The 245685-nt window shown below is 39.5% G+C and overlaps 6 protein-coding genes and 2 long non-coding RNA genes across 10 annotated transcripts; 4 read left to right on the top strand and 4 right to left on the bottom strand.

The window, feature by feature from the left end:
- Positions 1 to 39530: 39530 nt before the first annotated feature.
- LOC148353163 (uncharacterized) lies at positions 39531 to 41003 on the top strand. The gene is made up of 2 exons (XR_015852632.1): positions 39531 to 39774; positions 40539 to 41003. It is a non-coding gene; the product is annotated as an uncharacterized LOC148353163 (long non-coding RNA).
- An 83-nt stretch (positions 41004 to 41086) lies between these two features.
- Positions 41087 to 42265, bottom strand: LOC148353162 (uncharacterized). Its single transcript, XR_015852631.1, has 2 exons — positions 41881 to 42265; positions 41087 to 41466 (listed from the first exon to the last, which is right to left on the bottom strand). It is a non-coding gene; the product is annotated as an uncharacterized LOC148353162 (long non-coding RNA).
- A 687-nt stretch (positions 42266 to 42952) lies between these two features.
- glra2 (glycine receptor, alpha 2) lies at positions 42953 to 94077 on the top strand. Its single transcript, XM_088352193.1, has 9 exons — positions 42953 to 43162; positions 43379 to 43500; positions 57832 to 57899; positions 68460 to 68683; positions 71887 to 71969; positions 81306 to 81443; positions 81515 to 81729; positions 85733 to 85882; positions 88204 to 94077. The coding sequence occupies exons 1-9, from the start codon at positions 43083 to 43085 to the stop codon at positions 88483 to 88485; spliced, it is 1362 nt and encodes a 453-aa protein (XP_088208319.1). The 5' UTR covers positions 42953 to 43082; the 3' UTR covers positions 88486 to 94077.
- A 1231-nt stretch (positions 94078 to 95308) lies between these two features.
- On the bottom strand, positions 95309 to 117292 carry fancb (FA complementation group B). Its single transcript, XM_088352327.1, has 8 exons — positions 116299 to 117292; positions 115108 to 115263; positions 113905 to 113994; positions 113670 to 113798; positions 109458 to 109633; positions 107362 to 107768; positions 99038 to 99278; positions 95309 to 97424 (listed from the first exon to the last, which is right to left on the bottom strand). Exons 1-8 carry the CDS (start codon positions 117175 to 117177, stop codon positions 97025 to 97027), a joined length of 2478 nt encoding a protein of 825 aa, XP_088208453.1. The 5' UTR covers positions 117178 to 117292; the 3' UTR covers positions 95309 to 97024.
- Positions 117293 to 117296: 4 nt separating this feature from the next.
- Positions 117297 to 139937, top strand: mospd2 (motile sperm domain containing 2). Of its 2 annotated transcripts, XM_088352328.1 has the most exons (16): positions 117297 to 117700; positions 117770 to 117827; positions 118220 to 118375; positions 118960 to 119046; positions 119156 to 119310; positions 120501 to 120561; positions 120645 to 120683; positions 120770 to 120894; positions 121973 to 122206; positions 126742 to 126836; positions 133059 to 133152; positions 137055 to 137151; positions 138212 to 138332; positions 138408 to 138501; positions 138968 to 139009; positions 139571 to 139937. In XM_088352328.1, exons 1-16 carry the CDS (start codon positions 117668 to 117670, stop codon positions 139721 to 139723), a joined length of 1644 nt encoding a protein of 547 aa, XP_088208454.1. In that variant the 5' UTR covers positions 117297 to 117667; the 3' UTR covers positions 139724 to 139937. The 2 variants fall into 2 exon arrangements, with proteins under 2 accessions (XP_088208454.1, XP_088208455.1); XM_088352329.1 differs by lacking the exon at positions 138968 to 139009 and having other exon boundaries at positions 117299 to 117700.
- A 6897-nt stretch (positions 139938 to 146834) lies between these two features.
- Positions 146835 to 156774, bottom strand: LOC148353158 (ankyrin repeat and SOCS box protein 9-like). 2 transcript variants are annotated; one of them, XM_088352639.1, is made up of 7 exons: positions 156565 to 156774; positions 155423 to 155502; positions 152252 to 152359; positions 152024 to 152174; positions 150224 to 150358; positions 149058 to 149250; positions 146835 to 148993 (listed from the first exon to the last, which is right to left on the bottom strand). In XM_088352639.1, the coding sequence occupies exons 1-7, from the start codon at positions 156629 to 156631 to the stop codon at positions 148954 to 148956; spliced, it is 774 nt and encodes a 257-aa protein (XP_088208765.1). In that variant the 5' UTR covers positions 156632 to 156774; the 3' UTR covers positions 146835 to 148953. The 2 variants fall into 2 exon arrangements, with proteins under 2 accessions (XP_088208765.1, XP_088208764.1); XM_088352638.1 differs by having other exon boundaries at positions 149062 to 149250.
- Positions 156775 to 164525: 7751 nt separating this feature from the next.
- Positions 164526 to 182023, top strand: gpr143 (G protein-coupled receptor 143). Its single transcript, XM_088352685.1, has 9 exons — positions 164526 to 164868; positions 169365 to 169474; positions 169542 to 169636; positions 171773 to 171865; positions 173338 to 173447; positions 174984 to 175092; positions 175165 to 175282; positions 177472 to 177727; positions 181663 to 182023. The coding sequence occupies exons 1-9, from the start codon at positions 164613 to 164615 to the stop codon at positions 181764 to 181766; spliced, it is 1251 nt and encodes a 416-aa protein (XP_088208811.1). The 5' UTR covers positions 164526 to 164612; the 3' UTR covers positions 181767 to 182023.
- A 2635-nt stretch (positions 182024 to 184658) lies between these two features.
- Positions 184659 to 244626, bottom strand: tbl1x (transducin beta like 1 X-linked). Its single transcript, XM_088352781.1, has 15 exons — positions 244288 to 244626; positions 202972 to 203077; positions 199504 to 199649; positions 198351 to 198570; positions 195617 to 195749; positions 194033 to 194174; positions 193884 to 193947; positions 193693 to 193790; positions 191766 to 191826; positions 191563 to 191684; positions 191413 to 191487; positions 191189 to 191316; positions 188314 to 188479; positions 188127 to 188228; positions 184659 to 186630 (listed from the first exon to the last, which is right to left on the bottom strand). The coding sequence occupies exons 2-15, from the start codon at positions 203027 to 203029 to the stop codon at positions 186604 to 186606; spliced, it is 1542 nt and encodes a 513-aa protein (XP_088208907.1). The 5' UTR covers positions 203030 to 203077; positions 244288 to 244626; the 3' UTR covers positions 184659 to 186603.
- Between the last annotated feature and the right edge of the window lie 1059 nt (positions 244627 to 245685).

Raw genomic sequence — 245685 nt, 5'->3', positions numbered from 1 at the left:
CTGGGTTGGATCACATTCAGAATGTCATGCCATTGTCACCACACTTTTCTAATCATAGCGTTTGTTGTATTCGGTCCAGTCGGCTAACCATAACTGTTGATAATTGCATGAGGAGGCTGCTGACAATACTTCACCGCACTCACTTTAAGACCATTGCTTCTGTTGCCCTTCTTGCTAGAGTGTAAAAACTGTCTGTGGTGTAAAGTAAACGTCCATGCTGAGTATGTTTGGCCCCCTCACCAGTTGGTTGACTTCCAAAATGTTGTAATTTAATGGAAGTACTTGTAACTGTCATCATTTGTTCAGTTAACTTTGTTTTAATTGGCTTTAAAGTTTTACTTTGCCCTTTTCCATCCTTTGTCCGTCTTATTAACTTTTTATCTGCCCCAGATATGAAATACTAGTAGCGGAAGTGAGCAAGCGAGTGGATGAAAGAGTGCTTGGTTGGTTTGGACACATGGAGAGGATGGATAAGGAGCGAATGTTGAAGAGGATCTACAGGGCAGAAGTAAATGAAAGGAGACCAAGAGGATTGACGTGGATGGATGGCGTTATGAGTGCTCTGCAGGAAAGAGGTCTAAATGTAGTGGAAACTAAAGCTCTTGTTTGTTATAGGAATGAGTGGAAAGGTGTTGTGAAAGGATAGTGGGATATTTGGACGCATTCTAAGGGATAGACAGGGCACCTGTATGATGCGGCAGTGGTAAACCAGTGAAAGCTGTTGGGTCCTGCTGTTGAACAGAAGAGTGTGTTGTGGCACCCTGATCCGAGTGACATGGCCGCTTTCTTGTGTCTCGTTTCATCTGGAGGGACGAAAGCATGACCAACTTGGGTGCCGAGGTGCTTAACCTGTTTGGATGTTTGGGCTGGCCATAGTCTTAAAGAGACGGAATTGCCATCCCTACAACGGACCATTCGAGTTAGAGTTTACTGCTGATTTTTATTTTATGATATTGTTGTTTTTTTGTACTTCAAGTGTAAGATAAATCTGTTACTTGTGAGTTGCAAAAAAATAGCAATGTTCTATAACACAACTCTCTATTCAACTCATTCGAATACTGTTAAAAAAACTTCAAATTCTTTGACATAAAAAGGAAAAAGTAGCACAAAAAAAACACAAAAAATTGACCATGGCCAACCCAAACGCCCAAACACCCAAACAAGTCATGCTTGCGTCCCTCCAGAGGGAATATAGTAACTAGTCACTACGACTATAGAGTAACATAGTTACTAACTCAGTTAATTTTTGGAAGAAGTAGTGAGTAACTACGACTAAATATTTTTTTAAAGTAATGTGCCTACCACTGGCCGTAGTGGCACCATTTCCTGTGGTGTTTCTTGGTCAAGTACAGCCTGGTGGCGCCCATCCCTCTCCAGGGATCTTTGGTGTGCTTCGTGCTGCACTGACAAAAAAGACCTGCAGGGACGAGCATTACTTCACTCCCCAGCTAATCTGCTAAAAGTATGATGAAAGAAGATGGGCACAATAGAAAATAAAGCATTAGGGCTCTTTGAACTCAGTTACTGCCATCATCTGGTGAAATGGTAAATTTATTTTATCTACCTATCTACTGTACCTGTATATACCGAAGCCATATTCCCCTAGTGGTAGGTGGCTAGAGTCAAGAACACACTCACATTCACCAAAAATTCATTCCCCTTCGCTTTTCCCAACCTGACACCGGACATAAAGCCCACAGCACAACAAGGGGTGAGTTGCTGTGCCATGCAACCCTTCATCAGCAGAGTGGCCCGACACCATACACTGGTTTACCCCCTCTGCATCATATGCATCGAAATCAGTCATTCTTAAGTATCATTTGCCATTCACATTTATCTGTAGCACACACGCTTGCATCCATTAAATCATGTTTATTTTATACTACGGTCAAAATTACTGGCTTGCAGGGCATGCCTGGCATAGGGGCTCTTTTAACACAGTTGAGCATTGTTAACACATACCTAATTGAGAAAATATTCAACCTTTTGAGGACATCTTAAAAGATGCGGGCCACTTTTAAGGGAGCTGACATAAAAGTCTGCCATCTTAAATTGAGTCCCTATAATTTGTATTCTTCCTTGCGTTTTCCTCTTAACATTGGGAATTAATTTCAACACATATTAGACCAAACAAAACGAAAAAACATAGGATTAGTGGGTTTTACTAAGTAATTTGGGGAATTAAAATATATATTCCTGCTTATTTAGGTCCAAAAAACAGTTGGCTATATTTTTTCCTTCTGAAGTCAAATCAAAACTAGTGTTACTTGGCCGATCACATTGTGATGACACATGACACATCCCGTAGAGCGCTGCCCAGCTGGCCCCTGGTGAAACGGCCGGATTGGCGATGGGGCCGCCTGCACCTCCTTGGATACCAGATGCCAACGTGGCGGAGTGATGGCGCCTGGGATGTGCAAGGGAAACCACTCACAATCCTTTAGTCTGTCCCGAGCCGTGTCCAACAAGACAAATATTCAATGCCCGTGGGAAAAGAAAGGTCGCTTGAGGATAGCTTGCGGCTTAGTCTGGTCTTTTTTTTTTTTTACTTAATTTTTTTTTTTTTTTCTATTTTGTGTCCGTTTATCTTTTTCTGATTGTGTTGTTGTTGCCTTGCTGTTATTGTTCTTTGCTACACAATGTATCGCCATATCAAGTCAAGTCACATTTATTTGTACAGCCCTTAATCACAAAACGTCTCAAAGGACTGCACAGGTTGCAATTACACAATCCCCTGATCTTAAACCAACATGCGGGCAAGGCAAAACTTGAGAAGGGGGCTCACAAGTGGTAACCCCCCTTCCAGGATGACCAAGGTGCAGTAGATTTAGCATTCGGTAACAATACACAAAACCTAGTGAACATCAATAAAATACATAGGCAATATGCAGAAATGTGTCCAAAAAGTCCATGACAGCAACGACGCAGCTTCCCATCTCTGCCGGCTGGTCGATACAGACGTTGACATGCTTCAGGTCCAGACGCTGGTCTACTGACTCATTTCAAATCGTCCTTCTCCCTCTTATCACCACTAGCTTGGCAGTCGTAAAGAACAGGAAAAGAAAAGTATGAGGGGGGCATCAATCATAAGCTATTGAATAGGATTGGGTCTAGATTCCAAAACTTCCACTGAGGTTGCAGATCTCATCTCCGGACGCAGAGTATTCCACAGCACTGGGGCCCAAATGGAGAACGCTCTTGAGCCAGCAGACTTCTTCTTGGTTCTTGGAGTCAGAAGTAGAGCAGAGGCTCCATATAGAAACAAAGGGGGAAATCAAATCAGAGAGATAAGAGACGGCAAGTCCTTGCAAACGTTTGTATTTTGGTAAGATAACCTTAAAGTCACACCTTAAGCGGACTGGAAGTCAGTGCAAGTTAGCTAATAAAGGAGTGATGTGGTCAAACTTTCTTGTCTAAGTCAAAAGTTGCACTGCCGCACATATGCTAGCTGTCCTAATAGAAACCACTTCGGCAGGGGTTATCTTATTTCTATTTGACATTTTTTATTCCGCCTTTTTCTGTCTCTTCTCAGTCAAAGATTAAAAAGTTGTAAAGTGCTGATTTTTTCAATTTCTGTTGCTTGTTTTTGATTATCTGTCTTTCCCAAAATAGCAAACTTGCAGTTGAAAATACTAAAAGGTGTTATTTTGTCATTGATTTTTGTCAGCATTTGTCTCTATTTATGGCTTTTAAAGTAAGGCCAGTGTTGTACTTTCGAACCAAGCCAGTAAAACTGCTTTTTCCTTTGTTATTGTTACAACATTAAATGAAATAAAATAACCTCTGCCGAGCCTGTATATCACCAATACCTGTTAGATTAGTCATTAAACAGATGACCTGGAGCTACAATTCGTAGGAAACTGCTACATTCGGGACACCTATATTTTAATTATCATGGAAACTTAGTCAAGGATACATGATGTGCTCGCCAGCTGCTCTCTAAATCGCTTTCTTATGCTAAATAGCCCTCTAAATTTGTTTGCTTTTGTATAATGCCTAAAGAGAGCATTAATTTAACTGCAATTCTGTGTTTTCTGTTTTTATTTGTCGATATATCGTTGTTTTTTTTTAAAGTTGTATACTTTTCACAGATTTTAACTTTTCTGGTCCCCATTAACTGCAATAACTGAGGGATTACTGTATAAAGAGGCGGGACAAAGGGTACGCTGTCTTTGCTTGTGCACTCTACAAAAAAAAGAATTCAGCGCCACCAGGTACTAGTTAGCTTAAAGGACAACATTAGGAACTAAAGTTTCTTTTCTTTGTACGGTGTAAATTTTAAACAGACTTTTTTGGGGGTATTTTGGAACTAGACTTGAGTGATATCCCAGTGTTTGTGCTCATCTTAGCTGAATTGTTTTTTTGTTTGCGTCAGCAGAACTTCTCAACAACATCTGGTTTAGCGCTTGAGAACTCAAAAAGAAAAACGAAAAAACACTTGTTGAAGGCCCCCTGCCACCACCATCTTCCAGACACGCAGTGGAACAAAGATCTTGATATACACATGCCACTAATTAATACATTTTTTTGTTTTGTTTTTGGGTTTGGGTTTGACCACTTTCAGTGCAGTTATCCACGTGTCAACATAAATCAGGAATGTCATACTTAGTTTGGCTCTGGGGCCTGAAACAGACTTTCTGTTCTCAGGGGCCAGATCAGTAAAATAATAGTAACTCAATTTTTATAGCTTACTGAAGTTTTTTAGTATTATTCTTTATCATTTAGCCTACTTTAGTAGCCTAACCCTACCAATTATGATCATGAGAAGGGATATTTCTAAACATACCTCATTTATTCACAAACAATAGGGAGGGAAATTATGTTTATGCTTGGCATTGAATGTAATAACTGGCTTATTTAAACAGTTGGGGGAATAAACTTTTACACCTGAGCCAACTCACCACACTATACAAACTGGAGTAGGAGCAGGGAAAAAATTTAATTTTTGCCTTAACTGTTGTAATGTTTTGAAATGAATAAAAAAGTCAAGAAAATGAAGCTTTAGCAGTGCATGGTTATGAAGATTAGACTCAAACTACTATAATGGGTCTACTAAAGCTGAGTGAAAAATCCATTACTGCTCTCTAGCTGCAAGAGTGAGCATTTGTTTTGGATTTATTCATCAAGAAAAAAAATCATCCAAGTTAAATGAAACGAGGTATAGACTTTATTTTTTGGGGGAACACACTCAGAAATTTATGGCAGGCCAGATTAAATCATCCACCGGGTCCGTGGACCGTTTGGTTTACAATCCTGACATATTTCGTAAACTAGTTCTGCTTGAGTTTCCACAAATGACGACACGGAGCTAGTAGAAAATACAAATCTGTTTGACTAACACTGAACCACACAGTGACGGCACAGGAAGTCACATTCATGTGAAGAAGCATGTCGAAGCTAAACCAGGAGGAGAAAACAACAAATCACATAGGTGGTTATATTTGCAGAAAGAGAAAGGGATATAGGGAGGGGTCATATTTGGACAAGTCATCTAAAAAACAAAAGCGTAAGAGTATGCGCGTCCTCGAGAGAGCATCTCGCGAGTGGGTCAGCCCTCAGGACCCATCATCTTTTCCATTGTAAATAAACAGGCTCCACCAGACCATTTTAGGGGTGCTCAAGCACCCCCTAAATTCAACCCAAGCACCGTAAAAAAATAATAGCGTTATTAATAAAGGACACGATAGGCTTAAACATGATTAAAAATGCTAGTTACAAAAAAGTGAAAAAGTAAAACATAACACGCTTCACCCACGCTCTGCCCACCCAAAGAAAACTGTATGAAGTGTTGAGGGCAGTCTAAATAATTGAAAAAGAAAAGACATACAAAAGAAAAAAGACAATACAAAAGGAGAAAAGAAGAAAAATAATGTAGCAAAAAAAGTAAAACACTGGGGAGAAAAAGAAACAAAAGATCGAAAGAAAAGAGGAAACAGAGAAAAGGAGCAGTGGAAAGCAGAAAAAAATTAAAAAGAGGAGAAAGCAAGAAAAAGAAAATGCTAGGAAAAAAGAAACAAAAGTAGATTAAAAAAACATTAAAGGAGAGAAAAATAAGAAAAATTAAGAAAGCAAGAAAATATGAGTAAAACTTTTGGAAAAAAGAACCAAAAGAATAAGAGAAAATAAAGGATAACAAGAAAAAGAAGAAGAAAGCAAGCAAGAAAAAATATTAAAAAGTTACGGGAAAAAAAAAATGAGAAAAAAAAATAAGCAGAAAAAAGATTTTGTTGGGTCCCTTTGTTCAGTAGATGAATAATAAAAACATGATAAAATAAAATAATCTATTATTCTACTAAATTGTAATAACATTTATTTTTTTCACTATGCCGTGAACTTTTAAGTCGTCTTAACTTTTTCAATACTAAGCAACTTTGAACCGGAATCTTTGCATGACGTAACAAAATGTCTACTAAAAAAATTGACTTTTCAGAATACTGTAAAGAATAAACCACTTGAAACTGTGTTGTGCAAAATAGTTTTGGCGGTAATACTAGTTGTGACCTCCCCTCCTCCTGTGCTATTGATATGTCCCCCCTGAGAGGGACTCACGTCTGGCAACGGCCCTGCTGTAAGGTATGTGTGTTTACCAGGCGACACAGCGTAATCCGAAAAGTGTAGGGTGTAATTCTAAAGAATGGAATGAATGGAATGCAAGAATGCATTATTGTCTAATAAATTATATACTTCTTTTCCTGTACATGTATGTGTGTGTGTATTCTATACGAAATAAATAAGAATAAACCCCGCATGGTATAGTAATAGTGTTCCTGCTTACCAAAAAGTATATTGTGGTGTTCACAAATGGGAAGTGACACTCCTAAACAGTGATCTTAAAAATCACCCTAAAGGGACTGTGTAATATTTACTGCCTCCTAGTGATACAAAAAAACCTCCATTCTGTAAAAAAACAAAACAAAATATTGATTCGAACAATAAGAATAAATAAATGAACTATAACACTAACATTAAATTTTATAAATATAGGTTGAAAAAAGAGTATTTCTTTTATATAGCGGAATCTATACCTAATAGTATAATAGCTTCAGCGACAGACTGCTGTCACTGTCTTGTACCACGGACAGACTGAAGAGATCTTTTCTTCCTAATGCCATGAGGCTCTTTAACTCCACCCGGCGGAGTAAAGGCCCACATTAAACCACACCCCCTACATTGCATATTACCGTACTTTTATTGCAGAGTGTATTTTATGTAGCACTATTTGAATACTCTATACAACACGCTACAGCGGGTATTAGCACGTCACATTGGGTAATTGTATATTGTATTCCTTTTGCTTTATGATTGTATTGATCTCAGTGAAGGGATGCTGCTGGAAATGTGAATTTCCCTGCGGGGATGAATAAAGTATCTATCTATCTATCCATCTAGTCGCAGCCATGTTTGTCTGGCATTTCGCTGCTACGCTGTGCTCATTCGCTACTGGTTTTCGCTAGCTTTAGACAATACAGTGCCAACTAATGGTCTAATATTACACATCCATCTATTATCCATTCATTACCTGCACCGCTTATCCTCAGTAGGGTCCCGGGGGTGCTGGAGCCCATCCCAGATATCCTCGGGTAGTGGGCAGGGGACACCCTGAACTGGTTGCCAGCCAGTCACAGGGCACACAGAGACGGACAATTTAATCGCTCATTCACATCTAGGGACAATTTGGACCGGCCAATAAACCTGACATGCGTGTTTTCGGAATGTGGTAGGAAACCGGAGTGCCCGGAGGAAACTCTCGCAGGTACGGGGAGAACATGCAAACTACGCACAGGAAAGATGGTAGCTGGATTTGAACACTTGACCTTTAGAACTGTGCTGCGGATTTTTGAACCACCCAAATATTACTCAAAGTAACTTTAAATTAAGTGGGGGAAAAATTATTAACCAACCAGACACTCTGAGTGTAATGCTCCCCCAAACTCTGGCCCTAAAATCGCCCCAGATTTTAAACTTTACCTTAAACTTCAGTTCATTTTAGGCTACTTCACATCAGCAGCTCGGTGAAATCAGTCATAAATCAGCTGTAAAATACACCCAAATTATAATACTGTATAAAATCCATTCCTTTCTCTTTTCTTCAGTACCTTGTTAGGCTTCCTTATCCATGAAAATATATTTTTCTATTTTTGTTTTGGCTATCCGAGCTTTTTCTCTGCCAGTTTAGCCTACTCCTATATTCCAAATTTGAAAAATGTTAAAATGATCCTCAAAACAATTATATAAATGAATAACATGTAGTTATTACTTAGGGGTATTACATCACTGTCAAGATGACTCATTACACTCACCTGTGCCCGCTCGTTTGGCGCCAGCTGCTGCTGGCTACCTGATTGGTTCCCCGTCCTACTTAAGCTCAGTCCTTTCACTCGCCTGCTGTCAGTCCGTCAGCGAACCTCTGTTTTCCCAAGGCAAGCATTTTTGACTCTGACTCCCGCCGGTCCTGTTTTGTCACCGTTTTCCACTCGTCCGTTCCTGATTTCCCCGTTTGTCTCCTGATACGACCCATTTTTTTACCTCGACCACGGTCTGATCTCCCGTCCCGGCTAATGACCTGTTTTTCCATCTAACCACAGTACGATCTCCCGCTCCGGAAGATCCACTTCCGCCTTCGGAACACGCTCCGATCCCGTGAGCGGCTCGCTTCCCGCGTCCAGCAAACACCGGATTGCTGGCGCTGCCTTTCCTCTATATTTCAATAAACTTGTGAGTAACGTTACGCATCTGGGTCCTACTTCTGTTCTGGTTGTGACAATCACATCTGCTATTTATTTTGTATTTTATCTTTTATTTCAATATCATTAACTATAGCCTAAGAACATGTAGAGTGTTCATGTCAGTTTTGATTTAAACTTTCCTTTTTCAGCAATACAAATATAAAATACAAAACTCAACAGGTCAAAACAGAAAAAACAACACTTTAATGTTTTTTTTGCAAATAAATTACTTGCAGGTTTTTCATGATATAGCTGGTCCACTTATGTGTTCAGTTAGTGTTTCATAATCATGTTTTTATAACGATGTGGAAACCGACCCTAACAATTAGAGCAGGGGTCTCCAACATCGTGCTGGCAGACATCAAGACAGCTTGTGGTGCCCACAGACTTGTTCTGAAAATAGCTCACCAGTGCTGGGTCACTGTGTCCATTATCTGCACTGCTTATCCTCAGTAGGGTTGCCGGGGTGCAGTAGTCCATCCCAGCTATCTTCGGCCAGGGGACACCCTGAACTGGTTGCCAGGGTACAAAGAGACAGACAACTCACTCGCTCATTCACACCTAAGGACAATTTGGACAGGCCAATTAACCTCACATTCATGTTTTTTTTTTTTTGGGGAAACCAACGCTGGCACTGGGGAGAACATGCAAACTCCACAAGGGGAGGCTGCGGTAGCTGGACTTTAACCCTGAACTTCTGCACCTGCGCGCTAACCCCCCAGCCGCCGTCCCGCCTGGATCACTGTGTGTTTTCGTAAAAAAAAAGTGGTTAACTGGTTCGATTCAACCTCATAATAATAATTGACCTGGTTCGAGACCATTTGTTGGTGGAGAGGGATGGGCGCCACCAGGCTGTAATTGCCCATGACACACCACAGGAAATGGGGCCCCTATGACCCTAATATCCAAATGGGTGCCCACCGCGCTTTTCAGTGACAAAAGAAGCTCTCAGCTTGAAATAGGTTGGAGACCCCCTAGATTAGAACATTTTCTAATGAAGTGTTTTTTTTTTTACTTGCTTTCATAAAATTGGAAAATTTCTGACAAAGTCAAGAAGCCTTGACGCAATAAACAAATGGATGTAGTCGTATGGTTTTAAGATCCAAAACGGGTCGGTGGCGACCATAACACAAAAGGAGAGTTAAATATATTTTACAAAAGGCGAACGGAGGGAAGAGGGGACCGCTGATTGTGTACCTTGTATTATGCTGCTATCTAGTGGTATTATGGCACCTATGCACCAGTGCTTCCGAGATGCTGTATTTTCCCCGTGGGGTGCACAAAGAGTCGATTTTCAGAGCTTTGTGGGTGCAGAGCATCCAGATCAGGGGTGGGCAAACTACAGACCTCCAAACAAAATGGTCAAATTATGATATAGATATATGTTTAAAAAGTAAATATAGCACTAGTAATAAAACATGTTTTTTCTTCCCCATTGTCCCTTTGTGTGTCTGCAACAAAAATATGAAAAAAATACTACAAAATTAAAATTTTGTGCTTAAAACAAGGTCTAACATAGTGTTTTGACTTAATTCTGATGAGAAAAAAATACTATAGAAATATTACTAAGAAAAACTAGGATAGTATTACTATGATGCAACAAAATATGATGACAGAAATATTATGACAGAAGTACTACAAAAATACAACTACATTAGTATTAAAAAATGCTTAAGGAATTCTATAAAATACTAGTAGGGGAATACTTCAAAACACAGCTACAGAAATACTACAAAAAGACCACCACAATTACACGATAATACAAAGAAATTGGTACATAAATATCCATCCATCCATCCATTATCTGCACCGCTTATCCTCAGTAGGGTCGCGGGGGTGCTGGAGCCCATCCCAGCCATCTTCAGGCAGTGGGCAGGGGACACCCTGAACTGGTTGCCAGCCAGTCGCAGGGCACACAGGGACAGACAATTCGCTCGCTCATTCACACCTTAGGGACAATTTGGACCGGCCAATTAACCTGACATGCATGTTTTTTGGAATGTGGGAGGAAACTGGAGTGCCCGGAGGAAACCCACGCAAGCACGGGGAGAACATGCAAACTCCACACAGGAAGGTTGGTAGCTGTATTTGAACCCATAACCTCAGAACTGTGCCACACACACGCTAACCACCGCGCCGCTATGCTGCCCGCTACATAAATATTTCGACAGATATACTAGAAAAATACTTCTACAGAAATACTACAAATTAAATAAAACAAAATACAACTATAATAATTCTACAAAAATATTATATATATACTACAAATTTTATGCTATGGGGAAAACTACAAAAATACTACTATAGAAAAACTACAAAACACTACTAGCATCGGCTCGCTACAGTTTAACTATACGAGTCAGGTGTATCGACATTTCGTTCTGTGTGCATGGTTACAAAGAATGACAATAAAAGTAAATTCCATTCTATTCTATTCTATTCTATTCTAAAATAAAGTATGAGATTCTATAAAAATTAGACAGCAAAAATACTACAAAATACCCCAAAAATACAATTTCAGTAATACTACCAAAATGCTACAGATATACTACAAAGACTCTACAATGGAAATAACTGCAGAAATACTAAAAAAAATTATACGAAAATAAAACTACAGTAATACTGCAATTTATAACTACAAGATAAGTACCAAAATATCACTACAGTAACACTACAGATATACAACAAAAAATATATAGAAAATACTACAAAAACACTACTGCAGATATACTGCGATACTGCAGAACTCCCTGCGAAAGGTGAAAACCGGCAAACTGGAAACCTTTATTTATTTATTCATTTATCCAAAAACAAACCCAATTCTACAGGCTCAAGTATCTGTTTGACAAACAAAAATATCCTACTTTTAGTTTATATTTTCTGCTCTTCTTATCCTCAGTAGGGTCGCAGGGGGTGCTAAAGCCCATCCTAACTACTCTCATATCCCTTCTACATGATACTTTGCCGCGCTCATGTGGCTGTTATCAAAAACTGCATTTGCCTCTTGCTTCTGTTCTACAGAAATGAAATGTTTTTCAAAAAGCGCATGGGAGCCTCTAGGGAGCGCCAAAGATCCGAATGTGGTTCCTGCACATGTTTAGCGGGTGGAGAGGTCCAACTTTGCTGGCGATAGAAAGCATTTGTGTCTGTTTAGCCAATCAAATTACAGAACATAATGCACAATGAAAATCCACGAAGCAGTGAACTGGCGATAACCGAAGTATGAAGTAGCAAGGTGTCAGTATATGATAATTCATGCATGATTCCTTATTTTTTTTAAATCAATATTGTTTTTTTCTATTTAAATAAATTACGCTTTTTACCACTAAATAATACACACTGTCCCTTTAATGGGTTTTAGTACTTCAATTTTTATGTTAAGATGTTTTAATATCAAATTGAAATCAAGCATGATTTCAATATTAAACAAAATTGAATATTTTGCTCACAGAATGACATTTTGCATTCATTTCTTTATTTATTTTTGGAATTTTTAGTCTCAAGCAAGGATGGAATACAGACGCTCACGCACATAAATCAGCACTTTTCAATTAACAAGCGGCACTGAGATGTGTCCCCCACCACTGGAAGGAAGTTGAATTTCTCCAGAGGACTCCTGTTATGTTTCTTGACAGATTAAAGAAGTAGTGGGCTTGAGTTTACCTAAGGGAAATTATCAAGTCGTCGTCTGACAGGCGACTCATGTTGTCTGAATGGTATCGCCCGCTAGCAGATGTTGGCTCCTGCCGCTTGAAGAAGTGCAATACATCTCTGTGTGGGTTTATTTTTTTAGTTTTAATTTTTGACACACTTAAAATGAAATGTTTGGGTGGTGATAATTGTTTGTAAGGATGATAAACTATCATTTTGAAAGGCCAGATATAGAATAATGATACTTTCATGTGAAGGAAGGCAAGTGTTTTCCAGTATCAATTGTAACTCAAATAGTCGAACACTCATGTTGTGTAATTCAGATGTGATAATGTTTTTGGGAAAGGATAATTGTATTTTGTTAAAGGTGGCATGCGTCATTTGAGGTGTCCTTAAAAAGTTGAAAGTAGAATATTTTTTCTATTAAGTATGTGTTAACAATGCGTTACAAGAGCCCTTGTGCCAGCCATGTCCAAAGTCCGGCTAGCCAATATTATTGACCGTAGTAACAAATAAACTTTGGTTGGTTAATGTAATGGATGCAAGAGAGTGTCCAAGGGGTAAATGTGAATGGCGAAGCATAGTTAAGAATGACTGGTATCGACACATATGATGCTGAGAGGGTAAACCATTGTATGATGTCAGCCCTCTCTGCTGATGAAGGGTTGCATGGCACAGCAACTAGCCCCTTGTTGTGCTGTTGGCTTAATGTTCGGTGTCAGATTGGGAAGAGCAAAGGGGAATGAATGTTTGGTGAATTTGAGTGTATTCTTGACTCTTGTTACCTCCCACTAGGCTTCTGTATATAGATAGCTAAATAAAAGCAATGCATCATTTTACCAGATGATGGCAGTAGCCCCTTTGTCCAACTTGCCCTTAGCTTTCTGTGAGGATTCAAGCCCACCTGATTTCCGACTTGGCGACTGTAAATAAAATAAGGAAAGTTGACTTTAAGGGCCGCCGCTTCCAGGACAAGTGAAAATTGGAGTATTTTTTTACTGAAATCCAAAACAACTGTGGCTGCCTAATTTGCCAAAAGACTGTTGTGGTTTACCAAAGAATATAATATCAAGAGTCACTTCCAGACCAAACATGCTGACTACAAAAATTGTACTGGAAACAAACCCTGTGAAAAGTTAAAGCAACTGGAAGCTGTTTTAACGGCACAGCAGCACTTTTTCTCGAGACCCTGCGAGTTAAATGAAAAGGCTATAAAGGGGAGGTATAAGGTCGCGACGCTGATGGCAAAGCACTGCAAACCTTTTACTGAGGGTGAATTTATTAAACACTGTTGAAAGAATGCAAGGCTGAATATTCGACCTTCACACATTTTCAGCTTACCAAATCTGTCCCGCTTTCTATAAGGTTTGGTGACATATGCCTTAAGCTCCATTTCACACTGCACTTATCTGCTTTTATATCACTTTTATCAGAGCTGTTTAGGGCGGAACACATTAGATTTGAGGAATGGGACGCACACTAGTTAAAATTAAGAGAAGCAGCAGAAAATAATATTAAAAATAACGAACTGGTTTATGGAATATTAAAAACAGAATAAACTCAGCACATTGTAATAAAAAAAAAATCTTCCCATACTTTTTTTTTTGTTTTTTGTCCTTTCTAAGCCCTTTCTATCAGTTCCCCCCCAAAAAATTTTACATTCTATCACACCCTCCTAATTCATTTTTATTTCAGAGGGAATTCGACCACTTGATGTTGCTGTGTTTTGTAGTGCAACCAAAAACAAGTGCTATAAAGCACACGGAGGAATACATATTACGCAGACTAAAATACATTTCTTGGCCTTTTAAATATTTTTTAAAAATGCATGCTTATTTCTACACAAAATTTAAAGCAATATTGTTTTTCTAATAAATGAAGTTATTTTGTATCACTACAAGGCGCTAAATAATACAAAATGTTCCTTTTAAGCAGACAATCTTTCCAGATATATATATTTTTTATTCTTTACCATTTTCCACTCTTAGTCTTAGTCATAAAACTTATTTATTTGCCCCTTCCTTATTTTTTTCTCTTCTTTAGCTTTTTTTACGATTAGAAAAAGTAATTTACACTTTTAATTGACGTAGCATTCATATTTACTATTGAATACCGATTTTATCCTACGCATTAATCTTCATTTGCTAATAATAATCTTCACTCCAAAAAAAGCTATCAAAAATATTTGTAAACTCAGAGTGCTGTATAAAAACATTGAGTGTACGGTAAAAAATAGATAGGTAAATAAATAAATAAATCCATAGATGAATTAATGCATAGATAAATAAATAAATACGTCCATACATCCATAAATCTATAAATAAATAAATAAATAAATAAAGGGCAGCACGGTGGCCCAGTGGTTAGCGCGTGTGCGGCACAGTTTTGAGGTCATGAGATCGAACCTCCTGTGTGGAGTTTGCATGTTCTCCCTGTGATCGCGTGAGTTTCCTCCGGGCACTCTGGTTTCCTCCCACATTCCAAAAACATGCATGTCAGGTTAATTGGCCGATCCAAATAGTTCCTAGTTGTGAATGAGCGAGTGAGTTGTCTATCCCTGTGTGCCCTGCGACTGGCTGGCAACCAGTTCAGAGTGTGCCCTGCCCACTGCCCGAAGATGACTGAGATGGGCTCCAGCACCCCCTCGACTCTACTAAGGATAAGCGGTGCAGATAATGGATGGATGGATAAATAAATAAATAAATAACAGTGTTCTCGTTTGCCCGCGTCCCCGCGTCCTAGAGGCATCATTTTTGCTGGGGACGCATCGTCTCAAATCAACGTGAGTCCCCAGGACGCAACTTTTTTGACTGAAAATTGTCATTATTACCCGATTACTTTTTTTTAACAAAGATTTACCGCACTCCAAACTTTTCGTCAGGCGGATCCGCCATTGTTGTTTTGGTCTCGCGGTTTGAGTTTTCGTCACGGCATTGTTGTGGTGGTTGTCATCGAGGGAAGGTGAAAATCAACACAAAATTGGTAATTTCTTCAGTGTCAGTAATAAGTCGAAACATAATGCAGAAAGTGATAACAACGGCAATAATTCTGGCACGAAAAAACGGCGGAGAAATTCATACCTGTCAACCTGTACGTTTTTGCCATACAAAGTAAGTTTATTATGCATTTTAAGACGTGTACGACGTACAAGAAAATCAGTACGGAAAAACGCAAATTTGTCAATGATGGGTTCCATCCGGTATACACCGACTATCCTGAAACGGCAAACCAATCAAGTCAAACGAGTTGGAGTTGTGTAGTGAAAGGAAGTCTATCTTTTTTTTTAGAGAACCGGCATTTTTGGCTTAACTCATTAAAGAGAGCTGGCTCTCAAACGGCCTCACTTGCTTTGATGATTGATATTACAAATTATGTTGTATAAAGAAGTTAAGAAAAAAAGGAAGTATAAAAGTAGAAAATGAAAAAAAGACAGGATTGTGGTTATCCCTTTAATCCGTATATTACCAAGAATAATTTGATGCAGAAAATGAATTAATAATTTGAATAAGAAAATGTATTATTCTACTTAATTATATTTGCATGTATTTTTTTCCTTCTACGGTGAACGTCCAAGCTACTTAATTTTTAAACCTGTTTTATAATAAACCTCATTCATGTCGAGCAACTCAGTATCTCACAACAAAATGTTAATTGACAATATATATGATATAATGAAACACATGTACAATATAACATGTTAAACTACATAAACACGTTTGAAAAAAATACGGTGTAAGATCATTTTGTAAGGGAATATACAACATTTTGTAAGGGCATGGAGCCGTGGAGCTTGACAGGTATGGAAATTCTTTGAAAGATCGCGGAGGCAAGGAAAACACGTGTGTTCAAGCGAACAATTCGACGAAAGAAAATAAACAAAAGAATACTCCTAGCAAGAAAAGGACTTTTCGGTCAAAATGGACTAAATTTTATTCCTGGTTACGCTACGAGGAGGATGATAATGGATTGGACCTTGAGAAGGCATTACACCTGTGGCGGAACAGCAAACCACGAAGAATATATGAATTGGAAAATCTGAAGTGATAACTGATTTGTCTTACCAATAAACTGTGATGATTAAAACTGAATGAATATATAGATTTTTATTATATATTTGTCACTGATTTACAATTTCAACCTCGATAACACTAAATTTTGGGGACCCATAGATCTCTGTTGGGACCCATAGATTTTTGAGCATGCGAGTCCCCGGGACCCCATCACTTTTCAGAGGTAAAATGAACACTGAAATAAATACGGTTCCCTCTTTTTCCCCACCCGACTACCCAGAATGCAAAAAACACACACACACACGCACACACACACACACACATACACACAGGTTATTAAGGGTAAATTAAATCAAAATAAAGAAAAAATAAATAGACAAATAAATGAATTAATAAATACATAAAATTATCTCTTTCCCCACCCGAGTGCCCGGAATGCAAAAGCACACACACACACACACACACACACACACACACACACACACACACACACACACACACACACACACACACACACACACACACACACACACACACACACACACACACACACACACACACACTCACACACACAGACATGGGTTAAGATAAAATCAAATCAAAATAAAGATAGTAGTTAAATAAATATCTTATCTGTTGTTTATGCATATTTCAGAGTAAGTAATGATGTGTACCAAAAATAAAACAGCCAAAATACTATTCAAAACCCGTTAATAGGATCTTTTCATAACTCAAAAATGTTTAAAAGAAAAAAAAACTTGATACATCTCTTGCATCGGGGCATATTTTACTCTGCAAAAGGTATCTTTTGTCCAGTCATCGACATATCGAATACCTAAACTTATTACGGCTTCAAGTTTGAATTTATGTTCCAAAGAAATCTGACACCAAAGTAAATCTGCTTTTATGACTTTCCAGCCACACAACGTCCCCGCTCTGTCTGCCCCACACACACTTTGTCGATACTAATTAGAGACCCTGTCATACTTTATTCATTTAGAATCTCGCTGACCTTCTAATGGGGTTGTAAACCTCACAAAAAATGTAAATCACAGGCCATTAGCTGGCCTCATTCAAGAACAAAATGCATATGCGGCAATATTTTAGATATAAACACATTTCAAAGGGTAAATAGAAGACCATTCTATTTCCTTTTTGTCCATTGCATCAGAGAAATTTCACAGAAGAAACCTATTTGTAGCAGTGGAAGTAATATGCATCTCGTTTTGACACCACTATGTATGCCCAGTTGCCTGCAGCCCCTCAACCTCATGGGAAATTGGGCCCCCGCTTTGTGACATAATGGCTGATTGGCCAAGCGCTGCCTCGGTAATGGCACCGTTCATTACGACGTGCAATTGTTTAAGCGATAGCCCAATGAAGGTTTTATAGGCTCATTCGATAAAACTATTTTAGCTCAAAAGTGTCCCCTTCCATCCCATTATTGCTCCATATAACATGACTGGATTGGTTGATGAATTGTTGAGTCGTGCCATATTTTGCTGTGTGTTATTAAACAGAGCTTTATTTGGTCGAATACAACCCCCACAAAAATGTCAGACAGACTTTATCACACACGTTGATCCAGGCCGGTAACCTGGAATTAAACATTTAAATCAGGTTACCTCAATTTTCCCTCTGAAATTGATCTTATAGAAAGAATACATGTGTGAAAATTATGTCTTCGAATTCAGTGAAGTAATGGGGTATTTCCTCACTGGAAAATGTGCTTGTCATAGAGAAAAAATATTGTGTTGTTTTCCTTGAGGCAGAGCATCACAAAATATTGCACATGGCATTGTGGTGAGAAATCGCCCTTTCAGAACAAGATGCATTTCATGTTTAATACACTGCCCGATCGGCCAACCTAAAATTATTAACCCATAGTAGAAAACGTTACTGATCTTAAGTACATTTGTCAAGATTTTGACATATGATATAAAAACAGTAATTAGTTGTTTTAAGTTGCTTCATTTAAAAAGCAATTCTATTAACCCTGCCAGGATTAATGACAACCAAAAGTAGCGGGTTACTCTGAAAGTAACTATGTAGTAACAAATTGAAGTCAATACCCAAAACTGCTTTGAAATTGCCACATAATCAAAGAAACAGAAGAAAATGTGTACACCCACCCATAGGTGTCGTGAAACATTGATATTGGCTTGTGCAATCTTGAGAGCTTGCAAATGAACACCTAGCTGAGACTCTCCATATCCATTTTGTCTCTGGGCCTCGAACCACTTGAAAATTTCCTTCTCTGTTTCTAGGCACTGACCAAGATGTATTACAAAAATAATTTTAAAAATAAAGCGGAATTTTTACCCTTAATTCTGCGCTTATGTTTGCCCTATTGATTGAGTTTGTTTGTATTTCCTGTATAAGCCACGTCCACCTGCCCACCCGCTACCTACCATTCGCTACTGGTGACACAAAATCAATTATGCACATATAAACTGACCCCCTGGTTTTAGTATTTGATTTTATTGTTGTAAATGTGGCTTCGAGGCGAGTATACAAGGGAGGGAGAATATAATATACGTCAATGGGGACAAACTCAGCGTCCTCATACTCTTTGCTTGAGTGGGCATCATGGTTAGGCCCTTACCATTCTTTACCTTTGCTGGCCAATTAATTGTTATATGTTACATCAAGAGCAAAGACGAAACAGTAAGCAGCCAGAGCACATTCAAATTTTAATGCCAGGCGTTTGTCTCAAACAGAAAGAGTTGATGTCAGTCAATCTTTGCTATTTTGATTCATTTTTGAAGGCCTGCAGAAAATGTAGTTCTGTTGCTATGTAGGAATAGGACATATTAAAAGAAAGCTTTAACGCTCATCTTTCATAAAAAAAAATATATTTTGAGCTTTTACCATTGTTTACTAAACAACAGTGGAAAATTGCTATGTTTTTTTGAAAATACTCGTTTCCAAGAACAATGAACTTATACATGAACAACACATTAATTTTGAAAGAACTTTTCAGCGGCTGATGTTTCCGGTGACAGCGTCACACGATTTTGGTCACCAAAGCGATTGCATTCCTGTGGACGAGCACAAAACAATATCCCTCTCTCCCACGAAGATGATGAAAGGGACTTTTCATCTATTTTTGGGGGAAAAAACTGCTGAAGCATCTGTCCTTATCCATATATTCACTCTTCTCACCACACTGTTTCACTACACCTACTGGTCTAGACACTATAAATCACTGGATACAGGAAGCAATACTGGAAATTGGAGGCTCACTTGAGGGCTAAAATTTGATCAAAGCCTCTCCTGCCATCTAATGGTGAATATCCATAATGAAATTATTCCCCAAGGTTTGATACTTACTGATAAGCTTCTTGACAGATTTTAATATTAAGCAAAATAATAATTTTTACATTTTGTCACTCAGGAAAAATGCTTCGGAAAACATATTTATACGTTATAGCACTGAAAGTGGTGATCACACGTTTCAGTATTTGTTACAGAGTAAAGAAGAAAGGTCCTTTGTAACACGTTCGTCCGAACACGGACTATCTGCACACTGTTTACTCGTGCCGTGAGCTTCAGATACAGGCCCCATAGGCCACAAAAGCGTGTTGGACTGAAGCGTCTAATTAATCCCAAATTATGTCGGTCATAAACACGGGCATGATGCTGCGCTGACCTCGTTTTTAAACAAGCCTTATTAGCGATCCGTATCTGCTCAAGATTATCGACCGCCGCCGAATGGGAGTGTTTCTGATCGTTTCCCTCCGAGCCCCGATGAGGACAACAACCAGAGGATCCTTACGTTCGTTTTGGAAAGTCAAAACTTAATTGGAAACAGTCTCCCGTTTTGCCAAAGCCGAGCCTGTTATGGCACGAGGCCGATAAGAGTGGTTATGTTATCCTCTCGGTAATGAGAAATCAAACCAGTTTTTGTTGGCGGCGTTTAATTGTGCTAGCCGACTAGAGCCCCTCGCTGCTTTTTTGAGCTTTCATTAGTCATCAGAGAAATAGGGCCTCTCCAATCCGCTTATCAATGAGTGTCTGGGTCGTGTTTCCATGGTAACTGTGTTTACTGCCCCGCAGCTTTCTAAAAATGGTTCCGTGGTGATAACGGCGCAGGGGGGAAGCGGCGCAACGGGTTGTAACTGCCAGAGAGAGTGATTGACACTTTAGAATTCACCTGTACGCATAAACACGTGTGTATTCGTATTAAAAGGACATTGTGTATTGTTTAGCGCCTCCGAGTGTTAAAAAAGACTTGCCCTAAATTCTAGACAACAGAGCGCACCTGATTAAAAGCTGGATGCTCAAATTTACAAACGAAACTTTATTCTATCTTTGTATTCTAAGCCTCAAGCTTAAGCCGGCCACACAGCCTTTGGTTGCAGAATGGCAACTTTGCCTTGCCCCCGCACACCTGTATCCGTTTTCCGCTATACTGCAAGTTGTTTACAATGTTTTTGGGACATGTGACCATTCAAGATGGAGACCACAGAAGCTGATGCAAAAAAATTAACATATTTATTACTATGCCGAAAGAAACACGAATGTGAGCCCTACATCTCCAGACAACCAGGGCAAACTTACTGGAGAATAGTGTTAGATTGCAACAGAGACGTGTGTATTATGCCGTTGTCTTGGTGGTTTGCGCGGTGACACACCAAATTGCAACGCTTGTCATTGTTCCTCGAGGAAAGGAAACTCCAACGACCTGAAAATGACTCTAATGATACGGAAAAAGAAAACAGAAGCCTTTTTGATAAATATGTTTCTGTTAGGCTGACTGTCTGGATGTCAGGATGTCCTCTGCCCACTGCCCAGAGTTAGCTGGGATGGGCACCTCCGTGACTAAGTTTTTGTTAAGGTCTGGTATGCCTCCTCCCATCCCGCATTTAGAATGGGCCACAGGAGTGTCCAAACACCACACACCCGTCCCCAATAATAATGACAGGGTGGGTAATTTTTTTTTTTTGCCACTGTCATTGCTACCGCTGATTTTATTTTTGTTTCTCTTTAGGATACTTTGTTAGTAGTTTTGTGCCCACTTGTCTGTTTGTTACTTTGTTCACCGCATCTTCATTTCGGCTTTGGTCTTTGTTTCTGGTTTGGATCACATCAGGTTTGGTTTTGTTTGGACATTTCGTAGTTGTATGACTACGTGTTTGTCTGTCACTTTGTTCGTCTTGTTATTAAATACCAACCCTCTTTTTGAGCACCAATGCCTCAGTTACTGCTCCCCCACATATGGGTCCCCCTCCACAAAGCCTAACAATTTAACTGCTGTTCAATTTGCATGTATGAATTAAGGACTTGATTTTTGGGCGAAAAAGATAAAATATTGTAAGTATGTAGTAAATATTGAATAAAATACCTTCAAATCCCTCGCATTTCCTCATGTTATGTCTTACAAGAATAATGTTGTCGACTAATTTCTCTTTTAAAAAGGCGTCATTAATATTTTCACCACAGTGTTTTGTATTTAAAGCGCATGCGTCATGAAGAAGAGCTGCTCGCCGTTTTTCTCTGTCCCCTGCACACTTGGCGAACAAGAGTGTTTTAGTTTGCGTCCGAGAAAAAGTGAAAACAAATTAAGACCGATTTATAATTAAAAAAAATAGGGGTGTGCGCTAAACAGGAGTGTGCGTTATACACTATACCGTGGTGGTCAATCATTAGCGCGTCCTTTTAAGAAAACATATTTCAGTTTACCAAATTCCCAATATGTTCTCAACTGAGGGGGTCTCACGAAGCACTTCTTGGAAGCGACTCCAGAGTGGTTGCATCTGTTGAGGCTAACAGATTGCATGTAAATTACAATGTTAAATCCGTGGCAAGAAATACCTGGAATAAAAAGGCACCATTTGAATACAAACTCAATGCCAAAGAAGTTGAGATGTCCTTTTCAAGGCCAAGTCTGGCCCATTCAAGTTAAGACAGCTATTGACTATATGACTAAGAGTATGAATAAATTATGGCAGAACCTTTTTAGACATGACAAAGACACAAAGGAAGTATTTACAACTTAATTAGGAACTACATTCCTTTTCACAACGCATAACACAATTCCATTTGCCAAACAAAATTGCTTTGCTCCATCTCGGTTGGGTGTCAAGGTTGATTTGTATGCATGTCACACGAGTGATGCTCCAATAAATGCGGCTTTGAAAATGGCCGGTAATCTACAGATTGCTCGTCTTGTGGTTGGGAGTGGTGGAATTTGATTGGGCAGGGGAACGTCTATTCCAGTGGGCACACACCAATTCACATCCTCAAAATCCATTTTAGGAGGTTGCCCTCTTACCCTCCTAAAGGGACTAAATATAAGCAGCATTTGATTGTTTTTAGAATGTCTGCTTTGAGTTAAAACTTTTCTCTGCTATCGATGTCCAAGGTCAATTTCAACCCCTTACATGCCGAGATTTTTTTTTTTTTTAAAAAGGAGCTATAGCTGTCAAAGTATTATATTGAAAATATGTAATGATTAAGTAAATTTTAAAAATATGTGTCTATTTTAGAGGGAAAATGGGTGGAAACATATGTACAGTATGTCTGGAGAGGGATGGAACAAGACACACCACAGGAAATGGTGTTCCTGCAACCCTAGTGGTAAAGGGAACCAACTAACCAACCAATCAACTTTTTTTCCGAATGATGTCATAATTTCAGGAAAATTTGATGTAAAATGGATTTTATATTCAAAAGCAGTGACGGGCAGTGAGGTTCGTGTTCGATTTGTGTTGGAGTGTTTTGCTAGTATTCCACTATTGTTCCTATGCACTTAAAACTAAGCACTACCTTGTAAATATCTTTGACTTTTTGTTCTGACATTATTTCGAATATTGTTTTTCTCGTTTTAAGTATTTATTACGTGTTAATCCATAAATGACATGTTAAATCTTGTTGCAAACATTGTTCTGTACAATGTTATCCATGACAATAGACAATTGTAATTCTTTTGGGGTGGGGAGCCTTGGGGCTCATCTGGCCCCATTCCGCATTGCTGGGATGAGCTGGTCGTCGTATTTGCATGTTCAGCTCTATCAGCAACCATAAGTGTGGCAAGATAATTAATGATCAAACATGTCCAAAACTTGACATCAAGTTACATTTTGCTGAGTTTCCGGCAATACAAAATTATTTTTCTCTTTTGAATGAATTGACTCGTACTATTGCAAAGGATGTACGGCCTACAAACGTTGTTTGTTCTTACAATTCTTTCACAAGATATCCATTTCTTTTTTTCCTAATATATTTTGTCGCATAATATCAACATTTTTGGGGGCTTATTTAGTCGCTTGCAAGATACAGAACTGTACAGTACTTAATCACATTTTTAGTGGAAGTACAATGTTGGCAACAAGATTCACTTGCTATAATTGGAAATTATTTGAATGCAACACAAACTTTTTCTTCTTTTTTCCAAGTTTTTCTTCTACTTTTTTTAAAATTCCTTTAAAAAATTCTCATTCCGTTTATTTTTTTCCGAGCTGTTACTTTTTTCTTTTTGTTCTCTATTTACTTTTTTCCTAAATTTCTTTCTTTTCTTTTTTTCTGGCTTTTTCTAAATGTTTCCTTCTTTTTTTCTCTTCCTTTTGTTTCTTTTTTTCTCAGCTTTTCACCACTTTTTCATTTTCATTCCCCCATTCCTTTAAGTCATTTTGTGCATAATTTTACATACTATTTGGTCATGTTGGGATTAAAGAAGCAAAAATAACCTGAAGAGCCGTTTAGGAAGCGAAAGAGCCGGTTCCTTTTAGTGAGCCGAGCCGAAGAAGCCGGTTCTTGACAAACTCTACTGACTTTACTTTTCAACTTCGTTCGACATTGTCTTCAAAATACCGCATTTAGGACACAAGGTCAGGGGAACCCGTGTATTTTTACCCTCGTGCACTGTAACTTTGACTTAAGTCGCTTCTTAATTAGTAATTTTGAGCCCTCATTTTTGTGCGCTGGCTAGATTTTCTTGTGCGCTGAGCATGTGCGAGCAGTGTGCAATTGCGCACGCGTGCAGCTTAGAGGGAACACTGACTGTTAACCTCTTACGGTTTCCTGTCTGCTTGAATCAGCTAGAAGTCAAAGATGCACAGATATAGTCGAAGTATGGAGAGAGATACTGAAGAGCACACGTACACACATAGAGTAAAAAGGAGCAATGATGATGTATGATCTCAGATCAGACACACTGAGCTTAAGGAAGAAAAAGAAATAAGACAATTTTTAATACTTATTAAAACTTGTTACAAGCGACGAAATGCGTCATTTTGTTTGAAACCACACAATGATCAATTCCGTACAAAACAACCCCGGATAGTTAGATACAATTAATCCAAATGGTGGATCAGTCAGTTTTTGACCCAATCGGTGTTGTTATTCCCTCCTTTATCCCTTCTTCCTATTCAGTCAATTGGCACGTGGGACCACTTCTCATTTTATTGTGATTTTGTTATGCCATTAATAATGGGTCCTAACAAACTTATTGATGAGAGGAGGGATGTTATAAAATGTTATATTTTTAGCTTTTTAATAATATGTTAGTTTTGATCAAATGCATAATTAAATAATTATTAATTTTTACATACGCGTTTTTTAATATTTTGAATTTCTTATCGTATGTAGCTATTCAAAAGCAGTTTTAGAGGGTTGCTTTTATGCAATGTAGGCTTTTATGGGAGTATATACGGCACTTGATGTCATTTTGGTTTTGCTGGTCATTTTGTGTTTGGGAAAAAAAAGTTGAATATATTCTATCTCTGCCTTAAACTGCACAATCCTTTCATTTGACAGGTAGAACTTTTTCTTGATTTGGGTCGCAGCTTGTCATAAGGGTGGAATGATAGGTCCTGAAGTCTTACCAGTCAAGTCAGTGGGCAGGGGACACCCTGAACTGGTTGCCAGCCAATCGCAGGGCACACAGGGACAGACAACTCATTCGCTCATTCACACCTAGGGACAATTTGGACCGGCCAATTCACCTGAAATGCATGTTTTTGGAACGTGGGAGGAAACCGTAGTGCCCGGAGGAAACCCACGCAAGCACGGGGAGAACATACAAACTCCGCACAGGATGTCTGGAGCTGGAGTGTGGATGATAGTTTGCGTGTATTATCCTATAACAGGGGTCAGCAAGGGCAGCACGGCGGCGCGGTGGTTAGCGCTTGTGTGGCACAGTTCATGTCATGGGAACCTGTTGTGGGTTCAAATCCAGCTCCAGACATCCTGTGCGGAGTTTGTATGTTCTCCCCGTGCTTGCGTGGGTTTCCTCCGGGCACTACGGTTTCCTCCCACGTTCCAAAAACATGCATTTCAGGTGAATTGGCCGGTCCAAATTGTCCCTAGGTGTGAATGAGCGAATGAGTTGTCTGTCCCTGTGTGCCCTGCGATTGGCTGGCAACCAGTTCAGGGTGTCCCCTGCCCACTGCCCGGAGATGGCTGGGATGGGCTCCAGCACCCCCGCGACCCTAATGAGGTTAAGCGGTACGGATGATGAGATGAGATGAGATGAGGGGTCAGCAACCTTTTCGGTGAGGAGTGCCACTTTGAAATTTCCTTGTAAATCCACACCAAGTGCCACACCAAGATTAATGACTCGCACAACATTTTTTTTTATATCCAACTGAGCTGTAATTTTACACTAGTCCAAATATACAACATGGATATACATTTTAACTGTAAACTCATTGTTTTTCAACCATTTTCGAACCAAGTTACACTTTTATTTATAAAAAAAGTCGAAAATGTTTGAAAATGAAGTTATGTCAAATAATTCACTGTACTACCTCAAAAAACAGATAATTAGTACATAAAAAGAAAAAATAATACTTAAAATGAAAAAGAAAGATGTTTTAAACAAATTAAGTTATTAAATGTACTATGCTACCTCAAGAGCAGATAATTAGTACATAAAAAGTATATAAAAATCTACTGCCACCTATTGATATGGATGACAGTTCCTCGTCTGAAGATTGCAAAAATACTGAATAATGGCCGGATTTTTTGGAAAGATAAAATTGGGCAAATTCCAGCGGCACACTAGACAAGGTCTTACGGCACACTAGTGTGCCCCAGCACACTGGTTGAAAAACACTGGTATAACTGACAAATTTATCTTCCACTTTTCTTGTTCATCAATCAACTAAAAAAATGAATGTGAATAACAAGTAGAAAGGCCTGTAGCCATCCATGACTTCTACTTTTTGCCACAAGAATTAACCAGAATCAACCCTTCTTCATTAACAATAAACTACAATCAAAAAACAAGTGCTATGGACAGCTACCATACCATTCATCAATGATATCTTGTTGCAGAGAATATAGAAACTTGAAATAACAGCAGCAAAGCACAAGGCACCTGCGCGCACTCACACACACACACACGCACACACACACACGCTTCTTAAAGATATTCGCCATCAGTAAATGGTTTTCTGTGCTTTGCTATGCAGTGAGCAATGGCGTTTTTAGCAGTGACAAAGGACTTCAGGGTCTGTGTTTGTTCGCCGTACCTGGACACTGCACGTTTTAATGTCTCCGCCTTGTCGGACTCATCCTTGAATTCATGTTCATGTTTTGTCTCGTAATGACATTTAACTCTTGCTGTGCGAGGTACAACGCTCTCGAGCCATAATGCACAAAACAGCACGTCATTTTTTGCACAGAGCCTCCTTCGTCTGTCCATGCTGGCTGGAAAGAACGAGATGTTTTCGCTGGAGGAGCCGTCATGATTCGTTCATCCATCGCGCACGTGTTTTGTTGGCTTGGGGTTGGCGAGGCGCGGCGCGGACACGCACTCACACACGAAGAAGAGGGGCACGACCGTAAACACGGCGCGCAACTGAAAATATCTAAATTTCAGGTAAAAATGTGCATTTTTAAAATATAATCATTATTATTTTGCCGTGCGCTCGCGTGCCACTGGTAAACCCGTCGCGTTCCACTGCTGGCACGCGTGTCAAAGGTTGCAGACCCCTGGCCTATAATTTGGGTCAACATTGGTTTTATTTAATAAATTATCTTTTTTGTTTTGTTTTTCACTACCACGAAGTACTAAATAATGCAAACTCTCCCTTCAAATTGGTTACTAGTTAGAATATCTTAGTTCACACATGTGAGCATTAAATCTCCTTTTCATCCTTCTTAGCTTCTACATGTCGAAAATATCCCAAGCGGGACTTGTGGCAAAACCAAATTTAACAGTGCGTCCGAACATACACAAGATTTCAGATTACTCATCTGCGGTGTGTGGGTGGTAACCCACTTTAAACGCAGCTCACCATAGGACCAGAATAGTCTGCCTTGTACACAAAAGGATACTTCACGCTCGTGTGACATGCCGCCCTCTTCACGTAGGCTTCACCCTCTGACAGGTTGCGCGCTAATCACTTTTGTGAAGCTTTGTTTATGCAGGCACAACATATTTTTTCTTCTTCATCTTCTTTTGATGGGGGGTAAAAACCACGCCTGAAAACAACACTCACCGGATATCGAAACATATTGTCACATTGTCGCCCATTCAGATTCAACACATGCCTCTGTGCGCAGGAGATTAACTTCCCCATACATATGTAAAGGGCGAAAGGGAATCGGAGAATAAGCCCTGCGAAAATGGCGGCTTTGCATACTTCCTGTAAGCGCCTCTCAAAAGACCGCGTAGGACACAAAAATGGTGCTTGTTGAATCATGCTGAACACCAACGATAACTCTTGAGTTAAAAAGAAAAGAACCAAAATCGTGAAGTTAAATGAAAAAGGACTTTAACTCTGAATAAATGTAACTATTTAATATAGCTTATGTTTTGTATTTATATGACAGGTGAAGCACAGCCTCATTTGCCTCTCTTGACTGCAGGTCATTGTTCAAAAAACTTCACCTGCAAACAATTTTGGTAATAAAAGGATCCAACTTTGGGTTGAAAGTGAACACATAGACTACTTGGACGTAATTGTTGAAAATTTGTGTTTTTAGATTTTGATTGCATATTTCTATGCTAACAGATGAGGCACAGCCTCACCTGCCTCCCCTGACTTAAAAATCAAAGCTGAAAGAGCAAAAGAACATCACCTGTACTACATTTGACTTGTCTATATTTTGCATGAAATACAGAGCAATAAATGTGAAATGAGTGGTAAAAAAATCTGCTCGTTTTCCACCCCCCTTGAATTAAATTCGCAGGAATTTAGAAATTCACACTTTTTATTTCACACTGTGAAATACAACAATCTTCGTCGCCTAGCTGCAGTCATTCCTCTGTAGTTTTAAACGTGGCAAGAATTGTTAAGCTATGCCTAAACAATGAAAGAGATATCAGTGTCTCTCAAAGTTTTTGAGTCAAGGCACACGATTTCATTTAACTAAATTTCAAGACACATTGCCCGTATGAAATATAAAGATCTATATAATCCTGTAAGATTTTTTTTAACCTTTCCGTCATGATTACTGATGTGACTCAGCTGTGCCCGCTCATTTGGTGCCAACTGCCGCGGGTTCTGATTGGCTCCCTGTCAGTATTTGAAGCGTGTCCTGTTACTCCCCTGTTGTCAGTCCGTCTGCGAACCTCTGTTTTTCAAGGTAAGCCTTTTTGGACCCCTGACTCCCACATGTCCCGTTTTAGCTCCCGTCAGTCTCCGGCCACGACCTGTTTTGATCCTGACCATGTCTGCTCTCCCGTCCCGACTTACGACCCGTTTTGATCCCGACCACGTCTGCTCTCCCGTCCCGACTTACGACCCGTTTTTTTAATCCCGACCACGTTTTGCTCTCCGGTCCTGGCAATCGACCGGTTTTCCGTCCCTGACACCGCCGTGTTCGGATCACAATCCGAGTACGAGAACGATTTTCTTCCTGCCTTCAGCAAACACCGGATTGTGGGCGCAGCCCTTCCTCTTTCCTTCAATAAAACTATTAGTAAACGTCATGGAAGTGGGTCCTGTTTCCATTCAGGTCCTGACACTTTCAGGTTATAATGAAGCACAAGTTGACAGTATAAAGGTGTTTTGATCAACATATTTTATAAATCATCATTGTATGTATTCTCCAAGCATTACATTGTAAATCATTTGGCATATTCATCCTAACATTCTCTTTTTTTTCTCTTTGTTCTCTTGTTATTCTCTATTTTTCTCTTGTGAGCCTTTATTCCATGTTTATCATGAAGTGTCATGTCATATCTCATAATTAACAATATTAACTATCCATCCATCCATTATCTGCACCGCTTATCCTCAGTAGGGTCGCGGGGGGGGCTGGAGCCCATCCCAGCCATCTTAGGGCAGTGGTGAGGGGACAGCCAGTCGCAGGGCACACAGGGACAGACAATTCACTCGCTCATTCACACCCGGGAAAAATTTGGACCCGCCAATTAACCTGACATGCATGTTTTTTGAATGTGGGAGGAAACCGGAGTGCCCGGAGGAAACCCACGCAAGCACGGGGAGAACATGCAAACTTCGAACAGGAAGGTTGGTAGCTGGATTTGAACCCATGACCTCAGAACTGTGCCGCACACACTCTAACCACCGAGCCGCCGTGCTGCCCCACAATATTAACTAAGTTGGTATTAATGACAATGAAGACTATTCTAGTTATCATAAGTTGCTGTGGCTCACGAGATAGAAAGCTACCGGTAAACAATTTTGGTCACTAAATTTGTTGTAATTTTGTACGTCACTGTATTTTTCAACTACTTTTTGGAGTAAAATGGGAAAATATTGCCTTAATAAGAGTGAACGCATTCCTAGAACACAATTACATTTCTCTGTAACAAGTACTGTGACGCCTTAATGATACAATTATGTAATTCTACTGGATATCCTGATTCGCTATCTATCCCGTCTGTCCCTTCCTGTCCGGTATCGACCCCATCTGTCGGATATCAACTCGGGCAATTGGAATCGGTCTCGTCGGTCTCTGGCTTCCTGTCCACGTCAGATCGGCTGCCTAACATGCATGATTCCCCATTTCCCATAAAATAAAAGGCTTCTGTGAGAACGTCACGCGATTGGGTCCTGATCCTGTTCTGGTTATGACAGGAGGATCATTGAGACTTTCCACGAAATTTGATTTCTAACTGGCATAATGTCTTAATGGTTTAATGAATCTAATTTACCTCAACTTCTAACAATTAATACCCTGTAATAACATAACAATAAGTGATAGTGATAACAGGATTTGTTGTCATTTTAGAAATGCATATCAAACTGTTTTCTGTGCCAAAAGTAGCACTCATCTTCGAAAAGGTTGGTGACCCCTAATCCAAACAGTTCATAATAGTAAAAAAAAACAAACAAAAGTGCATATTAATAATCTGAATAATGAATGCAATCTCTTTTGCAGTTGTCCATTATTAAAAACAGGATAAAGTTATCAATTACACAGTGTCCCTTTAGGTGACATTTCTTCAGGATGGAAATTATTTTGAGGCACCATTTCAAAATCCTTAATTGAGTGGAACATCCCTCCTAGAAATACAATACATCTTTAATCCTCCACAGAATAATAACACTAATTTAGCATGTACGCGTGGGCGATTTTAAAATTGCTTGGCTTGTTAAGAGGCTGTAATTTTAACAACTGTGTGGATAAATGACAATCTTGGCCCCCTTTTCCAGACAGAGAGATATTATTTCTCTTCTTAATGATGCGCTGATTTGACTTTCCCCTCCGTTAATTGTGTGACCCACCTGGCCCAAAGTATCCCCCTTATTAAACTAATGGCCGCTGGTGCTGTTAAAATGACACCAGAAGCTCGGCTCGAGCGTCATTATGGAGCTTTTGCCGCCAGGAGACGAAGCGGAAAGAAAAAAAGACGTGACGGTTATTTTTGCCAATGATCAGTTGGATAAATTAAGACACATTATACAATGCAAGTTTGCTTTATTTCCCATTAAAGCCAAGTTTTCATGATTACTGATGTAAATCACCTGTCCACGCTCATTTGCCGCCAACCGCCGCGGGTTCTGATTGGCTCCCTGTCACTATTTGAACCCAATCCTTTCAGTCCCCTGTTGTCGGTCCGTCTGCAAACCTCAGTGCATACTAGGCAAGCCTTTTTCGACCCTGACTCCCACTTGTCCCGTTTCTGCTCCCGTCTGTCTCCGGCTACAACCTGTTTTGATCCTGACCACGTCTGCTCTCCCGTCCCAGCTTACGACCTCCTTTTGTCCCCGACTATGTCTACTCTCTCGTTCTGGCTTACGACTCGTTTCCGACCCCGACCGCACCTTGCTCTCACAGTCCCGGCTACCGACCAGTTTTTCCGTCCCTGACACCGCTAATGCTCGCTACGGAAGATCCACTTCCATGTTCGGATCCCAATCCGAGTACGAGAGAGACTTGCTTCCCGCGTCCAGTGAGCAACGGATCGTGGGTGCAGCCCTTCCTCTTTCCTTCAATAAAGCCTGTGGTAAACGCTACACAATTGGGTCCTGTTTCTGTTCTGGTCCTGACACAAGTATGTGTCGCGATATTGAAAATTTGGCGTAAAGTGAGGTTGAATTCCATTTGAAAGGTTCGTAAACCGCCTGAAGGCTAGTCAGTTTATTGTTATAATTTGATTTTTAATTAGGAATGTTGTGTTATACGCATACAAGGTTTAGGCGTAATGGCCAAGGGGACCGGGTGGGAGTGTGTTGCCTATAAGGCAATTGTTTTTCTTTAATGAATAAGTGTGTTTAAGCTATAACACAGTTCTAAAAACAGATGTTAGTTCTTTGAGAAGTGGTTTACAGAAATATTTTGTGTTTATTGAGCTTTGAGTTGAAATATGTTGCAAAATAATATTACTTTCCACGTCACTTCCTGTTCCACCAGCTCAACATAAAGACTGAAAAGGACTGTTGCATGTCCAATTCTTCTCCATCCATATTGAAGAATTAACAAGGCGCTGCTATTAATTTCTACAAGTGTCTAAATGATGTATATATAACAAGGAAAACTACATTAACTCTCATAAGAACATGCATTTGTATTTATTTTACATAAGATGAGGCTCACCTAGCCAGAGCTGACAAGATTGTCGGCCTTCTTGCTGCGACTGGTACCCCCAAACAAACAAAAACCTTGTGAAAGGCTGGGCAAAGAAATGAGAATAAAAATTGTGCAGTTTGGTCCCTAGTTTTTATTGCTCCTTGTGATTGTTAGCACTAATGTTCCGTTACACGTCACAATAAAGTGACATCTAGTGGTTAAATACTACGCATCTTTCCTTGAAATTACGCATATCATTTTGGTTTTCATGCAAAAATGTCCTCTATTGTAACACAACCACAAATGTTTGGAGCACACTACATGTTGTCATGGTATTCACTGCCTTCCTCAAGTACTTTTTTCATCATCATTTGGGGGGTTTTAGTTGGCATTTTAGTTGGACTGTATTTGAAAGAGACCTTTTTTTACTTTTACCATTTTTAGACTACACTTAAGGTAAAATCAGTCAAGAATTAAGCCTTATCGACCCGAGTCGCGGGTATGTAAACCCGAACCCGTCCAAACCTGACAGGTTAACTTGATTTGATAAGCGAGACTGAAATAAACCTGAAGCTTTAATTTTCCCCCAAAGTAAACATGAATCTTTGCTTCGGCCGTACGTACTTCAGCGCCGATACGGGTTCACTTTGGTCCGAGTGCAGCGCCAAAATAAACGGTTCAGCACTGAAGTGCGCATTCTGGTGACGTGCAGCAAGTCAAGTCAAGTCAAGTCATGTTTATTTGTGATCCCCTTAATCACAAAAAGTCTGAAAGGGCTGCACAGACCACAGATTATTACAAACCATAGACTATTATTACACCATCCCCTAAAACCTACACGAGGGCAAGGAAAAACTCAAAAACCTCAACATGAGAAAAATGAAGAAACCTTGAGAAGGGACTGCACATGAGGTAATCCCCCTTCCAGGATGACCAAGCTGCAATAGATGTTGCAATAACAAATACTACACAGATATTGTCAACAAAAAATATAGGTTATTCATATGCTATAGAATAGAAGTGTGTTTTAAGCCTAGATTTAAACAGTTCCAGTGAGGTTGCAGATCGAATCTCAGGGGGAAGAGCATTCCACAGCACTGGGGCCCGAATGGAAAATGCTCTCGAACCTGTCAGGAAAGCAGGAAGAAGGAAGTCGGAACTCATATGCGTGGACGATCTGTCACTTTAATTAGGAAATAAAAGTTGTCCAACACACAAACGGACCAAAGACAAAACAAAACAGGTTTAAAGGCAATCAAAATTACAAACTAGATATTACTCAGATCAAACAGGCATGAATAGGTCTTCAACAAGGTAAAGCAATGGTCTGGCAACGGGCAGTCCCAAAAGGAGCGTTTAAGTACTCCACAAGCAATCAGTTCAATACATCTCAGGGGCGGGGCCAGCTGGGCGCCATGACAACCGTGCAGGACATGACAGTAGACCAGGATTTTCAGAGCGAATGCTCCGGACCGGAACATAGGGGGAAAATAAATCTGAAAGATATAAGGGAGCAAGTCCATGCATTATTTTGTATAATATCAACAGAACCTTAAAAGCACATCTTAGGCTAACAGGGAGCCAATGCAGGTTAGCTAAAATCGGGGTAATGTGATCAAACTTTCTTGTCTTAGTTAAAAGCCTCGCTGCAGCATTTTGTACCAGCTGAAGGCTCTTGAGTTTGGACTTTGGGACTTTGGGAGACCAGAGAGTAGTGCATTACAGTAATCGAGATGGGAGGTAACAAATGCATGAATTATAATCTCCGCATCCGACTGAGACAATTTTAGACACAGGACAAAAAAGTACGATCACATAACACCGATTTTGGCTAACCTGCATTGGCTCCCAGTTAGCCATAGATGTGATTTCAAGGTTCCCTTAGTATTGTACAAAATCATACATGGACTTGCTCCCTCTTATCTTTCAGATCTGATTTGCCCCTACGTCCCGGTCCGAAGCCTACGATCTGAGAGTGCCGGTCTTCTGGTGATCCCAAGAGCAAAGAAGTGTTCTGCTGGTTCGAGAGCGTTCTCCATCCGGGCGCCGGTGCTGTGGAACGCTCTTCTCCCTGAGATCCGATCTGCAACCTCAGTGGAAATGTTTAAATCTAAACTTAAAACTCACTTCTACTCCATAGCATATGAATAACCTACTCTTCTCGTCGGCTGAAAAAATAGTTTGTGTAATATAGTGTAATAATCTGTGAAGCCCTTTGAGACTCTTCCTCGATTTAGGGCTATACAAATAAAAATGACTTGACTTGACTTGACCCAATAGCGCTCGTTTACTCAGATTTATTAATAAAGAGGTAGAGTAGGGTTTGCTTCCACGATCCAATGGTTGACGGACAAGGGTAGCAGGTGGCTGGAAACGCGGAAGTGGCACTTCCGTGTCGAGCGAGGATGATCGTAGATTTGCAGGAATACTAGTCGTTAGCCGGGGCGGTAGAGCAAGGGCGGTATCGAGTTCGGAAACAATGTTGGCAACAGGTGTCAGGCAGGTAGCGGGTCAAAACAGGTCGGATGTCGGGATGGCAGAACAGGGTAGAATTGGGTCCAGAAACAGGTCGGCAACGGGTATCAGGCAGAGGAAAACAGGGCAGGAAAAATGTCTCAAAGTGTGAGCTTGCCTAGCTGGGAGCATCGATTTGCAACGATCCGACGGCGTTCTCTTGAAAGCCGGGGGTTTAAAAAGAGTCAATCAGCTCTCAGGGGTGTTGGCGCCAATTGGGCAGTCACAGGTGCCTTAAATTGGAAATCATGACATATATATATATATATATATATATATATATATATATATATATATATATATATATATATATATATATATTAACAAAAGATTAAACAATGAATTTGGGTTTATTTAATTGCAATGTCAGACATTAAACCGGTACGTGGTAGAGAAAAGGGTGCCGACCACTGGATTATTGTAAAACCTAGTTCATTTCAGCCTGTGCTTTGGTGCCATTACAAAACTGAAGTAAATTCGGGAGTTTGAATTGTGAATTAGTGCAACTATTTCATTGACGAGGTCCAAGCTATGGTTAATGGACCACGTTAGGGGGTGTTGGCGCCAATTGGGCAGTCACAGGTGCCTTAAATTGGAAATCATGACATATATATATATATATATATATATATATATATATATATATATATATATATATATATATATATATATATATATATATATATATATACAGACGAATAGTGATCAATACAGTAATTTCCATGTATTACTTTTTCACGGTACTACACATGCCAAAGCAATATTCCCAGAGTCGCTGTTCAAATAATTTAACACGCTTCAGGCTCCCGACACCCCAAAATATATGAGCCGACACACAAATAAAACATATAAGCATGCGGCATATCCGCCACCGTGCGATGCAATGTGACACCGGTGACCTCAGCAATAAAAGAGGTGGCGTCTCTGCGGGCTTCCAAAGGCCGCCATGATCAGGAAGCTGGTCGGTTACCGGGCAACGCGCCGATATCGCCCCAAGCGGGTCACGGCTAGATGCGCCCCGAACGGCTGCAGCATTTTTTTCGTAGTTTTTTTTTGGCGTTTCCGCGGCACGTGCGCAAGTGAGTCACTTTTGTCATATACAGTACCAGATTTATTTGTGTATAACGCACTATTTTTTCTACAGAACTCAGTTTCGATTATATAGGGATCCAAGCCTGGGGTAGAGTGGTAAGGGGCGACAGTAACTCAGGAGGTAGACACTCGTCCTGGCACCAAGAGGTCGCAGGTCCGATTCCCGGCTCCTCTTGATCAAATGTCAAAGTGTCCTTGAGCCCCTAATTCCCCCGATATGCAGGTGGTTGCCTTGCATGGTAGACGCCGCTGCCGGTGTGAGTGTGTGTGTATGCGTGAATGGATAAGTGTGAAGCACATTGTAAAGCGCTTTGGAAAGGCTTCTATCAGGACCAGAATGGAGACAGGACCCACTTGCGTTACGTTTCTCTTGGTTTTATTGGAAGAAAGGAAAGGGTTGCTCCCACTATCCGGTGATCGCTGGTCGCGGAAAGCAGGTCGCTTTGAACGCGAAAGTGGGACTCCCATGGCGAGCGATGTCGGTGTCTGGAAAGAAAAAAAATGGGTCAGTAGCCGGGACAGGAGAGCAAAAAACGTGGTCGGGATCAGAAACCAGTCAAAAGCCAGTAGAGGAGAGTAGACATGGTCAGGATAAAAAAAACGGTCAAAGCCGGGGAACAGAAGGGAGCAAAAACAGGTGTGAGTCAGGGTCGAAAAAAGCTTGCCTAGAGGAAACTGAGGTTCACAGACGGACTGACAACAGGTGACAGATAGACGTGGATTTAAATAGTGACAGGGAGCCAATCAGCGTCCGAGGCAGTTAGCACCAAAGGAGCGGGCACAGGTGCATCACATCGGTAATCATGACAGCTTCAGCAACTTGAAAAGCACTAAATATATGCTGACCATTTACCATATACATTGCTGAACTCCTACCACTGCAACACCAGTGAGATAAGTGACATATGAAAGGGTATTGTGTTTGATCTCATTATCAGACTATCTTTAGTTTCGGTACCGGAGATTAATTTCAATTTGTTGTGCATTTCTATAAATGTGTCACTTACAATGAATAGACAAGAAAATAATAGAGTTTATTGTTGTTATATCATGTAAAATGCACATACAAAAACAATTGTCTCTGGTACTGTGACAAAAGAAAATCTCAGTCTTAAAACTTTAAAATTAAAGTCAACCCCAAATTGAGTGAGATTATTAACACAGTTGATATTTTCCCTGTCATTCATACCTCAAACCATCCATTTTGATTAATTTGGCTGCCAAAAATGGGTTACTATGTCGGTTAAGAACGCTTGGGTTGTAACAGATCATCTCAGCTTTATCAACGACATTTTCCAACAAGAAACATACAGGTGTTAAAGAAAAAGTGTGTATTATTTAGCGCCTTACAGACATAAAAAACTGTATTTGTTACACATAGGAAATATCTGTTAAAAATGGGCAAAAAAATAATTAAATACATTAACATGCATTTATGAAAATACTGATAGGTCAAGAAATTTGCACTTCTTTTACATAACGTGAAGTTCACCTGACATAATTGCCCACCATTTTGCTGCTACAAGTAGCGAAAAGATAAAAACTTTCCAAAAGCCTGGGCAAAAATGGCACAGTCTGTGGCCAGGATTTCCCTTGTGCTTTTTAACAAACGTTTTCGGTTGTACTACACAACACAGTGACATATAGAGGTCAAAAAATACCAAGGGCCCCTTTAACCAACTGATAAGTTCATGCTGATGGCTTCAGAGGCGTGTTCAGGAGAGTGATCAGACATGTAGTCTCTTGATAATCGCTTGCCGCGCACTGCTGAACGTTTTGTAATCGCTCACTGTGATTGCCTTACTGATCCAAAATGGCCGACGACAGTACAATGGATTTCGTTCTACAGCTTGCTTTGAGCGAGTTGGCTGATATGAGCGACAGTTCGCATATTGACACAGTTAAGGTTATCCTAAACGCAGTGGAAGGGTCATACCTGTCTTGCATTGTTCACAAACATTACCAGGCAATGTAAGACGATATATTACATCGCCAACAGCACTCGTCAGGGTGAGATCCTCCATCTTCTGCACTGTCGACGCCATGTTGGAAATCAAAGTAAGCGGTCTTTCTCCCGTGATTACTCGGGCACGCGAGCGCTCAATAATCACTGGCCGTTCAGAAGCTAGCGATAGCTCGCGATAGCAATCACTCACTCTCCTGAACACGCCTCTGGTGTTAACAAAAAGATGGCTTAGTATGCCAATTCGTTCGTTATTGTATTTTAGCATTCCTCACTGTTGTTTTTATTGTGACTTATATGCACTGTTTACATCATTGTCTGTATTGGCCAACAACGATTCTATTCTTTGAATACCAAACCTTTTAGGGCGATTCTTATTTTTATAAGCTAGAAGATTTAATAAAAAAAAGAGAGTTTGGGATTTTTGAGGGTTTTGTGCAGTCTTCTCCTGTTCTTCTTGCAACTTCAAAACCCAGTGATGTCTTCTCTCCTTTTTTAAGTTTTTCTTAGCTACATATTTTTCACCAACCAAATTCTAACTGGATTCTTACTGTCCTTCAACTTGTATCAATTTTCCAGCTGACCCAAATCCGATCTTGGACCTGATCTGTTGGGTCAAAAATGATTAACCTTAGCTTGGTTCAAAGAAACCCAGTGTTCTCAAAATGTACGAGAACTATGAAAGGAGACACCAAATGTTTTCCTTCACAGAGCTTTTCTTGCAGCCACTCTGACAGGAGATGTTTCGGATTGTAATTGATCTCAATGGGAAGTGTCGATCTCGGGATGGCAACAAGAGCCGCTTTGGCTCATGCAGCTTCGCGTAGGGTCTCCTCCTCCCTGTCTGTCACTCACATCTCATCTCTTCTCATCTCATCTCGCTCAGAGAGGCCAACCTTTGCCGAGTCTCCAATCATATGCCTGCTAGTCTGTTTCCACGGTAACCGGGGCACCTAGTCTCCATCCAGCCTTTCAATGACTGGCGCAGCCTTTGTTTAATAGGCCGCGACATACGTGGACAGTTGGGAAGAGGCGATACAGGTGCTACCCACCCAGTCACACATAGACACATAGACACACTTTTGCAAAATCCAAGAAAGAGCTAATTACATAAAAAGTCAAACGTCCGAAAGTGATACGGTAAATTACGGTCTAAAAGCCGCAGCTTTTGTTCTACATTTTAAAAACTGCGTCTTTGAATACGGTGCAGCTTCAGCTCCATCTAATTTGTTCTTTACTTTTTCATAAGCTGGATGTTTGCAACTGTGTCAGCGTCAACTTTGGATGTGTGCCAGGCCATTCCTGCAGATCTCACTATTCAGCTGACCATTCCCAGCAGTTCCTGCCAGTTAAAGCCGAGCACGTGTCTTAGAACGGGTCCGGATCAGAAAATCAAACCGTATACTTTTAAAAAAGTAGCACGATTTCTGCCGGGTGCTCTGAATGTCAAAGTGAAATAAATTAAATGAAGTACAGGTAAAGAGCACGAGTAACTATGACTCCCTTGCCTCATCATTCAGTAAGAAACGGGCATGAATGAATAAACGAGATTGCCATTGTCCATTTGGAGTAAGATCACGGTCTTGGCAGAATCCGTGGGGAAATGTCTAAGGAAAACAACACATTGTGCCAAGATTAAGGCTGAGTCCCATTCTTCGCACTTTCACTCGCTATGTGCCCTAGTCACTCGGTTTGCGCGTTCACGTGAAAATGGGGTGTGTCCCGATACTCTCAAGACCGAGGCAGAAGTGCCCTCAAACCATGTCGTAGCCACTTCAAGACCGAGGGGGCTCTCGACCTCACTTGGCGGCGAAGTGACTACCCAGAAGGCTTTGCGAATTCTCAATATCAACAAACATGCCCGGAAAGGAACCGCACAAATGTAAGTAGTTTTCCACAACCACGCATGTATTTGCAACAAAATGTATTGAGATATCTTAGTTAGACGTAAATGCAATAGAAAATCGTATTTTCGCGTTAAAACACGAACATTGCAAAATCGCTACTTTACGAAGTGCACTAATCTACCAAGGGAGCTGGCAAAAAAAAATCTTCACGCTACAAACTTTAAAGTAGGATAACTGGGCAGAAAATCACGGTTCAGCCCATCCCTGTTTTTATCTTAAACGAGTCGTCCTTTTACATCTACTGTACATGGCCAGTCGCTAAAGGAGCATAGTCAGAATACCGTTCTGAACATAAGCGCTTGTTTACTGCACACAATTTCGGGTGTCGTGTTTTATTTACAATATGATTCTTTCATGTGAGATCAGAATGCATTAGTTTTCATCATGCATTATGAGTAATGTCTCCGAATTTCACGTGGAAATACAGTTGAAACAAACTACTATCACATAGTCCACTGCCTTCTCTGTAAACACATATTAAGTAAACTAATTACCTTCTCAAAATGTTGTCCAAATGTGGAGACAATTCTAAAGCATATGTGATGCTGGCCAATAGAAGGCTCATACAGCCATAAGAATAACATGTCAATTTTGTGTATCTATTCACTATCAAATAATTATCCAGAACACATCCTATAATTTCCTGTCTCACATCAACTTGCTGAGCATCCTATACTCAGTTGTTTTTGTACAATACATCAGCATTAAGTAATTCTTGTTTTTTCCACCCAACCTAAAGGCCACTGTAGAACGTCCCGTGGAAGAGCTGGTCACCATCACAGCTACCACGCCATCCACACCACCGGGCACGTCGTTGGCACCTTCTAATCCGGCGCCAAACCCCAAATCACCCAGAAAAAAAAGGAAGCACGATACACTCCTTGACTTTTTGAAAGCGGAGTCTGCCGGAGTGAGGAAAAGGCTCGAAGAAACTGTGGCCAAAACTGAGCGGTTCCCGTCCTTTTTGGGAAGCTCGTGGACAAATTTCCAGAACAGTGACATCTCTGCAATGTTTCCCTTTGTTTTATAAAAGGATAATATTGTTTTTTTTATTAAGAACTCAATGAAGTTCCAGTTTGTGTTTTCCAGCTTCATGGAAGTATTGGTATATTTTTGTTAAAATTTGTGACACATTATTTACTATTATGTATTTTGGCCCAATGTGAGTTTGTTTTTCTGAAAGTAAACTATTATTTAAGCTGGAGTGATTTGTAGTTGTTTTCTTTCCAACAGTCACATAGTTCACACACAGTATCTCACATCATTATGAAATAAACCACCAAGGTGTTACTCAAAATGAAGATGTTTATTGAATAGTAATGCAGAAAAGCACATAATGCAAATGTGGGTCTGACTTAAAGAGCCTAAATATGGCTTTTGGGCAATTTATTCCATATTAACTGTGGACAATTCTTTGTACGGTGGACCTGGGAACCCTGAAGACCCGTGACACCACACGGTAGGACAGAGCGTGGGCCAGCCAGTACACGTAGATCAGGACCTCCAGCCACGGCCCTGTTCCCTCTTTAGCAGCTCATGCAGGGCCCACATAACCTAACCTTCTTGCTCAACCTTAAGTCCTGAATGAGTTCTGACTCCACATCCAACCATAAGCACAGGATGGGAACATTCCTGTCCAACCTGTCCACGCTTATGGGACAGCCACTCTGGAACACAATAGATAACAATTTAGACATAAAAGTGGGCATAGAAAAGAAAAAGACCGCTTTAACTGTGATGTAAGCATCATGAAAAAATGTTGAAATGACCTTTTTTATATCCAATGACAACTCTTTTGAATTAAATTCCTTATGAACTAAGGTTTTTGGGTCGTACAGGGAAGTTTGGTGACGATATTATGTCAGCTTAAGGGTCAGGTGGACTGTTCTTGTGTTTGTTTACTTTTCGTCATGTCACACATTCAAAACCCCTACTATATGTCATAAAATGGCATTAAGATACTAATAAGTAGATTGCCATTTATGTCTACACAAACATAGGGTATTATGTGAACGTGCATTGTATGTTAACTCTTACTGTATTTGACCGAACGGGTCATTTTTTTTAATGAGTGTACGTACCTTGTAAAGATGAATCAGCACTACATAGCGCCAAAGCTGTCTTCAGTATAGCACATTTCTCCTCCGTTGATTGGAGACACGGAAAAGATGATGAGCTTTCACGCAATCGGTAATAACACAGCTGTAGCGGGCATTTTTAACGTTGCACGAACTCTCCAACTGACACACTACGTTGAGACTCGAGTTGTTTACATGTGACGTAGGCCTATACGTCACTAAGGTCTACAGCCAATTAATATTACCGCCATCTCCTGGACAGGGGTGGAACCTTGCAAGTCTTGTCCAAACCTTTTCCACTTTGCACTCCACTCGATGAGGGCACTCCTCTATCGAGGGACCTCACTGGAGGGTTCTCGGGGCCGAGTGAGAGAAATGGGATTGGGCCTAAGACATTTGTAGACTGTGTCTGCAGCTGTCAATCTCAATTAACTACTGCAGCAGTCAATATTAATGACATTGGTATGGACATATACACAATAGTGCTCCCCCATATTAAATAAACAGTACTGGTTTCTATGGTCACCAGTGGGCAGAAGGATCCTCTTGATCTGACTTGGATACAGCACATTCATCATCTGGTAGCAGTTTTTTGAGGATCAAATTTTGTATTTTATGATAAAGAAGTGTTTACGTGTGTGACAGGTTCGTTTAACAAGCTAAAAACAATAATAGTGCAACTTTCTCTGTGTTGGGTTTTAAGTCAAACCATTAAAAGCTCAAAAAATTTGGAAACATATTCACACAAAGATGAAATTATTTACATACACATTCTATATACAGCCAGCCAGCAATCGACCCTCATGTTAACACTCCAAATGTCATGTGACTTAAATGTAATCAGGATTTGTTCTTAAATTTGCTTTTAATCAAGTGCATTCCGTAGTCCAAAATTGACAGTACTCCAAAATAAAAACACCAAACACCGCCGGTTGTATAATTTGGCAGAATACACAAACGCACCCGTGCGTCTTGGTTTGGCACCCAACACACGTTTGCCACTTGTGCGCGTGCGCGTAAAAGGGAGCGAAAAAAAACTCCAAAGGAGAGAAAGGCGTTCCTCATCCAGTTCTCCACTGTCAGTGCTCCTCCAACGTTGTTCCTGTTTCTTCGAGACATCTTTTTTTAAGAGTTAATCGCTACTAAAGAATGTTGGGGAGTTTGGACATGCGGGAGGAGAACGCTTTTTGGGTGAGCACTGACAGATGGAAGAAGTGATAAAGACAGCTCCCGGAATGCGTCGCTCCTTGGTGATGTTTTGGGGAGCTTTACTCTTCAACTTCAGGTATTTTGCTCTTACAAATTACTTACGGGTTTCACAGACCTTTATGATTTTAGCCCGTCAATAATTTCACTTCGAAACAAAACGTGGCGTTCCCAAGAAATAACACCGTGCGTAATGCGCTTTAACGCGCGACCCACCCGCTTAGAAGGATACACCTGCCTTGCTTTTTGACTGCTACCTGTTCCGGTGCGTTTTTTTTATGTTTGATTTTTCTAGGATTGCAGACACCAAGGAGCACGACCCCCGATCCTCCTCTAACCTGTCTCCATCAGACTTTCTGGATTCCCTCATGGGGCGGACGTCAGGCTACGACGCGCGAATACGACCGAATTTTAAAGGTTTGCCTTCATCTTCCGTTCAAATAAAACAAAACACAAATAAATCAAATCTTACAACTGATCACCAATTGATTGGTTGATTGATCAAATCTCGAAGATAGCGAAAAAGACTTGTTATCAAATAATCGGGGACACTCACTGGCCACTTCATTAGGTACACCAATTTGAGCCATCTCAGAATTCAATGTTCTTAAGGTTGTTTGGACACTGCTAAATTGAATTGAATAAGGCTGAATTAAAATTGAATTGAATTTGTCTTTTTTTGTCATTGAAAACGTTGTATGCAATGTGATTAGAGATGACACTCCAGGGTAAACATGTGAAAAAGTCTTTGAAGAGAAAAATAAAAATTGAAGACTGTCAGGATAAATAGGCAAAACATATTTACAACATACTGTTTAGAGACTGGCCTAAGTTATAATAACAGTGCAATGTTAAGACACATTTGTTGCAACAATAGTGGGAGGAGTGCAATATCATTTTGCGGCAACATAATCCCCAAAATAGGTCGTAAGGTATATGTTTTCACAATTTCCGTGCAATAACATTTAGCAGCAACAAAATCAGAAAAAAACAAAATAAGTCACAAGATATATTTCCACAGTTTTGAAATGCTGTCTCTGAGCCTGTTTGTCCTTGTTTTGAGGGACCGATACTGTCTACCAGAGGTCAACAAGTCAAAGAGGTGGTGGCCGGAGTAGGAGAGTCTTTTATAATGTTAATATCTCTGCCCTGTATCACAGAAAAATAAAATGAAAATAAAAATCATTCATAGAACATAAATCATTATCTGGTTTCACCACCAAAATTAATTTTAGCAAGAACAAATTAACATGTTAACCACAAGAGGGCACTTGAAGAACACTCGATAAGTTTGTCAAAGGCAGAACAGAAACCATATCATTTAATTGTAACTATGCATTTCCAATTTCACTCACCTTATTTTCCTGTAAATAAGGTTCTCTCGATTATAAGGTGCACTTTCAAATTTCTGTCCTAAAAATATGTCACATTGTTGTCATTATTAGGTTGTCATTATTGGAGATTATAACTGACTCAGTCAACCACTAAACACCATGCAAGAAAATCACAATGACCCATTATATATTTTCAGAACCAGTCCTCGAGCGACTCAAGAGGTCTTAGGGGGCTATCTGGTGCCCTGGTTCATAGTTTCATAGTATAATTATCTACGAGTTAACTGCCGCTAATTTTAGAGACAAAGAAAACAAAAATAAAATTCTGACCTATTATTTATGTGACAGTATAAAAGTTAAAAATGCCAAAGCAAATAGCGAGTTATTCTCACTTTTTTCCGGTAGTTGATAGTTTTTATTATTATTTTCCAGTGCTTTTTAAGATTTGCAGAATTATGGTATGCAACATAAATACATGAGGGACGAAAAATGAAAAACTGCAATTTGTCAATATTACCACATTATCATCACCGTTATTTAGGATATTTTAACAGCAGTACAGCTTTTATATTTGAGCATATATGTTTGTCGTTTTGATGTCTAAGTTAAATCTTAATTAAGAAGGTTTTGGTCTTTATGGCAGTTATAACTCCCACAAAAACGTTTCACATTATGTTATGAAAATTATAATTTTAGTGACGTAAAGCTGTGCCTCACCTGTCATCATGGAAATATTAAATAAAAAATAAATTGAATCATGCTCTCAATTTTTAAAATTTCCTTCTCAAAGTGTATAAAAAATATTTTTAATATGATTCATACAATTAGTATGTAACATATTACTGTTCTGAGCGTCTGCAGATGCAGAGTGAGGCAGGCAATTTTGTTGCCTCATGGCAGAGTGCAATATTTGGAGCAATGTTTCTGATTTGGCGCAAAACTCAGCCCCAAACAACAGATTTAGTGATAGTATTAGTAAACTAACAGCAAGTCAAGCTATACATTATTTTTTTTAATTATGTGGACATTTTATCATAATGACGAATTATCTATTGATGCTTTGATTCAAAAGGAGCAGTAATACTTGGACAAGGTTTAATCCTAATCTAAAAAAGGGCGTGGCTTCAACACGACCTTATCAGGAAAATAAGACCAACTTATTTGAGATTTCTCCATTACTTTTGCTTTGTGTCTTCATATTAATGACAACAATGTTTTATGGAGCTCTCACTTGCCACTTTGAGCTGTCCAATCCACAGTGGGGCCAAAGTATCCGCTTATTTCTTGCATGTGGATGTCACAAAAAACAAAACAACAGATTTGACAATTGCACATTAAGCAAAAAAAGAATAACTTCCCACAGGAACATTGTTTTGAGGGTCATATAACTGCAGTGAATATATTAATTGTAAATGGACACAATTTATGAGATTTCACTGATATTGACAGCATCTGACCTTTTGGTACATCATTGAATAAGATGGAATCAATGAAATCAAGAATAATTAATTTTAAATGATTATATATAGACCAGATAGATAGATAGATAGATAGATAGATAGATAGATAGATAGATAGATAGATAGATAGATAGATAGATAGATAGATAGATAGAAAGATAGATAGATAGATAGATAGATAGATAGATAGATAGATAGATAGATAGATAGATAGATAGATAGATAGATAGATAGATAGATAGATAGATAGATAGATAGATAGATAGATAGATAGATAGATAGATAGATAGATGGATGGATGGATGGATGGATGGATAGATAGATAGATAGATAGATAGATAGATAGATAGATAGATAGATAGATAGATAGATAGATAGATAGATAGATAGATAGATAGATAGATAGATAGATAGATAGATAGATAGATAGATAGATAGATAGATAGATAGATAGATAGATAGATAGATAGATAGATAGATAGATAGATAGATAGATAGATGGATGGATAGATGGATAGATGGATGGATGGATGGATGGATGGATAGATGGATAGATAGATAGATAGATAGATAGATAGATAGATAGATAGATAGATAGATAGATAGATAGATAGATAGATAGATAGATAGATAGATAGATAGATAGATAGATAGATAGATAGATAGATAGATAGATAGATAGATAGATAGATAGATAGATAGATACTTTATTCATCCCCTCAGTAGAAAGGAGTGTTCACAGCGTACAGTAGTAGCGTCTGGTGAGACACAGGAGCTCCACCCAAGAAGCATCCCACAGTACTGGAGATCTCTTTGTGCCTGTGTCACCTCCAAACCTCAGGAGGGACCCACCCAGTGCCTCCCCATAGACCACCACCCTGCAAGGGAACAGATTAAGTGGCCCAAGATGGGTGAAATCAAGGAGTGGTATCAACTGAAACTTGACCAAATGCTAGAAGCCACACTAGCAGGAAAAGCTGAGCAGGAGTCAATACTCTCACAACAATACAACCTGGCAAGGGAGCGTTTTGGAACAGAGGAAATGAAGGTTAACATCAAGACTGTATACCAACCAACAGAAGCGAGAGGGAAATCCATTGCCTGAGGGGAGAAATTAAAACGCTCAATAAATTGTTCAAACGAGCGCCGGCTAACGGAAGGGACGGCATCAAGGATCTGACAAATCAACTTTGGGAGAGTCTCTGCTGACCCTGAATATCAAAAGGCATTCGAAAGAGAAGGAGGGATAGGGAGAACAAAAGAGCTAAGTTCACCAAAGACAACTTCCAATTCACCAGAACACTGCTGGTTGAAACAAAACCTGGATGGCTAACCAGCCATAGAGAAGTATTGAAGGCGTTTTTGAAACCGCAACATTGACAGCATCGCTTCACCCGGAAAAGGAGCTCAACATCAGCAAACCATCCTGGAAGAAAGTCCAAGATGTGATAAAGAGAACTCCTCAACCATAGAAAAGTTTAGGACGATCTCACCTTTAAATGTGGGAGGGAAAATATTCTTTTCGATACTGACCAAGAGGATAACCGCTTACACGACAGAAAACGGGTTCACCGACACCACCATCCAAAAAGGGAGGATCCCACGCTTCTCTGAATGTCTGGAACATGCAGGAGTTTTGAGTCTGCTGATTCGGGAGGCCAACACCTATGGATCAATCCCTCACGCCCTCATCCATGCAGCACTAGATAATTAGCTGATCCCTCAGCACATCAAGGGGATAATCACCAGTTACTTTGCCAGAATCAAGCTACGATAAAAAACAGCCCATTTAACAACAAAGTGGCAATCCCTCGAAAAAGGATAACTGGATGTACAATCTCCCACATTCTCCTTATCATAGGCATGAACCTCTTGATAACAGCTGCTGGGCAGAAAGCTCAAGACCCAACAATGGAATCGGGAATACGACAAACCTCTATAATAGGTTACATGGATTATCTCATGGTAACAACCACAACCCAGGTGGCTGCGAGGTGGGTGCTAACAGTCCTGGACCAATTGGCAACCTGGGCCAGAATGAAGTTTAAGCCAAAGAAATCCAGGGCAATGGTGATCATAGAAGGTAAATTGACAAAGGCGAATAAGCAGCAGGTACAAGAAGAAATTATTCCATCAATACAGGACAATCTAATCAGATACCTTTCAAAATGATTTGATGATTTGCTTACTGACAGGAACAGCGTCACCAAAACCCAAAAGCAGATGGCGAAGTGGCTGAGGAGGTTTGAAAAATCAGGGTTCAGAGGGAAATTCAAGCCATGGCTGTATCAGCATGGGTTGCTGCCAAGACTCATGTGGCTGATAGCTGTGTATGACAAGCGTAGAAGGAGTGGAGAAGAAGATAATCAAGTACCTCAGAAATGGTTGGGAGTCCCTCCCAAGTTAAACATCAGTAGGCTGATCGTGCCAGCTTAAACTTCCTCTGTCATTTTCGTTGCCTCATAGCAGAGTCCAATATTTAGACAGATTTGTCACACACCTCAGCCCCAGACAAAGTTAGTGATAGTATTGTCGGTGGAAGAATTCAAAGCAGCGAAGTGCAGAGTCAAAATGACACACAGAGACTCCCGTGACAAACAAGTTAGACATGCAGGCATCCTCACAAGATCAGGACGCAAGTGGACAGATGGTACCAGTGTTGCACAAACTAAAAGTATACTGAAGCTCCGTGACATCATCGGAACACCATGCACAGAACGACAGGGCCTTGGGACTTCCCACACCCAGCAATGGACGAAGGCTGGAACCAAGGACCAAAGAGCCATAATCCAGGACGGTGTAAAAAGCCTAGAAGAGGAAGGCTGGAGGGCGAAAGCAGTGGAACTCGCGTCCCAGGGAGCATGAACCAGATGGGACCTCCTCAAGAAAAAAGATCACATGGCAATAGGAACCAATCCGCATCTCTTTGCTGTTAAAATCGGATTATGACACATTGCCGACACCATGGAACTGGCACAGATGGGGTTTGAGGGAGAGAGTCCATTTTGCAAGTTCTTTGGCAAAAAAGGCACCATGGCGGACATTCTGTCATGGTGTAAAGTAGTTCTCACCCAAGGAAGAAACAGGTGGCGCCACAATAAGGTGCTCAAGACCCTTGCTTATACCTTGGAGCAAGTGCGATGAAAGAAATGGCAACAACATGGGAATACGATACCATCGATCAAATTTGCCCGAGAAGGACAAAAGCTATCAACCACCATTACAAAAAGGAAACCAGGAGGGGGAGATGGGCAGTTATTATGCCACCACTGCCTTACCACCAATGAAAGGGTGTTGTAGTTCTGGGTCAAAACACCTGATGATTTTGGTAACTACATGATGACATCAAATCCTCCTGGCCAAAGCTACATTCACCAAAAGTGAGTGAAGTACGGGTATATTTGGATGTATAGACAACTAACTGTCTCAGATACAACATTTTATCACTTAAATTAGATAATGGACATTATGAGATTATATTCAAATCTTTTTCATTTACAAATTCCACCAAAACCAATAATGCATGACTCGGCAGAAAATATATATATACATAAATGTTTAATTAAACAACACTGAAAAAAAACTCACTTTGACACAATGGAAGGTAGTCTTGAAAAAACTTACAGAGGTGTAAATTTTTTTCACCTCGAAAAACTCAAAATATAGCCATTAGTAGCTAAACCCCTGGTAACTAGTAAGTACACTCTTCAGTAAAAGTTCCTGAAGTTCAATATATTGTGTGGCCACCGTGATTATGCAGAAATGCTTTAATCCTCCTGGCCATGGATTTCACCAGAGCCTCACCAATTGCCACTGGAATGCTCCTCCACTCCTCATGACAACATGACTGTGCTGGGATATCTCGTGCTTCTCCACCTTACGCTTGAGGATTCCCCAAAGATGTTTTGTTAAACTTGGATCTGAAAAAATGCTTGGCCAATACATCCCCTCTACTCATAGCCCCTTTACAGTAGCCTTTGACTTCTTAGAAGTGTATTTGGGGTCATTGACAGGCTTTAACATTGCCCTGCGACCCAGTTGCTGGAGGTAGGGGATCATTCTCTGCTCCAGTGTTTCCCAGTACATCCTTGTGTTTGTGTTTTTCTTAATTAAATTTAACTCCCTAATTCGAGTTGCACTCAGGAAGCCCCAAACCATGACATTCTCAACACCATGCTTGACTTTAGGCACAACACAAACATGTTTGTACTCCTCACCTGGTTGCCGCCAAACATGCTTCACACCACAAAAAAAATTATCTTTGTCTCATCAGACCAGAGGATATCTTTCTAGTAAGCCATTGTTTACATGCTTCTTTTCGTTGTGTCAAAGCGATGTTTCTTCGCTGATGTTCTAATAAACATGATAATGAAATCTTTTCAGAAACGTTTTATGAGATATATATAAAAGATGAAACAATCTAAATATGTGATTTTACAACTTCAGTAACAAATAAGTACATTATCCTAATATGATACATAGAAAAGGCACATCAGTCCAACCAACCTCGATCAAATGACTCGCTTGACCACAAAGCCTATGGAGACATCAGCTCATTTTGCAAATTATCTCACAAAGTAGATGATTAAACTTTTTACGCACAAACTGTTAACATATTAATCATAAATGCTTTTGAATCATAGTTTGTGCTACAAACAATGCAGGACCTTTTCCAGAAAGAGAGACAAAAATCCAAGCTCGAAAAAACAAAGTGTCAATCAACGTATTCCTTCAAATGTACAGTACCCTAATGAAGTGGCTTAAGTTTTCACTCCAATGCATGTTTTCTTTTAAAACATCCCATTTTCATATCACACTAATGCATTTAATCAAACGGGAGGAGGGGTGTAAATACCATCGCCTTCACAGGGAGGTCTTGATGACCGGCAGGAGGGTGAGGAGGGTGCAAGCAAGTGGTGTCACTTTGACAGGTCCGAGTGATAGATGGTGCCCTCGTGGCAGTTCTGCGGGTTTACCGTCTTTTGGTGCTGGGATGCTGCAGAGACGCAAACAGCATCTGTCACCAGCAACATTCGGATGCCTCTGGCGGACAGGGATGACTCCAGATGTTGTTGTTGTTGTTTTTAAAGGGTCTTCCTTTAGTTTTAATTGGAGTCAAATACAACTGCAAGGAGTTGAGTGGAGAGGAGCACTTTTTTTTTTACATACTCAATTACGATACCATTAGTTAGAGCAGTAATCCATCGGTTATCGCAGCTTGTTTTGGTGGCCACATTGACTTGTGCGCCTGCCCCGCATACACCAGACTATCTCCGTCGCGCACACAGGCTGTCACACCCACCCAATACCTGCCCCCATGATAGCATTTTCTGTCTACTGTGTGCTGCAGAAAACAACGCACGATACTTTGATTTCAACAACAGTGGCAAATACATTCAGAATCCGCGAAGCAGTTAACTAGCAATAACCAAAGCGAGGGGTTAATGTACAAGCAAAATTGCCTTGCTTTGCCGGGCCAATTGAAGATCAGATACGGCTGCTTGGAGTGATTGGTAAATGGGAACTTTAGTACCCTATTTGGCCGCCAGAGGGCATTAGAGGCCCCAGCTGACGATTATCGATTTTGTTTGTATTTATTGGAGGTTCTTCTTTTTCAAGGCCTAAAGTACAACGTTGTAAATTTTCACAAGAAATTGTTCAGCTTTTTAGGAACTTATAAATAACATGTTTTTAAATTAGTTTAGATTACACAAAGGCTTAGTACAAACAAACGAAAAATGGGTGGGGAACAATTGTGACACTTAAGTTATTCAACGATTTTGATCAATTAATATTTTCCCCAAAAATTCAAAATACATATACCATGACTTAACACATGTAAACCTCACATAAAGGTAAAGATGATTGATGATGATGATTTTATTTGTTGAAAAATGTAATATTATTGTAATGAAAACATTACAAGTGGGTATTCTGCGAGTGAGTGATGTTAAGTTTTAATTTTTTAAAATTAAATTGGCAAATGTCAAAATCCAAAATTTTGTATATATATATATATATATATATATATATATATATATATATATATATATATATATATATATATATATATATATGTATATATAATAACACAAAAATAGGGTACTTTTATGTAACGTTCATTAGTATTACTTTTAATTTGTTTTATTTATGTTATATCTCCACTATATTTGTACTCTCTTTCATGGCTATTTTTTACTCTAAAAAAAGGATATCTTCTATTCATGTAAAATATTCCTACTAAAGTATTCTAGAACTTTTGTATATTTTCAACCATATTTGCAACCTTTTGTAAGTAATGTTCCTCCTTCCTAAATGTATATAATTTTTATGTTTATGTCAATTCACAACTTGTTGCCAGGTCAATTAATTTTCTTGCGATGGAATTTCAGACTAAAATAAACGATCAAACACACATATAACAAAGTGAAAACTAGCAACAGTTGGTCCTAAACTCAAATCAATAAAAGTTACTATATTAATCAATAGGCCACACTCCTTAAAGGTACAAACACATTACATATTCCATCCTTGCGGCGTAGTTGTTTGTTAAATTGTTTATTTATGATTATATCGTCATCATAGGGCAACTTCTAAGGTAAGTTCTTTCTTTTTATTACAGTTTTTTTACAATACTCCATTATTAGGGAATTAATTCATCGAAACAATATTATTCAAAAAAAAAAAAGATTATTTTTATTAATTTATTCAGTACAGTGCCTTTCAAAAGCATTTTCCCCTACAGAACTTGGTGAAATATTGCCATATTTTAGGCTTCTAACTTATAGATAAAAAAACTTAAAACCATTTCCAAGAATCAACAACATGTGAGACACAATCATTGAAAGAAGAGTATTTATTATTATTTATTTGTTTATATTCATCATTAATTGTATATTGGTCTCACAAATAAAATATTGCAAAGTAGGCATTGCACAAAGGTCTTGGAAGGTGTGCAATGATTTTATGTTTTCTCCATTTTGATACTATTGTTCGCACAGAGAGATGTGTAAATGTTGCAAAATCTTCTAGTGTCCGATTCCTGCTTCGAACCATTAGAACTTTATCCTGGACCTGCCCTGTTGGTTTGTTGGTCTTCATAATGCTGTCTGTTTTCCAATGACTCCTTTCACAGACCTTTGTCACACCTGTTGTTGATTCTTGGCAAATATCTGTAGTATTTTAGCTTCAAGGTTGGGGCCTGAAATGTGGCAATATTACAAAATGTTCTTAGGCAATACTTTCGCTAGGCTCTGTAATACAACTGTCAAATAGGGTGGGGGATCATTATTTTTCCTTGTGTTTACCCAAGTTTGCTGTGGAATTCAAAACACACCTTTTTAGTAGGAAGCCATTTCCGCTCTCGGCTTGTCACACCTTGACGAGCGAGTTGCATTGCTGAAGGATGACCTAGATTTCCTTTTGCTGACTTTGTTGCCCGCCGCTTTTATTCTCCTGCCTGGCCCGTTAAGTCTTAGTCAGCCGACAACAAAGCGGGGGCAAATATTAATACAGCGTCCGATGCAGTATTGATGGGGAAAGCACGGGGAAAAGGGCAACGGAGAAGGCTGACGACTTCACTTCGCTTTTTACGCCTTTCACAAGCTTTTGAATTAGAGCGCCCCGGGTGAGGAGCAGCGTTGAGCGCGTTAGTGGAAAAAAAAATGTTTTTATTACTAGTTACTTAATTTAAAAGGTAATTGCATTCCCTCCAGATTACTGACCCCCAAAAGTAGTGCGTTACTTTGAACGTTACCAATTACCGCCTTCAGTTAGACCTCTTCATACAAGCTATATTCGTTCCAAGATCATGCTCCTATCTCAAATCCCTCGAGCAACGAGCACATTTCCTTGATATGAAAGCATTAAAAACTAAATGGCCTGTTCCTGAACTCCCAAAAGCATCAAAGTGAACCCAAAACCTCGGGTATGTATAAAAATCAGTTCCCTGATCGCTAAAATATATTTAAATACTAATTCAACATAAAAAAATCAGTGAAAAGATAAATAGAATTATATTAGCAAAATAAAATGCTTGTTAATTATGAGCACCTACCCCAGAGGCAGTCGCCTTAACGAAGGACTGCGTGTGTTAACAATTTTTATACGGGACTGCTTGTAAACTGGATTTTCCTTTTATTTTAGCGAGCAAGCTTTTTGTAGCAAGTAAAATGAATGTGTTTGGAAGTGGTTGTATAAAGAGTTACCACTGTATACATTGAAGCTTAGCCCCTAAAACTCCCTAAAATCAGCCACATAATAAATCTTGAGAGTTTGCAAACGAACACTTTGCCAACTCACTCCATATACTATAGAGTTAAGATCAGGCCTAAAAAAGTCCAGTCCGACTAACCTGCCCTGCGGGTATCAAAGCCTGGCCCAACCCGAAACCAACCTTTTGTATTGATTTGGGGGACCGAGCCCAAAGCAAACCTTAAATTTCTTATTTTCTCTGTAAGGACTCAGGGGGAGGGATAATTTCGTTTGACTCCGCCCCCCTGCACGAGCCTGCTTCTCTGAGTCTGATTCTGACGCGGCCAGCGTCAACACGTGCTGCGCTGCTTCCATCGCGCAGATCTTCCACAAAGAAAAAGAAACAAAGAACAATGACAGGTTGATCATTTTTTTTAAATAAGCCCGGCCCGAACCTGAACGTAATGATCGACATTTTAGGGCTGACCTAAATTTCTGGTCGGGCTCTGGCTTGAGATCTTCCCTCTAATTCAATATCCATTTGTCTCTTGGCTTCAAACCACTCGAAGATCGCTTTCTCCACTTACGACTACCAAGTTTTCTTCTACAAATAAAAGTATCAAGTATTCAGCACTCTTTTACCATAAATACTGAACTTTTTTTCCCCATTGATTTTGTTGTTTCTGTATGAGGCACATCTGCTCACCATGCGCTGCCTACCATTCGCTACTGGTGACACAAAACCAGATACGACCATATAAACTCCCCACCTAATTTCAGTATTTTATTTCATAGTTGTAAATATGGCTAAAATAAATGGGAGGAAGAATATAATTTTGGAGAAATAACACCTCATAATACGTTTTTTGAGCCGGCACCACTGTAATTGTCCCATTTAGTTGTATTTTGTGGATACGTACATGCGTCGTGTTGCCGGCAGTTCGAGGGGTTGTATATTACTTCATGAGCGTTGGAGGAGACATAAAAAAAGACGGTATTATGAATCATGATCTGCTTTTCAAAGCTAGTAGAGTAACGCACCATAATGTAATGGCAGTTGAGTTACGAAATACGCGTCACCGTACTTGTTACCAAAAAAAGTACTTGCTATTCAGAAACACTGGTGAGGGAACTCATCTGGGCCGTACTAGAAAGTGATCCGATTGGAGACTCTAAAACTAGCTTAGCGAGGGGGAAGTCATGTCAAATGACTGCACATTTAATTTGGGTTTCATGGAAAAAATGAGGACATTCAGAGTCCTTGCATTTTTAATGAGCAATTTTGCACATTAAAATATGTCCATCATAGCACGTTCATTCCACGACCACAACATTGGGAAAACTGGGACACAGTCTAATCAGATCCTCTGTAAAGAGATAGTGTGCATTAAATGGCCCTTCCTAGAGGAAAAAAATACTGCATTCATTAAAGTAATGTAGTGGTTAAATAATACACCCTATCTCTTTAAGACTTTTTTGTGATTGTATTGAACAGAGTTTCTGTATTACCTGCAACTACATCTAAATCGGGGCTTTCCAATCTTTTTCAGGCTGAGAGCTACTTTTTGTAACTAGTTAGCGCAAAAGGGCACTCAGTTTGATATCCATTTCTAAAATACAACTTATCATGTTATTACTGTTATTACCATGTTTACTATTGGAAATAGGGTTAAGTAGAATCAGTCAACCACTAAAAACTACGGAGATCATGTTTGGCCTTGACCTTCCACATCTGTTCCAGCTGCTCTTTCAATCCTTGGTACTCTTTCAAAGCGGCGCTGCCACGAGCGGCTGCCTTTTCCAGCAGCTGCCCTATTGTTTTATTGTCTGCTCCTATCTTCGGTGTTTTTTCTTCCCGTTTTGACAACTACACTATGGATTACTTCTATCCTATGGACATGGGTTTTAGCGCACAAAAAATGCGTGTATTCAAGGAATTTGAACTCCTTGCCCTGAAGAATTCTCGTGCCGGCGTGATGAAGGGGCCTATCGTGGAAGAAGAGCCGGAGCTAGCGAAGCGGCTAGCGGCGTTATAAGTCTTCGGTACCATCCGTAATCATGGTAAATGCGAACTCACGACCAAATAAGATCATCGAGTGCTGGTGGAAAACATCGAAGCGCACAGGGAGCGCAGTTGCTGGGTTTTGCGGAAACGTGGCTCACGTTTAGCATTCCGGACGCTAACGTGTAGCCACCCGGAGCTAACCGGAGCAATCCGGCTTCAACGCCGCTAAACAGAGACACGAAAGCCGGGGGGAATCGGAGAAGAGGCGGACTTGCTAACACGAGGTGGTGTATCCCTGGATTTTCACAAAGAAAAGTTTTCCATCTGCCGCAGGGATGTCGAACTTTTGGACTGGCGTGACGTCATCCACTCCGCTACAAGCACCCCTAGGGCATCATGTTCATCTGTTAATAAACAACGGGGTAGACTGTTGGAAGTGTGAATTTCCCTACGGGGATGAATAAAGTATCTATCTATCTATCTATCTATCTATCTATCTATCTATCTATCTATCTATCTATCTATCTATCTATCTATCTATCTATCTATCTATCTATCTATCTATCTATCTATCTATCTATCTATCTATCTATCTATCTATCTATCTATCTATCTATCTATCTATCTATCTATCTATCTATCTATCTATCTATCTATCTATCTATCTATCTGTCTATCTATCTATCTATCTACTTTACAGTTTCTCATCTTCCTCTTTCCTGATGTTGGCGTCAGCTGGATTGCCACAGATATTATCACTACCCTGCCCTTTCTCATCCACCACTATGTCTGGTTGGTTAGCCAGTATCTGCATGTATGTCTGGAAGCTAAAGTCCTACAGGATCTTGGCCCAGGTGTCCTCAGCGACCTTCTGTGGTATGGCCTACCGGGAATTGGGTACTTCTCTGCCATACTGGTTACAGATGTTCCTGTATACCACCCCAGCTACTAGGTTGTGCCTCTCTTTGTACACTGATCCAGCTATCATCTTACACCCTGCCACGATGTGCTTGACTGTTTCAGGGGCATCTGTGCACAGTCTGCATCTCGGGTCTGGTCGACTCTGGTAGATTCTGGCCTCTATGGCTCTTGTACTTATGGTGTATTCTTGTGCTGCCATTATTTAAAGCTACTGCTCTGTCTGTCAGTACTGTTAGGGTTTGTTGATGTCATCAAATGCAATGGTGTTATCTTTCCTTAGCATACACATCCAAACAAACTTTAGAAAATCGATCTAAATGTTTATCTCTATATTCAAGCTCAATAATGTCTAGAATATATCCTACTCACCGTTTTTGCGAAGCTTTGGTACACCACTACAAGGCTCCACCAGTGTCAAGCACCTGTTGGCTGCCATGCCAGGCTTGAAAAAAAAAAAACAGTGCTAACGTTCCATCGTGGAGTTCTGATCAAACACTTTCAGACATTTATGATATATTAACTTTGCTCTAAGCAGTCTTAAATCAACCATCTGTCAATAGCTTTCTTCACTGAGGCAAAAATGTTGACAGGTCTCATCAGACTGTCCCAGCCAGAAGGCCAAAACAACTGCACTCATCTTTTTTGTTCATCATTACGACTTAATTAATGTGTTGAAGGCGAGTGTGTCATTGTCATTCCATAAACGTTACATGCAATATTTTTATCAACAGCTTCGGATCGGTCACGGAGACCACCATGGTGAGTTCGCCGGCATTGTGGTTGCTCTGCTGTGCACAAGTGTGAGTGAATGTGTTATCTGTCCCTCAACCTGCAGGTCCGCCCGTTAACGTTACCTGCAACATATTTATCAACAGCTTCGGTTCTATAGCTGAAACTACAATGGTGAGTTGAGAGGGCGCATAGAAGGATTGAATTCATCACTTTTTTAATGTATTTTTCAATCATTCTATCACAAAATACAGGGTGTTCCAAAAGTTTAGGGAATATTTTGACATTGAACATCTCGAAAACTATAAGGGATATGGAACACATTTGGCAAATTTAGAAAGCTTGTAATATAAATTTATACATGGACTGCTCAAAGATGTTCAATGTGAGCACCATTAGTCGCACGACACACAGCGAGCCGATAGTCAAATTCTTACCAAACGTGTCCAAGCATTTCATTAAAAATGGTTGCAACAGCTTCGGTTTTACATCCCTTCAGCTCAACCACTTCTCTTGAACCATGGGGCACATAGATCAATCCTTTCATAAATCCCCACAAGAAAAAATCACATGCTATGTTATGTGGAGATATGGGTGGCCAGAATATGAGATCGTGATCATTCTGCCCAGACTGTCTAATCTGTCTGGAAGTGTTATGTTAAGAAACTGTCTAACCCTGGGGCTCCAGTGTAGTGGCACCCCATCCTGATGGAAAATAAAGTCACCAGACTCTTTCTCACTCAATTTATCCATTAACCAGTTAAGGTCTCAACATTGAGTGATACTCTCTAAAGAAGACAGCTTTCTTTGACATTGCAAGAAACACAGTCACCTTTGGGCAATGTCTCAAGAAATTCATGTGGGTCCTCAGTAACCCATATGCAAGTGTTATGCTTGTTAAAGCTTGGCTGTCAAATCCATCATCTTCCATCCTTTGTTGTATCGCAATGCAAAGGTAACTGTGAAATTGTTTCAGTGCACTTCAACTGTTAGACTGACTCTAGCTTCTAAGCTGCCATGTGCAGTCGTCAGCTCAAGACACGCCAAACAGTTGTTGAGGTCCCCACTGGCTCTTCTTATCGATTTACAGAGGCTCCACTGGAATACAGTTTAAACTAGTTCAATCACATCCTCTGAATTTGAGGGGCTTTCCGTTTTTTTAGCTGGGTATTTTTCCATCTATTATGAATTTACCTTGCAATCTCACAATGGAGCCTCTTTTTCGTTCATTTCCAAATTTTCTGCTAAATGCATGTTGAATAACAGTCCATGAGTCCATTTTTGCAAATTCAAATGAACCAAACGCCTTTTCTGGTTGAGTGAATGCCTGTAATGGGTCTTAAAAGAAATAACAAAAATATATATAGCTTTACAAAAAAAATTCATGCAATTAGCTTTACAATTGCACAACATTTAGCTTATTACCATTCATAGTTCAAGGAGATATGGGGACTTAAAATGTGCCCAAGACATTTGGAACACCCTGTACAGATACTTATGTGTACTCATTTAACTTTAAAAAATTAATACAAAATCTATTGAGATGTGCCCTAAAAACAGAACAAAAAATATGAAAAGAGCAGCCATTTACCTTGCACTTGATCAAATTCTACAGTAATCAAAATGGTTATTGTTTTTTTTTAAAAAGAAAAAAATATATATTTTGGCTTGTTTTGAACACTACATCCTCCATTTTTAATTCCAATGTAATTCCGGATGTAAATTGGCTAGGAGGCATGCAGGACTAAGGTTTGGTATTTTAAATCGGATTTCTAGTGCCAAATTGACAGGAGTGACAGACAACATGTTGCAGATGCAACAAGGTCCCTTTAAAGAGAGTTTCTAAAAGTTAGCACCACATGGTTACGAAGATCATTTTTAATAAAAGGTTGTCTTAAATAATAAGCACAAATGTATTAACATAATGTAAACATGATTTTTTTAAAAAGTTATAGGATGTAAAGGTTTTCTTCCATTTAGGTTTGGTCATTTTGAGATCACGGAAGTTTGTATTCTTCTTTGTGCTTTTTATCACTCGTTTTTGATTGTATGACACAATACAGTGACATCTAGTGGTCAAATATTACACACTGTCCATTTGAAGAAAATAACATTTTAACTTTATAAAGAGAGTCAAATTGTATTCAAAGTCAAAATTTTTGTATTAAAACTGAAGACGAGGGTGTGCGCAAACAAAAAAAGTACATAGATTAAAAAATAGAATAGAATTGGATAGAGAATAATAGAATATTGATGTTTATCCTTCTATGTTTAATTATGTTTTAAGCAAACTTTTCAATTATTTTATTTATTAATCTTAGAAGACAATATTTTGTAAAATGAGCAAAATTCTATTCCATTTGAGTACGCTCATTTTTAAAAGGATTGTTTTACTTTTTTTTTTTTAAATATTTAAAACGTCACAAAACAAGATAAATTATTCTTGAAATGAGCAACATTTACTAATCATTTTCAATCTTCACATTGTTATTTTTTTGGCATAAAAAAGTGGGATGAAAAACGGACCAATTCACTATTTGAATCATATAACACCAAATTTTGTGGGGTGTTTTACAAATGACCACTCATTGTTTGTACAAATTCAAGGCAGAAATTTTGTGTAAATAGAAAGATGTTATTTGGGGGAATTGTTTCGAATCATTTTACTGCCGTGTTTTGACAAAAAAACAAATTTGGAGTCCCTTAAAAAATGTAAAAACATATTTTCTGGTAATTTAAAAGAATTGAACGTAGGTATACCCAGCTTTTTGTCATATGTCAGATGAGGTGTGACTCTAATGACGAGAAGCGGTATACAAAAAATGGCCAATTATGACAAAGGCACGAATAGTTTTTTTTTTGTGTGGAAAGATCTTGAATTGTCCGCATGCAAAAAACAGGACAGGGTTAAAAATGATGTCTCCTTTTTTGGGGGGAAGAAAAGTAATTTGGCAGATCATGCAGTGAATATAAATAACTCATTTTGCTTTAAGCTACAATGATCTCCCTTTTTTCTTCATTAATCCAAGTTAATAATTCATAGAGTAAACCCCGTCTGGTAAATCTCCACGAGGCCAGCCAATAACGGTGGGAGGTGGCTGGAGCTTCCAAAAGCGCTAATAAGCTAAAAAAAACAAAACAAAAACAAAAAAACAAGGCTGCGCGGTAAAACACCACCAAGGTCTTGATAATGCCTACTAATCACTGGTTAGATCAGGGTGTCAAATTCATTTGAACTCAGTGGCCACGTGGTAGAAAGAACATTCTCAAGAGAGGTAAACTAGTAGATGAAAGAGAACGTGAGAGAGAGAGAGAGAGAGTGTGAGAGAGAGAGAGAGAGATAAATAAAAAAAAGAAACAAACAAACAAAAAAACAAACATACAAAGAAAGAAACAAAGAGATAAAGAAACAAAGCGATAAAGAGACAAAGAAGAGACAGAGTGAGGGAGAGAGACAGATCGAAAGAGCAAGAGAAATTAATGGAAAAGAGTGAGAGAATGAAATAATCAAACAAGAAATAGAAAATGAGAAAGAGAGAAAGAAAAAGACAGAAAGAGAAGGAAAGAGAGAGAAAGAGGAAAAGAAAGAGGGAGAAAAAATTGAGAACAAGAAAGAGAGAACAAGAAAGAGGGGGAAAAAAGAAGATATGAGAGAAATGAAATGAAATGAAATGATCTGCATTTTATATAGTGCTTTTTCAAGTCAATGACTTCTCAAAGCGCTTTACAATGTGCTCCACATTTCCCAATAGCGGCCTTGCAGCCATGTAAGGCGCTAACCTGCTTATTGGGGGAAGTAGGGGTTCAGTGTCTTACCCAAGGACACTTCGACATGTAACACGGAAGAGCCGGGATTCGAACTGGGATCCCTTGATCCCAAGACGAGCGCTCTACCTCCTGAGCTACTGCCGCCCAAGAGAAAGAGAGAGAGAGAGAGAGAGAGAGAGAGAGAGAGAAAGGAATAAAGAAATAAATAATATAAAGAGGCAGCACGGCAGCGCAGTGGTTAGCGCATGTGCGGCAGTTCTGATGTCACGAGATCGAACCTTCCTGTGTGGAGTTTGCATGTTCTCCCCGTTCTTGCTTGTGTTTTCTCCAGTTTCCTCCCAAATTCCAAAAACATGCATGTCAGGTTAAGTGGCCGTTCTGAATTGTCCCTAAGTTTGAATGAGCGAGTGAGTTCTCGGTCTCAGTGTGCCCTGCGACTGGCTGGCAACCAGTTCAGGGTTTCTCCTGCCCTCTGCCCGAAGCTAGCTGGGATGGGCTCCAGCGCCCCCGTGACCCTACTAAGGATAAGCGGTGCAGATAATGGATGAATGAAGGAATAGTATTTCTTACAATTAGACAAATCTTATCGCATATTCTGCCTATTTTTACGATTGTTTTTATCTGATCAGAAAAACAAATTAAAACATTTTACAAAATAAGATTTAATAACCTCAAAATGAGCATCACTTTTATTTTTTTTCACGGTGTAAAAGAATCAAGTGCGATGAAAAAAGAACAAATTTACTATTTGAATCATTGAACTACACAGGAAAGAAAATGAAAGAAAGAAAAAGAGAGAAACTCAAGACAAAGGGAGAAAGAGAGATAAAAATTTAGCTCCAGGTGCTTTGCAAGTAGCTCCCGGCTTTGGCGACACCCAGTGGACACATTTCAAACTGGGGCTCATTTTTTTCGTGCACTTTCTCTCAGCGTTGTCTTGCTTGGTGGGCATAATCCGACCACCAGGATGCATGTTTGACACCCGTGACTTAGATCAAGAATTTGCAATTATAATTGACGCATGCACCCGGCAATTAAGCGGATTTGGACCCGCGAGGCGCAAAGACGATAATGAAACGTCAAACAACATAAGAGCGCGACACAGCGGCGACACGCGTTTCTCGTTTCTTCGGGCTTTGCTGCTCTCTGAGCGCCGTATCCAATAAACAGATCGTTAGCGTTCAATTAAGATTGCACTTTAATGAAAAAAGTTGAGGCAAATTACAACCGCCACCGCACATTTGTCAAACTCACAGCCTGCGGGCCAAATGTGGGCCCGCCGCATCATTCTATGTGGCCCGCGAGAGCTTATAATGTCTGAGCATTTCATGGTAAACGAGTCAACAGAGTGCTTTGACCAAAAACTACAATTCCCACAATGCCTGTCGACTTTGATCTTCGCCAGAGCCACTCGTGTTGGGCAAGTTACTTTTAAAAAGTCATTAGTTGTAGTTACTCACGACTTCTTTCAAAAAGTAACTGAGTTAGTGACTGAAGGACTCTATAGTAGAAGTAACCAGTTACCAGGGAAAGTAACTATTTTTGTTACTTTAAAAAGAAGTAGTATGTCAAATCATTTGAAATTGTCTGAGCAAATACGAAATACCGCTGTGACGTCTTTGACCAGAATTTACTAGTAGAAATGCAAATTCCCGCTATTTTTATAAGTCCGATGTCATGAACCAGAACAGGATCAGGACCCAAACGCGTGACGTTACTCACACAAGCCTTTTATTTTACGGGAAATAGGGAGTCATGCACGTTAGGCAGCAGTGTGGCGTGAAATGATAGGAAGCCAGAGGCCGTCAAGATCGATACCAATTGCCCAAGTTGCTATCGGACAGATGGGCTCGATACCGGACAGGACGGGACAGAGAGGATAGATAATGAAACAGGATATTGAAAATAAACTGGAGAAAACTGGAGAGAAAAATAAACAGGACAAAAATAGACGGGAACGAAACTGGAAACCGATACTAAACAAGACAAAAATAAACGGGAACAATACCGGAAATGCCAACAGGAAACAGGACTGAGTCTTGCGGGGAAGAGGTTCATTGAAAGACTGACAAAGGAAAAATGGGAGCACTGAGCTTAAATAGACAGAAAGCCAATCAATGAGCCGCAGCTGGCGCCACACGGGCGGGGCCAATTGGTCGCCATGGCAACCGTGACAGCCTACGAAAAAGAGACGGCTCTCTCTTGTCCCTCATGGCTTTTCAGGTTGTTTTTGTTGCTTAAATCCCTACTTTACCAATTATGATGTAACATTTTGCACAGAATGATTTTAAAAATGAGGGGGAAAAAAAAAAAAAATAATAATAATAAAAAATAAACAAAAGAACACATACAATAACAAAAGGAAAAAGAGAGATAAAAGACGAAAAAAGGAATAAACTTAACATTTTATACAAACACATTAACACTGAAAAACACCGGAAATATAATTAAAACATTTGAAAATCTACGAAAAACAAAAAAAAAAAATCAACACGGAAATCCCCAAAAATATATATCGACCGATCAAATGAGAAAAAAAGGCCTCTCAGAGGGAACAAGCTGTTGATTGGTGGGAATCCGGCTCCCTTCATTCACTTCCGAGAGCCAGCTCATAGAGACGTTTCGTTTCTCAAATTACACGAGTTGGGTATTGTCAAAGATATTTTTCACCAATCAGTCCTCATTCGCCTTTTCTTTAGGCATATTAGCAAATACTATATTCGGAATCGTTATCTAACTATATGGTAGCCTCTATTTCAAATGGTGACATTATTGGGGAAGACGTGACACAAACAACTCGGCGGGGATCAGAAAACCATCCCACTGAAAACTCTCTTAGGTTTACGCGGGCGCGGCGCCATAGTAACGCAACGTTTTTGACCGTTGTAACAGTTAGAGTACCCCGTTACTGAAAAGGAATAGCTATGTATAACGTCATTATTTCCAACACTTCATACTAGTATATCCGTATCGATCAGTGGGTTTGAGATATGATTCATCCTAAAAATATCTTAGAAGATTGTTTCTTTTCGGAACGTAGCCCCCGCAAAAAAACAAGGATTACCGTATTTTCTTGTTGACGTTTTTGGGCCACCACTTTCTGGGGAGATGGGTGTTTTTAGCATGCCCGATTGTTTGAGGTGATTGCAAGAAATGGTTTGAGCCTTCCGCGAAATGACAAATGGTGCAAGGTGACGATTGGCTGAGGATTTTTCATCGCCGGATTAGTTTCCGTCATTTTGAACGACACAAGACAAATTGACTGAGTTTAGACGACAGCCGCGAGTTCCACTTTTTTAATTTTTAGTTTTGAAGCTCCTGCAGAATTTCCCAACATTAGAAGCGTAGTTTATACTTCTGGTTCTCAACTGGTCTGACTTTAGGGCCGGCTGATTCACCCATTGATGACGACCTGCGACCCACGTTGAAAAATAAATCCACTTCTCAATGAAAGAATTGTGTATTTTAAAGCAGAGATAGCCTAATCAAGTCAAGTCATGTTTATTTGCATAGCCCATAATCACAAATAGTCTCAAAGGGCTGAACAGACCACAGATCATTGCAAACCACAGACTATTATAACACCATCCCCTGATCTAAACGAACATGTCTTAAAATGCATAATACACGTACTTTGTACGGCAAAAACATACAGGTTGACAGGCATGATATGTGTAGCCTAATTTGCTAAAAACTAACGAAAAGTAGCCCTTAGTAGCAAGAGGACAATTTCACTTTTATTAATAGACATTGTAGATTAATTAGCACCTTCTAGAGAATTGGTTCTCAACTGGTTTAACTTCAGAACCCATGCTTCCACCTTATGGACTAGCTGCGACCCACTGAAAACAGGTCTACCAAACCACTTTTGGGTCCTGACCCACCATTTGAGAAATACTTTGTCGTGAAAAAGTATTTGTCCCAAGGGGTTTTTTATTTGCATTTTTTCACTCACAAACGTCTCAGATCATCAAACCAATTGTAATATCACACAGAGACCCCCCCATAAATTGGCATACATTTTTTATTGTCTTGTAAATTTCGGGGGAAGAAATTAAAACCATAAACCACTACATCAATTTTAAAATATAATAATTTTTTCAATCTCCATAAATTTGCTATTGTCTAAGAGCGAATAAACTGTTGTCCGTCATTAAACTAAAACAGTAGTCAAACTTATACTAGTATTATACACTAATATAAAAAAACACATCTGTCTTGTTATTTAACACAGATGTATTGTATGCAATACAAAAAGTACCTGAGCTTCCTTAAAAAGGCACTGATTAGTTTATTTGGTTTAATAATACATTGGTCCTCAACAGGTCTTATTTCAGGACCCAACAATCGACCCTAATGACAAGCTTTGACCCCTATCAAGAAAAAAAAATCCACTTCTCAAACTTATCCAATGAAAGGATTGTCCCGTTTGAATAAAAAATAGTAGGATGTATTCTTTTTTTTCTTTTTTTTTTCTTTCAAAAAACAAAGTAACCAGCAACACTAAAATGACTTAGAGTACTGTATATACTCACATTTAAGCCTACATCGCATATAAGCGATGCCTAAAACTGATTTAGAATAACCACATACTCAAAGAAATTCAAATAATAATATAGTGTGTACATAAACAACAATAAATATTTAACTATGTAGTTAAAAAAGATTAATATAGTGGTCAAAAGCTAAAAATATAACATATAACGTTTCCTTCCTCCTCTCGATCCTTTGTTTTCATTCTTTTCAACATTCGCTTCCACTTTTGACCAACTTTCTTGTGACCCATTATTATGGGCAAAGGAAATAAAACCAACACATTCACGATAAAATGTGATGTGGCCCCTTTCTAACATCCTGATATACCTGAACAGAAAAAGAATACTGATGAAGGAGTGTAACCGACCCTCTGTGTTTTCTTCTTAGCATCATTTTGCCAAGGCAAAGGCCCACGACCCACTGAAAACAAGTCCACAACCCACCAGTTGAGAAACACTGCAATAACACACATAATTCAATCTGTTTATAAGCACTTAACTTCAATATGTTTTCCTTGCTTTTTAGCAATAAGAAGTTAAAAAGTTAAATGTCAGGTTCATCAATTCAGCATGCAGTGATTCAACTTTAAAGCCAGTCGACATAGATAAAACCGTGAATCGATTTTGATGAACGGTAGCCCCAAGAAGGCAGTTTTGAATTGAACCGGATCAAAAGCTACCCGTTGCTGTTTTCCCTTCTTGACTAGGCAGAATGTAAACTAGACTATTAACCTTAAGGCAAAATCTGTCAATATCAGCCCGAGAAAAAACGAAATGTTAAAGGATATACGATCTAATATGGTGGTGGAAGCTAATAACAAATGTCAGAGTAAATGACTTTTCTGTAAAGCAAAGGTAATGGCTACTCTTGAGAACATTTACTGTAACCATTATTTTTCATGTCAAAGTAAGAAGCCTATCGATTTTCAGAACGCAAGGTCTAGTGTCAGAATTTAAACGATTCTCTAAATTGCAACAAAGAACCTTATGTAGTGGTACGGTTCTGAAGGCGCTTGCTACTTTTCTCAGTAGCAGTTTCAAAACTCGTATTGATTTTGACTATCTCATATGCAAAACGTAGAATAGGGGCAGGTCAAGCAGTTGCTTGTCGAAGCATAATCATGCTGATAATCAATTCGGATAAGCATCAAAATTGAATGTGTAATCCATTTTCGCCTAAAGGAAAATCCAATCGATTCAGCATATCTGGTACAAGATGCTGAGAAGTTATGTATGTTTTCTCTTTAAAAGCTTCATCAAGTCCAATTGATTTCGTGAAATGGATTCCTCTCTATCATAACAAGAACCTTATTGATTGGAATACCTGTCAACTTACACATGTTCCCCCTATTCTATGCATGTTTTGATCGTTTCTACTTGAGTATGCCATATAACAATGTTTATACTGGAGAAAAATGTAAAAAAAAGATTGTTTTCACCTATTTCGTCTCTAATCTGGATCCTCTCCGTCACTGGTAGCAGACAACAATGTCGTCGTAGATTGCTAATATTGTCACTGTATTTTTTATAATCTGTTTTACGGTCGATAAATAAGTGTATTTGTAATATTTGCTATCACTTAATAAGGGGTATTGCAACCATTAATACAATGAGTAATTAGCTGAGAATTACAGGTACTGTATGAGATCAAGAGACTGTTGGATATGCGTAAACACTTACTGTTCACTTAAAATTAAAGTTACTGTAACATTAAATGAGCGTACGCAGAAAAAAACATTCACATCACAATTTTTTTTTTGCCGATAGTAGTTTCCATGCGCAAACTGGACCAGCTCATGTTCGCAAAAGCGGTCAAAAACGATGAGGCTTCTTGAGCGGTCTCTCGTGGTAGATTTTGGGACTGCTCGTGAACTGGATTTCCTTTGTATAGCGAGCAAGATGTTTGCGAGATTTGTTGCCAATAGAGCTTGGTTAAAGAGGTATCACTGCATTTCGTAAAAACAACTGTAAGTAATTACGAATGAAGATGAAGTCTGCAAAATCCTGCACTGCAAAGTACAAAAACGAACACTAGTTTTTACTCTACGTGGGAAATAACAAAAAAATTGTTCTTCGTATTTTTTAGTCAATAAAATCAACTTGTTTACACAAATTATTTTTGTTGTTATCATACATAGTCTGTCTTGCTTTGAGTAAATATGTCCCTCTTTGTATGTGTATGCTTAATAATGGGAATTCCAATCATTTATGGATTTAGAACGACTGAGCCAAATTTTTGCACCTTCACTTTGGTAGGTGATATTTCCCAGCAATGTTTTTTATATAAATTCTCCAAAGCAGGCACAAAAAGAGGAGACATTGTAATAAAAAAAAAAAATGCAGATGTGTTTGTGTCACCAGCATGCTCCCTTTCCCATAAGCCCACCGGCCACAGTGTAAAAATATGTAAAGCCGCTTGTCGTGTCTGCAGGATTACAGAGTGAATATCTTCCTGCGGCAGAAGTGGAATGACCCCCGGCTGGCGTACAGCAAGTACCCGGACTCCTCCCTGGATCTGGACCCGTCCATGCTGGATTCCATTTGGAAGCCCGACCTCTTCTTTGCCAACGAGAAGGGCGCCAACTTCCACGACGTCACCACTGACAACAAGTTGCTGAGGATCTTCAAAAACGGGAACGTCCTCTACAGTATCAGGTGAGAGACAGCAGATAAACACGTCGCAGCAAACAGCGTGAAATAATACAGATGGTGGAAGAATAGATCATTGATGAACAAATTACAGTAAACCCTCGTTTTTCACAGGGATTGCATTCCAAAAAGGACCTGTGTACTCAAAATCTGCAAAGTGGAAACCTTTATTTATTCAAATCAGAGTGTCTTTCAATGTGTCCTTAAAACACAGAAAGTTATATATTTTGTTTATTAGGTATGTGTTAAAAATGCCCAACCCAGATCTAAGAGGCCTTATACTTTTAAATCAGAGCTGTTTGGTACGGAACACATTAGTTTCCCAGGAAAGGGGACTTTGGAGATTGCCATAATGCTTGTCCAAGTTTTAATTTTATTTTTTTTGTCAGTGTTGCATGAAAATGGTGAAAGTAAGAAAAGGCATGCTTCTAGTTAAGTCCAAACGCCAACCCTACCCCAAACAAGATGAAAAAAGATTTTTATTTGAGCACATCTTAGAACTGCACATACTTGCACGTACATCATGAACAAGCTGACTCAGGCTGCATTCATGATTTTAAAACAGTTGGCCACAGAGAAGAACAAAGTTTTAAATACCATACAGCTCTTTGAAATACTATATTATACATTGAAACCAAAGAACAAACCCTATATACAGACTCAAGCATTTCTATCACAAAAAATGTATTGTACTTAAAAATAATTTCTTTAATTTCAAATTATAATTTTAAAAATAATCTTGCAACTAAATTGCACAACTGATTCCAAAAAATGATGGAAAATATCTTTTAATACCTCATATGATATTTTGTCGCAATCAGGTGGGCATTAATTGAAAACAAAAATGATGCTTTTAGCTCCCCTCTAGCACAGGGGTTCTCCAACCTTTTTCAAGCTGAAAGCTACTTCCTGTTACTGATTAGTGCAAAGGGCACTAAGTTTGATATGTATTTCTTAAACAACATCTTATCCTCCCATTACTATGTTGTTAATATGTTATTACCAATTTAATTATTGTAAGAAGGGTTAAAGAGACTATGTCAACCACTAAAAAGTCATTTTGCTACAAAAAAAATCACAATGACCCAGTAAGGGTGAGCTTAGTATGGGTCTGCGCACACCTCAGCTGTCTTTAGGGGGAACCCTGGTGCCAGCAGGCACCACGTTGGAGACCACTGCAGTCTAGCATGTCAAAAAGTCCAACTTTCTTAGCAATAGAAGCATCTTCTATTTCGTTGGTCCACAGCGTTTTTTGACATGATGGCTTCTAGACAAACCCAAAATTCAAAAAGATTTGCGAATATGAAATTCATTTTTTTACGTGCCTTTAAGGGTGATTTTCTTAGCTGAGATATGACTCAACCATAAAAAGTTGATACAACCTCAATTCGTATTCAACATAGAAGGTTGTAGGGGTATACACTAGTTTAAAAGAAGACGTGATCCCATTGTGATTGGAATCTTCGATATTCCACACTGCGTGTAGTTTTTTTTTTTAAATAAAAGACTTGTCTACCGCAATCACAGAGGGATTTGTTAAGAATGAATGAATGAATGAAAACTTTATTCGAACATTAAAATAAAAACAGAACAAAAACAATAAGTCAACAACAAAATAATATTACATAATATGTTCGAAAAGGGGTAGTCAGAAGCAAATACGTATATTCCCTACCCCTTCATCTTCCTTATTAAACACACCAATTATATAACAACAATTGTAATACTATTATGATAACAGTTATGATATAACAACAGCAACAATAACACAAAGTTAATCATAGTTCTAGACGCACTATTCCCAATCTCTCGTATCACTCATACCAGATTTTCTTCATCTCTGTATTCCTCCAGGAATGTTCCTTTGTATCTAAACCTGAACAAATGAATAGTTAGACATTGTTTGATCTTGTCATATAAACTGTTCCAAAGTTTTACTCCACACACAGAAACACACATACTTTTCCTGGTGGTTCTCACCTTTGGGATCATGAATTAACTGCAGCCCCTTAAGTTATAATTTCCTTCTTTCCGAATGAATAATTTATGGATGTTTTCTGGCACTATGTTTTTGTTGACCTTAAATAGCAGTTGTACAGTGAAAAATTTACTAAATCATCTAATTTTCATAATTTGGACTGCAGGAATAAAATATCAGTATTATCTCGATATCCTAACCTGTGTATAGTTCTAATTGCATGTTTTTGGAAGATAAAAATGTCACGGTCGCCATGACGACCAGTATGCCACGCCCCCGAACTCAAGCTGAAGCAGATCAGCTGATTGCTGTTCTGCTATTTAAGGCTGGATTTTGGGTTTGGCGGGTGCTGGTTCATTACTCATTATTCACAATCCCGGTCTGTTATGCCTTGTCCTGTTTTAGTCTGTTATGCCTTGTCCTGTTGAGTTCGTGCCGGAGGAACTCTGTATTGTTCTGTTTTGCCTCGGAGTATTGGGCGACTTTTATTTTATTAAATAAAACCTATGGATCGTCAACGCATTTGAGTTCTCCCTTCATGCCTCCTGCCTCCGTTCTGGTCCGGTCACCTTCCACGCCACCACGTCTCGTGACAAAAAAGGGGCTGTAGTGAACTTTTGTAATTATTGCCCCAGACTTCTGCACAATATGTTAAGTATGGCAGAACTAGAGAACAAGATAATAAATACAATGCATTATAGTTTAAAATGAATTTGGCTCTATTATTATTATTGAAATGCTTTTAGATACTTTAATCAAAAGATTAAAGGTAAAAAAATAACTCTGACTTTGTGAATGGATCTGAGGAAAATTAAAAAAAAAACTTAGTTCCACAAAAACCAGCACATGTATGAGAATATTTCATTCCATTTCATTATGGCCAGATCCCAATTCAATCTTCTAGGCATAGAACTGAAATTGCATCAGTCTATTAGGTTACTCAGACACTGAGTGGTGCTCAGGTGTGGCGGAGGCGGGGGTGGGCACCAGAAGATGACAGCCGGTCAGACCTTCGCCGATGTCGGCTGGCGGAGAAAGACGGCGGGGGGCACGGCGGGCACCTGAACGCATCGGCGAGACAATAAGTTGCAGTAATGAAAGTGTGATTGGAAGCCGCTGGAGTGAAACCTTGCCAACGCATCCCAGCGGAGAAGAATACAGCAAATACTGCAAAGCACACTTTGGCTCAAAGTAATGTCTGTTTCTTTATATGTCTCGCTTGACATCACAGGTTGACTCTTATCCTGTCCTGCCCGATGGACCTGAAGAACTTCCCCATGGATCTCCAAACGTGTACAATGCAGCTTGAAAGTTGTAAGCATCCATTTCCTTTTTGCTTCTGAACATCGAGCATGATCAACTTTACAAAGTACCATAAATTTCAGACCTGATTAAAAGCCGCGTGCTCAAATTTAAAAACCAAATTCGATTTTGCATTTTTACAAGCAGCACTGGATTTAAAGCCTCAGGCTTAAACATCTATTAAATAGAACTAAAACTTTTTTTCCTTTCCGTACATTTTAAACCCGGTGATCTGACAAAACGTCTTACCAATGCTCAGTGTTGGGAGTAAATAAGATAACGGCGTCATTTTTTTTGTAAAGGTGTGTTAGGAAATAAATATATTAAAAATCTACCGTTTACCAAATTGTTTTAATTAGTTATCTGACTCCATTAACCAAACACCACCTAACAATGCATCCTCGTTTCTTTTTGTGAAAAGACGGACAAGAGACCGGCATTTCCACATGGGGGCAGATTTAATTTCTTAAATAATAAACTAAGTGAATTCCATCCAATAAGCCGAATTTCGTCGCTCGAGTCTTCGTCGAGCTTCTCTCTCGATTGTCCCTCTCGATTCTCTGATCTTCTGAAGTTCTTCTCTCGACCCACGTCTTACTCCCAAGCTGCCGTGTCGGCTCCTCCCATTGGCGCGTCAGGAAAAGCCCCCCCACGTGGGCTCCACGGCTCTTCGATGTCTGTCATGGTCAAAACATCCCCGCGCTTTTCCACGTCATCAGGGCTTTGTTCTCCAAACATCGCCTGCCGTCCCCCATCATTAGGGCCCCTCTCCGTCGTCGGATGTGCTGATTATCTTATCAGCCCTTGTCCCAGTTCCTATTGTTTCTGTAAACATCATTCTTCACAAGGTTGCAATGACCTGCCCTGTCATGGCCAGCATGGTCGTCATAGCGACCGGCTGGCCCCGCCCCCTGGGCACCAGCTGAAGCAGATCAGCTAATTGCGTGTGTGCTACTTAAGGGTGGGTTGTGGGTTTTGCGGGTGCTGGGTCATTGCATTTCTGTTTGCATTTTCGGTCTGCATTTCCCGTTCTGTTTTGCTCTGTCCTGTTTTATTTGAGTCGGAAGAAACCTGTGTTTGCACGTTTTTGTTAAAGCCTGTTTGTTCTGTCTTGTCCCTGAGTTTTGGACGACTTTTATTTTGGTAAATAAAAGTTTTGATCGTCAACGCAATTGAGTTCTCCCTTCCTGCCTCCTGCCCCCGTTCTGGTCCGGTCCCCCTCGTGACATGCCCCACACCTCAGCCAGTGAATATCTTTTGCATTAAATGTAATTTGTATTTGATCGTACAAAATCCCTTATAGTCACATGTATAAAATCCTTCAGGTGTAATCTAAATCAGTGCTTTTCAACCCTTTTTGGACCAAGGTACACTTTTATTCATAAAAAAAGCTCAGAGGCACACCATTCATCGAAAAGGTTTGGAAATGTAGTTATGTCAAACATTTCACTGTACTACCTCATAAGCAGATAATTAGGGTATGAAAACATAAAATGATACTTAAAAAAGAATGATGTGCTGTATTTATGTTTTTATTTTTTACAATGCAATTTTAAACCGCTTTGTTAAACAAATAAATTTATTAAATGTACTGTGTTACCTCAAGATCAGATAATTGGTGTATAAAAAGAATATTAAAATTTACTGCCACCTACTGAAATGGATGGCTATTACAGTTCCTCGTCTGAAGGGAGCAAAAATACTGAATGATGGCCTGATTTTTTTGGAAAGATAAAATTGGGCAAATTCTAGGAGCACACTAGACAAGGTCTCATGGAACACCAGTGTGCCCCGGCAACACTGATCTAAATAATAATTTTTCCGACGTTACAACGCCGTCATCGTTACTTACGGTCAAAAGCGGCGCGTTACCTTGGGTTTAGAACGCCAACTGTGTGTCCCCGTGGTTTTTCGCTTTCCTCTAAGTTCCTTACGCCACGTCTTTTGGAAACTTGTCACCATTCAAAATAGCGACTATATATAGTTTGATAGCTATAGTAATCAAGTTTTAGAAAGGGCGAGTTCGTGAATGCGACAGTAACCAAATTGTGTCTTTCAGGAACAAAACATCTCTATGAGCCGGCTCTTGGAAGTAGGAGCCGGCCAAACGCTAATCGAGAGCCTGTTCACTTCGAGACGCTCTTTTTCTCCTGTGATTGGTCGAAATACATTTTCTCAGGGATTCTGGCCTGTTGCCGTTGACTTTGTTCATTATAAAAAAAGGTTAAAATAGTTTTGTATTTTATCTTTCCCTTGGTAGATTTATGAATATATTAATGTATTTTTCCTTTATTTTTCAGTATTAAAGTTATGGGTTAATTCTTCTTCATTTTCCCCCTTTGTAAGTTATTCATATTAATACATAATAAACCTCCTCCTTGATCTGCTACCTTATCGTGGTGGAGGAGTTTGTGTGTCCCAATGATCCTAGGAGCTATGTTGTCGGGGGCTTTAAGCCCCTGGTAGGGTCACCCATGGCAAACAGGTCCTAGGTGAGTGGCCAGACAAAACGCAGATCAGAAGACCCCTAATGATGAGAGAAAACTTTGGTCCTCGATTTCCCTCGCCCGGACGCGGGTTACCGGGGCCCCCTTCTGGAGCCAGGCCTGGAGGTGGGGTCCGCTGGCGAGCGCCTGGTGGCCGGACCCTTACCCACGGGGGCCGGCCGGGCACAGCCCGAAGGGACGACGTGGGACCCTCTTCCCATGGGCTCACCACCTGTAGGAGGGGCCAAAGGGGTCGGGTGCGCAGAGAGCTGGGTAGCAGCCAAGGGAGGGGTCCTTGGCGCGACGATCCCCGGCTACAGAAACTGGCTTTTGGGACATGGAACGTTACCTCTCTGGCAGGGAAGGAGCCCGAGTTGGTGCGTGAGGTTGAGAAATTCCGACTAGATATAGTCGGACTCACCTCTACGCACGGCTTGGGCTCTGGTACCAGTCCTCTCGAGAGGGGTTGGACTCTCTTCCACTCTGGAGTTGCCCGTGGTGAGAGGCGCAGAGCCGGTGTGGGCATATTAATTGCTCCACGGCTCGGCGCCTGTACGTTGGGGTTCACCCCGGTAGACGAGAGGGTAGCCTCCCTCCGCCTTCGGGTGGGGGGACGGGTCCTGACTGTTGTTTGTGCTTATGCACCAAATAGCAGTTCGGAGTACCCAACCTTCTTGGGGTCCTTAGAGGGTGTGCTTGAGAGCGCGCCCCCTGGGGACTCCCTCGTACTGCTGGGAGACTTCAACGCTCACGTGGGCAATGACAGTGAGACCTGGAAGGGCGTGATTGGGAAGAACGGCCCCCCTGACCTGAACCCGAGTGGTGTTTCGTTATTGGACTTCTGTGCTCGTCATGGTCTGTCCATAATGAACACCATTTTCAGACATAAGGGTGTCCATATGTGCACTTGGCACCAGGACACCCTAGGCCGTAGTTCGATGATCGACTTTGTCATCGTTTCGTCGGACCTGCGGCCGCATGTTCTGGACACTCGGGTGAAGAGAGGGGCGGAGCTGTCAACTGATCACCACCTGGTGGTGAGTTGGCTTCGATGGTGGGGGAAGATGCCGGCCCGACCCGGCAGACCCAAGCGTGTTGTGAGGGTCTGTTGGGAACGGCTGGCAGAATCTCCTGTCAGAAGAAGTTTCAATTCACACCTCCGGCAGAACTTCGCCCATGTCCCGAGGGAGGCGGGGGACATTGAGTCCGAGTGGACCATGTTCCGCGCCTCCATTGTCAAGGCGGCTGATCGGAGCTGTGGCCGCAAGGTAGTCGGTGCCTGCCGCGGTGGCAACCCTCAGACCCGTTGGTGGTCACCGGCGGTGAGGGATGCCGTCAAGCTGAAGAAGGAGTCTTATCGGGCCTTCCTGGCCTGTGGGACTCTGGAAGCAGCTGGCAGGTATCGGCTGGCCAAGCGGAATGCGGCTTTGGCGGTTGCCGAGGCAAAAACTCGGGCATGGGAGGAGTTTGGCGAGGCCATGGAAGCCGACTTCCGAACGGCTTCGAGGAAATTCTGGTCCACCATCCGACGTCTTAGGGGGAGGAAGCGGTGTGCCATCGACACTGTGTATAGTGCCGATGGGGCGCTGCTGACCTCGACCCGGGACGTTGTGAATCGGTGGGCGGAGTACTTCGAAGACCTCCTCAATTCCACCGGCACGTCTTCCTCTGGGGAAGCAGAGCCTGAGGACTCTGGGTTGGGCTCTCGTATCACTGGGGTTGAAGTCACCGAGGTTGTCAAAAAACTCCTCGGTGGCAGGGCCCCGGGGGTCGATGAGATCCGCCCAGACTTCATTAAGGCTCTGGATGTTGTGGGCGTGTCATGGTTGACGCGCCTCTGCAACATCGCGTGGACATCGGGGACAGTGCCTCTGGACTGGCAGACTGGGGTGGTGGTTCCCGTCTTTAAGAAGGGGGACCGGAGAGTGTGTTCCAACTACAGGGGAATCACACTTCTCAGCCTCCCTGGTAAGGTCTATTCAGGGGTACTGGAGAGGAGGGTCCGCCAGGAAGTCGAATCTCGGATTCAGGAGGAACAGTGTGGTTTTCGTCCTGGCCGTGGAACACTGGACCAGCTCTATACACTCTTCAGGGTCTTTGAGGGTGCATGGGAATTTGCCTGTCCGGTCTACATGTGTTTTGTGGACTTGGAGAAGGCATTCGACCGTGTTCCTCGGGAGGCCCTGTGGGGGGTGCTTCGGGAGTATGGGGTACCGCACAGTCTTATCCGGGCTGTGCGGTCCCTGTATGCCCGGTGCCAGAGTCTGGTCCGCATTGCCGGCAATAAGTCGGATTTGTTCCCGGTGAGGGTTGGGCTCCGCCAGGGCTGCCCTTTGTCACCGATTCTGTTCATAACTTTTATGGACAGAATTTCTAGGCGCAGCCTTGGCGGGGATGGAGTCCGGTTTGGGGGCCTCAGTATTGCGTCACTGCTTTTTGCAGATGACGTGGTGCTGTTGGCTTCCTCAGCCCGTGATCTTCAGCTCTCGCTGGAGCGATTCGCAACCGAGTGTGAAGCGGCCGGGATGGGGATCAGCACCTCCAAGTCCGAGGCCATGGTTCTCAGTCGGAAAAGGGTGGTATGCTCCCTCCGTGTCGGGGAGGAGGTCTTGCCCCAAGTGGAGGAGTTCAAGTATCTTGGGGTCTTGTTCACGAGTGAGGGTAGGATGGAACGGGAGATCGACAGACGGGTCGGTGCAGCGTCTGCCGTCATTCGGACCCTGTACCGGTCTGTCGTGGTGAAGAGGGAGCTGAGCCGAAAGGCAAAGCTCTCGATCTACCAGTCCATCTACGTTCCTACCCTCACCTATGGTCATGAACTTTGGGTCATGACCGAAAGAACTCGATCCCGGATACAAGCGGCCGAAATGAGTTTCCTCCGCAGGGTGGCTGGGTTCTCCCTTAGAGATAGGGTGAGAAGCTCAGTCATCCGGGAGGGACTCGGAGTAGAGCCACTGCTCCTCCGCGTTGAGAGGAGCCAGTTGAGGTGGCTCGGGCATCTAATAAGGATGCCTCCTGGACGCCTCCCTCGGGAGGTGTTCCGGGCATGTCCCACCGGCAGGAGGCCCCGGGGGCGGCCCAGGACACGTTGGAGAGACTATGACTCTCGGCTGGCTTGGGAACGCCTCGGGGTCCCGTCGGATGAGCTGGAGGAAGTGGCTGGGGATAGGGACGTCTGGGCTTCCCTTTTAACGCTGCTGCCCCCGCGACCCGACCTCGGATAAGCGGAAGACAATGGATGGATGGATGGATGGACATAATAAACGTTAATATATAAATCAAACAACAAAAACAACCTGAAGAGCGATTTGGGAGCCAAGCTGAAAAAGCTGGTTCCCTAAAAAGATTTGGAATTCCCATCTCTACAGTGGACCATTTGAGTTTGATTTAATTACTTTACGTTACTTTCCCTGTTAAGTAGTTACTTTTACTATGGAGTTACTCAGTTAGAAACTCTTTTTAGAAGAAGTAGTGAGTAACTATAACTAATTACTTGTTTTAAAGTAATGTGCCCAACACTGCCAATGCTTAGTGCGTATGCGTACAAGGCTGATTGCAGTTTCCTACAAAGTTGACTTACATTTTTAGTTTTGATTTAGTCTAGTTTGTGTCACAAGACAGGAACGGAGACAGGACCCAGTAGCGTTCGTTTACTCAGTTTTATTGATAAAGAGAGAGAGCAGTGCTTGCTTCCACGATCCGATGATCGACGGACACGGGTAGCACGTGGCTGAAACGTGTAAGTGGCACTTCGGCAGTGAGCGAGGATAATCGTAGGCAGCAGGGATACTGGTCACTAGCCGGGACAGGAGAGCAAGGGCGGTATTGAGTCAAGAAAAGAGGTCTGCAACAGGTATCAGGTAGGAAACAGGGCAAAACCGGTCGGTGGTCGGGATGGCAGAGCAGGGCAGAAACGGGTTCAGAAACAGGTCGGCAACAGGTATAAGGCAGGAGAAAACAGGGCAGGAAAATGTCGAAAGGTATAAGCTTGCCTAGCTGGGAACACAGGTTCGCAAACGGTCTGACACCAGTAACAGGGAGCCGGGGGGTTTAAAAAGTGGCAAGGAGCCAATCAGCGACCAGGGCTGTTGGCGCCAGCGGGGCAGTCGCAGGTGCCCCGAATCAGTAATCATGACAATTTGACTCTGTCACGCTTTCACCACTTCAAACTGAAACTTTATAACACACAGGTGCACTCTGTCATTTAGGTCGACATTGGATTATTCAGAGGTCATCAATGACTTCTGAAGTCAGTTGGTTGAGCTGAGAGAACAGGGTGCCCATATCTTTGCAACACATGCTTTTCAGTTTTTCGTTGTTTGTAGTTAATATATAATATAAAAAGTTTAAATAATTTGGGTCCACTTGATTCTGAGAAAATGTTTTTTCGCTTTAAGTTGGAAACCTGAAATGTAGCAATATGACAAAAAATTATTGGCTGGGCAATATTTTTGCTAGGCACTGTTGAAAAGTATGGCCAAAAATCCATGGCTTGGACAGAATCAAATTGATCCAATCATAAAATGGCATAAATGCATCAAAAATGAAAGATCTTTTTCTTGAGCATGTTGAAACATTGTTCCATATCTGAACGTGATGAGAATAGAAATCCAGTGTTCCGTGCGCCTCAAATGTTAATGCAGCAGTGATAGATAACTGAATTGTACAGGCCAGGTTCCCCTCCTGGGAAAGAAGTAATTGGATCCACTTGACAAGCACTCGACAAGAGTGAAGAAAAACTTCTACTTCGGCAAATTTTGGCAAGATCAGTTGACTCGTGCAACTCACAATTTTAGTCAGGCGTCAATCAGGCCAGCTACAACTGACGACCTTAACACTTGAAGGGTATTTGTTTTTTCAAACTAATTCTTTAAGGTAAATGCAGGCTGATTTAATGAGTAAAGAAATTCAGGAATTTCTTCTGGCTTTTCCTTCTCTCTCTCTCTCTTTCTCTCTCTTTCTCTGTCTTTCTCTCTCCCTTTATTTGTCTCTTTGTTGCTCTTTTTTCTCTTTCTCCATTTATTTCTTCCTTCTTCCCCTCCTTTTTCCTACCTTTCTTTTGCTCTATTTCCCTCTCGTTTGATTTCTTCTCTCATTCTTTCTTTTCCTCTCTCTCTCTTATTTGGCATTTTATTTTTCTTTCTCTTTGTCATTTTCTTATTTTTCTCTATTTCTCCTTTCTTCCTCTCTTTATTTATATCTTCCTCTTGCTTGTTTTCTTTTTCTTTTTCTCTCTTGTACTCTCTTTCTTTCTTTGTCTATAATCTACTAGTAAAAAAAGGTGAAAGTATTTTGTTACAATACATTCGACACCCCTTCTTGCCTACTTCAAGTTAGGGCTAATAATGAGAATAACTGATATTGTTTTTCAACAGTTGTGATATGTCAATGATTAATATAAAGGAAATGAAATGATCTGCATTTATATAGCGCTTTTCAAGTCAAGACTTCCCAAAGCGCTTTACAGTGTGCTTCACATTTCCCAATAGCAGCCTCTTATTGCAGCCATGTAAGGCGCTAACCTGCTTATTGGGGGTATTAGGGGTTTAGTGTCTTAATGACACTTTGACATGTAACGCGGAGGAGCCGGGAATCGAACTGCGATCTCTTGATCCCAAGACGATCGCTCTACCTCCTGAGCTACTGCAAACAAAAATGAGTGCTAAAAAGCAGAACTTCGGTGGTTCAAAGTGACCAAAAAGGCCCTATATTTCTTTTCATCTTTTGCCCACCCTTTCACAAGGTTTTGGGGGGTGCCCTTAGCAGCAAGATAGCAGACAATGATATCAGCTCCCTCTAGGTGAGTCTCATGTTAGGTTGAATAAATACAAATTTCTCGACCTATGAGTATTTATAAAAATGCATCTTCATATTATAGTTGCTTATCATTCAAATATTAGAAGGTTTTTTTTTAAATCACTATGACGTGCTAAATAATAGACAATGCCCCTTTAAAATTTAGGACTACTTGACTAGTGATAAAGAAAGTTTAACCTGAAATGCTGATTATTGGACTACATTTTTCCTAATGGACTATGTGAACTTTTTAATTGCTGGTCACCGATACCCAAAGCCGACTGGCCAGAGTTGACACACAAAAGCAAATTATGAGCATAGACTTGAACCCCAACGTCATTTCTCAGCAGAAGTGGCTAGTAAGTACATTTACGTGTTGGGAATTTTTTTTTTTAATCCTTATACTTTTACTTGAGTAAATTCGTGAAGAAAAAAAACTACTTTTACTCTGCTACATTGGGCAACATTGAAGTCGTTACTTCGTTACTTAATAAATCCCCTCTACGTAATTACACGTCTGTCTGTCTCCGCCAAGGCGCATTTATTTGGACCCAGAACTCCGCCAGGCTCTACCATGTTTAACCAATCAAACGTAGCAGCCTCATCACGTGACTATAATTACCTTCAGTGGGGAAAATTTGGTTTACGGATGAAACAGATAAAAAATGTCACTTAACAGTGCCTGTTAAGATAGGTATTGGGGCTTTAAAGGTGCCACTTAGAGCTAAATGTGCCTAATTGATTTATTTGATGTATACAATTTTTTTAGTCTGTTAAAGCACTTGAATTTACGTTAATCATATTTAACCTATATCTAAGTTAAAAAAAAAAAAATTCTTGATCGGATCGACTATGATAATTTGATTATCGGATTGGTTGTTTTCTGGAAAAAAAAAAGATAAATACGACATTGCTACAGTTACTCAGTACTTGAGTAATTTTTCCTTTTCCTCAAGTAAGTATTTGGACGACTACTTTTATTTATAGTTGAGCAATATTATTCTGAAGTAACAGTACTTTTGCTTAAGTAAAATTGTTGGCTACTCTACCCACCTCTGTTCCTCAGTTGGCTACACCATGAACGACTTGATCTTCGAGTGGCTGGAGAACGGCGCAGTGCAAGTGTCGGACGGTCTGACACTGCCTCAGTTCATCATGAGGGAGGAGAAGGAGCTAGGATACTGCACCAAGCACTACAACACCGGTCAGCCATGCTTCTCTTTACAATTAGACTCAGTAAATCGGTATCAGAACTGAGTTTAATTTTTTGAACAGGCAAGTTCACCTGCATCGAGGTGAAATTCCATCTGGAACGTCAGATGGGCTATTACCTAATCCAGATGTACATCCCCTCCCTCCTCATTGTCATCCTCTCCTGGGTTTCCTTCTGGATCAACATGGATGCCGCTCCTGCCCGGGTAGCGCTCGGGATTACCACAGTACTCACCATGACCACGCAAAGCTCTGGTTCTAGAGCTTCTCTTCCTAAGGTACGGTGTTCTTTCTCAGACAGGGGTAGGCAATATTTTTTTACTGAAAAAGCCATGAAACAAAACAGGGCTGATTTTGGGTTTAGAGTGCCTGGCTGGTTGAAAACATCTTTTTTTCATTTCACTTAAAGTGATATCCATCCATCCATTATTTGCACCGCTTATCTTCAGTGGGGTTGCGGCGGTGCTGTAGCCCAAACCAGCTATCTTTGGGCAGTGGGCAGGGGGCACTGAATTGGTTGCCAGCCAAAAACTCACTCAGACAACTCACTCGCTCATACATACCAAGAGACAATTTGGACCGGCCAATTAACCTGACATGCATGTTTTTTTGGAATGTAATAATAATAATAATAATAATAATAATTTCCTTGTATTGTCATTCTGTGTAACAATGTACACAGAACGAAATGTCGATTGCACCTGACCCGTTGTAGCGAGCCGATGCAGCCGCAGCCAACAGAGGGCGCCGCCGACCACTTTTTAAGTCTTAGGAATGACTCGGCCGGGGCGCGAACCCGAACCTCCCAGTCTCAAAGCGGGCGCCTTACCATCTAGGCTACTGAGCTGGTGGGAGGAAACCGGAGTGCTCGGAGGAAATCCACACAAGCAAGGGGAAAACATGCAAACTCCACACAGGAAAGTTCGATCTCATGACCTCAGAACTGTGCCTCACACACACTAACCACTGCGTCACTGTGCTTCCCTACTTAAAGTAATATAACATGCCAAATTTAACATTTTAATTAAAATATCCATTTTGACCGTGATTTGTTGTGAATAATGGTTTCAAAACAAGGTGCGAGTAGGATACTTTTATAAAAAATGTAACTAAATACAGCAGCTGAGAAGGAGTGCATCAGAGTCACGTAAAAAAATGGTAATGACATTTCTTCTTACCAGCCTTAAAGATAGAAGGCGCTACTGCGCTACAGCGCTCCTGGCACAAGTGGTAGGAACACGGCGTTGCACTCCCGGCCTAAATGTGTTTAAAATGCGAAATGCAGTCATGAAAAAGCCACACCAAGCTTGCGAGACATACATTCCAGACCCCTGTTCTAGAATATTTATGAATTAATAAGGCATTTCATGTACCAAATACAGCGTTCGTGTACTTTTTTTATGGCTAAATTTGATCGTTTGTTAAGACAATTTTCCCAGTACCCAGCATCTTGGTTTCTTCACCTGTCCACATGGCCGTGATGCTTTTGAGGCGATGACGCCTCATATACAAACTAATGTCAGCTGCCATTAGTCTCGAGGGAAGTAGAAGTGCACTGGCAAAGCAAAGCTACCAGAGCAGGCATGTTGGCGTCATTTTTAAGCAGACTTGATTTTTTTTTTTTTCATTTAATGTATAGTTTATTGAGTCGGACTGCAGGGAAACATGACAAGAATTGAAAACGTTTACTAGCATTTACTAGCAACAATAAAATTCAAGTATTTTCACGTTTTTAAAGCAACCTATTGAACTCTGCAAATAAATTTTATAAAGAAGAGGGTGGGGAAAAATCTTCCTTTCACACACATCTACTCCTGGAAAAGTGTGCAAAAACATATCTTAAAACTTTTCACCTTCTTCTTGCCATGCCTCTCCCGGTGGACTTTCCAAACATGCTGTCAGTCTTCACCGACACTAACGCTTGATCGAGACCTGATTGGAATCTTTTCCAGGATGTAGTGAGTTCTCCAAAGGCCCATATTCTGCTTTCCTGCCACGTTGGATGAAAGTTGAAAGCAGGATAGAATATTTTCAACAGAAATAAAATGTCCCACTGCCTTTGATTTTAATTGCCAATTATCACGACACGGATTACTGTGAATTTAGACAGATAAACTATGTCATCTGCTAATGAGTACTGCCAAAAGTTAATGCGTTAAAACATTAGTTCTGAGTTAATGTTATCCGCATTAACTCAAAAATGAAAGCAACTCATCTCTATTTTAACATCTGATTAATCCATTAATAACCTTGTTGATTGATGGAGTCATCAACTACAGATAAACGATGAAGTTTTACATATCAATCACTGTACTCTAAAACTAATCATTACTTCCAATTACCATTATGAAAAATGACAATTTCTGTACTAGCTTGACCATAGCAATGACAGAAGATAGGTAATTATTTCCAAAATAAAGGCCAATACCATCTTTGTCCAAGATAATCACTTTAGATAAACAACATTCAATGATATCTAAATATCTTGTAAAAATAACACCCAAATGTTCAGGCTGATCAAAACTATTAAATGTACCAGATTGTGACCTATGGTAAATAAATACAACATATATAAACTAATAGAAATCAGTCTTCAACATACAGCAGTCGTAATAGGGGGTCTACTCACCGAGTGACTCCCAACAACAGGTGTTGTGACACATCAATTGGGTTTGGTAAGGGGGCTGGGAATCCCTTCTCTGTATCAATCTCCCACAAAGAGTCAAGAATGCAAGAATGAGAGTGTGTTCTTTTCTCTAGGTATATGAATAAATACTTGTATCTCTACTCAGTAGTAAAAGCAGCATTTCAATTTCAACTCAAGAGTTAAAGATGCTTTAAAGCTTTAATTACAGAGTTAATGCAACACAACTTTGAAATTGAAACTTTAATGGTTTATTATTTGTGCTATCAAAGAAAGAAATATGTTTTCCTCGGTTTGATTCTCTAACAATTGATTGTGCATATTCAGGCGTTTGAAAAATTAAATTGTTGGGTGTGTTGTGAAGCAGTTTAGTGAAGAAAAGAAAAAATAAGACACAATTTGTTAGCGGCACAGTTCTGAGGTCATGGGATCAAGTCCAGCTAATCAGCCTTCCTGTGCCGAGTTTGCATGTTCTCCCTGTGCCTGCGTGGGTTTCCTCTGGGCACTCTGGTTTCCTCCCACAATTTAAAAACATGCATGTCAAGTTAATTGGCCGGTCCAAATTGTCCCTAGGTGTGAATGAGGGAGTGAGTTGTCTGTCTCCTAACCACTCATCCGCCGTGCCGCCGTTCAAGAAATTGTATATACTGTTTATATTTAATGGTTGACATATTTCATTGCAGATAACCATTCCAAATCTTTGCAATGAGCACTTAAAAGGGCCCTGTAACTGGGTTTGCTTTCAAATATCTGAACACGCCCCCAGTAAAGTGGATTTTTCTTAATGGGACCTTCAAACATGCACTGCAGTTATTTTCAGCACGACTTGAGTGCAAGAACATTCAACGTCCCCAATCCCAAACACGCAATGGAAGTAACTGCCTCTTTGGAAAAAGGGAAGCTAATGAGAAAGTCACCTTAATCGCCAACGCACTCTAAATTACTTTCCATCAACTGCCGCTCAACGCACTCTTTGCTTTGTACTTTATCTGAAACCAAGTGCGGAGAGATTACAGCTATTTCTGACTTGACGGAAGACGTATTTAAAGACGGCGTTCTGCTGACGACAAATGCCAATTTCCCTCACAAGGAAGCTTGCAAGTGCTCACAATAAATGCATAGAAGGGACGTTATGAGGACTGATTCATGATTCGTCTGTGTTTGTACAAGCGGGGACGGATCATCAAACAGTCTCCGACATAAAACACACGTGCGGTGATAAATATTGAAAACGAGGCCTTAGAGAGCCGCCACTCGTAGAAACAGTAACTCGGCACGCTCCGCTGGCCTCATAAAAACAAACGGCGGCGTTCCACGTGCTAATCGGCAGTTGCGAGGCGTTGTTCTCTTGCGGCTTTCATCTTCCTCACAATCATGACAAGATCGTATCAATATCAAGGGATTGTTTGGAGCAGAGGCGGTTATTATCTCCCTGCCGCATTTATTGTCACACAAACATCAATGTCGCTGAGCCACATCTCTAGACTTGGAAAATGTAAACTCTCATCTGGTGCGATACATTTAGGAAAAGCATGCCTAGTCGGAAAGTTTTCGCCAAAGCGCAATTAAAGTGGAATTGATCCGCCGGCTGAATGGAGAAGATGTAATATAATAAAAATTTCTCCCGTCACCTGCAGGTCTCTTATGTGAAAGCCATCGATATCTGGATGGCGGTGTGTCTGCTCTTTGTATTTGCGGCATTGCTGGAATACGCTGGGGTTAATTTCGTCTCCAGGCAACAGAAAGAGTTCCTGCGCTTGCGGCGAAGACAAAGGAAGAATCACAAGGTAGACCTTTCTCAACCTCCATGTTTACATACAAATTTTGGAAGCACATGGGAGGGGGTTTGGATTATTATTTAACCGTGATGTGCGGTAGAGGTCGGCATCTGGTGAGGCAGTCAGATTCACAAATAGCCTACATCTTATTCGTCAAGAAAACAATATAAAGATTACAGCATAGAGAAAAACAATGTATTGGCTTAACTAAACTTAGAAATGAGGTCTTTGCTTTGCTCCTTTTGAATAAAAGCATCAATAGATACTGTAGGTAATCCAACATTGTGAAGAAAAAGTCCTTGCAACAAGTCAAGTCAAGTCAAATCATGTTTATTTGTGTAGCCCTTAATCACAAAGAGTCTCAAAGGGCTGCACAGACTACAGATTATTGCAAATCACAGACTATTATAAGACCATCGCCTGATCTAAAACCTACATAAGGGCAAAAAATACACTGATATTGTCAACATATAGGTTATTCAAATGCTATAGAATAGTAGTGTGTTTTAAGCTTAGATTTAAACATTTCCACTGAGGTTGCAGATCGAATCTCAGGGGGAAGAGCGTTCCACAGCACCAGGGCCTGAATGGAGAACGCTCTTGAACCTGCGGATCTCCTTTTGGCTCTTGGGATCACTAGTAGACCAGCATTTTCAGAGCGAAGGCTGCGGACCGGAACACGGGGGGAAATTAAGTCTGAAAGATATGAGGGAGCAAGTCCTTGCATGATTTTGCATAATACCAACAGAACCTTAAAATCAAATCTTAAGCTAACAGGGAGCCAATGCAGGTTAGCTTAAATCAGGGCAATGTGATCAAACTTTCTTGTCTTAGTCAAAAGCCTTGCTGCTGCATTTTGTACCAGCTGAAGGCTCTTGATGTTGGACTCCGGGAGACCGGAGAGTAGTGCATTACAGTAATCGAGACGGGAGGTAACGAATGCAAGAATTATAATCTCCGCATTTGACTGAACAAGTCACGGCATTTACATGGACCAGTAACTAACATTTCGGTTAACAAGAAAAAAAATATTGGGTGGCTTGATTTTCTGTTAGATTGCCGAACTATCACTAATTCAATTGTTTAGGGCGGAATTGTGCGCCAAATTAGAATCCATGGTCTCACTATCACCATCTGCCATTAGGCAAGAGAATAGCGTGCCTTACTCAGCGTCTGCAGACACTAAGTACACTACTTTGTTACTAGATAAGTAATCCTACATTAGGAGAAATAAGGTCATGCAATGACCAACAAAATACTGGATAGCTTGACATGGTCTTAGCTTGCTAATACTATCACTGGTTCTATTGTTTGGGGGTGAGGTGTGCGCTAAATCAGAATCCTTGGTCTAACTATTGCCCTTTGCCATGAGGCAAGAGAGTTGCGTGCCTCACTTTGCCTCTGCAAAAACTCAGTACAGTAATACATTACACAATATTCTTTATCTGCACCGCTTATCCGCAGTAGGGTCGCGGGGGTGCTGGAGCCCATCCCAGCTGTCTTCAGGCAGTAGGCAGGGGACACAGGGACAGACAATTCGCTCGCTCATTCACACCTAGTGACAATTTGGACCGGCCAATTAACCTGACGTGCGTGTTTTTGGAATGTGGGAGGAAACCGGAGTGCCCGGAGGAAACCCGAGCAAGCACGGGGAGAACATGCAAACTCCACACAGGAAGGTTCGATCTCATGACCTCAGAACTGTGCCGCACATTCACTAACCACTGCGCTGCCGTGCTGCCCCATTACATAATAATTGTGATAAAAATATTCATAATATAATGCAGAAATTGTGAAAGAGAAAATCCAAAAATAGTGAAGTTCAATGAGAAAAAAACTTTAATAAATCACTGCATGTTATAGGTATCAAGATAAGAAAATCTTTGTCAAGAGCAAGATTATCCAACAATATTTAGTTTTCTTCCATATTTATATTTAATGTTTTAATTAATGGTGCCTGAGGAAATAAAGCAAAAATCTAAGCTTTAATCCAAAAACTAAAACTTGTATTTTTTTATGACCAAAGGTAGTAGTTACCAACTTTGATTCTGTCCCATTCAAAATAAATACGTAGGGTTTTGTTACACTGAAATGGAAGACGAGTACAATATTGACAAGACGGGGGCAAGATTTAATTCGAAGCCATCTGGGCACTGGAATGGAAACACGAAGTGAGATCATTCAGGGTTGCATCCATTACAATAACATTTCCTAATAACTCAGGCCTTTTTACATATTTCAAATTGTGCATCACTACTCATCCAAAGCTCTCTCATTTATTAGTTTATGTCATCTGAGTCTAATGTGACCATATTTTTTCCTTTTTTCAGGATGAGGACATGCGTGACGGACGCTTTAATTTTGCTGGCTACAACATAAACCAATGTCTGCCAACTAAGGACGCCTCAGCTGTTAAGAACGCCGCCCCTGCTGCGAACGCTCAGCCGTCCGTCCCTAAAGACACGGACATCATGAAGAAAAAGTTTGTGGACCGGGCCAAGAGGATAGACACCATCTCTCGCGCTGCCTTCCCACTGGCCTTCCTCATCTTCAACGTCTTTTACTGGATCACCTACAAGATCATCAGGCACGAGGACATCGACAAAAAGTAACTTCTGTTTATGTCAGACTGAAATAAGATCATTGAGGAACAACGCCAAGTGATGATTTTTCAGGGATGATGCCTAACGTTTGTAAATTTTAGGGACATTTTCAGGTCGTACGGCTGCATTTTAAATGAGGGAGTAAAAACTGAGGGTTTAGTAGCGTTCTGGTTACGGCGGACCAAATCCTTTTCTAGCCCATCTTTGCCTTGAGGTCTGTACAATTACTGAAGCCAAGATCAAAGCTGTTATAGTAGAATAACTTGGTTTGGGCCTTTGATACTTCTCCAGGTGGAAAAGGTAGAATCTTGGTATCAAATGGATTTCTTTGATATTGTACTTATATCGCAACACTGCAATGTGGTGAAGTCGTGTTATATATTATATTTAAAAAAGCACACATAAAAATCAATATTTGGGATGAATATTTGAACGAATTCCAGGAATTTTTTCGTTTTCCTATTTTCCAGATTATAAATCACTCTCGGGGGATAAATGAAGCCCAGATTGTATAATTGTGTATGTAAAACAGAATACATAAATCAAACTACAGCAGGGTTGGGCAAGCTTTTTGAAAAACGGGCTACATTGGTTTGAAAAAAATTTGCATATGGTCGCCTGGAGAAAAAAAAATGGCTGATTGATGTATTTAAATTTTTTGTAAATGGCAAGAGTCTTGGAGCCAATACCTTGGCATTACAAGTGGAAACATTTAATCTAAGATGATCGATTTTTTTTTTGCGTTTTTTTGTTTATAAAGGGACCCCTTACCCCGATTGGTTTTCAAAGTATTTAAAAAAAACTTTAATTAAAAGTACTAGCAAAGTAATATCTCCATTTTTAAGCACTAGATGTGATTCAATACAATATGGCTACTTTGGAAGGGTTTTATTGCATAATATTTAGATATATTGTTTTTTTTTAAAAAGTGTGTAAAAAATGTAGCCACTTATATGTTTGCCATGAGCCCAATGAAAAATATCATTTTTATGGGGAACCACAAAGAACACAGAATAAGAAATTTAGGTGAGTGCAATTTCCTTGTGTAGTGAGTGTATTGCCTTAAACAGTGCACCTGTGGCTTCTCTTCAAAGTTAAATAACATAGGGATGGTTATTTTCCTGAAATGTTCTTTGATTGATAAATGGTAGTCAACAAGTACAGCTACACTGGGTGTTTTTTTTTTTTTGCAAGTGACGCTTACTTTTGGTGACATCCAGTGGAAATATTTAAAACTGTAGGTCATTGCCATGCGGCTTCTTTTTCTCTTGTGCTTCTCACAGCTCTGACTTGCGGGCTGGATTCAATCTGTTGACAGGCCTTGATCCAGCCCTCGGGGCATAGTTTGCCTACCCCTGAACTGGAGTATCTTGTAATTGTAGGTCACATTTTTGTTGACCAGGTAACAATGAAGATTCAATTCACATTTATTTATATAGTCCTTAATAACAAACAGTTTCAAAGGGCTGATCTGAAACCTGCAAAAAAATAACAAACGTTGTTTTTCATACCCGATTATTAATAGTTGTAAGCATTCTTGTATTTTTCTGATGTACCGCCCGTACCGTTGAAGCAGAAGTGGTAACATCCAAACCAGGAACGAGTATCAATAGCTTTGGTATCTTTTCCGAAACCGACCCAATAGTTGCAACGGCGGTCAAGTGTCAGAACCAGAACAGGAGGAGGACCAAGATGCGTAACGTTTTCACGCAAGCTTTATTTTATGGGAATGGGGCAGTCATGCACGTTAACACAAACACCAGTGATTCGGCGATCGCTGGGCGGAAGAAGTAAGGCAGAAGTCCGGCGTGGAAAAACAGGAAGCCAGAGGCCGACAACCACAATAACAGACACACAAGCAGACGGACGGGATTGATACCAGACAAAACGGGACAGACAGGATCGATACCAGATACTGGAGTCTGGAGTTAGATATCAGACAGGATGAGACAGATGGGATCGATACCGGATACTGGAGACTGGCACAAGATATCAAACAGGACGAGATAGACAAGATTGATACCCGATACTGGAGACTGGAGTCAGATATCAGACAGGAGGAGATAGACTGGATCAATACCGGACAGGATACACAAGCAGGATACCGGACAGAGTCAAAACACTCGTCTTGCGGGTGCAGAGGTTCGTTGACGGACTGACAAGGGGTGAGTGAGAGCACTGAGCTTAAATAGGAGGGAAGCCAATCAAGAAACGAGCGGCAGCCGGCGCCAAACAGGCGGGGCCAAGTGAGGGCAATGGGCAATCGTGACATCAAACTGTTTTAGAATCAGGAACGAGGAATTATAGATTATAATCGAAAGTTGCCACAAATTTCATGGAAACAATATTATAATTGGAGAATCTAAGGCACTAATGGTTTTGACAGTTGAAATCATCAGCAAGAAAAATAATCCAAAAGAGCTATTCTAATTTCGTAAAAGATCATGTTACTTTTTGGATATAACAATTAGCGAGTTTCCGATGTAGTAAAAGGCCACGCTTGTTTTTAGTGTAGTAGAACAAGTCCATAGTTATACGCGTAAAACACCTGCCTTTGAAATTATAGAATTTTTTTGTTTTATAATTTACTTCAGAGTGTAAATGGCAAGAACCACTGCAATGGAGAAAAGAAAAAAACGATTTCTAGTCTGGAAAACAGGGTACAAAGAAAACGTTTTTACCGGAATTGGTCATTTTTACCCCTTCCCTGTTACATAATGTAAATTGTATTCATTGTTATACTGTCTTACTTATCCTGATTAGCCTTGCACCTCAGGGGGTAGGGTTTTTTTGTGTGTTTTCTTTTTTAGTGTGTGATAAGAACATCGAGAGAACTGCAACTACAAAGGATGCCAAAAAAGAATGGAGGGCTTCCGATATTCCTTTACTTCGAGATTGATGCATCCAAAAATGGCATCTTCATTATATTCCAACACTAAGTGCAAAAAACAAAACAAAAAAGTGATCAACGTTCCTGCAGGGTTAAACTGAGTTTGTTGTCGTTTCATTTTTGTAAGGATTCAGGATTTGTGCGCGTATATTTGTCTTGGCCATCAGGTTCAACAGTTGATATTTAGATTGAAGCCACATTGCCAAATATTTACCTGCCCTCAACGGCCATTTGGTGCCGCAGCCCCACATGGACCTTTTAGGCTTTGTCCGATCTAGAAGTTTTAATCAATGATAATGGTAATGCGCAAAAGGCTAAAATTTGTAGTGAATTTTATTGTGCTTTGAAACTTCTAAAATTGGTTCTGAACTTAAGTTGGGGACTGAAAACAATCCTTGCACCTGCAAAGCCTACACTAATAACCTCACAGTGTTTGAGTGATACTAAAAAAAATCATAAAAAACTAGGATGATAGTTACTTTAATACAAATTTACAAGGAACTGTTTATATACAGTAGACTCCCAGGTTATGGTGTCCTACCTCACAATGTTTTCATGTTATAGTGTGGAATACAATGATTTTTCTGCCCCCGTTACAGCATTTACCCCACCATACAAAATCAAGACATTTCTTTAAATTCTCAAAAAGTTCGAATTTTGCAGTGTTTCTGCATGCGACTGTGTAATTAACGTGCCTCATACGTCTGTCTCGAAGATGCCTGTCCCCTTTTGGTCGGCATCATATCAGATGCTGGTATGCTATTGGTTTGCCGCAGCATATTATGAAGATGCCGATATGCAATTGTTTGAAAACCCTCCGAAAATGCCTTTCTTTGTCTTTGTTCAGTTCAGATGCTTGTATGCTTCATAAAGACTTTGCGAGTTGGTGTGTTACAGTACTGTATTTGTTTTTGTACGGTTATTCAGTATACACACATCTTACATATTAGGAGTACTTACTATGTACTATTTTGTATATGCATGTACATTTGATGTAAATACAATTTTGATGTTCTTATCCAGGACACCAAGGGTTTGGAACGCATTATCCAATCTCAGAACAGATTATTGGCATATTCCAGGGGTCTACTGTGTAAACAGTTCTAAGGGTGGCTTTAATAATAAGTGAAAAATAATCATCTTCAGCTTTCCAAGCATATATATAATTTCTTTTTAATCCATGTGTTCGTGACAACGTTGTACAATGTACAGTGTATTTTTGTAAGTTTGTGTCCAAGTCGAGTTTCTACTTTGACAGTAACACTGAAAACATTTCGTAAATTCTGAAAACGTCTTTTAAAGTTCCAAAGACAGTGAACATCTTAAATCCTACATATATTAAATAAATGCATCAGGTATTTTATTGCTGTAGCATTAGTCCAGTTAATTAGAACTTGAGTTAATTGTGAAATAAATGACCTTTCTGTGTACGTGACGCAACTGCTCGGTACCCTGACGTCTTGAATAGAGAATGCTCGACTTAAGTACTGGTAATCCAGTAGTGGGCGGACGAGAAACAATGAAACTGCCTAGCACGCATTCTATAGACCTGCTCATGGACCTTAGGAACTCTTGCTGAATGCTCTTATTTAAAACTTTATTCATCAGCCTGAACATCAATAAAAAAAAGATTAAGAAAACCTGTACCAACATTTGCTTTTTTTATTTTTTCGGCTCAAAGAAGATCATCACAGCCATTTCCCTTATGAAAAATATAGACATTATATTGTTTTTTTGTCATATTGGATTTATTCTCCTCTAAGGAGAAAAATAACTGACAAATGCTGCAATGGCCCGATTGACGTTCAGATAAAAAGTCTCATTTCAGCGAGGTGATGACACTGGCCATGGATGACTACATAGCCTGGGGTAGTATGGATATTATCTGACTATGGGTTTCCTCCACTGCATGATAAGGAACTTTTACCGTCCTGTCGACTCAAGTGGTAACCTGAATGGAAAATCCCTATGTATTTTTGTATAAGCAGCAGGAAGCCCATTTGATGGTTAAAGGCTTCATAAATATGTTATGGGATTGGCCAGAAGCCAATTGTATACAGCAACGCATAATGAGACAGGTAAGCAGCTCTTTAGAAGCAGATTGAATCTAAGAAATACACAAGCTTATGCTATGATTACCAGCAAATTTCGTTGAAAAATATGCAAAGTCCGCATGAGTCATCCAGCCCAAAATGCAGGAATTGTACACTATTCAATAACACTAATCCTCCTGTGGAAATCCCATCAATCCCAAACTTACACAACAGCCCATTAATATTGTTTGAATTATGAAAACAAGGGACTCATTACACCCTACGGTGGCACATGAAAGAAATATTAGTTGCGGTATCTAATTTAGTCCGGGATCGAAACAACTTGCCTGGTTTATTGAAGGGGAGGGCTTTGTGAGGAGAGAAACGAGTTGCCATGGCAACTGCATCCAATCAGAAAGCAGAGAAAGAGTGAAATAAAATTGTTTATAGCCAGTGGTCTATTATTTAAGATGAAACATAATAAGGCTCTGTGGAAAAAATTGCAGCAAATTGAAAATAAACTACAACGGTAAAATATTACATCCCATTGACAATTGTTTTTAATAAAGGATTGCAAGTAATAACGTTGATGCAAACATTAAGACTTTGAATGGTTAATTCTTGTTCAGTAAATGAGAAAAAGATTACGACGCAAATTAATTTCCTTTACTTCCTTGCGCACTACGAAATATTATCACTTATGCAAAACTCGAGTCCCGTCTCAAACTGCGATGCAAGTTCCCAAGTGATGGGCGTCTTTGTTCTTGTACTTGCAAAAGGCCAGTTTGTTTAAATGAGAGAGGATCAGATGTAAAATTTTTGGGTTGAAGACACAACTGCTGTTTTTCTCAAATAAATCGTTCTGGAGTACAAACACTGGAATTTTTTTTCTGGACTCCATCATCATCATCTAATTTTTGAAAAAAACTATTTTTAAAGGGCAGCACGGCGGCGCAGTGGTTAGCGCTTGTGCGGCACAGTTCATGTCATGGGAACCTGTCGTGGGTTCAAATCCAGCTCCAGACTTCCTGTGCGGAGTTTGTATGTTCTCCCCGTGCTTGCGTGGGTTTCCTCCGGGCACTCCGGTTTCCTCCCACGTTCCAAAAACATGCATTTCAGGTGAATTGGCCGGTCCAAATTGTCCCTAGGTGTGAATGAGCGAATGAGTTGTCTGTCCCTGTGTGCCCTGCGATTGGCTGGCAACCAGTTCAGGGTGTCCCCTGCCCACTGCCCGGAGATGGCTGGGATGGGCTCCAGCCCCCCCGCGACCCTAATGAGGATAAGCGGTATGGCTGATGAGATGAGATGAACTATTTTTAAAATAAATTGCATGCGATTTAAATAGGCAAAAGAATGTAGACATGTTGTTTCAATGTTTAGCAATGTGTGCAGGATTGCAAGCGCTATTATTAGCACATCAGTCTGGGTACAAGAGGCCACGCATTGACCCAAAGTTAATTTAACATAACCATGTGCTCTATTGCACATATTTGTTTATTGGTAAAGATACAAGGGGCAATATTCTCGAGTATGGATTTTTTTTATTCTAGTGAATAGCAATAGAACTGTACTACATTATATAAAGATTTGTTTGGAAAAATCTACCAATTGTTTAAGCACACTAAATATATCTTCATTTTCACAAGTTTCTACATAGTTTAATTTCTTATGCGTTGCAGGAAGGAGGATTCTTTTTGTGGCAGTTTTTTTTTAATTTCACGAGAAAAAAACCCCACTACCTACATTACAATTCTTCAACATAGTGCCCGTGGGCACCAGGTAGCCCCCAAAGAACACCTGCAGACAGGTTTGCATGAAATTTTTATTTCAAACATAACACAACAGAGCAAAATCAAAACAACAAATCAAAAACAGAAAATAAAACACAAACAATGCTATCGTGCATGTTCGAAATGTAGTAGGAAGAAGCATATGCTTATTAAATTCTACCCCCAGTCTTCATCAACAATTGCATCCAACATCTAGATCCCCTGTGTATTTACATGTAAAAACTTATGAGTATACGTAAAATGGCGGCGCCCTCTGTTGGCTGCGGCTGCATCGGCTCGCTACAACGGGTCAGGTGTATCGACATTTCGTTCTGTGTACATTGTTACAAAGAATGACAATACAAAGGAAATTATTATTATTATTATTATTATTATTTACATTGGTTCACTGGATACACAGTCTCTTCATTATCATCATCATCACTACTTCCATCACTTATTTTACCATCATCATTATTGCTATTTCCATACATTTTTAGCATTTTATATAATTAGAGTATCTATTATGATAACATAGTTTCTTGGGTAACCATGGGGAAACCGACTGCTATGTGGTGCGGAATACAAGTATCTTTGGTTCTGCTACCTTAGGGGGTCCGCCCCCAGGCAGCAGGACCACCATTCTTGAGTGTCCTGACTCGTGCATTAAAAAGACAAGGTACGGGAGCTTGAGCCAGAAGCTCCCACTTGTCTGCCCTAACTCTGAGATTTGCAACTACGTCTGTTTTGTGTTTTTTTAGGATGTATATCTATGTGATTGTACCCCATTTAAGATTTTGTCTGTTTTTCACCATCCTCACCAACATATTTATTCACCTAGATTTTTGTTAATAAATATAGGTCCAGATTGTGATGGTTATAACAATTTTCAACAATAGCAATAAGCATAGACATATAGCTGATAATGATATAAACATTATATGCGAAACAGCATCATGTCCCAAAAAGTGAACAATAGGTTCTGAAAATAGCTCATCAATCATTGTGATTTTCTAGAAAATTGTATTTCTAACTGGCATGATGTTTTAGTGGTTGGCATTTTAACAATAACATTCTGGATATAACATTATAACAACATAGTAATAACATAAGTTTAAAACAAATGCATACAAAAACAGTAGCCATTCGTGCTAATCGGTAACAAAATATCTCAAATAGGTTGGTGACCTCTGCACTACATATTTTCAGCTCTTTTTACATGCCGATTACGTCACGTTCTTCAGCCTCTTCTGATCATCTACTCTAAAATGAAATAACAGTTATATTTCTTCAGTCTATTGACAAATCTAAAGTATTTTACATACTCAACATATTCTTGATATATTAGTCATTATTTTCTGTATTTTTGTAATGAATATTTAGTTTACATTGCGTATTATATTTTTACAACTCATAAACTAAATATAGATATGGATCAAATATTTTGGAGAAATGAACAAATAGGAGGGTTAGGCAAAGAAAATATAGACATATACAGTATTTTTATGAGGTCCATTTTCGGATTTGGAACTTGTAAGACATCCCGTGTGCTTTTTTAGGAACATCATGACCCAAAAAGTGAACAAGTGAACCGTAAGGTGGGAGAACCAGTAAAAGCTTCACCCTCGTACAACCCTGCCCTCCTCCTGACATTTCTCACTTCAAGGTAAAACTAGAGAACATCAAAAAATAATGGGGCACAAAGTCTGGATGATTAAGATGAGCACAACACAGCAGAGAGAAACATCTACACTTCACAGGTGACCGAGGGTAAATATACTCAAGCAGACAATGGATGCCACAATATAATGTAACAAATTCAGAAATTGAGTTTTTTTTTTTTAGGAGTAATAGAATTACTTCATTTGACTCTCCATGAGAGCTGCTAAATCTCCATCAAGCTTGGCGTCATTCAGCTTTAGCATAAACTTCCGGTACCTACTCACATCCACCTGTGGATTTAAATGCCGAATGCTCTTCTCCACCTCCCGTTGCCAGGCGAGTCGACAACTCTTTAGCCCTTCTGGTGTGCTTGTGTCAGGAATCTTATTGGGCTTCGTCGCATTCTCCTCACCTTCCTTCTCCTGTTGAAGTTGAGGTGACATAAAGTCCCGAAGGGGGGTCACTTCTTTCTCCAAAGCTAAAGCCAGCATCTCATATGATCCGTTTCTTCTTAGGCCAAGGATGGGTCGGATAGAGCTGGATGCCGGGAGGTAACGTAGCAGAGCATCCAGATGTTGAAGCATGGGCAAGTAGCTGAAAAAGAGCAATATGGTTAATTACAAGCCAATGCTGTAAAACTTATTCCAAGAAACTTGCTTTGTATTTCATGGCCCAGTAGCCGTTGAGAAACAAATAAAAGACAACCAGCATAAAGTTTTACAGACAACAGTAATTACACGAAAACAGTTTTCCCCATTCTTTTAGTAAAATATTTGCAGGTTTCTTCTTGCAGTGGCGTGCAGGCGGGTGATGCTGTGCTCACCTTTCATTATGGAAATATACAATTATAAATAGATTAAGTGGTTATATTTTTTCAGTGTGAAAGTTTTTATTTAAGTTCAAAATTTTGGAATTTTCTTCCTTTTTTTTTTTTTAAATCTCTACATTATGTAATGATTATTATTAATACAACTAGTATGTAAAGTATGACTGTGCTGCGATTCTGCAGAAGCGGAGTGAGGCACAGAATTCTCTTGCCTCATGGCAGAGGGCGGTAGTAAGCCTCTTTTTTTTCTCTTTTTGCATGGACTTAAATAACTATCTGTTGACGCTTTTATTCAAAAGGAGAATCGCATAAACTTCTTTCGTCAGTAAAGGTAAGACAAGCAAAATGTTTTTTTTCTATTCTACAGGTTATAAATTGCTTTCTTGCTCTGCCAATCAAATGATAAACACTAATCTAGTTGTGCCTCACCAGACAACAGACCTCACCACACGTCACTGAAACCTGGGAACCTTTAATACAAAAAATATATATATATATAGCTGTGCTTAGAGGCGTAATTGGATCCATGAGTCAAACCACATTTTTTTTTTTTTAATAAAATTAACAGAAATACTATTAAATATTTTCCAACCACATACCAGTTATTTTTTATTCTAAAAAATTGTGTCAGGTTTCAATGTTAAAGGAGAAACATCATCTAGTTTCAAGTCATTTCACAATAAACTATAGGCATTAAATATTATATTTAATGGCGAAAAAATGTTCTTATAAAATAATTTATCTGGGTGCAGACGATTTCCAACAGGATGTAGAACATCTACTTCATGAAAAAAATAAAATAAGATAAAAAAACTCTCCCAGGCGAGCTCAGCACCGGAGTCGCAGTGCGTCCATAGACCAGACACGCAAGCTTAACTTCAAATATTCAAATAAAACACTCTGGGGTTTGAATGAGTTTCTTTTTTATATAACAGATGTTTGACATCTAAGTACTCGTTTAAAATTACGTTTTTGAAATCAGCTTCACATAATAAACAATAATTGTATTGCCAGTACCATTAAAGCATTGGTTAAAAACAATGTTAAAGTCACGTGTCCCCACGGTTGTACGTACACAGCAGTTTACACAAGACCGTCCTGACCAACAGTTTAATGGGGCATTAGCCATCATCTTGATATCTAGAAAAAATATTTTTAAAGTACAAATATTTGTAAACGTCCTTATTTTTATGGAAGACTGATATTCCAATCTCCTTGCTGAATATTAACTTTCAAAAGTAATTATTTAGTAACTTTTTCCTGTGGTTTTCAATCAAGTAGGCAGAACATACAAGTGTTTCAAGGACACACTTTTGCTAGAATGAGAAACTCCTTGCTTGAGAGTGCTCTGCTTTTGGCACTACAAATGCATCCTTCTCACCTCGAGTGGACCGTCAGTTCCCCCTGGAAAGGACTGATGCGACACCAGCGCAGAAGCGAGACAGATGAGAGTCCTTGAGAAGGGAACAGGCGATGGTGAGGGCTTACTTCTACCCTCTCACAGCCCGCTCGCCCCTGCAGCCAGACGTCAACATCGCCCAAGCTATGATGAGGAGAGTCAACATGGAAGACCCACCGCTCAAGCATTACCAGCAGACAAATAAAGTCCTCTTGTGCCTCATCTACGGGGGAAAAAAAAGTAAAGTAAATGTCAACGTGGAATTTATTGACGAGGTTAAGGCGCCATGCCAAAGATTAACATAAAACATGTATACAAGTAAATTGTTGTTAAGCAATATATATATTGCAAAAGAAAAAAGAAATTATCACCATCTTAGTAAAGAGGTACCATATAACGTCAACAAAATGTAAATTGTTTGAGGATTGTTTTATAAATGAACACAAAATACATTTACAACCTTGAGGAAAAACAAGTAAACTTAATGATAGTGTATTGTACAAGGCTAATTACCATTACAGGATTTAAGATTTTATTTCACGGAAAAGTTATGATTTAAGAGATATACATAATAATCGCTTGACAGTTTTCATGTCTACTGCACTTAAGTTCAATTCATTTTTTACAACGTAGCACTTAGAGACTGGCCCAAGTTAATAATAATAGTGCAATGAATAAACAGAGCATTGCTACAATGTCTCTGTAAGTACGTCTTCATTTCACATCTATGTTTTTAGATAATAATGTATTTATTTATTTATGTATTCCTAATGACATCATTTTATTGAATTATTTACACGTTTATTTAATATATTTCAATTATTTTTTTTTGAAGGAACCAATTACATTTTTAATCTATCAAGTTGTTTATTCTTTCGAATGCATACATTTTTGCGGAAACGTGGCTCACGTTTAGCATTCCGGACGCTAACGTGTAGCCACCCGGAGCTACCTGGAGAAATCCGGCTTCAACGTCGCTAAACAGAGACACGAAAGCCGGGGGAATCGGAGAGGAGGCGGACTTGCTAACACGAGGTCGTGTATCCCTGGATTTTCACAAAGAAAAGATTTCCATCTGCCGCAGGAATGTCGAACTTTTGGACTGGCGTGACGTCATCCGCTCCGCTACAAGCACCCTAGGGCATCATGTTAATCTGTTAATAAACAACGGGGTAGACTGCTGGAAGTGTGAATTTCCCTACGGGGATGAATAAAGTATCTATCTATCTATCTATCTATCATAATTTCAACATAACAAGAAAATATATGAATGAATGAGAGACTGATTGAAACTTTTATTTCCAACATGACAAAACAAAAACAAAAAAAACACAGAAAAAAGACTATATGAATGCAACGTGCTTATGAGAGAAAGAGCCTTTTATATGTCACAAAAGCAAAGGCTTCCCATGCGCTCACCACCTGTGGGAGGGGCCAAAGGTGTCAGGCGCAGAGAGACCCAGGTAACAGCCAAGGCAAGGGTCCTTGGCGCACGGAATCCGTAGCAACAGAAACTGGCTTTTGCACATGGAGGGGAAGGAGCCTGAGCTCGTGTGTGAGGTTGAGAGGTTCGGACTGGGCATAGTTGGACTCGCCTCCGCACACAGCTTGGGCTCTGGTACCAGACCTCTCGAGAGGGATTGGACTCCTCCACCCAGAAGTTGCCCATGGCGAGAGACGCAGAGCTGGTGTGGGCATACTTGTTGCCCCACGGCTTAGCGCATGTACGGTTTGTCCAAAACGAACACCATGTTCAAACATGAGCGTGTCTATATGTGCAGTTTGATGATCAACTTTGTAGTCGTTTCATCTGACCTGCGGCCGCTTGTGTAGGACACTTGGGTGAAGAGAGCGGCGGAGCTGTCAACTGATCACCACCTGGTGTTGAATTGGCCCTGATGGTGGAGTGAGATGCCGGCAGACCCAAGCGTGTTGCAAGGCTCAGAAAGAGTTTCGATTCACACCTCCAGCAGAACTCTGCCTAGGTCATGTGAGGGGCGGGAGACATTGAGTGCCTCCATCCGTACCTCCGTCGTTGAGGCGGCTGATCGGAACTGTGGCCGTAAGGTAGTCTGTGCCTTCCATGGTGGCAACCCTCAGACCCTTTGGTGGTCCAGGGTGGTAAGAGAAGCCGTCAAGCTGAAAAAGGAGTCTTATTGGGCCTTCAAGGCCAGTGGGACTCAAGAAGTAGCTTGCAGGTACCTGTGGTTCAAGCGGAATGCAGCTTCGGCAGTCGCTGAAGCGAAAACTCGGGCATAGGAGAGTTTGGCGAGGCCAAGGAAAGCGACTTCCGAATAGCTTTGAGAAAATTCTGATCCGGCGTCTTAGGGGGGGAAAGAGGTGTACCATCAACACTGTGTATAGTGGAGATTGGGCGCTGCCTCTCTCGCCCCCTGACGTTGTGAACCAGTGGGCAGAATACTCTGAAAACCTCCTGAATCCCACCAAACGTCTTCCTCAGAGGAAGAAGAGCTTGGGAGCTCTGTGGTGAGCTGTCATATCTCTGGGGTTGAAGTCACTGAGGTGGTTAAAAAGCTCCTCGGAGGGAAGGTCACAGGGGTGGATAAGATTATATAATCGTGTAGATGAGACAGTACTTCTGGACTTGCAGACTGTGATGATTCCCCTTTTCAAGAAAAGGGACTGGATAGTGTGTTCCAACTACAGGGGAATCACACTTCTCAGCCTCCCTGGTAGGGTCTATTCGGGAGTACTGGAGAGGAGGGTCCATCAGAAAGTCGAACCTCGGATCCAAGAAGAGCAGTGTGTTTTTTTGTCCGGGCTGTGAAACAGTGGACCAGCTCTGCACACTCTGCAGCGTCCGCAAGGTTGCATGGGAGTTTGCCTATCCTGTCTACAAATGTTTTGTGAACTTGGAGAAGGCATTCGACCGTGTCCCTCGGGCAGCCCTGTGGAGGGTGCTCCGGGAGTGTGGGGTACCGCACCACTTATCAGGGCAGTGCGGTCCCTGTACGCCCAGTGCCAGATTTGATTCCGCATAGCCAGCAGTAATTCGGATTCATTTGCAGCAGGAGTTTGACTCCGCCAGGGGCTGCCTTTTGTCGACAATTCTGTTCATAACTCTTATGGACAGAATTTCTAGGCGCAGCCTTGGCGGGGAAGGAATCCAGCTTAAAAGCCTCAGCATTTCATATCTGCCTTTTGAAGATAATGTGGGGCTGTTAGCTTCCTCAAGCCGTGTTTTTCAGCACTCACTGGAGGGGTTCGGAGCTGGCCGGGATAAAGATCAGCAGCTCCAAGTTGGAGACCATGGTTCTTAGCCGGAAAAGGGTGGTATTCTCCATCCGGGTTGGGGAGGAGATTCTGCCCTAAGTGGAGGAGTTCAATTATTTTGGGGTCTTGTTCACGAGCAAGGGTAGGATGGAACGGGAGATCAACAGACGTATCGGTGCAGCGTCTGCAGTCATGCATTGTGGTCAAGAAAGACCTTAACCAAAAGGCAAAGCTTTTGGTTTACCGGTCGATATACGTTCCTACCTTCACCTGTGGTCATGAACTGTTGGTCATGACCGAAAGAACAACACTCTGGATACAAGCATCTGAAATAGGTCTCCTCCACAGGGTGGCAAGGCTCTCCCTTAGAGATGAGATGCACAGACATCAGGGAGCAACTAAGTGTAGAGCCGCAACTCATCCGTTTTCAGAGGGACCAGCTTAGGTGGCTAGGGCACCTGATAAGTATGCTTGCCAGACGCCTCCCTCGGGAGGTGTTCCGGGTATGTCCCACCGGCAAGAGGCCCCGGGGACGACCCAGAACACTCTGGGACTATGACTCTAGGCGCGCTAGGGAACGCCTCGGATCCCGCTGGATTAGCTGGATGGAGTGGCTGTGGATAGGGAAGTCAGGGCTTCCCTGCTGAGGCTGATGCCCCCGCCTCCTGACCCTGGATAAGCGGAAGAAATTGGATGGAAAATAGCAAAGGACGTAACGTCAACGCCACAAAGTTTGTTTTTCAACAAAGATATGAAAGCCGCAAGTGATGCAATACTTTTTGTAAAATGTGATAATCATTATTTCGGAACAAAATAGCTTTTCCTCAGTATTGTCACACACTGCTGCTCGTCATAACTAAGGTCAGGGTCATCCCTGAAGAGCAGGATAACGCTTTATAATAAAATAATAATAATATAATACCGTAATTTAGTCCCTTCCATTTAGTTTCTGGCGAAAGAGCTTGAAATCAGTGGAAATTGGCAGTGGGAATATTGATAATTTGTATTGTTGATTACAACTTGCTAAATGTTCTTGTACAATTTCATCTTAGTACAAATAATTATTTTCTTGTTGGTTTTATTTTTAGTTATTATAAAATAAAATAATATAAAATAATGTAAAATATCACATTTTAATATTGGGTTTTTTTTAAATGACTGCTGCTAATTCTCAAAACAGTTCAAAGCTTAACACCACATTGACTATTCTCTAATGAGAAATTGGCATTTTGGAAATGGCCTTTTATGTTTCTTTTAAAATGAGTTAGGGAATGTTTATTGTTGATCAATAATTTTGCTGGCTACACTTTGATCAGTGGAGTGTTTCACAATAAATGTGTACAGCATTTAGTCATTATAACGCACATATTGTTTTACCCATTTTTTGACCGCATTTTACATGAGGTTTTACGGTAATATATTACCGTATTTGTGCAATGACTGATCAGTACAAAAAAAAAATCACTGACCACAATCACAAAACATATTATTCAACGGAAATCGAACCTAGGCAGCAGCGGTGAAAGTGCTGAGAAGAATGTTAGAAAATTAAGAAAACTGAAAGATGTCCAGAAAGATATAAATAAATGCAAGAGATTCAACTAATCAGGAATTAAATTTTAAAAGAACGCTCTGTATCCTCCTCCTATATCAAAGATGTGGAGGTGTTAGGTATGGACCGTGTCGGCGGTTGTTCAGAAACATTCTCCAGTTTCAATGATTTGTCCCTTGATAATCTAACACAGATGGTCAGTAGGGCCAAACAAACTACGTGCCTGCTTGATCCGTTTCCAGCTTCACTGGTGAAGAATCTGTTTGGGATCTTAGGACCATCAGTTTTAAACATTATTAATATATCGCTATCCTCGGGTATTTTTCCTGTAGCCTTCAAGTCTGCTGTCATTAAACCTACGCTTAAGCAACCTAACCTTGACCCAGAAAGCCTAGGTAATTATAGGCCAGTGTCAAATCTGCCATTTTTTGCAAAATTACTTGAAAAGGTCGTTGCACAGCAGGTAAATGACTTCATGTTAGAAAATAACTTATTTGAAACTGTCCATTCAGCATTTAGGGCAAATCACCCTACTGAGACAGCCTTGGCTAAAGTAACCAATGATCTCCTTTTAGCAATAGATTCCGGTGCCTCATCAATGTTACTGCTGCTGGGTCTCAGCGCTGCTTTTGATACTGTTGACCACAACATATTATTGGTTCGTCTAGAACGCATTGGTATCTCAGGAACTGTACTCTCTTGGTTTAGGTCCTACTTGTCAGACAGAATGCAATGTGTTAACTATGGCAATCTGACCTCTAAACAATCTTATGTCCCCTGTGGTGTTCCTCAAGGCTCTGTACTTGGCCCCCTTCTTTTTAGTATTTATACGATCCCGCTTGATGACATTATCCGCAAGTATAATATTAGTTTCCATTGCTATGTAGATGACACTCAACTGTATGTGACACTGGAAAAAAATGGACATTTAAGTTGTAGAAATCTGGAGGCTTGCCTTACTGAGATTCAAAGATGGATGTCACTTAATTTTTTTACGCCTTAACCCAGAAAAAAATGAAATGTTGATTATTGGCCCAGCTCACTGTCGTCAGTTGTTTTCAAACACTACCCTGAACCTAGACAAATGTAATATCACCCATAGTGACTCGGTCAAAAATCTAGGTGTTATATTTGATCATAATCTGTCGTTTCAGTTACACGTGAAAAATATTACTAGAATAGCTTTCTACCACCTCCGTAATATTGCGAAGATTCGTTCAATGCTGTCCCAATCAGATGCAGAGGTTTTAATTCATGCGTTTATTACTTCTCGGCTTGATTATTGTAATGTATTGCTTTCTGGTCTCCCGATGTCTAGCATTAAAAGTTTGCAGCTGGTTCAGAATGCGGCAGCTAAACTTTTGACTAAGACCAAAAAGTATGAGCATATTACTCCTGTATTGGCCAACTTGCACTGGCTCCCAGTCCACTTATGATGTGACTTTAAGGTTCTCTTATTAACATATGAATGTTTGCATGGGCTGGCACCCTCTTATCTCTCCGATTTGATTTCCCCCTATGTTCGGAGTCTGCGCTCGGAAAATGCCGGTCTACTTGTGACTCCGAGAGCCAAGAAGTCTGCAGGCTCGAGAGCGTTCTCCATCCGGGCCCCGGTGTTATGGAATGCCCTGCCTCTGGAGATAAGATCTGCAACCTCAACGGAAGTTTTTAAATCAAGGCTTAAGACACACTTCTATTCCAAAGCGTATGATTGATGCCCACCTCATATTCTGTTTTGTCCTGTCTTTTTCCGACGCCTGCCTGGCTGATACGAAGGAGAAGGATGATTTGAGATGAGTCAGCAGACCAGCGTCTGACCTGCAGCATGTCAACCCCTGCATTTACCAGCTGGCAGAGATGGGAAGCAGCGTCGTGGCCGTCATAGACTTTCTGAACTAGTTTACAGGCTGGGGGCGTCGTTGGTGTCATGCTCTTTCCGGACATCTTCAACATCTTACCTAATGTTTACTATTATGTGTACAGTAATGCTAATTGTAATTCACCCTGGTCAATCCTGGAAGGGGGATTACCACATGTGAGGTCCTTTCTCAAGGTTTCTCTTTTTTCCTCTCACTGAGGTTTTTGAGTTGTTCCTTGCCCGCATGCTGGTTTAAGATCAGTTAATTGTGTAATTTTTTAAGTGTAATCCTGTGCAGTCCTTTGAGACATTTTTGTGATTAAGGGCTATAAAAATAAATGTGACTTGACTTGACTTGCAAAAAAGCACAACAAAGGAAACAACTCTTTGGAGTATTCGATGATAAATCGGACTATGAAGGACAATAAAACATTTAATTGTACATTTTATGTTGGTATTGTGTTCATAGTTCACATTATAAACAAATGATTTTAAACATGTCAGCATGTATTCAACATTTACCACTGAGAATGCTTCGTTTGAGCTGAGAAAACGTGAAATAAATGTTATACTGATTTTTAATTACAAATTAGGATGTTCATTTTACACAAGTGCGGGTTATACACTAATAAATATGGTATGGACTTGCTCCCTCATATCTTTCAGATTTAATTTCCCACTATGTTCCTGTAGGTCTACTAGTGATCCCAAGAGCCAAAAAGAGAACCGCAGGTTCGAGAACGTTCTCTATTCGGGCCGCGGTGCGGTGAAATGCTCTTTACATCGGGCGTACAACTTACACAAAGTCTCTGCCCGGGTGGCCGACAACTTTTTCAAGAATGAGAAAAAAAATCGTTTTTATTTTTATATATAGATATATTTTTTTTTTCAAACGTTTGCTTTATTCCGATTTCGAAATCTTCGTTCGGTTTGGAAAATTTCGGAATTTCAATTTGTTTGGAAATTTGCATACTCGGCAGCCAATCAGAAGCCTGCATCGAAAAACATCGTGCTTCCGGACTTTCCCAAGCGTTATAAGGTCGTGCATTTGCATATCAGTTTCCAAAGTAGACGCACAGAGAACACAAAAACATCGATAAGTGGTTAGGAATCAAGCCAAAACCTCAGCCCCAGAAGAAAGATTCGAAAGAAGCTAACAAAATTTATGACACTAAAAAACGTAAACGTACATTAAAAGCACCGTGGAAAGAGGAATTCACGTTATATATTCTGATTATCAATCCATTATACTTTGCAACAATGTTTATTTTTTTTGCGATTAGTAGTCAGGGGCAGGCAACTTTATGGCTGGGCAGGCAACTTTTCAGAGTTGTCTACCCTGGTGTCCGGTAACTTTTTGTCACGAGTTTCATTATACCTCACTGTTGTTTGTTATTATATTGTATCTATCGGCCAATAATGCTGCTGATATTTTATCTTCACAACCATTAGGGCGGATCTGCTTTTGTGACCTAGATGTAATAAAAGTAAAAGGCTCAGCGGAAGACTTTTAGAACAGTTTTGGAATTTGCCATTGAGAGGATTTTTTATATGGCCCTCTCCCGTTCTCCTTGCAAGTTCAAAATTGGTGAATATCTTTACTCCTTATTTTGAGGGTCTACCAAACTATAATACTTATCATGGAGTCTTAGTGTTATTTACCTGTTGTTAGGCCCGGGTTGTTCAACAGTTGTGTTTTGAAGTCTGCATGGATGTCTAGAGTGACTTGACCACAATAAAGAATGGTTGGTACGTTGGTCAGGACTGAAGCGTCTCCACTTTGGGCGTAATGGAGTATGACATTGCATTTGACACAGCCAGAGTTCAGCAGAGGTGCCAGGCCGGTCACTGCAGTCACAGCGAGTCTGGCCGTGTTGAGATCATCTGGGCCGCCTGCGTTGTGCCGCTTCCTTATTTTGGCTGCTGGCTCTAGGAAGGTGGCAGCCGAGGAGGAGGGTGAGGGGCCGTGCACAGGGAGCCATAACACTTGGATTTGGGTTTGGATGACTGCGGGCGTGGAGTCGTGGCTCGCCTCTGTCAGAATGGATAAGCTCGTACCCACCGCTGGTCTGGAACAAAAATAGCACGACACTAAAGCTGACAGTAGTGCAGATGTGTGCATAGAAACACAAGTAGGTGATTAACAACAACATTCCAGATGGTGGGAATACATTAGGAATTGCAATGACTCCTGAGGCAATAGTTTCTCTGCATGTGCTGGAACATGAGGCGGGAGATATCAGATTGCTTCCACAAAAGAGAATCTCAGGTTATTTCTGAGTGGGGGGGGGACACGTTGCCATGGAAACCACCTGGTTTCGGCTCTCAAGTTCATTTTAAACTAAAGGAAATCAACAAGTGAGATAAAGACTTATCTGACATATGTATTTGTGTGACACAAGTGTTTTTTCCGACTGGCTGGAAAAACTATTGTGAATTGAAACTACTACAGATGCCCCCCGACTGACAGATTCCGGCAGATACGGGGGCCATTTTTTCGGGATGTCGAAAAATATCCGGACATTGCTGTAAGTTAGATTTTGTATTGTGTGCACCTTTTTCCGAGTTTATTTTTTATCACAAAACAATACAGGTTACTTCTACAAGCCTTAAACATACTTATATAAACATTAAACATACCAAATATAGCACTGAAGCAACTTACGAATAAATTCAACTTAAGAACGATCGTCCTCAACTTAACTCGTTCGTAGGTCGGGCAGCGTCTGTATACTGTAGTTATAAGGGCCCTCTGTATACTCTAAGACAGTGGGGTTCAACTTTTCTTTTGGTGACCTAATGTTAACCATAAAAAAAGCTTTTTTTAGTTTGGAGGTATTACGATATAATTTTAATTTTTTTGTCTTCTTTTAAACGTTGGAGTAAAGGTTTTATCATTAGGTCATAAGGGTTTATTATTTAATCATTAATAAATAAAATATAGAATTGGCTAAACAGTCTCCCTGCTTATTATTATTAGGAAGTTACAGTCGTTATTTGTAAAAAATTAAAGAAATAAAACGCTTAAACAGTACTTTCATTTGTTAAATACATATACATACATACATATATATACACATACATACATACATACATATATATACACATACATACATACATACATATATATACACATACATACATACATACATATATATACACATACATACATACATACATATATATACACATACATACATACATATATATATATACACATACATACATACATATATATATATACACATACATACATATATATATATATATATATATATATATATATATATATATATATATATATACATATACACGCATATATACATTAGAGAGAGAAAGAGAGAGAATGAGAGCACGCTTAGGAATTTTCATTCTTTGACAAAAGCAAAGCTTACAAAATTTTTTTTTCAAATAAAAATCATTATTTCTTAACTTCTCATTGTCTCGACTACATTTTTTATTTAATTTGCAAATTATTTTTTGGACAAAAAATGATTAATTATCAACGGAAAACACACTAATGGCTGGGTGACTGCAAACCTTTGAACAGTAGTGTATATGAATATATTTGAAATAAATCACTTTTTTATTAACAATTCGTGAATCGAGAGTTAAATTCTCTTATTGAGCTGTCAAAAAATGATATTGAACACTTTTTTAAATACCACAATTGAAACAACTCTTAACAAGAAGTCGGCAAACCACAACAATAATTCAAATCAAAATATGAACCCAATAGCTCAATGAAATTAAATTACACTGATCTGTCGGCAGCAAGTATCACTCCCACAACCAGTCGTCCGTCCACGACACGATGCCACAGTGTGTCAACGTGAGGCCTGCAGGGGGCCGTTGGCACGAATCGAGTCTCGTCATCAGCAGCCAAGCCATTTGACTCGTCATCATCACTCTCCCAAAGAGGGACTAGTCCTTCCTGGAAAGAAAGACATTGATGGCTAAAGACAAGTGTGTGACAGCTTTGACAGCAGTAGCGTCTTGGAGTTTGAATGTACACACAAAAAATAGAGGACACAAAGAGGTGACTCCTTGCATTTAAGAAAATATCAATTATTACTGCAGTGCTGCTTTTCAAGGGGACTTTCCGTTATTTTGCTTCATTGATTTCTCTCGGTGCTGTGTGAGCATCGCCAAGGCACTACTTCGTATAAGATGCAACATATCAACAGGAGTGACAAGTGTCAACGCAAATCTAATGATTTTTGGACAATCCCAATGGGGGCTCTGTACAAAATGACAGTTGGAAATCAACCCCTGGTTGTGAACATCTGCTGTAAGGGACAGTGTGTGTTATTGAGCGCCTCCTGGTGGTTAAAAAACCTATAGTTAGGCCCAAAAATCTTTCAACAGTGACACAAGTTTTGTTATTTCAGCTGCTCACATAAACACATTCCACATTCTACTCCATAGCATATGAATAACCTACTCTTCTTGTCGGCTGAAAAATAGTCTGTGTAATATAGTGTAATAATCTGTGAAGCCCTTTGAGACTCTTCGTGATTTAGGGCTATACAAATAAAGATGACTTGACTTGACTTGAAATACAACAATACAAATAATATGGGCTTAAAGTGCTCAATCTCAGCTGCAGTTAGAAACTTTCCAAATTTAAATCAGAGTAAGAGTGTAGAACTATTCTCTGACTGAATACTGAAACCCCCCTTCAACAGAAAGTTGTAGGGGTTCGGCCGTATCAGCCTGAGCTCGGTCGTACCAGATCGATTAATTTGATTTGAAGGTAAACTAGAAGGGGATTTTTTTCTTTTTACTTTTTAATGCTTTATTGAACAAACGCATATATATATATATATATATATATATATACACATTACCATACAAAAATATTGCAATGTTGCGTAAACAGTACACTCAAACTGTACAAAAAAAAAATCACTTCGGAACCATGCGTACTTTGGTGCAGAAGTATGCATTTCGGCTGAGTTACGCAGCTTTGTGAATACTTCGGTATTCACTCGGCCGAGTCCCTCACATCAAGTGCAGCGCCGAAATGAGCACTTCAGCGCCCAAGTGCAGCAAAATTTAACTGAACGAAATGGCACCAAACAAAAATCATATTCTGTAGATTACAAGCTGCAAATAATGTAATATTTGGCAAAAAAAAAAACTGAAAAAAAGTTTGTAAAGCTTGCAAGGTATTTGTGAGAAGTGGAAAGGACGTCTGATGTAATGGACATAGAGGTTGAAAGAGGAAGGGGCACATATTTTACTCCAACACCGAGGGTGATAATTACTTTGGATTGTGTGATTTGGAGTATAATTAAGAGTTTGTTTCGCATGTTCCTTATGATAAATGTAACGATCACTCATAGGTCCCCAAATGCTTCCTGCCGTGTGCCAAGATGTGACTCACAAACTCAGCCTCAATCATCAAGGTAACTTGGGCACAAAATGGACAATACGCTGGCTGTTTTTTGAGTAGCCGTTAAGCTTAGCACACATTTGTTCGGAACAGTCCTCATATTAGGCACAACAATACAGAAGCCTGTTGTTTCTCAAAGACGTTACAATGTTGACATCTTTACTCAACTCCTTTCCCCACAGAGTTTTTCCTTTGTTAATTAAAAATGCGAGTTTCTCTTGTCACCAATGTCCCTTATCTTCTTCATTTGATTCAATTTTCCTTGTCGACTAAATAAAAGTAGTTTGTTAGCCTTTTTTTTTTAAATACTCATCAAGAAGTTATTAATGCATTTTACGTCACATGAGCCTTACTAAGAGTGAACCAACATATTTATACATCATCTTGCAGTGTGGTCACTTTGAGTCTCCTTTCTGAATATTCTTCCTTGTGCTTTTAGCACTCGCTTTTGGTTGCATAACACCAGGGGTCTCCAACGTGCCGCTCGTGGGCACCAGGTAGCCCTCCCTTAAGCAAACTGAGTAGCCTGCGGACTTGTTCTAAAAATACGTCATGGGTCAATGTTATTTTCCAAGAAATTGGATTTTTAACTGGTATCATATTAAGTGGTTGACTTTAACGTCTAATAATTACAATCCAGTAAAAAAGTCATAAAATGTTGTTTTAGAAATGCGCATCAAACTGGTAGCCCTTTGCGCGAGTCAGTAACACAAAAGTAGCTCTTATCTTCAAAAAGGTTGGCGTGCACTACACAACACAGCGACATCTAGAATATTGTATTTTTGGAGGGATGGTTAAATATCAAAAGCACTAGTCAGATCTTGGTAATGGTGACAACGTCTCAAGAGTTGAGTACTTTTACTTGCTTGCGAAACTATTTGGCCCCATGGAACTGTATGCCCTTTTGACACATTTCAGACTTCAAATATAAATATATAAAACTGTAATTTATTGTGAAGCATCAACAATAAGTGGGACACAGTCATGAAATGGAACACACTTTACTGGATATTTTAAACGTTTTTTAACAAATAAAAAACAAAAAAGTGGGTGAGCAAAATTATTCAGCCCCTTTACTTTCAGAGCAGTCCAAAAGTTCAGCGAGGATCTCTGAATGATTCAATGTTGATCTAAATGACTAACGATGATAAATGGAATCCACCTGTGTGTAATCAAGTCTCTGTATAAATGCACTTTCACTGTGATAGTCTCAGAGGTATTTCTAAAGCGCAGAGAGCATCATGAAGAACGAGGAATACTAGATACTGTTGTGGAGAAGTGTAAAGCTGGATTTGAATACAAAAAGATTTTCCGAGCTTTAAACATCCCAAGGAGCACTGTGCAAGGAATAATATTGAATTGGAAGGAGTATCAGACCACTGCAAATCTACTAAGATCGGGCCGTCCCCCTAAACTTTCAGTTCGCACAAGGAGAAAACTGATCATAAATGCAGCCAAGAGGCCCATGATCACTCTGGATGATGTGCAGAGGTCTACAGCTGAGATGGGAGAACCTGTCCATAGGACAACAATCAGTCGTATACTGCACAAATCTGGCCTTCGTGGAAGAGTGGCAAGAAGGAAGCCATTTCTTAAAGATATCCATAAAAAGTCTCGTTTAAAGTTGGCCACAAGCCACCTGGGAGACACAACAAAAATGTGGAAGAAGGTGCTCTGGTCAGATGCGACCAAAATCGAACTTTTTGGCAACAATGCAAGACGTTATGTTTGGCGTAAAAGCACCACAGCTCTTCACCTTCAACACACCATCCTCACAGTTAAACATGGTGGTGGTAGCATCATGGTTTGGGCCTGCTTTTCTTCAGCAGGTACAGGGAAGATGGTTAAACTTGATGGGAAGATGGATGGAGCCAAATACAGGACCATTCTGGAGGAAATCCTTATGGAATCCGCAAAAGACCTGAGATTGGGACGGAGATTTGTCTTCCAACAAGACAATGATCGAAAACATAAAGCAAAAGCTACAATGAAATGGTTCACAAAAAACGTATCAAGGTGTTAGAATGGCCAAGTCAAAGTCCAGACCTCAATCCAATTGAGAATCTGTGGAAAGAACTTAAAACTGCTGTTCACAAACGCTTTCCATCCAACCTCACTGAGCTCGAGCTGTTTTGCAAGGAGGAGTGGGAAAATATCAGTTACTGGATGTGCAAAACTGATACATACCCGGAGCGACTTGCAGCTGTAATCGCAGCAAAAGGTGGAGCCACACGGGGCTGAATAATTTTGCACACTCCTTTTTTTAATCTTTATTTGTTAAAAAAGTTTAAAATATCCAATAAAAAGTGTGTTCCACTTCATTATTGTGTCCCACTTATTGTTGATTCTTCAAAAGAAATTACAGATTTATATTTTTATGTTTGAAGTCTAAAATGTGGCAAAAGGTCCCAAAGTTCAAGGGGGGCAAATAGTTTCGCAAGCCACTGAATATCGGTCAGAAAATGTTGACTGTCATACATCCTGTAATTGATATAAAAATCGACAGAAAATATTTGATAACGAGACGTCTACATGTTTGACCGTGTGGGAAGTGGGGGGGGGGCTAAGGTACCTGCTGAGGCCGCAAAAGACTTGGCTCTTGATGATGAACCACATCAGTGAGCACTCGCACAGACTGCTGCACGACTCTGTCCTTCACTCTCAATTCCGCTTGAAGCTCCTGCAGAATGCTCAGTCCACACTGAGCGACAGACGACAATCACATGACAGAGGAAGTCGAAATGCGTGGGTTTGTATGAGGGAAACGTGATGCGTGCAGCAACCTCAGCAGTATATTTATTTGTCACCTGCAGTCTGGATTCCAAAGCTCGAATTGTGAGGAGGTGGTTCTCTCCTGGAGCGGACGTCGTCGCTATTGCGCCACTATGCTCGCCACTCTAAAATTGCAAGTTTTACAATATTTAAACAGTCAGTGGTGTATTTTATTATTAAGTGCTTTATGTGATTTAGGTTTCAGAACTACTGAGTTTCGCAATGAAGGCGCAATCTGTATTTTTGTCAGTTTCCCAAAAGAAGTAACATTTGGTTCAGATCAGGATTTGATACACTATTCTAAATCACTTGTTCTCAACCAAAATCAAAATTGGTATTAAAACGAAGCAGACAAGAATAGGCAATTATCAAATTATGGCTTAGCAATATGGCCATGAAATAAAAACGTGTTTTATCAGTCATGACAATTTCCTTTATAAATCGATTTTAAACAAACCCGGGCCAACACACATCTATTTAAAATAAGTTGATCAAAAGATTTACCGGTACCTTTGCAAAGTGAAATGAATAAGTATTCTGGTTTAATCCAAATTTGAAACATGCAGCCTGTGCCCAAAACAATTCATCATAGCTTGTGAAACTTACTTAAATGGGAAAAAAACTAGTTACCGTCATTTAATCAACAGCAAAAGCAAATTCAAGTCATACATACCGTTTAGCATATACAAGACCTATTTTTTGTCATAATTATTTAAGTGAGTTATTTCCATTGATTGCTCAACCCAATTTCTAATTCTTTTTTTTTAGATATCAAGATCGAAAAACACATTACAATTTTCATAATTTATATTGCGGCGTCAACTGTTCAATATTACAGTATTTTATGTATGGCATGATGAGAATTTTAGGTCAGAGCAAAATAAAGGCTTAATTTGAGACAAGAGGTGTGAGAGTAAATTATGCTTCAAAAAAGAATTATATTGATGCAAAATTAGCTTACATTTCATGATCAACCTGAGTGCAAAATTTCAACATTTAGTTTAAACATAATTTTACTCTCTTATTACACATTATCATTTATTTTATATGCATGATAAGCAAGTACTGAAGTATTAGCTTTTAATGTTTAGTGTTATGTAACTTGTCACATTTTAAATATATTGAATATTTAATCAAAGAGTGATTTGGCATTAGAATTGAAATCACAATCAAAAACCTGCACGGATTATCTAAATACATTGGCACAATCAAGTGGCAGTGACTGAGGTTTTCCTTACAGAAAAAGAGATCCCGCAGAGGTCAGTAATGAGAAAATGTTTGAGTGGTTGCCTTGATTCACCACCATCCTTAAAATCTAACAGTATCTGCTCTGTACCACATCCAAGATAGTCATCCACATGCACAGAATTGACATTTGACCACTGAGCGGCTACCTGCAAAATAAAATTCAGAAAAACTGTGTTAATGCAGTGGAAAATATAATAAGACATTTATTCCTTCGCCAAAGCACTTGTTCTCGTTTGGGTCATAATGTTAACTGGAGATTAGCGGCACTGTTCTGTTGATTAGTTTCAGGGTTCCTAATGCAAGTTAAATTCAAGACTTGTAAAGACTTTTGTAATGCCTTTTGAGATCAAATTAAAGAACAAGTTGACAAAAAATCCGCAATTGGAACAAACAAAAGAAAAAAAAAAATATATATATATATATATATATATATATATATATATATATATATATGTATTTCTTTCACACAATACACCGTGCCTCGTACACTACCTGGCACAGCTTTGGGGCATGACGAAAAACGCTTGTCAATAGACACTTCTCATTAAAGGTCCACTTTCCCACGGTCCCAGGTAAAGGTCTCTGTCTGAAGTTGCTGTGTGTAGTGTGGGTAGACCTAAGACATGCGTCTGCTCTGAAAGGCCTGACTGAAACCACCATACCCATTTTGATATTCCGTTATTGTGGTCACACGATGTTGGCACCAAAGTAAATCTGTGAATTATTCAAAAAGACAATTGATAAATGCAACTAAATTGTATTAGTTTATCCATCGATCCATTATCTGCTTATCCTCAGCAGGGTCACAGGGGTGCTGGAGCCCATCCCAGCTATTTTCGGGCAGTGGGCTGCCGTGCTGCCTTATTAGTTCAATCAAATATAAATCTTACCAATGTATTTACATTATTAAGACCTTCAAAAATTGGATTCAAGACATTTTGATGCCAGTTAAGGCCTTATTTTTAGAATAATGAATCAGATGCCTTTTCAGACTTTTCAAGAATCCGTGTGAACCCCGAGTTTGGATTTGTCCTATTCGGAGTTTGCACGTTTCTCTTGTGCATTTGTTGGTTTTGTTGTGGTGTGTGCTCTCTTAGTCAGTGCACAATGCTCAGGTCAATCATATTTGATTCTAAAACATTGAGTAAAAGCAACATGTGTCTTAAGTGTCTCATACGCACTTGAAACGTATCCTTCCACACAGCACACACATGGCCCTGGTCGAAATATACAACAAAGATGATTCCATTCCTTCCTGTGTCGACCACCTGTATACTTTCAGGTCTCTCAAACGGTAGTGTGCTTGTGTTTTCCACCACGCCGTTCTTCACAAAACACAGTTGCCGATTGCTTGTGGCTGCAACCACAGTGCACCTAAGTACATCACCTGCTTGCTGAGCTGACAGCACAGCGATGCATTTGGTTAGGCTAATATAAGGTTGAGGTAACATAACAGCGCCGTTGAAGATGTGACTAGTCCCAAGCAAATAGACCACGGATTGTCGAGTTAAGCCCTGCTGTTGTCCCAGGATGAACACTTGTCTTTTGTAGAGGGGGAGCTCCCCAATAAGACAGTGGGAAAGCTGGAGGGGCACCTGCTTGACCCCTCCTGATTTGGTTGACACATGAAACACTGCATCAGCATGCGTCCATAGCACTGTCGGCCCCTGAAGGATGCAAAAGTCCCCATTTGGCCTGTGTGGGAGGGAAAACTCAAGGCAAGGCTCCAGCTGGGATGCAAAGCCGAGAGAGAAAAGATTATAGCGGAAAACGTCTTCCTTCTTGTTGTGTTTTGCAACGAGGACACACGGTGAGATGGTCCTCCTCGGAAAACACAATACTGTTTTTGATTTTATTAAGGCGTCCACGCGTGCTGTGCTTCTGTGGCCGATGGTAGCTGCTCCATGTGATGACTCAACGAAAACTTCTTGTTCCAATTGGAAAGAAAAGCTACGGAACGTCAAATCGCTTATTAGTCGATTTTCACCCAAGCAGTGATTGAACAGGATTATTTTATCACGGAACGAGAGTTGGCTCGAAGTCGAAGTGACGCCCTTCATTTGTCCTTGACATTAAAAAACAAGGATGATTTCCGATGTAAACATCACACAAATTCTAATGTTGACATTTGAAAGGAGTTAAACTGACTCCTCTTGGGGCTTGTGTCAGTCGAACGCGCGCGCCAAACCGGAAGTAGCAAGCACGTCAGGAGAAATGCATTGTGGGAATGGCGCTTTGTCAACACTGGTGAACTCACCGGCTTAAGTTAACCGATTTAGTCTTGGTGACCTGGCCAACACAAACGGGAAGCATACGCAGTTGATTGTGTGCATTTTTTGCATTGTCTCCCCAGCTACGCGCGTTTTATTGCCAAATCTTGTGACAAAACCCGAAGAGGAGTGGCCAACAAGCTGAACCAAAATGGCCCCAGGAGGGCGTCAGTATCCCAGTTCATAATGATTCACCCTAACTACAGTACAGCTAGGTAGCGAGCGAGCTAACGAGGAACTATCGTTGGAAGGGAAGGAAACGCGCCGGTGACAGTTGAGCATGGCTGAGCATGAGCAACACCCAGAGGATCAGGTATTATAACTTTCAAATATGAAGCGTTTTCTTCCTTTCATTCCTATCTTCTCCAAACTCATGTGGCAGGACAATGAGGTGAAAATTGAGGAGACGAGACTGAGATTCAAGAATGAATTTTTTCAAGGTATGGGAGAGAAGGGTTTTCACATTATTTGACTCGTACTTCTTAGCGAAAATAAACATCAATTTAAATGCCTTGAAATGTAAGACATTTTCATAGTTATGATCCAGATAAGGTTCAATCAGATAACCAAAACAAACACATCCAACATTTGAGGACCAGAACAACAAAGTTGTGACACGTTCCCCAACCTTTTATTTATTCGATTGATTATAATTTTATAGTTTTGCCTTTCACTTTCCGTTGCTGACGTAAATACATGTGGGGGAGTTTCTTATCTTCTTGCTTTACAGTAGGAGCCTCAAATCGCAAATCCATGCAAATGTTATCTTGAAGCATTTGATTGAATACCTTTATACATCATTTACCAAAACACATGTTATTTTAAATTTCAGATTCATCCGCCAAATATGACCAAAGAGATGTGGACCGACTACAGAACGACAACTATACTGTGGAGGGCTACCTGACATGGAGACACTACAATGTTGAAGATGCCTTGAAAATGATCGATGAAAGTTTCCAGTGGAGGAAAGAGTTTGGTGTAAATGGTAGACGTCTATGACCATTTGGAAATTATATGTGAAGTATAACGAAAATGATATAACATAGTGGCTTGGACATACATTGATATGAGAGATGCTGAAGCTCATATCTGCCTGACAATGAGGTTGTTGAAGTGGTTAGGGTTTGTCATATAAGAGCGTGTCTTATTGGAAATGCACACAAGCATGTCATTGTGCATTGAACCCCATGAAGGAGCCAACTCGGACAACAGAAGTCGCTTTTCAAGAATCCTGTGGGTTATCTTTGCTCGGGGGGGTGACGCTTTATTGAATGCAATTTGTCAGTTATGTTAAAAGACTGTGATTAAAAATCATTATCCCATAGAGTGGATGCCATTTCACAGTTGAGTGTGATTTTAGGGTAAAATCCGAAAGTCGCTCTCGATGATCACAAAGACTGCAACTAGTCGGACTAGTTTTAGCTCTTTTACTTTAAAGTATGAGGTTACACACCCCTTCTCAAAACAATATCAGGATTACGATTCAAGTATATATCCATTGAGGCAATCTGTTCAGCATTCCTTACGCAATCTCAGCAATTGTCTAATGAGCGTGTTTTTCTACCTCAGATCTCTCAGAGAGCTCCATTCCCAGGTGGATGTTTGAGACTGGGGCGGTGTTTCTCCATGGATTTGACAAAGAGGGCAACAAGCTGTGTATGTGAGACACCTAAGTGGTCCCCTTTCCGACCTTTTTCGACTAACAAAAATATATCCCATTCCATGCAAATTAGTGGGAAAAAGGTCTTTATCTTTCTGTTCCCAGTCTGGTTTAAGGTAAAGCTGCATGTCAAGGATGCCAAAACCATAATTGACAAGAAGAAGTATGTGGCTTTCTGGCTGGAGCGTAATGTCAAGAAAGAACCTGGGATGCCCTTGACAGTCATTTTTGATATGTCAGAGTCTGGCCTGGCCAACATCGTAAGTTTTGTTATTCAGGTTTATTCAGATTGTAGGAAAACTAGTTGGAACCAGTATCAGGCTACTCAATTGTCATTCCCTGCTCTGTATTCTCAGAGGACTTTTGACTCTTTGGAGATTAAAATAACCATTAAGTCCTGTTGGTCAATTCAAGGGGGCTTTCTACTCCACAAAACTGCCTCACGGAGCCCTCCAGCGAGATACTTGAATTAACAGGCAAGAGATGCACAGAAAGAGAAACATAAGAAATGGCTATAAATCAATCGGAAAAGCAGAGCTCCAGCGTGAGCCGGAGCGTCTCTGTTCAGTATGATCTTGTTAAGGCTGGGTAGTGCGTCGCCCGCATAGCAATGAAGATGCCTGCCAATTACAGAGCTTGGTCAGGGCGCAGGCCTTGCTTCTATTGATAAATCTGTTGCCGTGATGATTGCAGTCAACGTGAAACGCTGAACCAAACATCAGTCAAAGGCTCATCGGTGCTCACTGCTGAGTCGATTATTTCAGGAATTGTTTTTGTAATTAATTGATTTAGTGAGAACAGTCTTTGCAATGTCAGGAGATGAGGAACAGAGTGAAATAGTCAACCCAAATTGAGTTGAGTTTAATTATTATGTAAGTTTTTGGCAATTTTTTTTCCTCTTATTATTTGAGATCAAGACACAATACAGGGTGGAAATAATTGAAACAAAAAAGTTAGAAGGAAAAAAAGGCAAAGCTTATCTAAAATTATGAGTATAATTATAGTCCCGGTATTTCACAAACAAACTTAAGTTTGTTTGGAATTTAGTAGACAAATAATGTCATCATGACTTAATATTAAAATTTTCATTTGGCTAGTCCTTATAATAGTGTGTTTATTTTATCATTACAAGAAAATGTCCATTCCAAAACACTTACAAAAGAGACACAAAATAATGAACTTTTTTTACACTGATATATATTTTGATGCTATTACACACAAAAATGCAATGTCATCACAATGGTTTATACTTTTGAATAAATTGTGATTTTGTTTTGCACAAAATTACTCTTCTCAAACCATTCTTTACTTTAATTATTTGTTTATTAACTAGGTTTGAAATTTCAACATATAAATGTGCGTACATAGTGTATTTAAATGTTTCTACATTGACAGCAATTTAAAAATCTGATTTTGTTACACAAAACAAATACAAATATCTCTGTTGCAGGACATGGACTTTGTGAAGTACGTCATAAATTGTTTCAAAGTTTATTACCCAAAGTTGCTCTGTAAGTATAAAACAGTCAGAAACATGTCTTTAATGGGTTGATTTGTTGTATTGAACTCAGACTAATTTAATGTGTTATTTTAGCCAAGATGATTATCGTGGAGATGCCTTGGATCATGAACGGTGAGAGTGTCTGCCCCCGGCGACTCAGTGATGTTGTGATATGGAATTTTTCCACCCTGAAACCAACCTCTCTTGCACTCATGTAGCCGCGTGGAAGATCGTGAAGACTTGGTTAGGTCCAGACGCCATCAGCAAGCTGAAATTTGCATCTAGAGCTGAACTCCCGTCTTACATTGACCCTGAGTACCTCCCACCACACATGGGTGGAACGGTACGTTCAAGTTTGAATTCTATAAAACAATTTTTGGGTATTTGTGTTTGATTTTTTTCTTCCTTTTTCTAGTTTAGTTTCATGATTCATTAGATAAACCTTTGACCATCTGTTTTCTAAATAATAGGGCAGCCACTAACGACTATTTTAATATTCGACTAGTCAGACTACTGAAGCGATTAGTCGAGCAATCTGATAAAAACAATTTTTTGTTAATCCAATTCAGCATGAAGTTGATTCATTCCATCTGGAAAATGTAGATAAACACAAGAAAAATTGGCACAGTAAAAATACGTCCTTTATTGAACACAATGCAGATTTGTAAAATAATTAAATAAAAAGGCACATATTAAGTCAGACGCTGTTCTCGGTCAGTAGGCACATGAATCCATGAATGAACCTGCGTCAATTTTTTAGGGACAGGCAAAAGAACAATCAAATTGAATTTAAAATCAAGTAAACATTTTTCCTCCTGTAAACCAAGAAAAAGCTCATTATCAGTAATAGAAGAGTAAGTAACACAAATATTATGTGCATTAACGTTTGTCAGGCAATGTCTGGCATAGCGCTCAAGTTCTTTTATAGCAAAATATATGTTAAAAAATGTCCAATACATGTCATCGGCTCGCTACAACGGGTCAGGTGCAATCGACATTTCGTTCTGTGTACATTGTTACACAGAATGACAATACAAGGAAATTATTATTATTATTATTATTATTATCAAAAGCATTTTAGCTTGAAATTTACTTGAATGGTATTGAAGCTAGTCAAACTCTGTTTCGTTCAACTGTCTGATGTGCTCTTCAAATGTTCATGCGTCACCGAGCTATTGCCATGATTCGCAAGGTCTGCTTTGCAAACTTGAAAGCAGTCTTTTTATCCACTGTATCCGGACTAACATGATTCTGAACTTTAGAAGTTTTGGTACGCATGCCATATGTTGACACTGCCATTTCTGTTATCACTCGAGACAGAGATGCTGTTGTGCATTAGTGACTCTCAGCAGAGATTATATTCATGTAAAGAGGCCTCACTTTGTTCACATATTGACAATAGCTATCTGGGCCCGTTCCAGGATTCGTTCAAGTATAGCTACCCTCCACTCCCCGACGACGACTTCCAGACACCCATTGGAGACAATGGACCCATCGTCGGCGAGGACGAGAGCGAGAGCAAAGAGGTGGAGAGCAAAGAGGTGGAGAGCAAAGAGGTGGAGAGCAAAGAGATGGAGAGCAAAGACAGCATGCCAGATAGCAAAGATGGCCTTGATTCCAGCTTCAACTCTGAGGTTGTTGCAAAGCCCAAAAAGGTATATGTGCTCTCTCTTCTCACCTGGCAGCTTTTTGCAAATTGTGACTCCTTGTGGGCTCATGGGCTACTCTTACCAGTTTATTACAGTTCATTTTAAGGAACATGGAAATTAAAAGCTGTGACTTAAGGACAAATTCGAGAAACACTCAAACCATCTGAATTACTGGAGGATAACTTAGTGTTAATGCTGCTTCCCTTAGCCACAGAGTTGAGTTTGTATATGATCGTGTCAATAGAATGTTTTCTTTTTTTAATATTTCCACCATTTTTCTTTCTCGTGATTAAAGGGGGTTTTCAAATGAAAGGGGTCATACTCATCGTTAACAACTAATTGGATAATCTTGTGGTTGAAGGAAATGGACACTGCCCGAGGAAATGCAATATCATATGTGGTGCATAATCTTTCTTCTCTGACATATTCAAAGGGTGAGTCCAGGATTACAGCGTGTAATCTGACTCTCTGTGGAGCTGACTGTAATATTGAGATTTGAAAGCGCCATCACACGAAGGTGACTTTCAACGTCTTAGATTGCGTAAATGTCAAAGCTTCTTTCGCCATCTAATATACGTCCTTGATAGACTAATGTATGTCCACGAAACTAATAACAGGATTAAGAGGAAATGAGTTTTGTCCCCACATCTTTTGTCCAGCTCCTCTGTGTTGTGATTTCAGTACTTCATCATTTTTACAGTTTGTGCTTGAGCTCACAAACCCTCTACATTATCCACACGAAACAGTCAAACCAAGGCACCCAGTCTGTTTGGTTTCTTTCGCAGCCCACTGTATGCAAAATAAGCCTGCATGAAATCGATGCCCCGCAGAAAACTCCTCACGATCAGACACTCATTTGATGTTCTGTTTGCTTTGGGGTTATTTAATGGGGATCAGCATTGAGGGTCACGTCAACTCAGGCTTGACCTACATTAGTAAGAGCCTACAAGCATGTCAACTATTTCTGTTTGCCAACCTTACTTGTGGGTAACTAAGACCGCAGCAGCTGAAGACATCAAATAGCACAATTGTTGTGTTCCATATAAACAAAAGAAAGCATTGTAGTTTAATATCCTGTTGATCATGCACAACAGATTGAGTTAAGCAAAGAAATTCAAATCAGTAGTTCTGAGCCGCATTCAAAAGTATGTGCTGTGAAAACTCCACTTTATAATGATGGCCTCCAACGTTCTTTATTGCTTGGACTTAAAACATAACCCAAGATTTTGGGGAGAGGACCTGTCAACGCTACTTTTACGATCAAAACTTTGAAGCACATTTAAGACAAACGTAAGACCAATTTAAGACAAAGAGTGTGCAGTGCCCAGTCCTCACCCAGATGTTCAGATGTTGAGGCAAAGTTAAAAACAGCTTAGCTTCCACCCTTAATTAGAATGCAACATATTTATTGGCAAGAGCAAAGGTTAGTGACCTTCTGAACGGGTTAAAGTAATGTCACATTTGGGTATTCCTAAATCCCAATCAAGTCTCAAATAATCTCAGATTTGACATATAGTAACAATTAATGGAGATAACAAAACCTATGTTTTGATGACATGGATAGAGAATTGAGAAAACAATTGTAACAGCAGTAAGACCAAGACTTTGAATCCCTCAAGCCAAATCAAGAGTATGACTATAAAAGATTTAAGACCAATGCTTTGAGTGTTTGAATTCCAACTAAGCCTTTGTTCAGAAAAAAAGACTTCAAACTTGATGTATTGAGACATTCATGATTGGAGATTGTTGCTCTCTTTTTAGGTCTTTAGAAAATCCAAAGTCTAGGTTAATTTAGAATTAGTTCCTGGATCTTTCTTCAAAGTGGTTTCAGACCAAAGAAGTGATTTGTTCTCAATTGAATAGTAACCATTATCTTGATTCAATCATATTGAAGTGAAGACTTTAACTGGTACATACAATAGTCAGTGTGACATACCGCAAAAAGGCTGTGTAATTTCAAACGAACAACTCAACAGCCCATCTTGTGACAATTGTTCTGTAAAAGAGGAAAGGCGGGATGTTCAAATAGAATGTGGTGAGTGTGGTGTTGATAAATGAATTAAAAGTCAGTTGGCAATAATGCTACAGAATTACTACAAAACTAAATAGCAAATTTTGGGTTTCAAAACAGGGACCTAATATATTATTTTGTCTTCATTTTGATCAGAAAAAAAATACTATGGAAATACTACAAAAGTACTACTTCTATGATACAAAAATACTATTACAGAAATATTACAACAGAAATACTACCAAAATCAACTTCAGTAACAGTAAAATATTAAAGAAATATTACATAAATACTAGTATGGAAATACTTCAAAATACTTGGACAGAAATACTACTAAAGTACCATTACAGTAATACCGTACTATAATACAAAAACACTGCTATATAAAATATTACGACAGAAATACTACAAAAATACTGCTACAGTAAAACCACATATATATACTACAAAAATGTCCAATGGAAATACTACAAAAACACTGCCGAAATACTACAATATAAAAGTAGATTAAAAATACAACTAGAGTAATACTGCAAAAATGCGGGCCGATTACGCCCCGTAAAACATTCCTATTTTCACATTAGCATGCGAGGGGCATTACTGAGTTGTGTGTTTCACATCAGATTTTGTCTCATTTGCAGATCAATGGTGAAACTAATCCAGTCAGTTGGTTGTTCTTTGGATATTCTGTGTTGGAAATTGCATGACTGGAGGTCTTCTAGTGTTGAACATATTATGTTTTTTTATTATTATTATTTGTTTTAAATACTTTTTACTGCACATTCCATCATAACCGTCAGACTAAAGCCACCAATATATGAGAGTTCAGTTTATTTATCTTTAATTATCTTTAAGACATGGGTGGACCAAAATCTCAGCGTGTTTTGTGTTTCTATTCCACGAGCTCAATGTTTTAATTCAATACATTTGAGAAGTGGACCTTTTTTCTTGAAATGGGTCCTGTCCTGGAATTAGGGAGGGAAGGTGGGTGTTGACGTCAGTTGAGAACCTTTGGACTAGACTGTCTACTGTCTATAATTTGTGTCCAAATACATAAGTTGTTGTAGAACTGAGGAAGTTTCACAAAAACACTTAAACCAACGCATCTGAAGAAGCTCTTGCTGCCACCCGTTCCCTCCTCAAGACGAGACGGCGTGGGTTTCCGACGTCACGGTGCTTGATGACTCGGAAGCTAATTGCCTCTCTCTCTCTTTTGAAACAAGGGCTGGAGGTGGTGATGCAGCGTAGGATCGCTGCACCCACACGGTGGAAGATTTCTGCAGACTCCCAAGACAGGTGCACTCCTGTGGGTGGCATCACTGTGATCCCCTTTGACTCCCATCTTGGATGCGAGAATTCTGCTTTGACCCTTTACATTTCAGTGCTTCACTTTTCTTATGAACCCATGACATTTCTGACTTTTTCTTCATCAAGAGTTTAAGCCAACAAGACTTGAAACCTGAACACTCAAATCAAATAGTCCGATAACATTTCAACCACAAAAAAACTCTTAAATGCACTGAATGAGGTACTGTTCTAGAACAGTAAACCAAGTCCAAAGTTAGGCCTTCCCAAGTGACTTGGAGGCAAAGCCTCCAAAAACACTCCCGAACACTATGAAGAGCACTTATAATGTTGTGCCTTTTCCCTGACTTAAGTACTGTCGACTCACATTTGCTGTATTTCACCCACCTGATACTGTTTCAAGTTTTAAACATTTCAAGCAATCAATATGTGCAAATCATTCACTCAATTTGTAAGTTTTATTTTTACAATTGTGAGTTATTTTCATACTAATAAAAAAGTAATCAGAATTTTAATGGTTTTAACAAATATTGTTGCCATGGTGCCTTTGATCTTAATACTAATGTATTTTGGATTTAGTCTGTAAATTGTATTAACACTGAACTGTGTTGGATAATTTTTTTTTCCTAATTTGTGATGAAATGTATCATAATTGCACTTCCGATAATGAATAAACTAGTTTTTTTCAACAGCTGGTTATCTTGATGCCTTCATTCTTTGCGAAATATTTATGTATACTTCCCCTTGTGAGTCATTCACTTTCCCATCACATACAGACTCCTTTCACCTTTGCTTACCCATCCAAACCACGTGAAAGCAATAAACCCTCCCCTCCCCACTGTCCGCTAACTCCACCTCTCGTATGCACTTTTCCCGTTGCTCCTCATGCAAACATCTCCAAAACGAACATCCTGTCAAAATCTTGCTAGGGGGGAATTTTAGGTGAAAGTGTGTGCAGGCGATGCACTTTTTGCTCTCTCTTTTGCAAGTCACAAGGTTTCCCCTAGTTCCGCAATCCTCTATAGACATGTTTTTTGCTCTATGCTCCCCTTAAATTAGAGCAAGAGTCAAATGCAGTCAAGGGGGTTTTCCATGAAAGTATCACTAATGCAATTATTACACCTCATTATCGTAAAGGTCATCGGATGTAGGCGCCAGGAATCAAACGCTACTACAAAGTGGTTGCTGCTCGTTGCTCTTTTTAATGACGTGTCCATCTTTGCAGGTGAATTTCCTCGAAGACAACGAAAAGGGAGAGAGCCGCACAAAAGGGGCCAGAAAACCTGTGACCACATTTAAAGGCAGCCTGCTGGACATCAGGTACTCCGTTACCAACAATATGTTCCTCAGGATTGCATCCTATTGTAGTAGTTTACCATTAATGGCCGCTACTCTAGCAAATGTAAATCATTTCCCAGTTTGTCATACACTCCAATGAGCACATACATCTTGAACAACAACAACAGCAGGATATATAGATCTGTATGTTATACCCTTCACCGTGCATGAAAGCCAAAGCATCAGATGACACAAATGGTAGACATGATTTAATTTGGCATTGCAAGGAAAATGCAGGGTGACTGAGGACGTTTACAGAAAGCTGTTAAATTGATTTACTGCAGCAATAAGCCATAAACACTTTTTCTGTCAAAATTAACTCAGTGAAGTCAGATATTGTCACATTGAAACTTTAACTCCTACTATGTTTACAAGCAAGAAATAGTCTGATAAAGATAAGAGTATTGCAGATAGTCAAGATTTATAAGGCCATTTAAATGCACACAGAAATCCGAATATGCTCTTATCCCGACGACTAATAGTAGTTAAGGATGTTGGGTTACTCTTTTCATTAATTGAGTTTTCTTTAATGTAAACCCATTGGTTTTATCCATTGCCTTACTTGCATACGCGTTATTTTTTTTCTTTGGCGATTTTTTTTTGTTGCTGGAAAAATCGTTATCTCTGCAGCTAAGCAACAACTCTTGAAACAGGCTTCACAAGATTTTTTATTTTTTTTAATTCATTTTCTTTCATTGTGACAAAAATGCCACAGTCTGGCAAGCAACATAAGAGCACAACTTGTGAACACACGAGATGCAGCAGTAACACAAATCTTTTGAAGCAAGGAGTAAACAACTACGGTGCTTCCATGATTGTGTTGATTGTAATGAATAGAATAACTTAATGTAATTTAACGTCAAACAAAAGTCTATTTGCACAGTGATGTCATTAGCTCCATTTCAGGTTTTTCCCAATGGGGAATACATGTATATGGGATGAATTCTTGTCAGCAGTCATGTAAACATACCCTCTTGCATGAAGTACTAACTATAAATGATGCGGAACTACGATAAGTATTGAAGATACAATGATAGTTGTAATGCTAACCTCTGACAAAGTTCAAATAAGGACAATGAAACAAGATCTGTAAGATTGTACCATTCAAAGATCAAGTTGTCGATTCCCCTCCTGGTAATATTTGAACCCAACTTTATAGCTCTACTGTATAGTTCAATCTAATCATCCCATATTTTCTGACTATTTCAATAACATTTTTATTTAAACACAGCAGTCAGTAAATTGACGTCAGCATTGCTGCACACAGACGCGTTCGTGTTAACTTGCAGACATAGTTGTGGAAATGACATATATTTTATGCTTGGTTATTTGTAAAAGTAAAAAATAAGTTAAAAAAAACTAGAATCTGATCGCAATGCGACCATTGCCTGCATATAAACATTCCCAGTGACAATGTATCGTGCAATCGAGAAATCTAAAGTCACGCAAGCATAATTTTGGCATGATTGTGCAACAGATGTGACACAGAAGGGTTGTCCAGATAATTTTAGGGCTCTGAAGTCCAAAAAGTATGTGGGCTCGCAAAAATGTCAAACAAACTTGTGAAATGGATGCAACCCATTTTTTTTTTCTGAGCTTCAAAATCTAGCCTCGCCACAAAGGTTCAGTCTCATTAAGTTTCGTACCAGAACCAATTCCTGAGTGGGTTGTTGGTTTCCTTTTCTCAGATTTAGTACGGGTCCTTGAAAGTTCTTAAATTTTAACGTTTTGTTTTCAAGGATTTAAATGTGCTTGAATTATGGGTGAAGTGCTTGTAAATAATTGCAATTGTGGCCGTGTTTCTCAACAAGTCTGTTTAAAAATACCGACACTGCTCTCTGGTGGTTTCGCGTTGCCATTGCATTTCTCCTACCCTCGTAATTAACAGCAGCTGACATTAGTTTGTATAGGAGTATCATGTAAAGCATCATCGCTCCCTAAGGGTCGTACCCAATAGGATAGGTGCATACCACATCTAAACGGGTTACTATGAACTGTGTATTTGTGCAAGGATTACGTATCTATTGTGGACATTTACTAGAGGTCAAATAAAAAATCGAGAAAGCATTTTCAAGTGGTAAATTGTCATTAGAAGAATATCCTGCAACTGAAAATGTAAACTACATATTACTGCCATTTTTACACTACACCTATATGGGGATAGATATGTCTCAAGAACATTGACACACGTATTGTTCAGATCAACAAATCTATTTACAATTTACTCCAGATCTAACTATCATATGTCTTGTCAAATGCATGCGCAAGATTAAAAATAGCAGATATATTTGTAGCTCTGCAAAACTGAGGATAGCTAGCGTATGGTACTCTGCATAGTGTAACGCAACAAAGGAGTCAAATAATAATGACAATAATAGTAATTCACACTTTTTTTGCAAATAGCTAGACACCAGCCAATTGATTTTGGGGATGAACATATATAATGTCACACAGAAAGTACCTAATTACGAATTAGTTCCTTAACTTAAGATATTTAGTTCTGTAGTGCTAGCATGTTAGCATTAGCAAAAGTTAACCTAACCACTACAGAAAACAAAGCACATGGGACACACATAGTTCAGAGAAAATGTTTTTTGGGTAAAAACTTGGGAGAGCCCCCATTTTGGCAGCGTTTTCCATATAAGCAGCCAGATCGGGCTCAAGCTCCAACTCCTACTTGCTAACCTCACTTTTGATATGTTTTCATAGCAACATTGTTCTTTTGGGAGCCTTTGTTTGATTTTTTTTTTTTCCCCCGGCTGAAAATTCTATGCATCTCTACTCGACTACCAATTTCCATAGCTAGGTTTTTTGCCCCTATTAATCTGCAATTACGTTATTTATTTGTATTTTCCCCCCCACATATTAAACATATAAATATTTTGAAATAAACCTTCCTGGTTTGTATAAAGTTATTTCACTGGAATATAATATAACTGAATCATTTACTATTATTTTATTTGAAACATGTCAAATGAACCATGAAATTAAAACAATTCCCTTCTGTTAGTGCAAGACAATTTGAAAACATAAAAATTAAGGGCCATACAAATGAACATGACTTAACTTTGCAGAATAATTAGTTAAGGATAATAGTACATAAATAAACAATATTAACTGAAAAATAAGAATAAAGAACTGAATCATCCATTCCCATTTTTTGCACAGTCCCAGTCCTAAGCATGGTTAACTAGTGTTTTATTTTGTGTCTCAATATGTACAATTTAAAAGTCCTTCAAAAGGTTTCAACAAAATTGCCTGCCAGCTACTTGGCAGTACACCAAAACATTGCAACACGCCTCTCAGTATTGCCCAAGACCGGATTTCTACCAAAATAACTGTCTCACTCTTTGATAGGGAACTCCTACATTTGTTCACTAGGTCAGGAGAAGCCTCGTGTTAATTTTTTACATACGGTCACGATTCATTATTGACATGCTGGTACTTTAATAGAACAATTGATTTTCTGCATGAGGGCGAGGGAATTGGGGGCACCACCAATCAATTTTTCATTGAGTCAAAGGGAGTCTCCGCAGTTAATTACTTAGAGAAATCAGCAAGAGGCGGCGTTCACTCATCGATTACCTCTCATAGATCCTAACACTCAATCAAACATGCTATTTTGCCAGAATTTTATGTTACATGGTGCAGAGCGGTGTATGTGTGCAGCTTTAAATTGTTGGTTTTGTCTGCACTGCAAAATAAAGTTGACAAATAATTTTGCTCACCTTGAGTTTTATTGTTCATATGTTACATTTTTTAATTTTTTTACAGTATTGTTTTTCTCAAATATTTACCTGGTATTTTTGTAGTGTTTGGTCGCAATTATTGAATTTGTTTTTATTGTAAATTAAGGAAACTAATACACAAGTAAAAACATCATAATTTTGCATAGGAAATTTTACAAATAAAAAAAAATAAAAATCAGCCCACTTTTATCGTAAATTTTGTACTCACGTTTACCTCATTATTTTTGGTGCTTCCTGTAAAACCCACGCCCCCTCTCTACTTGCAACGGGTAACACACAGCCAAATATAAACTGACCCCCTGAATTGAGTGTTTTATTTTATTGGTGTGAATACGTCTTAGATGCCAGTATAGACTGTCTCCATGACGAGAAATTCAGCACTCTCATACTCTGCGCTTGAAACGCCGCCACCGTAAATGTATTCTGTTGTACTTTGTGGGTAAATATAAACATGCCCACCCCTGATACGCGTTGCTGGCGGATTGAGAATTAGTGTATCAAACCGTGAGCGAAAGAGCAATAGTTAACGATCAAGGACGTGGTATTTCATAATCCATTTTTATTGATTAACGGAGTAACGCAACATGTTGTAACGACAGTCGGTTACAGAACTGTATTAAAAACGCGTTATAGTACTCCTTACCGAGAAAAGTAATTGCGTTCCAGGAACACGATCTCTTGTAACATGCTAGTCCCAACACCGCTAGTGTGTGTTTCTAACAAGTGTATATATTTGTCCGAGCACACAGTCAAGGTCTATTTCAATGCTCGTGGCCGCATGAAAGCTCAAGGCTGCGAAAGCTGCCGTACATGGAACTTATCTCTAACTGTTACAATGTTTCTGAGCTGCTTACTTTTGAATTCAAGGCCGGGGGCTTCCCCGGAGAAAGCGAGACGGGGGATGCTTTGATTGCTCAAGCGTGAGTAAACTCTGACATCCGCTTCTCGTACTGTGGGCAAATAACACACATATATGAAAAAAAAAATAAATATACAGAAAAGCAGTTTTTATCTCATTAAATGCACCAACACTTCCTTGACAAAAGCCAGGGAGTGTATTTGATTTATTTTCCCCCTGCAGAGTGCAGTAAGTGTTTTATAACGCAGTGCGAGTGTAAGATAATGGCAGTGTGGGCGTCTTGTCACAGATGTTCCCCAATGAACTCTTTCCTGTTTCCATGGGATAATGGAGGGTAATTCCCGTTAGGGCGTTTTCCGACACAGCCTGAAGAAGAGGTGCACGAGTGGGTTGCTGTTGTTTACATTTATTGAATAAGATTGTGGCTTTGAGGCAAGCAATATTTCCGTGAAGATTCTTGTTATACACGCAATTTAAGTTGAAATTTGTTGGATTTGTAAGCAAAAAGTACAAGGCCAATTTCCTTCACTCGACTGGCATTTCTACAACTAAATGGTTTTGAAATCGACGAAGAAAGACTTTTTTTAGGGGGACTTGGAAATTTGCTTCTGTCCCCCAAAAATGCAAAAAACAGTCATGCAATGAACATGACCACAATCTTTATGAGTATTGTTCTACAGGAAAATAAACTTCCAAGTCTAAATCTTTTAAACTGTGATCTGTCATTTGGTGCATAATTTGGAAAGAAATTTCAAGGTTTAAACACTTTGAAATATCATTTTCACCTTGTGAAATGCCCAAAAAGCCAAGGAAAATTAGAACCGCTTTTGCTCTGTTTGCTGATAATCTTGTTCATTTGAAGTATTATTTTGACTTTTCCCAATCTATTAAAATAGTTTTTTGTTCCCATAATTTTATTCTCCATTCATTTTCTATTTTTTTTTACTTTATACTTTCTGTACTTTTTGCAGTGTGAGACCGCACAGATTTAAGAAACTTAATGAAAGTAATGTTAAAAATATAGTAAATGATAATATTTAAAATAAATGAAATTATCTATCATTGGAATAATTTTTGCATCATAGTGCTGCAAATAATCCGCTAAATTTAAATTGCCTTTATTTTATAGTATAATGCAAATGATTCCACCCTTGATGGTGATTTGAATGTAATGCAAACACTACATTTTAAAGCGTTCAATCGTTGAAAGATGTTTGCTGGTGCTTGTTGGACAACAACCATGCAATTTTCTGAAAATCTTTGCACTATTTCTGAATTGTATGCTCCATGAAGCATTGCTGACGCTTATCTTTCAACATAAGTGCATTCGTAAAGTATATCTGTTTTAATTGAGCTCAATTGCCTTGTACTTTTTACTGTACTTGCCATATTACTTTTTTATCATAATTTCTGATACTATATGCTTATGAATAGTGATGCAATAGTGAGGCAATGTGACAATGCTGGCATAATATAATAGAACTCATCTTCTGTTGTAAGTCAGCAGGACCTGTATTAAATTCCCATGAATACAACCTAACACAATCAGCTTTTTTTCCGATTTGTATTTATGTGATGCAAATTCATGTCCTATAGCCCAGCAGAAGAGCTCAGTTTTGGTTGTGGGGATACAGAGAAGAAAAGCCTCATCATCCTGAGCAATGTGACAAAAAACCCGTTGGCTTTTAAGGTGAGCGCCCACCACTCACAGATTTCTATTTTGAAAATGGAGTTCGGTGAATTGAGGTTAATCGAAGGCATTTTTAAACACGCATTGTAAGCATATTTGCAGAGACTGACGCACACATTGGGAAATTTTGCCGGTCTGTCATTCATAAGCTGGTCCACCCGTCTGTCAGCCTCACTCAGCAATATTTCAAGACCACCTCCGCCATTGCTGAGTTCGTTTTTCACCATTTAAGTTTGTTTGTTACTGCTATTTTTGGACGGATAGTTCATCTTTTTCCATCCTCCTTCTCTTACTCCATCTTAAATCAAACAAATTCACAGCAACTCACTTCCATAAAAGCTTATAATTTACACTGCCAAAAAAAATAACCTAAAGTTTTTAATGCCCCATCAGAAGATTACTGCACATTTTAAGATTTAGGGTTGCCATTTTACTAAAGTTGTGAAGTATTAATACTACATCTATAGAATAATAATGCCTCAAATGAGCAAAAATGCACATTTTGGGTAGTTTTGTTACCCTTGGAAAGTACGTTTTGCCATTTTAAGGACTGTTACCTATCGTAAAATACAAAAACCAGCACTTATAATGAGCATGATGTTCTAGAAATGAGGAAGAATGTTTTGTATGCTGATAAATGTTACGAAATGATCTGCATTTATATAGCACTTTTCAAGTCAATGACTTCCCAAAGCGCTTTACAATGTGCTCCACATTTCCCAATAGCGGCCTTGCAGCCATGTAAGGCGCTAACCTGCTTATTGGGGGTATTAGTGGTTCAGTGTCTTACCCAAGGACATTTCGACATGTAACACGGACGAGCCGGGATTCGGGATTCGAACTGGGATCATACTAATAGTGCAAAGATTTTCAGAAAATTCCATGGTTGTTGTCCAACGGCAGTAGCTCAGGAGGTAGAGCGGAGGTTAAAACATAACATTTTTAGTCTGGTAGATTTGCACTCTTATGGTAAACTTATTTCCCTTTTTTACCAATCTGAGCTTGTCACCAGTCTCCACAAAGATCCTTTATTGAAAACAAGAGGGTCCACAAACATACACCAGATACGGATTCAGGTTTCTGTAATGGATTTGTTTGCCATTCTTTTTCCTTTTGTGTTGTTGTGTGCTTTGTGTCACAGTTGTGTGTTGTATTGTTGTTGCTCCTTTGTGTTTTGAATTGTATTGTCTTTTCTTGAACTTAGTATGATTTGTGTGGTTGTGTTGTTTTATTTTGTATTAGTGTGGGTTAATAGTAATAAATTGACATAAAGCTTGTCAGTGCTGAAAGAAAGCTAACGCTGATTAGCCTTTTTTGCACATAAAAAGATCAAAATATCTCAAACAACAGTCAGGTAAATTGATTTTGTAAATAATATACTTTTGCAACAACTTTCATGTATTTTAAAACTATGATATATTATTGCTTCAATTAGTGATTGCCCTATAAATTAGATAGGCGCCGTAAAAAAAAAATCGGGGCCGAAACCGAAAATGTTATACACTTGGCCAAAAACCGAAAATGAAACACCTGGAAGAAATTAAATACTTATTTTTCACTGACTTGTCAAAAAAGGTACCACTTAAAATTCTAAGTAGTACTTAGTAATGTATCTGTCAGTTCAGTGTTTCATTCATCAAATTCTCATAAAACAACATAAGAAGGGATTTAAGTGCTTACACAATGCATTCAGACATCAGTGATAGAGTAAAACTTTTCAAAAATGAAAAATGAAAATAATATATGCGGGTTCTTAAACTTGAGTGAATTGGCTGTATAAAATAAAAAATAAATTGCTTGTAGCTGCTGCACTTAACAATGTCACTCTTTTTTTTTTTTCTTCTTTTTTTTTTTTTTTTACACTAACCAGTAATATTTTTCGGGTATTTTAGCTTTTAAAAGTCTGAAGAGTGAATGCTTACCAAAATAAAACTGATGATAGAAAAAAATGAGTCGCTCTTGCGCCTATTTGCCAAAATAAAATAAGAACAGAAAATTAAACATTCGCCATCTCCAGGTTAGTGCCATCCAATCAACTTCAGGGACTTATCTCATGTCACACACAAAGAACGTGTTTACATATTAAAATGGCTCCACCGTAGTAAGTTAGTCCTGTAGTGTTGGAATGTAAACATAAGACAAAGTCTGGCTAACAGAATAAGCAGAAGGTATAAGCTTGTCAGCACTCCCGTTTTGACCAACTCCTTCCTTCTCATCTGCAAGATAAAGAAATGGGCAGCCATGTTGTGCAACAACTTCAGGATACCCTCACATTTTCAAAAAAGTTTGCATTCTAGTTATATTCCTGTACAGAAGGGTTGTCAAAGTCAAACAGATGGAAGGTACAAATGAAAAAATATGCTACAAGCCAAGGATCAGACTGATAGAATGTTGAACAATTTTAAAATGTCACAAATAATCTAGTGCAGTGTTTCTCAACGGTAGCTCCCTACCCAAAATTGTGTCGCAAACCTGTTTTCAGTAGGTCGCAGGCCTTTGCCTTTTCAAAATAATGCTAAGATAAAAAATAACTGAGGGTCAATCTACCTGATTGTTGACAGCAAGTTTGTTTATATTCGTTGAGACCGCAGATGCAGCAAATAATACATGAGATATGGATTTTATTATCTTGAAGAGTAAACTAGTGAAGTAAAGTGTTTTGGATTTCATTTTGAATACAGCTAATTAAGTAATAAGAGGAATCTTTTTAAAGTTGCTATTCTTTTGTGAGTCATTTTTTAAAGTTTTGAGTATATTCCACTTTTACAACCCTTTTATTCAATACATTTGAGAAGTATTGTACACTATAACGTCCACCGCATTACAAGGTGCATCTCCAAAAATAGTATTTTGTCGTATACTTTTCATATGTTGGTTGGACCGGACTGTAAGGTGCATGAAATTGGGACTTCAGTGTGTAACCGTTGGGCTTTTCTAACACTTTCGGTGTTTTGCCACAATTAATAATTCAATAAGTGTAGCTTACCAAAATAGCAAAATATTTTGTGCTACGGGAATCGAACAAACACAGTAACGCACACTTATAAATACTGTATGCATGTCACACGAATAAATACTGTATGCATTTCCAACCTTACCCAACGTATTTTGTATTTTATAAATTGCATCAGGTTATACGGCTCAATTTAAAATTTCAGGCCAATTTGGGCTTTTCAGGTGTCCCCAGCCCTTTGAGACTCTTTGTGAATAAGGGCTATACAAATAAAAATTACTTGACTTGACCTTATAGTCCAGAAAATACGATAAAATGTTTCTTCTTGATTTGGATCACTTTTTATAGTTATGGTTGTATGGTGTGTCCTGAATTCAGATCAGTTAAGAACCCTTGGTTTAATAAACTTAATTGAACCTACTGAAAAGTTAACAAATATATTACATCATGATCAGATAAATAAAGCAATATTTTTTATGGCTGTGTGAGTAATCTTTAATATCAACGGGCACATATGACAGATTTTCTTGACATAAAAGTCCCCATAAAATGAACATTAAATGAAAGTAGCCAGTGTTATTCAGGCACTAACAATAGCCTATATTTTCGCAAAAGTGGGCTAAAATCTCATATTAAAAAATAGCCATTTTCTATCATTCACCAAACCACAATAAAATAAAGTGCAAAGAGAAGTAACGTACAGTAAAGTCAATTTTATTGTCAATTCTGCAGCATAGACAGAGAATTGAAATAACGTAACTCTCAAACCAACGTGTCTAGCAGATAAAAACACCCACTACGCTAGGACACACTACACTAAGACACGCAAGTCGACAGTACAACACAAATTCACTACGACTCCAGGTGTATGATTGAGTAATGAATTAAGAAAACCTTCTCAGGGGCTGAATGTGGCCTGTGGTTTTTGACTTTGTCATGCACTGTGCAGGTTCGGACAACAGCGCCAGAAAAGTACAGGGTGAAGCCGAGCAGCAGCACCTGCGAGCCCGGCGCCTCCATCGACATCGTGGTGTCTCTGCACGGAGGTATCGTAATCCCTCAGTTATTGCGCAGCACCCCCCGGCGAAAAGTGAAATCTGCAAAGTTGCGTCACACCTTCATAAGAGCCCCCAAGGGGCAAACTTACCTCGAGATGACTTCCTTACTGACTGAGAGTATACGACTGTAACAAAGTAATAATTACAGATCTACGAATGAATGAGTGGTCTTTGTTGAAATCATGGTGAAGTACAACGACACTGGGGGGCTTCTCCTTTCAGAGTAAGAAAGCGATTTAGAGAGTAGCTGGCTAGCTGCGCTCTAGCATTAGTTAACCGCGCCTTCAGCCAGGTCTCTGCAATGTTTGAAATACAATGAAGCGTTTTCCAACGAGTTGTAGCTACAGGTCATCCGTTTCATGGGTAATGGATCTGGTGTTGTTGAGATACTGGCTTGGCAGGGGTAGCTTTTGAGTTGAGATGTGTTACCTAACCTAACAACAGTAGCCTGGACATGCGCCTTTGCTATAGATTTCTCGTCCTCAGTCTCTTAACAGACCTGATAACAATTCATCAATTACAGCTGGTGATCACCATTTCTATGCGGTCTTCTAACTTTCCTCAGATGAATTTATGAATTTCTTTTTAATGTAACAAGCTGATAAAAGCTATCTGGTGCTTTTCTCCACTGTTTGTTTTTGGGGCCACTTGTTTGACTGACAGCATACAAAAGCCTGTCACAGTCACACACACAGACGGTCACGCCCACCCAACACTTGCACATACTACATTCCATTCGTGATAGCATTGGCTTTGTGCTAACAATTCCATTCAATTCAAAATCTGCGAAGCAGTTAACCAGCGAAGTAGCAATGGGTTCTCTGTATTTCCGTCACTCTCTAATCGATCTTATCGGCCGCCCTTTCAAAGCGTCTGCCAGTTTTGTTCAGTGAACAAAACTTAAGTGAGGACATCTCCCGTGGCGCCAGCCATCAGCGGCAGAACCTCGTGTTGTTTTGAGTGTTGGGCCCTCGGCGGCATAAAAGACATGGTCCGCCTCTTAAGATGTTGCTTCACGCTTGACAGATCTGCTCTGGTCTTGGCACAGGGTCTCAGGCATCGCCCCAGGATCGCTTCCTGGTGATGGCTGCAGAGATGGACAACGTGGGGGGTCAAGAACTCGCTCAGTTCTGGAAAGAAGTGCAAAAGCAGAAAATAATGGAGCACAGGTATTTTGGAGACTCATCGTTGGTTCTGTTCGTTCACTCAATTATTTTGTTTTTGTTCTTTTAAAACAACTGCAGGTTACGCTGCCATGTTGTAGAGAGCACCAAACCAGCAGCAATCCTTCAGCGGGAATTTGACTGTTCGGAAAACGGCAAGGATATCAAGACAGCGGTAAATACACAAAACACAAGTAACACTTATTCAGGTACCAAATGCACCAGCACACTGGTCCCCAAACGTTTCGGTACTACGGACCAGTATAATATCTGGCAATATTCTCGCAACCCGGCCCAATGATAACATTAGGGATAATAACAATAGCAATTGCAATAATGATAAACTCAAATCCACTGTGTAATCACTGGACCTCTAGAGATATAGATGACATAGGAAAAAGCATTAGGTTTTATCTCATTATCACACTATTTTTAGTAATTTGGGGGATTAGTGCACTTTATAATCCTGAGTAATTATAGCCTTTAAAATATGATCTTAATCATCGTAAAAAGATAAGCTATCGTTTCGCATCTTTGACTTCAAATGGAGACCGTAAACATACTTTCCTCATTGCAGGAAGTTGAGAAAACGATGCTTACCAGCATTCCAAAACGTGACTCTTTTGTTTATATTTTCATAGCTTGTTCCACAGATAAGCTACCAAGCACCTGGTGACACCTTAGTAAGTATCGAAGGCTTTCCTTTGCTTTTCTGGGAAAACATTGTCCGTTCCATTGTCACCATTCACTTTTAAGCTTAGGGTGTAGACAGTGTGCCTGGACATCTTTGTAAATATAATTTATACTTCTCAATATCAGGGCTGAAGGTCGGGCCCTTGAGTCTCTGTACTCTGCACAATTTGGCCCTTTTTCACATCAAGGACTTGAGTCTAAATGCAAAGTGGCATTCAGTCTACTGCTTTTCCAAACGTGGTTCTGCTAAACTCTTAGCTCTACTAACCAACACGTTCCTTTTAAAATCGGCATCACCTCAACTTCAGAGGATTTCGACAAATTCGGGGGACAATTTATTTTTAACATTTTCCATGCTGCTTATGTGTCTAGGTTTGAGTGGGTTTCTGTTTCAAAAGCTTTCTTCAGTCTATAAGGAAAAGCTGCTTCAACCTTGCCGTTTTTTACAACTTTCAGGGAATTTGACTTAACATCTTCGCTGGTACCTTTTCCCTGTTACTCACATTCTACTAAAACCTGTTAATCTTTCTTTTGTTCTCTTTTGCCACCAGCTGATGCGATTGGCAGCCTCCAACTCCCGACTGGAGCAAAGCGTGAGCAGGTGTTTGTGGGTCCAGAAGGTTCTCGTCTGCTTTGTCCTGATCCTTCTGGTGCTCAATCTGTACTGCATCAAACTGCTGACGACTGACCCGAAGCTATCTTGACACTGCAAGTTGACCCAATAAACCCCTTGAAAGCTTTCTGGCGCCAAATCGAAAAAAGGCATTTTGTGCTTTTAACAGCTTTGCAGCATCTTTTTGAAACAAGAAAATATTTATTACCCAAAAAAATGGAAGAATATTTTATTTTTGTCATATTGTACAATATTTTATATGATACCCTGTTGTAGATATGAAAATAAATGAATTTTTCCCAGTGTTGGCAAAGGTCATATTTGCAGAGAATCTTATGCAGGAGGAGGGGAGTGGGAGCTCATATTTACTATTTTGACTCAACCCACAATAGTAAAATTAAATTCTTTACACAACCAACAATGGGAGTGAATTAGTGAGAAAAATACTCAGCAAATGCACTAAGATGGAAAAAACATCACAGAACATGATTTTATTATTTTAAATAGATTTTTTTTCCCCCTATTTAAAAAACCTTCTGTAAAAATTTTGTTTTAATTATTTTTCTTTTGTTTAAATTCCAGTCAAAAGGAAAAAACATTAGATAGATAGATAGATATATACTTTATTCATCCCCGTAGGGAAATTCACACTTCCAGCAGTCTACCCCGTTGTTTATTAACAGATTAACATGATGCCCGAGGGTGCTTGTAGCGGAGTGGATGACGTCACGCCAGTCCAAAAGTTCGACATTCCTGCGGCGGATGGAAATCTTTTCTTTGTGAAAATCCAGGGATACACCACCTCGTGTTAGCAAGTCCGCCTCCTCTCCGATTCCCCCCGGCTTTCATGTCTCTGTTTAGCGACGTTGAAGCCGGATTTCTCCAGGTGGCTCCGGGTGGCTACACGTTAGCGTCCGGAATGCTAAACGTGAGCCACGTTTCCGCAAACACAGCAACTGCGCTCCCTGTGCGCTTCGATGTTTTCAAAAAGCACTCGATGATCCTATTTGGTCGTGAGTTCGCATTTACCATGATTACGGATGGTACCGAAGACTTATAACGCCGCTAGCCGCTTCGCTAGCTTCGGCTTTTCTTCCACCATGGGCCCCTTCATCACGCCGGCACGAGAATTCCTCAGGGCAAGGAGTTGAAATACACGCATTTCTTGTGCGTTAAAACCCATGTCCATAGGATAGAAGTAATCCATAGTGTAGTTGTCAAAACGGGAAGAAAAAACACCGAAGAAAACAAGTTCGAAAATAAGCAAAATAATACTCAATGTCTATTAAGTATATTATTACACTGAAATCAGGCACTTATGCAAGCAACACAAATGCTTATCAACTATTATGTGTTTACTGTAGAAACAAGTTTAAAAAAAGTTGTTTTTTTTTTAAAGAGAGGTCGAGAAAAGTTATTGTTTGACAAGCGTCATGGAAGTTGATCAAGTGAATATATTTTTTGATTGGAGTAATAAATTGATGTAAAGGTTGGAGGATTTAGTGTGCCAAAAATTGGGAGAACAATCTAGAACAAGATTAATAATGAAGCAATGGCCTTCACATTAATTATTTTAAAATGTGAAAGAGAAATTTGAGCTGCTAGTAGGTTCCTTTGCAGCCAATTTGTCGGGCTTATGGCAAATCAGAAAGTGAATTATTTCATTTTATTATATAGCATATGAATAACCTATATTTTATGTTGACAATATCTGTGTATTAATTGTTATTGCAACATCCATTTCAGCCTGGTCTTGCCGGAAGGCGGATTACCTCACGTGCGGTCCCTTCTCAAGGTTTCTTCATTTTCCTCATTTTGAGGTTTTTGAGTTTTTCCTTGCCCTCGTATAGGTTTTAGATCAGAGTATGGTGTAATAATAGTCTCTAGTTTGCAATAATCTGTGGTCTGTGCAGCCCTTTGAGACTCTTTGTGATTAAAGGCTATACAAATAAACATGACTTGACTTAAAATGTAAAAGGTTTGAGGATAAACTGTTAAGAACACACGTGATATATAATGCTTTTTTGGGGGGCAGAAATATTTCAATACGATTTATTGAGAATTGAATCACATTTCCGTTTAACATACAACTCTATGAAGTTTAAAACTGCCCATACTTCCTACCCAATGCATTCCGCCCTGAACAGCTTTTCTTAAAGTAAAATAAAAGCAAATGGGAACTGTGAGAAAAATGTTATAAGAGCTCTTTGAACTCAGTTGGACATTGTTAACACATAAACCTGGAGCGGGCATGCCACACAGGAAACGCCTATGCACGTTTACGGTGCAATCGTTATTGAATTAATTCGAAGTTGCATTTCTGACGGAGCCTTGAGGCCCTTGATGACATTGATTTGATATCAGATCAAAGCCGCCTCCATGTACGCCTGACCACTCGCTTTGCCTCGTTGAACCAAATCGAGAGAAGCGATCGATAGGAAATGAATGAGCGCTGCATTTAAGTAGAAGGATCTATTGGAAGGAGTCAGCTAAATGGGACTAACCATAAGGATGCAAAGTACAGAATAAAATAGGATAGAACAGGGGTAGGGAACATATGGTTCTCGAGCCACACATGGCTGTCTTAATGAGTACATATGGGTCGGAGATATGATAGAACCTTTGCATGTATTCAATATTCCTAATCATTTTGAGCATGTACTGAGCATACGATATGATGTTAAGCAAAAGCGTTGAGTTTAGTTTTTATATCACACAATTTTAAGTACAGTTTACAGTCAGAGTGTCACACCAACAGACCCCGTTTTTACTGTAAATCTCTAAATAATCAGTTATACGGAAGCTCATTATACAATCTATGTTCATTGTTGAGACCCTTTATGATCAAAAGCCACCTTACATTTTTAAACACCCGGAGGTTCAGCAATTTGATTGGGTGAGTGGTAGGAATGGGCGGAGCTATACACAGGACAGAGTGCGCACACTCCTTGCCAGCGTCGTCTGCACTAAAGGTATATATACCTAAACAAATACATTAGTATCGTTGTTTGTAGTATTTTGTGACATTTTTACAGAAGACCTTTGCTTGCACCTTGTTTTGAAACCATTATTTAGTACAATAAAGTAAAGCCTAAACACTCTTAAGTAACTGCAGGAGGAAGATGAAAATTAAGTGGCATATTTATATTCACATGGCACACAGGCTCTGCCATTATTATTTTTTAGATTTGACCTAATTGTCAAACTTAGTTAGATTAAATGCACTGAATAATTACCTTTTGTCTAGAGAGCGGGTTTGGTAGTTTCGTTGAATTGTGTCTTAAAATATGTACTGTGGCTCTCTCAAAATGTTTTTGCTCTTATGGTTCTTTGGGTCCAAATGGGAGCTTGTCCCCTGGTATAGAATATTTACCAAAAGAACATATGCCGGTTTCCTCCTACGTTCCAAAAACATGCATATCAGGTTAATTGGCCAATCCAAATTGTCCCTAGGTGTGAATGAGCGAGTGAGATGTCTGTCTCCATGTGGCCTGTGACTGGCTGGCAAACAGTTGAGGGTGTCCCCTGCCCGGAGATAGCTGGCATGGGCTCCAGCACCCCCGCGACCCTACTGAGGATAAACGGTGCAAATAATGGATGGATGTAATAATATAATCTATATTGTCATTTACATCAACATGGTAAAACATTGTACACAAGATTAGACATGACACTCCAGGGTAAACATGTAATAAAAATATTAAAGTGAAAAATAAGAAAAAAAAAATGTCGAAATAAATATGCAAAAATATTTAAAACGTAGTGCGTGGAGACTGGCCCAAGTTATGATAATAGAGCAATGACATTTTGACAAATAGTGTGATGAAAATGCAAATAACATTAGCAGCAGCAAAAATTCCCAAATAGGTCACCAAATATATATTTTTTTCAGTTTTACGTGCTTTTTTAGGTTGTTGATGGCCCTCTGGAAGAAAATGTCTTCGAGCCTGTCATTGTTTTAAAGGTCCAGACGGCAACAAGTCAATGAGGTGGTGGCTGGGGTGGGAAGATCCCTTTATAATGTCCAGGGCTCCGCTGCTGTATCAGGAGCTGGGAATGTCCCCTACACTGGGTAGAGAGTAGCTAATGATCTTCTGAGCTGTGTTGATTCATCTCTGTATGTTTTTTCCTGTTGGCTGCCGTGCTCCCAGCAGACCAGACCATGAAGCCCTATCTCTGCGGTGGCTTTGCAGAAAAAAATATATGTAGTGGCAGCGAAGTGGTTAGCGCGTGTGCGGCACAGTTCTGAGGTCATGAGATCGAACCTTTGTGTGTGGAGTTTGCATGTTCTCCCTGTGCTTGTGTGGGTTCCCTCCGGTTTCCTCCCACATTCCAAAAACAAGCATGACAGGTTATTTGGCCGGTCCAAATTGTCCCTCGGTGTGAATGAACGAGTGAGTTGTCTGTCTATGTGTGTCTTGTGACTGGCTGGCAACCAGTTCAGGGTGTCCCCTGCCCACTGCTCGAAGATAGCTGGGATCAGCTCCAGCACCCCCGCGACTCGACTGAGGATAAGCGATGCAGATGATGGATGGACGGATTTTCTTATCAAGCACAGTTTGTTCTTCATAAAAATGGCGAAAACCTGAAGTAAAAACGATTTTTATCTCACATAATCTGATTGTGAACTTCCGTTTTTAGATTCAACTACGAGGCGCTGTGGTTTAGAATGTTGATGTGTCAAATATGTAAATGTATGCGAGGGCCTGTTTGAGGAGGCAAAATTCTATTTGGAGCATCAACAGGAGGAGATGAAAGGGAGATTTTTTAAATTATTTTTTTTTTTGTGTGCTAGCTCATGAATACGTAATATTGAAGTATTTCGAAGTTGACCTAAGCGTGACTTTTTCTAGCAAACTTGAACATCCTTCTAAAAGCAAATTGTGACTCGAATGATGCGAGTGCTCTCTCTAGTGGCAAAAAAGGAAAATGCAGTGATCAGGGGAACTTTTTGCTCTCGTGGTAAAACATTAGTAAAGCACAGAAAAGTAAATTTAGATCATTAGAATATCAATTTATATGAATAATCTTGTTTGACTATTTTAACACTATTTTCACCTTACTGCATGGAGTGTCACACTGCCAAAAAATACATGATAAAAATTGAGGGAAAATATCGTAAAATAAAAGAGGAATCTTTTATGCCAGACTCATTTTTACCAAAGGCCACATAAACAAACTGGCTGTCCTCAAAGGGCTCATATTTACTAAATGTAATTGAATGGTATACTAAACGTACCTACTCCTTTATGTAGAAAAAAACTCAGAATTTATCAATTATTAAATCACAAACTGTACAGTTGCTACACATTTATAATATGTTATAAACTAAATACAACACAATCCTCTAATTTTTTGAGGAACATCTATTTCTCGATTCTGCTCATTGCAATTCATATGGAAACACTTTGCTGGTGTAGCAATCGTCAGGCATTGTGGGAAATGTTGTTTTAGTTATAGCAGACTTTCAGCCCTTTTGTTTTTAAACTCTCAGACATTTTAGGCTCTCGCAAGTCACATCAAAATGACATCGCGGGCCACATTTGCCCCCAATGAGTTTGACACATGTTTACGCAGAGAGATCAATATTTTTTGTTCTTTCTGTTTGCAGTTCGCACTAATTTGACAATTTTGCGCTACTAAATCTTAATTTCATGATTGTTTTTTAAAATCACATTTCTGAGACATTATTGGTTTAAAAAAAGGGCGCACGTGATTGAGTCTACGATAAAAATAATGATGAATGTCTTTTTAACTGCTATGATTGTGAGATACTTTGCAAGCTAGCTCTGAAGTTAAAGTATAAATAGTGTGTAAACATTGTTGGGCACGTTACTTTGAAAAAAGTAGTGTTATATTTACTCACTACTTCTTCCAAAAAGTAACTGACTTCGTAAGTGAGTCACTCTATAGTAAAAGTAACTAGTTATCAGACAACATAACTATTTTTGTTACTTTAAAAATAAGTTGTATGTCAAATCATTTGACATTTTCTTCACAGTATTCGAGTCAGTTTGAAAGAAATGAACAGACAGGTAGTTGTATTATAGAATCTTTGAATATTTATTTCACCTCACCGGCAACAGATTTATCCTATACTTGAAGTGCAACAAAAAGAATCAGTGAAAAAAATTAGGAAAATAACAATCAACAGTAAACAATATGAAGTGATGATCCGTTGTTGAGATGGGAATTCTTACTCTTTTTGGAGAACCGGCTTTTTTGGCCTGGCTCACTAAAAAGAGCCCTGCTCTTTCGGCTCCCAAATGTCTCTTTAGATTGTTTGGTTGTTAAACCCATATTTTACCATTTATTATGTATTATTATGAATAACTTAAGTGGCACTGCGGCCGAGTGGTCATGGGTTCAAATCCAGCTACCAAACGTCCTGTGTGGAGTTTGCATGTTCTCCACGTGCTTGCGTGGGTTTCGTTCGGGCACTCCGGTTTCCTCCCACATTCCAAAAACATGCGTCTCAGGTTAATTGGCCGGTCAAAATTGTCCCTTGGTGTAAATGAGTGAGTGAGTTGTCTGTCTCTGTGTGCCCTGCCACTGGCTGACAACCAGTTCAGGGTGTCCCCTGCCCACCACCCGAAGATAGCTGGGATGGGCTCCAGAACCCCCACTACCCTACTGAGGATAAAGGGTGCAGATAATGAATGGCTGGATGAATAACTCAAAAAGGGGGGAAATAAAGCAAAATAAACCCATAATTGTTTAACACGGAAAAACATAGAAAACATAATTGAAATGAAATGATCTGCATTTATATAGCGCTTTTCAAGTCAATGACTTCCCAAAGGTCTTTACATCGTGCTTCACATTTCCCAATAGCGGCCGTGATCTGTGCAGCCATGTAAGGCGCTAACCTGCTTATTGGGGGTATTGGGGTTTCAGTGTCTTACCAAAGGACACTTCGGCATGTAACACGGACAAGCCAGGATTCCAACTGGGATCCCTTAATCCTAAAACGATCGCTCTACCTCCTGAGCTACTGCCGCCCCCAATGACGGTATTCATAAATATACAAAACAATTTTAACCGTTTTTATACTTAAAGGCAACAGCAAAGAATCCTTGAAAAAATACATTTCGATCAAATAGTGTCTCGAAAGGAACCGGCTCTCGATTGTTGGATAGCCGGCTAGCAAATCCGTTTCGTTCGCAAACGACATGAGTCGGTTGTCATTCATCTTTCTCACTCACTCACATTCCAGACCTCCATCCAATTGAGAATCTGTGGAAAGAACTGAAAAATGCTGTTCACAAACGCTTTCCATCCAACATCACTGAGCTCGAGCTGTTTTGCAAGGAGGAATGGGCAAAAATATCAGTTTCCCCTGCTTGAACCAGCACATGCCAAGGCCCGTTTTAAGTTTGCATATGACCATTTGGATGATACAGAGGAGTCATGGGAGAAACTTTTGTGTTCAGATGAGACTAAAATAGAACTTTTTGGTCATAATTCAGCCAAGCGGGTTTGGATCAAGAAGAATCAAGAGTGCAATCCGAAGAACACCATACCCACAGTGAAGCAAGGGGTGGTAGCCTCGTGCTTTGGGGGTCTTTTTCTGCACATGGAATAGGATGAGAGTACAGTATTAAAGAGAGGATGACTGGGGCCATGAATTGTGAGTTTTGGGGGAACAACCTCCTAGCATGGCCTCCTAGCGGGTCTGGAGCATGGCCCAGCCGGTCTCCAGACCCAAGCCCAATCGAAAAGCTTTGGTGGGAGCTCAAACTCCGTGTTTCTCAGTGACAGCCCAGAAACCTGACTGATCTAGAAAAGATCTGTGGGGAGGAGTGGGCCAAGATCCCTCCTGCAGTGTGTGCAAACCTGGTGAAAAACTACAGGAAACGTTTGACCTCTGTAACAGCAAACAAAGGCTACCGTACCAAATATTAACATTTATTCTCTCAGGTGTTCAAATACGGATTTGCAGCTATAATCACACAAGTAAATTGTTAAAAAAATCAAGCATTGTGATTTCTGGATTTTTCTTTTTAGTTTCTCTTTCTCACAGTGGACATGCACCTTTGATGAAAATTTCAAACCCCTCCATGATTTCTAAGTGGGAGAAATAGCAAAATAGCAGGGTGTTTTCTTCACTGTATAAATATATATATATATATATATATATATATATATATACATACATATGGGGTGCATAGTTTGAGGTGTCCCTAAAAATGTAAATAAAATATTTTCTCTATTGGGTATGTGTAAACAATACTCAACTGAGTTTAAAGAGCCTTTATATACATTTTTTCAACTACACCTATCCGCTTTTATCTTGCATTTATCATCGCTGTTTTGGTCACAAACCCGTTACGCTGAAGGGAAGGAGACGGCGGGGTCTGAAAGGGGCTGAGTGATATCTCGTGCGTGGTCGAGGTTTCCTTTGATTTTAGGATTGAAATTTGAAAGTAACAGAAGGAGTGATTTAAATAAAGTCCACATGCCAACCCAAAGGCCCAAAAAGATGAAAACGGAAGTTTGTTCTAGTGCGTCTAAGGATTTTACATACTGGCATGTGCAACAAAAGGAGCTGCAATTATGAATACAGCCTGACGATGGCATCAGCAAGTAGAATAATTTAAGGTTACATACACCCCCTTTAAGCAAAAATACGTGAACTATCATATAAAATTTAATTTTTGAAAAAAAAAAAAATTCTCATAGGTTGAGAAATTACAATTTATTTTACATGAGGCTCAACTCAAGCGCTTTGGGAAGTCTTAATTGACTTGAAAAGCGCTATATAAATGCAGATCATTTCATTTCAACTAGAGGGAGACATTATTTTTATTGGTAACCCCCAAAAAACCTTGCAAAAGCCTGGGGGGAAAGAATCTGAAACAAATGGTGCTGTTTGGTCACTTCAAGTCCCCATCCTTGTGCTTTTTAGCACTCATTTTCCGTTGCACTATCAATACAGCAATGTTTAACTGTAAAATAATACACACTGTCCCTTTAAAGATGTCAGAATATGTACGAAAGGCCAAAATTGGCAATAGTAGACAGTCAGTGAATAATCTAATCTTGGTAGTAAAAACCAGGACTTTACAGTAGAATAATCGGTGTTAATTCAACACTCGTAGATAAAGATCATATGTTCACTGAGGTAGAGTTAAAAGTCAAGTCTTTTAGTGTTAACACGAGGTCCTTATCTAAGAATGTTAAATCAACAGTGGTAATTTTACAGTGTAGTATCAAACGTGGAAATTCAAAGCTCAGTCTTTCCATAAGAGATAGTTTTTAAGTTCTGTGGGCAGGTGGAGGTAAGAGATGCAGCGCAGCCTGTTTTTGCCTAAAATGGTCCTAATGCGGAGGCGGCACAGGTGGACCAGTAGCGAGACTCCTGAAGACAGGCGGTCCCAAAACAGTGAGAATACGTTTGCTAAATCTTGAGGATTTTGGAATACCTGCCTCTTCGTCTCAGCAGCTCTTCCACAGCGCTGCCTGGGGTCGCCACGTCTAGGGGCCGCCTGCCCTCAGGGTCCCTCAGTGAGGTGTCGGCCCCGTGCTCCAACAGAAGCGACGCCATCTCAGGCCCGGATGCTCGTACTGCTACGTGCAAGGGCGACTCACCGCACTCGCCTGCGTTGACGGTCACGCCTATGTGAGGAAGCGGGCTCAGTGAGCTCTTTAGTTAATGTGTTGAATTACTTCTGAGCTTTGAAAGAGTTTGAGAACATGGCATGGTGTTCTAAACATGGTTTTAGAAGTAAACAAAGGTAAATGCTGCGTTTATGGCAACAAATACTGATAAAAAAAAACGAAATACAACATACAGTGCTGTTCAGAATACATCCCTGTCAACAAAGTACACTTATTATGCATTTTAAGAGGTGTTCGACCAACAAGAAAATCTGTACGGAAAAACGCAAACTTGTCAATGATGGGTACCATCTGGTAAACATCGACAATCACGAAACGGCATATCAATCAAGTCAAACGAGGTCGCCGCGGAAGGCTCTATCTCGTTTTTTTCGTTGCAAATCAAGCGAGCGGTTTGATGCTACTGTGCGCATGCATCTGTGCAATGTTGTTAGCAATCATGGAGTGGAATCATAACTGAAAGGTACTACAAGTTGGTTGACTCTATGCCACACAGATGATAAGCAGTTATAAAAAAAACTGTGGTCATGAAACTAAATATTAGGTTTGCTAAAATCATACCTTTTTTTGAAATACAAAAACACAGTCAACAGCAGACACTGCTATTTTTTTCAACACACCACTTCGAACAATTTGCCCAATTGCAAAGCGTGTCTGTTATGAATGCTGGGTCTTGTTTGTTTTCTGAGAATCTACTGCACCTACTGGTAACTCTTTTGGCATGTAACAATAAAAAATATATTGAAAATCTTAAATATTCTGGTTAGTCACATTGCACTGCCATTATTTTAAACAGCACTGTACATCACATTGTGTGTAAAATCTTTTTCAAGTTTCTTTAAAAGCTATAATGTCAACAACAAAAAATGCTTTCTCTTGACATGCTACAGGGAGTAAAAGCATTTTTACGCCTCATTTTTGTTTTCCTGATAACGTCCACATGATGGCAAGACTCAATCAAAAAGTTTACCCAGTTGAAGCAGTTTCTTGACAGCAGTCAGCTGCTGATGAAGGCAGGCCACGTGAAGCGGCGTTCCAGACCGATACACGTCCTGATCCAGATCGGCGCCATGCAGCGCCAGGGACTCGATGCACTCTGGGTAACCTGCACAAATGAAACACCATGGTGTAGCGTTTGCAGCGCTTTCTACAGGGTGGAGCTCTGAAGCATCGAGCCTGCGGTTTGTAGCAATACAGGAACAACTACCTATAAATATATACCATACGACACAAATAGTGAGGTCAGTGAATTTAAAGGATGCATGAGTGTGTGCAAAGGATAGATGTGAATGGCGAAGGATAGTTAAGAATGACTGATCGAGTGTGTTCTTGACTCTAGCCACCTCCCAATAGGCGGATATGGCTTCGGTAGACAGATAGATAGAGAGAGGGGGATGGATAGATAGATTGACCATATGCAGTAATTAATTAATGAACACATGAGTAAATCACCTAGTAGATAAATATATGACATAAATGCAATTTACTTATGTTTTTATTTTGTCATTTATTTATTTATGTTTTAATATTGTCGTTGATTTTGTTGTGTCGTGTAATAGCCTATATTTTGTAGTTTATTTTATCGCAACATAAAGTTATTCAGATGAGGAGGTGGTCCAGTAGCTTCCATCTATTGGTTAATCAGTGAGCCAGTTTTATTGTGACAAAATACACAAACAAATGGAAAAATACATAAGAAAATACATGACAAAATATTTGACAAACTAGAATACAAAATACATGGCAAAATACACAGCAAACTAGATGACAAATACCTGACGAAATACACGACAAAAATCTCAACATAATACGTAAAAGATACATTTGAAAAAAAAACTAATAAAATATGTGATTAAATACACATCAGTATAATAAACAAAATATACAAAAAATGCCACAAACAGAACAGAATAAGGACCCAGATGCATAACGTTACTCACAAGTTTATTGAAATATAGAAGAAAGGCAGCTCGCTGCTCACTGGAGGCAGGAAGCAAGCCGCTCACGAGATCGGAGTGTGTTCCGAATGCGGAAGTGGATCTTCCGGAGCAGGAGATCGTAGCGTAGTTAGACGTAAAAAGAGGTCGTTAGCCAGGACGGGGGATCAGAACGTGGTCGGGGTCAAAAAACGGGTCGTAGCAGGAGGCAAACGGGGAAATAAGAAACAGAGGAATGGAAAACAGGTGACAAAACCGGACCGACAGGAGTCAGAGTCAAAAAATGCTTGCCATGTGAAAACAGAGGTTCGCTGACGGACCGACAACAGGCGAGTGAAAGGACTAAGCTTAAAAAAGACGGGGAACCAATCAGGTAACCAGCAGCAGATGGCGCCAAACGAGCGGGCACAGGTGAGTGTAATGAGTAATCATGACACAAAATACATGACAAAATAGACAACAAAATAAATGATAAAATACATGATAAAATACATGATAAAATACATGACAAAATACACAAGAAAATACACGGGATAATGAATGACAAAATACAAAACTAAATATGTGATTAAATAAATCACAAAAAATATGACAAAATACACAACATAATAAATGGCAAAACAAATGAGGAAATAAAAGAGTAAATACATGACAAAATATACAACACGACCAAAATAACAGAAATAAATAAATGACAAAATAAATGACAAATTGCTTAATTATTCTGTATAAATAAATTGCAGTCATGCAATACTGTAAATTTAAGTATTACGCGATTTATCTATGGGTTCGTTTATTTAGACGCCATAGATTGTCCTGTATCTATTTGTTACCTTTGGCAGCAGCCTCGTGAATTGGTGAGTTTGACGTGCTGCCTCCACGGGGCTTGGCCCCATGTCCTAAAAGCAGCGAGACACAAGTCACATGACCTCGGCTGCACGCTTCCCACAGCGCCGTTCGTCCTTCAAGCGTCTCGCCGTTCACCTTTTGACAAAAAGAGACAAGGTCCAGCAAACACCATCTTTTTTGGGCGGGTTCGAAAAATATGTCCTGGTACTGACATTAGCGCCATGTTGCAGGAGCATCTTGGCGCAGGCAGCGTGTCCCTGCATGCAAGCGCAGTAGAGGGGCGACACCTGATCCAAGGTGTTGACGTTCACACACGCTCCCTGTCAATGCATTAGGACAAATACTTTTTAAAGGGACAGTGTGTCGGTGTTTTGCAGTCAGGGGAGGCACATCGATAACAGAATTGTGTGCTAATGGTTTATTTGTATAGCCTTTAACCACAAGAAGTCTCAAATGGCTGCACAGACTACAGACTATTGCCAACTACAGAGTATTATGACACCATCCCCTGATCTAAAACCTACATCAGGGAAAGGGAAAAACTCAAAAACCTCAGCATGAGGAAAATAAAGAAACCTTTAGTAGGGACCGCACATGAGGTAATCCTTCTTCCATGGTGACCAGGCTGCAATGGATGTTGCAATAACAAGCAAGATTAGAAATAAAATATAAAATAATTAAAGTAAAATATAAAATAAATGGTTAAATAAAAAGGATCCAATGGATGTACACAGATATTGTCAATATGAAATCTAAGTTATTCATAAGCTATAGAATAGAAGTGTGTTTAAAGCTTGGATTTAAACAGTGAGGTTGCAGAACAGATCTCAGGGAGCAGAGCATTCCACAGCACCGGGTCCAGAATGGAGAACGCTCTTGATATATTCAATACTGAGTGAGTACTTTGATCGGATCAATACCATTCTCAACTATCACAATAAGTCAAGTCAAGTCATATTTATTTATTTAGCCCTTAATCACAAAAATGTCTCAAAGGACTGAACAGGATTACAATGACACAATTACCTGATCTTAAACCAACATGCAGGCAAGGAAAAACTCAAAACCTCAGCGTGAGGAAAAAGAGAAACCTTGAGAAGGGACCTTACAAGTGGTAATACCCCTTCCAGGATGACCAGGGTGAAATAGATTTAGCATTAGTGATGATGGTATTGGGTTGTACACACATACATTATAACGTTCAAATTTGACCCAATTGCGTTTACACTTTATTTGCACCACTGACTTCCTTTTTGAATATTGTGGAAATAAAGGCTTGTTTACATTGTTATAAAGTATTTGTATATTTGACATTTGGCTGGTTTTTTTTGACACTCTTGACACTCTTAAGTAATTTAATTTTTACACAGTTAAAGATTTTTACATTGTATTGTTTACACCAGTGGTCAGCAACCACCGGGCCGCAGACCAGTACGGGACCTGGTTTGTTTCGTACGGGGCTGCACAGAATTAAATAACAGTTGTTTTATCTTCGGGGAAAAAAGATACCTTATTTTCTTGCATATACCATAAATAAAGCCCATTTTTCTTACCTACAGTAGAACTTTAAGTCTGGGTGAACGTTATATTCGAGGTTTTAAGGTAGTATAGTACCTTACTTGATCAACAAATGTTGCTGACTACATTTGCACAAAACTGTATGCAACTGGAATCAAACTTGGATCACAGTGGCAAAACAACCAAATGTCATGGTTGCCATGGCACCCAATTGGCCGTCCCCATGTGTGTCACGGTTGCCATTGTGCCCAATTGGGCCCGCCCGTGTGGTGCCAGCTGCGGCTCGTTGAGAGATTGACTTTCTGTTTATATAAAGCTCAGCTCTCTCTTGCTTCAAGGTCAGCCCGTCAAATGAATTTCTGCCCCACAAGACGTGGGTTCGGACTCGATCCTGTTTTCCTGTGATATCTCCAGTGTGGTATTGTTCCGTTTATTGTTGTCCTGTTTAATTTAGGGTAACAGTTTAGTTTCTGTCTGTTTTCGTCCCGTTTATTATTTTCTCCAGTTTTTGTTCCCGTCCAGTTTCTCCTGTTAATTTTCGATATCCTGATCCGTTATCTTTCCTGTCTGTCACTTCCTGTCCGGTATCGACCCCATCTGTCCGATATCAACTCGGGCAATTGGAATCGGTCTCGTCGGTCTCTGGCTTCCGGTCTTTCCACGCCAGACCGGCTATCTAATGTGCATGACTCCCCATTTCTCATAAAATAAAGGCTTGTGTGAGAACATCACGCGATTGGGTCCTGATTCGGTTCGGGTTCCGACACCAAATCCTAACCACTAGCTCACCAGGGATGTAGATGACATAAAATACATTAGATTTTAAGCCATTATCACACCATTTGTTATGGTACATTGTTGAATATGTGGAGCCATGATTAAAATTGTTAATTGACAACGACAAAATAAATGACCAAATACAAAGTTTAAAACGTATTTATTTAAATTCTCATTCATTATGAGATACACCAAAGACTTGTTTTCTACGTCATGTTTTTTGCATTTGTTTATATCTTTCAGAACGACTTCTATTTTCTCCATTCTTCTCCTAACGATGCCAAAATCTGGCTATTTGAAGAGTGGGAGGACACTGAGAACAACAGCGACCAGATTATGAAGGTGCTGAAATCCAGTCCGACAGTTTCATGTGGGGTAGCAAACCCCCACCCAAAAACCAACCTGGAGAAGGATAGGCACCGTCAGGATGTACTTGCCTGAGACACACCAAAGGAAGTGATACCACTTACAACCCAGTGTCATGTCCAGCATGGTCGCTGCGGCGACCAACTGGCCCCGCCCCCTTGGCACCGGCTGTAGCAGATTTTCTAATTTGCGTGTGTGCTTCTTAAGGGCGGGTTCATTGCATTACTTGGGATTATTCTGTTCTGTTTGACTTGAGGAAACATGTACTTGCCCGTTCTGAGTAAAAGCCTGTTTTGTGAGTATTCCTAGTCTGAGTTCCTGTTTGCCTGTAAGCCTGTTTTTGTTTTTGTCCCTGAGTGTTGGACGACTTTTATTTCCTTAATAAAAGTAACTGATCGTTAACGCGAATGAGTTCATGCTTCCTGCCTCCTGCCTCCGATCTGGTCCGGTCACGTGACACCCAGGTGTTAAAGGGATCCGTGAACCGTGAATCTGGAGGTGACTGAGTTACATTTGAAATTAAGTAATTAGTAACTAAAACTAATTACTATTTTTCAGTAACGTGTCCAACACTGCTCTCCAACAATCATCTCCTAAAGAAAAACAAATATTTCTCAACGTGATGCTTGCTGTAGCAGATAGTCATACACGGTTCGGCGACCTCTGTTGACTTTCGAAAAATGTTTGAGGTCTGAAAGTAAATTGTTTGAAGTTTGAGTCACCTGATCGATGAGCCTCTGCAACACCAGCATGCGTCCGTTGTAGGCAGCGTCGTGAACAGGACTCCAATCCGCTTCCACATCTGTGCAGATGTTCGCAAATAAATCATTAACATAAATAGTGTCTTCATATACAAAGTCAATTCTTCCAGAATATTCTTAAAAATTAGCATTTTATTTTCCTGTGTAAATCACTTAGCTCCCTACACAAGGCAAACGTTTTAGTTTAGTAGACTGAGCCTACTTTAACACTATATATTTTTTTTTTATTACTGCCTGTACTTGCACGAGACACACCGCAGGAAATGGTGCCCCTACGACCCTAGTTGGTAAGGCAACCGACCAACCAACCAACCAATCACATAGTAATCACATAGTAATAACATAGTAATAGCCTTATATTTTAGAAATGCATATCAATCTCGTAGCCCTTCGCACTAATCAGTAACAAAACACCATCTTACCACTCTAAACAGGCTGCTGACCCTTGCTCCAGAACACTGCTACTTTCGGTTAAAAGGAAAATATCAAAATTAAATGAACTAGTGGACAAAAGGTGTAATAGTTCATCGACAAATTTTAATTTTGGATGATATTTGTTTGCACTAGGAGACCAGCTTGCATTCTGTCCTACAGTTACTTCTTGCACTATACTTGTTTTGTACTATTTTCCACAATGCTATAAATAGAAAACGCCAAAGTGACGTCTGAATACATTTGTCTCATCCTTCTGCCAATAACAGAGGCAAAACAAGAGGCTTGCTTTTTTTTCAATATTTACAACAATTACCATGTACTCAATGTTTTCACCCACGAATCAACAAAGTCCTCAACTTATATATCTGAATTGAACAGCAGGGGAAGTGACACTCTACAGTTCCCTTTAGGTATAATTTTCCAGTCATTAGTCACTGGAGTTCCTTTCATCCTCGAGGAACGATAACAAGCAAATGCAATTTGGTCTATCACCACGACAACCAGCAATGACAACAACACAGAAGAAACATTCCACATAATTGTTGCAATCTGGCAATATTCCGTTTTGGGCGGCGTCGTGAACTGGACTTCAGTCCCTTTACTCATCTGTACTGACGTTCACATCACACTCTAGCTGTAAACAAAGCCAACACCCGTTGGTTACTCACCACTCATCAGAGGATTGGAGAAGAAAACAGGAGCGGTGCTTTGGCTTTCTTCACTTTCTCCTGACATGTTCCTTCTTCTCCCTGTAGCACCGCCCAAAACTGACTTTTTGCACTTGTTTTGATAACAAATTTGAAACACATCTGCTTTCAAATACGAGTCTTTAACAGCAGTGTTGTCATTTCCTGCTTACAAAAGCTATTTGGGCTTCAGGAAGCAGGCGGCCCCAGTGGCGAGGGTGTAGCTCAGCCAATGGAGGAGCCGCAGAATTGGGGGAAGCTTGTCAGGCAGGTTGACATTTGATACCAAAGATGTGTAACCACGCCGTAGAAGTTGGGAGGGGGGTGCTAGAACCAGCTGGAATGTCGTAGGCTTTTTTTCCTGTTAAAAAAATGGAAAAACCACTGAAATGTCCGTAAAATATGACAAGGTGTGACGTGCAGTGAGGTTTGTGTCTGGGGAGGCACAGTCAGATCTACAAATAAATGAAGCTCTATCTTATTCATTGTTTGGTTGGGAAACTGAGAAATCAATATGTAAACTGTAGCACAGAAATGTTTTTATTGTCTTACCCTATATTATAGATGAAGTCTATGGGCTGCTTCTATGAAAAAAAATGTCCATGCAAGAAAAAAAATACTGGATGGCTTGACTTGCTGTTAGACAGCTAATACTATCACTAATTTTATTGTTTAGGGCTGAGGTTTGCACCTACTCAGTCCTCGGTATCACTGTCGCCCTCTGCCTTTGTGCCTCACTCCTGCTACGTACACACGCAGCACTGTAATACGCTACATACTAATTACATTAATCATATTCAAATTATAATGTGAAAATTAGCGTTTTAGAAAGATAACATCAGAAATTGCGTCGTAAATAAGAAAGCACCCCAACACTGAATAAATATAACCCATCCATTATCTGCACGGTTCCCCCTCAGTTGGGTCGCAGGGGCGCTGGAGCCCATCCCAGCTATCTTCGGGTGGTGGGCAGGGGACACCCTGATCTGGTTGCCAGCCAGTGGCAGGGCACACAGAGACAGACAACTCACTCACTCATTTACACTAAGGGACAATTTGGACCAGAATTAACATGACATGCATGCTTTTGGAATGTGGGAGAAAACCGGAGTGCCCGGAGAAAACCCACGCAAGCACGCAGAGTACATGCAAACTCCACACGACCTCATGACCTCAGAACTGTGCCGCACACGCACTAACCACTGCCCCTCCATGCTGCATAAACATAACCATTGAATATATTTTAGATTCTATATTTCTATGATGACAGGTGAGGTACAGTCTCACCTGCCCTCCTCACTGACCATTTTTGCATTTCAAACAACTGGAAATTTGGATTAAATATCCATAAAAAATGGAAAGCAAGTTTTGAAGAAGTCTTTATTTTTAGGAAGCCATCTGATAACCACAAGAAAATAAATCAGTTTAAACAAATGGAGAGATATCTACAAAAACATCCATCCATCCATCCATTATCTATCCTCTGTGGGGTTGCTGGTGTGCTGGAGCCCATCCCAGCCATCCTCGGGCAAAGGGCAGGGGACACCCTGAACTGGTTGCCAGCCAGTCGAAGGACACATAGATATAGACAACTCACATGCTCATTCATACCTAGCGACAACTTGGAACGGCCAATTAAGCTGACATTTTGGAATGAGGAAACTAGAGTGCCCGGAGGAAACCGACACAGGCACGGGGAGACTGCGGTAGCTGGACTTTAACCCTGAACCTCTGCACCTTGGTGCTTCACGCTAACTACCCAGCCAATCTACAAAAATATATGTATGAAAATATAACAAGATAGCAAAAAGAAGAAAATAATTAAAACAACATCTATTTAAACCCTCATGAAAAATTCACAATTTATTCAGAAGAATGTCAAAAGTAGGAGGTAAATGTTGACGGGGACAATACCCAATACTGGAGATTGTAGCAAGGTATCAGACAGGGCGAGACAGACGGGATCGATACCAGACACTGGTGACTGGAGTCCGATATCAAATAAGACGAGATAGATGGGAACGATGTCAGACAGGACAAGATAGACGTGAACGATACCTGATACTGGAGATTGTAGCAAGGTATCAGACAGGACGAGACAGACGGGATCGATACCAAACACTGGTGACTGGAGTCAGATATCAAACAGGGCGAGATAGACGGGATTGATACCAAACACTGGTGACTGGAGTCAGATATCAAACAGGGCAAGATAGACGGGATTGATACCTGACAAAGTCAAAAAACACGTCTTGCGGGTGTAGGGGTTCGTTGACTGACTGACAAAGGGTAAGTGAGAGCACTGAGCTTAAACAGGAGGGAAGCCAATCAGTCAACGAGCTGCAGCTGGCGCCAAACTGGCAGGGCCAATTGGGAGCAATGGGCAACCGTGACACTCTGCCATGGACGGGTATAGACATAATAGATTTGTTTTAGCTAGCCTGCCATTGACTGCTGTGGATGTCAAACATTCATTTTAGTTAAGCTGTTGATGACAGACATCAAAACTGTGTTTTAGCTAGGTTACCATCAATGGCTACGAAATATCCATTTTTTTATGGTGGCATTGAATGAGTTAAAGTTGGAAAAGTTGCAATAAACCAGAAGAATTTGACATGCAAATAAGATGCAAGGACAATTTGTGAAAACAAACAAAAAAACATTACCATTTATAAAAGGTAATAAGTGTAGCTGTGGGAAAATAATTCTTCAAAGGTATGTGTTAAATACAAAAGGAAAAGTAATAACAATTTTATGAAAGGCAACGCTGTTTAAAAGGTAAAGATAGTCAGACACAACGAAAAAGATAGGGGGCCTGGAACAGTGAGTTGGAAGATATCGACAGATCACCAAAAACATGTTAATCTACAGTGGCTTGCGAAACTATTTGGGCCCCTTGAACTTTGTGACCTTTTGCCACATTTCAGTCTTCAAACATAAAGATATAAAACTGTAATTTCTTGGGAAGCATCAACAATAAGTGGGACAAAAATCATGAAGTGGAACACACTTTATTTGATATTTTGAACTTTTTTAACAAATAAAAAATGAAAAAGTGGGTGTGCAAAATTATTCAGCCCCTTTACTTTCAGTGCAGCAAACTCTGTCCAGAAGTTCAGTGAGGGTCTCTGAATGATTCAATGTTGATCTAAATGAGTAACGATGATAAATGGAATCCACCTGTGTATAATCAAGTCTCTGTATGAATGCACCTGGACTGTGATAGTCTCACAAGTCTTTTTAAAGCGGAGAGAGCATCATGAAGAATGGCGACCACACCAGACGGGTCCAAGATACTGTTGTGGAGAAGTTTAAAGCTGGTTTTGGATACAAAAAGATTTCCCAAGCTTTAAACATCCCAAAAAGCACTGTGCAAGCAATAATATTGAAATGGAAAGAGTATCAGACCCCTGCAAATCAACCAAGAACGGGCCGTCCCCCTAAACTTTCAGCTGGTACAAAGAGAAAACTGATCAGAGATGCAGCCAAAAGGCCCATGATCACTTTGGATGAACTGCAGAGGTCTACAGCTGAGGTGGGAGGATCTCTGTATAGGACAACAATCAGTCGTATACTGCACAAATCTGGCCTTCATGGAAGCCTGGCAAGAAGGAAGCAAGAAGATATCCATAAAAAGTGTTGTTTAAAGTTTTCCACAAGCCACCTGAGTGACACACCAAACATGTGGAAGAAGATGCTCTGATCAGATGAGACCAAAATCGATCTTTTTGGCAACAATGCAAGACGTTTGGCGTAAAAGCAGCACAGCTCATCACCCTCAACACACCTTCCCCACAGTCAAACATGGTGGTGGCAGCATCATGGTTTGGGCCTGCTTTTCTTCAGCAGGGACAGGGAAGATGGTTCAAATTGATGGTATGATGGGTAGAGCCAAATGCAGGACCAATTTTGGAAGAAAACCTGATGAAGTCCGCAAAAAACCTGAGACTGGGACGGAGATTTGTCTTCATACAAGTCAATGATCCAAAACATAAATCAAAAGCTACAATGGGATGGTTCACCAAAAACGTCATTATGAGATACACCAATGCTGGACATGACACTGGGTTGTAAGTGGTATCACTTCCTTTGGTGTGTCTCAGGCAAGTACATCCTGACGGTGCCTATCCTTCTCCAGGTTGGTTTTTGGGTGGGGGTTTGCTACCCCACATGAAACTGTCGGACTGGATTTCAGCACCTTCATAATCTGGTCGCTGTTGTTCTCAGTGTCCTCCCACTCTTCAAATAGCCAGATTTTGGCATCGTTAGGAGAAGAATGGAGAAAATAGAAGTTAGAATGGCCCAGTCAAATTCCAGACCTCAATCCAATTGAGAATCTGTGGAAAGAACTGAAAACTGCTGTTTACAAACGCTTTCCATCCAACCTCACTGAGCTTGAGCTGTTTTGCAAGGAGGAATGGGCAAAAACACCAGTTTCTCGATGTGCAAAACTGATAGAGACATACCCCAAGCGACTTGCAGCTGAAATCTCAGCAAAAGTTTAAAATATCCAGTAAAGTGTGTTCCACTTCATGATTGTGTCCCACTTATTGTTGATGCTTCACAAAAAATTACAGTTTTATATCTTTATGTTTGAAGTCTGAAATGTGGCAAAAGGTCACAAAGTACAAGGGGGGCAAATAGTTTTGCAAGCCACTGTATGTACTTTAAATCCATTGTTTTTTTCTGTAATTGATTTTAAAGGAATTAGCAATGAATTCCAGTAAACGTCTGCAATTTGACAAAGTGAAGTAGAATTTCTTAAGAAATTAAATTTGATATCGAATTGGATTTTGCCATGAAGCAGAACAAGATGGATTTATTGGTCCAGGGTAAATGTGATCACATTTGAATCAATAGACTCTCAACAATGGAAGTCTGACTGGCCCACATGTCTGAAGCCAAACAGAAGTCGAGTCGACTGTTGTTCTTATTAAGAGGTCACTTGACCCCGGCGCTAACTAGCTGCACTTCCGGCCCATTGTGCTCGGATGACTAGGCTTTACAACTCATAACTAATGGATTTTACAACTTGGCATTTAAAAAAATTAATATACATCTTTATGCGGGGCATGTCAAATTGTTACAGTATGTTACAAAACATTCATGAGGTGTACTCTCGACAACACTGGGGCCTTTGAAAGGGCTTAAAATCACGAGATGTGTGTCCTTTAATGTGATTAATAATTCATTAATTCATTTTCCCGCTGCTTGAGCCCACAAGGGTCACAGTGGTGATGGAGTCCATCCCAATGACCCGGACTGCTCGATAGCAAATTACAGGGAACAAATAGACATACCATTCACAAACAGGCCATACGTATAGACAATTTGGAGTCACCAATTAATTCGCCATGCAAGTTTTTAGAATGGAATAGAGCAAGCTGCAGTATCTAATTTGGCCCTCAGAGGGCGGTAGGGACTCCACGAAAGCAGACCTCACAAAAGTAGATGTTTTTCGATTTTGTTGGTATTTATTAGGGGTGCCTCTTTAGGAAACCTGGCTTAAGACACGTGCCAAGGCCTAAACTACAACTGTGTGAATTCCTACGAAAATCGGTACTCCCGTTTCAGAGCTTATAAGTCACATACAAACCACACATAAAACACAAACAAATCAGGATTTATGAAGTAGTTTAAAAAGACAAAAATCGGGATTTATAAAGTAGTTTAGACAGACATACAAACAGGCATAGGCAGGCAGGCAGTGATTAAAGGGAGTGCTTGGAGACTGGCGTTAGTTGTAAGTGCAATTTCCTTTCGAAATAATGGTGCAATGAAAAATAGTACATCATAAAATTTGTGCAATTAAAAGTAGTGCAATCACATTGAGCAGTAAACCTTTAAAATGCATTCCACAGCACGGGGCCACAAATTTCTATCAAATTATGATTTTTAAATTAAATGCAAACCAAGTGCTCTCTCCAGCCGCTAGAGGGTAGTGTTTAGTTTTTATAGCATGGTGAGTCGATTCAGGTGTAAAACTGCATTGACTTAACTGTTAAATTAAACCAGTTAAAACATGTCAAGTCAAGTGTCAAGACCAGAACAGGAAGAGGACCCAGATGCGTAACGTTTACTCACAAGTTTATTGAGATATAGAGGAAAACCAGCGCCAGCGTTACGATGCTCGCTGGACGAGGGAAGCAAGCTGCTCACGGGATCAGAGCGTGTTCGGAATGCAGAAATGGATCTTCCGGAGCGGGAGATTGTAGCGTGGTCAAACGGGAAAAACAGATCGTTAGCCGGGACGGGAGATCAGAACATGGTAGAGGGGCAAAAACGGGTAGTTAGCTAGGACGGGAGATCAGAAGGTGGTCGATGGTCAAAAACGGGTCGTTAGCTGGTACGGGAGATCAGAACGTGGCCGGGTCAAAAACGCGTCGTAGCCGGAGAGAAACGGGTAATCAGAAACAGACGAGTGGGGTACGAGTGATAAAACGGGACAGACGGGAGTCAGAGTCAAAATTATTTCCTTGTGCAAACAGAGGTTCGCTGACGGACTGACAAAGGGCGAGTGAGAGCACTGAGCTTAAATAGGAGGGGGAACCAATCAGGTAACCAGCAGCAGCTGGCGCCAAACGAGCGGGCACAGGTGAGTGTGATGAGTAATCATGACATCATGTCACTTTTTTTTTTGTAACCCTGTACCACAAGGAGTCTCAAAGGGCTGCACAGACTATTGCAAACTACAGACTATTATTACACAATCCCCTGATCTAAAACCTACACGAGGGCAAGGAAAAACTTAAAAATCTCAGCATGAGGAAAATGAAGAAATTTTGAGAAACTGTACATGAGGTAATGCGCCTTTCAGGATGACAATCCACTAACAATAAAAATAAAATGTCAAATAATTAAAGTTTAATATGAAATACATTAGTAAAAAAATAAAAAGGATGACCATGTTGAAACAGCTGTAGCATTAACAAACAATACACAGACATTGTCAACATGAAAATCATTTTTGTTTTTGTTTGTTCATAAATGTGTCGTGTTTGGAAAAAAATCCTTTGTTATAATAAGTAGGGTAAGTTGCCTTGTTGTCAAGGCAACCTGTTGGTGATAGAAAGGAGTGGAGAGGTGTTGTAAAAGGATAGTGGGATGTTTGGACGCGTTCTAAGGGATGAGCAGGGCACCTGCATGATGCGGCAGGGGTAAACCAGTGAAAGCTGTCGGTCCCTGCTGTTGAACAAAAAAGTGTGTTGTGTCACCCTGACCCGAGTGACATGGCCGCTTTCTTGTGTCCCGTTTCATCTGGAGGGACGAAAGCATGACCAACTTTGGTGCCGAGGGGCCTAACATGTTTGGGTGTTTGGGCATTTGGGTTGGGCATGGTCCCAAAAAATTTTATGTGTATTTTTTTCTACTTTTTCTCTTTTTTATTTTTTTTTGTTTTTGTATGTTTGTCTTGCGATCTCGAGGGATATGACCAGGGTAGATAGAAAGATAGATAGATAGAGAGAGAGAGAGAGAGAGAGAGAGAGAGAGAGAGAGAGAGAGAGAGAGAGAGAGAGAGAGAGAGAGAGAGAGAGAGAGAGAGAGAGAGAGAGAGAGAGAGAGAGAGAGAGAGAGAGAGAGAGAGAGAGAGATAGGGTAGGTTACTAATGATCATCTATAATAGTGAAAAACAAAGCTAAAAATTTAGAGTTGACATTCTTTTACTGATCCGGCCCGCCTGAAAACAGAAAGCCTGGATCCGGGCCCCGTTGCTAAACTAAGTCTGACATCCCTGCGCTAATTAGTAACAAAATGTAGTCACAGCTTGGAAAAGGTTGGAGACCCCCGGGGTAAAGGTATGTAATGCACAGTCCTCAAAAGAAAAGGAAAACCACTCCACACGTGCTCTTTTGTGCTGCTCTCATACTCGTGGGGCAGCTGCAGGGGGATTAAATGAAAGCACATGACTGAGCCACCATGTGATCAGTCAAAGAATCAGGCTAAACGAGCGCCTTTTTATTTCCTCCTCCTTTCCCCTACCAGGGTCCGTACGAAGCCAGCCGGGCCGAGCGTGTTGGCTTGCCTTGGCCATGGCCTCGCCGCGGCTAGAGACGTTCTGCTGCTCCAACCGGGACGCGGCCACCGAGCTGGTTGTCACCTTCCAGCCGCGTCTCTTCGGGGTAGTCACGGCAACCAGTGCGGCCGTCAGCGTCCTCTTCGCCGTGATGCAGATCCTGCCCAAGCGCAAAGGATACAGGAGGCTGGCCCAGTACCCGCTGCCCAGGCCTGCATCTTCCTCACGGATACTCTTTATCATCAGCCTGTGCGACATTTTGGGATCCGCAGGTGAGCGTTTGGGGCCCCTGGAGGCATTTTAACCTATCCAGGTGTTAGTAAACATGTTAACCCCTGATAAGGACTTTCTTAACTTCTGCAGTTATTAGTGTATAATGCAAACTCTTGTATAATGTGCACCCCTAACTTTGCATCAAAAATTGGAACACAATGTTTTTCTTTTTAGCAAACTAAGCATTGTAAGTGCCAAACCTTGTTGTATTTGTGCAGCCATGATTAATTCACAACATAAACTATGAACACAATGCTAATTTGCTATTTCTCCCGCCTGGAAATTATAGTGGGATCTGAAATTTTTATCGTAGGTGCATGTCCACTGTGAGATAGATGAACTAAAAAGAAAAATCCAGAAATCACAATACATAATTTTTTTAACGACTTATTTGTGTGATGTAGTTGCAAATGATAATTTGAACACCTTAGAAAATGAATGTTAATATTTAGGACAGTGGCCTTTGTATGCTATTACAGAGGTCAAACGTTGCCTGTAGTCTTTCACCAGGTTTGCAAACGCAGCAGGAGGTATCTTGGCCCTCTCCTTCACACAGATCTTCTTGAGATCAGTCAGGTTTCTAGGATGTCGCTGAGTAACACAAAGTTTGAGCTCCCTCCAAAGATTTTTGATTGGGTTGAGGTCTGGAGTCTGGCTGGGCCATGCTAGAACCTCGATATGTTTCTCAAGGAGCCACTCCTTGATTTCCCTGACTTTGTGTTTTGGGTTGTTATCGTGTTGGAAGACCCACCCACGGCCCATCTTCAATTGTCTGACGGAGGGACGGAGGTTGTTTGCCAAAATCTCAAAATATATGGCCCCAGTCATCCTCTTTTTAATGCAGTGCACTCGTCCTGTCCCACGTGCAGAAAAACACCCCCAAAGTATGATGCTACCATAGGGATAGTGTTCATCGGATTGTACTCTTTGTTCTTCTTCCTCCAAAAAAGCTATTTGGAATTACAACCAAAAAGTTCTATTTTGGTCTCATCTGACCACAAAGCTTTCTCCCATGACTCCTCTGTATCATCCAAATGGTCATATGCAAACTTAAGACTCACTTTAACGAGCTCTTTTAAGGTCATTGGCCAACCCCTGTCATGTAGTTTTGGGCTGATTCCTCACTTTTCTAAGAATCATTCAGACCCCACAAGGTTATATCTTGCATGGGGCTGCACTCCGATTGAGATTGACTGTCAGGTTTAGCTTCTTCCATTTTCTAATGATTGCTCCAAGAGTTGACTTTTTTTCACCAAGTTGCTTTGCAATTGCTCCGTAGCCCTTTCCAGCCTTGTGTACAATTTAGTCTCTGATTTCTTCGGACAGCTCTTTGTTCTTTTCCATGTTACAAGTTAAAGTGTTACTGATTGTATGGGGTGGACGTCTTTATGCAGCTAAGGACCTCAAACAGGTGCATCTGATTTAGGTTGATACATGGAGTGCAAGTGGACTTACTAACAGGTATTTCAGGGCCAGAATTCTAGATGACACACAGGTATTCAAACTCATATTTGCAGCTGTGTCACACAAATAAATTGTTAAAAAATCATGCATTGTGATTTATGGAATTTTTTAGTTTATCCCTTTCAGAGTGGACATGCACCTACGATGAAAATTTCAGGGTGTTCAAATACTTGTTTTCCTCACTGTATATATATAAATAGTCCATCCATCCGTTATGGGAGGGGTGCTGGAGCCCATCCCAACTATCTTTGGGCAGTGGGCAGGGGACACCCTGAACAGGTTGCCAGACAGACAGATAACTCACTCGTTCATTCACACCAAGGGACAATTTTGACCGGCCAATTAACCTAACATGTATTTCTTTTGAATGTGGGAGGAAATCCGAGTGCCCGAAGGAAACCCACGCAAGCACGGGAAGAACTTGCAAAATCTGCACAGGATGGCTGGTAGCTGGATTTGATCCCATGACCTTAAAACTGTTCCATGGACACGCAAACCACTCACTCGCCCTGCCGCCCAGAAAAAATAGTAAATTTTATATACACATATATATATATATATATATATATATACATATATATATATACATATATATATATATATATATATATATATATATATATATATATATATATATAAATTAACAATATATTTATTTAAAGTCTGATTCATCAGCAGATATACCAAAGAGTGGTTTCCCTCGTCGTGCTTTTCACTTATTCACTTATTTATTTCAGGCATTGATTTTTTTTTTTGGTGTGTGTGGGGGGGTTAAATGCAAACCTAGTGCTCCCTCTGGCCTCAAGAGTGCAGTAAAGCTTTAGTATGCCCATTTTAGGAGTTGATCTGATTTAGTCTAATGTGGTTGCTCATTCACTGCTAAAATTTGTATTTAGTATTTATGTTTTATTCATTTGAAAAAAGTGTGACAATAAGGGGCAAAACTACTTTTTTTCATAGCACTTGAGTTTGAATAGCGCGGTGAATTGGTTCAGGTGGTTCAGGAGAAAAGTTACATTCATTCAACTGTTGAAATCAACCAGCTAACCACATTCAATGTTAAACATAAAAAACATTTTTTTCTACTGTTTGTGATAAATGTTCTGCTTGGAACATATCCTTAAGGCATCCGTGATTAAAGAAAGCAAATAATTTGCATAATGCTAGTCAGTGGACCAGCACCTGGACCTGAAGCATGTAACCTTCTTAAGGCTGGGCACAGAACACCCAATGCGTTTCTGTGCAGTTTTGATAACTATCTGTATGGTACTTAAGTGAGACATGCTTTTTTTGCGAAGGTAAATTGGGGCCATTTCTTGCGGCACACTAGACAAGGTCTCGTGGCACACCATGATCAAAAAACACTGTTAAAAACGTCAATTGTATGAAATAACTGCGGCACTTTTTGTAAAATAAGGAATTTAAATTAGTCCATATAATTCGTAATTTTCACTCTATTACAGAATCACCTTTAATCTTAGCTTTACAGATGTTGTGTCTGCTTTTCGGGCAGTTGCTGCAACCTGTTGCATACAAAAAATTATTTCGCCATACGCAAATGATTTGTTCATTTCAAGAAGATTTTTTAAGCTATTTAAATGTATTTCTTCAAAGACATCCTTAAAATGAGCAAAATCTAGTAATATTTAGCTTAACCAATAATACTATCATTTTTTTGATTAAAGAATACTTTTTTATTTTCCTATTTTGTTTGTTATTGTTTTTGTATTGTGGCGTATCTTAAGCTGTTGCCAAATACGATCATATGTCCTTCCTATGAGAAACATTTTCTGGAAATGGAACCTTTTTTGGTAGTGTACACGGCCAAAATAACTAAATCTTACCCATTGGCAAAAAAATTTAATAGAATAGAATAGAAGAGAAGAGAAGAGAAGAGAAGAGAAGAGAAGAGAAGAGAAGAGAAGAGAAGAGAAGAGAAGAGAAGAGAAGAGAAGAGAAGAGAAGAGAAGAGAAGAGAAGAGAAGAGAAGAGAAAAGACTAAAATAGAAAAAAACAGAATAAAATAGTCTTTATTGTCATTCATAACAACGTAGTGAGCATTGTTTGCAATGAGATTCGAAATAGTACTCAGGATAAAGAAGATACACACGTTATAAAGACCAAAAATATAAAAATGACATCAAAATAGTCTCAGGATAAATAAGCTAAAATATTTACAAGGTGGTGCTTGGAGACTTTCATAAGTTGTAAGTGCAATTTCTATTGTAATAAGAGTGCAATGCAATGTAGTGCAATAACATTTAACAGCACACCCATTTTTCAATAAAATTGGCAAGATACATATTTTTGTTGGTTCTGTTGCAGTATCGCAAGACGGCAACGTTCTTGAGACTGGGCAGAGAATATCCAATGATTAACGTTGTTGTTGTTGACGATGTTTTGATAACTCCCTGCATGGATTTTTTGCAAAGGTAAAATTGGGCAATTTCCACCGACACATTATAAACGTCAAGTCAAGTCACAGCTTGCGGGAAAGGAAAAACTCAAAAACCTCAGCATGAGGGCAACAAATGACCTTGAGAAGGGGACACACAAAGGTGAACCCCCTTCCAGGATGACCAGACTGCAAAAGATGTCGCATTGAGTAACAATACACCAAACGTAGTCAGCATCAACAATAGACATAGGTAATATGTAAAACTGTTCAAGAAGTCAAAGACAGTGAGAACGCAGCTTCCCATCTAAGTCAGCAGGTCCTGGTGCTGGTCCACTGACCCATCCCAGTTCACCCCTCTCTCGCATTCTGCCACCAGCTGGAAAGGACAGGAAAAGAAAGTATGAGGTTGGCCCCAATCATAAGCTATAACTGTAGAGTAGAAGTGTGTAAGTCTAGATTTAAACACTTTCACTGAAGTTGCAGATCTTATTTCAGGGGGCAGAGCATTCCACAGCACCGGGCCCCAAATGGAGCATGCTCTCAAACCTTTCTTCTTGGCTCCTGGAGTCAGAAGGAGACCAGCAAGGTCTAACAGCATTTTGAAATAGTTTACTTGCATATTGCCTCCCCCAGGTATCCTTTTGAGGTCTTCTCTGTGGGTCAGCCTTCCGAACACGGTGGAACAGATCTCAATGGCGAACAGCACCAGCACTTGGCCGGACGTTTTGTGTCTCGGCAGCGCAGTAAGTAGAACCTCCCGACAAAATCTCAATCAGTCAAAAATTCTGAATGACAAGCGGATGTGGGCAGATGTGGATCCAGCTGTTCTACAGCGCTTCATTCTGGTGGACCTTTTGTTACGCGGTCGATGTATTTTTGGTAGTCAAGACATCTGCAGGAATCAGGTGATGCGTGCTTTTTTTGTAACTATGAATAATTGTTTTCATGTGATTTTCGCTGTTTTTGTCTTTTGATGTTGTTGCCTAAATATGATCAATTTTTCAAACTTCAACATTTGGAATGTGCATAAAAAGCATAAGATTTGACTCATGCGAGCCCGAAAATGTAATCCCTCGTTTATAGCAGTTAACGGGAAACAGACCCCCCGTGAAACTTGAAAATCCGTAAAGTAGAAAGGCTCCTTTATAAAAGCCCCCAAGGGTCAAATTTACCTGAGAAGACGTTTTTACCGACTTATAGCAAACGACCGTAACAAAATGACAACTATAGATCTACAAATAACAACACAGATCTGCAATTAAATGAATGGGCTTTATTTCCATTATGCAGTACTACAACAGAATTGGATGGGTTCTCCTTTTAGGGTTAGAAACTTATTTAGAGAGTGGCTGTCTAGCTGTACTGTACACTAGCCTTGGGTATCTTTGAATTGAGCCAGGTCCCTGCCATGAATAAAATAAAACCGTTCTGAATGTGGCGGTTTCCCGCAAGTTGTAGCTCCATTTCATGGGCAATGGATCTGGAGTTGGTCGATACAGGCTCGCCAGGCTTCTGAGAGTTGTTTTGTAGCCTAGCCTCAGTAGGCTGGACTTGGAGCACTGCTATTACCTTCTCTTTCTACGCCACCTCAGTTGCTTCCTGAACCCGGTAACACTCCACAGAGTACTCGCTGGTGGTCACCATTTCTTTGCGCACTTCTGACCTTCCTCAGAGTCTGATTTAAATGATGAATTTCTAAAAGCTAGCTATCGCCATGCATTACAGTTGGTTTTGGTGGCGACATTAACTTGTGCGCCTGCCTCGCCTATCACAGTCACACACAGCAGTAACACCTACCCAATACACACACATACAACATGCCCTTGTGATAGCATTTGCTGTCTGCTGCCAGCTAACTGCTGTCTGTTGTCTGCTGCAGAACACACTGCACAGTACATTCATATCAATGACAATAAGGACAACTCACTTTAAAATCTGTGAAGCAGTGAACCAGTGATAAGAGAAGCTCAAAGTAACTTATCATTGTATCCGAGTTTTGGTTTTTTTTTATTGGGGGGGTTACAGTGTTCAGAACAAAAATCTTGCTCGTTCTATGAGGGAGAATCAAGTTCTCAAGCACAATTGCTGGAAACTATGTTTGTGTGTCGGTTCATTTAAAGTTACAGTGACTTCAGTTTTCAGTGTACAGTAAGTTCTTATGTAGCAAAAACAGTTGATCTCATACCTGTCAACCTCTGGCAATTGCTACCCGCTTTAATGGTTGCGGTTCCCCTTATTAAGCGATAATAAACCTTACAAACACAACGCAGAACCTATTTACTCACAGCAAGACAGACTCAGACCCAGTGTCCCTTTAGAATAAGCAATAAAATATCTGCAACTTCAAGTTTCTATGTTCTATATTCTAACTTTTTATGTTTTTTTACCCCAAAAAGAAAAAAGTTAAAATTAGCAAAATATTTTTGACTTATCGTGCTATTTATTTTGCAGTGCAATATATTAATTTGGTGTGATAAATGTTATTAAATATATTTCCCTGCACAACCTAATAAGCAGGTAATTATTACATAACAGTAATCTGCTGACACTGACTGAGATGGATGAATGTTTTCAGTTACCCTGCTGATCACTGGAATAAAGCAAATATTTTGAACAACAGTAAGCTTTTATCAAAGATAAAACTGGGAAACTTCATGCAGCACACTAGGACGGGTTTCATGGCACATTGGTTGAAAAGCACTGCTTCAATGAACCCCAGACGGAGTTAGGAAGGTCTAGTAGTATTTTCCTGCCATTTTTGTGTTCAAGCGTCGGGGTTTTGTTCAAACGTGAAGCTTGAAAAGAACTCCTAATTGAATGGTATACTCATAATAGTTTCTTGATGACCCAGAATTTCAGAAATGTTTAAAGCCCCCTTCGGCTTTTGATGTTCCATTGAGTGAAAAGGAATTCCATGAATGGTGTATAGCTGAAAATCATAATGAAGTAGTTTAGAGGAGATTTATAAGCCAAAGCGGCAGGAAGACAAAGAGCTGCAACATGCAAGCATGGTCTTATGACTCGTTCCTTTTCTCCCATAGCACCATTATCCTGTACCACATGATCACATGGGGTCTGGCTTTGCTGCTGTGCGTTGAGGGTGTGGCCATGCTCTACTATCCTTCCATTTCCAAGTAAGAACTTTATCATACTCACTGTATTTTCACAACCATAGGGCGCACATAGAAAGCATCCCATTTGTTACTTGCAACATTTTGGTGTGAATTTCGATGATTCTCTAAATCGTTTACATTTCCAACGGAACGTGACTTTATGCCTTCTCACACAAGTTTTCACCATCAGAAGTGAATACGTTACGCCACACGCAATGCGTTGTTTGCGGAAATTCTCATGAATGCTAACGCCGTATTATCGTCTTGGTGCTTTGGTTTCACGAAACTGTCATTTACCCAGCCGGATCAGGACTCCGGTGGCGCAGAAACTTCCAATACATTATAATAAGAAGAATGTTAATTAGCGAGGCTTGTGCTAACCTGTCTGCCAGGATTGTTGTTCAGGCTTTCGGATAGTGACTCTGAAAGTGAAGCTTTTAATGGAGACTTAGCAAAGCTGTTCTGGTCAGGAACAGGACAAGAATTTTGTCACTTTTGTTTCATATAGATTCTCGATAAAAGAATTGTGAGCACGTGACTCTGTTTTGCACCAGTAAAATTAATACTTAAAGAAACCCGACAAAACTCTGTTTTGCGTCCGTTTAAAGTACGCATGCTTGTATGCTCGTCTGTTTTTTGTAATGCGGGCGCAAGCAAAGGGCTCCCGCGCCCTATGGTGAGGTGCACCCTGCGTATGTCTTAAATACAGAAATAGAACCAGTTAGGGAGACTGCGCCTTTTAACACGGTGAACTCAATGATCGTGAAAATACAGTAGTCTTTCTAAGACAAAAGATTAATGGATTACTTTGTAGAGCGGTTACGAAAGTCGAAAAGTGACAGTTACAGTTGTGTAGAACAACTTAATCTCGAGGTCATTAAAGGGGAAGTCAACCCAAACATACTGTAATTTCCTGGACTATATCCCTTTATCTCTTTATCGCTCTCTTTTTAAACTCTCACTTTATCTCTCTCTCTCTTACTTTATCTCTCTTTCTGTCTCTCTCTCTCTCTCTTTTGAAGGTGTTGTGACTGGTCACTACAAATGGCAACATGTCTGTGTTGTTTGCTTAGTTAGAAACCATTTGAACTGTTAAATTAGGTAAAGGTTCATCAAATATCAAAGAATAACAACTATTTTAATAAAGTAGTATAATAATAACACATTTATAAAATGTATTATTCTGCTGCATATATTTTATTATAATAGGTAATGAATTATTGAAAAATAAATAATCTGAATAAAAGTTGTAGAGCTCTTTTTAGTGAACTGAGCTTTTCCCTTCATATGAATATTAAGTCTGAGTGAGATATCAGATTATATTACACACACACACATATATATATATATATATATATGTAGATATTTAAATCAGGAACCTATATTGACAGGGCCGACAATAACTTTTCTTCCAAATTTATCAACCATATCATCCTATCTTTTTCAATGATATTCACTATTAGTTGTGTTTTGTGTGTATTTTATTTGTTCAGCTGTGAAAAAGGTTTTCAGCATGCCATCCCTCACTACGTCACCACGTATGCACCCATGCTGTTGGTCCTCATTGCCAATCCCATCTTCTTCAACCGGACCATATCTGCAGGTCAGATATTTGAAATACTAAACTTAGGGACAGTGTGTATCATTTAGTACCTACTAGTCGTAAAAAAATACCCCTTGATTATTATTTTTTTACTATACAGATTTAAAAGATGAGCAAAAATACATTAACTATCATATAAACATGCTTTTTCCAAGTACTTGTAGGTAGAGAAAATATTTTTACATAACATGAGCCTCATCAGAAGAGAGCTGATGTAATTGTCGGCCATCTTGCTGCTAAAATCTAAAAAAAAGCCGGGGCAAAAGCAAAAAGAAGTAAAATGGTGCCTTTGGACAGTTTCACGGACGTTAACTACTGATGGTAATGCTAGCATTGTGGATATGGTCGCTATCCTCTTGTGCTAATGACTTAAATGCATTAATAGCACGCAGCACGTTTGCGATAAATGCTGAATGATTTCGCAGATAATGCAAATTTCAGGGAACTTAACTACCGATGCTAATGATAGCATTGAGTACACACCCACTCGTCACTAATGATAGTTTTTGCATTCGCTTTGATGTTTTTTTATAAGAAGACCTCATGTTTGTGATTGATTTAATTTCAGTAGATATGTTTTTTCCTATTTTAAAAAACGTTATGACAATATTAAACCACAAAGTATTAAATCGTCTCAAAAAACATTGATGCAGTCGCTAGCCACAATAGCATACCATCTTTTAGGTGACTTACTTTTTGTCACTTTGAGTCTCGGCAGTTCATATTCTTTCTTTTGCTTTGTAGCACTTGTTCCCCGTTGCATTAAGATAGGGGTGGGCAAACTATGGCCTGGCTGGCTTTTTAATCCAGCCCACCGAATGAAAATTGTCAAAGTATAATGAAAATATATGTAATAGTAAATAAAGTACTTTTTGGGTTCCAGCATTGTCCCTTTGTGTGTCTACTACAGAAATACTAGTGCTGAAAAACAGGGACATAAAATATTATTTTGCTTTCATAAATACTACAGAAATACTACAGAATAGTACTACAGCAATACTGTAATACAGAAACACTACCAGAGAAATTCTACAAAAAAAAAAAATTGACTACAAAAATACAACTACAGAAATGCTTCAAAAATACTGGGGAAGTACTGTAAAAATACTTTGAAGAAAATACTACAAAAATCCAACTCTGGAAGTACTACAAAAATACAACAACAGTACTATTGCAAAACTAAATCTTTTTTTTTGTTTTTTTTAAATGTTCTGCTTATACTATGGATCGTCCTTTAATATCATTTATCTCTAATTGTGAATGTGAATGCTTAAAAAAAACAAAACAATAATATTATTAAAAACAAATAAAAATAAATATACCAGGTAGCTGTCTGCATGTATAGCTATTCATAAATGAGAACAATTAGATAGGTCTTTACGACCAGCCACTTGGTCCAAATTTTTAACTCAATGGGCCTCAAATGTTTGCCCACCTCTGCACTACATCACACAGGGACATCTAATGTTTAAACAATACACCCTGTCCTTCAAACGTGCAAAACGAAAACCATTGTTTTCCTTCTTTTCCATCCAGTAACGTCTTTGCTCAAAGGACGACAAGGTATCTACACGGAAAACGAACGACGGCTGGCGAACGCCATCAAAATACGTTTCTTCAAAATAATGCTGGTCTTTTTTATTTGGTATGTTTTGGATTTTTGGCATTTGTAGTTGTTTATTTTGTGTGATTTACAAATATTTCTGTCACACTTTAGCTGGGCGCCCAACATCATCAACGAGGGCCTTCTTTTCTACCTGGAGATGCAAGTGAACATTGATGACAGCAGCCTAAGGGATATCAGAAACGTGGCACTCATCACATGGTTTATCATGGTAACTCTAAAAACACATAGTTTACTCATTTACACTTTGGAAATACTTCACTTCAAAATAACCTCGATTAGGTTAAAAGATAATAAGTAATGACTGATGCTCCACTTGGAGCAACTGGATTCAATTCTCTGGGTAGTTGCGTACACAGGGACCCAGTGGGAAGTGTTTTGAACTGAACAACCTCCATCCTGAAATACGATTTTTAAAATTTTGCAGCTATGTAATTGGTTGTTGTTCGAAAACAAAAACGACTTGCCTTTTTCGAGTGTATTGTGTTGTTTGCATTTTAGAAAATGTTTCCATTGTTTATTGGCTATATACACATATATAAATGATTTATAGTGTTGTTAAAAATAATAGCAGTGCAACTTGACCAAGCAGAATAGATCAGGTTTTTGTATATTTTTATTGTTACATGCCAAACAAGTTAGATACTCCGAAAACAAACAAGACACTGCATTTGTAATAAGCACGGTCCGGGGTAAATATTTCAAAGGGGTGTGTTAGAAAACAAATAGCAGTGTCTGCTGTTGACTATACAAACTCAAAACTATATTCTATTTCCCCAAAAAGGTAGCATCTAGCAATCCTAATATTCAGTTGGATGACCACAGTTATTTAGAACTGCTCCACATTTGTGTGGCACCTGTCAGCTGTTATTTCACTCCACAATTGCTTAACAACATTCCACAATTCATTTCCATTTTTTGGTTTTGCTTCACAAACAGCATTCCAAATATAACCCAAAAAATTCTTGATTTAATTGAGATCTGGGTGCTAATTAACGCGTAGATCAATATGGAGAGTGGCTTACTAGGGTGCCGGTGTTACTCACAGTTTAGGGTGTCAAAATGTCTCAGAAAATAATTGGAATATACTGAATTAATATATATGTAGATTTTATGCAAAAAAAAAAAAAAAGTAATTTCTCACATTTTTGCATGTTTTAGAATTAATCATGTACTTTCTGTGATATTTACACCCTAATGCAGGGGTCGGGAACCTTTTTGACTCAAAGAGCCATAAAAGCAAAAAATATTAATTTTATTTTGGGAAAGAGCCACACCATATATCATGAGACAAATTTACTAAATTGCTAAACCCGCGCCCCAGACAAAAGCTTAGTCTTCAGCACATTTATTTTTGATGATTTGATAAAAATTATGAAAAGAGAATAATGCCAGAGCCCCTGTCCCAAATTCAACAAACATAACACTTTAAACTTGTCTCTTTCTTGCAATGACTCAAGATCGGTTAAACTCATTTTGACCCTTTTTTCATACATATTGGTTTCAAAACCAGATGCAAGCAGTTGTTTTGTGAAAACGTGACAACATTCTGCAAACAGGGAGCCTGGTGTGCTTACTTTTGGCACATACGGAGTGGGGCGAGAGATGGGAGGGAGTGCTTGCACTTTTTGCATAGCTCCACCCATCCCTCCCACTCACCCAATCAAATGACTGAGTTCTCTTCCGGTGTTTTGGTTAAAGAGAAAGAAAAAGAGAGAGAAAGAAATAAGAGAAAGAGGGACGGAAAAGGAGACAGGGCGGGGCAAAGAAAGAAAAAGAGAGAGAGGGAGAGAGACTGAGAAACAAAAGATAAAATGTTGTGAGAGAGGGGGAAAAGAAGGGGAGAGGAAGAAAGAAATCCTAAGAGAAATAGAAAGACAGGAGGAGAGAAAAGAGAAAAGAAAGCGTGAAGGGTATGAAGAGAGAAAGAGAAAAGAGAGAAAAGGAAAAAAGGAAGTTAGAGCAAAAGAGGTAAAAAAACACAGAGAGAGAAAGAGACAAAAAGCAACAAAGGAAGAGAAAAAGAGAGACACAGAGAGTGAAAGAGACAGAGTGGGAGAAAAGGGGTGGAAAAGAAAGAGAGAGAGAAATAAATAAATACAAGTACAGTGTCTTTGTGAGAGGCACCTGGCTTTGGCAACATCAAGTTGACATATTTCAACCTGCAGCTTGTTTTTCTCTTGCGCTTCTCAGTGTTGTCTCGCGTGCCGGATTCAATCCCTTAGCGGGCCTGATTTGGCCCGCGGGCCGCCTGTTTGACACCTGTGCATTAATTTATGCATCAGTTGTTTCATTCAGGATAATGCGTTCAGTAATAGATTCGTTACGTTTGGGAACGACATATCACTACTGTCCATTGATGAAATCCATCCTGACCTCTGTGCATCACTTGTTTCTCAGGGGATCTTGAACCCCATGCAGGCCTTCCTTAACACGCTGGCCTTCCACGGCTGGACGGGTTTGGATGTCGACCTGAACCCGAGGGGCCCCAGGGAATTTGACTGGGAGTCACCCTCCACCTCGGCGGCAAACGCGGGGAGACATAACTCCCTGGTGGGCACGGCCCTTCTCTACCAAAGTCACGTCCAGGAGGCCAAGAAAAACATGAACGGCAACGGGCAGCCGCAGTCCGACGCCATCAGCGTCCTCTCAGAAGGTAATTGGCTTGGTGGCGCCGCGAACAGCTCGCCAATGTATGAGGGCTGGTGATGCGGGGCGAACGGACTGCTTGAATCCATTTTAATTGAAGAGAGTTCCGAAAATGTGAGGGTTTTTTTAATGACGCGCTCCGAACACTGTGATCGAGTTTTGTTTGACCGGGACTGTTTCTTGTTATTTCTGGAGATTATCACAATAAAGGCTGGAGTGTATATCACACCCTGCAGATTTGTTTTTTTATCCACGGTTTAATTCCTTTCTCGGTTGCCACGTACTGAGATTAGCCAGAATACAATGTCAATCATTACGTTTGGGTTTGGGCCAGGCCAAAAGTAACTCGCCTTTTTTTGTTTTCTAAAGGCTATCCGTAAAATAGACATAAAACAGGTAAAGATATTATTACATTTTTGTATCTGTAACATTTAAGATGTTTTATAGACTTGTAGGCACACTTAAGAATTATTATTGTAAATCATATTTTTGGGTTGACTGACCTTAAAAAAACTAAATACAATAAGTTCCACTTTAAAAAAGGAATTTGACTACACAGTTAAGCTTTGTTCTGATGACAATTAGATTTTGCTAATTATATGTATAATGTCTCATATTTTAAAACATTTTTCCTACTCATTATTTAATCACTTGAATTTCCTTATTTTACTGTTTTTTTTTTACTTCTTCCAGAGTGGAGGTGAAAGTATCAAAGGAAAAAAATAGTGAGATATGAATAAAGATGTTCTTAAAACTAATTAACTTATTAGCCAATTTAGATAATTATAAGATAATTGTTTATCCTATTTGACTTCTAAAAAATAATTATCTCGATGGGCGCCGCCAGGCTGTACTTGCCCAAGACACACCACAGGAAGTGTTGCCCCCACATCCCAGGGATCTGTGAAGTAAAAGTTTCTTAACCTGTTGGCACATATTATAATTGTTCTTTCCTTTTTCTATAATTTTTAAGTTATTCTTTGTTCCTTTTCTCTTTGTTTTACTAAATTGTTACTCTACATTCCAACAAGTTAAGCATTGGTAAAATACAGAGATGAATAAGGAAAATAATATAACAAAAAAAGCAAAGAAATTTCAAAAATAAGAATCAAAATCAGAATGAAAAATGTTATCAACCCAAAAAACAACACATAGGTAGACTTAAAGGCAAATAATTAAAAAGTAAAAAAATAAATAAACTGGGCAGGTCCTGAACACGGGCAGCACGACGGCGCAGTGGTTAGCGCATGTGCGGCACAGTTTATGTCTTGCGAACCTCCTGCTGGGTTCAAATCCAGCTCCAGACTTCCTGTGCGGAGTTTGTATGTTCTCCCCGTGCTTGCGTGGGTTTCCTCCGGGCACTCCGGTTTCCTCCCACGTTCCAAAAACATGCATTTCAGGTGAATTGGCCGGTCCAAAATGTCCCTAGGTGTGAATGCGCGAGTGAGTTGTCTGTCCCCGTGTGCCCTGCGATTGGCTGGCAACCAGTTCAGGGTGTCCCCTGCCCACTGCCCGATGATTGCCGGGATGGGCTCCAGCACCCCCGCGACCCTGTGTAGCGGTGTAGCTGATGAGATGAGATAATGAGATGAGGTCCTGAACACCCTTTTCAGAGGGTTTTCCACCATTTGCATCATATGGCCTCTAAGTGGTGAAGGAGTGCACACTAAAATCATCACAATTGTCATGAATTTTAGGTTAAACAATAATTAATCGCTCAGTTATTGCGATTAATGGGGACCAAAACCCCACGTGCTTCTTCATGAAAGCCCACAAGGGTCAAACTTACCTTAAGATGATGTCCTTACTGAGAGTATACCACTGCAACAAAAAACAACTATATATCCTACAAAATAACACACAGAACGTCAGAAAGTTGGAGTCCAAAAAATAGTCTTTATGGTAATTATACAAAAGTACAGCGAGATTGGAGAGTGTCTCCTTTCAGTGTTAGAAAGCCATTTAGAGAGCGGCTGGCTTGCTGCACGCTAGCATCGGGTATCCTCGGGTTAAGCCAGGTCACCGCAACTATTTTAAATACAACCGTCGCAAATGTAGTGGTTACCCCAAGTTGTAGCTCCAGGTCATCAGTTACATGAGTAATGGATCCGGCGTTGGGGAAATACAGGCTCAGCAGAAGGGGCTTATGAGAGTTATTACTTAGTCTAGCTGTAGTAGGCCAGACCTGCAGCTTCACGGTTGCCTTATCTTCCGACGCCGCCTCAATCGCTTCACCAACCCTGGAATCATCCACGGAGTTCCCGCTGGTGATTACCATTTCTTTGCTCTCCTTCTGTAGAGGCCGATTGAATTTATAATTTATACAATTTATAATTTCATTTTAACGTAATGAGCTGCTAAAAGCTAGCTGTAGCTGTTTGTTTTGGGTGGCCCCATTGACTAGTGCGCCCGCCCTGCTCTTTGGCTGACAGCATACACTAGCCTATCACAGTTGGCGCACACAGACAGTCGCGCCCACTCAACGCACAAAGCGTTCCCTAACCTGCCTCCGTTACAACATTTGCTGTGTGCTGTCAGAACACAATGCATATATTGAGGTCAATGACAATAAGGACAATTCAATTCAAAGTCCGCGAAGCAGTGAACGAGCAGTAACTGAAGCACTAAGTAGCTATGAATTACTGTATTGATTCTGTTTCTACTTTTTGTTAAATAAAAAACGTTACCCTATATAGTATACATAATATCAGGTTATAGAGAACTTCCTATCAGTAAGTAATGCATACTACTATTTCACCACTAAGACACTTGATAACATTCTATTCCTTTAATAGGACAACATAGCTTAAAAAAACAACAAATAGGTAGGATTTGTAACACATTTTCAGACACATTGCGACGGGAGCAAATAAACTTGAATACCATGTTTGATAAAAAAGAATCACTCCTGCATTCAATTTTATATCCTTGCCTCAAGCTTTTCATTTCCTGTTTTGCTTCGAGGATGGGATAAAAAAAAATCTGATTCTTATCCTACTGACTCATGATCATTGTTGACAATTCAACACAGATGATTCCATTAAGTCCCGTTTCAGTAAAAGCATCCAATAAGTCACGAGCCCCCAAAGTGCAAGCAAAGTTGAAAGTTCTAAGCTGCGGAATTGTTTTCAGAACCTTACTAACCTTTTTCATCCCATTGTCTACTCGCGTCCATCGACAGCCGTCACCTTTTGTTTTGGGAAAAACATCTTAGCAATTTAACTGCTTGAATTTAATGACACCCTCGATAACATCAGCACATGTTGAAATACTTCATTTATTAAGTCTGGTCATGATCTGAATTAATTATTTATCTCGTGTGAATACAAGTCTTATTGCTACAGTGCCTCGCAAAAGAATCACTTTGTATTTGGCTCCATCCATCTTCCTGTCATCCCGTCAACACTAACAATCTTCCCAGTCCCTGCTGAAGGAGAGCAACCTCAGAGCATGATGCTTCCCCCACCATGTTTAACAATGGAGATGGTGTTTTCAGGGTGGAGTGCAGTGCTACTCTTACGCAAAACATAACGCTTTGCATTCAGCCCAAGAAATTAAATTTAGATCTCATTTGACCAAAGAACCTGTTTCCATGTTAGAAAACATCTTCCTCTGCCTTGTTATTTTGTTTTTTGGGGGGCAAGATTGTTTTGTTGACATGATGGCTTTTATACAAATTCATAATTAAAAAAATATTTTCACGTGGGTTGTTGTTTTATGTACGGTACAACTTAGACAGCAACATTTTGACGCACAGGCAGACACAGGCAGAAGAGGGGCTGGGCGACTGTTTTGCCAATCAAAATGCACCATGAAAATCTTACAAGGTGCAAAACCACGATACCGCAATGAATTAATTTATATGTTGAATTTTGCAGTAGAGGAATTAATATCAAGCAAGTAAGTAATCCAGTGCCCCCTTCCCCTGTTTTGTCTCGCTAGGTTCAGAATCTAGCACAGTTGAAATCCACATTTCCAGCGAGCTCCCAGACTATGGCGGTATAGACGCCGATGAGGAATCCTTGGGGACGTCAGGGAAGCACTAGCCGGCGTCATCACGTTGCTCTAAACTGCTCTTGCTGGTAAAAAAATAGAACCCCAAAAAATAGATGAGTAGATTTGACACGACTCGTTTTCTAACTCTCTTGTGTGGCCACTAACCTTGAGAACTTGACAAGTATGTTTTTGCCCCTGGTGACTGACAGCTTAGAGTTGCCCATAGTATTATATTTTTAGAGACATGACTGTTTCCCAATTCCTTGCTAAAACATGTATTTTTGCACTTTTTTCCCTGATTAAATTTGTAAACTATAGCTTATTGTACGACTGGTGATTCAAGTGTGCTTTTTAAATGTAACTAGTATCTTATTTCCTGAACAAAAGATGCACCAGTTTCAAAGGCCCACCCCCCGAAAATAGATTTTTGCCATTTATTTCTCATACATGAAGCGCACTGTTAATGTCAATAAAGTCAACAAGATCCACATTCAGGCCAATGGCACCATTGATTGACTATGGAAGCTGCAGTAACCTAACACGGCTTGCCAGGGGGCGCATATCTTAGAGAAATAACATGGAAGTCAATGGCCTTCCATTGACTTATAATGGGAAGCGCAGTACCGCCTGTGGCCTGCCAGGGGGCGTATTTGAAGAAATCACGCTGAAGTCAATGCGATGACCATTCTTTCCAATGGCACAGTTGATTCCCAATGGAAGCTGCAGTACCCCAAAAATCAATGTAACCTCCAGCAGCCTGCCACGGGGCGCATCATTCAAAGAAATAACATGGAAATCAATAGGATCCCAGTTCATTAATAATAAGGTAATACAATAATAAGATACCGTATTTATTCGTGTATAATCGTTGCGACTGGATTTATCAGTCGATGATCAGTTAATAAATAAGCGACCAATATCTAAAAACTTTTTTATACGGAAATCTAATCCGAATTGCCGCAGAAAGGACCGTTGAACCTACCCACGAGACCAAGAGTGATACAGATAATATATACAAAGGCATTCAATTTTACCTCATCAGTGTCATCACGTTATTTTTAATCACGTGCCAGAAACGTTTGTTAGAGAATTAAAAAACAAAACAGAAAGTCACCCTAAAAGAGATAAACATGCAAAAAAAAGGACGAGGGAAACATATCTTTGGTGTATCTGATAATGAATTGGACTTTGGGTTTATTTAAATCTTGCGGGATAACTAAAAATAGGGTGATAATGAAAAAAAAATACCAATTATTATATAGGCCACTGCTGGTCTCGTAGTTCAGCGACAACGCTTTCATCATTATTTCAACGCTCTCATCACTGTGACCCGGGTTCAATTGCAGTTGCATACAGTGTTTTATAATTTTTGTCAGCGTATAAATACTGTATATATTTCTATTCATGTCCACTGTATTTTGCAGTATGGTAAGGAGCACCGAGTTATAATTCGGACTTTCAAATTTCTTGCCAATTAGGGATTTTTTATGGTCCAGAAAACATGTTGTTTAGTAGTATTACAAACAAAAAGTAAACCAACGTATTTTAAAAAACTGTAGCAATATTGAAAGCATTAAAGGTAAAATGAAAATAAAAAACGACTAAGTGATTTCCTAAAATAAATTATTAGGTTGCGATTAAATTTTGTAGCATCCAAACAACCTTTAAAAACTTAGTAAATCACTGTCACCAGTTGGAGTCAAAGTGAGTCTTTCTTTGGAAAGACAATATTTGTTTTTTAAGCAATGTCGCATATTATGCCAACATTTTGACATTAAGATTTTATCACGCCATACGCGTCCTTTTTTCTCATCTCATCTCATCTCATTAGCCGTACCGCTTATCCTCAGTAGGGTCGCGGGGGTGGAGCCCATCCCAGCAATCATCGGGCAGTGGGCAGGGGACACCCTGAACTGGTTGCCAGCCAATCGCAGGGCACACAGGGACAGACAACTGATTCGCTCATTCACACCTAGGGACAATTTGGACCGGCCAATTCACCTGAAATGCATGTCTTTGGAATGTGGGAGGAAACCGGAGTGCCCGGAGGAAACCCACGCAAGCATAGGGAGAAGATGCAAACTCCGCACAGAAAGTCGGGAGCTGGATTTGAACCCACGACAGGTTCCCATGACATGAACTGTGCCGCACAAGCGCTAACCACTGCGCCGCCGTGCTGCCCATGCGTCCTTTTTTCCTTTGGCCAAATTCAAGAACTTTTTAAGGACCTTTAAAGCCAGATTTACCATTTATCCAGTACCATTAAATGAAGAAATCCAGTGTGAATCATGAATCTTGCAGAGCCACAAATATATCTGAGATTTACATATAGAATCTTAAGATATGCATTTATCAAGACAAGATTTTAAGATGTCCACTAAATCGCAAAGATGAATTTCTTTTAGATAAATCTCTCCCCTTAAAGGTAAAATGTAGTTTATAATTTCAGTTGCAGTAAGTTCTTCCAATTAAAATTTATCACTCAGAAACAATACCCTAATTTTTTGCTTGGCCCTTCATAAATGTCCATAATTGATACTTAATACACATTTCATAGTGCTCATAGGGGGCGATGAAGCTTAATAAGACAATGATTTACAAACTGATGTCAGCTGCAGTTTATCACAAGGGAAGAAGAAATGCAACAGCAGAGCAAAACCACCAGAGAGCAATGTCAGCGTCATTTTTAAGCTGACTTGTTGAAAAGCATGGCCACCATTTCAAGTAATCACAAGCACCTTACCCAAATTGTAAGCCATGTTTAATCCTTGAGGAGACAACATTCAAATTTAGGCACTTTGAAGGATTTCAAGGACCCGTACTAACCCTGTCCATGGTAAAAAGAAAAAAATACATAATTAAATGTGAAGTCCCCGTGTTTAAAAAAGAATATTTTAAACGAGACGAATGAAGAGAAACAACACCATTGAAAGTGCAAGTGGTCTGATATCAAAATAGAGTGATTTATTTGAGACACTGAACGACTTGAATGTTTTAACTTGAAACAGGTGACCGCACCCTGGATCAGGGTACGCCAAAGACAAGAGTTAGAATAATAGCTGTCAAAGCCTTTCGTCCACCTTGGCCACCCAACCCACAGCCCAATTTCTCAGTCTGACACAGACAATAATGGCTCTGAAAAAGTCAGAAAAACGATGGACCACCCGTTGACATCCTGTTGTAACACCTAACTGAAAAAAAGGTGCAGAGGATAAGAAAAGAAAGAAGAAAAACCTGCATTTCTGCAGAAACCATTGTCAGAATGAAAAAAAGTGCACTTTGAAGTGTTTGGGTGCAAGATGACGGAAAAGGAACCGGAAAAAGGGTGCTTCTTTCTTGTTTAAACCTGAATATTACAAAAAAACAAAAATAACACAATTCTGATGTGTTCGGTCAAGCCAGGCATGTCAAACATGGATAATTTAATCCAGGCCGCTGTTAATTTCTGAATACACTAGGTAAAAAACTATGGCTATGTTGTATCACAATGTTTACTTTATTAATAAAAACTAAATGCTCCTTCCCGCCGCAAGAGGGCAGTAAAGTTGTCAAAGAGCTGACGGCCAGTTTGATTTCATGTTAAAGACAATATTGTACAGTATTTCCTCAGCTTGAGTTAGGCCCAGCCTAGAAGTTTGATTTGATGTTATTGCCCTTTCACTGCTAAAACTTTTTATTTATTTTAAAGCAGTATGACATTTGAGGTAAGCATTATAGCTCCCACTTCAGTTTATGTTCGTGGTGAGTTGGTTCAGATGTAAAGCAACATTCATTCAACTGTTAAACAAATTGATGACACATTAAATGCCAAACATGGAGAACATTTTTTCCATTGTGAGCATGGTACTGAAAAACAAAGCTTAATATTTGCATTTTTATAATATATTCGGCTCACCGGTGTTTGACATGCCTGGTTTAAGCGAGGTGATGGAAAGAAAATGGTACAAAAAAATAATGAGGTAAGTGTAGCCGTGCGTTCTGATTTGATGGGTGTGGCTTTGTGGAACCCGTTCGACGCACAATATCAAGACGCCACCGAGCAACCCGAAGATGATTTTGCAAATGTTGCTGGAAAAAAGTCGTTTTGAATTAAAAAGCGGACTGATCGCAGCCCGTCAGCGAAGGGAGCTCTCGACACTCGTGAGCCCCAATAAGGTGGACTGTATATAAACATATATACACAGTATATAAGTCTGTGTATTAATCTAATTTACATATCTTTACATTCTTTACATGTACATCCAAAAAAGGGCAACGATTCTCTTTGTAAAGCACACTTTATCACACGTTCAGTTTTTGTGTTTTTTTTTGTCCATGATTCCAATTATTGAGCCGGTCTGGGAGTTTTTTTTTCCTAATTTTTGGAGGGGTGTAATGGTGTCCATGATCATCACGCTCCACCCTTTCAAGTCCATCTACAGGGGGGTCTTTGACGAAACGTCCCTCGTCGGAAGCGATAGTAGTTACCGATCCTCTTCCGGTGGCCTCTGAGTTGCCGGGATACGTTCTACAAGCCTTCTTTTGTCGTGCCTCTCATTTAAGTCGACCTCCCTGCCTGGCGGGCGACTGAGTTGGGGCGAATGGCGGCGCCTCCTGTCGAAATAACCTTGTAGAACACAAAGGGTCGGCGATTTGGTTTTCCCCGGCCTACTCTCAGGCTCATCGTCATTAAGAGGCAAGTTTGACGCTTTGATGTTGCGCCCATTCGCCCTTCCTCAGGTGGCTGTTGGCCCCTTTCTTATCCGTTTTCCTTTCTAGTGCTTGCTCTTGAGTGTTTTGTTTGTGGACGTGCCACGGCCCCTTCCCCACCAGGAGTAACAAGAGCATTCGCTGATGTATAAAGAAGGCAGTCTCCTGCACTTTCCATCCATTCGCCAGTCAGCCCCACTATTTCCGCAGGTCAAGGACACATACCTGTAAGAAAGATCAAAGACCTTTTAAAGACATGTCTCAAACTCAAGCCTGTGAGATGATGCTGTAAGAAGCAAACAAGAAAAATAAGCCGAACAACGACTTGAAGTTTTAAATATGTTCCCTGGATGTTGCTGAAGCGAGGTGCCTCCAGCAAAGCACTTACAGTAGATATAGTTTTTGACTTTCATCATTCAACCAGAGAATATTGAAGAAACCATCCCGATGTTATTTTACCAAAAGGAGTTGTACGGAATTTGGAACTTAGTTACCCTCTACTGCCAACTCCTGGCTTATGTTATCACCCCATCCCCAATTCTGCTACCGTATGTGGTCTGCCCCAAACAGCTTTACTAAAAGTAAGATAAGAGCAAATAGGCACAGTGCAAAATTAAGTGCCAAGGCTCTATGAACTCAGTTGGGCATGGTTAACACATAGTTAATGGAGAATATATTTATCTTTAAGCTTATTTAGGGATATCTCAAACAAAGTACCTCACTATCAATAAATGACACCAATACTGGTTAAAAAGCAAAACTGGCAAAGCAAAACTGAAGAGAAAAGGGTAAAAGAAATTGTTTCCCTAAAAGCTTACTTTTTTGAAACAATCCTGAGTTCTATCCTGATCTTTTACAATATATTTTAATTCAGCTTTATTATCCAGTAGTATTGACTGTTTAGCTCATATGATGGCAAACATTTATTGGTTAATTAGTCAAAAATCTCTTAAATAGCTGGCACTCGAGTGTTTTGTGAAGATTCTTTGCAGTCAATTATGTATGTGTGTCTGTATATATATATTATATATATATATATATATATATATATATATATATATATATATATCCCGAGCGCCAAGCAGGGAGGCAATGAGTACCAATTTGGTAAGTCTTAGGTATGACTCGGCCGAGGCTTGAACCAGAAACCTCCCAGTCTCGGAGCGGGCGCCCTATCCCCAAGCCAACCGAGCTAGTACAGTCAATTATGTAACGAGGATATTTAATCAGCAATAGATTTCAGTGCAGCCAATCTACTTTTGCCAAATTCTGTAGAAACAAAATTCAAGAAAAATCATTGTGGATTGGTTTAAAAAACATACTTTCCCATTATTACATTTATTAGAAATAGATTATTTCTTCAACTCAACTTTGAGATCACAAGATGGTGCGAAGTAGTGTTCAAGTAAAACTCCTCAACTCACTGACAGATATGCTCAGCATGAGCCACCAGATGGCGCCAAAGACACACAGTCATTGTTATGAAGTATGCCCCGAAATATCCAATGGTTTAAAATCTCCAATTTAAAAAAAAACAAAAACTTGTAATGGTCAACAAGCCTGGTTTTGGAGAGATACTGTAAATAAATTAGTTGCAACTCTCTGCCATGACCTGAGGCAGCAACTCATTGTTACTTATGGTCAAATATTCTATACAGACCTAATGATATTTTGCCATTTTAGTACATTAGTTGCCATCAATCAACCATAGGAGCACTTACTGAGCCATCTGATGCACTGGCACCAACTTTATCCCCGGTGCTATTCCAGCAGACTTCAAAGATCCCACCTGTACCTCTGTAGCTGTGCACCAAGGCCCCAGTCTAAATGAATATGAAGAACGCAACACCGTAATGAGAGGTTTCTTTCTGATCAGAATGAGGAAAAGCGACTGAGGCCGGGACTCACCGTGGTGTTCCAAATGTGCACACACTTGTCAAAAGAACCGCTGGCCAGGTGCTTGCCGTCCGGGCTGAAGGCCACACTGTACACGGGTTCCTGATGCTTGGTCAGCGTGTGGATACAAACCCCTCGCTCCACGTCCCAAAGCCGCACAGTCGAGTCAAACGATGCGCTGCGGGCCAGAAATAAAAACACCGCTTTTAATTCCTCATTCCGGGCTGAGGAAATGTGACACAGATAAACTTCATGGTGCATTTAACATGGCTGCTCGTTTGCCGCATCAGAGTGCTGCTGACAATGACACTTTTATTTCCTGCTTGAATTATAAGCTTGTCAGTACATTGCTTTCTTGTGGGAAGTTAAGCGCATGCTCGCTCCACCGCGGGTCACTTGGGGTTAAAGTGAAAAGTGATGAGGATTTTTCAACCATGTTTTGGATAACACTAATGGCCACAACCATTTTCAGGATTCGTACAACTTTTGCCAACTTGATGTTGCCAAAGATTGAAGAACTTATTAAGAACTTTTCAAAGTCAATTTACCAATTTCTCCAGTACCATTAAGGGAAAAATCCAGTGTTTTTTGCAAAGCCACAAATATATCTGCGATTTACATGTGTGATTTCAAATCTTGCGTATGCTTTAAACAAGGCAAAATGTCTTTTTAGATCTTGATTAAATCATGAATATACTTGTTTTTGAGACGAATGTCTCCCCATGTACTCTAGGTGTTGGGTACAAATTAAGGTAATAGGTAGCTTACATTTTCAGTTGCAGAAAGTTATTCCCATCACAATTTACCACTGGGAAACGCTACCTTAATTTTTTGCATGGCTAATAAATATTCATAATTGATACGCAATCCTTGCACCAATACACACTTCATAGTGCCAGGTTTAGGTGTAGCAAGCACCTCTTGGACGTGACCCGTAGAGGGCGATGACGCTTCATAAGACAATGCCGCACAAACTAATGCCGGCTGCAGTTAATCACGAGCGAAAAGAAATGCAATGGGAAAACAAAACCAATAGAGAGCAGTGTTGGCGTCATTCTTAAGCAGACTTATTGAAACATTTGAATTTCAAGCATTTACAAGAACTTCACCCTAAAAATCAAGTAATTTTGTATCCTTGAAAACGCAACATTAAAATTCAAGAATTTTCATAGATTTCAAGTACCCATACGAACTCTGCATTTTAAACTTAATTTTCACATAATTTTTAACACAGCCTTTTAAAAAGCCTGTGCTTCTAAATTGTTATCCATCGTGCCACACCTAGGAAGAAGAAAACCCTATCTCCAACATCTCTCTCCAACGTCCGACTTATTACTATATAGCACAGGTGTCAAACAGGCGGCCCGCGGGCCACATTAGGCCCGCTAAGGGATTGACTCCGGCCCGCGAGATAACACTCAGAGGAGCGCAAGAGAAAAACAAGCTGCAGGTTAAAATATGGCAACTTGATGTTGCCAAAGAAAGGTGCCTCGAACAAACACACTGTACTTATATTTCTCTCTCTCTCTCTCTCTCTCTCTCTCTCTCCCTCTTTTCCACCCCTTTTCTCCCACTCTCTGTGTCTCTCTTTTCCTCTTTTGTTTCTCACGCTCTCTCCCTCTCTCTCTTTTTTTTTCTTTGTCCCGCCCTCTCTCCTTTTCCCTCCCTCTTTATTTTATTTCTTTATCTCTCTTTTTCTTTTTCTTTAATCTACTAGTCCGGCCCCCGACAGAATGTTTTTTCTATCGTGTGGCCCCCGAGTTAAAATGAGTTTGACACCCCTGCTATATAGTATCCGAGAATCACAGTTTTAAACTATGTACTACCCCAGTGTTCATTTTACCTTTGAAAAGTAATGGGTCCCGGGGACTCGCATGCTCAAAAATCTATGGGTCCCAACAGAGATCTATGGGTCCCCAAAATTTAGTGTTATCGAGGTTGAAATCGTAAATCGGCGACAAATAAATAATGTAAATCTATATATTCATTCAGTTTTAATCATCAAATTATTAATTCATTTTCTGCATCAAATTATTGTTGGTAATAGACCGATTAAAGGGATAACCACAACCATGTCTTTTTTTTAATTTTCTCCTTTTATACTTCCTTTTTTTCTTAACTTCTTTATACAACATAATTCGTAATATCAATCATAAAAGCAAGTGAGCCGTTTGAGAGCCAGCTCTTTTTAATGAGTTGAGCCAAAAAAGACGGTTCTCTAAAAAAAGACGGACTTCCTTTCACTACACAACGAGATCTTGTTGGCCGATGTCGGCGTGCAGACAAAAACTTGAACCGTGAGACCAAAACAACAATGGCGGATCTGCCTGAAGAAAAGTTTGGAGTGCAGTAAATCTTTGTTAAAAAAAAAAGTAATCGGGTAATGGCAATTTTGTGGCAAAAAGGTTGTGTCCTGGGGACTCACGTTGATTTGAGACTATGCGTCCCCAGCAAAAATGATGCATCTAGGACGCGGGGACGCGGGCAAACGAGAACACTGCTACTCATAAGACCAGGGGCCTCAAACTCATTTTATTTGGGCTGCCGGAGCTGGGCCAAACTGGGTTTTCCACAAGAACAACTTTGATAAAAATCCTCCCACTATCCTAAAATATCATTCATACAATTTTCTACACAAAATGAGATTCAAAAATGAAACATTTCAAATTAATGCGAAATCAAACCAATTGATCTGTAATCAATGGATCCACTTACATTAAAAGGGACAGTGTTTACTGTCTGACGACTTGATGTCGCTGTATTGTGATGTGTAATTATTTAACTTGTGACCCAATTTGACATTTTAAGAAGCAACTGTACCTTTTTAGACTAAAAGCTCTTCTATAGATTGCTTTTAGTTACAATTTGCATTTGAGCGTTTTCCCACCTGGCAAGCATGATGTTGGAGTTGGGATTGCTCGTGCCAGGCCCGGTTGGACTCCACTTGATGGTGTAGATCTCTTTGCTATGAGCCTGGAGGTCGTGGACGCAGGTTTCCTGTTTCATACTCCAGATCTGGAACGGTGGCAAAGGGCGGAGATTTGAGCATGAAGTGTCCACCTCCTCGCCCACCTTCTGGTGTGCGCCTCTTCTTGCAGACGCTACACTAACCTTTAAGGTCATGTCATCTGAACAGGAGGCAAGTAGCATTCCCGATGGATCCCACTTAATGGCATTAACTTCATTCTACAGGGAAGAAAAAAATCGTTTATTATCCAGGCTCCCGCTAGGATTTTAAAACTAGGAGTTATATGGTCTTACAGTGTGACCCTGGAAGGTCTTGAGCGGCCGGTCGCTGCCGAGCCGACAAACGTGGATGCACATGTCGGTGCTGCACGAGGCGAAGGTGGTGTTGTTCTGCCAGTCCACATCTAAGGCCGGAGCTGCAATGTGTCGGAAAACAAGACATGCACATTAAAACATCCTTTCGCGTTGTCTTGTATTCGTGATTAAACATACGCTACCTGAGTGGAAAGGGAACTGCTGTTTGGCTTCTCCTGTATGTGCATCCCAAATGATTGTCGTCTGGGAAAATCAGGTTTAGCCGATCAAAACAATGCGAAAGATGGTGTGTACATATGCTTGATATTTCACGTGCAAAGTTTTTAAAATTGTGTGAAGGGGGTGGGGGATTGCGGGGGTGTGTAGAAAGACTTCGTTTAGTCCAGTTAGATACCCTATTTGGGAACAAAGACCCCTCGCTACTTTACACTTGCTCACTGCTTCACATATTTGGAATTGAATTGTCTTCATTGTCATTGATATCAACATATACTGCATTACGTTCTACAGACAGCACACAGCGAATGCTATCACGCATGTTAGAGGAGGGTCTGAAAGTCTTAGATGGTGTATGCCGTGGGTCAAAAACCAGAGCAAGTCAACGGGTCCAACACCACCCACTCTCAAAAAACAAACTGTGAAGCAGTAGCTTTAACGGCTCGTTACGTTAAAAAGAAATTCATCAATTAATATAAATTCATCAATTTAACTGGAACCGCAAAGAAATGATGATCACCAGCTGGTGCTCCCTGAATTATTATCCGGTTCTGAAAGCAAATGAGGCGGCATCAGGTAAGAAGCTAATAGCAAGGCTGCAGATCCGGCTTACTGCTACAACTAGGCTAAAAACTCTCTCTAAATCGTTTTCTTACACTGAAAGGAGAAGCTTTCCGATTTCTTTGTACTTTTCTATGATTACAATAAAAACAGTTCATTCAACTGCAACTCTGTGTTCTGTGTTTTTATTTGTAGGCCTATAGTTGTTACTTTGTTACAGTCGTATACTAGGTAAGGATGTCATCTCAAGGTAAGTTTGACTGTCGGGGGCTTTTATGAGGTGCGATGCTACTTAGCGGATTTTCACTTTTTGCTAAGGGTTCTGGTCCCCATTAATTGCGATAACCGAGGGATTACTGTAATTGTTTATCATTTTATATTCTCCTTCTTCTCTTATTTCTTTTTAGCAGTCGTTGTTCTTTTAACGAGTGCCTGTAGTGGTCAGGCACAATCACAGAGTTCTACAAGCCTGAGTCATTTTACATCAGGGATCCGCAATCCAAAATGTTGAAAAGGCCATAATGGACCAAGAAAACAAAAACACAAAAAGGTATAGGGCCAGGAAAAAGTGAAACATTGAATAAATTAATTTAAATTGAAAGGGAGTTTCGTACTTGTAAAACGTTGAGAATGTTTGTGTCTTATTTATCTAAAAGAAAACCATACAATTACAAAAAATACACATATATTCACCGCCATACTTTTTTGAAAACAACTCGTGTGGTTCTAGAACCGCAAGTTCCTGACCCCAGGTACATCTAAGACTTTTAGATTACATTTAAACAATATTTTGAATGCAGTTGCGGCCGGGTCAAAAAAAATACATATAGAAAAAAAAATCCTAAGTTGCTGCAGTACATAAACCTTATCACTTTTAAACTATTCAATTGTTTTGTTGAAAGTGAGAATAGTTGCCACAAAGGAGTTTCTGTAATAATTTAAATTATTTTTTTCAAAATCCAAGACTATCCTTTATAATAAAATCCGAACATGTTTGATATAACACGAGTCATCCTTTTTTATTTGTAAGTATCAGATGCCAATAAAAACGTGCTTTTAAAGGTCTGCAATAATCTCATGCAGGCTGTGTTAAAAATTTAAAATATCGTTGCAGTGAATGCCATGAATAAGAGTGTATTGTTAGTGCCAAGATATGTTTCATTGCAACAAAATGTGCTCAGCTACAAGATGTACTGACAGCATTATCAAGTATCAGTACTTGGTTGGAACAAGTATTTTAAGTGTTTGCACCCAGGTTTGTTCCGTAAGAAAGGTCAAACAAATATGTCTATTTTCTACAAACAGTAAAAGCCAAGTCACATCATTCACTACCTTATCTACGCCAGCACTGAGAATGGAGTTCCCTTTCTTGTTCCACTTGAGTGCAAATATGGGGCCCTTGTGCTGTCCCAGGGTGCTTGCCAAGTTTCCTAACGGCCGAGAGCAAGGTTTTGTTATTTCAGAGACATCACTACCAATATCAACACCCACAAATTAAGACCACAGTTAACAAGAGAACATACCGTCTTTCGTCCATATCCTTGCAAAACCGTCATACGAGCCTGTCGCCAGGAGCGTTCCGTCACTCTGCCGGGTGGAAAGATAAAGTGGTTAAGAAAATGTCTTCTTAGAAAACCAGAGGATCGACATATGTGGATAAAATGGAACCTACATTCCAATCTAGTGACGTGACGTCTTTGTTGCTGGGGACGTCCTGCCCACCTTCTCGGATACAATGGCGCAACACCAGCTGGGTAGAGTTGGAGTTGTTGTTCTCGTTGAGGTTCCAGATTCTGGCGGTAGAATCCCCAGAACTGAAGGGAATTGATGGATGTCAACAAAAATGTAGGAACTAAATAAAATGCAACCATCAAACAAATGTTCATTAGTACACAAGGTCCTTGATTTCTCAGTTTACTAGTTAGTATACAATTGAGTTAAACTAGGGCTGGGAGATATGCATAAAAGTTTAAATGTTGATGTTTGACAGTCATTCTAGGCAATTGCAATTTTTTTAAGCAAAAAAAAAAAAAAATCAAATGGTTGAACCCTGTGCAAGAAAGTTAAATCAGTTTTAACCTAAACTTACATTCATTTGCTTGTGCAATAAAACAAAATAACACGTATTCATTGATTTAAATCTCAAACCGTTTGTTGGTACTGTATCTTTTGTAAATGCACCTTGTAAACCCAGCATTCTGCCACGTGTGTAAAAACTTTAAATAATCAGGATCAGATTTGTTGAACTGCCAAATATTTCAATATTATTTAAGAATGGATATAGCGGATGTTCAGATTTTGGAAAAAGAAGAAAGAAGAAGAAAGAAATCCTAATAGCATTTAACAGTGGTATTTTTTGGTTGTAAGTGGTTCTTAGACAATAATATCGACTCATGCATCCATTTTCTGTGGCGCTTATCCTCAACAAGGGTCGCGGGGTTAGACGATATTATAATTTACAAAAATGCAAATCAAAGGTAGTGGCCATTAATAACTTTGTTGTACAAATTTGGTATGAAGATAATATATGCAACAATCAAGAAGAAATTTTAATTATAATTTACTGATTTAACTGATATCTTATAAAGCACCTAGGATATTGATTGATTCCTCTAATTGGCACTCTTGTATCAAATCAGCCTTCATATATATTTTATAAACTGGGATTCTTTAACAAGTGTACACCAGGAAATTGCAGAAAACAAGTCCCATTGTTCAATATCTTTGATTTCTTAATCAAACTGTTACACTCATCCATATCAGTTTTGCTACAGAATGTCATAGTAAACAATGGAGGATTTGGAGCATTGGATAGCTCTGATATTCAGTCAACTAAATCCCTTCCTTAGATATGATGAACAAGTTAATTTTCAAAACCTCATTTTTTAAAAAGGTGAAATAATCGGATTAAATACCGGTACATTTATTGCCCAGCTATACAATAAAAACTGCATTCTAATCACAGGACCTGCTTTATATACTGTAGTGTTTGTCAAACGCTTGAGGTTGTTTTGAAACATTTACTCTGAGCTTGTATTATTTTTAGGAATGCATGGCTCGCCGCATCAAATTTTATTGCAGCCCAGAGACAGCAAGTTACACAACATTTGTGTAAACAGTATGAGCAGTGAAAACATGTTAGTGGAACGACACCAAGGCCTGCATACAGGAAGGTGTTACTCTGCATAGCCCCCTAAGAACTTTCTCCCACGCCAATTCAGGTCACTCATTGTTAAACATGGGCCTTCCAGCTTACCCTGAAGCCAGCAGATCACTGACAGGGTTCCATGCACAGATGAAAACTTCCGACTCGTGACCTCGCAGCACTGTGGCTTTGCTGGCAGGTATCTCCACGTCCACATCCATCTCCATCGATTCACAATGGTTATCTGAGATAACAAGCAAATGTCAACACATGCAACGTTCAAATGGGATGCATGTGTGCTTCAACCAAAAATAAAAGTAATTCAGTAAAGAATATTCACTGCATGTCAACGCAAAAGATGAATTCTAAAAAAAAAAAAAAAAAAACAACCAGAGTTTTATACAAACACAGTAAAGCCTCGCTCACATCACGTCTTAACTTCCTCGGTTGGTGACACCTTGAAATTAAATCCCCCGAGACCATGTCGACACAAATACCCTCCCTCTCTCTCGCAATCCACCAGATCCACACCTCTCAGGTTTCACCAACACATTGAGCTACAAAGAGCCAACTATAGCACATTCTGTGACAATCTTATTTGCGACACTTGTTTTTCTGAAGTTCAGGGGATGGTAAGCCAGAAGAAAGCGCAGCATCCATATGAAATGAGTAGATAAAAACGGTAATCTTCATCTCCTTTTATTTCGGAACATTGTTGGCATTATGTGAAAAAACCTGCCATATTTACTCGTGTAAAATGCACACTCAAAGTTGCAATGATTAATTAGTCGAAAAATCAGTCACTGACCACAGTCGCGAAACATTGGATGCAATGGGAATCAAACCTGGGTCACGGCGGTTAGAACACCGGATCCTTACCACTGTGATACAGAAGACGAAAAGGCATTTGACTTTATGTCATCACACTGTTTTTACTCACAACGCAATTTGCCTCTAGTACTGTGAATAAAAATGGTGTGATGATGAGAATTTTTTGTGCCTTTTCGTGTGTCATGTTTATCAATATAGTGTTGGGATTTGGCATGCTCACAGCCGCGACCCTGGTTCAATTCCCATTGCATCCCAACTACAAAGTTTAAGCTGAGAAAAAGCGAAACAAAATTTTATACCAATTTTTAATGAAAAAGTAGGGGTGCGCATTATAGGTCTGCAACGACGAATAAATAACATAAATTCAAGTAAATTAGTAAAAACGTTCGAGTTGTTGTGACTTGCAGTAGCAATTGATCCAACAGAGGGCATTTCAAGAACGCATTTTGATGCGCGAAATCATCTTGATCCAAATTTATTTTAATATTTTAATAGAACTTTTTAGACACCAAAAAGTGCTGTATAAAAAGTTTCAATGTACAATAAAATGACATCCGACGAAGTACTGGCATTCTACTTCGATGTTGCCTCTCTTCTTTGCACCTAATTCAAAAGTATCTTTTATATTTGCAGGTGTATAGCCCTTGGAATTCTCTATTGTATTATATTATAGAATATTCGGTTTTGTCCACTATTCTTCTATGCGCTTAAATATTAAATGTTGGAATAAAGGAGGAAATTTAAATATCTTTTTAAACAATCCAATTCATTGATCAATAGAAAAAAGAAACGCCTGAATCATTGACTACAAAAGTAGATAGATAGATAGATAGATGAATAAAGTATCCATCTATCTATCTATCTATCTATCTATCTATCTACTTTTATAGTAAGTAATGGTTAGTTGTAGCGCGTTTTACACGAATGAATAAGGTATACATTTTATTTTATTTCGCTTGTACAATTTAGAGTTTAAACAATCCCATTGTCTAAAAAAACAAAATATCACATGACATCAGCGACATACTGTATCGGAGATTTGTGTGAATTGAGCCTTTCCAGCAGCTCCGTGTTAATTCACACTTTTTGCGATTTATTGTTTTAATGCCTACTTCTATCTTCTGTGTTCTTCGTCCCGTTTGACAGCTACACTTTGGATTACTTTCTATCCTATCGTTATGGGTTTTAACGCACAAAAATGCGTTTATTAGAGGAATCAACGCCTTGCCCTGAAGAATTCTCGTGCCGGCGTAATGAGGTGGCCCAACCGTGGATGCAGAGCCGGAGCTAGCTAAGCGGCTAATGGCGTTATTAGTCTTCGGTACCGTCCGTAATCATGGTAAATGTGAACTCTCTACCAAATAAGACCGACGAACTGGCTGTGCTGGTGAAAAACATCAAAGCGCATAGGGAGTGCAGTTTGCTTTGTTTTACGGAAACGTGGCTCACGTCTAGCATCCCAGACGCTAACGTGTAGCTACCCGGAGGTATTCGGCTTCAGCGCTGTTAGACAGAGACATGAAAGCCTGCGGGAAGCGGAGAGGAGGTGGACTTGCTAACACGAGGTGGTGTATCCCCGGGCACAAAAATTTCCATCTGCTGCAGGGACGTTGAACTTTTGGACTAGCGTGTGTGACGTCATCCACTCCGCTGTGGCTAAACTACAACAAAATACCCCGAGGGCATCCTGTTAATCTGTTAATAAACAACAAAGGAGACTGCTGGAAATGTGAATTTCCCTACGGGAATGAATAATGTATCTATCTATCTATATATCTATCATATTGCCCCAATACACCATGGTTGCACCTGATAAGATACCAATTCTGCTATATTAGCAAGATGGCACATAGCAAGGGAATAGGCACGACAACAGTTATACGCAAAAAAAAGGAGTACTGTATTTATCAATCATATTTAAAATAATCCTTATTTTTTTGCTCATTCAAACCACAGACACGGCCATCATATATTAAGCAAGAACACAGATTGTTCAAGACTGGATCTAACATACTCATGTTATGTGTGCCGTTCTCCTCTCCGTTGACTGTGGCATCACCATTCTTTGGCGTGTTGGACTGGTTGCCAGAGGTGGAGGCCGCCATGGTGCAAGCGGCCTGCTGTTGGGCCAGCTTGTCGCGGAAGGCCTGCTGCCGCGTCTGCACCACATCGGGCATTACGGCGTCAATGAGCGACAGCGACTCGATTGGCCGGCCGTCAAAAACCGTTCCGTCCTGTCGGTAAAACATTTGGTTGAGAATTCAGTCTCATGGAAAAAGTTCAGTGTTTTCCATACATCAGGAGATTCTGGCCGAGTCTTATAAACAGAGTCTTATGAATATGAATTCTTAAAAACGATTAGAGTTTTTAAAGTTAATATGAAAGCAGAGTTAATCCCTTAACATAACTGTAAAATAGACCTAAGATGCCAATCTAAGAAGTAACCATAGCCAGTTGAATTTTGTTCTTGAACTCTTTGGAGAATATGTATGGTTTTAGTCTGTTTTGAAAAGTAATACACTGAGGTTTTGTCCTAAACTGAAGTAATCACTACAGGTGCCACTAACATTAAGTAATCTTAGTTAAAACACGCATAAATAGAAGGCTTAGATTTTCGCCAGAATGTTTTTTTGCAGTAAAATGCCTGAAGATAAGTGTAGCGTGGGCAAACCTAGGGGAAACCGATGAGACAATAGCTTGAAGCTTTACCTGGTAACTTGTCAAATATGATCACAATCTGAAAAATTTAACATTGGATTTTACACAATTTAGAACTCGAATCAGTGATTTAGTCTGTTCACTATAAATAGTACAAGATAAGCATCGTAACAACACTAGTTATTTTTTGTTTAATTAAATGATGAGCACATTTTGATTTAATTAAACTCCTGTCTCGTTTACTATGCTTTGTGGGGCTGAAATTTTAGCTGTATCATTGCCTTTAACAACTAGTGTATTTGTGATTTGATAGTTTACAAAAGGCACAGATTCATCACATATCTAGCTTCATAATTTTGCTGTAAGATGCATGCGTTTTAAATAAAAATATACAACATTTTCCTACTCCTCCGGGCCCTCGTAGACTGTTCATCCAGCAGGGTCTCACAAAATCATATGGGAAAAACTGGAATGTATTGAGATGTAAGATACAGAAAATATCATCTCACCTCATTGATGCTAATCTCCGCCTCCACATACTGGAGCCCTTTCTGCAGAATGGAGATCAGGGCTGCAGGGGGCACTAGTGTTCCATTGATATTGGATTGGCTTATGTGGCTCTCGATGCCAAAGGTGAATGCTGAGTGGGAGAAACCTGAAAGCACAATTACACATCAGACCCATACCCATCCTCGGACCTAGTTACATAACACAAATGATCCAGAGGAATGTGAATCACAATTTATTTTGACCAGTGAGACAAAAGTGTTTTGACCCCGCATTTGTTTATGGCTACACCAAAGCTTACAGATGAGAATCATAAATTAACGTTCAAAAAAGTGACTCACAATTTAAGTCACATTGGAGATAAACCTTGTTTGGAGAGGCGCAAAAGTGATCTGCAGTCACGCCCTGCTCAAAGTATTTTCAAAGTTACAGAGTCAACTAAATTTAACTGATAATATGTTAAACTTCCTCTGTGATGTTACAGTTACTCATCCGACAATAGTTTGTTTAGCGATTTCATTATGGAAGAGTTTTTTCCCCTAAAGTTTATCAAAACACACTTTATACAGCAGTTCTAGCACTCATCCGATCACTAGATTTAGATTTGTTTTTACTGTTATTGTTAACAACATAGTGAACATTGTTTAGAACGAAATTAGACCTCGCAGTACCCAATAATCGCGTAATTTAAAATAGTTTGAAACAAAAAGAAAAAATATCAGTATCGGCAATATTCACAAGATATTGCTTGTAGGCTGGATTAAATTGGACAAGCACAATAAAATAATCCCTAAAAAATTGAGCAATGACATTAGCAGCAACAGAAATAAAATATGAAAATACATTTCAAATATTCTCAATATAAAGGTAAAATATTATTTTTCATAGTTTTGCACGCTTGTTTAGGATGATGATGCCACTGAGAAGGAAACTGTATATGAGTCTGTTAGTTCTTATTTAAAGAGGACACGAGCAGGTCAAAGTGGTGGTAGGAGAGTGAGACGAGATCTTTATATCGTTGGCTCTGCTGCGGTTTCGTGAGCAGGCAATGTCTAATGTTAAAATATAAATTTTCGTTCAAATTCATTCTTAAGTCAAAAACCGGACCATAGCATTAAGCTATAAGGTAAATTCAGTGAGATGCATAGTCACTAATTGCAATACACAATCTCACCCAGAAAAAGTTTTTGTGTAGTCTGTGTGTAGGGCTGCACTCAATAGTATAATACATGAGATGATATAGCACATCTTTGGGCCTGCAAAGATTCTGTACAATATCTTTTGGAATAGAGTGTTGAAAGGATCAACGGATTATTTGAATTGAAACGGATTTTACATTATGAAAAATGTATTAAAGTGAGGTGTAGATAGGTTTTTTTGTACTTTAGGTTGGCATAGAGGAACTCTCATTGTCATTGATATCAGCACATCGCCCATTGTGTTTGACAGCACACAGCAATGCTATCAGGTGGCAGTGTGTGTGTGTGTGTGTGTGTGTATATTGGGTGGGCGTGACTATCCGTGTACGCGACTATGACAGAATGGTGTATGCTGTCAGTCAAACAGCAGGGCGGGCTAACAAGTCAATGTGGCCACCCAAACAAAATGTGAAGCACAGAGACAGTTAGCTTTAAGCAGCTTGTTACATTGACAATATATTCATTGATGGAATCGGACTCTGAGGAAAGTCAAAAGGGTTAAAAAAAATGGAGATCATCAGCAGGTGCTCCGTGTATTGTTATAAGGTCCGGGAAGGGACTGAGGCGACATCGGGAGAGGAAACAATATTGGGGCTGAAGGTCCGGCTTACTGCGGTTAGGCTACATAAGACTGAGGCCACGTCAAGAGAGAAAGCATCATCAGGGCTGACATCCGGCCTAGTGCGGCTAGGCTACATAACAACTCTCACAAGCCACCTCAGCCGGTCCTGTATCTCACCAATGGCAGATCCATTACCCATGGAACGAATTATCTGGAGCGAGCTACAACTCGTGGGAAACCGCAACATTTGGGACGGTTGGATTTTAATCATTGCAGAGATGCTACCGTGCAGCTGGCCAGACACTCTCGACATTCCTTTCTTACCGTTAAAGGAGAAGCTGTCCAATTTCATTGAAACTTGTATATTGACAATTAAGGGCATCTATTCAACTACAATTCTGCATTCTGTGTTTTTATTTGTTGATCTATTGTTTTTATTTTGTTACAATCGTATACTTTTAAGCGATAAGGACGCCATCTCGAGGTAAGTTTGACCGTGGGGGCTTTTATGAAGGGGTTTTCATTTTTCATAGCGGTTGTCCCACTTAAGGCAATAACCTTGGGATTACTATATATTGTAGGATTTTGATCGTAAATATGTGAGGCTTAAAAGCGTGGACATAACTAGGTAATAAACATGGGCGTCAGCAAGGGATTTCCAAGTTGGCTGGCAGTAAAAGTAACATCCAACTTATGACCGGGATCGGTTCCGACCAAACAGTCGCAAGTCAGATTAGATGAAAGTCGAAGTCCATTACAATGGCCACATCTGCTGCCCAGACAATATCTAGTTACTGAGAGTAGTAGTAGATTGCTGTTACGGCTTGCTACCCAAATTGACATACAGGTTTTGCCAGGCCGCTATGTGCTGCAGGGCCAAACATTGAATTGAAAAAAAAAAAAGAACATCTTCTAAAAAAATATTGTATCTGCTGTCAGTAGGCATAAGCACGTAAGTCGTAAGTTAGATGTTACTTGTATTAACTGATAACTGTTAAGCTCATCCACATGTTTTGAGAAGCCGACCAAAAATTACATAATTATAATGATCATAAATTGCTGTTTGTGAAACACGACAAACATGACCTTTTTTGATATTGAGAAATCATTGTATTAAAAATCCTAAACCTTAATTATTCTCTGTCTTTATTGCACTTTTCTCCTGGGGCATCCTTGCTATAAGCGACTAATTTTCTCAAGAGTTTCTTGTTTTCCTCGTGCTGAGGTTTTTGAGTTTTTCCTTGCCTGCATGCAGGTTTCAGATTAGGTGGTGGTGTAATTGTGGCCTGTGCAGTTCTTTCCCCATGATTCTATAGTTTTAAAAAGTATAAAAATTGTAATGTGCATACCCGGGCAGAAGTTGGGATTAATACTTCACAAAAGTAGTCCTAAACATAGGCACCAGCCTATTTTATTGAAAGTATTATCTTAGATTGTCTATTAAAAACTTCTTTTAATTACGTGTCCAAGTAGTTTATTTTTGAGTAATGGGAATCAACAGGGAACAGTAGCCATGTCATAAATATACACTACAACATTGCTGTGGTGCACCCAATTATTTATTGTCAGCAAGTCTATACTTACCACAATTGAAAGAAATATGTGTTTGGCAAACTATTTTACTCAACTCTGCTGCCAAATTATCCGTTTTTCCAAGTTAATTTAAAACAGACACTTAAATGTATTAAGCCCAGCAGTTCGAGACCAACCTGATTCTTGGAGGTATCTGTAGACCAAGAAGTTCACTTCGTCACTGGTAATACTCATTTTAGCCCAAAGAAACAGTGGAGGTCTGTTGGAAGGCTGGGCTCACTCCTATAGAGAAGCACAAAAATAGTAGCAGGATTAATATTACCTTTCGGCAGTCACATCATTGTAGCAACGCACCTCTTTATCTTTTCCACACAAGCGGCAAGAATGTCAATCGTCTGCCAGATGACCATGAGCAGACACAGATCATATTTTCTAACCATAGCTGGAAAAAAAATCCTTGTTTTTTTCCACAACTAATTCATGTGACAGCCCTAGTGACTTGGCTAACCAAAGAATGCTTACCAAAGAATCATGGTGATACCCCAAACTTACAGGACTTGCACAAAATTTAAAAAAGAAAAAACTATTAAGACTCAGAGATTCTGCTGGGTTTCCCCCCATTTATTTACAAGATTGTAAGATAAGTTGCTTTATGAGAAAATGGGTTAAAAACAATTCAATAGTGCCAAGAATGTGTCAGGAACAATTGGTCACTTTTTTGATTCAAATGGAAAATTTTAAGAGTCAAATAAAGGAAAAAAGGTTTCACAAGGCAGAATCAACTTGCATCAGGTATGAGACATGTATGATTGTCCAACTTGAATTACTAACACTGCCCGTAGCCACTCCAATTCCCCTTTGGTAACATAGCAACAAGCGCAAAGGAGCAAAATACAGACAAGAGTGTTGTCCCAATTACCAAAGAGCGCGCACAGCCAAGGGGGGTGTACACGTTCCTCAAAAGGAATTATTAACTCCTTCACCTTGCTATAATCTCGGTTGTGGGACTTCACCTTCATGTGCCACAGCAGAGGTTCTGTAATTAAACTCACATTCCTGATACATCCAGACACAATGTGTTTTTGGTCCAACACCCCCCATTGGGGCAAACAGAGCTATTAAAAGGAAGCACCTGATTAAAAATGTTCCGCAGATGACAAAGAAAGAGAAGCAGAACGGACTTACAAATTTTGTGGGATATTAAAACCAGACCTTTCACTTCTCACAGACTTGTCGCTTGCTTCAAGATTTCAATTTAGAGAGTTCAATTTAGAAATCTCTGCCCTTTCTTGTATGAAAACCACATTTGCGGGCTTTACCTTTAGTGTTAATGAAACATTGTCCTCAACAAGAGCAACAACAACGAACCGAACAGAACACCTAATTCCCTAGAAACCTGGGGGGTTTTTGATTTTGGGCATTGCTAGAGATGGACGGGGGAATCAGCATCAATCAGACTGGCTAGGATCTGCTATGTTACTACCTGGGCCTCGATATCTGGCAAAATGATTTCAGGTTTATCCACCTTGGAAAGATGAGTGGACTATGAAAGGTTCTGCAACATTTGAACTTGAAGGGGGAAAAAGGATGGAAACGGTCTACGAGAGAAAAAAAGAGCACCGATATATATATCCATTTCCACCAGTTTGTGCAATCCTTTTAAGCAAGTTACCAGCTTATAAAACTATCATTGAGCTCTTTTACTGTCCTTTTTGGGTACTTTTTGTTACTTGTTTTAAATTGGCCAAGTGTAACGCGTTACAGTTGCTAATATTCATACCAAAATCCTCTCATTCATGGTTAGAAAAAGAGGAACAAAACAAGCCACCGCCTACCAATGTTATCTTTGTACAAATAAAACCTCAGTCACGTACACCTTTAAGTGGGTAACCTTGTTGCCATGGAAACGCTAATATCTATCATGCTGGACTCAAGCTCAGTGACATCAAACAACATCAGTGTCATGCGTGAAAAGCATGGGAACCTAAAGCATATTAGTGGTTTCCACCACAACGACCTAAAAAGGGCTTTAAAATTACCTGCAAAAATGTCAAGGAGTTTCATGCAGATGACACTGCATGAAAATATATACACGCAACATGTATTTATACAGATAATCTGTCCAGGATTCATACACCTTTTCCATGGGCAAATTAAAGCGCTTCTTAAGGAATTTCAAAGCCATTTTTTTTTAATAATTACTTCAGTACCATTTAGAGAAGAAATCCGACATGAATCATGTTTTTGCAGAGCAACAAATATATCTTGAGATTTACATACGTGATTTTTAATCCTGCGTGTATCAAGACATATAATTTTTAGATCTTGAGTAAATTGTAAATATATTTGTAGATCTGACGATATGTGTTTAAATAATCTTGAGACAAATATCTCCTTATATATGTGTTGGGTAAAAATTACAGTAATATGTAGCTTACATTTCCAGTTGCAGATAGTTCTTCTATTACAAATCACCACTGGTAAACGCTACCTTTATTTTTTTTGCATGGCTAAGAATAAATGTTCGTAATTGATACATAATTTAGGGCTGCAACTAACGATTATTTGCATAATCGATGAATCAGTCAATTATTTTGTCAATTAATCAATCGGATTTCTTAAAGACATTTTTAATTTCCTCCTCTTTATTCAAATAATCTAGTTTTGGCCTGTTACAAGAATAGTGCACAAAACAACAGAATATTCAAGGATATAAAACAATAAGAAAATCCAAGTGTTTGTAAAATAACTTGACAATAAACAAAAATACATGTTAGATTTATCCTATACAGTTGCAAATAGGTAGGATACTCTTTTCCTACCATCTTATCCATATATCATATTATATTTGGACTTATCATACAAAACAAAAAGAACAATACATTTCATTTTATGTGTAGCAATTTTTTATCCATAAAATATATATCAAAAGTGTAAACTCCCTTTTCAAAATGTTGTAAACAAAAGTTTTTTGGGGGGAAAATCTTTGAATATGATAAGTATTCCTAACATGAAAATAAGAAAAAATAAGACCGCCCCTTGTGTAGAGTTAAACATGTCATCAATATTGCTTTTCTTTTAACTTCATCTATTTTATTAAAATATTTTCAGATTTTTTCTCTCTCTCTGTATTTCCGAAGCACTTTCTGTTCCCTTGAAAATTCTTAACTTTGTTTCAGGATGAAACAGTCAAACACTTAAGTTGAAACTTTCATGCCATTTTTGTTTGTAATGATGCAATGTTCAATATTTAGGATTTTAGAAAAATGTAAGATGACTTATTTATAAAAACCTCTCTGTGCCTTCTCCGAAGTGGTACTAAAATTTCCAGCATCAAGCCAGAATTACATGCACTTTTTTTAGATTCATATAACATACTTGGTGGCTTATTACTTGATACAACGAATCGATGGCATAATTAATTGCCAACACTTTTAATCGAGTTTAATTGATTTGTTGTTGCAGCCCTAACCTAATCCTTGCACTAATACACATTTCATAGTGCCCTGTAGGTGTAGCACGCACCTTCCCTCTTGGGTGTGCGATGACGCCTTATCCCATACAAACTAATGGCTGCTGACGTTAATCAAGAGGGAATAAGAAAATAAATACTAAAGGGAATCCACCAGAGAGCAGCGTCAACGTCATTATTAAAAACGTTTTGCAAAAATTTGCAACAACTTCAAGCATTTATAAACACTTCACCCAAAACTCGAGCACTTTTCAATCTTTGAAACAAAAACATTGAACTTCGAGCATTTTCAAGGATTTTAAGCACCCGTACGAACCCTGTCAATCCTTTGAATAACATAGATAGATAGATAGATAGATAGATGTCGTGTCTGTAGGATTATTCAATGTAAGTTGCATTGAATACATGATATCTATTAAAACTGAAGTGCATTTATTATGCCACCCAATTTTGAACAGTCTTTTTTCAATTACATAATTAAGGTGACACAATCACTAATTTAGCCGTCATGTGGCACAATTATGATGACATTGTCAAGGCAGTAAAAATATGAAATCTGATTCCCTTTAATTTTCAGTGTGGTGTAAGATGGATAACAGTATAAAGGCGGTATAAACCTGAACAGCGCTAGAGACATTCAAACCTAACTTCAAAAATAGTTTGTCTGAATTTTCATAATTTTTTCATAATTGTATAGTGATTATTGCAGCATTGTAAAAGTAATTTGCTAAATAGGTAGATGCATACTGTTTAACAGCACAGCTCTCATATTACATCGAATAATAGCTAAAAAATTCTGGTTTCAATATTTGTTGTCATCATATATATCAGGGGTCGGGAACCTATGGCTCGCGAGCCATATATGGCTCTTTCTATGAGTATCTGTGGCTCAGAGACCAATTTGATTGCATGCAAAATTTCTCCATCTTGTTCAAAACCGGAATTGTCTATCCTATCCAGGTACACGTAAAGCCAAACCAAAGCTAAATTCAAAGGCAACACTTCACAGTATATATAGGGCACGTTTTTCACTACAATTTACAGTCAAGGTGTCACACAAAAAAAGGGGGAAAAAAACTCGTTTTGGCTGTACAACGCTAAAGAATCCTTTATTTAAAAGTTCACTATATAATCTGTGTTCAGTGTTCAGATACTTTATGATGAATCCACAGAACTGTAAATACGCCAAAACACCGGAGGAGAACTTAGTCATTTGATTGGGTGAGTGGGAGGGATGGGTGGAGCTATGCAAAAAGTACAAGCATTCCCTCCCATCTCTCGCCAAAGGTAAGCACATAAGGCTCCCTATTCTCAGAATGTTGTGACTTTTTTACAAAATAAATGCTTGCATCTGGTTTTGAAACCAATATGTATAAAAAAAAAGGTCAAAAGGAGTTTAACCGATCTTGAGTAATTGCAAGAAAGAGACAAGTTTAAAGTGGTCTGTTTGTTGAATTTGGGACAGGGGCTCTGGCATTATTCTCTTTTCATAATTTTTATCAAATCATCAAAAATAAGCTTGTTAAGCTTTTGTCTGGGGTGCCGGTTTAGCAATTTAGTAAATTTGTCTCATAATATATGGTGTGGCTCTTTCCCAAAATAAAATTAATATTTTTTGCTTTTATGGCTCTTTGAGTCAAAAAGGTTCCCGACCCCTGATATATATAATGCATTGCAATGTAGAGAAAAGGGTAATACAAAGTTGCATACACCAATCATTCAATAAAAACCCTGTGCTTTCCGACTGTTCTGTTCTCCAACAATATAAATGATTACGGTTAAACGTATAAACTCAATACTTCCATGTAGCATTTGATGAGGATACACAACAACTAGCGTCCGCCAAGCGGTTGTGCAGTACGTTTTAAAACTTAAATCGCTATACTGTAAGAGCACAATTTGTAGTCCCATTACAATGGTTATGTAAACAAAGAAGTAGTAAGTGTTAAAAAATACCTATCTCTTGATTTCCTGAAACAGAGTGTTTACGTATGTGGACTGCACTTATTAATCAGTAATCTTATCCCGAGTCTTTGGGTTCATTGCGACATTGATCAAGTTGCCACACACTTTCTGTATGTGGACACACTTTGGAGTCACGTAAGACAGTCAACCCTAAAGAGCTAGCACACATCAGTTATCAGACAGGCACTTTTTCACAAACAAACACACGTGCATTCTTGACATACAACCACAACTAACATGTTATAAAATACACAGCAACCGTACAATGAAGGTTTTCTCCAGTTCAAGGTTGGTTTAGTTAACCTTAAGAGACCAAAAGTTAAGACAGAGACACTCGCCTAATGGCTGTTCAGAAGAACCATCTACAGGATAGTGTGTATAAAAGCCTACAACTGCAACTTTATCTGTCCCTCCTGTCTTTTGTACGGAAAAAAAACTGTAATCGTGAATGTTAGTTTTGGCAAGTCCTTCATACACCGTATGCAGGATAAGGATAATTTTCTATCCCAGAGAAGTACAATTTTAATGAAGGTTGGCAATGCACCAACGTGATGGATGCAAAACCGCCGTTAAACACAAAAAACATTTAGATGATGTTTTTTTTTTCGACTAGTTTTAATTTTAATTTTCGACACACTTAGTCTACCTCACCTTGTTTTCACTTTCCGTATTTTCACAACCATAAGGCGCACATAAGTGCGATATCGTTATTTTTGCCAGTCTCAGATTTTCTTCAAATTGTGCAGCGCGCCCTAACGACCAGTGCGTCCATTGTCTCATGCAGCGTAGCAGACATAGACCAGCTCGGTGGCCTTAGGGTTAGGCGCCTGCCTCAGAGACTGGAGCTAACAGGTTAGAGCCTTGGCCGAGTCAAGAGTTACATTTTTGGGTGAGATCCGATGTTTTGTGAGATCCTTCCCATTTACAACTAGATGTGATCTCCTGTGACTTTTATATGTCTCCTATGTAAACACCACTGTGTCCCGCTTGCGCAGAAGAAGACATGTGACATCACCCACAATGCATTGTTGGCAGAAGTACGTTGAATGCTAAGGCCCGTATCTAGCAATTTAAAAGATATTGTAATCGTCTTGGTGCTTTCGTTTCATGAAACTGTCATTTTTCCACCCGGACCAATACTCAATGGTGCAGAAACTTCTAGCTCTTTTTTATAAAAATGTTATTTTTTCCAAGTGTTTTACTTTGGAATAAATAATAAACCACAATGAAACTCAGTTTTTCTTCCGTTGCATTTCTAAATACACACACTTGTATACTTGTCTGAATTGTTGTTGTAACAGCCCCAATAGTGCGGGTGTGTGTGGTATTAAATACAGAAATGGAACCAGCTAGAGACTGCGCGTTTTAACACTGTAAGCCCTATAGTCATGAAAATATGGTAGGTTTTAAGCTAATAAACTAGTCAGAATGCAGAAAATGATTTCATGTGCAAAGAATTGTGTTAAATCGAATTGTCTTTGTTGTCATTGATAACAACGTAGTGAAACACTGTATGCAACGAGATTAGACAGGGCACTCCAAGGTAAAACACGTAATAAAGACGCTTAAGATAAAAACTATACATAATACTCTCAGAACAAATGGGCAAAAGTATATACAACGTAGTGCTTGAGACAGGCCTAAGCTAGAATAATAGTGCGATGAAAAAACAGTGCATCGTAACAATAGTCAATATGCAGGCATAATGGCTGATATAGCTGGGGAAGTAAATGGCAGGATATCCCGAATGAGCATCTTAACACAAACAAATGGTGTGCTATTAAAAACAAAATCTCTGGATTGATGCGTGATGCTTTATGGATGAGCCCTATGCATTCTGAGCGTAATTGAAATTCCCATCCCCCAATTCCCTTTTCCTCACTTGCCTTTTTATGCATTAAAGTTGAAAAGTCCAGGCGTAAAAAAATGGTGTAATGTTAACATTTATGGAATGGGCTCTGTATGCAAAGACATCTTTTACAATAAAGCCGCTGAGCCTAAGCAGCTCTGCAGTTATGCTATCTAAAAATAGACAATGGGCTACTAGGTAGCAATAGGCCCCAATTTATTCATTGCCTTAAAGTACTGTATCTGGATTTTAGCATTCTATCACTTAACATAAAGTCAATCATATGTATATAAAAAAAACATCTATATATAATTTCATGGCTTAGATATTGCAATAAAGGACTAGAATAACTACAGATACAAATGACTCATAAGTATTCAATTTTTTTTAACAAAGTGGATGTTGATCTGTACTAGGGCTGCAACAATTAGTCGACGTTATCGAAAAAAAATCGATTATAGAAACAGCCGAAAATGAATTCCATTGTTGAATGCTGTCGCCAGAAAGGCTTTTCCAACAGACTGCGGCATCTAAATATTATAGAGTATAATTTCTGATGAGAAGTGCTTATGCGCAACAGCGTCTCTATCTGGAGCACCAACATATAGAAATGACTGCCTCTACATCAACTATGCGTACCAAAACTTCTAAACTTTCGAGGCATCTTAGCCTGGATACAGCGGGTAAAAAAACTACTACCAAGCAGACCTTGCGTATCATGGCCAAAGGTCAGTGACGCTATGAGCATGTTGTAAGAAACCGATTCCGATTCGCCTGGGAAAGATTAAAGTTGCATTTAAGCTAATTTGGTTATGATGACATGCATTGTATATCTGAAAAAGAAAAAAAGGGTAAGCTTGAGGGTTATGCCAGACTATGTCTGACTAACCTACTTGAAATTTAATACATGTAGTCCAAAGTACAAAAGTCTGTTATTTAAACGTTAAAATCGACAAACTGATTGATTTTAAACTGTAGGGAATCTTTAAGTTCTTTCGTTACAGACTTTGCTGTTGACTAATGAATTTCCATCCATCCATCCATTATCTGCACTGCTTATCCTCAGTAGGGTCGCGGGGGGTGCTGGAGCCCATCCCAGCTATCTTCGGGCAGTGGCCAGGGGACACCTTGAACTGGTTGCCAGCCAATCGCAGGGCACACAGGGACAGACCACTCGCTCGCTCATTCACACCTAAGGACAATTTGGACTGGCCAATTCACCTGAAATGCATGTTTTTGGAATGTGGGAGGAAACCAGAGTGCCCGGAGGAAACCCACGCAAGCACGAGGAGAACATACAAACTCCGCACAGGAAGTCCGGTAGCTGGATCTGAACCCATGACCTCAGAACTGTGCCGCACACGCGCTAACTACTGCACTGCAGTGCTGCCGACTAATTAGTTTAAACAACTTTACACAATTTACATAGAATTTATTTTATTTCCTGTTCTACTGCTGCTAATTGGCTTGTTTTTGGTTTACAGGGGGGATAAAAGATGTATTTTTCATTGTATCAAATTTTCTTGTGTTTATTGTCATGCTAAATTTCAGAAAAAAATGTCCGATTATTCGACTAATTGTATCTATAGTCATTATTAGTCAACTATTAAAACGGTTGTTTGTTGCAGCCCTGATATAAAATTGCATGGCTTCTTAGATGTTGCAAAGAGGACAACCCTCGGTCTCAATTTAAATGAACAAGTATTCTATTTAACAACGAACAGGATATTGATCTATACAGGCAAAACAAAAAGCCGCCATATCCAGCACATGCAGCAGGTCTGTGGAAAAAAATGCCTCTGAAAAGGAGCATACCAGGGACCTCATTTTCGCCTGAACAGTCACCTTCTGACAGATGTGCAAACAAGACCTGGAAACAGCAGCCATTTTCTCTTGAACTGCTCTGCTGAGTAAAACCCGCCTTTGAAGCTTCTGGTTGGGCTGCAGTCTTGAGCGGGGGAGGGGAAAGCTTCGCCAGGGAGCTTGGGGGAGGGGAAGCAGAAGAGAGAGAGGGGAATGGTGGAATGGGGGCAGGGAGATAAATAATGATCCTAAAAATGGGTAATCACAACAAGAATTCATGTGTTTCATTGCGTGTACCAGCCTAAAAGCAGAAAAACATATTTTGGAGCTCATAACCGGAAGGACCACTCAATAAAAGACTACTGTATTTTCACAACCATAAGGCGCACCATGTGAAAGGAAGCATTCTCCGTAGCTGGTTTTGTTTTTGTTTTTAACCACTACTAAAGGCGCACCTGCAAAATACGGCGCGGGTGCCCTCTGTTTGGATGAAATGTTTCCCCATGTGCATACAAGGTGCAAATGCTCCATGCTTTCCTGTTCTATTGCATTCCCTCAAAAATTAGATACCAACATGTTTTAGTAATGTTTGCGCGAAGAAGGAAATTTCATGCATGGTGGGGTGGGGCATTTTTCGGCACAACACAGAAAAACATACAAGTGCACGTCTATAAGAATATGGCAATAGCGAAATTTAGTTGCGTTTATTTAAGTATTGATTACAAAGTAAAACACACAGATAACAACGTGTCAGAGTTTGTTTTTCAGCTTTCTCTACTTGCGAATCTTGGATTAATTAATCTTCAATGTTTTCACAGCAGCTGCTCGGTTTTCATTTTTCCGTGTAGCGTAGAAATCAACACACACTTGCGAACGAAAACACTAAGAGCATTCAATGGAGGAAAGTGAAGTTTTGGATTTAAATAATATTTGGGGGGAAACTGTTACGCCTCCGGTAGCAAGATAACTTTCAAATTACTAGATACGCTACAGCGTTAGCATCCATGAGCACTTTCAATAACATCACATTGAGTCCTCTTTCGCGCAAGTGAGATATGTGGTCATTAAAACAAGAGATGCTTAAACGTCACAGGAGACGCATAGGAGTTGCATTTAGTTGGAAATGTGAAGGATTTCACAAAAAAAAACGGATTTCAAAGAAAAATGTTATAAGTCTTGACTAGGCCAAGGCTCAAACCTGAAACCTCCCAGTTTGGAGGGTGGGCACCCAAATCTAAGGACACCAAGCTGGTCTCCATCCGCCGCTCTGCATGAGAGACAGGGTGCATTGCACGATGGGGCGTGCCGCACAATTTCAAAAAAATCTGGAGACTTTTACATGCGCCTTATGGTCATAAAAATACAGTAAAGGGAAAACACTTCTGTCGTAGGGTTGTGTATTTGAATGAAACAATAATAACTGGTTTTCTTCCTTATGAGACATGTGACTGTGTGTCTCCGAATCACTCAACGGCATCAAAGTAGGTCAACAAATTACCTACCGGTTAACATTCCTTCAAGTCATGACGGATAATGAAATTACCTGCTTACGATCACTTTCAAAGCTACAGAAGACAGATATTTCCCCCAGTCGCCTACATACGAGACCGGGGGAACCTAATCTAAAGCTACGGTATAAAGAAAAATTCCAAGTTTGGGTTGGCATTATACAAGAGGTTTACCTGATCATGCAATAGATGATTAGTCGAAAAATGTCGCTGAACACAATCACAAAACATTTGCTGTAACGTGGATCGAACGTTAGGTTTAATCTCAGCATCACAGTGTTTTTAGTTATAGTAGAAGAGATTTTAGATCAGAGAATGTCGAAAACGGATAGCCGTCCCGAAAGATATAAATAAATGCTAACAAGCACAAACAGGGAAAAAACTCTGGTGTATTTGATGATGAATCTGATATTGAAGGACATAAATTAAATGCATTGTAATTTTATGTTGGTACTGTGAATAAAAATGGTTTGATGATGAGAAAATTGAATGTCTCTTCTTAAGTCATCTATAACACTGGTGGTACAGTAGTCAGGATTCAGTGCTCTCACCGCCGCGACTCAGGTCCTATTCTGAAAAAGTGAAACAATATTTGATACAGATTTTCAATCAAAAATAAGTCGTGTGCGTTGTATAGTTGATATATATAAATATATATATACACACACACATATACATACAATTGGTCCCATCAGAGTCGTGTAAACATGTCTTATTAAAAATTATTATGTTTTAAAAGTCTATATAAATGCAAAGTTAATCAAAATAACTTTTAGATTTATCATTATAGAAATGATTGCAAACGCAAAGATACATATTTAAGCTACGTATATGTCAGGAAAAAGGAATATTTTTCACTCAGCCCCTCCCCCATGCTAAAGCATACTCTGACTGGTTGTTGCGGTGTTTGTCTCACCCCGCCTTCGCTGTGAATAGACGGCTAGGTAAAATGTGACATTGACAAGTGGTGCATTTTCCCCGAGTTGAACATTTTTTTACTACTAGCAATCAGAAAAAAAAACGTTTAGCGCCGAGTATTCCAAACAAAAAATGCCCAGCGCCTCGTCACGCTGCCGGCATTTTCAACAGAGTGTAAAACAAGGCTCTGGCATTGAAAGCACTCGCAAAAATTCGCTCAAAGAAGGGAAACGCTTTGGTAGACATTGGCTCTAACTGTAGCTCATAAGTTGCGTGTTACAATAACCTTCTGTAAACCGTCAAAGAAGAACAGACATAGCAGCAATCACAAAATCATCTATATGGGTATCACAACAGTCTGTCAATTTGAATTTAAATTCGATATGTATATGTGCACTATATGGGGCAGCTTCGAATTTCATTGACACTTTGTGTAATGACAATAAAGGTGTTCTATTCTAATGGTTCAACTGTTCAACATTCAGAAGCAAAAAAATATGAAAATACTGAAATTATATAAGATCATCTCATTTAGTGTATCAATTTGGGAGGCTCATTTTATGACTACCACAAAAAGCATTCTGTCAAACTACTTTCTTATTTTAGCGGTTCCAAATTATTCATCAAGAAGACATCTACTAGTAGTTCAACAATCTATTCATGACACGTTAAAAAAAAAAATCAACAACAACCGTGTTTGATCATGTCAATAGTCAGATTTTTGTAATGTGCTAGATCTTCTTATAGAAGAAACAGTCACGCACCGATTATGTATTTAGCAAAAGTCGTGACGTTGTGTAAGTGTTGCACTATGCAGTGGCGAGAAGGGCACGGAAAGGATCACTGAAAGGACTGTTCATGTGAAAGACCCTTCTGTGCATTTATGGTGTCTTACTTGCCAGAAGCACACACCAACACAAATGAATATGTGAATAAATACGCACAGTGACATTTTCGATGTAGACCGGATATAACATATCAACGCCACAGAAATATTAATGTATTGATGTAAGATTTGTTTAGCGAGTCGGGCGGTGTGACACTTATGAATCCTGTATTACATAGACAAAGACTCTTTGGCCAATAATGGAAGAAGACTAGAACATTGGCAGTAGGCAACAATTGCCTTGTTCAATGCTATTAAGGGGCAGCCCAGTGGTCTTACCAGTGTTTTTTTTTAAACTAGAATTAAAACATTTTGGGGTTTTCAGGTGTGCTCACATGGCCTTCAAAAACATGGTTATTACTATATTATAAGCTCTTGATAGCATGTACTGTAAAATTCAGACTATAAGCCACAACTTTTTTCCCAAGCTTTCAACCCTGCGGCTTATGCAATGATGCAGCTATTTTGTGCATTTTTTCTATGGTCCGCGAGGGGCGTCCAAGCAGTAAAGGTAAAAGTGAGACAGGTGGAATATATGGGTTGAGAAAGACGCAATTTTAATGCTACTTTGCCCTATGTGCTTGAATAAAACTAGCATGAACAGACCCTTATCGTGGAAAAGATGTCAATCAAAAGGGGAAGGCTAAATATCATATTGGGAATAATTTATGAGTCTGTTGATTTGTAAACGGAAATAATGTGGCGAAACGAACATTTTACAAGAAGCAACGTGAAACCAAGCAGAAATGTTTAAGTGGGATTCCTATTTATCTGTCGGCATTATCGTGTGCTTTGGGATTAAGATTCTACAGAATTCGATTATGTGGACTGTCCTCCATGTAACGAAGCCGTTTTCACAGACATTCAAAGAAGTAGAAGACGGCAAGAGGACGTAATGGTGAGTTACGGCGGCTTTATAGTCTTCGGGTGTCTTATTCCAGACTGATCGTGATGTTTCTGTGATGGGTATATTTTCAAATTATCTTTGAATCTTGAATCTCAAGAGTTTAATCTTTCCAATGATATGTGGCATGAAGTATTTCAGTGCCTGGTGACATCGTACAGACAAGCATTTACCATAAGTCGAGCCCACTGGCAGGCCGGCAGAATGTTTAAGGGTTAAGGTACCTTATATTATTAAACTGAGGAGGCGTTAAGTTCAGTAGAGTTTACTATATTCCATCAGTGTTATTAATTTATTGAACTGGTAAAAAATACTTTAGAAACTTATTTTAGTAAAACAGATTGGAACATGAGATAGCTTATTTTAATTTGATGATATGCTGGTAAATCAGGACATGGAATGGTCAAAACAAAAAGAGCCTGTGGAGTCACTTCTGGGCAAATCCAACACAGTGGTAGAGACACTGTATGAAAACACAAAGATTTTTAAAAGCCACAAAACCTCAAGCTCAATAATAGCTAAATGGGATTTGGTGTTTTTAAGCAAGAAGCCATTCTGGTTACTTCATTTTCAACAGTACCTGAATGACCTTATTCTGGCTCATGTTGAGATCGATGTTTTCCAAAGAAAACATTGATTTGAGAAATTATAGCTATTATAGATACATGCATATACTTTAAGTTTACATGTCCGTGCCAGAAACAGACATCATTTTATTGACTCAAAAAAGGAAAAATGCATGAAAATCCTTTGACATTGAACAAATGGCCTGTAGGGATTTATCCCTAGGAAGTCATCTATACTCCGACTCATTATCTGTATAATATAACTGAGGTACAGTGATGGCTCAAAAAGGTCAAATTCTATATAAATGAGGAGGTTAATAAAGATGTGTACCGTGCTTAGTTAAACCATCTCATTTTAGAACGGTGGTATATGGGTGAAAAGCAAAATATTCTCAAGCATCAGGCTTAAGGCTGTTAAACAATCCCACAGCTTGTGTTAGTAGCCAACACTGCAGTGTCCGTTGTGCAGTCGTAATCACATTCGCCTAACACGCGAAAGGTCGCCGGTTCGAGACCGGGTGGAAACATTTGCTGGCGCCACCAGGCTGTACTTGCCAAAGACACACCACAGTGGTTAGGTGATGCTGCCAGGCACCCAGCCACCAGTAAAACATGGCATAAGTACATGTTTGACAATCCATCCATCCATTATCCGCACCGCTTATCCTCAGTAGGGTCGCAGGGGTGCTGGAGCCCATCCCAGAGGTTTGACAATATAAATCAAAATATTCAAACATTGTGTGCATACAAAACAGAGCAAAACAAAAAAATAATTCAAGGTTATTTTGTTCCAGAAATGACAAAAAGGAATGCAAACTAAAGTAGAAAATAAAACATAAAATAGGTTACGAGGGATGACTAAAAAATGTTTTGGAAAATATTGTTGGGGCCTCTTTAACAAAAATTGCTTGCTATGCAATGTGTACACATTGACACCAGGCATGGGACTGGTGTTTAACAGGGAATACTGGTAACATAAAAGAATGCCATCCAGGATATTCCAAGTCTTATAAATTATTATTTCATTATTATTACCGGCTATGATGCATTAAATGGCCCTTTAGGTCAAAAGAGACCCGAACTTATTTTTGAGCTGCAGCACAATTAGCGAAAGTGCTAGCTATCTTTTAGCCAATATCTATTTGCGTTCATTAAATTAAATTGCTTGTATTTTTTTTCTTCATTTTAACACTATTGGTTCCGCAAACATTTGTTACTTGCAGCAGGAGGTTACCGCAATTTACGCACTTAAAGGCGCACCCCCTAATAATGATACTCATCACAATATAATAATAATAGCGCTTTTCAGGACACCCAGGGTTGCTGTATACAGAATAAAAACAGTGATATGAAAAAAAAACAGTAGTAAAAACAGACAACAAATAAAAAAAATGAAAGCAAAGTATAGTAAAAAGGTATTTTGTCATATATATTTTCTATATATAAAGACACACTGCACTATAAGGCGCAAGAATTAAAACTACAGTAAGCTAGGGTTGCAAAAAATACATTTAAATTCAAAACAATTTACAGTATTTTTCAAAGAACAGAAGTTAACATTATGACATGAAGTTTCACAAGAGTTATTTAATTCATAAATTATTGCTGTGCTGTCTTTACTCTAAAGTATTTTTGTCAGTTAAAGAGCAAGTGAACAATGCACAACAATTAAGCATTCAAAAGTCGGCTTCTGTGCTGCCCTCGAAGTTCTGCGTGTCTTTTGTTTTCCTTTTAGCAACAAACAATTAACATGTTAACCAAAAGATGGCGCTCAAAGATCACTGTACGTGTTTCTCAAAGGCAGAAGAGTGACCGCACACTGGCACAAATGATTGTGAACTAAACATTTATATCTATTTTGTTAAACACAGCAACTATTGGATAAAAAACTCTCAAATAGTTGACAGAGCCCCAAAATTTGGATAAACTGAAAATACAAGTTTCAGGACAACATCCAGGAGTAGACAAAGAAGTGACAAGGACCAGACAATCATTTTGCCGGAATTGCGGCTCACAGAGTGAAAGCGAAAGGACAACAACATATTCAATATGCGCAATAAAGAGACGAAAGACACCCCGCAGACCATCTGAAAGCATGGTGAAAGAGTCATAGACATGAGAGGCTCCTCATTTTAAGTTATTTGGAGGTATTTTGATTAAATAAGGGTCTGATAAAAAAGAATAAAAATTAAAAAAACAGCGGCAACGTGCACAGCCAACTATGCCGACAACATGTGCCAACCAAATATTATAAAACGTATTCCACTATTTAAAACAGTACCACAAGCAAGAATACGCTGAAGGAAAAACAATTCAGTCCCAAACAGGTGCTGGCGGGCGTTCAGCAAGAAGCAGTCAGTAAGCAAAAAAGGGCTAGCTAGCAAGGCGTAACCTGCGCATACCTGCGACCACAGGTGGTAACCTCGTAACCTGCCTCAAAGCAGCAATAAAGCCCGATACTGTGGACATACGGATTTTTCTAGCTCGTAACCTTGAAAGCAATGGCTGATTTGTCTATTTGTAACATTTCATAAACTGAACATTTTTTGTCTATTTTGTTAACATTGTCAGACACCCTAAGACAGGGGTCGGGAACCTTTTTTGCTGAAAGAGCCGAAAAAAACCCAAATTTCAAAATCTAATCCTAGGAGAGCCATATGTATATTTTAATACCAAAAACAGCTAAATGGAAGAGGAAAATCAACGAGTTTATAGTATAATAAGACAGAATTTATTTTGAACAACATTGTAAGTTATTAACAAAAACTAATAATTATTTATAATTATAACAATCAACTGGTCTGCAGGCTGAGGTTTTATTCATATCCGTCCATGTTTACTTGCCCGCTCTGCTTGTTCACCGCTGTCTGAGGCCCTCAGGTCAGCAATTTCTTATCTAAATCGAAGAAGACCAACAATATATATATTATAATAAGACTCTGTTATAACATGTTGTTCAAAATAAAATTAGAGGTATTTATTAATAAGAAAAGTACTTCTGACTTACTATTAATGCGACTTTTGGTGTTGCATGGTTTTGCTGATGGCTTTGTAGTCCGGTTGATAGGTGGTGAGGTTCAGCTTCATGCAGGTGTTTAGGCTTCCATCTTTTAAACGTGATCGCGGGTTGGTTTTGATGTGTTTTAGGTGTGAGAACGACCGTTCGCATGCATACGTAGATCCAAACATGGTCAATACAGCAAGTGCCTCCTGATGTAGAATACAGTGGAAGCTGAGGATGGGTCTGTTCTCCTGCTCACGAAGCAGCGCTACAAATCCTCTGTTTTTCCCCACCATGCACGGAGCACCACCGGTACACACAGAAATAAGTTTATCCATCGGTAGATTCTTTTCATTTGCAAACTCCATGAAAGACTTGAATAGATTCTCTCCTCTCGTTGTCCCTTTTAGTGGCAAAACGGCAAGACTTTCCTCACGCAGCGAGTCACCGTCAACATAGCGTGCAATAATACTGAACTGGGATAAATGACTGACATCTGTTGATTCATCCAAAGCGAGGGAAAAAAACTCCGCTGCATTTATGTCATTCACTTGTTTTTATCTCCACTTGATTCGACATCACAGCACAGTTCTTGCTGAAAGAGGCATATCTTTTATCCGTTTGATTATTTTATCTTTATCCTTAACGTCGTCAAAAAGCTCGTTGGCCACATAAAGCATGAATGATTTGGCATAATCGCCATCTGTAAACGGCTTCCCGCTCCTCACAATTGCTAAAGAACCAGCAAAGCTAGCAGAGTTAAAATCACCTTGTTTGGCCCATACACGGAGCTGCTGCTGACTAGCCTGGACTGTGGAAAGTAGTTCTTGACAGGCCTTCTTTCCGTTGTCTCCCACTGGATATTTCGCTGAAAATGTGGCATGGCGTGTGTCGAAGTGTCTCTTTATATTTGACCGTTTCATCGAGGAAATTTTATCATTGCATATAGGACACACTGCACAACCTGCTCTCTCAATAAAGGCAAATTGCTCTGTCCATTCCTGCTGAAACGAACGGTAATCTTCATCTTTTTTCCTTTTCGTCATCTTCTTGATTAGAAGGGTTTACTCTGCATAAAAAAGCTAACCAAAAACGAGGAAATATTACTTCTTTGCTTCAAAATGACTTGTGCAGATTGTTGTAAATTATCCATTAAAAGTAGACTTTCCGGGTAGCGGACCCTCCCGCTCACCGGAGAACAGATTGGCTCTTAGCTGCGTGCCTGAACGAAAAGTTGCAGGTGAAAATATATATAAATTAAAATGTGTGTATTTATTTATTTTTTTTGGACATGGTTTTTTCTGACTTTATTATTATTATTATTATTTATTTTGCTAAAGTAACATTATTAGTAAAATTATTGATTGATTTGTTTCGTTCAGAAATTTTCAGAGAGCCAGATGCCGTCATCAAAAGAGCCATATATGGCTCCCGAGCCATAGGTTCCCGACCCCTGCCCTAAGACTTCATGCACAAAAGGCTTTTACATGTTGCTGAGTGTAAACTACAATTAGTAGTGTATTAATTGTTATTATTATATTTTGGGATTGTGTGCAATGTTCTGCGTTTTGTTTACCTCATTTTGTTAACTTTTAACTTTGTTTAATATTCTCATATTTGTGAAATGCTATACAGCAGTGTCAATCTTTCATAAGACATTAAAGAATGGTTAAAGCAGCATCTGATTTTGTTAACTTTCACTCAGGGACTTAAAAAATGAAAGAAAAAAAAGACATCATAATTATTTATATCGACTAATAAGAAATGTTTTATCTTAATAATTTTGGTCATATCACATTGGCTTAACCGCAGTATAAGGCGCACTTTCAAATTTCTGGCCAATTTGGGGCTTTTAGGTGCGCCCTATAGTCCGGAAAACCGATTAGCAATTTGACATTTTTCTCTGTATTTATTTTGTGCATGTTTAGTGCACCTTCAGTTTCTACCCCTTTGTGAATGCATCAAACGACCCCTGACAAAGGAGGTGGTAGCGCAGTCGCCATAGAGGCGAACATTTTTCTATTACTGTACAGAGCAAAGATTAAACTATATATTGCATGAGGTGTCCAGCTCAGGCGTTTCTAACCTTATCGTATCTATTAGTCAAAGCGCCTGATATGGATGATGCTGGGTGTAAGATCAGGCAGGCGTGCAAGTGCATACGACAGCGTGGGGGTGGGTAGCAATGAATATCCTCTGCGTGTGGTGTGCGTGGATGAGATTATAGGACACAGACAGTACCTCAATGCATCTTCTATCTTAATGGCTCCTTGCAATACAAACCAAAATGCGGTAAGATGCTACTTCAAGATGGTAGCTGTCATTTTGGCTTTTTGTTGAAGAAAATGGAGAATTTACTGAGGGAAAAAAATGGCAGCATCAAATCTGGGCCACAGTTAGATAACGTGACAGGTTTTTCTGTCGTGAGATGCTTCAAAGACGAAGAGAATGTTTATGAGATGGCGAACACGCATATGTAGAGAACAAGAGTACTGTCACAGAAATGATGCAAACCTCACTACAGAACAAAAGTGAAACTATCCCTCTTTCAAAATGAAATGTTATTACTGAGTACAATTACCAGCTCGGTAGCCTAGATGGTAGGGCGCCCGCTCCGAGACTGGTAGGTCGCTGGTTCAAGCCTCGGCCAAGTCATACCTAAGACTTACAACATTGGTACTCATTGCCTCCCTGCTTGGCGCTCGAAATTTGGGGTTGGAATTGGGGGGTTGGTCTCCTATTGACTCCCAACACAGCAGTTGGGTCTAAAATGGCGGCGCCCTGTTTGGCTGCATCGGCTCGCTACAGTTTAACTGTACGGGTCAGGTGTATCGACATTTCGTTCTGTGTGCATGGTTACAAAGAATGACAATAAAAGTAAATTCTATTATATTCTTCTTCTATTCCAAATATCACTATAAAACAACAGGATGTAATAAATAATTTTTTTTAACAGTCGATAAGTCACCGAATATTCAAACAATTAGTCGAATAATCGCATGATTATCATTCGTTTCTCAAAAGGCCTCTGGTTCAAGACCGGGAGGAAACATGTATGTCCAGAGAGGGATGGGCGCCACCATGGTGACACAAGCCCAAGAGGCACCACAGGAAATGGTGCACCTACGACCTGAGTGGTTAAGTAATCCAACACAACAACCAACATCCCTTTGAATCAAAAACTGGTGTATTAGCAGCAGTAGAACAGTAAATAAAACAAATACTATGTGTATTTTGTAAAGTAGCTGTCAACTGCAAAGTCTATAAGAAAAGTACTTAATGCCCCAGTATGAAATATTGGACAGCTAGAGAGCACTGTTATCTAATGTGTGCAAAAACCAGTGCCAAAGGATCACAGCGTAGCAGCTAGATGCCAAAAAAAAAACATGGCGACAACGACTAGGTTAATCCATACAAATTTCTTGACATATGTTTTTCTTATTAAAATTAATTGGTATGATAGTTAAATCTTGAATAATGTTCTAATCAATGTTTTTTTTTTACTGAATAGAAGTTTTTTTTGTACCACTAGGAGGCCTAAATTCTATACACTAACTATTCTCAGCCGTTGGAAGTTAACCTCCTAACGACGGGGCGTCTGACTTTTGATAGCAAATATGCCGGTACAATGTCACCAGTCACAGAAATATGTCGTACCATATATCACTGGAAAGCTTAAACTCTTGGTATTCAAGACTAGACCATTTGAAAATATACTCATCACAGAATCATCACAATCAGTCTGAAACCAGATACCCAAAAACTATAAAAACGAGATTGCTCACTCAAAAGCCCTGGGAACTTCTACCCATGACACGATAATAAAATGTCGCTAGATTTAAGATAGTCCAGTGAATCCAATCATGTAAAATATTTAGTCAAAAACACACGATAATGCTTACAGATAATACTTTAAAAAATAGCCTAAAAGCAAGTCTGCTTCGTTCAGTTTCTTCTTGTCATTCCTTTATTTCACTCCAAACTCCCCATTAAAAAAAAAACAGACTCGACTGATTATTTTCACTACTTCTGTTAGCCTGTGACCTTTTGATTGACACCATTTTTGCCTAATTGCAAGCTCTTTTTGCCACGGTCCTTAGCCTGTGACAACCTATGAGGGCCTGTATTTTAAAAAAAAAGAGTAATGACCAATTCTGCAAATTTTGACTGATTCAAATGTGGATTGACACATTGATTAGCAAATGAAAGTCCCAACTTAAATATGGACACATTTACAGTCTGTATTCCAATCAGAGCTAAAATTTAACAAGCTGAAAGATAATCGCGATTCATTTTTACGCACCATCATTCAGCGCAAGTGTGGACAATCATTGATTGACTTCGAAAAAAAGGAGGCAAACATTATCAACTCATTCAACAAGGTCTAAAATTTGGCCAAAGTAAAATACACGGTGATAGGAATGAGTGGAGAGGTGCTGTAAAAGGATAGTGGAATGTTGAGACGTGTCATAAGGGATGGGCAGGGCACCCGTATGATGCGGCAGGGGTAAACCAGTGAAAGCTGTCAGGCCCTGCTGTTGAACAGAAGAGTCTGTTGTGTCACCCTGACCCGAGGGACACGGCCACTTTCTTGGGTCCTGTATCAACTGGAGGGAGGAAAGTATGACCAACTTGGGTGCCGAGGTGCTTAACTTGTTTGGTTGGGTGTTTGGGCATTTGGGTTGGCCATAGTCAATTTTTTTTGGTGTGTGTTTTTTCTACTTTTCGCCTTTTTTAATTTTCTTTGTTTTTGTGTATGCGATTGTCTTGCAATCGGTCACCCCTCTCGAGGGATGTGACCAGGGCAGATAGATAGAAAATAGACGGATGAAAGGTTTTAAGGGCTGTGAACTATTCATTTCTAAATGGCCACTTTTGGAAACACCTTGACCCAATGTTCCCTCAAATTTTCCAAGGGTCTGAGCATTCACACAAAGTCGGTGAGCAACGCTTGAAACAACAGTGAGCAACAGCAATCCCAAGTGTAGCAACTAAGTCATTATCAAACATGTCCAAAACTTGACACGTTACATTTTGCCGAGTTTCCGGCAATGAAAACATTTTTTTTTCACTTTAGTATGAATTGACTAATGTACTACAGTGGGACTTCGCTACTTCGCGGTTCGACGTACGCGGGTTCAGAGCTTAATAATGATAAAATCAAATAATTGAAAAAAACTTTTTTTTTTTTTGAAGGGGCGCCGCTACTTCAAGAAGCCTCGCTCTGTTGGAAAAATGTGAATGGCGACAATAGTCAACCATGGAATTCATTGGCGACCATTTCTGTCATCGATTTTTATCGACTAATCATTGCAGCCCCACTGTATAGGAGAGAACACCAGCATTCTTTTATGCACACTTATTCCCCAATGCACAAAAATTAAGAAACACTGTCCTTGGGGTGGCAAGTCATAAACACAAACGCTTAGGCCGAGCAATTATTTTTTTTCAGCATCATGAAGGCTGCACAAATAAGCTATAAACATGGCAGCACACACAGCAGTGTGGGCAATACAAATGTTACTATGGCAACCGGAAGATCTCGCTTCTCTGTCAACAGCTGCTCATGCCACCCGAAGCAGCCCCCACACTCCTTGCGCTTCCCTTCCATCTGACTCCGAGGTCAAACCAAAATACTCATCTTCATTCCGAGCCATGCCTTTCCTCGTATTCGTACAGAGCCATGCTAATACGACACCCACATGATTTCAATTTTAGTGCATGAGGCAAATGCAGCATAACTGCTTTCAATTCCTCTTTGGAAAAGGGAAGAATTCCCAACTAAAAGAAAGGTAGGTTATTCAACTACTGTATTTTGTGCACTATAAGGCACAACCTCCAAAAAAAAGTCTTTTGTTGTGAATTTTTAATATAGGAGGCGCACTGGACTGTTTGGCGCATGGATTTAAAACTACAGTAAGAGCAAACCTACCGAATTTTCCGGACTATGAGTCGCAGTTTTTTAGTATACCGTGTTGCCTATCAAAATTACATTTATGTTTTTGGTTTTGGATTCGATCAAAAAAAATTTCCCCCGAAAGTGCGACATATGCATGTTTTTTTTCCTTCTTAATTATGCTTTTATTGGCTGGTGAGACTTATACTACAGAGAGATAGTTCGGAATAAGCGGTAGTTATTTCATATACTTACGGTATATATTAGTGCAATGATTGATTTGCGAAAAATATTTCTGACTAAGATCGCAAAATATTGCTTGCAGTGGGAATCAAAACCTAAACGCCTGACCACCACTGATACAGATGTCACACGACAAGGCATTAGATTTTACCTTATCATTACAGTATTATTACTCACAGTGCCAGAGACGCATGTTAGAGAACGGAGAAAAGGGAAAGTCGTCCTGAAAGATATAAACTCTTTGGTGATTTGAGGATGAATCAGAATTTGTGTTTATATTATTCAGGACGACTTTCTGTTTTCTCCATTCTCGAACATCAGTTCCTGGCACCATGAGTAAGAATAGTGTGTTAATGAGATCAAGCCTAAAGTCTGTCATGTCTTACCTGTATCACTGGTGGTGTAAGGGTTAGGTTTCAGCGCTCTCGCCACCGCTACTCAGGTTTGATTCTTGTTGCAAAAAATGCTTTGCGATTTTGGTTAGCGATGTTCTTTTATTTATCAATCACTGCACAATACAGTGGTGTAACATAAAACCCTGTGTAGTATTGCACATGAATACTGTGCGCATTTCTAATTTCATCCACGTATAAGGCGCACCGGATTCTAAGGCGCATTTTCAAATTTTTGTCCAATTACAGGAAAAAATATTTAAAAATTAATTTATTTATGAGTCCTTTTGCACACAAGAATGGCTGCTTTTTCTCGTGTATCTCTTCACTTGCCAAGCAGAAAATGTCTACGATGACACAAAATGCAATCTGGGCCATATAATTGGCAATTGCCAAACTAAAGTATTTGATAGGAATACTAATAGGAAAAAGTGTTTTATGAGCATTTCTCAATACAAATTATTGCATGTAAATCTATTTTCAATAACATTCACAATATATAGGTAAAGTGAAAGGCCTAAAATCCCAATACAAGGCGTACCCAAAGTTAATTAAATGATGTTCTTGAACTATTTGGAGAATGTGAACAATTTTGGTCTTGTTTGAAACGTAAGACTCTGAAGTTTTGTCCCAAACTGAAATAATCACTGCAAGTGCCACTAACATTGAGTAATTTGAGTTGTAACACACAGAAATACAAAGTTTTTATTCACAGTTTATTTTTTTTTTTGCAATTAAATGCCTGCAGATGTGTAGCATGGGCATCTTAGCTGGAAAACGGGTAAGACAATATCTTGAAACCTTACCTGGAACTTTGACAAATTTGATCACAATCTGAAAAACGTAACAGTGTATTTTAAACATTTTTCTAAGTGTCAATTTAGGCGTTTCCAATAGGGGCAATTTGAAGACGACCAGTTTACAACACTAAAACCTTTGCAAATGCTTATTTTACTTTAGCCAATGTTTAGACATTGTATAAGAATTGTATATGTTTGACTTCTCTTTGAAGAAGTCAAACATATACAATCTTTAGAGAAGTCAATCAATAATTATGCACACATGCACAAATTGTTTGGAGTAAATATTTTACACAATTGGATTTTCTGGATGGCAGTGGATATAATGAAGACAGTTTTGCAGACATTCAACTCATTTGATAACGGCCAGGGGGCGTAAATGTTGAGCTACGCCAGTTTTATAGTTTTCGGGTATCTTGATTCAGACTGATAGTGAGTGAAGTTTCTGTGATGAGTACATTTTAAAATAGTCAGCATATCTTGAATCCCGAGCTTAAGATTTCCCAATGATGTGTGACATGATGTATTTCAGTGACCTGTGACAATGTACACACACTTATTTGTTTATCAAAAGTCCAAAGGCCCGCCGGGGTTAATTTTAAACAGCTGAGAATAATTAAAAGGGACAGTGTGTATCATTTAGGCCTCTAAGTGGTACAAGCGGCGGAGTTAGTCTTCATGTTCAAACATAAGTAAACAAAGAATCCTTCTGAACATTTGGAAATCTAGAACATTTAAAACTCATTGGTAAAAAAATATGGTATACTAGGGGACATAAAAGAACTTGTATTATGAGGCTTCACAATTTATTACCAATAGAACAGGTTTGTTAGAACTTATGTCATGAAATTGCCTGTTTTTACCTAAATAAAGTTGAGATGTTCTAGCAGGATTTTGTTTTGTTGGTTCTTTTACTTGCAGTCATTACAAATGATAGGCCCTTGATTTATTTCCAGAGCACCAGTGGGACAATAAAATATTAAATGACATAATAAAGTGGCACCCGAGGTAGCAACAGTTGAGAACTGAACAGGGTGAATTTCCTAGAACATCCTGTAGGCTTTTCAATGCAGCTTCCCTGGCTGTTTTTTCGGGTATTTTCAACATTTTTGGCATGGAGTCCAAGTGTTGAAATTTCACGACATGTTTTCTCCTCTTGATAATTGCACGGTATGCTTAATTTTTTAGAATTTTTTTCAAAAATTGTTTTATTCTTCTCACTGATGTCATGGAACTATCAGATCCCTCAGAAGCAGAGAAAGCCTTGTTGTTAACAAAGTTTGTGTAGAAAATAATTGTGTTTGTAAAATGATACATGTTGATTTTAGATTTGCATTAAAAAAATTGCTCAATCAAAATACAGATATCATTCAATATAGCCAAAAGCTACATGGAAAATGATAGAGAGCTTGACAGGAATAAAAAAAAAAGTACTAGCTATGTGTTTCAGCAAAAGTCACACACAATAAAAGAAAATAAAAATAAAAATTTCAAAGATTTTATTCCACCATTAGTCAAGAAGTAGGTCCTCTGAATGTAAGCGCTCACGTGATGGCACATGACTACACCGAGACCAAAACAAGAAGGCCCATCAGAGTCTTCTCTGATGGTTGTGGAATGTTTTCAAAGAGATCCAAAAAAGAAACGTTATAAAGTGGGTAAAGTCAACAAGGAAATAATTTCTTTGGCAAATAATTACTGCCGCCTAGGGAACCCACGTTAACAGAAAACAGGTAGGCCATTAGAAGACAACTGGGATCACCTCCAGCACTCCCGCGACAAAACGCGAGTAAGGAAGCGATTCAGAAAACTGATAAATTAAGACCAGGTGGGATTTTTCAACTTTTTATTTACAACTACTTTCTCGTTGGTCAGTCGGTAAGCTTTTTTTTATTGGCGACATATTTACATCCGTCTACAAATTGAAGTCGTTTCGCTTCCCAACCAACACAAACAACATTTTTGGTAATAAAAATTGAATTACACTCGATAGTTAAATTGTCAGCTGCAACTTGTTTTGTACCCTATTATTCAGATAAATGTATCCTTTTGATGCCTCAGATATTCTTATAGGGTTTAAGATTGTCACGTATGGTCCCTAATCTTCAAGTATTTTTGTGTGTGTACCCTATCTTTAATAGGCTTTGTGTGTACCCTGGTTTTATAGGCTCTGTGGCCATGCCAGCAACGCAAAACTATCATTAAAAATCATCGTTGATGAATTGAATGCAAAGAACGCAAATGTTAATGTATCACTCATACCCCCCAAAAAAGCTCCTTCAGGTATCTTACGTCACCATGGGTAAAACTACCAAGAAATATAATGGGAATAGTTTTTTCCAACTGAATCAAGGTATACCTAGTGACCAAAGAGCACTTATTATTCCTATTAAGGCTGCAGCACATTTAGTGTTTTGAAATTCGTTGATTAAACATAAACACTAGTTCTAGCCCTTCAATTGAGTTTTTATATTGTGTGTTCCGCTGTTCATATTAGGCTACCGACTTTACATGAACTTCAAATTGGGCAAGCACAATAAGTAAGTTCCATCGTTTTACTTTTTAAATTTGCTTCCATAAAAAAAAAAACGTACAAACAAATGATTACATTCATTTAATGTATCTAAAACAATGTTAGGTTAGTGAACCGCTGTATAGTAAATCCTTGAGCGGTCTTTGAAAAAGACGCTACCGTATCTCTTTACTTTGAGCATCAATTCAGCATGTTACTACGCCCCCTTTAGAAAGCAAACCCCAACGTGGCTTGTGTATCCGTAGAGAGACGCGCAAAGCACAAAAATAATGCAACATCACAACAGCAGTTCAGCACAGAGGAGCCAGTAAACTAATTCAAAAACAGACACACAATAAACACGGAACAATGGAAGACATCCAACATCTTTGGGTTATTTCCTCTTGGCAAGAGGTCATATATAGCAAAAAGAGAGCAAGCTTTGTTTGGTATTTGTTTTCCAATTCCATTTTTGTTGTTGCACAGAGGTTCTCCATTTTCCATTCAGCAGGGAGCAACCTTGTATCAAAACTGCTTTTCAACACCGAAAATGGTGCCAAAAAGACGCACCTGGTTGTTGTTTGGCATCTCATTAAAAAATAAATTTAGGAACAGTTTTGTATCCAGAAAGGATAGAGCGGAGTTTATTTGGTGTTTTTCAAGGAGGTCTAGGATTCCATGGCTTGAGCATTTAAAATATTGACTCATCTATACAGTCGAAGTTTTTAAAAAAACACTGTCTTAACCGGAGCAGATAGTTAGCCCAGACCATCTATTACCTAAAAGCAACAAAAAAATGCACACTTCATAACGACAAGACAAAATTACATCATAGTTTTTGACAGTTTAGTTCCTCAAATCTTTCTTGAAAACAAGTCCTTAAAAGCGTAACTCATGTCATGATGCGATTTAAGGCTAGATTCAAACTGTCAATTTCATTTTTTTCCTCATATATGACACATATCAGATTTTTTTATGCAGTGTGAACAGCACAATTCAGAGCTTGCCAAGATTACAGATCTGATTTGTCACTAAAGCTGCAGATTACTGAGACAAAGTAAATCATCTACAAGTACTGAAAATATTGACTCAGCCACACAGTTTAGTTATTACTCATGACGATTGTGTCACGGGACAGTTAATAAATGTAAGAATCAAATAAGACTGAAATTCACTTAAGTTTCTGAAAATGTTACTTTCAGTTTCTTCCCCTCTTAGCCTCCATTTAAAAATGAATTGATCAAGATTAAAAAAAAGAATACTGATGACAAACATATAAAAAGTATGTGGTTAGGATGATTGGTTTAATTCTGTATTTACTTCCGTAAAGACCACATTGTTGGCCATTTTGCCTCTTAAGCGGATGTGGGTTGCATTTAGGGAAAAATGTTGTTAATGCTGCAAATAGATGACGCATTTTTAGTGTAGTGTTAACAATTAAACACACACAAAAAAAAAATCGGATTTTGTCCCAAAATTGTGACTTGACTGAAATGTTACTTGGATCTGCAACCTCAGTGGAACTGTTTAAATCTAGGCTTAAAACACACTTCTATTCTATAGCTTATGAATGACCTATATTTCATGTTGACAATATCTGTATTATTTGTGATTGCAAAATCCATTGCAGCCTGGTTTTCCTGGAAGGGGGATTACCTCATGTGCGGTCCCTTCTCAAGGTTTGTTCATTTTCCTCATGTTGTGGTTTTTGAGTTTTTCCTTGCCTTCATTTAGGTTTTAGATGAGGGTATGGTGTAATAATAGTCTGAGGTTTGCTTTCATCTCTGGTCTGTGTAGTCCTTTGAGACTCCTTCTGATTAAGGGCTTTACAAATAAACATGACTTGACTTGAAAGTGTTGGCTTGATTAGGGCCACAACTAACAATTATTTTAACAATCGCTGAATCTGTTGATTCTTTTTTCGATGAATGATGAAAATAGTGCACAAAACAGTATATTATAAAATGTTAAACAATAAAAAGGCAAACTGTTTGGTTAAATCACCACAAAAATACATACAAATGTAAGCTATATACCTGCAAACATATAATATTGTTTGGAAGTGCAAAAAAGGGGCATCTTTGTTGTTTAAGGGATATGAGCTTAAGGAACAAGAAATAAATGCAAATCTGAAAACCCAGTAACATGATTTTCAACATTAAAAGGCAAAAACTAAACATGACCACTATCACATTTGCTCAATAACTCCCTCACTTTTCTGTCTTTAAGAAGTTTGCATTGCAATTCAAAATGTGAGCATGTCAATGACGTTAATTGTTGAGGATGCGCTCGCTGAGGACAGCTGCTTGCTGTGGCCGGCAGGATGTCTTTCTCATCATGAAGCTTGTTTGCTGTTTTATAATGAGATGAGAAAGTATAGTATGATTATGTTTTATGGCACAATTTACAAGGACACAACAATCAATTGGACTTTGCCCGAAAATTAAAACTTAATGCTAAATCTTGAACTCATAACCATCATTGTGTGCGAGATTTTTTTATAACGATTTATCACAGCTTAAGATGATATGGGTAACATTGTTGGGCACGTATAAACCTCAGCTTCAGTCTACTGCGTTTGGGCACATGTTTATGTTAATATTATTTTATTATTCAGCTGCTGTTGTTTTTTTTTGTTTGGTGCAAAAAAATTTGTTTCACTTTTTGTGAATTAGTGGTTGGTACTGTTTTTTTTTGTTTGTTTAGTGAATTGCTATCACACATTTGCAGACTTCGGTCAAAATGTTTTGTCCGACATGTTTCATGAGTTAAATTTACCATAGTCTTTGAAAATACTGCCATAGTTCTCTCTCCACTTTGCTCTGTTATGCTCACCAACTCGCATTGTGTGAGACGTCACTGGCTCCGCGATGTGCTGATTGACACATAAATTGTGCGATAACACAGCGATGAACATATTCATTGCCAACGCTTTTAATCATCAATTTTGATTGATTTTTATCAATACTTGTTTTATATATATATATATATATATATATATATATATATATATATATATATAGACCTGTGATTGGCTGGCAACCAGTTCAGGGTGTCCCCTGCCCACTGCCCGATGATTGCTGGGATGGGCTCCAGCACCCCTGCGGCCCTACTGAGGATAAGCGGTGTAGCTAATGAGATGAGCATATATATATATATATATATATATATATATATATTTATATATATAGGCCGTGGTTCTCGTGGTGTCTACTACTTCTTACTCCTTACAACATCACACACGCATACGATTTTGCGTGTTTAGAAAAAAGAGTGGAGTATATACTATGTCAGCCTTAAAACAACCAACACAAACGAACAAGTGTGCGTACATAAATAAAGAGCAGAAGCAAAACGGAATTTGGTTGTTTTTTATTTGAGCATCTATGACAAAGTACTATCATCATCAATGAGCTGGATAAAACAAACACAAAAATAGAATGTTACCCGGTATTCATTGCCAATCAAACCCATCAAAGTACTCATTCTCCATTTCTGAATTGTACACTCGAAACAAAATGTCCATCTAATGTGCTGGGTTCACATTTGGTCACTTCCTGCGTGGTTTGGTTCCTAAGAAATAATGCCTGCTTTTGCTTGAGTTCAAATTACAGTTCCAACAAACATGCTAGCCAGAGCATCTACAATCTGCCCGGAATGATAGCAAGCCTCAACTGTTTTTTTTTTTCATATTGACGTTGAAGATCTGCGCAAATGAGGTTAGGTTCACCATGCAGAGCTTAATGCTCAATTCGATTTTTTGGTGAAATCAAAGGGTTTTGTGAGAGAGTTCACATTTCCAACTAATCGCGACTTGTATGTGTGAACACCACAAATGTCCTGCGCAAAAGAGGACACGTGACGTCTCAGCCATTGCGCTCATTGTTAGCGGAAGTACTCGTAGATGTTAACGGCGCAGTGTTATCAATATGAATTGGATCGAAAATCTTGCTTTCCCTCCATAGAATGTTTTCATCCGCCATGGTTGTTGATTTCTCCACTTCCTCCTGCCTTGTTGAACGCAGAATAGTGACGTTTGTAGCATATCGATAGCATGTATGGGTCTCAACCGTTCACACAGCAGTCGCATTCCCAAAGATATATAATGGATATAGGACCACATATAAAGTAGCCTGGGTATAGTGTGAAAAAAAAAATCAGATATGTGCCGTTTGGACGGCTTTTATAAGATCAGATACAGGTCGCATTTCTGCGAAAAAAAAGTGTGAACCTAGCCTAAGGCGCCACCAGCCAGATGCCGTTGGCGATCAGCACAATTGTCAGCATAGTCTGACAGTGGCGGTGATCCCAGCACAACAAACATTATTTTCACAGATGCCTCAAATTGTGTCGTGTTTGGGATCACATGACTATTCAATATAGCAACATTGGTTACGTAGCATTATTGCACGATCTCACCGCATCATTAAAAGAGTTCTGTGAATATGTACGTTAGAAGTAATGCACGCAAAAAGAAGACAGCATGCCGATGAAAAAAAAAACATTAAGGGGTGTCCTCTTGGCAGGGTTTTGTTTAAATCTAGCCTCATTACGTATGGCACAGAGTAAGTGCATTGGGTATGCGATGTGGACACGAAGTACAGTGGACCTTAGAATAACCCCATGAAAAAATATTTACTAAGGACGAGGAGAGACAGAGACGTGGTGAATAGACAAACATTTTCTCCAGAACCCGCAAAGAAACTTGGCGAAGCGCACGTAGGGTTCATGCGACCACAGAGGGAGACAAGCAAAGAACTGCGTGCTTCCTATGTTAAAAATGTTGGCAGCGGACAGCACAAAGCCAAATCATTTAAGCTGTCACTTCAAGATATTACACCCCAATCACGCTTGAGTACTAACAGCGAAACGTGTTAGTCGTGGGGGGCGCGAGAGGATTTCTCCTCCGGGACAACAAAAATAATTGTGAAGCACTGAGTTACAGTGACTTGCAAAGATTCATTTTCAGAACCGTTATTCATCGAACTACATCGCTTCTAACCCGTCAAACCGCATGATACATATTGTGAAATACATTGGAAAAGTACTATTTTTTGTGTTGAAATGAAATGAAATGATCTGCATTTATATAGCGCTTTTCAAGTTAATGACTTCCCAAAGCGCTTTACAATGTGCTCCACATTTCCCAATAGCGGCCTTGCAGCCATGTAAGGCGCTAACCTGCTTACTGGGGGGTATCAGGGGTTCAGTGTCTTACCCAAGGACACTTCGACGTGTAACACGGACGAGCCGGGATTCGAACTGGGATCCCTTGATCCCAAGACGAGTGCTCTACCTCCTGAGCTTCTGAGTGTTCTTCATTAAACTAAATACAGATGCTGTGGGTCTGATTAAGCAGTAATCTACAATGTAAATCATTTAGTACTAATAGTAACAGCATTTCTGTGGCCGCATAGAGGTGACCAGCAACCTTTTTCACCCTGGGCCAATGACCTGCTGCCAAAGCAAGGTTTAGGGGATTTTTGCTTGTTTGAATCACACCATCCTGTTTCAGCACCCTGGTGATTTATTAGTTTGTAGATAAAAGGTTTCAGTGGTCAAAATGAGTAGAGTACATTTTATGCATCCATCCATTTTCTCCACTGCTTATCTTCGCTAGGGTCTCAGAGGTGCTGGAGCCCATCCCAGGAGTACATTAGAGTTTCATCATTATTTTTGTGGTATTTTAATTGAAGTGTATTTCCATTGTTGTGTCTTTTCATTCTGTGAGAAAGACACCAGAAACCATGTTGTACATTAACATAAAGACATGCGATTTCACGAAAAAAGGCCTTGAATTCATTTTTTTGGAGACTATGATTTCATTTGGAAATTGAGAGAAAAAGCAATTATTTTGAGATACGCCCGAGGATGACCATTCTATCCATATGAACTTAATTGATGATTGGATGGGAGTAAAAAAAACTGTAAAAATTTACTTTAGAATATGAAACTGAAAGTAATTAGGGATTAAAAAAGCCAAGGCCAAATGGAAGAATATATTATATGTTGGACTGTTTTTGATGACAGAAAAAACATACCAAAGTCTCAAGGTATTTAATACAATATCTGCCATTGTGTTTCCCCCCCCCCAAAAAAAAGGATATTCATGACCTTTGCCTGGACTGTGTACAAACGGCCAGTTCCCACTTTCTCATGGGAAAGTTTTAGACAGACATTGATCCCATAATATAACGGAAGTTACAAAAGAGTAAAATCCTTTAACATCTCCTTGGACCCAGAGCAATTTTAGCTAATATGAAGAGAATATAAAACATGGGAATCACTTCATCAGACAAAAATGTAGTACTAAAAAACATTAAAAATGTGCGTGTGTGTGTGTATATATATATATATATATATATATATATATATATATGAATGTTGCAAATCCCACTTAAGGATTATCGAGCCACAACTGCATATGTCAAAGGCAGAAATGTAATTGAGTCTAAGATGAAGTCAGCCAACATTAATCCTCTATGTCACATTTAACTGCAGTCTGTCTTCTCTCCCTCAAGAGCAGCAGGTACCAAATATCGCACAAGTAATGATCTTTCAAGATCGGAGCCACGTCAACTAATAATTAGCTCTGCTCTTACCTTTCAAAACATTCTTGTAAAAGACATCTCATTTGAGCTCTTGCGAGTAAACAAATCTATTAATCAATATGAACTTGCAGTAGTCGTTCAAATCAAATTAAACTGGATCTTACATGAATGGATTTTAATTCTTCTGCATTCTTTTTTTTTAAGTTTTTAAAAAGTCTGTACCGTCTTTACTTTTTTTAAGTTTGGGTGCACATTACAGCAGTGGTTTTACTGTATTTGCCCAACTCTTGATCAGTCAAAAAATATCGCTGACCACAATTGCAAAACACTGAATGCACCAGAATCAACCCCCGGGTCGCAGCGGTGAGAGCACAGAATCCTAACAACTGGATCATCAGTGATATAGATGACATACAAAAAGGCATCAGATTTAATCTAATTATCACACTGTTTTAGTCACGGTACCAGAGGTGAATGTTAGAGAATATGTAATCACAATAAAGGACAAGGGAGACTGCTTCAGTGTATCTGATGATAATTTGACTTTGAAGAGCAAAAAATAAATACACTGTGAATTTTACCTTGGTATTGTGTTCATAGTTTGCGTTATGAAAACATGATTTTAATGTCAACATGCATTTAACAACGTTTGGAACTTACAATGCTTATAATAGAGAATAATACTATTTGTCGTCATTGTAACATGCGAAATCCACAACAAAATAATTTGTCTCTAGCACCATTAGTAGTTTGATGATGAGATAAAAACGAATCCCTTTTTTTTATGTTATGGCCTGATAAATGCTCAAATTTTGTCATAAAAACCTGTTTCTATGCTAGTCAGACAAATAAATGCTGCCTGAACTAGTTGTCAACCACAAGAGGCCTTCATGATACTAAAGCAACTTCCAGTAGCAGGACATTCTTACTGGAACCAATTAGTGAGTTATGTTAGGTAATTAGAAGAATGTTATGCATGTTATTCGTGCTCTATTGACACAATACATATTCAACTACACAAGAAGAAAAATTCAAAGTATATGAATATAACAGCGACAGACTGAATGAGTCAAATGCTTTCTACACTTGAATGTCACATTTGTGGTCACAATGGATGATCCGATAAATTTACATGAAAAACTGCTGCAAAGATAAGTTCTTTACAGACTTTGAGTAGTGCACAACAATAAGCTGTCAATTTGGAATTTTGGGAGTGCATTTTCATGTCAACAATGTTTCTTCCACTTGTCGCCATATGAACTTCCCTTACCCTGGCAACAAGCCACTTATGCCCATTTTCTACTGCACGATTCTGTCCTTCTTCGCCTCGACTGCCCTTTTTTGATTTTCCATTACGAAAAAGTAACTGGTTCTTAGTCTCTGGGAGCCCAGCCTTAGTTAGCCTCTCTGTTGAGGCTCTATACCTCGAACCAGGGACTTAAAATGTCACTGCTGACCTCTGATTGGTGCGCTACGTTGGGGCTGACCAATGTTAGTTCAAAGAGGGTAGAAAAGAAGGTTCAGTTGATCCTCCCCCGCCATTTTTGTATTTTGCCGCAATAAACACTCATTTTAAATGATGGCTACTGCACGAAATTCAGCCCTGTGGTCTTCTGACGAGGTGCAGTTTTTCACAACTAACAGCTCCGCTGCCCGATCACCAATTATCGCTTGTCTGAGTGTGGTTCTGGTTTGCGCCGAAGATTTGCGCCAAATATGACACTGAAATGACCTCACCTATAATGCAAAAAGTACCCGGGTAGAGGCTGGGCAAGGTGAGAAAGGCCAGAACAGTGTAGTGGAAAAGGGGCTTAAGCTGCCACTCTCTCACACACGGGCAAGTAAAAATTTACCATTGGTCTTGTTTAATTTTTTGTTTTGTTTTGATGAGGATTACTGTGCTTGGGAAGTATTTCCTCATCCTACATCAATGTCTGCTCTCCATTTGGAGTAAGTCCCCTATATTCTACCACTCCATTTATCTGTTGACACAAGCATGCCAATTTACTTAATAGCTTGCATAACTGCCTTGGCATCTCTGCTTCAGCTCGTAACTGGTTCAATTCTTACTTTCCTAATATATATTTAAGTGATTGTTTCAGTAATCATGAGTCAGCTCTCCGCCACAGAGTCCTTCACGGGCCTTGCCCTTGGGCCAACTCTCTCTGGGACTTTAGTTTCACACATAGTCATGCAGCTGTTCAATCAATTTAACTGTATTATGTTGAATGTTTTTGTGGATTGGTATAGCGGTACAAAACTTTTTTTTAAATGCTTCAAAATACTTTTGGCTTTTTACAAAACACATAATACACCAACAAAAAACACATTTTGAATTCTGAGAAAGTACAGTGTGAGTAAAGTTTGAAAACCACTTGGAGAAGTGTCTTGTAGCTCTGTCTAATGAAAACTGTAATTAAAGATTGGGTGTTTGAACTTCCTTCAACAAAAAAAACACCCAAACTAAGAATAATGTTCCACCAGAAGAACTAGGTTATTTTGGCAAATTTTTTGCTTAAATTCTAAATGCCATCATGAGAAATCAAAATCAACGAACCTCTCACACTTAGAAGTGAGCTATCCCTCTGTCTTCATAAAGAGTAAACTGGTTTGAATTGAAGTCCCAGAAATAAACAGTGACATTTTTATACAGGACTCAGCATTGAGATCTTGTTGATTACAGGTTGGGAGAAAATAAAAGTTTAAGCCTTTTCCTTCGTTATGGTACACTACACTTTAATTTAACTTGTTCCTAACCCACAGATTTTCCATATCCACATGTCTTTTTGATAAAACTTGACTGCTCTGACTTTTAGTAAAAGTGAACTTTGGGAACACCTTTATATAAATAGTTCAATATAATGATTTATGTGCAGTGGCAAAACATAATCAACCAATAAAATATATTTCAATTATTGCACGTAAGCTGTCAAAGGCCATCCCAAAGACGATTTCCTGTGGTAGGGGCAAGAAAAGCACTAACAGCCAAAATACTGCTCTTCAAAGTACAATCATAAACAACCCACAGAGCATGCATATTATATATTTCCGCATTTATGCTGTGTAAATACTGCGACTTTCCAAAACCACAGAGCGTCGTATATTTCAGTTTTTTCATGTCATGGTGAAAAGATTATGCATACTTCACAAAAAAAAGTCAATTTGTTTAAATGTAGGGCCAATAAGGGATTGTGTAAACATTAGAGTGCAAAAAAGTCACACGGAAAAAATGTTGGCCAGATATCTTCAATTGTAATGATAAACTAGAAAGATAAAGTTTATATTTAAAACTAATTTAATTGCAGAAAAGACATCCATGAAAAGTAAAGACAGTGTTCCGCTTCTGAACAGTCCAGAGTATTTACATCTTTGAAGAAGTCAAACAAAAATATCAAGTAAGTCCTGCTTTTGCTTTACAATGCATGTCTACCAAATTGAAGACTGGCGAAGTTGCGGTCCAAAGTGACATAGATGACCGCCTTGCCTGTGTCCTCTCTGTGTTGGGCCACAGCTGGCTAGCAGTTATTTCCGTGACAGTCAGAAAACTAAAGCTGGATACCATTAGGTAATATGTGCTGTAATGGCAAACTGTAGAAAGAAGTAATACTGTTCACAGAACTAAGGGTTTGACAAATGCCCCGAAAAAAACATCTCGAATTTTTTTCTTTGACAAAGCATTGGATTTTTGATCAATTTTAAAGAAAAATCAGCAGTTCTGGAAGTCTGGTCAAGTACAGTGGCTTGCAAAACAATTTGGCCCCCTTAAACTTTGAGACCTTTTGCCATGTTTCAGACTTCAAACATAAAGACATAAAACAGTAATTTCTTGTGACGCATCAACAATAAGTGGGACACAATCATGAATGAAGTGGAACACACTTTATTGGATATTTTAAATTTTTTTAACAAATAAACGAAAAAGTGGGTGTGCAAAATTATTCAGCCCCATTGAGCTAATACTTAGTAGTGCCACCTTTCGCTGCGATTACAGCTGTAAGTCGCATGGGGTATGTCTCTATCAGTTTTGCACATCGAGAAACTGATATTTTTGCCCATTCCTCCTTGAAAAACAGCTCAAGCTCAGTGAAGTTGAATGGAAAGCGTTTGTGAACAGCAGTTCTCAGTTCTTTCCACGGATTCTCAATTGGATTGATGTCTGGACTTTGACTTGGCCATTCTAACACCTTGATGTGTTTTTTGGTAAACCAATCAATTGTATCGTTTGCTTTATGTTTTGGATCATTGTCTTGTTGGAAGACAAATCTCCGGCACAGTCTCAGGTCTTTTGTGGACTCCATCAGGTTTTCTTCCAGAATGGTCCTGTATTTGGCTCTACCCATCATACCATCAATTTTAACCAACTTCCCTGTCACTGCTGAAGAAAAGAATAGAATAGAATAGAATTTACTTTTATTGTCATTCTTTGTAACAATGCACACAGAACGAAATGTCGATACAACTGACACGTACAGTTAAACTGTAGCGAGCCGATGTAGCCGCAGCCAAACAGGGTGCAGCCATTTTAGTCATTAGGTGACCAAACCACCCAATTCCAACCCTTAATGCTGAGCGCCAAGCAGGGAGGCAATGAGTACCAATGTTGTAAGTCTTAGGTATGACTCGGCCAAGGCTTGAACCAGCGACCTCCCAGTCTCAGAGCGGGCGCCCTACCATCTAGGCTACCGAGCTGGTGCAAACCATGATGCTGCCACAACCATGTTTGACTGTGGGGATGGTGTGATGAGGGTGATGAGCTGTGCTGCTTTTACGCCAAACATAACGTCTTGTATTGTTGCCAAAAAGTTCGATTTGTCTCATCTGACCAGATCACCTTCTGCCACATGCTTGGAGTGTCTCCTAGGTGGCTTGTGGCAAACTTTAAACGACACTTTTTACGGATATCTTTAAGAAATGGCTTTCTTCTTGCCATGCTTCCATAGAGGCCAGATTTGCGCTGTATATGACTGATTGTTGGGCAGCACGGCGGCGCAGTGGTTAGCGCTTGTGCGGCACAGTTCATGTCATGGGAACCTGTCGTGGGTTCAAATCCAGCTCCAGACTTTCTGTGCGGAGTTTGTATGTTCTCCCCGTGCTTGCGTGGGTTTCCTCCGGGCACTCCGGTTTCCTCCCACATTCCAAAGACATGCATTTCAGGTGAATTGGCCGGTCCAAATTGTCCCTAGGTGTGAATGAGCGAATGAGTTGTCTGTCCCTGTGTGCCCTGCGATTGGCTGGCAACCAGTTCAGGGTGTCCCCTGCCCACTGCCCGGAGATGGCTGGGATGGGCTCCAGCCCCCCCCCGCGACCCTAATGAGGATAAGCGGTACGGCTAATGAGATGAGATGACTGATTGTTGTCCTATGGACAGATTCTCCCACCTCACCTGTAGACCATCTCCAGTTCATCCAGAGTGATCATGGGCCTCTTGGCTGCATCTCTGATCAGTTTTCTCCTTGTATGCTGAAAGTTTAGGGGGCGGCCCAATCTTGGTAGATTTGCAGTGGTCTGGTACGCCTTCCATTTCAATAATTTTGCTTGCACAGTGCTCCATGGGATGTTTAAAGCTTGGGAAATCTATTTGTATCCAAATCCCTCTTTAAACTTCTCCACAACAGTATCTAGGACCTGCCTGGTGTGTTCCTTGTTCTTCATGATGCTCTCTGCGCTTTAAACAGACCTGTGAGACTATCACAGTGCAGGTGCATTTGAACAGAGACTAGATTACACAATTGTGGATTCCATTTATCATCGTTAGTCATTAAGATCAACATTAAATTATTCAGAGATCCTCACTGAACTTCTGGACAGAGTTTGCTGCACTGAAAGTAAAGGGGCTCAATAATTTTGCACACCCACTTTTTCATTTTTTTTTTTTATTTGTTAACAAAGTTCGCTCAGCCATAGCATGGACGAATGGACATGACTGAACCAATAAAACTTGATTTCATCTAAAAGAAATATATGAGAGCTAGATTTGGATAGGTTTCCTTCTAGACTGTGAGAATATCCCTTCGATATACCAACTAAAACCTGTTAAAATAAATGTCAAACTTTTGCCAAAGTTGCAATATCAAAATCAAATGCCAACTTCCAAGCTTCTTGCCAACAGCCCCAACATTTTACTGCAACATTTGATTTACATTTCATCAACACAGTACCTTCTGTAGGTAACATCCGGGTTCAAGCGTATTAACACAAGCATTCAAAATATACAATAAATGTAAATGAGTAATAATTATAGCCTTGCAATGACCAGGACTTCTAAGGACAGTACTTCAGAGTAACCGCTGAGTCTGCCAGTTGGCTGGAGGCCCATGTGCACTGCATGTCCCTTTTGGAGGGAGAGAATAGCCACCTCCCCTCAACAGCCTATCATGAATAAATATTGCACCAAAAATATTTGAACAGCTCGGTACAGCCATTTCAGCAGCATAAGGTCATCACCAGATTTCTACGGACTTCCTCGCCCTACTTTTGCACAAGATATACTGCTGTTTTCAACTCAAAGTCCTTTAAAATGAACAAATGGATTTGGTGCTGTCTTAAGGCCCCCCAGCAGATTCAAACTGCTTGGCCAAACGACAAGTGGCTATAATCCATACAATAATGTCATCAGTTTGTTTCTAGGCTGAAGCATTTACTATGCGGAAGTATCATCTGAGCCCAGAATTTGCCAGAACTTGAGAGAATGAAAATCTTCACACGAGACAGGAATGAACTCCTTAAAACCTTCTATTTCCAATACATGCACATGCTGAATATACAATTGCTATGAAAACCTGACCAACTCATCTACCCTCAATGAGAAGCATTAATGACATTCAATGTACACACTAACAACACTGGTGAATGGGAACATTAGACTAGTTGCAAGGCTATCATAAAACACTATTGTTCCTTTAACGGCTGGCACTAAAACAGTTTCTTAAAATGACTGCAATTAAGGGTTCACAGCAAATGCTCAACTTTAGTGAGAAAACCGGTGAACAAACTGATAAAGTAGGGCAGTGGTTTAAATTGAATCCACACAATTCCTCCACTTCTAATTGAGGGGTTTTTATTGGTTACAGCAAGGCGCCACAAACCTTTTTGTGAGCTGAGAACTACTTTTTGTTCCAGATTTTCTTGAAGGGTTATGATTTTGATACAAGTTTCTAAAATAACTAGTGTTATTACCATGTTGTTACTGTGTTATTACCAGGCTGTAAATATTGCAAAATAAATAAACCACTAAAACATCACGTCAGTTAGAATTTAAATTTGCTGGGAAATTGCAATGAGCCATCACTGGTGATCTATTTTCAGAACCTGTCCATGGGCTACTCGAGTGTTCTTAGGGGGCTGCCTTGTGCCCGCGGGCACCACGTTTGACACCCCTGGGTTCGAACTCGAGTGAACTATACCCAAATACTTGCAACGTAGGGACTATTCTAATCATCTATTAGATATAGTCAATCGGTTTTATTTTGCGATCAGCTTGGCTTGTATTGACATTACATGGTACGGATTTGAATCTCTATAAGCATAATATGATTCATTATAAGATCTGTTTAAATTAAACATGGCTCCAATGAGACTTATAAGTGTGATTAAGGGTTCATGAACAGAATTCCACAAAGTGATTTTCCTTTTCTTTGAACTGGAACCATTGATACATTTACACCCAGTCTTTTGGAAGCAGTAACATTAGAACTAACTGTACAGTAACATGAACAGTTTTTTTGAAAACTGAGAAGCAATCTCTTGTACAGTTGAGTCAAATTACCCTCCCCCACTCAACAGTCTTCCAACTCTGCATTACAATTATAATATACTGATATATTCACAGGAAATCCCGTAAAAAGCAATAATGGGTAAGTAAAATATGTTGTGCGGTGTTTTTCGGAAGGGGGTCCTTATTGTTGTTGAAATTAGCCTAAAAGCGTCTAAAAACTTGTTTAAGTGCTTTGAGATAGGATAAGGAAAGCGTGTAAACATCCCCACGGCTAAACAATAATAAACGTGGACTAATAAAAATGGAAAATTGAGGAAAATAAAAGGGGGAACAGATAGGAATTTCAACACACGTGTGGAGTGACTGGAGTCAATGAGGATATGAGCCGGCAGCCCTCCCTCTCACACATCTACGTTCAGCGCCATAATCACTCGTTTCTTCCTCACAATAAACGTTGATCCCACGTTATAGTTTTATTTGTTTTGGTTGGAAATAGCAACTTGTAAACGTACCTTTCGGTATTACGAGAGTGAACTCGTGGTTGTCCGCCGCCGCTGACGACGACTCTTCCTCTTTCCACAAGGAGATTCTCACAACTTCAACAAGCTAGCGATGACTTTCCTCCCATTTTACTCAGCGTCATATTTCAAATTCCAGCCGCTGTTGTTGTTATTATTATTTATATTTTCGAGGTGGGGGGAGGGAGAGGGGGGGTCAAATCGGTTACGTCCCCGGTGGCGGCGATGGGGGGAGGGGGGGTTCACGTAAAGAAAAAAAATAATAATAAAAGCCGAGTTAGCGTGTCGCCACTGCGGGCTACTACGGAGCAGTTCGCCGTTCACTGAGGACAGTAGTGGCGACTCGTTTGCGAACGAAATGGCTTTATGAGCCGGCTCTTTGAAGTGAACGACAAGAGCCGGCTCCCCAACTATAAGGAGCAGGGTCCTTTCGAAACGTTTGCTTTCTCTCCTCTCTCTTTCTCACTCTCTCTTTATCCCTTCTTTCTCTATTTATCTCTTTTTTTCTTTCTCTTTCGAATCCTTCTCTTACTTTTTTCTCAGTTTCTTTGTTTTTCATTTCTTTCTCTCATTCTACATATATCTTTAGCCCCCTCTTTTTCCTCATGTATCTTTTTATTCTCTCTCCTTATTTGGGTATATCTCTTGCTCTTTCACTTTCTCTCGGTCTCGTCTTGGGATCAAGAGATCGCAGGTTCGATTCCCGGCTCCTCGGTGTTATATGTCGAAGTGTCCTTGGGCAAGACACTGAATCCCCAATGCCCCCAATAAGCAGGTCGGCGCCTTGCATGGCCGCTATTGGTGTGTGAGTGGGTAAGTGTGAAGCACATTGTAAAGCGCTTTGGGAGGTCTTCATTGACTTGAAAAGCGCTATAGAAATGCAGACCATTTATCATGTTCTTTCTCTTTCCCTCTCTCTCTCTTTCTCTAGCTCTGTTTCTTTCCAGCTCTCTCTTAAAGGCGCTGGTGACTGGTCAATAAAAGTGGTGTCATACCTTTGTTGTTTTCAAACTATAAACGAGTTTAAATTAGGTGAAAGTTCACTGTATATTGAAATAATAATAATAATAATACATTTTATCGAGAGTCGCCTTTGGTGACACCCAAGGTCACCTTGTACAGAATAAAACAGTGATATTAATTTGAAAATAAAAAAAACATAGTCTAGTAAATAGAAGCAAGAGAACCATGTGCAGCAGCTTATGACCCACAGGCAAGTTTGAAAAGGTGGGTTTTTAATTGGAATACAAGATGCATGCTACTATAAATATAGTAGTATAATAAATTTTTCCAATGAATTAATTTATTGTATAATGTTTTATTATTGTTGGTAATATATATCATTGGAAAAAAAATATCAAGCACTGTTTGAGTGACGGCTCTTTTCAGTGA

The sequence above is a fragment of the Urocampus carinirostris genome, chromosome 14, assembly GCF_059441175.1.
Source record: "Urocampus carinirostris isolate Australia breed hairy pipefish chromosome 14, RoL_Ucar_1.0, whole genome shotgun sequence".
Lineage (NCBI taxonomy): Eukaryota > Metazoa > Chordata > Actinopteri > Syngnathiformes > Syngnathidae > Urocampus > Urocampus carinirostris.
The sequence above is the reverse complement of the archived record's forward strand: the minus strand, read 5'-3'. Positions and strand labels throughout refer to the sequence as shown.

What these genes read in the sequence shown, in the direction of transcription:
- LOC148353158 (XM_088352638.1), bottom strand. Translation starts at nt 156,631, where the DNA reads ATGTCAGGAGAAAGTGAAGAAAGCCAAAGCACCGCTCCTGTTTTCTTC. An exon ending in TGCAGAGGCTCATCGATCAG is followed by an intron (nt 152,360 to 155,422) that starts GTGACTCAAACT and finishes ATGCATTGACAG; the next exon opens with GGAGCGTGTGTGAACGTCAA. An exon ending in AGAGCTGCTGAGACGAAGAG is followed by an intron (nt 148,994 to 149,061) that starts GCAGGTATTCCA and finishes GCCTGTCTTCAG; the next exon opens with GAGTCTCGCTACTGGTCCAC.
- tbl1x (XM_088352781.1), bottom strand. Translation starts at nt 203,029, where the DNA reads ATGAGTATTACCAGTGACGAAGTGAACTTCTTGGTCTACAGATACCTC. An exon ending in TCACGTCACTAGATTGGAAT is followed by an intron (nt 193,948 to 194,032) that starts GTAGGTTCCATT and finishes TCCACCCGGCAG; the next exon opens with AGTGACGGAACGCTCCTGGC. An exon ending in TGCACATTTGGAACACCACG is followed by an intron (nt 188,229 to 188,313) that starts GTGAGTCCCGGC and finishes ATATTCATTTAG; the next exon opens with ACTGGGGCCTTGGTGCACAG.
- fancb (XM_088352327.1), bottom strand. Translation starts at nt 117,177, where the DNA reads ATGAAGGGCGTCACTTCGACTTCGAGCCAACTCTCGTTCCGTGATAAA. An exon ending in TGTGGAAGGATACGTTTCAA is followed by an intron (nt 115,264 to 116,298) that starts GTGCGTATGAGA and finishes TTTATTTTGCAG; the next exon opens with GTAGCCGCTCAGTGGTCAAA. An exon ending in CTTTGGAATCCAGACTGCAG is followed by an intron (nt 113,799 to 113,904) that starts GTGACAAATAAA and finishes TCTGTCGCTCAG; the next exon opens with TGTGGACTGAGCATTCTGCA.
- glra2 (XM_088352193.1), top strand. Translation starts at nt 43,083, where the DNA reads ATGGAAGAAGTGATAAAGACAGCTCCCGGAATGCGTCGCTCCTTGGTG. An exon ending in CTATAGCTGAAACTACAATG is followed by an intron (nt 57,900 to 68,459) that starts GTGAGTTGAGAG and finishes TCGTGTCTGCAG; the next exon opens with GATTACAGAGTGAATATCTT. An exon ending in AACGTCCTCTACAGTATCAG is followed by an intron (nt 68,684 to 71,886) that starts GTGAGAGACAGC and finishes TTGACATCACAG; the next exon opens with GTTGACTCTTATCCTGTCCT.
- gpr143 (XM_088352685.1), top strand. Translation starts at nt 164,613, where the DNA reads ATGGCCTCGCCGCGGCTAGAGACGTTCTGCTGCTCCAACCGGGACGCG. An exon ending in AAGACATCTGCAGGAATCAG is followed by an intron (nt 169,637 to 171,772) that starts GTGATGCGTGCT and finishes TTTCTCCCATAG; the next exon opens with CACCATTATCCTGTACCACA. An exon ending in CATCAGCGTCCTCTCAGAAG is followed by an intron (nt 177,728 to 181,662) that starts GTAATTGGCTTG and finishes TTGTCTCGCTAG; the next exon opens with GTTCAGAATCTAGCACAGTT.
- mospd2 (XM_088352328.1), top strand. Translation starts at nt 117,668, where the DNA reads ATGGCTGAGCATGAGCAACACCCAGAGGATCAG. An exon ending in CAAGAATGAATTTTTTCAAG is followed by an intron (nt 117,828 to 118,219) that starts GTATGGGAGAGA and finishes TTTAAATTTCAG; the next exon opens with ATTCATCCGCCAAATATGAC. An exon ending in CAAAGAGGGCAACAAGCTGT is followed by an intron (nt 119,047 to 119,155) that starts GTATGTGAGACA and finishes TTCTGTTCCCAG; the next exon opens with TCTGGTTTAAGGTAAAGCTG.